Source organism: Aythya ferina (assembly GCF_964211825.1).
Source record: "Aythya ferina genome assembly, chromosome: Z".
NCBI lineage: Eukaryota > Metazoa > Chordata > Aves > Anseriformes > Anatidae > Aythya > Aythya ferina.
In genome coordinates, this window is record NC_140299.1 from 22,569,579 (window position 1) to 22,857,936 (window position 288,358).

At 37.6% G+C, this 288,358-nt stretch overlaps 7 protein-coding genes and 2 long non-coding RNA genes across 19 annotated transcripts in view; 5 read left to right on the plus strand and 4 right to left on the minus strand.

The window, feature by feature from the left end:
- Positions 1-357: 357 nt before the first annotated feature.
- Positions 358-24,278, minus strand: CENPK (centromere protein K; the record flags this gene model as incomplete). Its single annotated transcript, XM_084503082.1, has 9 exons — positions 358-516; positions 8,249-8,384; positions 8,606-8,704; positions 8,823-8,905; positions 10,783-10,823; positions 15,594-15,666; positions 18,472-18,528; positions 21,250-21,336; positions 24,090-24,278. 9 exons carry the CDS (start codon positions 24,276-24,278, stop codon positions 358-360), a joined length of 924 nt encoding a protein of 307 aa, XP_084359208.1.
- PPWD1 (peptidylprolyl isomerase domain and WD repeat containing 1) lies at positions 24,261-37,292 on the plus strand. Its single transcript, XM_084504389.1, has 11 exons — positions 24,261-24,433; positions 25,204-25,306; positions 25,981-26,081; positions 27,146-27,266; positions 29,938-30,385; positions 30,957-31,147; positions 31,614-31,803; positions 33,212-33,393; positions 35,818-35,899; positions 36,326-36,508; positions 36,925-37,292. Exons 1-11 carry the CDS (start codon positions 24,277-24,279, stop codon positions 37,066-37,068), a joined length of 1,902 nt encoding a protein of 633 aa, XP_084360515.1. The 5' UTR covers positions 24,261-24,276; the 3' UTR covers positions 37,069-37,292.
- Positions 37,293-42,959: 5,667 nt separating this feature from the next.
- Positions 42,960-60,098, minus strand: TRIM23 (tripartite motif containing 23). The gene is made up of 11 exons (XM_084505256.1): positions 59,940-60,098; positions 59,037-59,199; positions 51,008-51,129; positions 49,917-50,195; positions 49,113-49,295; positions 48,217-48,432; positions 47,022-47,156; positions 45,796-45,925; positions 45,573-45,683; positions 43,990-44,114; positions 42,960-43,655 (listed from the first exon to the last, which is right to left on the minus strand). The coding sequence occupies exons 1-11, from the start codon at positions 60,042-60,044 to the stop codon at positions 43,476-43,478; spliced, it is 1,749 nt and encodes a 582-aa protein (XP_084361382.1). The 5' UTR covers positions 60,045-60,098; the 3' UTR covers positions 42,960-43,475.
- A 109-nt stretch (positions 60,099-60,207) lies between these two features.
- On the plus strand, positions 60,208-84,973 carry TRAPPC13 (trafficking protein particle complex subunit 13). Of its 4 annotated transcripts, none has more exons than XM_084503411.1 (13): positions 60,208-60,360; positions 67,153-67,221; positions 68,148-68,247; positions 69,052-69,136; positions 70,083-70,210; positions 70,379-70,451; positions 73,068-73,112; positions 76,197-76,214; positions 78,411-78,544; positions 81,028-81,226; positions 83,123-83,223; positions 84,394-84,544; positions 84,635-84,973. In XM_084503411.1, the coding sequence occupies exons 1-13, from the start codon at positions 60,315-60,317 to the stop codon at positions 84,740-84,742; spliced, it is 1,257 nt and encodes a 418-aa protein (XP_084359537.1). In that variant the 5' UTR covers positions 60,208-60,314; the 3' UTR covers positions 84,743-84,973. The 4 variants fall into 4 exon arrangements, with proteins under 4 accessions (XP_084359537.1, XP_084359538.1, XP_084359539.1 ...); XM_084503412.1 differs by having other exon boundaries at positions 60,209-60,360; positions 84,397-84,544; XM_084503413.1 differs by lacking the exon at positions 76,197-76,214 and having other exon boundaries at positions 60,209-60,360.
- A 388-nt stretch (positions 84,974-85,361) lies between these two features.
- SGTB (small glutamine rich tetratricopeptide repeat co-chaperone beta) lies at positions 85,362-108,857 on the minus strand. The gene is made up of 12 exons (XM_084504828.1): positions 108,730-108,857; positions 107,543-107,695; positions 101,970-102,073; positions 101,212-101,281; positions 97,878-97,977; positions 95,368-95,472; positions 92,369-92,507; positions 92,219-92,281; positions 90,189-90,226; positions 89,870-89,953; positions 88,766-88,904; positions 85,362-87,489 (listed from the first exon to the last, which is right to left on the minus strand). The coding sequence occupies exons 2-11, from the start codon at positions 107,640-107,642 to the stop codon at positions 88,793-88,795; spliced, it is 915 nt and encodes a 304-aa protein (XP_084360954.1). The 5' UTR covers positions 107,643-107,695; positions 108,730-108,857; the 3' UTR covers positions 85,362-87,489; positions 88,766-88,792.
- A 39-nt stretch (positions 108,858-108,896) lies between these two features.
- Positions 108,897-147,098, plus strand: NLN (neurolysin; the record flags this gene model as incomplete). Of its 2 annotated transcripts, XM_084504826.1 has the most annotated exons (14): positions 108,897-108,995; positions 109,033-109,118; positions 120,415-120,671; positions 122,888-123,036; positions 127,571-127,678; positions 129,123-129,225; positions 130,151-130,311; positions 131,794-131,929; positions 134,225-134,591; positions 135,923-136,124; positions 139,120-139,306; positions 140,648-140,776; positions 141,305-141,441; positions 144,289-147,098. In XM_084504826.1, the coding sequence occupies 14 exons, from the start codon at positions 108,897-108,899 to the stop codon at positions 144,421-144,423; spliced, it is 2,256 nt and encodes a 751-aa protein (XP_084360952.1). In that variant the 3' UTR covers positions 144,424-147,098. The 2 variants fall into 2 exon arrangements, with proteins under 2 accessions (XP_084360952.1, XP_084360953.1); XM_084504827.1 differs by lacking the exons at positions 108,897-108,995; positions 109,033-109,118 and adding an exon at positions 112,293-112,392.
- A 17,318-nt stretch (positions 147,099-164,416) lies between these two features.
- Positions 164,417-176,119, plus strand: LOC311426840. Its single transcript, XR_014687077.1, has 3 exons — positions 164,417-164,531; positions 172,515-172,763; positions 174,559-176,119. It is a non-coding gene; the product is annotated as an uncharacterized lncRNA (long non-coding RNA).
- A 5,578-nt stretch (positions 176,120-181,697) lies between these two features.
- Positions 181,698-288,358, plus strand: part of ERBIN (erbb2 interacting protein) — a 121,770-nt gene continuing 15,109 nt past the window's right edge. For 2 of the 7 annotated variants that reach the window (XM_084503551.1, XM_084503556.1), the window contains exons 1-22: positions 181,746-181,835; positions 182,198-182,290; positions 224,167-224,223; positions 234,383-234,580; positions 237,838-237,955; positions 251,288-251,366; positions 252,139-252,228; positions 260,950-261,006; positions 267,910-267,973; positions 269,843-269,917; positions 271,224-271,368; positions 271,795-271,867; positions 272,832-272,961; positions 273,344-273,459; positions 274,635-274,704; positions 275,187-275,286; positions 277,358-277,479; positions 278,455-278,625; positions 279,380-279,562; positions 283,128-283,242; positions 284,975-285,158; positions 285,983-287,507. In XM_084503551.1, coding sequence (XP_084359677.1) covers positions 234,392-234,580; positions 237,838-237,955; positions 251,288-251,366; positions 252,139-252,228; positions 260,950-261,006; positions 267,910-267,973; positions 269,843-269,917; positions 271,224-271,368; positions 271,795-271,867; positions 272,832-272,961; positions 273,344-273,459; positions 274,635-274,704; positions 275,187-275,286; positions 277,358-277,479; positions 278,455-278,625; positions 279,380-279,562; positions 283,128-283,242; positions 284,975-285,158; positions 285,983-287,507 — 3,606 coding nt within the window. In that variant the 5' untranslated portion in view covers positions 181,746-181,835; positions 182,198-182,290; positions 224,167-224,223; positions 234,383-234,391. Of the gene's footprint in view, positions 181,836-182,197; positions 182,291-203,946; positions 204,064-219,951; positions 220,229-224,166; positions 224,224-234,382; positions 234,581-237,837; positions 237,956-251,287; positions 251,367-252,138; positions 252,229-260,949; positions 261,007-267,909; positions 267,974-269,842; positions 269,918-271,223; positions 271,369-271,794; positions 271,868-272,831; positions 272,962-273,343; positions 273,460-274,634; positions 274,705-275,186; positions 275,287-277,357; positions 277,480-278,454; positions 278,626-279,379; positions 279,563-283,127; positions 283,243-284,974; positions 285,159-285,982; positions 287,508-288,358 lie in introns of those variants that run through there. The other 5 variants (XM_084503553.1, XM_084503552.1, XM_084503555.1 and 2 more) reach the window with 5 other exon arrangements.
- On the minus strand, positions 205,564-208,203 carry LOC311426841. Its single transcript, XR_014687078.1, has 2 exons — positions 207,355-208,203; positions 205,564-206,795 (listed from the first exon to the last, which is right to left on the minus strand). It is a non-coding gene; the product is annotated as an uncharacterized lncRNA (long non-coding RNA).

Here is a 288,358-nt window from a genome sequence, read left to right on the forward strand (position 1 = left end):
CTCAACATCATCAGCCCTTTGCACAGAAAGATGTGTCAGCTTTCCATAGTGTATATCTTAAAAGCAATATATTTATTTGCAAAGCCTCTAGGAAACAACATGTTGTTCACAAAGAAGTCAAGTTACTTCAGACCTTGACTCAACAGAGTGCAAAGAAATACTAAATGAAATTGAGAAGAGTTAAAAAGCACAGAATAGTCACATAGAAGATATGACTTTTAAGGTAAACAGATTACTAAGCCCCTTTACTGATCAAGTTGCTGATATAAACACATACGTTAATCATAAAACATAAGTATGTCTTCCTGAGAAGAGGGCTGGTGCTTTGCTTTGTTTTAAAGAAAATAAATCTTCACACTATTGGTGAAAGGCTTCTAGGCGTATCCTGTTTGGATCTTCTGGATGTCTCAGGGCAACTCCACATCGCAGAAGCAGCTCAACATAAGGTGGCCACAATGAGTCGTCGACTGTTATATAGGGTTCATGTGGTGTGGCAAATAATGTGTTTATAAGGTTCTGGAAGACCAAAAGTACAAGATTTAGAACATGATGTAAAAACTAGAATTGGAATTCTTTTATTCAGACTAAGTTTTTCACCATCTATCTAAAATTTTTATTGGATTTTAAATGGTGTAATTGTAAATGTCTAAAAAACATGAACATTAAGACAGTAGAACCTTAGATAATTAATCTTTAGCCAGTATCTGTTAATACGAGGTTAAAAGCATCAAGTAAGAGAGAAAGCCAGTTGTTTGGAAATAACGTATATCAAAACCCTAACTGACTACCAACAAATAATCTTTCTCCACCAATTTTTCAGACTCTAGAAGAAAAGAATGTCCATCTTACAATTTTCCTAAATGTCTTTATTGAAATAAAAATTCTGAAGCTTAATGATAAATGAGATTACAGCTTGCTGGGGTGTCTTATGCTACTTTAATGAAGCAGGTATTAATGTATCTAAATAATTTATGTGTATGTACCTAGCCTTTATTAAAAAATGTACACTTATTATTCAAAAAGCATATATAGGGATTAAGGAGACATGGGCAGGAACACATGCATTGGTTGTAATTCTGGGAATCTATTACATCTGCACAACAGCAAATCCTAAGTCTGTAATTACAATACAAATACGACTTTTAATTTGTCTCTTCAAGAAACTACTATCTATATCTAAGCAAACAGTTTTGAAATTTAACAGGCACTTGAAACTAGCACCAAATTGCTCAAGAGAAAAAAAAAAAAAAAAAAAAAAAAGGAAAGATAAGGGACATTCACAGTTTGGGCCAAAACAGTTAAAATTAAGAATAAGTCTGAACTGCTGGAACTATTATGTTCTTCCAAATGGAAATCTGATATTACTTGGATGAGTTCATATTTTAAAGAGATTAATATTATCAGAAAAATAAGGACAATTTTAAAGCATTAAAAGAGCTTTAAAATTTGATTTCTGTAAGGAACGTGCCTATTTCAAATTCTGATTTGTTTTCAAAGTCTGCCTAATTTGGCATTAATAGGCACACTGAGATACTTGAGGCATGTAAAATGATTTTGATGATGTAAGTACCAATTCACTGTCTGGGCTTTAAAGTACAGCAATGTCATAGTGACCAGATCATATCATCTTAACACCAGGGTGTTGTTATTCATCAAGTTTTCCCTCAAAAAATCAAAACAAAACAAACAAAAAAAGAAAACACCCTTCCAAAATTGTTTTATTTTCTTATTCTAGGGAAGGGTGGATGCTTACAAGCATTTGCAGAGTAAGGATGGAGGAGGACTAGGAAATTACATTTAAGACAAGAAGGAATAATGCTAGTGAAAAGGTATTTAATGCTCCTTTAGAATTATGCTTTGCAATTCAAGATCGTAAGTTACATCAAAATGAAAAATACACACTAATCAGTGTTAGCATACTTAATCTACTAGATTATACATGAATAATATATATACATCAATACATGAATCACTCACCAATTTCCTCATATGAAATCCTATAGCCCAGTTAATACAAGAGACTATATATATTCCTTAGTTCTCTAACTGTTACTGTACTACATTTCAGAAATACTTGTATTAACATAGTATAAAACAGAGCATGAAATGGAACTATTTGATTTTTTTTTCTTAACCAAGGTATTTGGTTCCCTCACATGAGCCACTAAGGCTCATAAAAGTTCTTTAAGATAAACACTATAAAATAAAGAAGTAAGGGATAATCAATCATTCTCCAGATCAAACAGAAAATACTACTGCCAAGATTTTGGTAAAAATTTGAGGGTTTAATTTTACAGGAATTAAAATAGAAACGTAACATTCTTAAACATTCTACTTTTTAAATATCCTAATTGTATGTCGTATGCTGTTATCTTATTAATATATTGTGATCAGATCTGAGTAGTAGAAAATCCAGTGAATCTCAATATAACAAAACCATCTCACCTCTAAAATTTCATGCAGTGTTATCAGTTGTGTAGCTGGCTCTTCAGAATTTTTCTGCAAAGATAACCACACCAGCCAAATTAACAAAGCCCCCAAACTAAATATTCAGGAAATATCATAACTGAAAGATTTAATTAATTTAAATTAATTTAAGACAAATTAATAATACAACTGTCTTATTGCATAGAACAGAACACTTGAAGATATGTACTTCTTTGTTTAGTTATAATACAAATACAAGGTAGGATTTAAACCAATAATCTATCAGTGTAATATCACAAACTTTAATATTGTTAATCATAGCATCATTGAATCACAGATTCACTGTTGGAAGGAACCCACAAGGATCATCAAGTCCAACTCCTGGCTCCACACAAGACCACCCAAAAACCAAACCAGATGTCTGAGAGTGTTCTTTGAGCTCCATCAGGCTCGGTGCTGTGCCCACTGCCCTGCGGAGCCTGTCCCAGTGCCCGACCACCCTCTGGGTGCAGAACCTTTCCCTAACCCCCAGCCTGACCCTCCCCTGTCCCAGCTCCATGCCGTTCCCTCGGGTCCTGTCGCTGTCCCCAGAGAGCAGAGCTCAGCGCCTGCCCCTCCGCTCCCCTCGTGAGGGAGCTGCAGGCCGCCATGAGGCCTCCCCTCAGCCTGCTCTGCTCGGGGCTGAGCAAACCAAGGGGCCTCAGTCACTCATACATCTTGCCCTCTAGACCCTTCACATCTTTGTAGCCCTCCTTTCGACACTCCTTTAGACATTCACAAACAGTTTTATGTCTTTCTTATATACCCAAAACTGCACACAGTACTCAAGGTGAGGCCACACCAGCACAGAGCAGAGCAGGACAATCCTTTCCCCTGCCCCGACCAGCTAGCAGTGCTGTGCCTGGTGCACCCCAGGGTACAGAGTTGATCCTTTTGCTGCCAGGGCACACTGCTGGATCATGTTCAACTTGCCATCAACCAGGACTCCCAGATCCCATGGGACTGCTCTCCAGCTTCTTGTCCCACAACCTGTACATACAGCCAGGGTAGCCCCATCCCAGGTGCAGAATCTGGCACTTACTCTTGTTAAACTTCATATGGTTGGGGATTGCCCAGCCCCCCTAGTGTGTCAAGCTCTCTCTGTAAGGACATTCTACCCTCAGCAGAGTCAACAGCTCCTCCCAATTTAGTCCCTGCAATGGTGAACAGCAGCCCTGTAGTCCTCCCGTGTCACCTGGCCTTGCTTCCTGTGGCCACACACTTTCTTTTTCTGCCTCATCTCTAGAAGATCCCTGCTCAGCCAACCTGGCCTTCTGCCCCACCTGACTGACTTCTATCATTTTGGAACTTTCTAAATATACAGAACATTGCTTTTACATACACCTACACATATGTGCAGTCAGAAAAGGTAACAAACAATACTTTGAGTCTATTACTATTAATGTCCATGACTGGAGGAGCATAGTTGGAGTCGGTAATCCTGGTTGAAGTGCTCCCATATCTTCCATGACTTCATTAATTTCTCTCAGATCATGTAACAGTCTCCATTTTCCATTCCTTTTCATGATTACAAACACCAGAGAATCCCAGGGCTAGTCATGGGATCAATATGTCCCACTTTAAGTTGTCAAGCAACTCAGCCTTCGGGCCTTATGTATCCCGTTCTTCCCGGATCGAAGGGAAACATATCCATCTCCTTTTCAAGGCCAACAGGGCCTGGGTCAAAAGGCACGTCCAGGTCACCAGGGGGAGTAACAGCAAAAGCCTTCGATGGCAGTAGCAGCAGAGGGGCCCATGGCGTAGCAGTTGGAAACAAGCCCGCAGCTCCTTCACTATCTGGCAAACCACACGTTTCTGACTGTGGTCCCACAAGGCTCTTCAAGGCCTCAGAGACTGCTCGCCAGGTGCCGAGCAATCCCACTGCAACCTTGCCGTTTTTAGTTGCAGAGTCCCACACCTTAACATCAATTTGTTGCCACATTTCAGGATCATAAACCATCTGATTGTTAATAAGGAGAATAAGCTGTAAGGTTACCAGGACAGTCTTTGTTCCTAAGGACGTATGATTCCCCATAATGCGCAGCTGCTTACCAGCAAGGGGCAGTTGTGTGCGCGGCTGCGCTTCTCTCAGCTTGAGCTTCTTCCCAGCTCCGGTGCGCCCATTTCCAGTGACTTTCTGTACGAGCTTCTCTGAGCGGTTTGCTGAGTTTGGCCGAACCTATCTTCATGAGGCGATCAATGTGCCTGTTCCTGTCCTGGTCTCCATTCTGCTAGCCTGCTCCTTTTCATTCCTTTTTTCTACTTCTTTATTGATGACATAACTTCATTATATCGCGTTGCCTTTTCATCTCGAGGACAGGCTCCCCTCTTATACCCTTCTCCCCTCAGCAGTCCTTTTCCAACAACTTTTCGTTGGTCAAACAACTTCGCCCACTAACAGCAAACCCCCAGCAACTTCCATGCCTTAACGGCTGGAGAACAAGCAACCAGAGATGGCAAGGGGTCTCCTGAATCACCCTTCTTTATTCCCTCTAAACTCTTTTACATTTCTGATGGCTTCATTGTTAAGAGCCTGATGTTATCACCAACCACGGGGCTTGTTGAACCCCATGGCCACACTCCCACATCTCCCCCTTCTTTATTAATATCAACCATCTTCTTGATACGAATTATTACTCCATATATCACAGTACTTAAAAATTTACTAGCAGTGATGGATCCCCATTGTCTTCAAAGGCAGTCTCCTGTTGGACATTACTAATTCCCTGAGCAGCCTGAAGTCTGCTCTTCCCACATCCAGAGTTAAAGGTTTGGTGGCAGTTTTCCCTTGATCACCAAAGATTTTAAACTTGACTACTCCATGATCACTATGTCCAAGACAGCCACCAATTGCCACTTCATCCATGAGACCCTCTCTGTTTAGAAGCAACAAATTTAGAGGGCACATTTCCTAGTCCACTTCCTTAGTACCTGTACCAAGAAGTTATCATCAAGGTGTTTTAATTAATGAATACTTTAATAAATTATTAAAGTAATTAAGAATTGCTTTCTAATTGTTACATTTAATCTTAAATAATTTAGTATACCTCCCTATGTCTAAGATTTAAAATGCAAGATAATTCTTACTTCAATCCGTATCTATACCAAAGGTGTCAGCCTGTGGCAACAAAAGCTAACTGATTCCGTCTTCCTGCCTGCTCCCAGTCCCAGGTGCTGATGTCTGGTAAAAGGAGGGTGGAACCAGAAGAGGTTCACAGCAGCTCACGTTGCTGTCTGCCCCATAAGCACGTTCAGTCACAGAGAACTACTGAGAGCACAGGAAGCATCCGTGATGCGAAAGAAAACCACTGATACGCAGAGTTGAGAGTTAGGTGCTTCAAGAGCGCTGCACCAAGCTGGTGAGAGATGCTATCAGTGAGTTCTTCTGAACCCACGTAGCACCACTCTATTGCTAATGCAGACAATTTGTATTTCTGACACATTCAGGCAAATAACACAGGGGAAAATGGCTCTCTCCAGCCTTCACAGTTAATCACTTAGATGCAGATCAGGGGGGACCAGCAGCTGAGCCAGGGAGATCCAACTGAGTTTAAAGATAAAGCAGCTATGAATTCACAAGGACCAGAAATAAAATAAATAAATAAATAAATCAAAGGATGGATCAGAAAATAAACTGTATTTATGAACTCAACAAATGTATAAATAAAATTAAGCCAAGATAAGACTTATTATATTTTATATATCAACATAAATTTTTACTTCAAAGTAAAATCATAAAAGGTAGAAGGTGAGCTTCTGTGAGGCGGGAAAGGGCAGATTAATCCCAAAGACCTTGGGTGATCCTTTTTACTTTACATTTTAATAAGGAAAATTGCATGGAAAAGAGACAAAGGTGGTATAACTAATAAGTTCTGACAATCTGTATAACAAAGGCTGAGAAAATTCAAGGAGTTGAGTTTTGAGAAATTATAAAATAAAATCTTCCTCACAATTTTGAAACACACACACAAATTCACTGTTTCACATATTTAAAAATTCACTGGATATAACTATGAGCAACTTAATCCAACCTTGAAACTGGCCATAGCTTGATGATGGGGTTGGATTGAAAGAAATCCAGGTCACTTCCAGCCTGAATTTTTCTCTGACATCACATATATGGTAGCAAAGGAACTAATGTATCTCATACAAAATATATTTAAAAATAAATTATAATGACATCCATGTGAAGAAAAAAAAAAGGACAACTGTTTAAAATGCATCTGGGAAAGTCATTGGCACTTGAAGAAATGTCCTGGAAAAACTATAATAAGAACCAGCAAACAGGGAGATGACGGATCAGGCTGAAATGAGGAGATAACTGATTCAAAGAGGACTGTTAATTAAGTCCCTGAAATTCATTTTCTTAATGGTTTCACAAAATGCAGGCATGATCAATATTTAGTTATAGCAGGATACTGGAAGGCACTGAGGAACTGAAATATACTACTGGAACATGTGTATGACTTCAAAGACAATCATTGTGCCTCAAAGGGTGGATTTGGTATTTCTATGTGCTAAGTATGTAGTTCAGAGTGAAACCAATACTTTTTAATAGAAGCTTAGGGCTCATCAGTTAGAAATAACAGCAAGAAAAAAGACAAGGGTTTAATTTGTTGTTTTTGTGGTGATTATGAGCTAGTAATATTTTGTTTATAATACTGGTTTCTACCAGATTCCAACAAAAGATGAATCCTAGAGGAAGCAAATATAGAAAATGGGTATTAGGATAAGCCAAGGAAATGAAAAACTTAGAAGAGAACAGGAAAGCTATGTTAGTTCTATTTGCAAAGCAAAGAAAGAGAGGGGATAAGATTGCCGTCTATAAATACATCAGGAGGAGTAAACACAAAAAAGAAAAAGAACAATTCTAAGGACAATACTGGCATAAGAATACATGGATCTGTGTTAGACATGAATAAATTTAGACTGTAAATTAGGAGACAGTTTCTAACCAGAGTACTGAGGCACTAGACCAAACTCCAATAGGAACAGGATTAACAACAACAACAAAATTTTAAATTAAGCTCAATCATAATCTAGAAATTGTATTATGTGGTTGTCTGCAATAACATGGAACTAGATTCAGAAATCTATTTCTGTGTTCTGAAGTGTGTCTGAAATGCAATTCAACCCCCACCTTTTCTGTAGCATTTTGTAACTAGTCTTTCAAATAGTAGTGGTCAAAGGTTTATTTTTACTGCAGACTTTGAATTTGTTATGCAAAATACTCCCTGACTGCCTATTTTCCCTAAAGTTTAAGATAATTTTTGGCCAAGTTTGTCTGAACAGAAAGTGATGGTTAACATTCTAAACTATGCTGTAATTATAAACACTTGTCCTTATTATTGTTCCAAAAACATTGTTAGGCAATTAAAATTTGCTTTGCCAAGGAAAATATGAATCCACTTGCCTAGTCCAGTAAGAAAAGAAAAAAAAAAAAAAGTAAAGATTTGGAGTGAACCCCTTACCATTTCCAAATCTGGCACAGACTGCAGTCCGGCAAGAAACACAATACATCACTATGAATCTTATTGGGTAAAGGCTATATGCATTAAAAAAGAAAATATCCAGCTGGGAACAGCCTTAGATAATATAAACCAAGCTGAAAAATGTTGATTAAACATAAAGGATCAGCCGTAAGAGTATAATTATTTACTTTTTAAAATATAGCAGAAGACTCTCTGCCAGTAACTTTAAAAAGATCTAATTAAATAAAAATTGAACGTTACAAATTCAGTACTTAAGAAAACAAAACAAAAATACACTCAAAAATACTCACCATTTTTTTCTTTTTAGCTTTTACATCTTTCTCCGGAAGGGGAAAGTGTTCTTCTAGGAACGCACCCAAAGCATTCAAGAGTTCTTCCTTATATGCCTTTACTTTGAAGAATTCATCTTTCAGTTTATGGAATGCTCTAGTATCCAATATAATAATAAAAACATACCAATAGAACGTCAAATTCAACAGACTAATTAAAATTTTTCTCAATTAAAAATTGCTTATTTTCTATTGTTACAAAATCATAATCCTATTATTTGATCTATTTTACAAAACAAGTAGTACTTTCTGTTTGCTCACTTGCTTCTCTTGAAATTTAAGTTCTTCAAGACAAAAAACTCAATATTATAGCAATACCTTCGTTGGCAATGTGATTCAATATCCTCTTCCATCTTTTTTTCAGTTTCTTTAAGAGCATTTAGTATCTTCTTCTGTTCGTCATGCCACTGCTCCTCTCTTTGAAACATGAAAAATAGGAAGTGGCACAACTGATACATACAGTTTTCCTTAAACAATCAGAAGAATAATTTGTGATTTAAAAAAAGGCATTCTTAAGTCCAAACTACTGTATTACCTGCGAAAATCTTCTTTCGAGTTTTTATTCCTTAACTGAACTGTTAACAGCACCTTTTCAAGATCTTCCTTTACTTTCCACAACTGTAAAAAAGTAAAAATAAACCTACAGTTTGCAGGCAGTCACGTCCCTAGTATTTGTTCTATGTAAGGTTATATCTGTAAAACTGGTTTCATATATTAGGTGAAGAGGGCATATTATCTGTAATTTCTTAAGAAATCGGACTATAGAGCAATATATTATTTTTAAATCTGTTGAGAGCCATTTAAAATGTCTCCATTCGAGATGTTCATTGATGTCTTTTTGAAGCTCTGTAAAACAACAGAGTTCTTCACAGAACTCATGAAGCAGATTATGAAGCATACACATGAACTGCCTACCTGAAGAAACACTGAAGAGAAAACACCTACAGCAGCAGGGCTGCATTTTTTAACTCACTGAAGCTGTTTGCAAGAATGAATCCATGTTAAATGCACTAATATAAAATGTATAGCATTGAAAAATGAAGATGCTGCAAGAAAGACTAAGTGCATACATGAATTACATGGTCCTCAATGATAAGGACCTATATGGGAGAGGAAAGAGGAAGAAACAAAGACACTGCAGCCAGAAGCTATATGTGCTCCCAATTACAGGGAACACGCATCTCGGAAGACTGGGTCTTTCAATAATGCATTATGTTCTAAAATGCAATATTTCTAACAGTTTATGCCTTTTAATAAAAACCTATCATTTGGGTGTATCTTGCCTCCTCTTTCACAGTCAGTGAAAACTATTTTATAAACTGCTCAAACAAAAATTCTTCTACAGACGCAAGTGTGCCCTATGTATGCGATACCTGAAAAATGACTGCAGCCCTCAACAAAACAAGCCACAAAACAGACCATCAGATCAAACGTGCTAGAGCAATACAGTCAAATCAGTTTGTAACCAAACAACACATTAACTCTGTCTCTTAACAGCAGTTGGGTTTTCTGTTGTCAGTGATTCCAGAGGGAAGAAAGCTGCTAGGAGGAAGGAAACCAAAAGGTACTTTGAAAAAAACAAACACCAACAACATAGTAACATGCAGATTATCAGCTACTGTTGCATTCCAGTGTCCAACTAACACAGTGTAATGCTACCACTAACATATTCCTGATTTGCCCTTTCTTTCAAGTTTGGTAGAACTCAAAGACATATTTGCACTGAATGCCAGATCTAAGAATACCAACAATTGTTTGTAACATATAATGTTACGCTAGTTTATACCAAGTATGAAATGCAATAGATTGAAAACTTTGGCTTAAAAAAGTCATTCACTGCAACTAGGAAATTTTAGTAATTATAATTCAGAAGAAGACAAACATCAGAACAACCACAACGCCTAAAAAACCACACACAATAGCTCATCAATAGACCACCACGGGAACAATTGTAGTTTTTAATTTTTTTCAACAAAATGATATCAATTAACAAACAGACTTACCTCTTCTTTTCCTAATGTTAGCAGTACCTCTGGATTAGTTGAAATTACTGAAAAATAAAATGAATTGAGTTTTATGCACTGTGTGATATAGGTTTGTTTTTACTGAAAAGCAGTCTGTCTAGAGAGAAACTACTGTAGCCTTTAAAATGCTGGGCTAATATTCTGTCACTTTGGAAGGAAAAAAAAAGTGCCATGTTAACACTTTTGCATTACTTTTTTATACATGAATGAGCACAGGTACAAAACAGTGAGATGTGAAGTACGTACTTCAAGATAAACAAGCCTAATTTTTCGATGGAAAAGATTCCATCAACATTATCAATCTGTGGAATCAAATTCCTTCTTTCTTCAAATTCATTGTAATACATGTTCATCAAATAATTAAGGAACTGTGAGAATGATCAGTATTATCTTTATTTTACTTTGAGAGCTGACATACACTAGTTTTTACATTGCATACCCAACTCATTTTATGACATTATAAAAACTTACTTCATCTGAACGTTTGGCCACATTTTCTGCAGTCTGTATCCCTACAATTTGCAAATATCAAATCTAAGTTATGCAGAGAACGACAGTTTCACAGGGTCACAGACTAGCTAAAGTTGGAAGGGACCTCCGGCGATTTTGTAGCCCAACCCTGTAACTCAAAGCAGTGTCAGCTGCAGCAGGATGTCCAACTGTGTTTTCTTAGGATCACTAAGTGAACTGGATTCACTGTATTGTAATGAAAAACTAAAATGTTTTTTACCTCGTTTCTCTATCTAGCTAAAAGGGGTCAAGGAATTCAGGTATTTTAAAACTGCTCTCATGAGACACACCTGCAGTCCTGCATTCAGCTCTGAGGCCCCCAGCACAAGAAGGCCATGGACATATTCAAACAAGTCCTGAGGGGGGTCCCAAAGGATGAACAAGGGGCTGGGGCACCTCTCCTATGAAAACAGGTTGAGGGAGTTGGGGTTGTTGAGCCTGGAAAAGAGAAGGTTCTGGCAAGGCCTTTCAGTTTCAATGGGGCCCACTGGAAAGCTGGTACTGGACTCTGCCAAGGAGAGGAGTGACAGGACAAGGGGTAATGGCTTTAAACTAAGAGAGGGTAGGTTTAAATTAGATGTAAGGAATAAGCTCTTCACTCAGAGGGTGGTGAGGCACTGGCACAGGTTGCCCAGAGAAGCTGTGGACGTCCCATCCCTTGAAGGGTTCAAAGCCAGGTTGGATGGGGCTTTGGGCAGCCTGGGCTGGTGGGAGGTGTCCCTGCCCATGGCAGGGGGTTGGAACTGGGTGGTTCTTAAGGGTCCTTCTAATCCAAGTCATTCTATGATTCTACTTCAATAAAAAAATTATCCTGTAACAAAAATGAAAAAGATTTAACCTCTCATAAAAGCATTTTTCCTAAATACAATACAGTGGATTCCATTAATTTCTAAAAGTACGTTTTTGATAATTTTATAGTAGTTTTACATTCTCCACAAATTTTGAGAATCCTTGTATTAGTAATCTTAAGCAGCATTTGTTCAGTGATGAAAAAGAAATCATCCAAACCAGTGAGCTCAAAATACAGACAAATTACATCTCAGAATAAAATTTTTCCTTTGAAAATTATTGTCTCTAAATCTCAAAATATGAGTATAGCACTCCCATATTGAGCTCATGTTTAAGAACTGTAGGAGGCAGTCATCTGTGCTGTTTATTAGACCAATATTTTTTTTAATGACATGAATATCCTATGTGCAGATGGTAACATTCCATGTTGAGTTATACCCACATTAGAGTTCCTTTCATTGTCGTATTTGAAGAAACCTATTCAACACTTCCCCTTCACCCCCCTGTATAGTGAGCATGTATTTGCCAATACTGTGCCCAAAGAAATGTAAAATTGCCAAGTTATAACCTCTGAAAATAAGGCTTAAATTGAAATACTGTGACAGGCCCTCATTTACAAGAAATAAGCTAACCATTACCGAAAAAAAATCCAAAGTAACAAGTCAGCCTGACATTCATGCCACATCAGCAATTAGCAATTTCTGTTACTCCTATTTAGATTAATTCAGTGTTTTCAATCAAGTAATTCCTCCTTCAAAACAAACAATAGCTATGTCATGGTGTCGGCTGGGATAGAGTTAATTTTCTCTGTAGCACCTCATATAATGCTATGTTTTGGATTTGTCCTGAAAAGTGCTGATAACACACTGATGTTTTCTGTTGCTGCAGAGCCATGCTTGCACAAAGCCCAGGACGTTTCAGCTCCTCATGCTGCCCTGCCAGCGAGGAGGTTGGGGGTGCCCCAAGAGCTGGGAGGGGACATAGCCAGGACAGCTGGCCCAGGATGGCCAAAGAGATGCTCTACATCACACAACATGCTCCAGAATAAAAACTGGGAAAAAGAAAGAAGGAGGGATGCTCAGAATAATGGAGTTTGTCTTCCCAAGAAACCTTTGTCTAATGAGCCCTACTTCTCTTGAAGTGACTGAACACCTGCCTGCTGATAGGCAGTAGTGAATGAATTCCCTGTTCTGCTTTGCTTCTGCATAAGGCTTTTGCTTTACCTAGCATGCCATCTGTCTCAACCCATGAGTTCCCACACTTTTACCTTTCTAGTTCTCTCTCCTATCCCACCCAGGGACGTGAGCAAGCAGATGTGTGGTGCTGAGCTGCCTGTAGTAGATAAATCAGAACAAGGTAGAAAGAAGCCATGAAGAACATGAAAAATTTAAGCACAGTAGACCCTCCATTTTCATACACCCACTGTAACCCTATTTAAATTCTTAGCAGCAGCTTCTTTTTTCCTCCTCTTAAAAAAGTAGCCAAAAAGGCGAAGCTTGGTCTGCAGAATGATATTATTTGTACTATAATATGCATAGATAATCTCTCCAGTATAAAACTAAGATTTCTAATAATAAATCTTATCACCTGGGAACAAGTATGAATGGTTGAGTGAAGCAACTCAGCCAGCCAATAAAAACAGGTCAAGCCCCAAGAATATTTTTAAACAAATAGCCTGAAGCTTAAAATAATTGCATGTTTTAGTAAAGAAACCTAACATCTCCAGGTATTTTATCCAGATAAAAATGAAAGTGTTTTCAGTTCATTTCCTTTCAGCCAGCAGCTTATTCATGAACAGCAGCCAAGAACCAGTATTTCCTAAATTTATTCAATGTCATACTTTTGGTCTACATACCTCTACTCTAAGAAACATTTGAGGCTGACTACTCTTACAGGCTTGCAAAGCACATGAACTATAAATTTATTCCAACAGAAAAACAGCATCTATTTATAAGAAAAGAAAACCATTTGTATTTTTTCTAGCTCCTATTACTTGTTCATATGCTATGCAGCAGTTACCTGAACTTTGAAAAGAAGCTAGAGAAGTGACTTTAATGTTCACCTAGAAACACATTCCAGTGTGACCAGAGTATTGAAAATCACCATTTGCTGTCTACATTGTGTTTCCAAAACGCTAGGAATGTTAGGAAGACCAAGACTCGTCTGGCATTTTAATATTCAAAAGAGTTGAGCCAACGTATGCATTTAAAGTTAAATGAACAAGTGTTACTATGCTGAAAGGAGCTAACAGGTCCTTGACATGTGGACGCTAACAAATACTAGTGATAGTGCAGTGTAAACTGTCTTATGAGTCTCTAAATGGGACATCTGAAAGAGCAGATTACTTCAATCAGTTAGATACTGAATGGTTACTTTCACAGTCTCTGGTCACATCAGCCTTAAAACAGAGCCGAGTCACTTAGCACTGATGCTTACATACAGAAGGCATTTGGAAGAACTGAGAAATCTGTTTGTTCTGACAGATATGCTGAACAACTGTGAGACCTACCACTTGTCTCAGTGGTTTGTGCTTCTTAGGATCACTAAGTCAGCTTGATTCCTGTGTTGTAGCAATAAATTAAAAGGGTTTCTACTTCTTTATCTAGCTTGGATCTAAAGGGGTCAGGTATAAATACCTGAAAATACATTTCAGGTATTTTAAAACAGAGTAGTGTGTTTACCATTAGAAGTTCACTTCAAGGTTTCAGCTAGTAAATTATAATAAAGCACACTTCTGTACAAAATTAATTGAAAAAACAAAACAAAACAAAAAAACAAGGAAGTACAGATAAAAATATGTCTGGATAAATTACAGTTAGGTATTTAGCCACACTTGCAAAGATTAAAAATATACCAGCCTCTTTTATGACAGCAAGAAGACAGAACTAGTCATTTACTAAAGTAGTTCTGTCCTAAAAAGGAAGTACAGATTAAAGAAATGAGGGAGAAATATGAAAGGTGACAGGTGTCATCTACCTGAACTTGTGCAAAGCATTTGACACTGCCCTGGACAATATCCTTGCCTCTAAATTGGAGAGAGATGAGTTAGATTGTATGACCACTCTGTGGGTAAGGAATTTGCTTGGTGGTCACATTCAAAGAGTTGCAGTCAATGGCTCAATGTCCAGGTGTAGACCCGTGATGAGTAGAGTCCCTCAGGACTCTCCCCAAGGGGGGGGGAATGAGCATTATTAAGGGGCTGGAGCACCTCTCCATGAAAACAGGCTGAGGGAGTTGGGCTTGTTCAGACTGGAGGAGAAAAGCCTTGGGGGAGACCTTATAGCAACCTTCCAGTACCTAAAGGGGGCCTACAGGAAGGCAGAAGAGGGACTCTTTGTCAGGGAATGTAGTGACAGGACAAGGGGGAATGGCTTTAAAAGAAAACAGATTTCAATTAGATACATGGAAGAAGTTCTTTACTCAGAGGGTGGTGAGGCACTGGCACAGGTTGCCCAGAGAAGCTGTGGATGTGCCATCTCTGGAAGGCCAGGTTTCACAGGGTTTTGGGCAACCTGGCCTGGAGGGAGGTGTCCCTGCAGGGTGTTGGAACTTGGTGATTCCTCCCAACCCAAACCATGATTGGTTTCTGTGAAACAATCACAGAAAGAAAAAAAAAAAAACAAAGGATGACAGGATAATGAACTTTTGTGATCTGGTGCAAGACATTTTAGGAAATATGCTAACAATTATTTCCCATTTAACCGACAGTGGCAGGAACTATGCATTCTTGTCCAGAATCATAAGTTGCAGTAGACCTTGCTTTGAGAGGAACCAAAACGATAAAACAATATGGCATAATAATATACATTAAACATACATGCTATGGTGGGAAATGTTGTATTTTAACTAGTTTAGCATGGTAATACAACAAGACATACATGACTTAAAATACAATGAGAAAAACATACATGGCCTAAGATGCTTAGATAAAAGACCTTGCAAAAGTTAATGTGAGTCAGCCTTACATGTAAGCAGTTACTTACATTCAGGACTTCTTATTTGCCATTGACTAAACTCCACTGTTAAAGCTTTCATTCGCATCGTTAACAAGGAAATCTGTATAACAAGAAATTAAGGATCTCTTTAAGTGTGTTGAATTGTTCCAGAGTAAAATAAGATAGACTGGGATAAAAATTAATTTATTAGGTTTATACAGAAAAAAAAAAAAACACACACAACAAAAGAGCACCTATTGGAATATACCATTTATACCTTCAAGAGGATTAAAAAAGCCAGTTCCAGTGATCAAGAAATGTTTTCATTCTTATTTTAAAAGATGGAAATCAGAAGTACCCTGAATTGGTATTTTTCCCCTTAACTTTCTCTTTGATATCTGACAGTTACCACGACTGAAGATGAGCCACTGGAAGCCACAGTATTTCACACCCTCATTACATCTTAGATGCATGGTTGATACACATGTAAGGTTAAGTAGACTGACACTGATAGGTGTGATGACTAAATAAAAGAATGTCTTAAAACAAAACAAAACAAAACAAACAAACAAAAAAAAAAAACACAGACAAACAGTAGTCAAATACATCTCCTATCAAAACTCCATTTGCGGACTCAAGAAAAAATGTTTTGGACTACTGCTCTAGCTCACTGTAACCATTGAAAATATAGCAGCAATAAGACTACACATTGGTTCAAGGAAGTTTTTGAAAAACAAAACAACCACAAAAAATAAACAGCCACAGATTCCGTAAAAAATGTACTTAGTTTAAATTAAATGCATTTAGTTTACTATGCTTTAGAGAAAGAATATATGTGTTACTATTCCATTTCCTGAAGTTGGGGACTGCACCTATTATTTTTCTTCAAATACACCTATATGTAATATGTGTTATCATATGTATGTATCATACAATGTCTGATAGGAAATTAACCTTTCATTGAAATGCAACAAGTAGTTGAGCATTCAATGCATTCAGTAAAAGGCACTGCAGGTTGCATTTAGCTTTTTCTTGACCGAAGGAGAAAAAAAAAGTGCTAAGAATCATCAGGCAAGATCTCATAATAAATATATCAAGAATCAAGAACGTAAGTGTTGCTTTTCACTACTCAAAATAACTTTGAAAATAACTTTGAGAAGTACATCTTTAAAAGACAACCTTTTAAAATATTAGGAAGAATGGGGAAAAGCAAAACAACAACAACAAAAAAACAAACCTCAAACTGAAAGAAATAAACTACCATACAGATGTTTTTTATTTTGTACATCAGGTGGTGTCAATCCCTTTTGTAATTCTGGAGCACAACTCTTGACAACATCATCACTCTGCTCTTTCATCTTTTAAACTTCATAAAAAGGATGTACAAAGTGTTCTGGTTGCTCCAGTAACTGGACATCAGATATACAAATAACTTAACACTACCTTTCAGCAGCTGTAAATCAAGCACTCTTCAACAGACAAAGAGATAAAGCCAGTATTCATATCAGGTGCCTCTCTCACATGCTATGTACATGTATATTCCCAGCAAAATACACTGCTCAGTAAGGAAACCATGACATTGTAGAATAGACTCATCCTCAAGCTTATAGAATAAAACCACATGGAGTACATTGCAAGATTATGATCTTGAGGTGATTAAGAAGTGAACATCAGTGACAAGGTCAAGAGCAAGAAAAAACCCACAGCTTCTTTGCCAGCCGCAATGAAAATAGAAGTGCCTATATTAGGGATTTAATAAGATCATAACAAAATTGCTGACAGAGGGTCCAACATAACCTTTTCCTCTCCTCCCCATTTTCTGTCATGAAGTACAATACATCCTAGCAACTCCATTTAATCATTGTCTTACTATAAGGGTTTTTAAGAAAAGCACATCTTCAAAGTTTGAGTATTAATTACAAGGCTTTTACAAGGCACAATTACAAGTATACAAGGTGCACTACAGTAAAGCTGGAAAGAAGCATAACTCTGTGCCTACATCCAATGAAAATTATACAAGAATTATTTCTGCTGTTAGGATTTTATCTAGTCCTGTAAGAAGAAAGATTGTATTGTATGGATGTAAATATTCATCTTTACTTATTATTTATGCTGATTAAATAACAGTTTAGAACAGTTTATTAGTAGCAAGAGATATACATTAGTAATTCAATATCTAAATGTGTTCTACAAATACATCTCTGAAAAAAATAACCCGTTTCTGTTAATCATTCAAATATATTGAATGAACTATCTGAATATACTTACCAAAGTCCTGTAAGATAAAGATTTATAAAATGTATTATATAAATATTTCACTCACCATCTAGTATATTTCCAAATTTAGGGTCCACAAAAAAATTCCATTTTAAAAGTTTGTATTAAGAATTTACAAGCAACTAAACAGTGAGCCAACACTGCCTTTTTCCATGTTCCTCAAAATTTCAGGATATAGGAGCTCATGTTCATGCACTCAACATCACTCTAATAATTTCTAATTCAAGCATATCAGTTTTCTAATGATATCCACAAAGTTTCCAAAAACAAATTTCCAGAGTAAAACTAAAGAGATATAGTTTTAAAAATACATGTACAATGATTTGCTCCTTATGTTAGTCATACATCAGGTTGTACATACAGGACTGCTTGTAACCTTTTTGCTATACATAAATACAACTTTTCAGCGTTGGCTGGACACTAGAATCATAGAATCATAGAATATCCTGAGTTGGAAGGGACCCTTAAGGATCATCAAGTCCAACACTAATGTACTTCAAAATAAAGTCTCAAAGTTAAAAAGAGTAAAGCTGCCAACTTCAGGGCATAAGTGAAGATAATTTCATTTCCTTCATTTTCTTTTTGGAAGCACACCATTTCATTGGAGAAAAAACAAATATTTTGTGAAGAATAAAAAAAAAAGTCTTACTTCGGCATCTGATTCTGTCAGTGGTTCTGCTCTTTTAAGTGTTATCTTGCTCTGACACTGGGTAAAAAACAAACAAAAGACAGAAAATGTTTACTCACTCATGCCTTTCGCAGCAAAGAAATAAGATGTTTAGAAATTCCAACAAAAACTGTTTACTATAAGAAAAAAAGCTTTTACTTGGCTCTTACCACATCCCTTAGAATTTGACCCAGAACAGCAAATATTTTGAAACCATACTGCAGTAGAAAAGTAGAACTTGAATTGAAAAGTAGAAAACCATCAGCTAACAATAAGAGGATGTATGATTTCAGGAAAATGGCAAGTTAAAAGCGAAAAGTTGGCATGGAGAAAGATACTGAACAGATAGAGAGCATGAGAAACTGGGAAAAAATGATAGTCACGGACAAGGCTGGATTGGGAATTAGCACAAGTGCTACTATTCTAGCTTTCCAAATAGAGATATCACATTATAATACCCATTTGTTTCAACTCATTTAGTACGGCAATATACTGTACACTTTAGGTGTTCTTGTTTGTTTGTTTGTTTTGTTTTTGTTTCTTTTTGGAGTGCAGTGTATCAGCTCACATTGACTGCAGTGGGATGTATACCAAGACTGAAGTTCCGGTCACCACAGCTATCCAAGGCTATAGCATAAGTCACCTGCTAAATAAACTCTTTCTTGTTTTGTAACTGTCAGCAATTCATTCTGCTCCAGGACAGCGCAGGATGCACTCTACTAAGCAGAATTACTAAGTGGTTCTTTGAAATCTGTGTGAAGTGCACAGTCCAATTGCTTCTTAAATTCAGACAGGCTTGGCGCAGTGACTACGTCCCTGGGGACCCTGTTCCAGCGTGCAACCACCCTCTTGGTGAAGAACCTCTTCCTGATGACCAGCCTGAACCTCCCCTGCCTCAGCTTAACACCATTCCCATGGGTCCTATCACTGGTGATTACAGAGAATAGGTCACCTGCCCCTCGTGAGGAAGTTGTAGACCACGATGAGGTCCCCCCTCAGCCTCCTCTTCTCCAGACTGAACAGTCCTACATCCAAATCACTTATAAAGACATTGAAGAGGACTGGCCCTAAAATGGAGCCTTGAGGGACCCCACTAGTGACCATCTGCCAGCCAGATGCAGCCCCATTAACCACAACCCTTTGAGCCCTGCCTGTCAGCCAATTGCTCACCCATCGTGTGATGTTTTTGTTAAGCTGTATGCTGGACACTTTGTCCAGTAGGGTCCTATGGGAAACTGTGTCAAAAGCCTTGCTGAAGTCCAAAAAGATCACATCAGCTGGTTTCCCTTGGTCAGCTAGATGGGTGATCTTATCATAAAAGGAAATCAAATTTGTTAGGTGGGACCTACCCCTCATGAACCTATGTTGCCTGGGACCAATGACTGCATTGTCCCCCAGGTGCGCCTCAATAACTTCAAGAATCAACTTCTCCATAATTTTACCAGGCACTGGCATGAGACTGACAGGCCTGTAATTGCTAGGGTCTTCTTTCTTACCCTTCTTGAAAATTGGGACATTTGCCAGCTTCTAGTCTACTGGGACCTCTCCAGATTCCCAAGATCATTGAAAAATAATTGAGAGAGGTCCCGCGATGATGTCAGCCAGCTCTTTAAGCACCTTGGGTGCTTAACACTTCCATCCAACACATGCAACATCCCTTGCATATAACACACATTATCAAATGAAATTAAAAATAAACATTTCGTTTTCTCCTCTAATTTGAAACTCTCAAAGAAAGTTCACAACCTCTGAAACGGTACCAAGCAAAACTTCTGTTGATAACTTACGACAATATTTCAGAAACCATCCTAGTACAGGATTCCCTGCCACTTGTTCAGTATTAACATATGCATTGTTCTAAATTCTTAATAACATGAAAAATGTTAGGTTTATACATAGAAGCAAATAAAATCACATTATCCTTTTAAAATCTAATTCTGTGCAATTTATGCATCATGGTTTGTATGTACTTAGTTATACTTTAAGATGAGAAGTATTCTTACATCAGTTTCTGATACTTTAATGCCTTGGAATTATAACGTAAAAACACAAGCAAATAAGTGGTACATAAAAACTATCTAAAACTCAAATGAAGCAATTAAGACACTCAAAATATAACTTTGAACATGAGTTTTCAGTAAACTCAGCAGAATCTTATAGAACACATAACGTTTGCTCACAACTGTTACAAGTTTATCTTTGCTGGGATTGGCCTAAGTAAAAAAAAATGCAAATAAAAACAACTTGCTTTAAAGTGGTATCATTAGCATATTGGATTGTCTGTCAAGAGAGATAAATTTTATGATTAAGGATGTAACCGTCAGTTTGCATGAGTGTATGCTAATGGAAGCCTCATGCAAGGTGGGAGTCAGTTACGGTTCACAAGTACTGAGGGTCTTAAACGAAAGACACATTGGGAGGAGAAAGAGGCTCAGAAGTGTCTCAGTGTAACGATACTACCAGAATAGAACTATTTTTTCTGTTTTCCCTAGTTTTAATACGTACTCCCATTCTATTAAGTATTTAACTCCCGCTAAACATTTAACTAAATCAGCACACTGTAAACAAATATTGACACCACAAAGCAGTCTTCGTTCCTGCCAGCACATCTACCTTTGGCCTTTTTGAAGGTCTTCTTCCTTTTGTTGTTGTTGTTTCTTTGGAAGGGGTGCAGTAAGCATACAATGAAGGAAGAGGAAATAACAAAAATGCTCAGTACAGTTAACAACAAATATGATCCAATATTCATGATTTACATACCTCTTCCATCTGACTCCAGATACTCTCACATTCATTCAAGAGTTCCTCCCTGGCATCTACAGCACTTGATGCAGTTGATTCTTCAGTCTATTAACAAGCAAATCTAGTGGTTACTATGCAGATCAACAATCGTTATTAACACATGACTGAATCATACCTATGTTAGGTCAAACACGAACCAGAGCAATCCCTTTGAGTACAGAAGTTTTTAGTTAACTCCCCAGTATTTCTAGACAGGACCTAATCATTTAGTAACATCAATTAGCTTTAATATTGCAGCAAAGTTTTGAAATAGTACACTAAAAACATTTTAATTGAATCACAAAGACCTGAATTTTGAAAACTGCTTTGGATCACCTGCATGTTCTTGCTCTTTTTGTTTTTCCTGACAACTTAAATAAAGATACAATGGGAGAATAAGTGCGTATCTTCAAAGCCATAATTTTCTTCATACGTCCACAAAGCTCTTAAGGATAGTTACTTCTGCTCTGTCTTACAGTAAGTGTCCTAATCCATTTCTCCTTAGGACACTTTTCAGATGTTAAACAAAAAGATTTGGAATTCAAGTGTCCTGGGGGTTGCTAGAAAAAAACAAACAACAAAAGAACCTGAAAGATATGCAGGCAACTAAATAAAGAGAGCATGGATGGCCAGCAGACAAGCATCAAGGGTTAAGTTATAAAGTTTGAGAGATGGTTGGGTTAAGTAGAAACACATACATATTTAAAAATGTGATCCCAATTAAGTCTAGAGAGAGAGACATTAAGTGACAATAGCAAGTAAGAGAAAAAAACAGAAAGGCCAAATTGGCACTCAAAGGGATTTTTTTTTAAGAGGCAGGACATTTTTAAAAGTATTTAAGTGGATCACTAAGGCCACCAAATAGGTAAAGATTAAAAAGAAGCATTAATAAACACACAAAGAAGAAATAAGTGTCTCCATCATCTTAATGATGCAAAAATTCAACCTTTTGTTCTTCTTCAGAATAAAAGTGAGGGATCACAGAAAAATATGCTGAAAAAAATAATTTTGAAAGAGTGAAATACTCAAATAGCATTTCCAAAGTTCAAGAATGCCATAGCAGAGTGAATAAGAAAAAAATTAAATAATCATAATCTCTCCCTGAACACTGACAGTATTCTACAGAACTGAAAAGTAGCAATACCTCTACTAAGCCTTCCTGGCAAATTTGTTGCATCAATAATTAAAAACAGAACACTAAGAAATCTGGATCACTGTGATCTGATAAGGTCTAACGAGTACAGTTGTTGCAAAGGAAAATCATTATCTTCTTAACAGTCTTGGAATGTCTCCATAACATGAAAGAGAACTAGCTCACATAATTTATTAAGACTTCTGAAATGCCTCCAGCAAAGTCCCCCCACAGAAAGCTAATAAAGAAGTTAAGCAGTCTTGAGATGCGACTTTTTTTTTTCTCTTAGACCAGAAATTGGCAAGGAGACAAACAGAAATAAAGCTTTAATAGATCTTATTTACGGCAAAAAGCCAAAGCAGCAGAGATGAGAGGGCTTGAAGTTGAAGAAAAACAAAACAAACAAAAAATAACCTTGGGAAACTTTAAAGGGTGTTGACGTTTCCTCCCCCAAAAGTCCGATCCCCATTTCACCCTGGACCTCTACTCAGTAATACAATTCATCAATGTGAAAATATGATATGAAATAACTATCTCTACATACGTAGCAAAAAAAGTTTAAATGATTACAAAGATTTTAACATTGTTGACCTTCAAAACTTTCCCACCTGCTTTTACAGTTACAAAATGTGTATGTTTTGAGGAGATACTATAGGTCTCTCTCTGTACCAGCAACTAAATTCATCTGTGGTCCTTAATACCCTGCTATTAATTTTAACTCTAAATTACATTCATCAGAGTGTCATTCTTTTTTGCATACATCTTTCCTTGTATCATCCAGTTTCCCCTTTTTCTGTATGGTAAGATAAGGTTTCTGTTTGTACTTCATACCTCAGAAATGGGGGGTTCTCCTGCTGTTTCATCAGCTGTGCTGTGTCTTTGCATCGTTATTCCTGCCATGTTATATTCTTTCTTGTTATTCAAGCATTGGCATGTTGTTATTCCTTCTTGCCTCGTATGCAGGCAACACACAACTAGGTAAAACAGGCAGTACACAACTAGGTAAACTTTTTTTTTTTTTTTTTTTTAACTTGGTAAATACACCAATTTCTTCCTTAAAGATTTAAGACCTTCTTAACAAATGTTTAGTTGGTGAAGGAAAATAAACAATTTTTAATTATTTAACATTTTTTTTATTTTATTAAATATAAATCTCCCCTCTCTCCCCCCCCCTCAAAGGGAAAAATGCTTTTACTTCAAGATTTCACAATTTCTGCTATTGTCTTTCACATACAGGTAAGGAATATGAACACAAAAAAGATGCAAATGACACATTTAATTTGTCACGACCCATAAAGACCACACAGCTAAGGAGATCTCCGTTGAAGGCAAGTGAGTTATAGAAATCACAGACTGGTTTGTGTTGGAAGGGACCTCAAAGATCTCCCAGCTCCAACCCCCTGCCATGGGCAGGGACACCTCCCACCAGACCAGGTTGCCCAAAGCCCCATCCAGCCTGGCCTTGAGCACCTCCAGGGATGGGGCACCCACAGCTTCTCCGTGCAGCCTGTGTCTGCGCCTCCCCACCCCCTGAGGGAAGAGCTTCCAACTTCCTCCTTACCCCCAATCCAAACCGCCCCCCTGCGCCATAACCACCCCCCCCCCTCCAACCCTAACGCAACGAACCCCACCGAGAAGCCTCTACCTTTCCTGTGAGCCCCATTTAGGCTCTGGAAGCCCCCCTCACCCCCACGGCCGAGGGGCGAAGCCCCCCTTCTTCTACCCCCACCCCCCGGCCACTACCATGGCGCCGCGGCTCCCTCCGCTGCCCCGGCCCGGCTCCCGCCTGTGCCCGCGCTCGGCGCTGATTGGGCGGGAGCTGAGGGGAAGGGAGGTGGCCGGGCGGGCGGCGCGGGGCGGTGACGCAGCCCGGCATGGCGGCCGCCGAGACGGAGCGCAAGAGGAAGCCCAGCGAGGCGGCGGCGGAGGGCGGGGAGCAGGAGCAGGAGGAAGAGGAGGAGGGGGAGGAAGATGGGGAGCGCTGGGTCGGGCCGCTGCCGGGGGAGGCGGCGCAGGCGAAGAAGAGGAGAGGTGACGGGCAGCTGCAGGGATGGGGCTGGGAGGAGGGTGTGGGGAGCTGGGGTCGGCCTCTGCTCGCAGGTGGCCAGCGGTGGGAGCAGAGGGAATGGCAGGGGAGGTTCAGGGTGGAAATGAGGAGACATTTCTGCTCAGAAAGAGCAGCCAGGCACTGGGACGGGTTGCCCAGGGAGGTTGTGGAGTCACCGTCCCTTGGGGTGCGCAAGGAGAGGTTGGATGTAGTGCTTGGGGACAAGTCACTGAGTGCCTCATCCTTCTCCGTGTCCCAGCTAAACAGGTCTCCCACTGCCTTCATGAGGGCCCACATGTTCGCTAGCCTTCCATTTATCACTGATGTACTTACAGAACCCTGCTTGTAGGACAAGGCCATTGTCCTTTTGGGAAAAAAAAAAATGAGCTGTGGTTGATCTTCTGTGTCCTGGCAGGCCTTTAAAAATTGTGTTGAAATTCTTTCTACGTATTCAGAAAGCCACGGTAACTGGCTTTAAGGTAACCTTAAAGGTGCTCCCCTTTAAAGTAACCTTAAAGGGGAGCACCTGTAAAGGTAAAAGAAGGCTTTGAGTGGCTTTAATCCATCAAGAATTCTGAGCACAAAGCCAGAGTAGAAATCCCTTTTATGTTTGCACAAAGTCCTAATGTTCTCTTTATTAAAATTGGGAGTGAGAGGTATTCAAAGGTAATGATGGTGAACAGAAGCTTAATGAAAGTTTTTCATAAAAACATTCATAAAATACACTTCCTGATTTTCCTTTTATTTTGTTTAGTCCTTGAATTTGAACATGTCTATCTTGAAAATCTACCATGTGCTTCGATGTATGAACGCAGTTACATGCACAGAGATGTCATTACACATGTGGCATGTACCAAGTAAGTCTGTGGTGGTGTTTTTTTTCCCATTATATGTTGTCATCAGAGATACGTTCTTGTATATACTAAGAAGTTTTCAATGCAGAAATTTAATAAAGGAAAGTTATGTGCAGATGTGGCATTTCTAGTTTTTTTGAAAACTGAGTATAAAGGAGAGGACTTATAAGCAAGATAAAAATTGTTTAAATAGATGAAAAAGGGTTCTTAAAATCTGTATTGCAAAGGGCAGTATATACAATAGTAGGAAATACTGAATGCATCTGAAATATGATTCAGCAGAATTGCTTGGGTTGAGATCGTTTTCTTGTGTATCTATTTACAAATATGTGTATATATATGTGTTTTTTTTTTTAATAATAGCAAATAGTATCTGCTGTAAAACCAGACCTAAATGAGAAGTAAAACTTACATAGTAAAAAATGATAGTATTACATATTTCTTAAATTCAGGCTGTTGACCTTTCATAGATGAATGTAGAGCACATTAAAATAATTATTTCTCTTTCAGGATTGATAGTACCCGTTCAGACAGAGTGTTACATTGATTTGTTTGAAGTTCATTTTCTGTACTACCTTACTTCTAGTGTCATAATGCAAATTATTGTCCAAAAGTGGAGTGAAGTATGTGTATTTCTCTAATTCTGTATTTCTGCTTTTCTTCTTTTGTAATTGTAGGACAGATTTTATCATAACAGCCAGTCATGATGGACATGTAAAATTCTGGAAAAAAATAGAAGAAGGGATTGAGTTTGTTAAACACTTCCGTAGCCATTTAGGTAAGAATTTGCTTTTTTGTTTATAGAACTCACCCCTGCTGCCCAAGTTTGAGGAGGAAGTGTAAACAAAAAGGAGAGGGGTTCTGGGACCCGTTTACTGCAGTCAGGGATTAAATGATATCTACGTCTTGTCCTTCATTCCCCTGTCCTGTACATTCAGCCCCCAAACTGCAGGATGAATAGGGTGTGAATAAAACAGGTGAGATGACTCCTGCAGAGATCTCCTACATCCTTTGCAATGCCTTGTGCTCTGCCTGTAGGCAGAATGTCTAGGACAGAGAGAAAGTGTCTATTTAAAAAAGACAAGCAGGGTGCATAAAATCCAGAGATGTTTAAAAAAATGTTACTTTAAGCTGTGGTACCTTCATTATCTGCCATCTGTACTATGCTAAGCATTAAGGTACTCATTGCTATTACAAATGATAATCTGCCTGATGGAAAAAACAGTCTGATATACAGACTGTCACAATAAGAAAAATAATAGGAAATAGTAAAAGTACTGTTTCTGTTTAGAATTTAAAAAAATGTTACGGTAAGTTCTTGATCTTAGCTATTAGCTTCTCATTATGTACAGAAACAAAACACGAGAATGAAGCCTACCAAGTGTAAATAAGTACTGTGAAAAACTTGTTGAAGTCTCAATTGCAGAGTAATTTTGATTATTATGCATGTTAATAGCAGGACTGTAAGAGTTAGCATTCTGCTGCTTTTTGTGTCTTGAGAGCTGCAAGTCTAAGAGCTCATTTTTTGTCGTGTAATAATCTTCTTTTTTTAAAAAAAGAAGATTTTATATTAAAATAATTGTAATCATAATCTTCTGCTTAGGTAGATGGTAACTAGTTTGTCATCACTTACCTGACTGCAAACAGTGATAGGACACAAAACATGTGGTAGTAAAGAAAAAGAAAAACAAAAACCCTTAACACAACTTTTTAGTTCAAAAAAGATGGAGAAACAGCTGAAACAGTTTTAGATGTCTGTATGGTTTTTGTTTTTCTGTGGAGAACTGAAACGAAGAATGTCCCTTTCCTGTGTCTTAAGAGTATGTTACCTTGTTTTAACAGGTGTTATTGAGAGTATTGCTGTTAGTTCAGAGGGGGCGTTATTTTGTTCAGTTGGAGATGACAAAGCCATGAAGGTGTTCGATGTAGTCAACTTTGATATGATCAACATGCTGAAACTTGGGTAAGTTGCTTGGTTCTTGAAAATGTGTAGCATTACAAATGGGAGTCATTTTACATAAGAGCTAAGTAAATAATTCATTCTACCTGATTTTTTTTTTTGCCAGTCAAATGAATTTGAAGAAGTTGAGTTATCCAAAATGATGTATCCAGTGGAGACTGCTTGCCTGAGTGTAGAAAAATGTATGACTATATGTACCCTTCAGATGAGTGAAGTAGGGCTGCACCTGTCCTCAGCATCTAATGTTAAGCAGAAGGACGTGGTGTCTTCTGAAGTGTTTAGCTAGACATCTTTATTTTCTTCCTGTTGTTTGGCACTGAATTTAAAAATGACAGCTAACTAACAGTTCATGTAGAGAAGAAATTGGGCCTGTGTTATTTGTCATCACTTGCTGTCTTAGGGTTAGCAATTTCTTCTTCTGTTAAAAAGAATAGTTTTCCTTAGTCTTGCTATTGTAGAATTGCTGTAGTTACATAGTATGTAGATAAAGAATTTGGGGGTATGTTATTGGAATTATCAGTAGCAGAGGAAAGCGAGGCACACAGCATTGCAGGAATGCATTTGGAAGGTGGGAGGATCAGTGGATGCTATAATAAGAATGGTAGAAATACTGATGTTTCCAAAAGTCTCTTGAATTTTGAAAACATCTATTTCATGAAGTCTATTGTTTGCTGGTTAATTGTGACATTGAGTCAAGGTATAAACTCAAAAATATTTGGTATTGACATAGTTCTTTTAATTGAAATAAGTGCTAAGATTTCCATTGCTTTGAAGGTTATTATAACTACACGATATTTTGGTATTTTTCAGAATGCCCATGTAAATGCTTACGTTAGTACTTTTCTGGTTATGTTATGAATAACATTGTCCGAATAACCTATGTAGCGTATCGGAATTGATTCAGTCTTGTCTGTCTGCTGTGGAAAAATTCAAGTTAGCTGTAGTCATTTGTTTCTACTGGTGTTTTGTACTTAGCAGCCCTGTATGTCACTAAAAAACTGGTAAAACTATACCATGAAATAAAATTAATTTCATATTAAAAATACTTTTATATTTGTTATGATAGTGGCTTTTTTCTTGTTGCTTGAGAATTCAAGGAAATTAAGGTAGATTTTAAACCTATTTTGTATCAAGGATATCCTGATTTATACTTCAAATGTTTTTCTATAGTATATCTCTGACATATCTCTAATAGTTTTTCCTCAGCAGCAGTAATCAAACTCCCCCTGCCTGTATATCTTTTCAGAAATAATTGGGTTTGACCTGAAGTGAACTTTTTAATGAAGAAAAGTATACAACTGTAATACAAGCGTTACTGAGAATAGCTTTTTAGATTTAAGATTCATTGTTTTATCTCCTGCATTAATGCTTATTGAGCATCTGGTTTCTGTTTACCTAAATGAAAATTTTTTAGTGGCTGTTTGCTCAGTCTTACAGTGGTTAATGTAGAATTCATAAATGCTGTGTGGTCTTTTCACCTTGTATTATCTTGTGCTGTCTGCTCTGATAGATACATGCCAGTATGTTTCACAGTTGATTAGCTTTGTCTGAAATTCTTGAGATCCTTTCAGATTTAACTAATCTGTACGGTGTAGCTGTCTGCAGATTCCCATGCTTTATGCTTCCGTAAATGATCTGGAGAAAAACAGGTATTTCTGCAGGAAGCGTGTATAACATTGCACAGAACAATGAGACATTGTATTTATTACCCCCCACCACTGCTTTTTTTTCCCCAATTGTATCCTTCACAGTGAAAATCCAAATTATAAAGTGTCTGTTCTTCATCACGCCTTCAATATCTGTTAGTCTGATAGGATTCTAAATAAGAGTTTCCTGTGGAGACTGTATCATAGAATCATAGAATATCCTGAGTTGGAAGGGACCCATAAGGATCAAGTCCAACTCCTTGTTTTGATGTCAGAGGAGATGTCAGTATCATTCCTTCGTTGCCTGTCATTAGTTCTAGAGTTACAGTTCTTGGAATCTTTGCTTACAGACATTAAAAAAATATATATATGTTTTTATAATGAAACGAAAAACCCTTAGATTATTGGTTTATTGACCATATCTCTGGTTTCTTTTATTTCTAGATTACATTCGTTAGTAGCCAGTGTGTTTCTTCTTAAACATATTCAGAACAGCTACTGAATATACCGTGATTATCTTAATTTTGTTTACATCTGGATAATTAAATTACATTTTTTTTTCAGTTATACTTTTCAGTAGGTATATGGCACAGGTGCAGTTGTCTTCATTTGCACTGAAGCATTAATCACTTAGAGCTGGGAGAGAAATACTAGACTCATAGAAACTGAGTAGCAATCTTCAATACTACTCTGCTATTTATTTGGATTTCTATCCTTTTTCTTCTTTTATACCCACCTACCCAACCTGTGCTGGTTTCTGTCACAGCCTCTTTATGAAACAATATGGAAGCAACAGAAATGGGCTGAACCATCCACTGATTCATGTTGCTTGGGAAAGCTTGGTGATAACACTGCTAGATTTTAGCAAGATAGATATTAGCAAGATGAGTAAATAAAGCTCAAAACTTGCTCCAGGTATTTGATTTCAAATTTATAGCTTATCTTGATTCTTACATGAGTAAAACCATCCGTTCTTATTTCTTTTTTGTTGTTGTTGTTTTTTGTTTTCCTTCCATTCTTTGTTGCAGCTACTCCCCTGGCCAATGTGAATGGGTATATTGCCCTGGAGATGCCATATCTTCTGTTGCAACATCTGAGAAGAGCACAGGAAAAATATTCATATATGATGGACGAGGAAATAACCAGCCACTTCATGTTTTTGATAAACTCCATACATCCTCTCTTACTCAGATACGGTTGAACCCTGTCTTCAAAGTAGTAGTGTCTGCTGACAAATCTGGAATGATTGAGTACTGGACTGGTACTCCTCATGAATACAAATTTCCCAAGAATGTGAACTGGGAGTACAAAACAGATACTGATCTATATGAATTTGCTAAATGCAAGGCATACCCATCCAGTATAAGTTTTTCACCTGATGGCAAGAAAATGGCCACTCTTGGGTCTGACAGAAAAGTTAGAATTTTCCGATTTTTGACGGGGAAGCTCATGAGAGTCTTTGATGAATCTCTGAGTGTGAGTTGGATCTTGCTTCTCTTCTTTGAGACTTTTTCTCTGTTTGACTTCACTAATCGGCACTTTTACCTACATTATCACCTGCTTTTAAAGCTGAACTCCGTTGTTACGTTTTTCTTGCAGAAATGGTTTTCCCTGTTCTCTTCCTTGCCTCTTTCATTGCTTTGCCCTGAAATTAATTCTCACTGATTTATGTTAGCTATCGAGTGATACTGAGCTGTTAATTTTCATTTATGTTTTCATACTGCTAGATTTCCTTTTATTAGAAAGTAATTAGAAATAGTAATTAGTAATTACCATTTCAAGTAATAATTGTAATAATGAAACGAATTTATAGTCTTTCCAAAGCTCTGCTAGACAGCTACATACTTCTTCTTCTTTGCTTGAGCCTAATACAACAGCATGGCTATAAGGTCGTTAAAATAGTATTATTTGTTTTTATTTTAACTCTTCGAGTAGTTTGAGCTGTTAAGTCTTGCTTGGATTCTGTACTTTCTATGCATGTGAATTAGTGTTGAACTAGGTCAGAATTTTGAAGTGTATTAATGTGATTATTATTTTTTTTCTTTAGATGTTTACTGAACTTCAGCAGATGAGGCAGCAACTACCAGACATGGAGTTTGGCCGACGCATGGCAGTTGAGCGTGAGCTGGAGAAAGTGGATGCAGTAAGATTAATTAATATAATATTTGATGAAACTGGACACTTCGTTCTCTATGGAACAATGTTGGGCATTAAGGTCATAAATGTGGAGACTAACAGGTAAGTTTCAGTGGAGATAGATAAGTTTATTTCAGAGTCCATACTTAGTCGCTTATATTTAAAACTCGATGTAACTGGATGTTACTAAGGTTTTTGTTGTTTTTTGAGAACTTTAATTTAGACTGTTGCTTAAAAGTATTCCCATGGTTATTACTGGGTCATTTCAGTTCAAAGCTTAGTAAAATGAGAAAATATGGCAAGCATATTCATATTAAAGTTGAGAGATCTGTGGCTGACTGGATATAGCAAAGTAAATGTGGATCATGCAGTTTGTTTTTTTATGGGGTAGGGAGTCTGACTAGAAAATTACGTAGCAAGTTTGAGTAGAGAAGCATTATAATTACAATTAGTAAAAGATTGTTTCGAGGGGCTTTTGGTTGCTTTACATTTGTTGCAGTCAGAAAAGAGATACTGTCTGACTGTGAACAGCTAACAGTTGTTACACTTTCTTCTTCTTGTACTTCAGGTGTATTCGTATCTTGGGAAAACAAGAGAACATCAGGGTGATGCAACTAGCTTTGTTCCAAGGAGTAGCAAAGAAACATCGTGCTGCAATCACTATAGAGATGAAGGCATCTGAAAATCCTGTTCTGCAGAATATCCAGGCAGATCCAACAGTAATCTGCACAGCATTTAAGAAAAACAGGTTTTACATGGTGTGTGTGGTGTTTATTTAAGTAACTGTATTCTTCTATTGATGTTTTCTCTATATTATTTTTTAATTTTCTATGTGTGCATTTCCCATGCTGGTTGTCTTTAATACTTGCAAACACAACTTTTCTAGAGGTGTCCTTTTAAAATTGCAAGTACATTCTAGAATTTTTAGTTTAAGCTAGCTAAAAATTGTCTAAAAATAGCTTTGTAGCCTCTAATTTTGTTTTCACTATTGCTCAAGTAGTTAAAGAAACTTGGATCCTTTTATCTGTCTCAGTTACAGTTCTCTGAGAAGGGGTGCAGACTTATGGTCTAGTTTAAGAAACTTACACAAGAACATTTATAAAAAACTAATGAGGCATTATAGTGATAAAGGAACAATGATTAGCTAGGTATAAATTATTTAACAAAAATTATTAAATTCTGAGTAGTGTCAGGACTCAGTAGCACTTAGTCCTTTACGGGTAAGTAAAAAAGATTAAGAATTTAGATTTTAGTTCAGATGCAATGAAAAAGTCAAGCAGATCTGGAGTAAGTATATAGTACTTGGTCCGGGATGTGATCAGAGCAAAGGTTAGAGGTCAGCTCTGTTAGAGGTCCCTGTCTGTTGTTAGTTGTGCTTGAATTTGACCGTGTTTTCAGTTGGAGTAAAATAGAATATTTTCTAAACCTTTGTGTGGTTAGTATAAAGTATATGATGGAATATACTACTCTAAACAGTTTAACAAGAAAGGAAAAATACTTATAATCCATATGGAAACATCACTCTTTCTACAGAAAGCATGAGTGCATGGCAAGTGAATGCATGCAGAAAATTATTGATTGTCATCTGATACATAATTATACATAGTTCTGTGGATACTTGTGTATTCTGATATTTATTTTAAGTCTTGCTTCTTTAAGAAGTGCTATAAAATTTTCAGTTCTGAGGTTTCTCCTATTTTAAGTTGAATTTGCGGTTTTTCTTATAGCGTTGCATTAACGTTGCATTGGGATATAACGTTGCATTGGGATAAGAGAATTTAGTTTGACTTTGTAATGAAACCAGCAATTTTATGATGAAACAACAAGTTTTGTCTGAATATAGCAGAACACACCAATTCTCCATTCCTTTCTAAAGAAATGGTGCTGAACTACTACTGTGAGCTTTCTTTGGGAGAGGGCAAGTTTAGAAGATAAATTATAAAATGTTATTTGGTCTTACATGTATCTGTACTGGAATTTGTGACTGGAAATGCTGATAATGAACAACGGCGAAATGCAGTCTCTAAATTCTGAAATGAAAACATTTCAAATCTAGTTGGCTGTCTAGAAAGTTAAATCTTCACATTGATGTCTCGGGTGCAGGGTAAGATAAGGAAAAACAAAAGAGAAATGCAAACTCTAACCTTCAGTTCTTTTGTTTTTCAGTTTACTAAACGTGAACCAGAAGATACAAAGAGCGCAGATTCGGACAGAGATGTCTTTAATGAGAAACCTTCTAAAGAAGAGGTCATGGCTGCTACCCAAGCAGAAGGTCCCAAAAGAGTTTCTGATAGTGCCATTATCCACACAAGCATGGGAGATATTCATATCAAGCTTTTTCCTGTTGAGTATGTATTTGGCAGTTTTTCTGTTACTGTATTTTGCCTTCCTTCTGTGTTTTTTTGGTGGCAGTACCCAAGACTTAACTTCCAAGCTAGGAATGGTTCTTTTCCTCCTCATTTTTTATTTTTCTCATTTCCTGACAGTTTTGTAATACCTCAAGCTACCACAGTGTGGCTCTTGACAAACACTAACCGGGTATGGCAAAAGTAGATCAAAGCATCAATGGGATTTTTTTTTTTCTTTTTTATTTATTGGTTACGGAGCTCTATTCCTAAACTTTTGTTTGTTCTCTAGACCTCAGATGTGGCTAGATCATGATGGTTTGATGTGGCTATGCAAGCTACGTATTTTTTTAAGGCACTGCTGTTTGATTTCTGGTAACAACAGGCAGGGAGAAGGCTGAGGGTACCAGTTCTTTGCCTCAGCCTTCACTATTCAGGCTTCCCACATCTCATTTCCCTGGCCCTCAGGGCAGGGGCTGGGGTAGCAAAATGCCTCCCACTGTAAGCAAAGAGCAGGTTCAAGACCACATGGTGAAACTGAATGGGTACAAGTCTATAGGGCCCGATGCCATGCATGCCAGGGTCCTGAGGGAACTGGCTGGTGGAGTTGCCATGCCTCTGTCCAGCATATTTGAAAAGTCCTGGCAGTCAGGTGAAGTCCCCAGTGACTGGAAAAGGGGAAACATCACTCCAGTTTTTAAAAAGGATAAATAGTACTGTTTGCAACTTCCAAATGTGGCAATTGTATTACATTTTACAGTGTTGCAGATCCTTCAAGAGCAACTTAAAATTCATACTAGCATATAACATTAGTGCAGTGTATATCCCAAACCAGGCATATCATTTATTAAGTGTTTTGTGCATGATTATTGAAGGTCTTGTGTCAGCATTACTCTGTGATATTAGTACATGCAAAGATTTTGTTATGGAACAGTAGATTTATATATGATGCCAAGTTTGCTATAAATTGAAACATAGACTATCTAGGTGTAGTCCATGTTTCTCCAGAAACAGCTTCATGTTTTGTCATGAAGTCAGTTAAGGCAACACAACCTTAATTCTACCCTGTAGGGCTGTTAGTCTTCCATTGCTGTATTAACCGATTTCTCTTTCCATCAAGACTTAGTTCCTGTAATTCTTATTTGTAGCATATATGTTGCAGTAATGGTACAGCATATACTAGTGAGTGACAGGCCAAGCTACGTTACTTATGACTTTTTTCTAATTCTTATGACAGTATCTCAGTGTATTCGCATGCACAATATTGTTAAATTCATTGCAATGTTTTGTAGACATTATTTTTTTAGATTGAACACAAGAGTATTATCAGTCTTGGTTATGGTTATGTTTGTCCTTTTCTAGTATTTCCTTCTGTCTGAGCTTTGAAATGAAAATCTCTTTAAGATAAAAGTGATTCAAAAATTAAAGTACAGAACTGAGGATGTGGCTTTGTACGCCCTTTAAATCTCTGACCATGTGCTTGTAGACTAATATGAATGGCTACTTTTGTACTGCTTAGCAGGAGCTGGGAAAGTACCCTGTCTGTTCCATTAGTTATGTTATTGGTGCTGTTTAACAAGATGCTTTAGAGTATGACTTAAGCCCAACTGATGTTTCTTGTCACAGCTAAAGTAACTCTGCAGCCATGGACTTAACCTGGCTGTTGTCTGGTTTACTGGGAAGATGTGTGTTACTGTAAATCTGCATATGCAGATCTACTGTGGCTACTAGTCCATTTCCTAAAACCAGTGGAAGAACTAGCAAAAAGAACTGCAGCTCTGGTAGCATCTACTCTTGGGGAGATGAGGGGAACACACAACAACAAAAAAATCACAAGGTGAAAGGCTTTGTTTTGGTTTTATTACATCAATATTGAATACCTTTTCACCCTAGTTTGGAACAATGTTTGTCAGTAGTTCCAAAGGAGGAAAACTGGCTTGGTGTTGACTGCAAAGTTGCTCTGTAATACTAAAACAGTGTGGTTTCAGATCTCACTTTTTGTACACAGCACTGGACACCTTACATACATAGCTTAAGAGAATTATAGGGATAACAGTAGTAACACCTTTCTGCTTACGGAGCTTATATTCCTTAATTGGTTTTATGTATTGAGAATATGTAAACAAAAAGCTGGAGAAGGAACATTTGGTCAGTAGTGTCTTGACCTAGGCTTTGAGAAATATTTGGATCCTGACCATGCTGCTGACTTCTTGTGTAATCATGCAACCCTATACTCCTCTCAAGTTTTGTTTCCATCTCTGGGTTTGAGAAAGTGGAAGGCTGGTTCATCCTTATTTGATCACTTTCTAGTATGCTGAAACAGTGCTCAGCACAACAGCATCTCAGTCTCACCTGAAATCTTTATGGCCTTGCCACAATACGGTTAAATATGTATTGTAGCCTGTATTTTCTGTTACCTGATTTTAGGTGCCCTAAAACCGTGGAAAACTTCTGTGTGCACAGCAGAAATGGCTATTACAATGGACACATATTTCACCGTATTATCAAGGTAACTTGTAAAAGTTTTTTTGTTTTTTGTTGTAGGTTTACAGAATGTAACTTTGTGGTCAGCCCTCTCTGTTAAGATTTTTATTTACCTTTTGCACAAGGCTTTCTGGAATGGTTTCGTAGTTTTCTGAAAGGTGTCAACAACACTTGAGGTTCTGACGACCTTTATCACTGCATGAAGCTTTTCAGTAGGTGTCCTGTAACTGACAGGATGGAAGAAATCTCAAAATTGAAAGATTCAGCAAATTGAAAGTTCAGCAATTGTGTTTGAATTGTGATTTAGTTTCATCCCAGAGTGGCATATCTTGTAAAGTGTCTTACTTCTATTGCACTAGAATTAATGAAGCCTAAGTTATTGCAGTTAGCATAAGCCATTTTTGCTTTTTTGTTCTATGGGACGATGTAGTAACATTTAACTTCTGTGCAGGGTTTCATGATTCAGACTGGTGACCCAACAGGTACAGGCATGGGAGGTGAAAGTATTTGGGGAGGAGAATTTGAAGATGAATTTCATTCAACTTTACGACATGACAGACCATACACACTCAGCATGGCTAATGCAGGACCAAATACTAATGGATCCCAGTTTTTCATTACAGTAGTGCCAACTGTAAGTAATATTAAAAGTTTGCCTGGTATAACTGCATAGTAAAAACACAGTAACTTCTCTGGTAGAAAAAGGAACACAATAAGCTTTGCTGAAATAACTTTTTCTTGTTATTTTGCAAGTGAATGCTACACACAAAGATGTACAATGTGTAGGCTTCACTGAAACAATTATCTAAAAATAAGAAGGTGCTGTGATCACATGACCTTTTGACTTGGGGAGTAAGGGCCTTACCCAATTCTTAGTAAAAGACTTTTTTGCAATTGTTTATTACTAGAATATTTTAGATTAATGTATGTGTTCAGTTTAATAGTCTTAAGATATAAAGTATATCCATGTTCACTTATTCTAGGTCACTTTCTTCTTTGATTGGTACCTAACCTACATGTACGTCTTTTCTTTCTCCTCCTGTACCTCAGCCTTGGCTTGACAACAAGCACAGCGTGTTTGGACGGGTGACTAAAGGAATGGAAGTTGTTCAAAGAATCTCAAATGTAAAAGTCAATCCCAAAACCGACAAACCCTATGAGGATATCAGCATCATTAATATCACAGTGAAGTAAGCTAAGACTTGAGGGTTCCAACTTGAAAAGGAAAACCTCAGCACTGTGGGACACAGAAAGGACCTAGAATGAATAAAAACCTTTTTGATAATTCCTGGATGTAAGAAGTGGCAGGACAAAGCAAACACCAGTTCTACCATTTTTCATGTACCTGAAGTGCCCAAAGCGTGTATTTCTGGTAACTCTGTCTTTTAAAGTAAAAACATTTGCTTGTTTCTTACAAAGTCTCCTGTTTTTCTTGTCTCTTCTATGCAAGATTGAAGATGCAAGTCTTTACCATGGCTTATGATAGTGTTTTTAGAATATAATCAAGGTATAGTTTGTACCTTTCTGGTATTTATTTGCATCTTCCATGTCTAAACCTTTTTACGCTAGTGCCATCTTTGACAGAGGAAGAGGTCAGAACCCTTAGGCTATGTATGTATTGCCAGCACTTGTCCTTGTGGGGGACTTCAACTTCCTGGACATATGCTGGAAATACAATACAGCTCTGAGGAAGCAGTCTAGAAGGTTCCTAGAGTGCGTGGAAGACAGCTTCCTGAAGCAGCTGGTGGGTGAGCCTACCAGAGGGGGTGCCTCACTCTGTTTGCTGTTCACAAACAGAGAAGGACTGGTGGCAGATGTGGTGGCTGGGAGCTGTTTTGGGTGGAGTGACTATGAAATGGTGGAGTTCTTGGTGAAGTCAGGAGGGGGGTCGGTGTAACTGCTGTCTTGGACTTCCAGAGGGCTGACTGTGAGCTGTTCAGGGCATTGGTAGGGAGGGTCCCTTGGCAGTCAGTCCTGAAGAGCAGAGGGGTCCAGAAAGGCAGTCTTAAGGCACAGAACAGGCTGTCCTTGTGTGCTGTAAGGTGGGCTGGTGGGGAAGAAGACCCCATGTGTCTGAATGGAGAACTTCTGCTGAGTATCTGGGAGAAAAAGAGTTCATATCCGGTGGAAGAAGAGACAGGCAACTAGGGGAGAGTACAAGGAAGGTGCCCGCATATGCAGAGAGAAAGTCAGAAGGCTAAAGCCCAGCATGAGCTCAACCTGGCCACTATGGTTGAGGACAACAAAAAATGTTTTTATAAATATATTAACGACAAGAGGAGGGCCAAGGGGAATTTTCATCCTTTATTGGACACAGGCGGGAACACAACTACTGAGGTAAGGAAAAGGCTGAGGTTCTTCAATACCTTCTTTACATCTGCCTGTACTAGCCAGACCACTTATCCTCAGGGTACTCAGCCTCCCAAACTGGAAGTCTGGGATGAAGAGCAGAAGAAACCACCCACAGTTCAGGTGGAAACAGTTACAGACCTGCTGCTCCATCTGGACTGTCACAAGTCCATGGGGCCAGATGAGATCCACCCAAGGGTGCTGAGGGAGTTGAGGTGATTGCTGAACTGCTTTCCATCATCTATCAGTGGTCATGGTCATCTGGAGAGGTCCTGGATGACTGGAGACTTGCTAATGTGGCGCCCATCTACAAGAATGGTCATAAGGAGGGCCTGGGGAGCTACAGGCCTGTCGGCCTGGCCTCGGTGCCAGGGAAGGTGATGGAACAGGTCGTCTTGCATGCAATCACACAGCATCTGGAGGACCACTGGGGGGATCAGGTCCAGGCATCATGGGTTCATGAAAGACAAGTCCTGCCCAGCCAACCTCATCTCCTTCTATGACCAGGTGACCTGACTGGTGGATGAGGGAAAGGCTGTTATGGAGTCTGCCTAGACTTCAGCAAGGCCTTCGACACGTCTCCCACGGTCTTCTCCTGGAGAAGCTGGCAGCCCATGGCTTGGACAGGTACACTCTGCTGGGTTAAAAGCTGGCTGGATGGCCCAGAGAGTGGTGGTGAATAGCGTTAAATCCCACTGGTGACCAGTCACCAGTGGCGTTCCCCAGCGGTTGGTGTTGCAGCCCATCCTCTTTAATAACTTTACTGATTATTTGGATGAGCGAATTGAGTGCACACTCACTAAGTCTGCAGACAACACCAAGCTGGGGGGAAGTGTCAATCTGTAGGAGAGTAGGAAGGCCCTGCAGAAGCACCTGAACAGGATGGGTCAATGGGCAGAGGCTGTGGGATGAGGTTCAACATGGCTCAGGGCCGGGTCCTGCCCTTTGGCCACAACAACCTCATGCAGCGCTACCGGGCTGGGGGCAGAGTGACTGGAAAGCTGTGCAGAGGAAAAGGACCTGGGGGTGCTGGTCGATGCTCACCTGAACACAAGCCAGCAGTGTGCTCAGGTGGCCAAGAAGGCCAGCGGCATCCTGGCTTGTGCCAGGAATAGTGCAGCCAGCAGGAGCAGGGAGGTGATCGTCCCCCTGTACTCTGCTCAGGTGAGGCCGCACCTCCAGTGCTGTGTTCAGCTTTGGGCCCCTCACTACAAGAAGGACATCGAGGCCCTGGAGTGTGTCCAGAGCAGGGCTACGGAGCTGGTGAAGGGCCTGGAACACAAGTCCTAGGGCACTGGGGGTGTTCAGCCTGGAGAAGAGGCAGCTCAGGGGGGACCTTATTGCTCTCTGCAGCTCCCTGAGAGGAAGGTGTGGGGAGCTGGGGGTGGTCTCTTCTCACAGATAACTAGTGATAGGAGCAGAGGGAATGGCCTCAATGGTGCCAGGGGAGGTTCAGGTTGGAAATTTGGAGACATTTCTGCTCAGAAAGAGCAGTCAGGCACTGGGACGGGTTGCCCAGGGAGGTGGTGGAGTCACTGTCCCTTGGGGTGCTCAAGGAGAGGTTGGACGTGGTGCTTGGGCACACGGTTTAGTGGGTGACATTGGTGGTAGGGGGCTGGTTGGACCAGATGATCCTGGAGGGTTTTTCCAACCTTAACAATTCTATTATCAACAATTAGATTGTTGTGTATGTTTTATTATGACAATATATAATCTTCAGAGATAGTCCACATTTATTTGGACTGAATGAGCAAGTAATCAATTTATGCAACGGCAGCTTATAAAGTGCTGTGCAAAATGTGCCTTTTTTTTTTTCTTTGAATGCTTCCTTTCTCATTGTTTTAGCCTTGTGAATCTCTTTTTGGCCTGATTTTTACTTAAAAGCCTACAACCACCACCAGTTCTGCTGAAAAACTCATTTGAGATAATTGCTATGATTTTTTTCAAACTAAGCTCATGTCCAGTGTTTTGATGTAGTCCTTAGATACCTTTTAAAACTGTTGTGAACCTGTGGCTAAATGGGACCCTATATTATAGTGGATAGTTAAGTCTACTGTAAATAATGTAGTGTTAACTTTGAGTGTTTATGTTCACTTAACACCATAGCACCCCGGAGTTTCGAACTGTGGTAAGTTCATGAAAACAGATAAGTGATAAGCAAATTCAGTCCCTTGAAAGCTGTTACCCCGAGGAGGCTTACTTTATTGAGATAAAAGGCTATCTTCAGGCATCAAACAAGAACATTATAGTATGTTAGATGTAGCACACCTCTGGTCTTAGATAACTATCAAAAAGGGGCAAGTTTATTAAAAGAAAGCTAGATCTCCAAAAGTTTTAGATAATTTTATTGAAAAAAAAACAAACTCATTTTTCTGGACAACTCTACAGCTCATGAATTGTTTCCATTAAAAGAGCCCTTTCTTTCCAAAAATCATTAGGTAACATCCATCAGTTCAGAAATTGGAACCATCTCAGAAGAAAGCCCTCAAGTACCACCCCTTCCACAATGAATTTGAAGGTAACATACAGAAAGACCACATCGTGTGATAAAACATGATTTTTGCAGTTAGCCTAGACACACTATTTTTGAGCCAAGATTGTTTAAAGAATGCCACAACACTGTCACTAGATGTTGCATTTACTCAATTTCACAATTAAGTCAAAATCTCATGAAAAGTTAATCAGCCTTTTCAAATAATCCTCATAGTTAGTAACACTTGAATAAGTTCTAGTTGAGGAACTACTTCTTTGCATAAGTCAGTACACTAAAACTGAAGTTCAACAGAACTGGTGAAACAAGCTTAAATTTATAACTGAAGCAGTTTATATATAGTATTAACTTATAATACAAATAAACCTCTCAGTGTACCTGTTTACACTGAAGAGTTCACAGACAAACGCAATACCTTCACAGTTACTTTAAGTCATCTTAAATAAATTCCACTAAAAACACTGTATGGTAGTATTCCACATGTCACAAGCAAGCAATCCTTTGTACTCAGAAATATGCATGAGTATTTTTCCTCTGCCCTCAAATACTGCCACAAAAAAAAAAAAAAAAAAATCCAACAACTCACAAACTGGTCACCTCGAACATTTTTTAGTAGTAATTAGAAATGTAATTACAGAGTATGAGGGCACTGTATAACTGACACAGAAACCAGCTATAATAAAGTTACAGGTTCAGGTTTTTCTTGAGAACAGATGTCTTCCTGGAAAAAGTATCTACCACACCAGCAGACCTTATTAATGTTTTTAAAAGAGCGCTATGAACAGACAGTCAGCACTAACTATATCTGGAACTGCTCTGCAGTACAGGCTGAGCAGATGCTCAAGTCAAGAGCAGCCAACTGTGTATTGTGCAAGAAGTTGCAGGCTGGGGAGGATGATTTTTTTTTGTTAGTTCGGTGGTGCAGAAAAAATGCCCTTCAGCCCAATGTAAACTATTTCTAGATTAATCAGGTAATCTGCAGAAAGAGTAACTACCCCTTCTCAGTACCTATGTAGGCACTGAAGCCTGTTTCACAAACATTACTATTTTAAAGCTTAGTGTTCTTTCAGCTACTATTCAAGTAATGAGACCTGCTTAATCTGAAGCTGCATTTAACATCATTTACATGAAACACAAGTAACAAGAGAAAACTATGAACAAGTGTCATTATGAGGAAGTAGTTCTTTAACTGCTTCCTCTTGAAGAAAAGTGCAAATGTACTAAGTTACTGGTTTATACATTCTTGGCCTTACCTAAAGTATGTAGTGGGAAAGCATCATAAAGCTGACAATACAAAAAAGCCACAGCCACAGACCATGAGACAAATTTCCCTCACTGGGTGAGATTCACAGCCTTCACTGGTTAATATGTTTTTCAGTGTGTCAAAAAGATCTACCTACTTATCTGTGCAACAATGCTGCTTGGTTCCACTGCGTGGTTCTTCCTGTTTACCTCTACTGCAGTAAGACAAGATGGTCTGCATTGGCTATGCTCTTCCTTGCTCTTTTACTGATGTGAAGAGGGTCATGGCATGGCTTCTTCAATTGGCAGTGGCTGTGCACTTAGGAGAAGACCAGAAGTTTCTTGTATGCATACCAGTCAGATAAAACTTAACAAAACTGTGTGTGCAGCAGAAAAGGAGATATCAGTAAGTGACCACAACCTTTTCTAAATTTAGACACTGCTACACACATATTACATGGGTTTGTGAATGAGTGACCTTTGAAAACAGAGGCACCGGTGACAGTTGCATGTAGAAGATGAAGTAAGAATTAAGAATCTTAATACAGAAGGTTTACATCACATTTTGCCATCAGCTTTTGTAAGTAAGAGTTATAATTAGTGAACACTGTTTTTACATCATTTTATTTTAAGGCCACTACCTTAATCTGAAAGCTTGATTTCTACATACAAGTACATAGGTGGATTGATATTACACCACACTGCTTCTTTAAGGTGGTCTTTTTTTTTTTTAAGCTTCATTTGACTTCTTGAGGAGCAAACTTAATCTGCCTTTAGAGATTATGTCCTCAAGAATTCACAAAACATTTTCACCTTAATGTCACTATAGTCTGTCCATAAATAATTTAGCATATGTAGACTTAGGAAAAAAAATAAAAAATAGAAAACACCCAGCTAAACAATGCCACAGCCAGTTAGCACTACATTGTTCCCCATTCTCAGTTTTCTTTGCTATTATGCTCCCATCCAGTAACAGAGAAGTTAATAAATAACAGGGGAAGCATTTTCCTTTTGCAGTGTATTTGCATGTAATTTCCAACGCCAGCTTTAGCTGAATGCATTTAAGATATTAAAAAGTAGCATAATTTATTTCTGACTAATGACCAGAGCTGGCTATTCTAACAACATAGGATGGATTTTGGAATAATTTCTTGGGAAAGCATTTCTAAACCACTCAAAGTTTTCCTGACATTAACTTCTGCAACCTTATTAGGATTATTAGATGAACTCTCATGCGTATTTTATCAGAAAAGAACTTTAAGCATTAACAACTTTATTTCAACAAAAAGAATTTTCAAGGCCCCTTTGTAACTAGCCTATTTCATCACTTGTACATGTATCAGATGTCAAAAACATTAACTGCACGAGTTTACTGAACCAATTATCCAATCTTGAATAAAGGCTTGTACTTTTCTGTAACCATCAACTTTAAATAAATTCCCCTCTTCAGAGGGCAGAACTGGTTACAACATCCTAAGTCATGCAAACACAACAGTGAACAAACATGACTCTTCTGAAATTAAGCCACATCCAGGACACCAGCAGCCACTAACTGCCTTGAAAGCCAGTCTAATCCTTCAAAAAGTCCTGTACCACTTCGGGCATCACACCCCTGGATATACCAGCTACGGCCACAGCAGAGCTTATGGAGACTCAGCAGTTCTGTAATTTCTTCTACTGAAAGGGCGCCTGCTACATCCTGCAACAGAATCAGATACACAGACTCAGTTATTCTGTACTCAAACATTTTTAACTGACAGCTTAGATTAAGGCTATGGATTACATAAAAGCTTTCCAAACCTCAAAATCAAATAAAACAGTGACAAGTTCACTACTTGCTATCACAAAAATAAAAACAGACTGCTAAATGTACTAGGCACTTTAGGAATATAAGGAAATACACGGAAAACATCTACATTTTATCCTTTCCGTATTACCATTCCCATTCCTGTAAGGGAGGATTGAGGAAGTTTGAATTTGATACACAAACTGAGGTAAAGGGTAGTAGAAAGAAAAAAAAAAATCACAAGTACCTGTTTATTAGCAAAGATCAAGAGCAAGGCATCCCGCAACTCCTTTTCTGTTAATAATTTTGCAAGTTCACTGTGTGCTTCACTGACTCTGTCTCTGTGACTGCTATCAATAACAAACACAACCGCTATGAAAGAAAAAAAGAAACATTTTACACACATTCAAATACAAACTGTCAAGTTAGCTTTCAGCTAACATTTTTTTTTCCTAGCAGTCTTTTACATAAAGTTTCTCAGCAGCACGTAACTCCAGTTTCAGGAAGACTTTGAAATGCTTTACATACCTCTATACTTTTGACAAAAATCTAGAATTCACCTTGAAACAAGGAAGAAGTCTGCAGTTTTAGGCCTAGTTTTTCTTTTTTTTTTTTTTTTTTTTTTAAAAAAAAAAGAGGCTGTGCAAGTTTTAACTGCTTTGGTCTAAAACCAGATTTACCTTGTGTGGACTGAGTATCCTCGTTCAAATCATTTTTGATCCATTTATGTTCAACAGACTCACACACAATGGTTTCAATTTCCTTTAGCTGGCTGCAAAATGTACAGTTACACCAAATCAGCACAGCTGTCCTGAGCTATGGACTAGATATTGCAAAGACTATGATGGACTCGACACAGAGACAGTAAGTTTTACTATGCACCACAGAAAGTAACCAAGGTGTCAGAAAGACCAGAGAGTTAGGTGGACAGAATTCAAACTCACTGTGTTTTAAATACACAGAGATAAATAAATAATACTACCAAAACCAAACAAAACTTACTGCAAGGATGCACCAGGTTAAATGATTAGATTTTGGTCTCCAGCTTACAATTCTTAAAGGCTGACATAACTCTATGCTACTGGTATTTATTGTGTAAGATTTAATACATCAACAAAAACCCAAGACCAAATTTTAAAAGTTTGTGAAGATGAGGGTGATTGAAAATGTTAAAGTTTGCAACGAAGGCTAAACAATGCACAAAACAGAGGATGTAAAACTAGTGTTTTCTCATTCCTAAGTATTTCAGGCAATTCGCAGTGAATTCATGAAGAGAAGCCCCTTTATAAGTTGGAAAACACTACAAAGCACTTATAGAAGGACAGCGTTAATTTGAAATCAGCATCATTTATAACAAATTTTTTTTTTTTTTTTAGTAAAGTGCTTGATTCTGAAATCTAGTCCACAAGTAGGATCTCAGACTGCAATGCAAAGAAGTTGCAGAACTTTGTAGAATTTAGAGGCTCCTAAGACTGAGTATTTTAATTTCAAGTGCTGTTTAAACTTTGTACCTGACAAGTACTACTTTTCACTACACAAACTTTGGAACCCTGCACCTTGACTGTTGTCAGAGAAAACCAGATTAACAGAAACTCTAATTTTGTTTGGCTTCATGAATTGTCTGATGGATTTGTGGAGAAGACACCCTTATCATACAGCAGACACAATGAACAACTAGATTAAAATATTATAACTCATGAATCTAGCAGCTGAAATTTGTATTAGATGAAAAATATTCTACGATTATAAATTATTTCTATTAATTGCTTTTTTGGCTCTGAAATACAAGTCAGAAGACAAAATATGGTTTAAAAGTTGCATTAGTCTCACCTTGTGTATTGAGATAATAATGCTTCCACAAGGGCCTCAACTTGTGCTTCCCTCCTACATCCCAAATAGTAAACTTCAGATTCTTGTATTCTACTGTTTCAACATTAAAACCTAAATAAAAACATTTGAATTTTATAATCTTGTCTATGAACATAGGCTAGTCAAATTCTACAGGTAAGTCAAACATTCAGAAAATCCTTACATTTAAGTTGTTGCGACTAACCTATTGTTGGAATTGGCTGCATGAATTCATCTTGCTTTAACTTAAACAAAATAGTTGTTTTGCCAGCTCCATCTAATCCTAGAGTAACAACCCGAATTTCCATTTTTGGTCCAATATGTACCCTGTTGTCCTGGAAGAAACAGCATACACAAACAAGTTTTGGAGATTAATGTTATAAGACCTGTATTTGTAAGATACTTATGTTCTCACTATTTGTGAAGCCATTAAATGGATGGACCGTAAAAGTGCAAGGCACTTCTGTCAATAATATGGATCACCACTACAGAAGTTACTGGATGTTAACTTGTAACTTCTACCTGTGTTATCATATCTCCTAAAAAGCCATCCACAGACATCTTACGCTTGTGTATCTGTACTTAACATTTCAGATTCTTTTATCATTTGTGGCTCAAACACCACAACAAGTTGCTTATAGCAATTAAAATTATCTGACCAGCAAACTGTTGGTTTTGTAGCTTTTCCACTATGTTTTGTCACATTATCAATGCTCCCAGCTACAGTCATTTCATTTGCTGAAGGCTCCACTGCTATACTTCTTCACCTCAATCCATTTCCAGACCTTTTCAACTTGAAAACAGCAACATTAATTGCTTTAAGCAGTAATCCGAAATGGCGATTTTAAAAACCAGACATATCACAAAATAAGTCTTGGTTGCAGGCAAGGAAAAGAATCCCTATTTGTAGTTCAGACAAAGCTACCATAAAAACTGAATGAACTGAAGCTTGTGTTATGAACTGAAATATATAGTAGATTTTTTTGGTTTTTAAATAAAGGTTTGCAATATTCAGGAAGCATAAGCATTGTGCAGGAGTTATGCTGCTGTTGTGAAAAAGCCAAAAGACATAAGGTGTAATTTCATAGTCTGAACTAAATATACAGCAAATCAGGGACATTTCCAAAGAAAGGTGCTTCTAGAATTCACAAATACTAACTGAATATTTAAAGGAAAGCAGCTGATGTTCAAAGAAAGCTACTGATGTAGCCAGTCATTAAACGTTAAATTATTATTTCTCACACTAATTATAGCACAGTGGTTTTGTTGCTCAAATACCAGACAGTACTCATCATCTGAAAAGATACTATGGCTTGATGCTGAACTGCCTGAATTTGCTGCAACAAATGCAGTATCATAGTGAAGATATGTTATTCCTGCTTTCTTTAAAATATAATTTGGCCTTCATAAAGTGAATGGGATTAAATATACCTTTGTAAAAGTGACAGGAATGCTAGCATCCAGCTGTACATGATCTGCAAGTTCTGTAAATTGCTGCTGCTGTTTCTGTAATGTCTCGAGCAATCTTGTAATTTCCTGTTTAGCCAATACTACTCTACAGTCATCCTAAACAGAAAAAGAAAAAAACACAGAAAATGCATTTCTTTCAGTAACATGCTTAGTACAAACAAATCAAGACATAAGTAAATATGACAGTTGGAGATGAAGTATTTTAAATAGAAATACTCCAGTTAAAGAAATACCTACAAAAAACATTTAAAATTATGATACAAATATGTAGGCCGTGTCATTCTTGCTTAATACTAGGAGACACTAAATGGTTCTGTGGCTGTAAAAAAAAATAAAGTCTTTAAGCCCTCTTAGTCCTCTTAAGAATAAAGATTAGAAAAAAGAATAATATAATACATAAAAAATATTTATATCATTCCAGCAGCTGTAATACAGCTGCTGCTTTGCAGCCAACGTACTTAACAAGATCAAAATCCACAGTTAATAAGAAAATTTGCATAGTTAGAACATACATTTCACTAAACAACCAGACACTAGTTCTAAACAAATTTTAAGTCTGCATAAATATCACATTAATGAAGTTACTTCTCACACTCAGTTTACTATTCACTACATATGCAATTTATTTTGTTATCATTAAATAAAGAGAATAAAACACCAACCAGATATCCGTATGTTGCCACTTTCTTCACACATTAGTGTGATATTGAATTGCCCACACTGCAAATGCTAGAGAAAGTTATTTAGTCCAAACACAGTTTTTCCTACCAGCCTTGCATGACAACTATCTTCAAACACTCATATTAGTAATTACAACTGTAAAATCCTTCCCATATATATATTTTTTTTACGTTTTCTTATTTCACTTTTCTCTCACCTCCTTCCCACAAACCTCAAAAACATATTACTCTAGACTAAAGAGTCATGTTACAAAATTTATAGCAACTGGACAATTTGATGCTGTTGTACTGACTATCCTTGTTTAACACCCCCTTATAAAGAACATTGGCAATCTCTTGTTATATAATTATTGTCTAAAGACAAACATTCTAAAGGAAAATAAACGCAGAGTACCACACAAACTTTGTTTGTAGCCTAAACTTAAACCATGGTGCTAGTTCTGTTACAGGATGTTACGGCTCACTTGCCAACTCACCTGTTGTAAAGTCTTTTCACAATGAAGGCAAGCTGTTGAAACCTGTGACAATAGGATGGTCATGTCTTCTTGCTGTTGCCTAAGCCAAATCAACTTCTCTCTTACATGAGCATCAACAACACTAAGAGCCATTTCCTCCTGACGACAAAGGGTTTCATGAAGATCAGAAAAATAGGCTCGGACACATGAGCGAGCGTTCTCTGCAGTCCCTGGCACCTACAGTGTTACAAAAGAACAAGACCAATAAAGACACCAGTTGATTGCAGAAGCATATTTTTTTTGTTTCATTCTGATTTCTAAATTATTTTCAGATCTGGTGAGCTACATCAAAGTTCAATACGCAGTTATACAGTCTGATCAGCAGTAAGACCAAGATCCTTCAAGAACTCACTCCTATAATTGAGCAGCTTATTATATATATATATGTATATATATAAACATATATATACACACACACCCTACCAGAAAGTTCCTACTGACCAACCAGGTCTAAAAACCCCAGTAATATTGTAACACCTGAGGACAGACATGCAATCTGTCACTATACTTCAATACTATACTTGCAATTATACAGCTTTTCCTGCTGCTTCTCTATTTTCGTGCAAATTAAAAGCTACTGTGATGGACTACAACTTCCCTGCTGTCTCAATAGTGACAGAGAACTTGGTAGAGACAGTAGTCTCATCTCTTGGTAGAGAGAACTTAAGGTCTTGTCTTACTAAGCCTATGTATAATTTTCAGAGCAATTCCTTGAAATGAAAGCATTGTAATAAGTTATAATTCACTGCTCTGAAAAAAAAAATTCTTCATTTGTTAGAAGCTTAAGAACAACCTTATAAACCATATCTGAGTTATTATAAACAGTAAAAATGAAAAAAACAAACAACATAGCATACATGTTCTGTATGGGCCATTCCAACTCCATCTTCAACTATTTGTTCTCCTCCTTCTATATGCTGAACTATTCCAACTAATTTTCTTGAATAATCTGAGATTTCTTCTGTGAAAGTTCGTATGCAGTGGGCCATGTCTAAAATGGATGCACGAATCTGGTTTGCTTCTGGTTCCAAGACAGAATGCTATTAATTAAAAAGCAATGTATCAAAGATCAAGCATAAATATCTTTCTTATTCATCTTCTATATCTTGCTAAATATTAAAATCTACATGTATTATATGAATTCAATAAATTAGATAAACGCATTCATCAGGAGTTACAGATCATGCTGACACTAAGATACATATCTAGCAATTACACATGTACACATATAAATTTGCCTGTTTACAGTAACTACTTCAAAAAAACAAACAAAAAAACACACACACAAAAAAAAAACAACAAAAAACAAAAAACTGTGCTTGGACCACACCAGGTTGGGTGAACCTAGTTTTTACACGAGGAATAACAACTTTTGAGACAGCTGATTCAATACCATAACAAGCTCAGAAAAGCATCAAATAAAGGGACAGTCAACCGTAACATTTAAATAACTTAAAGTCATAAAAATGTTTTTTTCCTTGTCATTTTTACTATGGAAGTTATCTGAAATGAAGGAAAAGGGAAAGAACAGTATGGTGTTATTTCTATAAAGACATATCAAGAATCTATCCTTCTCTACTGATGATCTTGCATACTGTAATTGGATAAAAAATTATGCAAGCCATCCCATGGCATGACTTGAAACAAATTCTTAGTAGTACCTTATGACCTTGATGTTTCCCGTATTCTTTGCAGACACAACACATAAGAGGACTGGCCTGACAGCCCTCTTCCAAACAGACAAACTCAATAGCATGCACTTGGTGTTGGGAGCACATGGTCTTCTCATGAGGCTTATCAGCAAGAGGTACACGCTTGTGTTTCGCTAGTGTCTTTGTAGAATGAGTAAGCTGGGAACAGTCTGCACACAGGTGAGTGGCACAAACAGTGCAATAAACAGATGCAACATGGGCTTCATCTTCATCACAACGAATGATACTCTTAAAAAAAGAAAAGAAAAGAAAAGTTGTTAATATTTCATGCCAATTACTGGGAAAAAAAAAACAACAAACAACCGAATGGAAGACGTGTTATCAATATGCACTGCTTTGAAAACTTGATTTTAAGTTCCTAATAGATCTTTACAAAATAAAAATAGTTTTCTTTCCCATAAACTCCAATATACTATTCTAGGAGTGTTCAGTGATTCTATAATCCAAGCTTCAGTAGAAGTTATAAAAATTTGTAGGCTAAAATAAATCAGGCTCCAGACATTTCCTTCAACAGAGAGAAATTTACAGAGACAAAACACCAACAGAAAATTACGTACTTAGAACAATCACCTACTCCTAGAACACTAGCTGCATACCAGTTGTTAATAAGATGCTAAATCAGTCAATTTTGAAAATGAAATGCTATCACATGATGTAGTCACATCAAATGACTGTAGAAGGCAACTATTTGGAACAAGGAGTTGCTGTGAAGTCCTTAGGAAGAGTTTCTAGTAAGTTCTAGAAAACTCTTCTAAAATTATTGTTAATAAAATATCTGAGTAACCTTTTTAAAAAAGGATAGAAGTCTAAAAAAGGGAGAAATACACATGCTTCATGTAACTACTACTTCTTTGATTTAGTCAGTGCATATTAGAATTTAATTTTGAAGCAATTATTTAAAACCTCAATACTAGATACTAAAAGAAAACAACTTTAATAGTGAAATTACATTTGCCAATGAAGTTACTTATTTTTTTCCCCCATCTAAAGACTATTTTAAGCAAACATAACAGTTTTTTGCTTTTTTTCAAACTCAGTACCTCTCCAGAGAGACCAATAGCTTCTTCTGCTGTCCCACACTGCCCAGCAGATCCATTCTGCAAACGTTCCAAGAGTTCCAACAGAGCAAAATTCTTTTTCAAGCCCCAGACACCAGAATCTCCTATTTTTGAGGAAGACGGAGGCAGAATAGAAGCATTAGAATCTCCACAAACCACAGGCAAGATTCTGACAAATACTAGGACATATAATTATGGTGAGATACCACTATCACACTTTCTATCTAAGCTCACACTACCTTTCTATCCTCTTCTTTCCTTCCATCATTGAACTATTTATTGTTTATGCAGATTTTCCCAACTTAAGAAATGCCAAGATTATTAAATGCTTATAAAAACTCAGTAAGAACACTTGTAAAATAATCTGTGAAAGCTAACAACTAAGGACTATAAGGAACACAAACTATAATGCATATTAAAAAATTTAATACATTTTGCATAATTGTGTACCATTAACATTTCTGCTGTACTAACAGAAGCTATGAAGAACTCACACCGACCGACCTCATATTCCCTGAATCACAAGATGCAACACCTACTGCAGATATCATCCCAGTAAAAAGAAAAAAAAAAAAAGTAAGAATTAAAACAATGTTCAGAACTATTTGATAGAGAAAAAGATCTACTTTCCTGCAGGGAGTATGAGAGAAAGAAGTCTATGTCTACTGCTGCATCACTCTTATTTTGTAGAGGTTAATAGGAAGCAACACAAAGAACATCAAAAACATAATAGCATCCTGGAGACTGCTGCTAAATGCTACCTCAGTAGGCTACGTAGCATATGAACACCTTAGTGATTACTTCTCCAAGAAAGTATAACCCACTGACTTTTTTCAGCAACAGCATCATAAAGGTATTTTCTCTGTTGAAGCATCACCTGCGAGCACTACTAGATGTTTACTTTTTAGTCCTTACAAAATCACTGAATGGTTAAGGTTAGAAGGGTCCTCTGGAAGTTACCAAGCAAGGCTACCTACAGCAGGTTGCCCAGGACCACGTCTTTTGAGGATCTCAGAGGAAGGAGACTCCACAACCACTCTGGGTAGTCTGTTCCCTTGTTCCATCACCTGCACCATTACAAAACACTTCCTGACGTTCAGTGGGAACCTCCTGTGTTCCATTTTGAGCCCACTGCCTCTTGTCTTGATGTTGGGCACCACTGGTTGGTCCATTCTCTTCTGTCATTCTCGAACTGAGAGAGACAGAATTACCTTCTTAGGTGGAAAGCCTTCAGCACCTTCCCCAGAGCAGAGAGGTTATATATAATGGACACGTAATAGCACACATTCTAGTAGGATGCTATCAGGTATTTCTCAAACAGGATACATGCTATTTTCAAGGACTGAGTTGTCATTGATTAAGCTGCGATAGAGTTAATTTTCTTCCTAGTGCTGTGTTTTGGATTTAGGATGAGAATCATATTGGTAACACACCGACACTTCAATACAAGCACTGCTCAGTCATGACTAAGTCGAGGACTTTTCAGCTTCTCACACAGCGCTGCCAATGAGGAGCCTGGGGGTGCAAGAGCTGCAAGGGGACAGAACCGGGACAGCTGGGCCAGACACAGCACCGCTTGGGCATCAGTCAGCAACCAAGTGCATCATGTATCACCTATTTTGTATATTCCTTTACCATTAGTATTCCTCCACCTTTCTTTTCTGTTCTATTAAACTGTCTTTATTTCAATCCACATGTTTTTGCCCCCTTTACCCCTCTGTTTCTCCCCCCCAACACAGTGGGGAGGTGGAGTGAACAGATGGCTGCATGGTACATAGGTGCCTGCTGGGTCAAACCACAGCACAAGTATACAGAACCCCACGTTTTTGTGGTTACACAACATCTAGAGAGTTATATTTGATTAGCTGCAGTAGGCTGACTACCACAGCTGAATCACAACTATGTACTTCCACAAACCTGGATAATGTGAGAAGAGTTATTTTTAAAGAAGCTGTGTTGAACTCACTCAGGCTCTCCTCACAGAAGAGATAGTGTACCATTCCTGTATTCCCCTGTTTCTGGAGTACCAGAATTGGAGAACCATTTCTGTATTCTTGTTGTTTTTACTTTCAGGGGCAGATCAGTTTCTGAGGATATCTACAGCCTGAACTGTGCATTATTACTGCGGAGTTTGGGATCAGTTTAAGTCCTAATTAACACTAACAAGGCTGTTCATATATAGCCACTTATAGTCAATCCAGGTACAGGTTGTAATTATTTGTTAATGGTTCCTAATTTGGAAGGGACAAATCAAGAAGCCTGTGTTCTTCCCCCAGCCTCAACACTACAGTAATACTCAAAGAAGATGTCGCTTGCTGTTGGTATATGGACTTTATTATGATCTGTTCATAATAAAATTGGTAGAACATACATAAATATTGGCCTACAATTACCTTAAAGGAGGGTATAGTGAGGTGGGGATCAGTCTCCTCCCCCAAGCACCAACTGATATGACGAGAGGAAAAGACCTCAAGTTGTGCCAAGGGAGGTTTAGGTTGGATATTGAGAAAAACTACTTCACTGAAAGGGTTGGGCAGCATTGGAACAGGCTGCCCAGGGAAGTGGTTGAGGCACCATCCCTGGAGGTCTTTGACAAATGTGTAGGTCGAGAGCTCAGGGACATGGTTTAATGGTGGACTTGGCAGTGCTAGGTTAAAGGCTGGATTAGATGATCCCAGAGGTCTTTTCCAGATGAAATGATTCTGTGATTCTCAAGCTAATAAGGGAAAACAAATCCCCATTAAGCCTCCAAACATCCTGTTTTCCTAACAGGAATCACAGAATCCATGAATGCTTATGATTTCATAATAAGTTATTTTACTCAGCACTTGAAACCACCTATTTATGATTAAAGACAAGCTTAAAAAGTTACTGAATTATATCCAACATGACTGCTGAATACAAAGAGCACTTCTTTGGGCACTGAAAGAAAGGCAGTTTTCTCACATAACACTGATGTTATTCAGATGTTTACTGAAGAACACACAGACTGTTTACTGTAGGAAAAGAAATATGGGGATTTTGCTACCTTGGAGTACAATGATACAAAGTACAACACTTGCAATGTTACAGGCAGAGCATGGGTACTGATATGCATCCTTTTATATAACTAAGGAAACATCCAGAAGTGCCTTGTTGTATTTGCAAATAACCTGTACCAGCTTGATATTGACTTATCTATTTTATTATCTTTTGAACTGTGTTCAAAAGAAAAGATAGAAATACTTGTGACTGCTTTATTTAACTTAAATTTTGCTTCAAGTGTGATCTGGAAAATACAATTTTAGAAAGCAATGCCAAATCAAGGAAGCTGGGCTGCCTCTCATAATTCAGATGCAAAGATTAGCAGAACAGCAACTGTAACCAGGGGTTGGTTCAGAGATCAGATGATCTCTAAAAGCTCTTGACATTTTCAGTCCACATATTTGGTGTCTGACAGGAGTCTGCCTCTGACACGAACTCACAGAAATTATATCCCAAGTGTCTACTCAAAGAGAAAGTCCAGGCCAGTTGAACTGTCTGGTTCTCCTGAGTCTTTCATCTCTTCCGAATTATGCTGCCCTGTGGTGGCCTGGTAGCTGTACACCCTCTGCATCCTTCAGGAATTCAGATGTTGTCTCAGCAATCCTATACAGGCATTCAGCCTTTCTTGCTCAGCACTGAGATCTGGCAAACACTCCATAAATTCTAGTGTATAGTACTAGTGAGAGTTCTGTTCCAAACAGACATGGATTACCATGAGCTGCATGCAGTTATAGTAACCAGAAGAACAGCCTACCCATCCCAAACACTCCTGTTTCACTGCTCCTCAGCTTGGTACCCACAGATGGACAGTAACCAGTATTTTCATCATTGGGATCTCCAGCTCCCAAGCAGTTTGGATTTGCAGCACACAGAAATACAAGCCAAAAAGGACCTTCGTAGCATTACACACACACTTCAAATATATTCATTACATAAAGGGCAATGCTTTTAAGGGTCAGATGTGTCACAATATTGCTTGCAAGAAAGGGTTTCGCAAAGGCAACAACAGATCTGCAAGTTCTGTTCAAACCCAAACAGCTACATGATTCTGCGATCAGCAAAAGGACATACATTTTAGCAAATATTCTGTTTCTGGAAAAGGGACTATAAAAATCCTGCATATTCAGCTTACATTTTCAACACAGTTGATCAATATTTATTTTATATTAAAAAACAATGCTAAAACATGAGTTGTGTAAATACATCTGCTTAGTCTCTTAGACTTTAGCTCAAATTCTGCTTTGGTAGCAAGTGTAAAAGAGTCTAGTGATCTCATCCTCATGCCTACAAGGGATGTTTGTGCCCATTACAAAGCCATCTCACAATCTGACTGTCTCTTTTCTAAGGAAGAAGAAGACATGAATAGCAGGAAGTTTGTCAGCCTGGAACGAGATAGTGACAGAGCGGCATGGAGACACTACGATGGAGTCCAGCCAACAACACAAATGCCATTTTCAAATGCATGAAGCTTGTCTGGGGAAGGATTATAAATAATCCAAGTAATAAAAGAGTGACTTATGTCTAAATACCTGAACAAAGAAGAGAGAATGTTATATTATAGCCACAGTTTCTTGCACAATGTTTTGAAATTTTATCCTAGCACTCGAACACTAGCGAAAGAATATATAAACGTAAACAACACCAGTGGGCATTCCCTGGAGTATGCCAAAGTCTGCACACATCAGCTGAACAATTTTTAATGAGAGAAAGTAGTTCAGGTTCTGTAGCATGATGATCACAAGAGTTCACCTGAGCCACACTACTAAAGGTCTCCTCAGCAGAGCTGCTTGGCTATAATGAAAAGCCAGTCTCTGACATAAGCACACCCTTCCCAATAGTTCCCTGGTCTACATACTTTGCAAAACAAACAAACTGAAGAACCTTCCCCCCACACCCCAAAAAAAAAAAAAAAAGCACAAAATCCCTCCAATCCCACATAGGATAGGGAAGAGAAAAAGCAGGTTGCTAGAAATGAATCACCTCTTCTCCTACCTAAGAATATTTTGAGGGAAAGAAACTTTCTAAGAGGAGTCTTCTTCTAAAGAGACTGTTACATAGATTATACTGTGTAAATAAAGAATCTCCAGGATATATGGCTTCAGAAGTCTGAAAATTGAAAAATATTTCCTATTATATCTTTTTTCTGTTAAAGAATGTTAATTCAGCTGGCAGCTTGCACACCTTCAACAAGTATACGCTCATTTAACATTGTCCATTGGAAGATCGGTCACATTAAAAAAGTCTCAAGCAACAAATAAATCTATTTAGACTACTCTGCAAGTAACATGGTTTAGACAGGCTTCAGAATTACCAGTTCTTTACTAGGCATTTACCAGGCATTTTCTGTGATGGCAAGATTTTTTAAGAATTATCAGAATATTTTGCTAAACAAGTAAGCACATTGACAGTTCTTACTTGTGGACTATCTATCCTGACAAAATACTTCTCATCCTGCCTTCTCAAATGGTAACGTACTCATAGAAGAAAGAGGCCAGCAAATTTAAACCAAGCATCCACTTCAGAAGGAAGGGAAAACAAACACGAAAAGACAGCCTTCATATAGCTCCCTGCGTACTTCTTAAAGAGATCTTAAGAATCCTTCTGAAAAGCTAGACAAATGTAGAATTAAATGATTTAGTAATAAAATTTAATACTAGTAAGAGCAAGGGAAAACAAGCAATTCTATCTGCTTAATTATAGGTTAATTATAGCACAGGTTAAATGACTATAGGTTAAAAGCATCCATAAAATCCATAGCTACTAAGGACTTTTGTTCAATGCACGTAGCCTTATGCCTCGATTACAAGCTTTTCTTTTGACAGAACTTCTTCTTGACAGCAGTACTATAAAGTAGGTTTAGATACTACATGCCTGCCTGAGGCTAATTCACTAAAGGGTAGAACATTTAATTGCAGAAATGTGCAAAAACAGAGCTTGTTCTCTCACCAGCCATCATATGGACAGGAAGAAAGAACGAGAAGTTGCTTTTATCATGTACAGGTTTGACGTACCTCCCTCCGACCTCCACTCCTGAGCTCTCTATTGGAAAAAGAACCACTACCTCTGCAGGTGTAAGTAACAGCAGCAACTATGAGGTGATTAGGACAAGATAAACGCACAGACTCCTCAAGAAGGGATCACAACAAGATGCCCTCTGGAAAGCACACTTTTACATGCTGTAAACAATATTTCTTGAGACAATTCTCACAGACCTGGTGAGCTGCAATGTGGATAACCCAGTTCTGCCCCAGATCATCAAGCAGAACATGTTTATTCACAGAAGTATTTTTACTCTCAAGCTGTTTTGCTAAAGTTTTTCTGAGCAACTGCTGGTCATAGCATGTCATTTGTCTTTTCAGAACTAGCCATTTCTTCCCTCTTCCTCTGTACAGAAAGATTACTAAACTTCTAAGGTTTCCATTTCATCAGAAGCCTCTAATTATTATATAAGACAAAGTTTTTATAAAAAAACAGTTGATGTTTTTTTTCCAACTGTGTTAAACCTAAAACTCAAAAAAAATACTACAGGATGCTTTCAGTTGTCTGATAAAAATCAGAGTAAAAATTACTCCGTGACAAGTTCCCTATTACAGTAAAAAAAGTGTCTGCTTTTAGTTTACAAGATACAAGTAGAGGTCCTAAACAGAAGTTTCACAAAAGCAAGTTTGATTCCTGTGCACTAATTTATTCCTCATAAAAGCACACTTTCAGCTGTACAGTCATAGATAAGATATAAAGTAAGTTTAACTCTTTTAACCACATACCTTCCAGCTGTCTTCCCTCACAGTCCAAACTCCCCTTTCATATGATATATGACCCTGATAATTCTTTTCCTGACTTCTGTTTCCATGAAAGTATCCCAGAATGTGCCTTAATATTTTGTCTCACTCTAGCAAGTTCTCTCACTTCCAAGTAAATTCTTATTCAAGCTAATTTGATAATTATACATTCCTTTCATGGACTACTGTTCTAGAGATCCCCCACTCTGAGGATTCTCCTCCATCCAACACTTCTTTTCCACTGTGGTATTCAGAGCTACTGTAGCCAGTTCTATTAACATGTTCATCTTGGTACAAATTCTTATGATAACTTGTTTTCTTTGTAACCCTATGCTCACTAAGCAATTCCTATTCTAAAGGAATTACAAACATGTGTCATTGCCTAAAATAAACTCCCACTGTGGGATAAAAGCTGTTTCTTATGCTTTCAAATACTCTCTGCATACGCTTCTGCAATAATGAAATTCCTGTTTAAACTATGAGTTACTTCGAACTTGACAACTCCAGTATGAGTTACTTCACATTTAGAACTACTCTATATTTTAAGAAGAGGTTTGTTATTGCTGGTACTTTCCCGTATATCACTTCATCATGAATCTAGACAAAACTGCTTGTCAGAGAAAAATCTATTTAATTGCATAGCTTATTTAGTATTTATGATAACGGGAAACTAACGCCCACACAGGAACCTGAAAACGCTAGCTTAAAATAGACTGGCCACTTTGTAAATAGAAGTTCACAAAAATGCTTTAAGGTATGAAGCTTGCAAGCCCATGTTCAAGAAGAAGATAATGTTAAAAGCTTAGGACTTCATTTTTCTGAGATACCTATCTAATCTAATGCTTAACAGTGCTACAAGCTTCTCTGAAGCAAAAAGAACATACCACGTTTATTAATTGGAAATATTAAAGTACATTAAAGGTCCTCCACTGAAAAAAAAAAAAAAAAAAAAAGAAGTCAACACATTTAGCTCACCCATATTATTGGGTCCTACGTACTATCTACATATGTCATCCAGCTATTCACGTACATCATCAATTTTCAGCAGAATCAAAGCAAGAGATTGTAGATTTTGACCAAGTATACTACTGTCTGCAGGCAGGCCTGTAACAGAAATTATTTTTTGTTCTGCTTTTGGTAGAACCTCACAGCACTCTAAATATCCTGGTCTGAATATTTTTAAGAACTTTAGACTTAGATTTCCTTACCCAATTCAGTAACTTGTCGATCAAAAGGACAACGAACCGCTCTGCCGTGAAGGGGAAGCCGGGTGAGGCAGTCATGGCAGACGGTATGGCCACACAGAAGCAGCCGGGGGACCTTGTCACCTTGCAGAGAAAACACATCTTCGCAGACTCCACACTCCAGAACCTACAATTTAAGAAGAGGCCACATTTGTTTGCGAGCTTGTAAGGAGGGGAAGACTCCACGTGATAAACCATTTGACATGTTTTGTAACAGTTTCTGCAATCGCAGCAGAAAGGTTGATTCATCAATTTTGACACAGAAAGGATGATTATATGAGTAACAAAAGAAGAAAAGAGACCAAACAGGATATTTTAATTCTCCAGCATCCTTCCAGAGCACCCCTAGTTCACTTCATTTAATGCACCGCCACAAGAAAAGCCCACTTGTCAATCAGCACACCTAAGAAAGTGGATGCTTCCTTGCAGAGAAAATAAATAAATAAGTAAAAGGACACGAGGGGCAAGACCCTGCCAAAGCAGATGAAGTTTGTGTTGAGAGCCGATCCGTGTGAGGAGGTCTCAGTCATACCAAACCAGCCGCTTATGAAGCTACAAACGCAGCATTGAGGAAGCAGGAACAAGCAGCAGGGAGGGGGGGGCAGAACACCTCAAACGGCTAACAAAAAGAGCAAAATCGATCACAGTGTGGAAAAAAAGATAAAAATAAAATAAATAAAAGACACCTCGTGAGAGAACAGCGCCAGCTAACCCCCCCCCCCCGCCGGGCTGCCCTCCCCAGGGATGCCAGACGCGACGCCCGCTCGCTCCGGGACAGCTCCCCGCTTATGGGGCCGCCTCCCCCGGCCTCGCAGCCCCCCTCACGGCGCCCCCCGGCCGGCCGCAGGAGGGCACAGCCCGCCTCACCTTCACGGCGGCGCCCGCCGAGCCCCGGCTGCCGCTGCCGGCGGTGCTGGAGGCGCGGCCGCCATCCTGCGCGGCCCCGGCCCTGTTTACAGCCAGCGCCGCCATCTTGTGGGGGCGGGCAGCGCGAAGGGGCCGGCCACCGCCCTCAGGGCGCGGCCCCGCTGTGCGCACGCGCATCTCCCCCCACTGACTCTCACCAGACAACTACACCTCCCGTCATGCCCCGCGGGGCGAGACCCCTCCCCAGCCCCCCTCCGTGAGCGGCAATGCCTTCTGGGAGTTGTAGTACCTCCCCTCCCCTGCCGTGCCGGTGACGGGCGTTTCCGGTTGGAGCGGCGGAGGAGCAGGCGCTGCCCGCGGGGGGACGGCGGCGCCATGGACGTGGCGCAGCCCAAGCAGGAGCACCTGCTGGCCCTGAAAGGTACCGGGGAGCGGGCACCGACACGGGCCCTCGGGGGCCGCCCTCCGCCGCAGGGCCTGGCTCCGAGGGGCGGGAGGGAGGGTTTCAGACGGTGTTTTTCTTTCTTTGTGTGCTTTAAATGTCTCCTTTCCCTGGGTTAGTTATATATATATATATATATATATATATAAAAAAATATTTTTTTTTCCTTAAAATTTGAGGAGTTTGGCCTCGACGAGGGGATGCGGGGTTTGTGTCCTTGGTTCCAGACTCGTTAGGAAGGGAAATGGAGAAGTGGGTGGGCCCCCTTGTGCCTGGCAGAGTTATTAGCGATAAAAATGTCAAAATAACGCTGTAAAAAGGATCAGCAGGGAACCTGGGCATGCCAGCTGGCAGGAGGGTGCAGTACGTTACTAACTCAGATGCCAAAAAGCCTGAGTCTCATTGCCCCTTCTTTCAGTAAAACCTGCCGCCTATCTCTTGGACAATGCTTGGCTTGGAAATAAATGTTCCTCGTTGGGTAGTAGCAATCAATAGCCTAAATCTCCATTCCGTGCGTGTCCTACACGAGTGGGGCTGCATAACGCAGCGCTGGTGCAAAGCGCCTGTCAGCGTCCATTTTCTGCCCCAGCACCAGCTTCCAGCACTCCTGGGGACAGATCTTACAGTGTCGGCGTCTCACGGTGACATCTGTGAACTAACCATCATCTGGCGATCAACAGCCGCTTTCGCACGTGTACATGCACGCAAAAAGATCAACAGCAAACCCCCTAGAACGTGAGACAATGTCAGGTGCCACTGCAAGTGCGTTTCGGTAGTGACTAATCCAAAGGAACATGTTCTGTGGTGTCTTTGTGAGGTGTCAGTTCAATACTTGGCTTTGTATTGAATGTGGTACAGTGCCCAGGACATAGGTTTTGCAAATAGAAGGGAGAAAGGTATCTGAATTTCTTTGCATTTTGCCTGTTTATATATAGAGACAGTGCAATGACTAAGCAATCCTAGATTTTATTGATTTGATGTTAGTGTGTGTTGCTGATGTTTGATAGGGAACCTTAAATGATTGCAAAATCATTTTGCAATGGGGGAGAGGGAGAAGCTGGAGAGAAAGAGAAGGCATGTTTTAGTGCATACTATATCATGTTTCATAGTAGTGTGTGTGTTTTTTTTTTTTCTTTTTTTTTTTTTTCCTGTTTTTAATATAGTCATTGTATGAAAGAAAGAAATTACAGACACTTTCAGAGTATAAAGTCTTCAGGAACTTACTGTATCTGTAAGTTATTCCAGAAGACTAGCTGAATGTATCGCTTGGAAGCTTTGAGATCAGAATCGAACGTGCAGTTTTGATATGAGCTGGAAGAAGAGCAGACCACTTTAGTGTGTCCACAACACTTTCCTGTTAGTCTGAGACTTCAAAAACTGTTGCATCTGTCTGTGCTGTTTGAAGAAGGGTTTTTGTAATGCATAGTAAATTTGCTAGTTCATCTATATGCCCTGATTTAGCATGTTGAAATTTTTGAAGGAAAATACTTGATTAAATAAATAATAGTTTTGATTGGTGAGTTTGGTAAAATAGGTAGTGGTGTATCTTGTTAAAGATGACAAGCTTTTAAATACGTTTTTGGTTATTTTTTTTTTGGTTATTTTACTTCATACCTTGATATATGCTTGTTAGTATGTGGTATGCTTGTTAGTAAGTGGTAGTAACTGGTTAGTAGTGGTGGTTAGTATCAGAGAATAGAATCTCTGGGACAAGAGAATTATTGCTTTAATATGTAAAAGTGGACATCTGAGAGAACTTCTGAGGTATCCTCAACAAGGGAGAGCCTCTTTTTGATGAATATTAAAAGATGTAGCAAGAATAGTTACATGTGGATGACAAGTATGAGAAGGTAACAGTAAAAGGATTTCTCTTGTGAGGGATGCTGTTGAGTAAGCTGTGCTCATACGGGTAATTTTCAGTGTAATGAAGTTATGCTGGCAGTAATGAAATACAGTTGCTGTGAAATACAGTTGCTATAGACAGCCTGGGTAAAGTAGAAACATTCTGATATATATGTCTGTATCTGGATATCTAGATCTATCTTTTTTTTTTTTTTTTTTTTAACAAAATATCCTAGCACTGTTGTTTGTCATATGGTAGTATCTTATTTTTTTTTTTTTATAATACTTCTGCTTTAGGTCCTGTTTTCCACTGATCTTTGCAGCACGGGGGAAGGAAATTCTTATAAATAAGATGTTTCAGTCTAGATTTATGAATCCTAATCAAGAGACTTTTCCTTTTATTAAGAGTAAGTGGTACAAGCATGGAAGTGGTCTTGCATTATCGACCACATCAGAAAGATCTAATAGAACTGCAGAAAATTGCACAAGCGGCAGTGAAGGACTTTCCTATTCGTCAGTTACCAAGATTTACACCCTGGTTTCCAAGTGATTTGTGCAGACTTCCCCTCAAACCAAAAAAGCAACCACCTGTTATTTCTTCTGAGGAAGCAGAAGAATTAAAACAACTTTCTTCACCTTCAGAATACATTGTAGGATCTCCTAGTTATGACTGCACAAAAAATCTTCCTGAGTTTCAGTCTAACACGAATCATGGGCAGACTTTAGTCCAAACACAAAATGTTCACAGACCAGTTAACTTGGAAAATCAAGGAGAACCACCATCTAACGGAGAACAAAAATTGAAAAGGTCTTGGAGTGTCTCTGTCCATAGCCCTAAGCTTAAAGAAAAGATTCTTCCTTTATCTCGAGAACTGCAGAACAGTTTGGAAAGACTAAAACTGCATGCATTCTATAGAGCAAAGTGGACAATCGGACAGTCTACTTGTAGTAATCAGAACTTGGAGGACGTCTGGATAAAATTGAACAGACTCATCAAACATAATGAATTGCCGTCTTGCAATGCTACTATCCAAAGATCTGTGGGAGAGATATGGATTTTCTGTGATATATTATACTGTGAATATGTAAGAAATATTCTTAGGGAGAAGCTGAGTCTTACTAATAAAATGAATTTATTTGTACATAAATTTGGAATTATATTTAGTTTATAAATGTACAATAGTTTCATAATAATATTGCTGTGTGAAGCACTAGAGTTTTTAAGCTTATAATATATAAACTTTAAAACAACTGATGAATTAACAAGCTATTATTAACTATTAAATATTTAATATTAATTTGCTACAATTTTTAAGCTGTAATAATATATTTGTTTTGCCAGGAAACTTATGAAAGGTTCTAATAAGATTAGTACATTTATTTGGTTTAGTACTCTGTTTTGTAGCTTTTGTCTACTTCAGTTGTCTAAAGGAAAAAATTAAGTTTCCACACTTAATTTTTCCAGAAAAGTAAATAATTCCCTTGGAATGTTACTTGTGCTTTTCTTGGCATGACAATCATATGTTAGAATAATAATTTATTGTAGGCATTTTTGTATTTTAAATCTAAGGATATCTCTCAGTTTGGGTCATTGACGTGTATTATTAAACTTTGACTGAATGCTAAACATCCTGTATTGACATTTGGTGTGTTTGTGTGAGATTTAATGTTATTGCTTAGCAAAACTGATACAAAGTTATGGCTGGAGTAACTAATGGTCATTATTAGATTTAAAGTTTATATAGCCAAGTTATTTCACTGAAATTATTTTTCTGATCTTAAAGACAGTACTGATGAAGTTACTTTGTGCTGTCAGAATTTTAAAAAATATAGTGGAGTAGAATGCGGAGTAATTAGGAATTTATTTCATGTTATATTTGTATCTAGGATGTGAGAAGAAAAGCAAGAGATGATAGGTAGTCCTCCAAGGGTAAAATACTTTTTAATAGTTTCCAGTATTGTTTTAGTAGTGCCATTAAATACAAGAATGTACATATCCTCATTTATGTGTTTTGACTTCATTCGTTGCTGATCTGTTTTTCCCTGCTGGCCAAGTACAGGACCCGAGGGAACGGCATGGAGCTGGGACAGGGGAGGGTCAGGCTGGGGTTTAGGGAAAGGGTCTGCACCCAGAGGTGGTTGGGCGCTGGGACAGGCTGCCCCTGGCAGTGGGCATGTCTTGTGGTTTAACCTGGCTGGCAGCTAAACACCACACAGCCATTTGCTCACCTTCCCCCTCCCTCTCTGGGATGGGGGAGAGGAATGGGAAAGTGAAGCCTGTGAGTTGAGATAAAGACAGTTTAAGACAGAAAAGTAATAATAACAATGGTAATAATAACAATAATGATGATAATAGTACTACTACTAATAATGTGTACAAAGCAAGTGATGCACAATGCAATTGCTCACCACCCACTGACCTATGCCCAGCCTAACCCCGAGCAGCTGGCCCTCCCACCCCTATCTATTGCTCAGCATGACCCCATACGGTACGGAATACCCCTTTGGGCAGTTGGGGTCAGCTGTCCTGGGTCTGTCCCCTCCTACCTCCTGCTGCACCCCCAGCCTGCCCGCTGGCAGGACAGAGTGAGAAGCTTGGTGTAAACAGCGCTCTGCAACAATTAAAACATCAGCATGTTATCAGCACTCTTCTCATCCTAAGCCAAGACGTAGCACCCTACCAGCTACTAGGAAGAAAATGAACGCTGCCCTAACTGAAACCAGGACATCGTGGCACCAAGCCTGACAGAGTTCAAGGAGTGTTTGGACAATGCTCTCAGACATCTGGTCTGGTTTTTGGGTGGTCCTGTGTGGAGCCAGGAGTTGGACTCCATGATTCTTGTGGGTCCCTTCCAACTCAGGATATTCTGTAATTCTGTGATCTTTCTAAACTGGAGCAGAGATCAGTGTCACTGTTCAGTAGTAGCTGTCAGCTTTCTGCTGCTTTGGCTTGGCTGGTGTAAACTAATGATAATGCTAATGATACGCACAGTGCTTGCTGGGCACACCTCAGCTGGAAACTGGTGTACTAAGAGTTGAGTGCCACATTTAGTTTCTCTATAGAATTACTGGTTTTGGGGTAGCGCCAATGTACAAGCAGTTGTACAATATAAAACTTTTTTTTTTTTTTAACTACTCTAGAAATGCTTAGTTAATATGCACATATAATTCAGTATCTCCGTCATTGTCACTGTTGACAGAGGTTCTCCATTTGCTTGTTTTGTGGGTTTTTATTTACCTCATGGCCTTCAGACTTCACACTTTTCAACTTTTCACCATATCAATGAGAATGTATTATCGTTATTATTGTTATTTTTTATGTGAAAACTGAGATTTCTTCACGTCAATACTAACTTGCGTAGGTTTGCTGGGTGATAGTATAGTTACTGTGAGCCGATACAACCCACTACACCCTAACGTATATCAGAACAATAGAGTATTTCACACAGTTGCAAGTAACAAAAGCTGACTGGACATATAAGACCCATTTAAGGTGTATGATAAAGGTAAAAGCACAGTCCATATTTTGGTGCAAGGTTGTTGATTAACTTTTTGCATTCATGAGAAATCCCTTTTTTTTTGTTTTACTTTACAGAAAATAATGTGGTTTTATGTTTCAGTAGCTTAGAAGAAAAATGAATTAGTGCTTTTTTCATATTCATATCACATGCAACATCTCAGGTTGCAAATGCAAATAAGTTTCATATGAATGCTTTCATGTGAAGCAATATGCAAGTTTGGGAGCATTGATTTATATGAATAGGGAGGAATTATTTTAAGAATTCTTTAAGAATACGTAATGGAAATGTAAATCATGCAACTTTAAGTGTTATGAGTTAAAATAGAACCACAGAATGGTTTGTGTTGGAAGGAACCCTAAAGCCCACTAATTCCATGGACAGGGACACCTCCCACCAGACCAGGCTGCCCAAAGCCCCATCCAGCCTGGCCTTGAGCACCTCCAGGGATGGGGGACCCACAGCTTCTCTGGGCAGCCTGTGCCAGGGCCTCACCAACCTCACAGTAAAGAATTTCTTCCTTATATCCAATCTAAATCTCCCCTGTTTTAGTTTAAAGTTATTTGCCCTTGCCCTATCACTCCACTCCCTGACAAAGAGTCCCTACCCAGCTTTCCTGTAGGCCACCTTTAGGAACTGGAAGGCTGCTCTAAGGTCTGCCCAGAGCCTTCTCTTCTCCAGGCTGAACAGCCCCAGCTCCCTTAGCCCATCTTCATAGGAGAAATAGCCTTTGAAAATACCACTTTCTGGAAGTAGAGGGTTGTTTTTTGTTGTTGTTGTTGTTGTTTGTTTGTTTTGTTTTTTGTTTTTTTAATAGCAGGGAGTTAGAGACTTTTTAATAGCAAGATCTCAGTGATTTGATTTTGTCAGTATTGATAAAAAGTGTTTTGTAAGCAGGTTCCTCTTAAAGTTTGTCACCACAAGAAAAAAAAAAAAAAACAGTTGTGTAAATAATTGTGGGTCTTGGACTTGTGTATCTTGTGGAGATTAGTATGTAAATGCTATTCTTTATGTCCTGGAGCATATGGCTGAAAGGGTCCAGATCAGTCATTTTGTGCAGTTATATAGCAACCAGGATAATAGGACAGACTTTTAGCCTACATAGTTCTGTAAACTTATGGACTGCTTCTGAAGTCCACAAAGCACTTTAACAGATAAGACCTTAAGCACATCAGATTGCCAAGGGAATAAGGCAGGCAGGTGTAATATCACCAATGCTCTTGGATCTCAGGGTACAAGGGAATTTGTTGTATTAAAAATAACCAGATGATCTTAAAAGGTCTTACCATCATTTAAGCTGAGGCTTTTTTTGTTTTGTTTTGTTTATGTGGGAGGAAAGCAAGACAAAATTATACTTCAAACAAACAGACAAACGTTTTATTGACCTATGGTTTATTTTCTGATTTTGCAGTGATGAGGCTAACCAAACCTACCTTATTCACTAATATTCCGGTGACCTGTGAAGAGAGAGATTTGCCAGGTATGTCTTCTGTATTGACATAGTATTGTGTACACATTGCCAGGTTTAACCCCTGTAAGTGTCTGAGACTTAGATATCAAAGGAGTCTTATGATATCCCGGAGAAAGTAGCCTGAAACAGCAATATATTTTGTTTGGTGTTAGCTACAGGAAAATGCCCAGGTGCACTGTACAACACTTGACCTAGAGCTTTGGAAATTTGGTAATTTCATTGCACGTGTGAACTCAAAGTCTGAGATATTAAGATTCCCCTATAGATGCTATTGTGACTTAGGGAGCATGCTGTTATTTTAAAATGGAAAACAGCTATAACAGAAAAGTGTAATTGTAGAAAACATAAGTTTGGTGTTAGTATCTGCTTCATCTGGAGAAAGAAAATGCCCTGCTAATTGTAACCAGTGCATTAACGTTTTATGGCAAATGATTTTGCAAGAATCACAGCTTTCGAATGGCAAAATGCTTGGGGTATAGTCATGAATTAGAAGTTCCTGGGTTGTTCCTCAGCAGTAGTTGCAAGAAGTAGCTGGAAGCCACGTGTAAGAAAGAAGAAAAAGAAAGATCCAGGAAGAGAGGGCTGTGTGGAAATGCAAAGCAAACGGGAAAAAAAGTAAGCGGGACTGATTATTTCTGTCTTGTAATGTGCTCTGTTCAGGCAGAATTTCCCTTAAAGTTTAATTGTAACTTGAGAATGCCTTTGGGATTAGACCTTTCTGCATATGTACAGAATGATTTATTGGACACAAATGCCAGGAAGTAGGTTATAATTTATAAGCAGGTCATGCAGATTTTACCCCTAAATAAGTTGCTTGTAGAGTAAGTATGCCAAATACAAGGTACATCTAAATAAGTGTTTGTGTCATATCTTAAATGTAAGCAAAGCTTTAGACTTGGCAGATATTTGATACTAGTAACTTGATATTTCTACAGGTAATCTATTTAACCAGCTCATGAAAGATGATCCTTCTACTGTAAAAGGAGCAGAAGCTTTGATGCTAGGAGAAATGCTGACTTTGCCTCAAAATTTTGGGTAAGAATGAATGTGTTGTACTATTTAACACGCAAGTTGTAGCAATGTCTTATTAATTGTCTTTCTTTTTTTGAATATCATTGTTATGCAATAAAATGTTCAGTCATTTTAAAAATAGAAACTTGATTTATAACAGGACATAACATATAAATGTATATTGCCTAATGTTTGTTATCTGTAGCCTGACTGAATATAACAAGTATGTAAATTTGAAAGAAATTTACAGCTCTGGATGAATTTCTGACATAAAACACTACTATAAACAACAGCTTATACTGACGGATATTTGGGTGTGCTGATATGTTTGTTTTCTTTTGAAATTTTCTCTCAGAAGGATGACATTTCAAAGAATGGGAGTGAAATTGCCAACATACTTAAAGGATTTGATCTGACAGCCTCCTAAGTTCTTATGTTTGAATTTTAGAAAGAGTTCTCTTGCCTGCTGGATACTGGAAATATATAAAAGAAAATAGAATGTTTTTAATTACTATGTCTGATGCAGCTTTGTAACTACAGGAAATAGGATTCCCATAATAGAGCTTGTTGCAATATAGTTTAAGCACAGCATTTGACTAGGAGTTCTCTAAGCAGGATTTACTGCAACTTCTATGTAAGTCTCTTCTAGGACTTTCACAGACTACCTCTTTGTAGCATTTTAAGAATCGGGTCTAGTAATTGGCATTGGCAAGGTTACTGAACAGCTTAGAATAGACAAATAAAAAAGAATTTAAAGGGGCTTTAGTGAAATATTATTTTGCTGTTGTTGTTGTTGCTAAACATATTCTTTTTTTTTTTTTATCACAGAAATATATTTCTGGGAGAAACATTTTCCAGTTACATTAGTGTACATAATGACAGTAACCAAGTTGTCAAGGACATACTGGTGAAGGTATGTAAAGATAAATCTATATACTAGGTTTATTGAAAAAAATACACAAAAGTTAAACAAATTTCCTGATGATACCTGATGCATTTAACATGTTTTATATACAGACTTTAAGAAATATCTGTCCATTTTTTTCTGACCCAGAAAATATCCCTGGAAACAAAAATTCATAAAAATAGAAGTGATGTAGAAATCTCTAAAGATTAAAATAAAAAGATAGGATTGTTTCAAAAAATGGAGAAGTTGTAAAGCTTCTCTGGAGAATTAGTGTAGCAAAACTTCTGCAGCCAAAACAAACTGAGTTTGTATTTTTACTTGCACTTTCAATAAGGTCATCCAATCCTTGTCATAAAGTCTCTTTAAGGCATGTATTGACTTGAATTTTGTTTATATTTCAAATGATTTCTTTCCTACTGCATCATTTTTTTGCATTTGCTGCTGAACAAATAATCTGTTGAGAGCAGAAATTCTAGAATTTGTGGAACTCAAAAGTAAAGGGAAATTGATTGTATAAGCTGCGTTTTAAAGGAGATGGTTTTAAACTAAAAGAGGGTAGGTTTAGATTAGATATTAGGAATAAGTTGTTCACTCAGAGGGTGGTGAGGTGCTGGAACACATTGCCCAGGGAAGCTGTGGATGCCCCATCCACAAGGCCAGGCTGGATGGCCTTTGGGCAACCTGGTCTGGTGGGAGGTGTCCCTGTCCATGGCAGGGGGGTTGGAACTGGGTGATATTTATGGTTCCTTCCAATCCAAACCATTCTGTAATTCTATGATATGTTTTAGAAATTGTCTTTTACTTTGACAAGTAACGTGGCTTTGTTGTATTTTGTGTATAAAAGCATACAAAACCCTAAGTGAAACCTAATACTTCTCAGCATATGCTGTTTCTTCTTAGATTGCCCATAGCAGCTGTAGTTCTAACCAGTGCTTCGTTTTTCTATTCCTAGGCTGATCTTCAGACAAGTTCTCAGCGTCTGAACCTTTCAGCTTCTAGTGCTGCAGTGGCAGAACTTAAACCTGACTGTTGTATTGATGATGTGATTCATCATGAAGTAAAGGAAATAGGAACACACATGTAAGGTTTTAAATCTTCTGATTTGCATTTTTATCTGATTATTTGTTTATAGCACTACAGAGTTTTATAAAGTTTAAAATAAACTGCAGAAAATGCATGATATTTTATTTCTGCTTTGATATAGTTCAAAATTTAAAGTAACTCAATTTATTTTTAAAAATGTTTCAGCTTAGTTTGTGCAGTAAGTTACACTACGCAGACAGGGGAGAAGATGTACTTCAGAAAGTTCTTCAAATTTCAGGTATTGTACAAAGTATTCTAGTCTACTTGTAATAAATGGGTAGATATGGAAAATAATTTTAAAATATTTGATCCTTTAAAACAGTTACATACTAATATTTGACATTTGAACTAAAACTGGTGGAACTTTGCATGAATTGAGGATTTCTAATTACCATGCAGATAAACATTTCAGAAAGAATTTAAAAAGATGTTTTCATAGCAGCCAGCTTTATGGTTACTTTTAAACAAAACAAGTCAGTCTGACTTTTAATACATCTAACCTTTGAATTTAGATTATAAAATTTAGATTTTTCTTTTAGTGTATGTAACCTTTTAAAAATTGAATGTAATGGTTTGTTTTTCAAAGGAAACTAAGAGAAGAATTCTAATATATTGTATCTTATGCATATATATATATCAGTAGAAGTAATTGATGGAGTTGAAACCCTTTGTTCCACCACTAAGGTTTCAAGACTTGATTATAATAACTGATGAAAGCAGGAAAGTACTATCATCTGTGGACTGGTTCTGGCAGGAAAGTGTATTTTAGCTGTATATGTAATGGATGTTTATTTTTAGAGAACTATACTGGGACTTGGATAACTGTAGGATAATAACAGAGGACTAAGTGATGTGCTTTACTGAATACATTTTTGGATTCTCTCATAGAGGTCTCCTCTTCCCTACTTAAACTTCCTGGTAGAACCTAGTTCAATTTTAATTCAAAATCCTTTACACTCAATACAGATGCTTATTTGGAAACATTTTTAGGGGTCTACATGCATGTTTTTTAATTTCTATATAATTTATAACTTAATCAAACACAGTGAACTTTAATCTCAGAGTAGCTCAAGCAAGTTATCTGTCAAATTTGAAACTCTTCCTTTAAAGAAAGCAGTATAAGAGATTATCAGAAAGTGTGTGTGTGTATATATGTACATACGTATAAGTGTGTGATATGTATAAATATCACTATATATATCACTTTATCACTGCTCTATAAATACTCTCAGATTCATTATAAGAAAAATACGTAATACTTTGGTTGTTGTTTTTGCATTTGGCATGGCGATGCTAGCTACAAAATGTGAGAAGAAACAAACAAAAATATTAAAGGCAACTGAATAGTGACATTACAATGGCAAGTGATGGCTCCTTGGTAAGAGAGGTGCCACCAGCTACTTTATAACATAAAAAAAATGTTTACTGTTTGACAGATACTAACTTTTTTCCATTATATTTTCTAGGCTCTTTTAGGTTGAACCAGTGTTACAGTTTGTTTTCAAACAGCTTCTTTTTTACCAATTATGGGCTTTAATATTGATGAATAGCGCCTATTTTTTTCTAGAGCTATCACCGATTAATTAAGACCATTATGTTCCTGTGCATTCCTATGATTCTGTCTAGAGTTTTGTTGTTGTTGGGTTTTGTTTTGTTTTTATTGGGAACAGTAAAATAATTAGTTGATTTTTACTAAAATGCCACTTGAAATTTACTGGAATGAACAGAAGGACTTTGTCAGAAAGAGGTAGAAAACATCAAAATTTAGAGAAATTAATAATAAGAAGAATACTTAAAACAAACAAAAAACAACCTCCAAACTTGACAAACATATAAATTAAAATTGTATTTTTTTTTTCCTGGCTACAGAGAGAGGTGGTAATTGTTACTGGAAAGATTTGAACATTTTACCTTTTATGCAAAACTCTCTGTGAGGACTCTTTTTAACCTTGAATTCTTCAGGGCTAAAAACTTAGAAACTTTGTTCAGAACTTGGAACTTTAGGCATCTCTCGGGATATAGTACACTCACATGTAAATAAAATAAATTTTTCCATATGTGAAGCAGAATAAATGTCTTCAGCAAGATAATATAAACTTGTTTACTTTCAAGTATAATAGTTTATTTCTTTGAGTTCTATCAACGTATATCCATTTCATATATTAACTATTTTGAGTTAAGTGTAGTGGCTTTATGCACAAAGTCCAAGCACTTAAAACATGCATTTAATTATCCCTTTTGGTAGTCTTTTTTTTTTTTCCTGTAGACCCAATTTTACGTGATTAAAAAGTGTGTTTGTTTTTTTTTTCACTTCTTCATAATTTTAGCTATTGTACTTTCAAGAAGGAAGTCAAGGCTAGTAATGGTTCATTGCTTAAACTAATCATATGAATAGTTCTCTTTCATTTATTTTTTGAGAAGTCCTCAGCAACATTTGTTTGCTGCGAAATGGTGTGAAGGAGTTGTAAATATTACACTGCTCTTTTTCCCACTTGAAAGCAAGCAGAGAGCACTTCAGGATATGAGGTGGATGTAATGTTATTCTAAAGACATATTCTGCTCGCTGCATTGTATTTGTCTCATTTCTTAAGAGGACAGTGGAGCACTATTTTTTATCAATAGGAGAATGCTACTCAAAGTTACAAAGCAGCCAAGTATGTTAATAAGAAGCAGAATATAGTTAATTGTGAGATTTTACCAGAGGTGATTCTGTTGTGTCTTCCTTTATCCGTCTGTTCTGCTTAAGATCAAAGTAACAGAATCAACACACCAGAGATTCTGACACTTACAAAAAGTTTATGCTGGAGTTGTCTGAGAAACCAGCTGTTGATCTGTCCTTTTTCATTTCATTCAGGTTCTCAAACCACTAGATGTCAAAACCAAATTCTACAATGCGGAGGTAAGTGTGAGCTATTTGCATTTGGGTTTGGGTTTGGTATGCTTGTTTTTTTATTACTTCATGTTAGGTGGTTAGGTGAAATTCAAATAACTTCTTAGGTACCAGATTCCTTAGCAAGATGATCTGTTCTGAAGTGAAACTTTACGTGGTGGGTTTATGTCATTAGTTTAAAAACAGATATATTTATGATGAAGGGAGAATGAGATGGTATCTAGGCCAGGACCTTAATGCAATTGACTGATTTCTTTTTCATATTTTCTGCTTTCCCATAATCTTAAATACTTCCATTTAAGTCTTGTATTTTTAGGTTGATAGACTACCTACTGTAGGGGATATTAATTGTTTGCAAAACAATCAATAGTTTACCAGACTGGGGAAATTTAAATTTATTTTTCTCCAATGTAAATATGAGTTCTCTGTAACGTAAATTATTTTTTTAGGTTTGTGACAGTACTGCAAAACTAAATGACAGTAAATATTTATTTGGACATACTTAGGTATAGCTGTCTTCAGCTATTTCCGGGAAGAATTTTAAATGAAAGTAATGCTGATAGTGGAAACTCTTACAAATTACATACATTGTTACTTTCAATTTTAGACATTCCCTGCATATATATGTATTGAATTGCCCAGGGAGGTGGTGGAGTCACCATCCCTGGGGATGCTTAAAGAAAGGTTGGACATGGTTGGACGTGGTTTAGTGGGTGATATTGGTGGTAGGAGGATGTTTGGACCAGATGGTTTTGGAGGTTTTTTCCAACCTTAATGATTCTATGATTCTGTAAATAGTTTTGTTGTAGAGTGTACAAAAGATATATTTCTTTCCCTTCCTAACAATATCAACAGAGAAAATGGAAGGGAGAAATAGCAGACAATTTCTGATCTACAAATGAGGATTCCATGTGCAAAGTTCTGTCATGTTCAGTGTCGCATAGGAAATTCCCAACCAAGATTTTCTCTGTTGAGAATGAATAGCACGTAGATCATGAGCCATTTAATATAGAGAGTTTTATTTAAAGGGAGGTGTAGATCATAAATAATTTAAATATTGAAGTACAGAGGAAAAGGAAGGAAATGTTTTCCTAAAAATACCTGGCTACATTAGGCTACAGTCTTCGGTTCTTAGGTTTACTAAGAGTGAGGTACCTGAGTAGAGTTAGAATATACAATGTACCACTAGTTGAGTGCTTCATAGATCTGGTGTTATCCATAAATGCGAATATCTGGAAACATCTATATAAAACCAAGTGATATAAAACCAAGGTAATTCCTTTGGGAACGAGATAAAACTCCATTTCCTCCATGGATTTTATTGCAGATGGAAAACAGATGGTGGGTGAAAGAGGGACAGGCATCTTAAAGTAAATGTTGCTGTCTCTGCGCACTTCACATGTAAATTTTGTTCTGTGCTGGAACACTTCCTAAAAAATAGAAATAAAAGCCACTTAAAGTAAATTTTGGGCAGACTTGATGTAACTCAAAATTATTTTATTGAAAAGATGCTTTACTGTCTGGCCTTGATAAGGGACTGAATAAAGTATCTTCTTTCTTCAATTAGCAACCAATTTCTCACGATACAGATTCATGAGAAGCTGTGGTATTTGAGCTGGTGGTGGTGTGTTTTTTTCATTTGTTTTTTTAATTCATAAAGGTTTAAAAAGGCCAGGATTTTGCCTTTTGTTTTTTTTTTTTTTCTGTCTGGTTGTTTATGTTACTGCCATTACCATAGTATTCACGTGATTGATTAAAACTTTTTTTTTTTTTTTTAAAGAAAAACAAAAACACACAAACACAACATTGTGGGTGATATTGAGAGATTTTCATTTGCCTAACAAGCTGATTGTGATTTCACATCTGAAAGTATATAAAGTGCTGCTGTGTGTTGTGATGGCAGAAGGTGAATAAAATAATAATAATAATAATGAGGTAATTGTGTAAGTGTTGTATGTGCTATTACACTGCTGTCAGAAGCACCAACACCATCATCCTGAATTTTAAGAATTTAAGAATTTCCTTCCTACTTGGGAAATGGGAAGGGAAGCAATTGTACCTGTCAGTTACTGATTTACTAAAGGTCTTTAAAGGTTTTAAGCTATTACTATTAACGTTACAAATGTGATGCTATCAATTCATAAAATTTGTCACAAAAATTATGGATCGCAATTTCTAGTAATTTTTTTCATCTTCCTAAGACAAAATATAACACTGAACTTTAATCTTCTTGCTTGTTGCTCATGTTGCAGTAACATCCAAATCATGGTGGTCACTGAAATCCGTGTATAGAATGCATGCCCTGTCACCCTAGCTTGCAGCAATCCTGTGATTGAATTACCTGCCACAGTCTGTAGAAGGTGCTTCACTGACTGGTGTGCCTTCGAAAAGGCTCTATAAAAGGTTCTGTTCCTGCAAACATGACAAGGGAGACAAACGCACAGCCACTTAAGAAAATAAATTTTGCAATTAATGTTGGTTTCTTTTTGAATGATGGCTATTCCCCCCAAAAAAAGTTGTTGTTGTTGTTTTTTTTTCCCAATTAAATTACCCCAAACCCAAATCTTGTTTTAATCTGTAGTATTGTGGCTTTGTTAGAACCCATTATCACTCGATTTTTATTTTTGAGACCTTAAAAATACAAATACTTAACATTATCTGTAAAATGACAAGGACTGTTTTTCCATTTCATATACAACCGATTGCATGGATTTAAACTGAGGACAAACTTTAAACTTGCTCCAAAACTAACTGCTTTTTTTTTTTTTTTTTTTTTTTTTATCCATCAGTATATTCTACCATGCCTTATGTGTGATTTATGTGCCCTAGGCTCTATTTTGGATTGGTTTTACATTTAGTAAAATCTGAAGCAAAGCTAGTAAACCATGTAACAATACTAGCTACGACTTTTTAGAAATGTAGTTGTCATCTTTGTTTGCATCCATTTTAATTTACATTTCTGTCTTACTAATGCTCTCTTGTTTAGATGGTGCAAAAAAATGCAGAAATGCATTTTGTTTGAAAGTTAGCCTCCTTTTTCTTTAACATTTAACCCTAATTTCTCTAATGTGTTCTTTTTTATTTTCCCATTAGAGTGACCTCAGTTCTGTGGTAATTTTTATTTATTTTTTTATAAATATATATGCTTTTTTAATTGTCTCTCTGTCTCTGTGCTTGTTGTTGACATTATTTTAAAAAACATAATGGAAAAGCAATGTTTGTTCTGCATATCACGAACTGATGTTTTGTCATCTGTCCTGCATATGTGCAGCTAATCATTTAAATGGTTAGCTCTTTCTTTAATACCCATTGTTGAAACTAAAAGTTGATTACTTTAAACACTTGTTTGTGTGGGCCATTCTATACAACATCTCACCAAAATTTGATGGCATAGAAGTTTCCTTTTTAACTGGACAAGGGGATCGATTCATTATGTGAAAGTGGGAGTTAATCCCTTTTAAAACCTGATTGGTACTGAACCCTGGAAGTGTAGGTTTAACTACAGCACTGCTTGTGTGAGCTGTGAGAGAACTTTTCCCGTCCAGTTGGTGGAGACAGTGGGTTTGAGGAGAGAGCAGCAGCTGGATGTTCTTCCTTTCCCAGGCTGGAGCTGTGCTTTCCGACTTTTAACTGCATGTAACAGCTGATGAGTTAGTATGGTACTTCAGCAGTCTGATCTCACTTTAAGGTGTACGTTGTGTTAAAGCAAGCTGCATTCTTGTGAAGTACTTAAGTGCTTTTTTTTGTTTTATTTAAAAAAAAAACATGATATTTAAACAAGTTAGGAGTAACATGAAGCTAACTTGCTTTTTCATTATGCTGCTTGTTTTTTCTTTTCCCTTTCAAACTAGCTTTTTCTAAAACTTTGCCTATGGTTGCTGCATTAAAACAACTAAAACTTGGGTTAATGGAGATTTTGAGCAATGGATTTATGGGATATAAACAATGCCAATTTAAGTGACAGCTAGGTGGTGTTAGTAGTAATGACTGCTAGGAGCCATGTTTCAGTTGGGGGTTGTTCCAACTCCTTCTGCAAGTGTGAGGTCTGTCCATAACCTGTTAGGCTTGCACAATTTTCATTCCTTTATGTATATACACATGATTTGTGCATAACATGTTAGTAAAGCACAATGTATAGTTCCAGTACCATTCTGTATTTCTCCTTGTGATACAGTGCCTTTTGAGAGTAATAAAATTCGGACTTCTATTTTGTAATTTACAAGCAGGAATTTATTAGTACAATGAGGTCACTTTTTTACAATGATTAAAAAGAAACTATAAGCTTCCTTCCACCTTCTTCATAAAATACATCTTTTGAAATTATCATAATAAAACACCTTAACTGGTTCTAATTGTATTTATCAATAGCTTTTTTGGAAATACAGATTTGGTATTTCCACAAACTTTTTTTTTTTTTTTTTCTTTTTCTTTTTTAATTTTAAATAATTGGCACTTCTCCAGGGGCTTATATTTCTAGTAGACTGAGCCTTCAATAATTATTCTATCCTGAGGTTTTAAAGCTTCAAAGTGACTTTAATGGTCTGCAATTCCACAGAAGCAATGAAGGCAAAAACACCTCAAGTTTCATGATTTTTCAGTTTATTGAGTTAAAAAGTCCGTACCTCTCATTCCTGTGCTAGAATTGGTACTTGTATACCATCTTCAGGCACTGGTTTCATTTGCACAGATGTGTCCTATAGGGCATTCTGAAGGTAGAGCACCAATTAAACTGATGGATGCGTATAATGCTGGTGACCATAGGCATGACAAAGCTGATGAGAGAGGAGGCTGTTTTGCTTTTTAGCTGGTACATTAATGTTTTAAAATAATGAGAAAATCTCAGAGCATGTACCTGAACTATTATACTTCAGTTCAAGCAAAACACACATACTTTACATTTTTTTTACACAGCTTGAGGCACTAGTAATCTGGCATGGCATGGCATTAATGTGCACTGCGATTCCTTTTTTTTTCTTTTTTTTTCTTTTAATATTTTGTATTAGAACTTGAGTTTTTATTGAGTTGATGAAAGTTTTGGGAAGTGGCAATCTGAGCATTACAAATAAGCAATAGCTAGAACATAGAAAAATTATCCCACATCCATTGTTTGGCAAGATATCTGTTGACTAACACTTTTGCTCCTATTAATTGTAACTGGGATTAAGGTTTTTCTTGCATTAATTACTTTAATTTGATTTGCAGGCATGAACTAAACACACATGACTTATTTTTTTTAACAATAGGACTGTCTTCTCTTTTTAATAACATCAATCACATTTTCATGATTTTGCTGTTCTGTTTTTTCAGACAGATGAAGTGTTTCTGGAAGCTCAGATACAGAATATCACTACCTCTCCAATGTTTATGGAGAAGGTTTCTTTAGAGCCATCCATTATGTACAATGTTGCGGAACTGAACACAGTTGAAACAGCAGGGGAAAGGTATGTTGAGATTCAGAAATTAGTTGGTATTTGGCTTTGAAACTTCACATTATGGTTTCATGAGTTATAAGCATTACAATTAGTGAGTTGTCTGTAACTGTAGGATTGTACTTCTTTGCCTGATTTAAAAGGTCAAATTTCTGTTAGGAATTCAGCTGTAAAAGTTTTAATTTTTTTTAGAAACTATTCTTTAAACTTTGTAATTCTACCTAGTATCTACCTAGTATGTTTTTCAGTATCGCCTTTATAAAATTCAGCCCCTGTGTGGTTCTGACTTGATCTGTTTATGTATATGTTTAGCAGTGAAACTGTTGAGGATGCAAAAGCCTGTAATGTCTGGGTGGAGGTCAACTTTGGCTGTTTGTGCTTTGCAGTTGCTTGTTTTTGTTTTTGTTTTGAGGAGGTGTAGTGTGGGTGCTTTGTAGTGGGGGCTGAAGTGAAAATTCTGTCTTCTCCCTGACTGTCAAAGCACTCAGCTGCAGCATAGTGGAGTGCTGTTCATATGAAGTGTTCGTGTCCACTGTAGTGTTTCTTGCCCTGAATTCGAATCGTCAGCTTGTGAGACTGCGAGAGTCTGAGATTCACTGGAAAAGGAACCAAATAGCAGTTTATGTAGCAGAAGTGTTTAGAAAGACATAGAATTAATTGATTTTTTCATACTGAGTTGCAATGAATGTGGTGAATGAGGTACACTTCTGCATTTGTGGATCGAATTTCACATGGTGGTCACTGCCATTTGTTATCTAAGCAGCTAAGAAAACCTTATCAAGGCTGGCAGGAGTAGTAAAGAGATTAAAGAATGCTTAATCTTAATGTTTAGCCAGGGAGGCCAAACAAAATACTTGTGTAAGATACTGAGGGGACTGTGGGTCTTGATGGAAAAAACTTAAAGGTCTGTGCTTAAAAATGGAAGAGTCTATAGCAATTACATAAAATTGTAGTGTGTCAAGTTCTTGTCACAAGTAGTTTCAGATGAATTGAAATTCAACGCCAAAATAAGTTCTGTACTTCCTGGCAGTCATAATTATCTATTTCTTTAAAGATTTAATGCTGAGAACACTGAAATATGAATAAGCTGCTTTTGGGATCTGTGGAAGGGATTGTTGTTCTTAAGAATATCATATTTACATGCCAGCTTTCCGCATGCTCTGAAGCTAAACACTGTGGTTCTCAGCATCTGGAGTACCTTCCTCCCTTTTCCTAATGTTTGAGAAGATGGTTAAACTGCTGTTTGGGCATGCCGTTGAAAGAACTCTGGAAAAAATGGGAAGCTGAAATGGAATTTAATTAATCTTTGCAGTTGCCCTTGCCTTCAGGTTATATGATACTATCCTAATCTGTTCATTAAGTAACATTTCAGCACGTTTCAAGCAGTAAACTTAGTTTTTTGTAAGTAGCTCCATTATACTACTGGCCTTTTTATGCAGATTTTTCAGCATCTTAATAGCACTCAATGAATGTATTCAGCTTTATAAAGCAGACTATATGACCCTTTGCTATAAAATCCATTCTGCAAGGAATATACAGTCCTCGGTATATACCTCTTAAGTGCTTATTTTCTGCATTATTTCAATCCATGAGTAAGTTCTAAATTCCTTGTCATTGTTAAAATGAAGAACTGTTTACTTCAAAATGCTAACATGCACAGGGAGCCTGAACTACAGCAACTGCTTTTTCTACTCTCATCTGTCTGGGTAAGCTCCAAATTAATGTGAAAATCAGAGTAGGCATCCAGATTCTTTTTTTGTCTCTGTACTAGTGCTTGCCCCTCCCTAGGTCAGATACTCAGTTTCTGTATAACTGTTTTTGATTTTTTTGTTATTTTCTTGATCTGGTTAATGAGGGTTAAAAAATACATGAAATAATGAAGCTGTTTTTGCACTTTGTTTTACCTGTGTGTCTCAATCTGTCAGTATCTCAGGCAGAAGCTGTTTTTGCACTTTGTTTTACCTGTGTGTCTCAATCTGTCAGTATCTCAGGCAGAAATAGAAGTTTAGCTTAGTGTATGTGTTTGAGGTAGATGAAGCATTGCTACGGTTGATTATTTGACATAATTAAATCAATATTCTAACATACTATTCTAAATTACAATTACTGTGGTTTACATTTTTTTTCAGAGATGTATACTAGCCTTGACTAATGAGATTAAATTACTTTTTAAAAATTGCCAGCACTGTTGTTCAAATGCTAAGATGCCAGATGATAATAAACTATCATTTAACAAAGTGAATTTGCACCTCAGTTTCCTCTGGCTCAGCTGAGTTGACTTTCCTCTCATCTACAAATGGTCCTTTCAATGTACATAGATTGTAGAATTGTTTTCTGTTGTGAAGATACATAAAATAGAATGTAGACTAGAATGATGTAGAATAAAATGCCACACACACAGTAAAACTGGGGAGAATGGAGAAGAAACGTAGGGTTCTTTTTAAGTCCTCTTAAAAATAAGTGTTTAAATTATGGCATGTTGTTTTTTGTTTTAGTGAGTCCACTTTTGGCTCAAGGACTTATTTACAACCTATGGATACACGTCAATACTTATACTGCCTAAAACCAAAGCAGGAATTTGCAGAGAAAGCTGGAGTAATAAAAGGTGTAACAGTGATTGGAAAACTAGACATCGTATGGAAAACGAATCTAGGTGAACGAGGAAGGCTGCAAACAAGCCAACTCCAAAGAATGGTAAGTCTTTAACTTAAGCATTGGTTTAATTTAGCATCCATTTTTAAGGCAACCTGTTGAACAGTTCAATAATGTCTCAAAGGAAAAGTTCAAGCTGCTTACTTTGTGGACCTCATTCTGAATTCATGTCTGTGTACATTTGGGAAAGTTATTTGATATAAATACTGAGCACACATTTAATCTATGAAGTGTGGAAGAAGTACTACTTGGAGGAACTGTAGCTGAAGAAAAGTATTCCTTTTGTTCTTATGAATGGCAACTTTTTGTTGTTCTTAAGGATTTATTCTGTGATACATAACATGTCTTTTCCTTTTCTTCACAGCACTGAACAACGTAACTTAGTGTCTTGTAAACTTGAAGTGCCAGAATCAATAACAAGTGTAGTAAAATATTTCCATTAGAATAAAAATAACTTCTTGGATGCCATTCAGCAGCAAACTGAAAAGCAGTGATAAAAGAACTCCTTTATGTATGCCAACATTTGACGTAGAAGTCTGCTCCCTAATTCATTCAGACATCTGAGCTTCTTTGAGTAGTAATTTTTTACATATAGCATATATAATATATTCAACTTTCATATCTATAGTTTTGATTCGGTCTATTATATCTGGTTGATTTATAAAAAGTTTATGAATTCGAGGTTGCAATTCCTCCCTCATGTTGTTTTATCTTCTGAGTGCTATCAGATTATTTCATGTCTAGATTCCACAGCCTTATGACCACTATTTCCTTCACAGGCATGGAATTTTACTGTACTGTTACTTTCTTTCATTACTTTCATTACTTCTTTCATTACCTGGTCAGGAATGTACTTTTGAAACAAGTATCTTGAATCTTCTACTTAATGTAATTTGATTGGTTTTGTGGAGTGCTCTTGGAATTCACAAACTACATTTCTTTTTTTCAAGTTGCCAAACTTACATTGCTTTACTGATAGGAAATTCTTTGTCAGTTTTGATATCCCTCTGCTGTCTCTAATGTCTAATTTAATATGCTTTTTAAAATGCCATCTGTCTTTAGCATGTAAGGAGCCAAATATAACTGAAAACTGTTCACAAGCTGTCAAATCACTGTTTTTTGGGGCCTCTTTGGCCTTTTAATCAAGTTGTAAATGTAACTTTTACCACAGCATTATTTATCGCTGAATTTGAGCATGCGTCACAACTACAGCTTGTCAGGCAGGACAAAATTTTCCCTTGTTTTTGCCTTAGGATTTTTTTTTGCCTGTGGAGATTGTCAACTATCAAATTTTGTCAAGAGCCAAATACATTTCCTGTTATTTACTAACAAACCCTAGCTACTCTGAACTTGGGCTGATTCAAGTCAGTAACTTAATTTAGATTTTCGAAGTGTAATATCATGCACCATTCTTACTGGTAGCAGCTGATTATTTTGGCAGAGGCTTGGGGGACTGAAATGGCAAGGAGAATGAACAAGCTAATTTCTTAGGGACGATGCTTTTTCTAAAGGTCAAGAACAGTGAAAGACAAATGCAGGGAAACTATACTAATGTTGTCCATCGTTTCTTTGTTATCCATCTAATAGAAAGGTCTTAAAATGAACACTGATGTTTTCAGAAGCAGTATATGGACACGGAGGATGTGAATTATATGATAAACTTAATACTTAAGTGTGTATCATTCCCTATAAATAATGCCATCATTCTTGATATGCAGATCATGGTTGTCGAATGAATTGTTAAATCTCTCAAGCTGATGGTCAGTAGTGGGTGGAGCACTGCTGTGATATGGCTATAAGTCAAAAGCATGAAGAGTTATCTCCTGTCTTCACATTCCTGCTATTCTAAGCCTGTTGCAGTAAATGAAAACTTGAGTAGTAACAACTCCAGCTTTGCTAGCCAGAATTTAAGAAATTTGCATTCTTGTACCTCCCCAGGCACCTGGTTATGGTGATGTAAGGCTTTCTCTGGAGACAATACCAGACACCGTAAATTTGGAAGAACCTTTTGATATTACATGTAAAATAACAAATTGCAGGTAATGATGTCACGTGATGCTTATGCTTTTTTCCTGAGTGGGTAAGTTGTAGCCATTACATTTTTGTTGTGGTTTAACCCGGCTGGCAGCTAAGCACCACACAGCTGGTCACTCACCCTCCCCGCTCCCTCTCTGGGATGAGGGAGAGGAACGGGAAAATGAAGCCTGTGGGTTGAGATAGAGAGTTTATTAAGACAGGAAAATAATAATATAACAAGAGTACTACTGTGCACAAAGCAGGTGATGCACAATGCAATTGCTCACCACCAGCTGACCGATGCCCAGCGTATCCCTGAGCAGCTGTCCCCCCCACGCCGGCTAGCCACCCCTATATATTGTTTAGCATGACCCCATACAGTATGGAATACCCCTTTGGGCAGTTGGGGTCAGCTGTCCTGGGTCTGTCCTCTCCCAGCTCCTGCTGCACCCCCAGCCTGCCCACTGGCAGGACAGAGCATTAACAAATTATATGTTAATACCGTTTGAATTTGGAGACTGTCAAAAATCAGTAGCAGAATTCCGTGGAATTGGCTGCAATATCATGCAAGATTTCACAATTAAATTGCATACTTAAATCAAAAGTCCTCTTAGTTCTTAAGTAGTTGTTGGGGCTTTTTGTTTGTTTTTAAACAGTTTTTTTTTTTTTTTAGAATAAATGCCATTTGTATCCAGCCTGATTTTACTGCTAGTTCTGTACCACTCCTATGTCTGCTGAACATAGTCAAAGTAGTCTTTTGTGTGTCTATCCATGTTTTGACTTTCTTTGTATTTACACTATGATCTACAGTAGGCTGTTATAAAAGCGTTGCAAGAGTGATATTTAAGTAAAGTAATTCTAAATAAAATTAGAAGCCAGGGACTAAAGCAGACACCTGGTCTGCAGTTATTTCTCATGGTAAATCTTGAAGGACATCCAAAATGTGACTAGTATTACGGCCTCCGGTATAACTGAATCCATGACAGAAAACTCGTATATCAGTCAAAGCTATATGCAAATAAATCAGTGCACATCACAGTATACCCTACTTGCCTTCTTATAATTACATAAATTATTAAGTCCTTGATTAACAACAACCTGAATAATAAAGTAGTCTAGCTGTTACATGGCTGCAGTTCTTGAATGCTTAAAAATAGCCCACGGATTTATTCTTCTTTTTCCTTTTCCTCTAGCAGTGAAAGGACTATGGATCTGGTTTTAGAAATGTGCAATACGAATTCCATCCACTGGTGTGGAGTTTCAGGAAGACAACTTGGAAAGCTGCACCCAAGTTCATCGCTCCATCTTGCACTTACGTTATTGTCTTCAGTGCAGGGATTACAAGTAAGTCTTTACGGCATGACTTTATTATTAAATAGCTGTCTTATAAGCCTAGTCATTCTAATAACTCTTATAAATCTTTTCCCTTTCTAGAGTGTTTCTGGCTTGAGACTTACAGACACATTTTTGAAGAGAACATATGAGTATGATGATATTGCTCAAGTCTGTGTGGTTTCTTCAAAAGTCAAACAAGAAAGCTGAAGAAAAATCTTATTCCAGCTGGTTTGTTTTTTTTTTTTTTTGGACCAACTTCTGATGTTTTTGCAGATGAATCATATTAAAAGGTGTAAAGACAAACAAACTCCCTATATATTCATCATCATAAGTATGCTTATATAACTTCTCTGAGCATTTTTTGAAATCATTTTAACAGATGCGTATTCATTTTATTTACTGAAAATAAAACCTTTTAAAAAAAGTGTGTCTGTAGCAATTTATTTTGCATTAACATCATGTTGGGTGAGGGGAAAGATTCAGGGGCAGTTTCTTTCAAATAGCCATACTCCACTGTTGTTATTTTAAAAATATGTGAAGTTATTAAATTGTGGTTCTGACAAAACTATTTCAGGCTGAAAGAACTATCGTTTTATGGATAAGTAAATTATTTTAGACTTGTCTATATCCAAAATCTTTCAATTTTAAGATATTAGATAAATTTAAGACCAGCTAACTAAATTGAGGAGATGAGCTCATACAAAAAAAATTGAAACCATACCTTACACATTTAATAAAATGCATACCAAACAGCATAAAAGGTATTAAAAAAACAAACACAGTATAATCTGTTATTCTAGTTCTACCAAAAAACTAAAACATTAAAGCCACAACTATCAACGCAAAAAATGTAAATAACTTTATTTATAATCTGTTTTCAAGTTAAGTTGACACAAACTGAAGGAGATGTGACCATGTGGTAGTAAGAGGTAGGAGAGATACAGAAATGGTAGCCAAGTTGCATTTTGCCAGTATGACTATCTGTAGCCTCAAATGATGTTATGATGATTTCTTCAGAAGTTGCAGATTTAATTCTGTCTCAGGACAAATGAGTCTACTTTATACTCGTTACAAAACCAAAACTGCAACTGAAACAATTTCTACGCTGAGTATTACATTAGATGTTTCTCTGATCAGACATACTTAGAATATATTTCCATGCAAGCAGGTTACAGGAGTTTACAATTTGAATGCAAAACACTTTCTTTTCTAACCATTATCACACCTAAATGTTGATGGAACGGTAATGATACAAAACCAGTTAGGTGATAAATACATATTTGTTCAGTTAAATGATGAACTGTAACTGACCTTAAATTAAAGTAGTATTTACTGGGATTGGGGTTTACCACTTGATCAAGCAGAATGAAAAATTTTAGTGCAAAACAAAAGTGCAGTTATCACACAGGAAAAGATTCCTTCCTCACCCTGTGATTGAGTTGTATTGCATGACTTTGTGAAACAATTTAACCTATTAAAGGCAAAATAGATTTTAGCATAAATGATCCCCTCTGTTCCTGGCTTCAATAGAAAAGTACGCCATGACAGCTCCTGTTATTGGTTACGCTGTCTTTCTTTTTACCGGGGCTACAAAGCCCTTTTTGTTAATATACAAGAAACAAAGAATGTTTACAAGTTAAGTATTATGCTAATTGCAGCACATTCCAAAAGGGTCAGCTAATGCCATCATTGCAATGAATGTTCTGGTTACATATGATCTGTACTGACATAACACCTAAACATGGCAATATTTTAGTATGCAAAATTACATCGAAATCATCTTTAAGAGAAAATTTCAAACAACTAACCAATGCTTCAATTCCATTTTACCTTGGGGATTGTTACCCCATAAATACAGTAATCTACAGGGCTGCACATGTGAACAACGACAAAGAAAAATGTATGTTTATGGAAGAGAATACAAGCTCTACAGCAGATTTTGTGTATCATCATACAATTATCATTGTAGTTCTTATGGAGTTCTCAAGAGGTTCTTGACACTCGTGCTGTTTTGAATTAGAAAGAAAACTGACTACATGAAGCTTGCTGTCAAAGCAAGCATAAACTGAGTATGAGATACCTTGATGTGCTGTCCAGTCCATTCTGAATTTACTAGTTACCCCTCATCAAAGCTAGTAGGGCCCACTTTGGTTGAGAGTATTAAAGAAAAATAAGAGGAACGATGAAGATTTATGCAAAGAGATAGGGTGCTAGGAGCAACGCTTCTCTCTTCATACAACACACTACTTCAAGCAATATCTGTAGAGTAGCTTTAACCTACTTTGCACCTCCACTGACCCTTCTTGTAAATGGGAACCTGGCCTCTTAACTGTGACTGAATTGAAGTCACAAGTTAGATTCCAAATCTGAACTACCTCTGATAAAAGATCACGTTAAGAATAAATTTCTTTGTCATCAGATAAGTTTTTATTTGGAAGTGTATTTAATGTGAAGCTTAAAGATCTCTACAGCCTCAAAAAAGCAGCTACAGCAACACATACAGAAATTAAAAAAAGAAAGCATCTCAATGCTATATGTAGGCAAGCCCTGCTGAAACTATGAATGTCTTGAAGTTGCTGTTTTAAGCTTTACATCTTTATTCAAAAGATGATACGAGTTTCCTGGGTTTTGTGTGTTCACCAGTTCTGTTCATGTTTCCTTAGACTCAGCTGCATTTTTTCCTCACTTCATAGCTGAAGGCTCATACAATAGATGCACAACTAGCATTTGAAGTCCTAGACTTAGTCCCAATCTTTTATTTGCCTCTACCTGAGGTGTTTTTTTTTATTATTATTTTTATTTTTAACCACAACAATGAATCAGATATAATGTATAAAGTCTAGGAGTTCCTGTGTATTTCTCCCTTTGGGAATCTCTGTTTTACTCATCCACATGCTGTCTCCAATGTGACTGGCCAGCAGAGGTCACTTTGTCTTAGGAATCAAAGCAGGCTCCTCAAATCAATTTTGATATGCAAAAAAATAAATAATTGTGAGTATTGAGAACTTCCCTGGACACAAAACAAACATACCTTGTAGCAGAAAGGAATGTGAACACCAGGCAGAATTAAAAAGAAAAGGTAATATAACAAATATACAGAAAAACAGTGGTCTCTTTCAGAATAAGATGTGCTAAGCAAAAAAAAAAAAAAAAAAAAAAAAAAAAAAAAAGATGAGATAGAAATATCAAAGATGGGAAAAATCTTTAGCTTGACTGCACACCCATTGCTTAAAGGAGATGCATACAATGAAACTGAAAAAAGTCCTTAATTGTTCAGGCCAGTGATTTATCATACACGAACAAAAAGAGAATCCTGCTAAGGCAGCTATTTTGGGATAAGTTTTCAGTACTAGTTATTTATACAGTCATTGAATCAGTGTTAGCTTATTATAGTTATGACTGTTAAGCTTATATTAAATCCTGCATACATACAGAATGTAATGCAGTTTGACATCCCCATGAAAATAGTGCCACACTGCTGACCTCCAGGGCGACCACGATGATTTGAGAATATACATGGCAGTAGAGGTGCCTGAACCTTCTTAACGCGATTTCCTTTCCCTAGCCAAGTAGCATTTTGGTATTTGTGGTATCTACTCAGGATTTCCATCCTTTCCTGCCACAGTTTGTGGTACTCCTTCATTCGCAATCATTTCCCTCCCTTCTGCCAAGCGGAGTTGAAGAGTATTACATGGTACCAACGATGGCCCCTCCACAGATACAAGCAGTCTTCAGACATGAGATTTAAGTACACTATATATTCCAACACTGATTTATGCTCATTATAGAAGGGCACATCAGATGTACATCAGAAGGGCTGATGCATCTATTTTTTCAATAGCATATTTGACAGGGAGTTACAGCTGTAACAATTTTCACCAGAGTAACATGCCTTTTGCACTAGGATTTTAGAATTAAGTTGTTACACAAAGTCAGCCCACTCCAAAACTCCTAGACACTCAACACCTCTGGAGATCAATCTAATGCACATACTGAAAATGACTTGTACATAGGGATTTTAACAGACCACTGAATGTATTTAGTGTATTAATTTTCAGAGGATTAAGTATACATAAATGATATGTTCCAAGTTATGTGCAATAGATCTGTTTAACAGATTTATTATTGTTTGCAAACACACACGAAGAATTTTCTGTCTTCTATTCAAGCAGAAGAGTTAACAATGGTGCTTTTGCCACTAACTATGGTATGCATTTTGAGGTTATATACCATTCCAATTCACATGCCTTCTTTAAGTCAGGAATGCTCCTCAGTACTGCCACTGAAGGATCGGCTCCGGACGTGATTTCTCAGTTGCTCTATAAGCTCTGGATTCTGCTGCTGTATCTGCTGTGCAAACTGCTGCCCCCTGTGTTGAACAATTGTAAATAAAATCACCAAGTGAAAAAAGACGAGCAGCTTTTGTAACAAACCAAGACACCCAAACGTAACTGAAAGCTTCACTATATGAAAGTTGAGACTAAAGACACCTTGATTAAGCCTACCCACCAAGTTAGTTGTAGTATTATGACTATCTACTTAAAGTCTCTCCAAACAGAATCTTAATTCTTTCAGACTACTGCATCTACTTGGTAATATGGAAAATATTACTCGCTAAACTAAAATTTGGCAACAAATCTATTCCAGTGATTTACTCCCTTCTCTTTGAGAGGATGCACTCCAGTAGTTAAAGGTAACTACTCTTCTAGTTGAAGTGCAAATTTATGCTAGTTTTTCTAGAAACATGGGATGTGGCTAGCAACTTGTATTTATGAGCCATAGGTCATTAATAGAAAGCATGCATACAGTTACACTGAAGTACACCTGAAGTGTGCTGATTCTTCCAGATGCATCATTGTTATCTTATTATACAAGATCTGGGTCCTGGCTCTTGTAAAACACATTCCTATTATATTCACCTCCCTGAAGCCCTGTTAGTCTAAATGGAGGAATGCCAGAGCACTGTCAGTCAAGAGAAAACTTTAGAACTTGTTGCAACCTGCACTGAGTAGACTCATAGAATACAATTTGAAACCATGTGTATAAGCAACTAAAGGTTTCAAGTAGAACTTTTACTACTTGGCATTTGAAAAATGCACAGTGCATGAGAGCTAAAAAGTGAAACCGAGCACATGGTCACTCCAATTGATGGAAATGTATAATGCAAACAAACAAGATGGAAAGTAAGCCTTTAAGATCTGTTTTAATAATAATCAGGCATACAATGAGTAAAGGCCACAGTTTAACTGGTCTGACGCTATCCCTCTTAAATAGATCATGTGCAATAATGTTTCCACAAATGTAACAGTAAACTGAGTGATTGGTAGTACTTACGCATGGATCAGGCTGGACAAATCCGACAGGCCACCAACACCTGCGGCAGGGCCACCGATGGCATTTGACATCATCCCCGACATCCTGGAACAGTTAGCACAGTGTTGGCATTGGGGTATGCAGGAACCTTTACAGTAAGCAATAAACTGTAGTTCTTTGTTGAATTGCTGGGAGAAACTAAGCTGTAAGAAGAAGAAACTGCAGTAGTTCTATTTACAGTAAGCAAAAATTTTCAGGAATTCAGTACCATCTACCTTTTCTCTTTTAATTCAAAGCCCTGAAGACATTTGTTTTAATGGTACTTCATTTTAATACTTACAGTTGTTGAACTTGGGGATTCTGCATTAAGCTTGCTGCCTAGAATAGATAATATATAGCTGAAATTATAACATTAACTTCTTAGGTATCAGTGAAGGAATTCTACAATTTATTACAAAATCAAGCTAAGTTTATGTCTACAGAGATGAATGGTCCCAAGCAAAAATAATCATTGCAGGGAAAAGTGTTTGGTTTTTTTTTTTTAATATGTTAAACAACAAATTTTCATTGGACATGCAAAATATGACAACAAGACAAATATAAAACCCTGTACTCTAAAGCTAAAAAAGATTAACATAAGATTTCTAGGTACGAAGGTTTTCAGTAGGGCTTTTTAGACAATGGTCTGAGTTTTGTTGATTCCCAACTGGATAAATCAGTTTTCCAACTATTATTACTAGAGACAATAAGCTGTTGAGACTACAGAGACTAACCAGATTGTGGACTTACTTTGTACTATGGTTTTGCCATAACATGTATCTTCTTTGATAACTTGCCTATCTTCTTATTTCATAGTAAGCATAAGGTCATTCATATCTCTGATTCATAAGGTACCTCAAAAATTCTGTTGTGTTTACTGTAGTGTAAGAGTGTATAGGGACAGGCACTACAGAATAAGCCAGGTGATGGTTTAAAGTCAGTAGTGTAATTCCTACAGAAGTCAGTGGCTGTAAAAAACAACAGTTGTATCTGCTCATTCACTATCTTATTAAATGTAGTACAAAAACCAGACATGCATAATATCAGTTGGCTAATAAATCTCCATGCAGCTTCTCGAAAGTCATCTGTTTTCTCTAGTCTACATTTGGATAAAAAAATGCCAACTAAAGATCAACTCTGAGGGAAGTACAGGATTTTTTCTCTCTCCCACCAGTAACAGCTTTGATGTGGCTCAAAAAGAGGCCAGAAATGGCTTTCTCAAGGTCAATAACTTTTTTTTCCTTAAAAGAACAACAAAACAACAACCACCACCAGCAAAAAAACACCCCCACCTCCCATCACAACCACCACAGGAAAAGTTTGTTAATTAATTCCTGTCTGGATGCCCTGTGTTCTATTCACTTAATCTGGCATCTTCTGGAAATGATACAAACAATCATTTCATCATAGTTAGCTCCACATTAAAGAGTACATCTTCGACTCTAAACAGATGCAGACTGTCTGAGTAAGTCATGTGGCCAGCGAAGCTGTACAGAGTCCCAGTGTTATTTCATCACTAATGCCATTGGAGAGTTCACCTCTTCCTTTGCTTACCATCTCCATACCACAGTATCAGCTGCATTGATCTGTTTTCCATGTGGGAGCACTGGTTGAAATGTCCTACCCTAGAGAAGCTACCAGAAGGGTAGTAAAGTTTTAACTGGAATCCCAAAAGAAATAAATATGTTTTGCATTTTTTCCCTTCAAGTTGTGTTCTTTGAAGTTAATTCATACAAATTGGCCCGGACTACCACGCATGGAGAAAACTATTGAGGGACAAAATCACAATTTGCCAGCACACTAGAAGTAAATGAAAGCATTATGTGTTAATTACATTCACTATTTTTGCATTTCTTGAAGTATTAAACACTTAACAATGACAGGGAGAATTTGAAAAGGTAAGAACAAAAATGTGTTCTGGATAGTTCTCTCCAGGAAGTTAGTTAAGCATTTGGTAGACTGCATCTGAAACAACAGCTATTCATTTAAGAAGTGATTTCTATGTATTCACTGTTAATTATTATGTGGTGAATAGAAAAGATATTTCCACCATACTGTTGACAAGTGTTTTGCTGTTCATTCCATCTGTAAAAACAGCATAGCTATCTACACATATCATTGTTCGTAAGTAGGACAGAATCAGTTGGAAATGAGACAGGCATCAGAGGAGATTCATCCTCCACTTCTCGGTTTGACTGTAAAATCCCTTTGAAAATAAATTCAGTATAGCACAACTATTGCCCATTATAATAAACATTAAAATCCCTTGTGTTTAGAGTTGTTCTTAAGGATTCAGTCTTAAAAGCAACATAAAGCTTGAAATATACTCACCATACTAATGAAGGCAGGATTATTTATCAAGCTTGCCATGTCAAAACTCAGTCCAGTTCCAGTCTAAAAACAAGTAAAAATTGAAAGTAAGTTTACCTCCAAAGTCCCAGTTAAAACAATTGTTAATAAATAGATGCAGAGCTAACTTACAGGACTGGACATGTCTCTTAGTTTCTGTTCTGCTATTTTCAAATTTGACTTGTAAGAATCATTTTCTGGATCAAGATCCAGTGCTTTTTGGTAACTGGTAATTGCTTCTTCAAACTTATTCACTGAGGTCAGAGCCAACCTAATGTGAAATAAAGAAATCCTGGGTAGAACATACATGACTATCAAAAGATAATGATAGATTTTTCTGCTCCAAGTAAAACAGCATCTCACAACTAACTCTTCTCTTAAGCACTAAGTTAAAAGAAGTTTTGCTGTAGTGCCGCTACTGCTTAGAGTAAGCCTTTATTGTAGTAGAACAGATGATCCCTCAGAAACTCATTCTGCATCTATATGCATGCAAGTTTCATTAAAGAACTCTTTGGCATTATCAAGTGATTTAGTCTCTGTTTTAGAGCACAAGTTAGATCCAACATGAGCTCAGAAATTCCTTTAAATGTTTCTTCCATTTCTTTTGATCCAATAGATTATTCAGAAGGTAAGTAGGATGGAGATACTCTTAACGTAAATTGTGCAGTTTCAAGAAACCAAACAGTAGAACCACAAGTTTCAGTCTAACAGCTTTTTGCACTGGATTAGTTGCAAGGTTCTCTTGGATCTTCTGCTTCACCGCTTGACAAATGGGTTACACAGGATAGTAGCAATATCTTTAAGAAACCCACGTGTCAGAGTAGCCTACTTAATCTTTTGAAAAAGATTCAGGAGAGCACAGCATGGATTATCTACTATTTCTGAAACAATGTTTGTTTTCAAATTTGATTAGTTCCTACATTTAAAGCATTATCTTACTTTGAGCTATGCCAGAAGTCCATCTGGTTGCAGTTTCAGTTCTGCCTTCTGCTATATATTCAATTTATTCTGATCTCAAAGCTAACCCATTTTTTTCTACATTTCGTGAAAGATCTGTGTAACCTACATTCAACTTCTATTTAGTACTCCAGTTTCCCTTTAGTATGTGCTGAGATAGATACACAGACTGTGTTGATAATAAGCCTGTGCTAAAACCCACTAACAGAACTTAGTCCTTTATGTCAGACAAGAGAGCTCAGTGTTAGGACACATTGGTCACAGTCATTACTCTCAGTGATAACGAACTCAGTAGCAGTACAAAAATCCAGGGTTTTCCAATAAAACTTCTGGAGGAACCCATGCAATATTAATGTCTTCTCCCTTAGCACAGTTGCAATGCAGCATTCTCCCTTTTGGCCCATTAATTTGTCGAAATAGTTTCTGACCAGAGGAGAAATGCAATCAGGTATTTCTGTGACGCAACTGTGTTTATTTATGGGGAAAGTATGCTAAATTCCGCTTCCTGGAACACACAACTCAGAAGAGCAGGCAAGTTTATCTGCTCGCAATTTCAGATCCACCTCCTACCCAGAAGAGTGCTCTCTCAGTCATGCTGGAAGCACATCTTTAACTGTCTACACTGCTCCCATCTCTGCATATTTCTGTGGCACTTCTGTTCCTTTCTGCAACATGTACAGAGCTTCCATCAAATCCTCAGAAAAGCTGATGTATGTGCCTTTCTAATGCAGTCAGAAATCCTAGCTTTCTCATAAGGAATTCTTTTTGAGATGGTTTCTGCACTTTTTTCCCAGTTATTACTAAACAAGCACTGTTTTCTGACTCAGCCTGTGACAAATACATTATTCTTTCAAGCTGCTGAGTTAAGCAACAACCGGTAGGTAAGAATATATTCTCTATTTAAGCAGTCAGACAAAAAAGGAGAAGCTTGGGAATGCCTGAGAATGATCCCACTTACACTGTTTATCAAAGGGTACACTGCTCTTACATACAAAATTCTAAAATAACCTCCCATTTCCAATTAAATCAACCTGTGGTTTCCCTCTACCTCACTGAAATCTGGGGATTTGGGGTTCTGCTATATACAGAAACAATATAAAGACAGTTATATAGGACAAAAATTCAAAAGTCCTTAAAATTTCAAAGTGAATTAGCTATGCACTAGATGATCTTAAAGGCTACATTTGTAGTATTAAAATAAACTCTGTCTGGGAAGGTTTTCAAATGACAGAATTCCATCATTTTTGATCTTAAATAAATGGCCCCTGGCACAGTCTTTTCCCAGGCCAGTTAGCCCAAACAATTTTAGGGCATGGTTCAGAAGTTAACACCGGCCAAGGCAATTTAGCAATAGACAGTTTGGATGTGGTCACTCCATACTGCAAACAAGATTTTAATAATATAGACACAGGCTATTTTGTACCAGCTGACCCCAAAGAACAATCCCAAGCATTTTTTTTTGATTTACTAGTATAGATAAAACCACAAAAGCCAAAAGCATGCATTCAGCCTACACCTTCATAATACGCTTGATTATTGACTATGCAAAGCTACACATCTCAGAAGAGTGTCCCTTGACTAAAGCAGGCATCTCATTTGGGAGAACATTTTTGACATTTTTAGATATAGCACTTCATCAGACCCTCTGCCTAAAGGGACAATCTTCCTAACCACTCAGACAGGACTGAGAAAAAATGCTAACAGGACAGAGCTTAGTCTTGCCCAAATATCCGCCTCTTCACAGTCACTGTACAGAAAAATCAAACCTCAACTGCTAGCACTGAAGGCCCGGTACCTTTAAGGATGCTGTTTTCTAAAAGCATCATTAGCAGATTCTCTTTTCTAACAGCATAATTTTTATAACTCATAATTAGGTAGGAGATTAAAAAGAAAAACACATCATGACTTCCTAAACTAAATTTACAAAGTTGATAAACTGAAATTAAAAAAAAAAAAGAAAATCTAACTGACATAGTCTGATATGACAATGTTGAGATCAATCACAGATACAAAACTTAAAGCCGACAGCATGATAGGGTCATCTTTAGAAAATTGCTACACTTTCAGGACAAGAATGTCAGTTAAGCAAAACAACATGGCTCCACTTATTTCAGAAAATGTATGGTGATTTACATGTGGGCCTTCAGCATTTACTCAGATTTCTATTGGCTTACCCCATTCTCCCATATGCTTTGCTGTACTTCGGGTCTATTGCTATGGCTCTCTCACAGTCCTTTATTGCTTCACTGTATTTGTTGAGTTTACTTTGAGCAGCAGCCCTAGGAGGAAACGTAGAGGGGAAAAGAGGGAGTTTAGTCAAAAAACAGTAAGAGCAAGAACAAAAAAGCTTAGGTATCTGCATGTCAGTTACTGACTTTAGACATGTTTTGTCTTACTGACATTCACTAGTTAGGCAATGCCTCAAGTTTCCTTAATCAAGCAGGTCAAGCAAATGTTCTGAATTAGGTCCATGCATAGGTGCATTGCTAGACTGGGCTTTGGAGAGCAAAGACTCACCTTTCAGGACACAAAGGAGATATTATTCTAAAACTATTTTATATCTGGTATATGACTATGCACAGAACACATCACAAAATCTATTGCATGAAGTAAAACTCTGAATTAGTAGTTGACATTAAATCATTATTTAAACAGAAATACTCTATACAATTGCACTTTTCCCATAAGGACTACACTTTTTTTGCATTTTGAAGGAATACTGTGATTTTTCTCTGCTCTTTTTTTTTTTTTTCTCCCCTTAAAGCAGTTAAGTCTCTGCTTCAGAAAGCACAGAATTGCCTTTCAGTATGACCCATCCCATTTGCTCTCTGAATCTGACTTCAGGATAATGATCATAAGGAAAATAACAGCTTCACACTAATTTTGAACTGAAGTGATATTTCTTTTATGTACGTAACTGTATCTCAGCAAAACTCATGCTTGCAAATAAATTGGGATGACACTTCTTAATCTCTGAATTACTAAATTAAAATTGTATCTCCACACCAGAGAAATACTGAATGCTGTGGTTATTTATACAATAAGGTTAAAGACTTGTCCCAAACTAAAAAGGCAATTGTAATAACTAATATTCAAAATTTTCCCAGTTTGAAAAGTCTCAAAATACTCTAATTAGTTCTTCTTTGACTAAAAAGCTATAGAAGAAATAATAATATTTCCATTGCATGAAGCGCTATTTTTTTTGTAATAGGAATGCTAGATGCTACAACCATCACTGTATTCAATCCCTTCTCCTGTGATAACCTCAGATTGGATGTTTTATCTGACTTTGATTAAAATCTTTTCTGAATGAACTACTTATAGCTTTTAAATATTTAGGCTATGTAACAGTGGTCTAGCTCCTGTAGATGCCAGTAAGGTTTGTAGGTAAGAATTGGGGACAATGCTTAGTTTCTCATGTGTTTGAACAGAAAGTGTTCTTTCCATGTTTAAAAAAATTGTGCGGTCAGTTACAACTTCAATGGCACCTAACCTCCCTCTTTATCTCCCTGCTGTGAGTAAAAAGCAATGCTGATAAAGGTGGTAATTCTTCATGGATTCCAAGCTAGCTCAAATAAGATAAGGCCTATCTTTATTCAGACACTGCATCCCTCTGGAAACTCCAAAGAACTGCCTGTCTTCTTTTAAGTAACTTTATACAGTACTGGGCTCATTGACGTCAAGATTCATTTTGGTGCTCACAAACGTAGTCTGTGATGATGTATAGCACAGAAAACAGTGAAGTATTTTCACTCTTTTGACAATTATAGATTTGGTGCCAAAGCTCATTCTACTGAGAAATCTTTCAGTTATTTGGGAGGCTTTTGAATCAGGTTTTATATTTGATACCTAAAATCACTTACGCAATCATTCTTAAAGATGTAAAACAATATTACTATGCTGTGCATTCCCTTTCTCTTTATGTCTGCCATGAAACACTGAGTCATATACTTGCATTTATCACAAACTAAACTCTGGAGTAATGGAAGCACAGCCCCCAAAAAGGAAAAATCTATAGAGTACACTGCCACAAGGCCAGGTTGACTGCACTCAAGTTAATAAGTCCTTCTGGACAGATGCACTGAAGAGTGAAGAGCAAAGGAGCTCTAGAGGCATGGCAGCTTCAGCAGGGCTTGTAGATTACACTGCTTTTGTTCTTATGTTGATCCTCAGGGCAGTATACTGAAAGTGCATGCTGCTGCTAGGATAACATGCCCTTCCAAAATTCATCTGGTCCAATGTCAATGCTACACTGAAGAAATAATTATAGAATGAAACTACGACAACACAGTCTTGTTATTTTTCCAACAGGTTGTGCATAAAAATGCTGAGTACTTATACAATCTTTCAAATCTCCTAAATGCTGTAACACATTAACACTATTTTTTCCAAGGGAAGGCAATACTATTGGAGACAGAGATAGCAGCTGAATCACTAGACCATTGAAATAAAAAAAAAAAAAAAAAAAAAAAAAAAAAAAGACTCCTACTACTCTCAATGGACTGAGAACCACAGCCTACATAGTGATTTAATATATTAATATGTTAATTTAATATGTTAACCTCTGCCTCACATGTAATTCACATTAAATAGCCCCACGCTATTTTGATCTACTTCATATTTTATCTTTAAAATAATGTTTATTAAGTTTGAGAATAAAAAGTGTGTATTATTCTGCTTTTACCTGTTGCAGTAATAGACTGCATTGTTTGGATCCAGTTCTATAGCCCTAGTGTAACAATCCACTGCTGCAACAAAGTTTTCTTCTTTCATATGATTGTTACCTGAAATAAATTATTAGAAGCTCATAAGCAGTTAAAAGATACATCATTATGTATGAAAAAAAGTAGAGAAACTACATTATTCTAAATAAGGCAGTTCTGATGGCACTTTGGCACTTTTGCGAGACACATTCTTTTAAGTACAACTGGCGTGGAATAAAGCAAATAGAAATATCTACTATGTCTGTAAAATTCATTATGCACATGGTAGTCCACCACATATGCCTTCCTCTTCTCTTTTTTTCCTATTTTTTTTCCTATTTTTTTTTTCCTATTCAACACTTTCCAGATAGTTTCTGCTGTTAAGTAAAGATCCCTTTGTTGAGAAGTATAACTGTAATTGCAGTTCTATTCTAATACAAATTCATCAGTTTTAACTAACTTTCCAAGCCTCATAGTCCAATAGGCAGTATGTTAATTCCCTTCTGGTCTCACATCTACCAAAAACCTCCCTATAACTACTCACTTAATATGGGAGATAAAAGCAAAATCCAAGCACACAGACCCCACTTGTGTGATGTTGTCACATAGTTCAAAAGATAATGAAAAGCATATATAGCACAGGCAATCCAAAGTGAATCAGAAGTGAAATTTCTTACCATCAAAGCTCTGATCTTCTATGCAATAATAAAGTTTCATATCTGATATTTTTAAGTCTACTACAGTGAAAAGGCAGAATAAAGTAACTTCTCTACACAAAGAAAATGTTGGAGTTAAGTTCTTTAAAAACTACAGATACCTTCCATATTTCTTCTACCCTGAGACAAGGCATTCCTGGTGGTTTCTTACTTTGTTTCTCTACTTCTTTGTTACTATAAAAAGTCCTAGTTCAGAGTGCCTGAGGCTAAGGTTGTTCCAGGTGCCACTGCTATAGATTCTTGGCTTGCTAGATCCTGCAGAACCTGTCTAGGTTTCTCAGCAACATCAAGAAGTTGTCAGGAAACAACAGACTTTCACTGATTTCATTGTATTTTGGTATAATATTTAAACCTTCTCCGAGACTAAGCAAGAGAAGGGGCAGGTCAACAGGTTACTACAGCTGTAACTTTCTACAGTTATAACTGCACAGGCAAATGCTAGAATGTTTCAGTCAGAAAGAAAGAAAGATTGTGGAGCAAGCAGTTTTAGGTGACAATAGTAACTGAAAACAATTACACTTGCATTTATTTGTGACTACAAAACAATTAATAAACAAAATCAGATATATGTAACCAAGTATCATCAGTATATTACAAAATCACCTATTTTAACAGTGATACAGTAGACTATAATTACAGTCAGCAATCACTGCCAGTGAGAAGGCAAACTCAAACTGTAATTTCATGTATAGAATCACAGAATTTCTAGGTTGTAAGAGACCTCAAGATCATCGAGTCCAACCTCTGACCTAACACTAACAGTCCCCACTAAACCATATCCCTAAGCTCTACATCTAAACGTCTTTTAAAGACCTCCAGGGATGGTGACTCAACCACTTCCCTAGGCAGCCCATTCCAATAATGCCTAACAACCCTCTCAGTAAAGAAGTTCTTCATAATACACAATCTAAACTCCCCTGGCGCAACTTAAGCCCATTCCCCCTCGTCCTGTCACCAGGCACGTGGGAGAACAGGCCAACCCCCACCTCGCTACAGCCTCCATTAAGGTACCTGTAGAGAGAGATAAGGTCGCCCCTGAGCCTCCTTTTCTCCAGGCTGAACAAGCCCAGCTCCCTCAGCCGTTCCTCGTATACTTCCAAAATACACACGGATTATAACTGCATCTGCCTCATTTTTACAGGCCCACCATCTATGCATCTTTCCTTTAATTTAGAGATCTACACACGAAATCCTACTGGCAGTTGAGACTCACAAGGTAGCTGCACTCCACAAGATTGTAGCAGTTAATGTTTCCCTAAAACAAAACTGCTATTGATGATCATCAAAGCTGGAATTTCTGATACTGCTCTGAAACAAAAGTGACTCGAGATACAGGGCTATGTTGGAGCTCGTTTCAATGGGTACCAATATTGCTCTCTCTGCAGCTCAAAATTGGCTAAAGGAAAACAGAAGAACAGATAGACCTGTTTCTGCTCAGATTAAGCAATTCCATACAAAAGAAAACGCAACAGTATTAACTTATTTTAATGCTGGCCAAAAAAAAAAAAGGTTATACTTTTGAGTGCATATCCTTTTATAATGGAAGTACTACCATTATAATTTATTTACCAAGCAGCTCTGTTTAGGATTAAGCCACAAACCTGCATATAATCTGTACTCTCCATTGCTTACATTAAGCAAAATATCAAGTGGTATACAAGGGCAGAGAAGTAAATTCAAGTATTTGCTAGTCTGGAGGGTATATCACTCAGGTTTCATAATGACCAAGAAAGAAAATTAAGCGATCTGATTTCATTTCATCCTTCATTAGTCAATTTCTAGAGGGCAAGTTTGAGGGTGGAGGAGGTACAGGCTGGTGGCTGAAAAGGTGTGTAAAGTTATTCCATAAGTAAGGACATACAGACAGAAACCACAAAATGATAGAATTACAATATTGTAGAAGATAAGGCTCAAATGGATTTCAACAAATTGATGTAATTTATTTCACTAAGCTCAGACAGACAAGTACTCAAAACTGACAAACCTGATACCAGTGATAGATAAACTTGTGTGAAAATGAAAAGGACTAATATGAGAGAGCAACATTTAAAAATAGGATATGATGTTTTAAATTTATTATGGGAGTTAACCAAAAGCACTATGAGCAGTCCCAAATTGCTTATTAGTTCTTCTGACTGCCAACACTTTCAAGTGCCCTTTATCAAAGTTTAGACCCCTTCATTTTTTTCAGTAGAAATATGAATTGCTTTAGTATCACTACACTAAGACTAACACACAGGACACATTCATTTTGTTTTCTTAGTCCATTTCACAAAGCCCTGAGGACTAACAGATTAGAAGATGGAAGACATTAATTTAGAGCATGAATTGCTGTAATATCCACTCCTAGAAAGGACTGGATATCGCTAAAGTCCTATAACCACAGCAAGCCCTGCAGGTATTTTCTTAGACTCTGAATGGCCCAAATTACTTACAAAATAACAGTCCCCTTACAAAATAACAATCACCAGTGGAAAAAGTGTGAAGTTTTTCTATAAGTTGTGTTGCCCAGTCCAGCTGCTTTACTATCACTATCCATTATAACCAAAAAAATCTTATTCAGAGCACACGATGCTTATTTCTATGTTAATTTACAAACCTTCATCCTTCAGTTGGTCTGCCTTTTCAATATCCTCTGGTAAAGAATCTGAGAGAGGCAGCATGTCGTTCTGTATGTAAACAAAACAATACTTTTTCATTAAAATACAAGCCGTAATTATAGGCTGGACAACATTCCATCAACAAGCAACAAGATCTCCTATTTTGCAGAGTACAAAACCTAAAACATCACTAAAACTCTTAGAAGAGAAAGATAGCTTGCTTTCTACTACCAAAGAAACCTCATGGCTCATAACACATTTTAAGGAAGCCAAGAAGAAGATAGTTGATAAGTCTCTACAATCCCTGGTGGTTTCTGTGCCTCCTGTACTAGAAACTCAGAGATAGCACATATTACTAGCATGGATTTTAAAAAACTTAGCATTTTAAGGTTAGCACTTAGGGATATGTTTTTAAAACTGAACAACTAAATTATTTCCAGAAGGGAATGAGAAGCATCATAGAACAGTTGATGAGCTCAATCGATTAACTGAGGGATAATAACCTTTAAGTGAGAACTATACAATCCACTGTTCAGTAACATCCTACATTGAATTGTCCTTGTCTACTTCAAATTAATTCCTCCCACTGCCCCTAAAGATTCTTGTTCTGCCTGCTTTTATGGAAATTTCACTCTTTTCCCGTTTTCCTTAAGTTTTCACATTTTTTGACCTACATAGTACTGCAAGGTTGTGTATACAATACGAAGTTTTATCACATAATGGCAGAGTAAGTCTAGAATTTAAATTAAATTCTTACCTTGTGGAAAGAATTTCTGAACATCTCTATCAAATGCTGTGGAGGGGCAAGATGAGTATCTTCTGGGTTAATCTTAAACACAGTCTCCAGACACTGAATTGCAACTTACAAGAGGAAAAAAAAAATCAGGTCACCAGTTTCTCAAAAGAAGTTTAATTTCTTTAATTTATTTATAAAGCTGTGATTCACTTCTTTATTCAGCTAGTAAGAGCAGCAATTTGAAAGACATTGTAAAATAAAGAGGCTACCCGATCTGCAGAGAACTGGCTATAAGCCATACAAAATCTTACGTAGTTCTAACGTTATTCTTAAAACAATTTATAATTTTAATTTCAATTCTCTCAATCATTTGATATATTTTTAAACGTACAAATATTTAACAAAAGCATAACTCAAAACATGTGTCACATGACCCATGCCAAAACACAGCCAAACTGCCTAAAGTTTGTGTGACACAACAGAAGAAAATGGCTTATCCTTAATTACAGAATAAATGTGGGATACTTGTTAGTTTTATCTTTTCTGAAGTAAAATATATTCATTTGAAGACATTGTCTATTAATAAAATGCTTCATTAATCACTACTCTTCATCCTGTAAGAAAATCTCTCTACATCATCCTTTCACACATTCTGTTGTGTAAGGATTAAATGGCTCTCCCAGTCCTGCAATAATCTACATATGCTCACATGAAGCAATTCTGAAAAAGAAGTAACCAAGTGCCAGAATGAAGTTTCAAATGTCGTCACGTTTCCAGACAAAAGAAGATGAATGGCAATTAGTAATATATAGCTTTGTCTATACATTATTCTATCTCAAATTGTATTGATACTTTCCCTATCATCTTGAGAATGCAGTAGAACGCTTCCATTAAGGTATACATGTATCATCTAGATGTTTTAGACTGAAAACTGAGGAGGAGCAAAGAATCCTCATAAAGTGTAGCTTTTAGCAGAAAAAAGTATTTTTTATGTCTTATTTTATAGATATCACATTTTTAACCTGAACTAGAGATAACTGAGGACAGCTGAATTCAAACTAAGTATCAGTAAAAACTGAATCTTAGAATCTATAATTAATTTCACTCCTATGTTAATGTAATAAATGTAATGCCAATAAGAATTCAAATTATAAGGGACCCCAACACTGATCTCCAATTAAAATTAAAATCACTGAAAGCTAACAACAGTAAGGCCAGTTTGAGGAGCCTGTTTTCTACACCATAGCTGGGCAAAACAGAAAAAAGTAAACTTGTAAAACGAGTAGTTAAACTTTGAACAAATATTTTTTTAAAACTCTCATAACATACAATAGAAATCATTCAGAAAAAAATTTAGTACCACAAAATTAAAGTTCATAATATGTAACAGTAATTGAATACATAGTGAAATACACATACAACTTGCTCCTGTAACCTATAAATGTTAAAAATACATCAGTTTGCCCCATTCTAAATTCCTCAATAGAAGTGGTGAAGGATTTGGGTTAAACTCCTTTACCTCCTGCTATGTAGAAAAACTTATAGTAAAGTGAGCGCTGATCATGCCAAATTCTGGATGATATATTAGCAGTACTCCTTGTTGGGTCTATCATAAAATCAGTGGAACTGCATGTCTAGTTTTTTGTTATATGACCTAATAGGAAGCTAATGCCCAAAATATACCTACCCTTTTTCCCTCAAACTTATTCTGAAGACATTCCCTTTCCTGAATCCTTCACCTGATTTGTAGTTTTATGTCAATTTGAAGTACAATCTTTACCTTTCTAAGGCATTGTCTATAACAGTAACTCTTTATCTGACATGAGATTTTTTGCAAAGTGCAGTAGTACAGATCATGCTTAAACAAAAGAATCCAGAATATATTTTCATTATCAGGAAGTATTTCCATTAAATAAATAACCAGTTTTACAGTGAAGTCTTTAGTTCTCTTTTAACTGAAAAATGGAAGTATAATCCTTATATCTCAAAAGTACAATTAAAATAAGAGGTCTTATGGGATGAATCCATAGGTTAGAATGACAAACACATCTTAACACGTAAGACAACAATAGAAACCTGTGTAAAAATACATTGCCAAAGCTGAAACTTTTCCAAATCAGACGATATATTAAGTTGTGAAAAGATCAATAACTACCCTGTTTTAAGATACTATGGTAAAAACCTGGCCCAGTAAAGTCAAAGGGGTGAAGATATGTTTTTGTCAGAAATGTATCTCACTTAAGTGAGGCACTGTTAGCTGCCACAGGCTCAAAGTCATCAGAAAGTTGTGACTTACAGCACCATGTGAGCTATTCACCGATGAGGCCAAAGTTATCTGTTCTCCCTGTTACCTCCACCATCACATACACTTCCAGAGACGTAGGCAGTTGCTGCAGCTCATACAGATCACCTTGCAAACCAGTGCAGATCCCTACCTCCCCAATGAACAGCTCAAAGAACATCTGGGGCTCACAAAAAAAACCTACTATGTTACAACAGGAGCATGTGGACTGTGCTGGAGCCCAGCTCAGCATCCCCAGTGCCACACAGCTCCAGGATCTTTTGCTGTCCATGCTCAAGCTGCAAACAACATTGAGGCGTCACAGCAGACTTGCAAGCTGTTGATCACTGAATAATGAATATTAACTGGGCTGCTGAGGTATCCTGGTTTTGGCTGGAACTGAGTTAATTTTTTTCAGAGAAGCTCACACCTGCTGTGTTTTGGATTTTTGATGAAAATCAGTGTGTTAACACCGTTACGTTTTAGCTGTTGCAGAGCAGTGCTTGCACAGAGCCCAGGACGTTTCAGCTCCTCGTGTTGCCCTGCCAGTGAGGAGTTGGGAGGGGACACAGCCAGGACAGCTGGCCTTATGGGGCCAGAGGGATGTCTCATAACATATGGGGTCATGCTCAGCGATAACAGCTGGAATAAAGAAGGAGGAAGGGGAGAACATTTGGAGTGATGCTGTTTGTCTTCCCAATAAATCATTATGCATGACAAGCCCTGCTTTCCTGGACGTGGCTTAACACCTGCCTGCTGATGGGAAGTACTGAATGGATTTCATGTTTTGCTTTACTCATGTGTGTAGCTTTTGCTTTACCTAGTAAGCTGTCTGCATCTCAACCCCTGAGTTCTCACACTTTACCTTTCTGATTCTCTTCCCCATCCCACCTGGGGAGAGTGAGCTATGTGGTGCTCAGCTGCCTGCCAGGGCTAAGTCATGACATGAGGCCCCTTTAGTGCTCAGTGTCAGCTTGCTTCATCTTACACATACCTGTCCCCCAACTCTAGTGTTACATGCATACCTCAACTTAAGGGGTACATGCCAGTTTCGAGAACTCTGCCTTTGAGGACTCACTGCAGTACAATCATCTCCAAATTCAGGAGAAAAAAAAAAACAGCCTTGTGCACTTCGTAGAGAGTTTCTGCTTTAGTCCCACAGAAACAGGTGCTACAGACAGGAAAAACTTGTAGATACTGCAAGGAAAGGGAAGAAACTGCTATTTAAATACACTGTCTCAGGTATAACTTGGAGGAAGTCAAGTTGCCAGTTCATACAATAGGGTTGAGTGTTAGAACAGAGACCTGTATCACTTCTCTGGATCCTGGATTGCAAAAGAGTGTATTTCTCCAGTCTATCTTACAATTACTCTGATTTCTCAAATTAAGTCATTTTTATTCATTATGTAAGCATAAAATTCCTAGAGGAAAATTACCGTATCATTGACATCATTTTGTAATATAAACATGCAGAATGCAAGAGTTTGAATACATGCTAGACTTATATTTTGATAAGGTCTCAATTTTATTTGTAATGTTTTATCTTTTTGTTGTTTTGCGGGGAATGGGAACTACTTAAATTACTTCTTGGCATAGATACTTATACTGTGTTTTATCTTTTCACTAAGATACATAAGGTATCAATGAAAAACATTAGTCACATTCTTTCATCCCTTATGTCTTCACCTGGCATTAACCAATTCAATGCGTAAGACTCAGAGTACTGCTATTCCACAAGCAATAAAGATATTTTCCTCAACTAAAGTGACTCATTTATTCAGTATGCCTGCCCCGATCCTCTAACACATAGCATATGGTATCAAACTTCTGGCAGGGTACAGCTCTAAAATTAGGATTTCATATCTGTATTAAAATGGTAAGTTTCATATCAGCATTTAAGCACAAGTGAGGTTTTATAATATTTTTGTTCAGAAAACAGAATCTGAAAATTGTTGATTCCTTCAAATAAACATTGGCTAAGGCTGCTCTACAACAGGTAATCAGGTAAACCTTCACAGGCATAACCCAACGTTTATCAGCATTATTATAAAAATGAAAGGAAAATTTGTTGTCTCCCATCATATGAAATACTTTCATGAAATACTTTCATCATTGCTTTCTTTCACCAGCTGAACAGAAGTTTATTACCAGAGTACCATCATAACCTGATACTGGTTAAATTCATAGATGACTATCATTTTTCAAATGTGCAGACCCTATCTGTGGAATATCCTTTGAATAGCATGCTACAAATGTCCATTTCTTGTTTCCATTGGTAAATAATTAACTACACTGTAAAAGCAATAGGCAGAGGAAGGAAGAACATTCCAGGTTTCCCTTTTAAAGCTTATGCCTCTTAGACTCAACTCCGTAAATTTCAGGAAACTCAATGATTGACTCCCTGGATGTTGTTTATTGCCCTGGTAGTTCTAGCCTTCCTCTTTATACCTCCAGTTCATCCTCCCATTGAGTCACACAGCCAAAGACTACTTAGAGCAATGCACAGGTCTTTTAAATAGATGCTATGAAAAGCTTATTGCAGAATTAAGAATCTTTTTGTTCTTCTCTTGCTTAATTCCACATTGTGATAAGGCCTCCCAGGAATTAGAGAAAAGAAATGAGAACAACGTGAAGGAGGAAAACACATCAAACATTAGTGAACGTCTCAAACACACAAATGTCCATCTTCCCGTGGCCATGTCTTCTGTTACAAGAAGTTATATACTAAACTGAAAATATATACTACTGTGTGCTCTTTGGAATTACTGTTTATGTAGAAAAGCAATGCAAAGCATTTATTTTATTTTCCCCATTCTTAGGATCTTTTAGATTTCCCTCATAAACTACCCAGAATTCTTCTACGTATAAAACAGGAGTTCTTCCCCATATGCCAAAACCAATATATGGTTATTTACATCACACACACAAAATGCAGGAGGAAAATAAACATAAAAGTAAAGTGAAAATGAATCAGTTGGCAAAAAGTTGCAGGATACATATATAAATCATTCCCATGTCTTGCATTATGGCTTTGTCTAACTTGACGTGGTTCAAAGTATTAAATAACTGTCACTTAAAATTCCTGTAATTTCACAACTTTAGAGCACTTTTAAAATGAGAAATGTTTTAAAATTAGTTATCTTAGAAATACTAAGATCATCGTTTATTCTCATATAATATGTTGTGGCACTTTCAGTGAAGTCACCTCAGTTACTTTCTATACACAATAGAAATACATTTGGCAATATACACCAAATAATGTAACATAAGCATGCATAGTACCTACCCACGTATTACTATCTTCATCACTTACCTTCCAGGCTTTCTTGTTCATCGGGAGTGAAAGTATCTATCTGACTCTGCTCTCTCAAGAAATGGATGACAGCATAAACCAAGCGCTTCACTGATGACATTTTGAAATTGTTGAATTTCTCCTGTGTCTTAAGAAGATTAGGATCTCCTATTTCTGGAAATAAAATATATTAAAAAAAAAAAAAAAAAAAAAGGAAGAAAAGCTTTATAATATGGCAGGACGTATGCTTTGGGCCCAGTCGTTAATTCCTGGAGCATTCCAGCCTCAGTCAGAAACGCACCCAAAACATGAAAAATCATCCTTCACGAGACAGCTGAATAAAGCAGTGCCTTGAGACGAGCCATTGAATTGTAAGCGTTATAGGGAATCCTACAATCCTCTAGTCTACGAGCAAAAGAGGACAGATTTCCTTGGGCTCCTTCCTGCCGGAGAGGTCACCGAGGATAAACCCAGCAACTTATTTTCCCGAAGGATGCAGTTTGGGTTTTATTCCCAAGACACACACACCTGGAAGCGGGGTCACACGCCTAACTCGTATAATCCCTTAACCCTCCACGCCGACAGGGAGATGCAGTGACGTAAAGGTGCAGCGCACGCTTCCACACGCGCCCTTCTGTTTCCCGACCTCGCTGCACGCTCGGTGGTCCCTGACACGGGTGGCTCCGTCCCACTGTCGGAGTTATGTAACTTGGGGGAGAACCTCGTCTCCTCCAACTTTCCCGGTTATTATTTTTCCACAAACCCCTCCGGGGCCAGGCGGGCACCACCTCCCCCCTTCATCTGCTGGGGGGGGGGGGGGGGGGGGGGGGGGGGAAGGAGGCTACGGGGGGGGGGCTCAAACGCAGGCTGGGCACAACAGGGCCGAGACCACGGGGGCTCACCCCACACCTCCCCACTCACACTCAGCCTCACGCTCAGGTTCACACTCACGCCCCTTCCCTGCCACGGCAGGGCCGGCTGCAGGCGGCTCCCACCGAGGAAATACCGACCCAACACCAGCCCCCCCGGGTCCCCCGGCTCTCCCCGCATCCCCCCGGACCCTTCGGGACCCCTCGGGACCCCCCGGACCGAGCCCCCGCCGCCGCCCCCCGCACCCCTCGGTCCCTCCGGGCGCCGCCTCGGAGAGGGGCTCGGGGGGGAGGCGCGGCGCGGCTGCACGGCGGGGGTGGGGGGGGCATGGCGCTTACCGAGCCGGGCTGGGCAGAGCTGTGCCGAACCGAGCCGGGCAGGGCAGAGCCGAGCCGGGCAGAGCCGAACCGAGCCGGGCAGAGCTGAACCGGGCTGAGCCGAGCCGGGCTGTGCCGCTGTCAGCGCCGCCGCTGGGCGGGGAGGAGAAAGGCGGCGGCGGAAGCGGATGCTCGGGGCGGCCGTGGCGGTGCCCGCGGCCGGCGGTGACAGCGGTGACAGCGGGAGCGCAGCCGGCCCTTCCTCCTCCTCCTCCTCCTCCTTCTCTCTCCTCCTCCTCCTCCTCCTCCTTCTCTCTCCTCCTCCTCCTCCTCCTCCTCCTTCTTCCTCCTCCTCCTCCTCCTCCTCCTGCGGCCCCGCCCCCCATGCTGGCCCTGTGCGCGGCTCGCAGGTAGGCGCCCAGGGGCTGGGGGGGAGGCTTGTGGGGCACCGCCTCAAAATGGGGGGCGCCCAGCCCTGCCCTGTCCCCTCGGGGCAGGGATCTGGGGAGCAGCATGAGGCTCATCGGAGGCTGCGGGGGACGAGGGGCGAGGGGCGAGGGGGCTGCGGCAGGGGGGAGCCCCCCGGGCTGCGCTGCCTTTGTTCGGGGGGAGCCGGGGCGGGCAGGAGCCGCAGCCCCCCCCTCCCGGATCGCCCCTCTGCTGCCAGGTTCAGTGCACAAAGACTTTATTTCCCCAACGCACATTTGCATCTTTATATATATACATGTATATATATGTATATATGTATATATATTTGTTACAGGCGTTTTCGCTGTTCTCCATGTTTTGCGCTGGCTGCCCATATATCTCCTGCAGGTCTTTCAGACAAAAAGAAAGACGTGGAGTGCTTGAAGCACTGAAGTTATTCCTTTAGGGGAAGAATTAAAAGATCAATCTTTCCAATTTGCATGTGGAAACTAAAGACCCCTCCCTCCTAAATGCCAAGAAAGCGTTGGGTATTGATTTAGGCATTGATTTTGCTGCTTTTTTTTTTTTTCACCACGTGTTGCAAGCACATCAGGGAACGATCACTGCAATTTGTTAATTGCATTATTTTTGTCAGTCATCATTTGAGTGTGACCAAGTCATTGTCCCCCTCCAATCCCCCAAAAATAAGAATGATCCTGGATGCCAAACAGAGACCTCTGACTTCCCAAAGCTAAGCAAATGGCTGCAGAAATGTTGAATAGCAAACACACTCACAATGTTAATGTGAGATATCTCACATTAATATATGTGAAATGTCAGTTTTTAGGAAGTTTCAAACGTATCTTAAGTTGAATAAAATGATTAAACATTTGACGCATGGATTAGTTAAGTTAGGGTGATAGCCTATTTGCTCTTTGAGGATATTAGCAGTAATGGAAGAAAAAATGAAGAGGGAAGTGTGACTTAAATAATTTCATTGTCCTAAAATAATTCTCCAGGAATCAAGAATTCTGAAGACTTTCTTTCAAAATCTTCAAAATAATATTTTGAGTAGCAAAATAGATGTATGTGGGCTCTGGGAGAATGAGAATTTCTATTTAAGACCTAATTTTAGATTTTTGTCTGTGGAAAGAGAATCTGAACACGTTTTTTTTTCTCTTGACAGGGAAGTGAACTGGCAAGAAACAGGGTTGGTGGGAAGAGGCAGGAGGAGGAGCAGGGAATGGGGATGGAGATCATAAAACTGGGAAGACCTTTTGTAGGGGCTTTTCTATAGCATTTTCCTATAGCATACTTATTGCCTTAGTGTGTGTGTGCTTTCCTTAAACTGTCAGGTCCAACTCCAGCAATGGCAAGGACCAGGCAGGAAGCACAGGACGTCTTTCACTTTCCCTGTGCTCCCCAGACTGCACAACCTCATCTGTGTACCCCAGCAGCACTGATCTCCTGTGGACAAAAGCGACAGCCACCACCTTTGTAACCACAGCAGGCTCTAGAGAAACAATTTGGCTGCTCAGCAGAGTTTGCAGAGCAAAATGTTCCCTGGACCTACTGAGTCAAAGATGTCAGCCTCATAAGCATTTTGTGGTCTGAATTTGTCCTGTAGGGCACTGGTTGGAACAGACTAAAAAAAGCAATGAAATCAACATCTTTTGAGGAAATAACCGTTCTGACATTCTCTCTACGAAGAGAGAAGGACCTGAGGGAACGGCATGGGGTAGGGACAGGGGAAGGTCAGGGTGGGTGTGAGGAAAACGTTCTTCACCCAGAGGGTGGTTGGGCACCTCTCCTGAGGGCAGTGGTCACAGCACTGAGCCTGACAGAGTTCCAGAAGCATTTGGACAATGCTCTCAGACATCTGGACTGATATTTGGGTGGTCCTGTGTGGTGCCGGGAGTTGGACTCAATGATCCTTGTGGGTCCTTTCCAATTTGGGTTATTGTATGATTCTGTGAAATGCCTGGCTTGGAAAAATTTATTTTCAGTGGTTTGGATTGACAGATCAAAAATCTGTCCTCTTTCCTACAGAAGTCAGGATCAGGATGCCTAGGAAAGCACAAAAGGCAAGGCAAACATGCAGCAGTAACTTTTCAGAACAGTCCTGTGCCTTGTTGTAGTCTAGGTTCTGGGGACTTCCCTACACAAAAAGCATTTGCCTTAGGATTTTGTACAAAAATTAGTCTACTAGTGTGTTTTTACATTGAACAAGCTTCCTAAGACTGATCTTTTTCTGAGTCGTGTCAGAAGTAATAGGGGGAAAATTAATCCCAGTTCATTCTCTCCATGCTTTTCATGATTGGATAAATTTCTTAAATACTTCCTCTGTTTGTTTTTGTCCAGGCTGAAGAATCCCCATCTAGTTAGTTTTTCTTTGGATGGAATTAATTTCTCACTGCAGCTGATCAGTATTGACTCATCATGACTTGGTAGAAGAGGAAAAGGTTTGGGGCAGGTGGGAGAACCGAAGATGAGAAAGTTTATAACTGTTGGGATGAGCAGAACTGCACATAGTGTCTTTGTGCTTCACATGTTACAGAGTGGTATAGTAAATCTTTGTGTTCTGTTCTCTCTTCCTCTTCTGGTCACTCCTGACATTTCATGTGTATTGTCATGAGTAAATGTTGTAACTTCGCTAATCTCTTCATTAGTCTTTGAAAGCCAAACAGACTACACTAGCTGTGTAGACTGATCTCTGTCTATTTTGAGTCTTTTAAAGAATTCCAATAGATTGAGTCATGGGTTCCTTCTGTAGAAAAGGATACATTTTAAATGTATTTAGCTTTTATGTTTACAAACCCTCCTTAATACTTTTTTTCTGTCTTGCAGTACCACTTGTTTTTCAGTTGAAATCAACAGACTGTTTTAAATGCTTTGTATGATTTTGTTCAAGTACTGAACTGTCCTTGTAACAGTGTGTGGTGTTTGCACTAAATAGCATGCGTTTGCTGTTTACATAGCAGGTATGACAGGCCTTTGTGAGATGCTTATGGCAGTACCAGAGAGAGCTGGAAATACTTTTTTCCATTGTGTTTTGTATGGTTCACTTGGTGGTAGAACCAAGCAAGAAGATAACCCAGATCACAGAATCATGACTCATATCCTGAGTTGGAAGGAACCCACAAGGATCATCAAATTAACTCTTGATGAGTGCTTCCTGCATCACATTCAGTGTAATTTAAGCAGTTCACTTGCAGTCTGCATGTACCTGTTGAAAAGTCTCTCAACTCCTTTCTAAGATTCTCCAGCCGGAGTGTGGTATGTTGGAAGTTTGCAGTGACACCATATGGGTTCAGTTCACAGATTGGATTTGTAACCCAGTTTAGCAGTCCTAGTAAGACTTTAATGAATGCTGCAACTGGGGAGAGACAAGATGAGGCAGTCTGCAGAAACCCTGACCTTCTGCATGGTCAGCTTGGGACTACTACATAGAAATCACCTCTTATAAAAGTTAGTCAGAGCAGTTTCCAAATTGCTTTTATTTAAAGACTGTTGAGGGGACAGGGATAGAGGATGCAAGTACAGTAAGACTGCCTAGGGATTTGCGGCACACGTAACATGTTATGCACCTGTATTAATTCCTGCTTATGGTCTGCATTTTTTATTAGCCAAGAGTTCATTTATCAAGTACTTTACTGTTGTTAATTCTACCAGAGAAACCAGTAAACGTTTGTTGCCAGATGATAAGATTATAAGAGTAGAACTGAGATAAATGTATTTATTGATAAATGTTTTAAAATGATCATGTAACTTACAGCTTTTTTAACTTACATTGATCTTAAGAGCTAAAAGTGTATCTACTATAGAAATGTAATCAACACAGAGTTTACAGGGATCTGAGATGCAAAGAATCTTTTCTTTTCTGAAAGATTTAGTGACAAATTAAGTATTTAATGTTAAAAAGTTCCAGATCTTCTTCTATTCCATCATACATAGCTTAAGAAAAAAAAAAAGTTTGTTGTAACAGTTATGGAACTCAAAATTCAGCAATACTAAGCAAACTGTCCTCTTGCCATACTGAGTTCTGTCTGTGCCAAACTCCGTTGTGACACAAAGCCAAGCACTTTTCTAAGGAAAGGGGCCCAAGAATTCAAGGCATGTATTCACTGCTCCAGACACTTGTAATAATGATTTCAAATGTATTTGTCCAGCAGGAAAAAGTGCTGACTTAAATTTTGGGGTTGTGGTCTCATTCTTTTGCCAACTTGAAATAATGTGCCCCCATCATCTTCCCCTCCAATTAGCTCCATCAGCTTTAAGTTGATATAACTCCTGTTCTGTCTTGGACTTTTTTTCTTCCTTTCCTGTTTTCTTCCTTTCCTGTTTTCTGCCATGGTTTACTCAGTGCTCTGCTGACTTTCCTTGATTTTTGTCCTTTCTTTACTCTGAAGTAAAAAAAAAATATCTTATTGTCTGAAGCGATGAGTCAAAACTGAAACAGTGTGGATATGTATTTAGAATTCAAGCAAGAATTTAGGCTAAATAGTACAACTCTATAAAATTTCTGTGTTAAAATCCATGCAGAGAACAGAGGCAAAGTACCATCCTCTACTATATTAGCTGTTGCTGAATACTGACTGTAGTTTGTTTCTGAAGTGTTCTTTTTTAATTATATAGGTCTTCACTTAAAGGAAATTGGAAAGCCTTATGTTCCACTGAGTAAGAGACTTAGCTGTTGTAATGGTTTACTTAAACCATGACTGTCTGTTACTGTTTATATATGTTTGGTAACACTCTCAGGGAAATGCCAGCATATGGCATATTATTCAAGTATTAAATAATTGCTCCTGCGGCAATCTGACAGTTTTTGTATTGCCTTGGAACTTTTTTTTTTTTCTAATTTAAACATGACCACTAGGTGGGGATAAAACACCGAGTGAAGCCCTGAGAGTGCTGGTTGCTCTTTCTTGGTGAACACGGTCTTCACATCCACAATGTTGTCTTCCAGCACGCGGTGCTGGTTCTCTTGCAGCCTGTAAGATAAGGAAGAGTTTGACTAAGATCTGCTATTTCAAAAGAAAAAACGGTCCTGTTGCTGTTCTCATTTCTAAATTAAGAGCTTTTACAAAAGCTTGATACAGTAAATTACTAAGTGAAAAATAAGTTAATTTATTGTGATTACCAAATCTTCTCTTATTTGTATCCTTGAAAGTACCCCCCCAAAGCATACATAAGGTGCAACAAGAAAAACATATTTGTATTTGTTTTCCCTTAGAATATTCAAAAACTAGAATATGACATTTTATTTAGTGGTTTTGTGTGTAAGAAACCTTCACATTTTGATAATTTTATGAAGATGAGAACCATCTTTTCTACTTATGGAAGTGCACAGAAAGAGTAATATTCCATTTTGTTTCAAGTTGATATGTACAAACCTTTAGGAGTATCTTTCAGTGCTAAATCATCTTAATGCCTGTCTTTTTTCTTTTTCTTTTTCTTTATTACTTAAAAAAAATAAATTAATCTGTCTTGATTTTCCCTTTATCCCTGAAACTGTTACACTAGACCTTCACCAGCAGAGGACATTGTTTTCCATTCTACACAAAGCTGATATACTCTAATATTTACATGGCTATATGGAACTGTTAGATCTACAAGCATGTACAATAAACCTGTCTGTACACATGTTTCCCAGAAATGCATTTTAAAATATATTTTATTAGTTTGTAAGATCTCATTCATCATTGTAACTAGTAGTGTTTAGGTAAAGATTGATTTGAAAACTATAATTTAAGAGTCTTGGATAGAATCATAGCTATCCGTACTTAGTCAGAGATAAATGAGACAGAAGACTTAAATCTTGAGTATATTTTAAAGTGATCATCAGTAGGAGAAGCACCTTGTGAACAAGGTTGCAGATTTTTGTATTTTCTAAAGCTGATGCTAACATTTGCTGGTTCTGCTTCACAGACTGTGGCTTTTTATTTTGTTTTAATAGTGCTTTATTACAAAGGGTAGTTCGGCATGCTCCAGACATGGAAAATTGTTTTTAAACAAAAACAGTCTGACATAAATGTTTATTATGTTTAAAGTATTTACTGTACAAGTTTAAAATCAACCAATAAGTTTAGCTGCTTTGATTGTCTTTGCAGCAGTTACATTGGCCACTATATTACTGTAATAGAGTACTACAATACAGTAATAGAGTAACACAATACTCTAATGCAATAGGGTATTTATATTATAAAGGTCCTCCTCCTTGGTAAAATCAAATCATAGTTATATTTTCCAGAGGCAGCGAGTAATCAAATTGTAGATTTGTTGGCAAAATAAATACCTGGCATTCTAGCAAAAATAGCAATGATTGTGGTCTGTAACTTAGGAGCTCTGTTTTCGTTTTTAAAATCCCATTTTAGAAGTCACTACTAAGCATCATCTACAAATAATAACTACTAAGTTATTATTCAACTTGTACAGCTTTTGGTAGAAATTGTCATTAATAACAGCAATCATCTCAAGACCTCAAGACTAAACCCATACATTTCACACGTATCCTCTAGCAGTAGTGCGGGCTTAAGTGGCTGTTGGCACTCCTTTGATCCTTAAGCCAGCACAATTGAAGTCACACATCAAATATGTGATGGAAGTGATGAGCTGAAACCCCCCACCCAATTAAATTTTTTGGTCCATTTGTGGAGGACACCAAGCTGTGTGGTGTGATGGACATGCTGGAGGGAAGGGATGCCATCCAGAGGGACCTGTGCAGGCCTGAGAGGTGGGCCTGTGCAAACCTCATGAGGTTTAACAGGGCCAAGTGCACCTCAGTCAGGGTAATCGTGGACATCAGTACTGGCTGGGCAATGAGGGATTAGAGGGCAGCCCTGTGGAGAGGGACCTGAGAATACTGGTAGCTGAGAAGCTTGACAGGAGCTGGCAGTGCGTGCTTGCAGCACACAAAGGCAGCCGTCTCAGGCTGCACCAAAAGCAGCTTGGCCAGCAGGGCAAGAGAGGTGATTCTTCCCCTCTGCTCTGCTCCTGTGAGAACCCACCTGGAGCCCTGAGTTCAGCTCTGGGCCCCCAAATGTGAGAAGGACATGGAGCTGTTGGAGTGGGTCTAGAGGAGGGCCTCAAAAATGATCAAGAGGCCGGAGCACCTTTCCTACAAGGACAGGCTGAGGGAGTTGGGGTTGTTGAGCTTGGAGAAGAGAAAGTTCTGGGGATGCCTTACAGCGGCCTTCCAGTGCCTGAAGGGGACCTACAGGAAAGCTGGAGAGAGAAAAAGAGGGTAGATTTAGATTGGGTGTTAGGAATAAGCTCTTGGCTCAGAAGGTGGTGAGGCCCTGGCACAGGCTGCCCAGAGAAGCTGTGGATGCCCCATCACTAGAGGTGCTCAAGGCCAGGCTGGATGGGGCAACCTGGTCTGGTGGGAGGTGTCCCTGCCCACAGCAGGGGGTTAGAACTGGGTGATCTTTAAGGTCTCTTCCAATCCAAACCATTCTGTGATTAATTCTTCACCTGTTTGGTACCATGATTCTGTGATGATCCTACCAGTAGTTACTCTGCCATCAGAGATGCAGGGGTGCACAAAGGCAGAAATGAGCAGCAGGGGGAGGAATAGGAGGAAAGGGGAATGTCTTAAGCCCACCCTGCTGCTGAACACAGACCTTATCCCTAACCCAGGGATGTCAACAGTCCTACACAGCACTGCAGAACATTGAGTATAATGACTTAAACAGTTTGAACTGGCCACTACAGACTCCAGCAATGCTTTACCCAGAATACACATAACCTTATTTATGGACCTACATTTGTTTATTCTTCTGTCTAATTTAAACTGAATCGTTTTCTGATTGCTCAGTCCAAGGAATGGCTGGCTCCTCTGTAATGTTGCTGCCATTAACAGAAACACAAGCCTTCTATATAATAATTGCAGCATGTTGGTTCATTTACTTTTTGAAAAAATGCTCTTTGCTATTGCATCTGGTGCCTACCATAATTAATATCATTTATTCAATTTATTTTCCAAGCTATATCTGGGAAGTTAAAATTTTCCTCAGTGGTACAATTTACAGTAATATTTTCTCTCTAATAATATGACAAATATAGTTGCAAAGCATTTTTAAACATTCATTATTTTAGCTATCCTATCATTTCTTGTTTCTTTTTATAGTCTATTTAATTGTTAATTTTGCATCTGACATTTCTTGGCTTTTTTCGTGAACAAATATAAAACAAGTTATCACTTTTATTACATATATGAAGTTTACTATATATTTGAATTGGTTTACAATTTTATGTAGATCAAAGAATATGAAACACCAGTCCACTGAAAGACATAGCAAGGCTGAGTTTTCACCTCTGTGTATACTTTAGTTGCATGTTATTTTTCATTAATCTCATGGGAGTCTGATCAACTAGTAGGAAGGTAACAGCAGGTGTTCTTATATTTTATTTGAAGTTTCATGTTATGGTTGCATATTCTGATTGTTTTTACTTGAAATGTTATATTACCGTTTTTGAAAGCCTCCATTCACTTGGTCAATGGAAAGACTTCCAGGTTCTTCTGAGTTTGTTCTGGTTTTGTTAATCCATATGAATGACTGCTTCATTGTATCAGCAGGAGGAGACAAGGTGTCAGCATTGCAAAACAAGGCTGGTTTTGTTCCATGATTAGCTGTCTCTAACAGATACAGTCAATCACTTGATGGCTTTCATGGCTATTGTTTATGAAGCTATCAATTTTTTGTGTGTATTCCTTAATGCAGCTAGCCAATATACTGAGAAAATCAGGTGGTCTGATCTTTTTGGTGCTTAAAAGGAGCACTCTGCAGCAGTTAGGGACCCTCTATTAATTAAATTTGTCCAACTTTATTAATTATACTTTTTTTGACAGCTGAAGTTAATGTAATCTGTTGTTGCTGTGATTATTTTCATGATTGTTTATGATAATATGTTGTTGGTCAGTGGCAGAGCTGCATTTTCATGTCTGTGTGAAGGTAATGAATTATAGAAAGCTGTAAGTTCTCTTTAAAGAATATCTGCACTTTAGCTTTGTTGTTTTGGAGTTATTGTTTTCCTTTGATTCTGTTCCACTTCTAGTTTGACCTTAATTTGGCACATTTCATATTCTTTCTGATATTTTATGGAGGGGGGGAGGGAGTTAGCATTGAAACTACTTTTGTGGATATTCATGATGCCTTCAGCACCCATGAGGTTGTGCCAGAGCTGCACTAGTGATGTGTGAAAGACTAGACATAGCATAGTCCAGTGGGAAGTGGACTTAATTAAGTACTATTCTTTAACAGATTTGTAGATTCAGGATAAAATTCAGTATTTTGGGGGAATGGGAGAGACTATTGCATTCTGAGAATGCTATTACATGCCCTTTTGCTTTCACAAAAGCAGTTTGATCTATCAGAAGCTTCTAAATGAGATTCCAAGTTGTAGTAGTCTGGTGGTGTAGCTGGTAATTCAGTCATGTCACATCTGAATTCATATTGGAGAGAGAAAGCAGAGATGGAAGGAATATTCTTTACCCAGGCTTCATTTTCAGAGTTAAATTGTCAATATGCTGGACACTGATATTTCTGTACGCTGGTAGAAGTGAAAAGTAAGTATCTTGTCTACATTGGTATGGGAGGATTTGAAGAAACTGTAGTAACAAGGGAAATAAATCTCAACATAAGGATAAGAATGTTGTCTTTCATTTACGTCTTGTATAAAAATAATTTTGGCTAGGCTATATCTAGAAAATTCCTGTTAAAGACCAACAAGACTTTTAATAAAAAGTCTTGCCTTCAAATACAAGCTCTGTGTGCAGCTCCTCTCTGATTGTTAGCACTTCACTCTTTTGCTTTGTTTTTCCTTCAGGCTAAAATTGCCTGTCCTTTTATGTATGCTCCCTGTATAGTATGCCAAAACCTATCTGAGCACTTATGCACATACCAGACTGGTTTTGCAATAAAATGAGTTCATGCACAATGACTGGTGTTAACAGGAAAAGGTATTTCATATAAAACAGTGTAAAATAAGCATCCCTTTTAGTAGCAAGCTCTCTCTGTGTGTTCTTATATTTCTTTAGTTATGGTTGAAAATCATTGTCATTATTACTTTATATAATGTGAATGAAACGCAGAGGCAGATAGTCTCTGCCTGCTAGAGCTGACCTGAGGAGCTCAAAGGTCTAGAATCTCCTTGTTGCTTTTCTGAAGGTGTAGGTTTATCCTCATATAATACGAAACACCACAGCACTTTACTCCTTGAATGCAAGTTTTTAATTACTGTCAAGTTATAATATCTCTCGGCAAATAATTCATACATAACTGGGATATTACTGTGTTCTAAAGATTAATATGTTGTTGACCATGGGTTTTTGTTAGCCCAACTTCAGTCAGCTGCCTGACTAAATATCTCCTTCATACAACAAAGCTGAGTGTTGCTTTTTTGGGCCAGGGAGGTGGGAGTGTGGAAGCCAGTATTTCAAAGTCAGTATCTTCTTAATTTTGATTTGGATTCATTGCTCCAAGGTACATCTTTTTAGTATTGTCACAAAAATTAGAAAAAAAAAAAAAAAAAAGGCAGCCAGTAATTGCACTGCACAGTTATGATGAGTTATGTATGTGATTTTTTTTTTTTTCTGCTAGCTAAAGTTGAAATATACTTGATTTATATTTTCAGCTCAATAGTATGTAAATTCTTGCATTAAAGTGGAGCTATCTATATAAAATCCATGACAATTAAGAGAATAAGTTTTCAACAGAGGAGCAACTAGAAGTTTCCCTCCCATGGTTGATTGTGGGGCAGACATCCAATATAAATATAAAATTGTTTGTTAAGTGAACACATGACTTTTTTTTTTATCTAGTTGTATACATATTTGCAGCACTTGGTGTTCATAATCTACAAATCATTGTGTGGGTTTTATTCCGAATTTCAAAAATGCAAATACTGATTATAGAGTTTCAGTAACTGAAATTCTGTTTTTCATTGAAGATTGAGTCGTAACTGAACTTGTCTATTTTACATTTCTAAATTTTTATTATTTCTATACCAAAATTTTTATCTCTGTCTACAAACATATTAGATGGCACTTGTTCATCCTCTAGATGAATTAAGGTAGAAGACAAACCTTTGATTTATCTAAAATTAAACTTAAATGGTAAGGGTGACAGCTGTATATGGTCCCACTGGCAAGAAATACATGGCTCTAAAAAGGACTTTGTTCTTGCTTGAATGAAAACATTCTGTGATTATTAAAGGTCAACTGCTTTTCTGATGTTTACTATAAACTACATCTTCAACTAGAGTTTTCCTATGTAAAGATCTTTTTTCTCATTTCAGGTCCATTGGGCCACGGCTTGTGTTGAGAATGACATTAGGAGCAGAAATCACTAGCCAGCTCAAGGCTTCTTCATACATCGCATCAGGCCGAAACCTTTTGAGATGGGACCTCTCACCAGAGCAAATTAGATCAAGAACTGAAGAACTAATCAGGAAGACAAAGCATGTATATGACAGCGTTGGGATGCTTGATATTGAGGAAGTAACACATGAAAATACTGTACGGGCCTTGGCAGATATAGAAGTAGAATATGCAGGTTAGTGCATACTTTCTGCAATTCTCTCCGTAGCGCGTTCCATCTGCACATGAAGAAACTATGAGGAAAGATAGTTCTGGCTTACAATTCAGATCTCTGCTGTCTTTGTGGAGAATGTGTAGAAGTCTCATCTTTTACGGGTCCTCCGGTCATAGTAATTTTTCAGGATCTCTCAACAATGTGTAACATGATCAGCTGTGAAGTTTAGCTACTTTAATCTAGAGACAAAAATAAGGATTAGAAAAACTATGTTGCTGACCTTTTTGAGGAGTCCAGAGAACTGCAGTGGTCATCTGTTTTATTTTTTGCATGTTAAGCTCTGCACAGTTGTATTTTATTTTCATACTGAGTACAACCACTAGGGGACAGCGTGCAATAGTTTAGAGTACAGTGTCCATGGGATAAGTATTACATTGAAGCTTGATAAGCAGTGCCTTTCTCAAAGGCTGTATAATCTGACTGAAAAAAGCAATTCAAATGGAGCCATGGGAAGATTGATACAGTCTTGGTGGAGAAAAGGTGATGGATCATGTGGTGGCTGCATGACACCCCCAAAGTAGTCTGTATAATAAAATGTCAGGTTCTCTTAAATCCTCTCAAAAAGTCTTCTGCAGCAACAGAACTGCTGAAAACAGGCACCCTGGCTTGGATCCTAGTCTTCACTTAGCAAAAAAGAGCAGTTTGCAGCACAAACGATTGCACTGTAATATTGGTCTGTGTCTTTCACATCATTTAGAATTACTGTTTGGGCGTATCAAGTTCATTGACTGAAATCAGTGCTGGCAGAAAGACTGAGTTATCTTTATGCAAACAGCTTCCTGTCAGATTCAGTTTTAATTGTACCAATGTACTTGGTACAATTATTGTATGCCTTTTCACCACATTATAAATTTCTATGCTTCAAATTAAATTAGAAGGCAGATCTGTTCGATTCAGAAAACAGTGGCCTTTAGCCTCTTAAGTATAGCCATTGAGACTTGCATCTTCCAAAAAGTACTTTTTTTTTCTACACGCCATTGCAGAAGTGGGTCATATCTAACTTGTAGTGCCAATTGTTGAAGATGTATGCAAAATTACCAGGACTTACTTGTGAAATAGCCCATGGCATATGACAAGGATATATTACCACAGCAAGGATTCCATTAGGAACCTGGATTTTTAAGTCCTGTGTATCCCTCTCACAGGTGCATGAAAAACAGTCTTACTCCAGTAACTGAAACTCATGATCTGAAGAAGCACATATGACAGCAGGCCTTAGATTTTACTTGGAAGCTGCTAAAACTCAGTTCATCATTTTGAACCACCTTGGCAGAAGGACAGGAGGGGGAAAAAGAGTTTCCAGTGGTTAATAAGAAGAGCCATATGCCCATGCTTGCATTCCAAAGGTTTCTAAAGAGCTGAGAATATCTCAGGGCTTCATAAACAACTTCAGAGTAAATAAAATTAAAAAGCTTTACAGCAAATTGTCCTAGAATATTGTTACTCTAAAGCACGTTTTTTTCAAGGGGGTGGGGAATAATTAGTTTTTAATTAAATTAATTCAGCTAGTCATAACAATTTATTTTTGTTTAGTGCTTCTATTCATTCCAAAGATGCAATATTTGTTTAATAAGTAAGGTTTTACTTAATCTCAGAAAAATATTCTATACAATGTTGTATTAGCTTATGATCTCTAGAAGTTCAGAATACGTAACATCTCATGTGGTTATCAGATTTTGTTCTTAAACATGTATAAGAATTGGGGATTTACACTATTCTCTCATACCAATGTAAAAATAACTTCAGGACACATGGGCATGTTTGGAAGAATCAGAGTACTTCACGTTAAATACTAACATGGAAGCATTTGTGCCAGCTATGAAACAATGTCAATCTTCACTTACAAATGGTACCTCTTCCAAAAATTAAGTATCATATTAGTATACCCTTTAATGGACTTTGTAGAAGTATGAAGGTAAGATAATTAGGCTTTGGTAATAGATGGTTTCTGTCAGATGTTTATTTGCCATAAAGGTACGCAGTTCTGTCCCTTCATCCATTCATTTTTACGTTATTTGTAATCACTTTATTTGGTTCAAGCCTGATCTGATTGTCAAGTTGCTTGGGGTACTTTTTTTTGGGTGTAACTTCTATAAATATTGTAAGAGAGTGGAAGTTCTCTATCTGTGATGTTCCTAGCCTTCTGTGTAAGTGTTCATTGCCTTTTATTTAAACAGTGGAACGGAGCATGTTGGATTTTCCCCAGCATGTTTCACCAGACAAAGAGGTACGCTTAGCAAGTACAGAAGCTGACAAAAAACTTTCCAATTTCGATGTGGAGATGAGCATGAGAGAAGACGTATTTCAGAAGATCGTTTATTTGCAGGTAAATCACAGTGATGTCTGCATAACTTGTAGAAATGTAGATAAAATAGATGAAAAACTATTTATCTAAAATAGTTGAAAACCTATTATATAAAGTGAAAAACATTTATCTTAAAAAGTTAATATGCACAATGCTTTTGAAGGTCCTCATCGCTCTCTTTGTTTCAACTGATCCCATACCATAAAAACTTGAGTCAACTTAGTGCTCTCACTCTTTGCCTCTCATCTTTAGGTGTGTGTTGCATTCTTTCTCCATCGCAGAAGTTTTGATTTGTCTAAACTTCCAATGAACTGGTTCAGGATGCCAAACCCACAGAAGGAAACTCATCAAGAAAAATAAAAGGAACTATTTTCTGTTGGCTAATCCCCATCTGCTGGTTTGCCCAAAACATCACCCAGTAGGGAGGAAGAGGCTATATAGCAATGTATTTAGATTAATTTATACTGCTTTTGAATTTGTATCCAAAACTATGCTGTTATTGAGAATTTTAAAATTGAGTTATAAGTTAGAAAAGTTATTGAGAACATGTAACAGGGAGTGACCTCTGAGGTTATCTCTTTTGATCTGCTAATTATTGGCTATCCCACAGTAGCTTCCTCCTTATATGTTGCTTAAACCTCAAAGTAAAACTAAGTCAAAAGATACTGTTGAACTAGTTTCTATCCCTTTGAGTTTCTGTTGTTTCCCTTCTAACTGATCATCTCCATGTATGTTGTATTCTTCATTTGTACTGTTTATTATGTAGTATGGGGCTCCAAGGTATTACTTGCATCACGAAAAGCTAAGCTTAGCTTAGTAATACCGTGGAGCTCTATTTCTTGGAGTCATTGTTTGTGCTTTTTGCAGTGTAGACCATGAACAAAAATAATATTAGCAACACCTTATTAAAGTGCCTTTCAGTAGCATAGTTGTCTTTTGCTGTGTTTTCTAGGCATATTTTCAAGTGTTTTCCTCTGAGTGTTATTTAAGTGTATATGTAGGTATTTCATAGCCCCATTTTGAAGATCTTCTGATACCTGTTGACGGATAGTGCCTTAAGTTAAGACTTGGGGTCCCTACCCCCAATCAGTTGCTATTAATTACATAGATTGACATGTATGTATTATTTTTTGTGATTTTCTCACCCCACCCCCCCCAGTATAAGACACATGGATACATTTAGGGATAATACCCATGTATCCATCTAATTTAAATTTACAGGTATTTCTGACAGTAGCTACTGAAAATGATTGCTATTATTAACCAGCATTAGTTTCTATTAATCTTTTTTATCTTTTTCATTTGATGCTTTCCTTCTTCGTTTTCCTTTGCAGCAATATTTTACTTTTATAACAGTTACAATTATCACTTAAATCTCCAGTTAATGTTTTTGAGATTTTACTTGGTTTAACTGCAGCATGTGAGCATGTTTAGTGTTCAATTAATGTTCTAGAAATGCGATCTGCACTAAGATAAGGCCATATATCAACTTCATAACAACTGTAAAAGTAGTAACGTTTTTGTTGTAGAACAGATGTGAAATTACCAGCAGTGCTGGACTGACCAACTCTTACCATTTCCAAATAGCAATACAAAGTTCTTGTTAGTTTTTGCTAACTTTCTAACACCCTCTCTCTCCTGTTAGAAACTCTTCATTGAAAAGTCAGGTTCCTGGAGAGGAGAAAAAAGGGACTTCAACAAATAGAAATGTTTTGCTGAAATCGTGTTATCATTTTAAAGAAGCCAGTAAAAACGTTTTGGCTAAATCAGGCATTTCATCACCTCAGTAAGGATATAATAGTTCTGAATTGAATAGTTCTGAATTCTTTGTGTGAATTCAGTTTCATGATCAGAGGATCATGGAACAGGGGGTCCAGGTTAAAATGCAGTGAGGAGGATGAGGTCCCTCAGATTCCCATGTTATTTATATTACAGTCAATCCACTAACAGGTGACTAAATATGCCAAATCATAGTGATATCCTTATTTTTTTTGTTCCCTTCAACAAGGATCAAACTTTCATAAGTTCTTTTTTCAATCTTTATAATTCATCCTAAGTTCCACTTTATGTAAATAGTGTTGGTGGTGGAAGATGTGTGAGGTTTTTGTGTTTAACTTAAAAAAAAAAAAAAAAAAAAAAAAAAAAGTGAAAATAATCTAACCTTTTTCTATTCCCCACAAGTAAGGGGAAAGATTTCTGCAAAATTTCTGCAATTTATGTTGTCAGGTATACCCTTTAGAAAACTAATTTTGGCATCCAAAACCTGGAATAAAGGTGAATTTGGTAGCGAAACTATCCTTTTAAATTTTCTTACTCCTAACATCTGCACATGTTGGCTAGCAGAGGCATGCTTAAGAATGTTGCCAATCTTCTCCACCCACACACCCTCAGGAAAAAGGCTGATGTAAACAGCTGCTGCAATTTTTGTTCACAATATTCTAAGTTGGTTCTGCTTCTTATTCTGCCTGAAAATTTCTTCGTAGAATAGGGTAGCATGCTTGTTCAAAACAAATACGAGATGGCGTATAACATCACTAGTGATGGCCATTTTAATACTCCTTGAAAACTCCAAAATTTCATGTGTAGCATATTCAAAATTAGCAGAAAAATAGCAAAATTAGAGGTTGTCCATCAAAGAAACATTGGACTTGGAGAGCATCCTGACCATACAGAAGTTCAGAGATGTCTGCAGAGGACACTTGGTTCTTTGGTGCTTGTGAGGGCTTATAGACCTGACAGGTCTTCCTGAATATGAACTATTCTTGGCTTAATCATGTCTGTGTTGGAAATAAACTTCACAAAGGCTATCATTAAAATATTTACGACTGGTGTCTTGTAAAGTGTATGGGAGAGAGAGATGTAGTCGCCAAGAGGAGGATGAAGAACACTGATTTAGTTTTGACTTCCTTTTCCCCAACATAATGTATTTCTCTTTCGTAGCTTTAAAAGGAGCCAGTGTTCACTGTCTGTTACGCCCTAAAATTAGTATTTGTGAATTCTTTCTTCCTGCCTTAAAACTCTGTTGGATTTCAGACCAGGAGATTTTCAGTGGTGTGGCAGTTCCATTTTTCACATATTTCTGATATTGAGGCTGAGAAATCCCTCACAAGGCCTGGATAACTCAGTGAAACTTCTCACAATCCTCTGTCTTTAATCATTACTATAATAAAAGGAGTGTCTTTTACGGAGATTAGACTGCTCCATTTTTTTTTCCTTATCTATTTAATTTCTGAGTCTTCAGCATGGTTAGCACAATATAAATGTTAATGTAGTGAACAGTATCTGCATTTTTCACTACTACCATGGTGATATCTTGTTTTCTCTGTCACACTAGTCTTTGCTAAAAACAAAACAAAACAACAAATACCTGGAATTATGGGTTTTCTATTAGAAAAACAATATATGAAAATTCTAATTATTACAAATATAAAATATTTTTCTGCTCAGTATCACAGCATTAATACTTCTAGATGTAGTGGGTTTCTCTCTCTTATTTTTTCTTGTAAAGTAAGAGAGGTAATTTGCAGATCATTAGTTGACACTTGCACACAGTTGTGTAACTCTTTCATAAAATTTGCATGTTTCAACGTCCTTACTTTTCAGAGATGGTAGTCGAGAATTAATTGTAGGTAGGTAAGCTGACAAGAGGGTTGTTAAGACAAGTCAGAACTAATTCCAACATCTTCCTAGTTTAAAGATGATCTTAAATAGAATATGTTTTTTTTTTTAACAAGTAATATAAATTATACCTTGTTAAAATGTTCATTTTTAGATGGTGGAAGATAACATTATAATGTAAAATAAAATAATACAGTGAAATCACAATTTGCGACAAAAATCACAATTTTCTGATTACGTAGTTATTTCTTTGTCAGCTTCCAGGAAGACCCTCACATTATTGGTTCATGTTCTGTTACAAGTGGGATGTTGTCTCTTTGCTTGCTTTGCTTCTTGTTGGTTGATTTAGAAAATGGTCATTCGAGAATCTTTATAATGGTATAACCTGACATATAGCTACTGTGTTATTTGTTGCCACCAATTGCTTTGTTCAGAAAGAGGAAGATCCAAAAGCTTGAATTCTGTGCTATTTGATAACCTTCAGTGAGCCCTAAATACATTGAATCTTTTGATTTTTTTTAAATCCCTCCAAGTCTTAAAGTTCAATATTACCATAAGGCACCGATTTCTTCTATTTAATGATATGTAAGAAAGCTACTTGTGCAAAAGAGTTTTAGTGCAGGGCACTAATAACTAAAAGGGCTTGCTATTACGACAGCATCTAAATTTGCTACTTTGGTAAAGTGTACAGAGAACACGCCTCTGGTTCTTGCTTCTGACTGAGATATTTAATAAAAGAAAATTGTTTTAAAACCTTTCTACGTCAATGTGAGAATACTGTAGGGAAACTTTTTGGAAAATCCTTTACACAAAAAAATCTAGGATGTTGTATTGTTTCTGTGGTGGTGTTCTAGAGAACTCTTTTTAGACCCTTCTAATGCTTAATATGTTTCTTTCACTGTGTTGTAAATTAAATTATCCTATATTGTCATTTCAGCAAACCTGTGATCTTGAAAATGTAAAGCCTGAAACAAAACGGTATCTAGAAAAATCGGTTCAAGTGGGAAAAAGAAATGGACTCCATCTTCCTAAAGAAGTGCAGAATGTAAATATAGTTCTTAGTTTGTAAAGTAACTGGGACAAATTGTTGAAGGGGTAAAATTATGATTTTTATCTATGTGCTAAGCATATATTTGAACTTTGTGTCGTTGGACCTGCATAATAACCACTCTAATCTTAACTGTTCTTAGTTCCATATCCATCCTTTAAACTTCCATCATTTTAAGTTTTCAAAATTAGTTTGTTAGACTCTGACTGTACTCAGTAGATAGAAGTTGAATGCATCACCACTTTTAAGCTTTTTTTTTTTTTTTTTTTTTTTACTCCAGATGTCTGTCTGGAAGAGAAGATGCAGCTATTTTAATTTCAAATATCAACCATTGGTGTAAAATGAGTCCAAGAGTTTTGCATTTTGACTAAAAAAATTGAGGTAAATTAGAGGGAACACTAAAAATCTTGACCCCATTAAGGGAGGATTTACGCAAGCATATAAAAGCACTTGTCACTTCTGAAAATGATGGAGTAAAATTGTCAGTGTATGTGATGCTGATGTAATTTTCTTTAAATTCCAACCTGATTGTATGTAACAATCTAGATTTGTGACTCTTGAATAGACTTCCCTCTTTATTGAAAATAATCGTTATTAATTCACATTTTACAGTTAGTGGGATTATTATTTTGTGTATATTTGCATTACTTCAATGGCAACCAATACCTCTGAAGGTATTTTTAAATACCTTACAAGGAGACAGTAGTTGAGCTACATTTAAGTAAAATCTTGACTAATAATACCAAATTTTTTTTTGTTTTGTGTTCTTGATGCTGTTAATTACTATGTTCGTGTGAAGTTACCTGTAAGGGGTAGAGTCATGCTGTAAAATATATTAAAAAATGGTTCAGGTAGGTCAATATCAGCATTTAAAAAAAGGATTTGGAATGCTTTGTCATATCTGTATTCCATTCAAATAAGTGCTTTTCAACAAGTTACATCCATTTTTAGTACTTTGATTCTCAGTGATTTTAGAGGTTTTCTTTACACTTAAAATTTCAAATTAAATAAAATAATTGAATGTTAGCATGTTCTGTTCAATGAACTTGTTTACAGGCTCAGTCCTCTCAGAGTTGAAAAGAAATCTGAGAGGTTGTTAGAGCAATAGACCCAATCTAGGATTCATTGGCAACAGGATTGCTCAGGACCAAAAAAAAGGTAAAACTGAGCCTGAGGGAGAGTGAACTATGATACTACCTGCAGTGTATTGGCCAATGCTAGTACTCACTGTAGACTAGTAGAGCAATCTAGAAGAAAAAAAAAAAAAGAGAGAGAGAGAAAATCTAGAAGATTTTCTAGTTATCTAAACTAGTTTTCTACTAGTCTACAGTAATCTACAATATCTTTCTAGATAACTAGAAAAATTAAACTGTGCTCAAATGGAGGGTGGTAGTTGTCAATTGATTTTTTTTCCACTAAGTTTAGTTTATACCCAATACAGGAAATAAAGACAATGAAGAAAAAATTGAGCGAGCTGTGTATAGACTTTAACAAGAACCTGAATGAGGAAAACACATACCTTGTATTTTCTAAGGAAGAACTTGGTGAGTACCATGCATGTTCCTTCCACCTCTTCAGCCTTCCAGTTTTACTTGAGTAATTTTTTTTATTATTTTTTTTTTGGCCCACTGAATGATCAAATGAAATTCTGGTTGTGTTCCAGTCTTTTCTGTTTCTTTCTTAATTCTTCCCCAAAGTAAGCTTAAAATTACTCTTTGCAAATGTTTAAAATTTCTTCATAGACTTATGCTTTCTGAAGTGTTTTGCCTTGCATAAAGTTAGCATATCGGCCTTACTGTTTTTTCTATAACATTACTCATCACTGCTTCTTTTCTCAGTTCTCCACAATCAGGAAATCCACTGGGTATAATGTTCATTAAAATTATTTGAAAAAGTTTTCTGTCATGCAAGAAATTAAGCCACTTAAATGATTTAAACTGATCTAGAGGTCATAGAATCACAGAATGGTTTGTGTTGAAAGGGGCCTTTGAGATAACCCAGTCCCATCCTCCTGCCATGGGGCAGGGACACCTCCCACCAGCCCAGGTTGCCCAAAGCCCCATCCAGCCTGGCCTTGAGCACCTCCCTGTGCCAGGGCCTCATCACACTCTGGGTGAAGAAATATCTAATATTCAGTCACATTTTTCATGTGACAGAGGATTTAGGGATTCAGTTTCTGGAGGGCATAGCATAAGATGTGTTTTAATAACACCATTTTTTTTATTTTTACATTTTAATCTATTTTTGTCTGGTAGCCTTACATTTATTTCTCTTTTCTTCACCAATAAAGTGTTTCAAAATGTATTTTGCTCAGCTTAGCAATCATTAGCAAATAATATTATTTGAAAATCGTTAGCAAAAAGAAGTGTTGTATTTCTGATGCAGGCAGAACAAATACAATAATATAACAGAAAAGGGAGTGGTCTAGTTAATTCTAGTAAACATTGTTTATTAAATTGTATTCTATAGAAGGCCTTCCTGATGACTTTATTAACAGTTTAGAGAAGACTGAGGAAGACAAATATAAAGTTACTTTAAAGTATCCCCACTATTTTCCTGTTATGAAGAAGTGCTGTATTTCAGAAACCAGGAGAAAAATGGAATCTGCCTTTAACACAAGATGCAAAGAGGTACGTCATAGGGACTTTTCTGCAGGGTAATGACAGAGTTGAAAAATGGAGCTGGACATTCAGATGTTAGATTTGAGCTCTGCATTTTGTCTAGTGCTATGAAATGAAAACTTACCAGTATGATCTCTAATATTTCCTTGCTCCAGTGTATTCTGATGTCTAAAGAGGAAGTTGTGTGCCTATGGATGTATCTCAAAATGTCAGTGGTGCTGTTAATAGAAGTAGGATTTTGGCAACCTGCCAAATTTCCCTACAGTGTTCTGTAACTACTTGCTGGCAGTTTCTTCCCAGAGAAGGCTGTCTGAGTGTTGCTTCTGTACTACAAACTATTCTTCAGAATAACTGTGTTTATTTGGGCACGTGTTTTAATTATGAAAAGCAAGTGATTAAATATAAAATTAATGCACAGCATCTAGAGAACATCTTTAACTAGATGTTAAAAATCCCTAATTTTTATAAAAGATACATTTAGTTATCTGAAAAATAGCTGCAAATGTACCTTATAGAAAAAAGAAATAATTTCACAAATAATTCATTTGATACTGATGATACCTGCTCGGCACCTAGATAGGTACAAAAATAATGAAAAGGCTAGAAAGGATAGAAGAAGTGTCATTTAGCAGGCAATTGTACCAACCATTAGAGAATAAAGACAGATTTGTGCTTTTGTACTTGAAATGCTGGGAAATGTGAAGAGCGCAAGATAAGATAAAATGGCACCAAGAACTGAACGCTGTAAGTCAGCACAATTAAAGTGATATGCTGTTATAACTGTGGGACAATCTTCAAACCTAGTCAATTATACGTACCCTGAAAAAGGTGTTTTTTTTTTCTTTTTTTTTCTTTTTTTTTTTTTTCCTTTTTTTTTTTTTTTTTCTGAGAAATCTCACTTTTCTAGAAATGGGAATTAACACAATTACGTTTTAAGCCTCTCAGAGATCCTCCACCTTATCTAGGTCAGTGCCTGAGGCTTTTGTGTTTCAGATCCTTTTCTCTGACTGCTATTGTCAGAATGGCAGAAGAGGGAAATTTGCAAACAAGGTTTGAAGATAGCACAATGGCTTTGCAGTCTGTCTTAACCACTAACAAGCAATTAAGCATTTTGTCAGAGGTGTCCCTGTTATCTTTTACATTTAAATGGTCGATAAAGAAAATAAACTCTTTGCAACAGTCAAAGATTTGTTACTCTCAGAAGAAATGGTATCTTGTTTGATTAATTGAAACAGATTAATTATAGTAGGGAATGTAATGACTCAGATTGACTAGAAACTAGACATCTGACTGCTTGCAATTAAGTGCTGTGACTAAAAAAAAATTACAAAGATCTAGCTAAATTTATGATGTTCTAGATTTATGTCTCAAAGTGTCTCATTGTAAATGTGTACTGTTCCTTATGGTTACAAATATTTACAAATATACGGTCATTCAATAATATAGTTTTATTGGTTTCACTTCATAAACTTGCCTCCTTTCTTTTTTTAGGAGAACACAAAAATTCTTCAGCAATTGCTTCCACTAAGGGCAAAAGTAGCAGAACTGCTTGGTTATAATACACATGCCAACTTTGTCCTGGAGGTAAACACTGCAAAGAGCACAGATAACGTAACAACCTTCTTAGGTTTGTTATTATTTATAAACAATACTCTTATATTTAGAGTCGCAACATGGCTCCTCAGCCAAGATAATTTAAATACATAATTCGTCATAGTGTCTGTCATGTTTAGGTGGAAAAGGAACTGTCTGTTGCCTCTGTTCTGGCCATAGCTGTACAAATAGAATTGCCCCAAGACAGGGAAGCATAAAATAAAAATCTGAAAACATCTGCTTTATGACAGCCAGTATAGGCAAACTACTAGTGTCTTTCCCTGCCCCCAAAAGCAGTTACTCTATTTTGGAACCAGAATAACATGTGCAGCCTAAGCATATTCTCTCAATTCAAGAGGCTGCATAACATTTGCAGCTTTTCATTACCTTAGGTTAGCTACGTTTTTTTTGTAGGCTTAGTGTCTCTTTCTGTCGACTGATACAACTGCATTAAGTATAATAAAAGAATCAAGTATATGATGATACAGCTGTATAAAAATATATATATATATATCTGCAATGTCTTGATTTCTTTGAAGACAAAAGCCCTTTACTGGAATTCTATTTGAAAACTGAGATATTTTGAAAATGTTAATGGCACAGATATGTATAGTTATCCTGTTGACTTCAGTGGGCCCATTTTGTGCACAAAGTTAACCTCTACACTCCAGAATTATACAGTTTCACAGAACTATGTGTTCCTTTGTTAATGTGTCTTAATACCAGTTAGTCCTTTTAGCGAAGAGGATTGTATTTATATACATATATTGTATAAATCAGCAGCCCCAAAATAATTTAGTACAGCAATAAAATATTTGGTGGTTTTGTTTTGTTTTGTTTTGTTTGTTCGTTTTGTTTTGTTTTGTTTTTTTCCTGTGTTTATGCAGCAATAAAAAGGTTTAAATGAACCTCTTCCTTCACCTGTAATTCTGTCACATTTCTCACGTTATTGTGTGAGTTCAGCTCCATATTTATCACTACCAATTAACTGAATATTTGTCAATGAACCTGTGCTTAGTTTTGATTTATAATTGGTAAGATCACTTCTTTTTTTAAGTGCAGTGAAAATATTTTGAACTCTTGCTGATACGTTTTTGTAATTCTAAATTGACATATGTAGTGTTTTTTTTAAATTTGTTTTGAATCTGACACACTTCAAAATTTAGTAGTTATTGATGTAACTTTAACTTGTCACAAGATCATGTATATTTCTATTCAAAAATATTGTGTTTCCTGGTAATTCTGATAGAGGTAGAATGTCCATCAAATTAATTGTCATCTTTAATTTAGTTCTTTTGATATATCTTCAGATGCAAGCATAACAGTATAATTTGCTATGCTTTGTTCATATATATTCATGTTTTCAACCAATGTCCATTTTATGGCTAGGAAGAAAAACATTCTGTCTTATGATGCATTCTAAATTTAGCAAAATTTGATCTGCAAACTGTTAGCATTTATCAGTCATGTAAATGCATTTAGAGCTTTAGAGCTTTTCTAGAAATAGGAGAGGCAATACCTAAATTTTACTCTCTATTTACCAATTGTGACCATTAACCTGAATTCTTAAGGAAAAGTGTCCAGTAGTCCAGTAATGCTAAGAATAACATAAATATAGCATGTACTATATGAGAGCTTCAATAAGCTTAATTATTTTATATTAAATATAAAGGGTCATTTATATTAAATATAAGGGGTCATAGTGCTATGACCCCTTCTTGTCCAAGAGAAACTATGTTGGATAAAACTGATATTTGGTAGAAGAGTAGCTAGCTATCAGTTAGGATACTAATGATCATGATAGCAGCTAGCTATCATTTAGGCAAGAACTCTTTGGTCTCTTGTTCTTTAATAGGACTTTAGCTAGAATTAGGTCAGAATCCTTTTTGAAAAGTCCTTGAAAAAACAGTGTTTGAATTTTGTTTTACGCTTCAGTAACTAATAGTATTTGTAGTCTTTAGCTGCTTCTGCGGAAACACATCAAGAGAACTGAGATTACATGAGGTAAAATACAAGGTTTCTGGCAAATATGTCAAGTGTTTCTTTCTATTTCTGGTGTCTTTGAATAAGTCTAAAATTTCCCCAAACCCTTCACAGTACTGCTAGGCCTATGCAGATTTGTGTATTATTTATAGCATGCCTGCATTAAAACTCATTAAGACAAGAAAGTAGCTTGCTTGCTGTTTGTTAATCAACAAATAGAAAACTCTATCATGACCTTTTAGGGAATGTGCTTAAAGTTATACTGTATAAACCTGAGTGTGTTTTGCAGGAATATACATGATGGTAAGGAATGCACAAGTTGATTCAAAGGCAATCTTTTTTTCAGATGATTTGAGTAAAAAGCTAAAGCCATTGGTTGAGAAGGAAAGAGAATTCATTCTAGATTTGAAGAAAAAGGAGTGTAAAGAAAGACATTTTGATTATGATGGAAGAATCAATGCATGGGATCTTCATTATTATATGAACAAAACAGAAGAGCTGAAGTACTCTATAGATCAAGAGAAGCTGAAAGAATATTTCCCAGTTGAGGCTGTTACAGAAGGCTTACTGAATATTTACCAGAATCTGCTTGGACTTGTATTTGAGCGAGTAGAAAGTGCACATGTTTGGCACGACAGTGTTACTCTTTATACAGTAAAGGACAACTCAACAGGAGAAATGTTAGGGCAGTTCTATTTGGACCTCTACCCCAGGTAATTATCACCTAGTGTTTAATGTATGTGCTTAAAATGGAATTCAACTTAGTGGGTTGCTGATGTAGGTGAAATTAAATGCATTTGGAAGTAAATATTTGTCCCACTGGTAAGGCTATTACTGTGTTCATTAAGTTGTCCTCTGTACTGTTCTGGACTGTTTTCAGATTGTTTACTTTTTTTTTATTTATTTATTTTTATTTTTATTACAACTTTGTTCATCTTCTGTAGTATTACTGACTAGTCAGTTGTTCATCATTTTTCCTTCATGGACTTTTCTCCTTCCCAACTGTAATATCATGTTTGATCTTTCATTTATGCTGAACTATTACTTCACTGTGTTCAGATCAGTTATACTCCTATCTGCCAAGCATTTAAGTTTTTCCCAGCTTCTCTTTAAACTTTATATGCATATTTTGTAGCCAGTTCTGCCTTCATACTGCTAAAGAAAGTGTCAAATAGCTCAGGACCAAGAAGGTGTTGAGCACACCTTGAAATGTACTTCCAGCCTGATCACTGTAGCTCTTCTTTAGCTGTTCACAGCATCATTTCTGTTCATCAGAAATTAGGAAACTAGTATAATTGTACAAGATTTATTCTTAGGTATTATTTTTTGACTATCTCTGTTTTTTAATTATTTTTCAGCAATTTATAAATGTCATTTTTTAATATAAGTTGATTTAAGACTTCTCTGGGTAAAGGTTAGGTGAGTGAATACAGTAGTAAAAAATTAAAAAATAAAATTAAAAATTTATTTTTAAAAATAGGCATGTCTGAAGACATTTGTTAATAAGACTTTTCTGCCCCCATTAACCACTTGGGTTTATGGCAGAAGTTTCAATATCAGTCTTATTTAAACTTGGATCACACTGAAGATGCAGTAAACTATTCTTTTGTCTTCAGTAATGAAAGAGAAATTATTGCTTCGGAGTATGGAACATAGTCCTCTCCGTTAAAGTGTTTTGTGAGTAGTTTAAAATAGAAGTGGTGTCTAAAGTGTGTATTCTTCCAGCATTTGAGTAAAAATCAGATTCTTGTAAGTGCTGCTGGGAATCTTAAGCTAGTGTGATTTAAATACTTATTTTATTTCATTATTTATTATTTAAATAATTATTTTTTCCCCCTCATGTTCTTAACAGGATCTTAAGCTTAGTTACTCTTTGAAGTCATAAGACAACTTTTATATGATCATCCCAATGAAAAGATTCAATTTTTTCACGTAAAGCTTTAAAGAGACACCAGCTCATTGTCATTGTTCCTGAATAGGCCTTTCCGTTCTGGTGAGCAGACTTGTGATTTCCAGATATTTTCTGATATATTTTCTTGTACAGAGAAGGAAAGTATGGACACGCAGCATGCTTTGGTCTGCAACCTGGCTGTCTTCTCTCTGATGGAAGCAGAATGATGTCAGTAGCTGCTCTGGTAACCAACTTCACAAAACCAGCATCAGATCGCCCATCACTGCTGCGACATGATGAAGTAAAGACTTACTTCCATGAATTTGGTCATGTAATGCATCAGATATGCGCACAGGTCAGTGGTGTTTGTTCCAGTATAAGCCTTCCTTCTTTCTGCACTATTTCTAAGCAAGGTAAAAGTTTATTTTGGTGTTTTCTATTTTAGTAAACTATATATGCATATTTTGTTATTTTTTGAAAGTGACTTTTTTAATTTCCATTTAAAACTACAGCAGTGAATATACCTTTTGAAAAACATTTTTAGAAGAATGTGTACTTTTGCATATGCAACATGAGGGTACCAGTGACAAGTAAATAGTAAATGCAAAAAGTAAAGCGAGTACTTGATGGTGACTTCTGTTATTACAGCTGTCAGATGAATTTTTGTTACTTCTACTAGCATGCTAGATATTAGAAAGAAACAAACAAACAAAAAGCTTGCTGTTCCCAAGAGTGTAAATGATTTGTGAATCCATGTAGTTATGCCCTTAACTCCAGCACTTTTGCATTTAGTGCTCTTGAAAGCTATCATTCTTCCTTTCAAAAGCATAAGCAAGTCTTGCCTGAGCTATTATATTTTCTGCTCCCCCATGTGACAGTCAGCATTCTCACTGTGACCAGAATTAAGTGAAGCTAGTCTGCAGATTCTGCATCCAGATGCAAATAAAGTTGTAAAATACCTGATTTCATTTTCACTTGCATCTGCCAGATTCAATTTTAAATGTTGAATTTTTCGTAGGCCTAATGAAAATGTTATGTTTCAGAGAGAGAGGCAAGTCTCTTGTGTTCATTCACCAATTCACGTCATTACCCACAAAATCCAAAATTTGTGTAGTGTTGCAGTAGTCTTCTTTATAAAGTAGTACCAAATCAAAAAATCAGAGAACACAGTACACATTAAATTTTAAATTTTGGCTTCAATTCCAGAGCCTAGGACTGTAAAATAAAGAAACATATATATAAAAATTGCTATATTAAATCTAGAATTAAACAAATGGTGCTCAAGCAAACTGAGGAACAAGAAGCTATACATATTTTTGCATCATATTGAAAGCAGGAATTTGAAGAAAACATGATCATCCTCACTCAAAGGCAGTTGTTTCCCAGCCCAGAAATTGAGAAATTAAACTGATTCTTTCTTTTTGACTACCCGGACGATGTTTATAAATGAGACATGTTCAGCACTAGTGCAAGGTTTTGGTAACTAACAAGGAGGTGCCTGGGTGTTGCAGAGCCCCTTCTTGGCAACCCATCTAACAACACAAATACATATGTATTACTCCACTTGCTATGGAATTCCACATAACCCAGGGAGGCTTTTTTTTTTGTGTGTGTCTGTTACTGCTGTGCTGCCTTCTGTGTGCGCAGCTACTGTACTTGCTTCTGTTGTATTTTATGTAAATCATTTAATGGACTAGTATAAGCACCTGCAGATGTCTTCTCAGTCCCACATATCAACATCCTGTCCTCTGGGATTTGCATGTACAAAGCAGTATCTTGTTTCATATGGTTGCTTGTTTAAGCATGTTAAAACTTGACTTTTAAAGGGTAAAGGGGGATTTGTCTGAGTGGGAATCTGTGAGTGTCTCGTAAAGGTCAGCTTTTGGAGGACATTACCCTTTCTGATGTGTTGGGGTCCACTGGAAAGTGAGATATCAGGAGTCTTTTTATGGTATTAGGGAAAGAACTAATCAAGAACCCGAGTCAAATGTCTTCATATATTTGTTATTACCATGGTACAGTTACATATGGGTAAATGAGGGTATCTGGTGTCAAACAAACTCTTGCACTCCTGCTTTTAATCCATCCACTTCTATCACCATTTGTTTCTGATGGTTTCTAGCTTTTTTTCATAGCTGCTATTCAGCAGATATAGGAAGAAGGGCCATCCTGTTACAACAATGGATTTGAGTAACCAAGAAGTTTAAATGAAGGCAAATGGTTTTCTTCTTTTTTCCTGTTCTTCTGAAGACATGAGATGATACACATGTGACATAGCCATCAGTTCAATGTATGCCCTACATTATACACGCCTTTTTTTGGTAGCCCTGCAAGAAAATAAGTTCTAAAGCCACTCCTCTTGTGGGCATCTATTCCCCAGTACACCCCTTGAGAGTGTGGTTGGGAAACTGAGAGTTCCTTCTTTCTTTTAGCACTTGGAGTGTTTTATTAGAATGTTGCTGAAAAGGAGAAATTGGGCTGGCAAGAGGAGATAGTTATTACAAGTCAAATTGAGAGTGACACAAAGTAACTTCTGTTGGTATTTGAATATCTGTCTTTCAAAAGTGACCATCTTTTTTTTAGGAATATTTTGAGTTTAGAACATATTTTTATGAAGATGTTTAACTGCATAAAACCGTTCTTCAAAATTAATATCTGGTGTGTGCTTTCAACTTGAAATGATTGACAACAGTAAAGTGAAATAAAGTAAATTAAAAAGTTCTAATGTGCTTGGCTTTCAGAGTGAAGATTCTTCTCTCAGTAACTGAGTGCCAGATTTGGAGACCTTTCATGACTAAAGATGCTAGGGTTTATTTATTTCTTGCCATGAATTACTGACTCAAAAACTGTGCAATAAGTCAACTATATGCCTTATGAATGAAAACAGTTTTCAGAAAAAAGCTTAAAAGGAAAAGTTGGTCAAGTAAAATCTTTGAATGAGTATGTTAGACTATAATACAACAAAAAATTTTACAAGGGTATAATTGGAGTTTATTTTTTACTCTGAAGTAATATAACACAGTTCTATAACAATTTACAAATTATGTCATTGTCATAATACAGCATGAAAACATTTGTACTTCTGTCAAAACCTAAGCAGTGAAATGACTAATACTAAGAAAATTGAAGTACAGAATCTGTAACAGAATGCAGTAAATACTGAATAATCTGTTTTGTTACTCTTTAGTAGTCTTGGATATGAATTTATGCCCTCTTTTCTTTAAATATCTTTTTTAATTATATTATTCCTTTTCCTGTGATTAACACTTCAAGTTCAGTCTCTGAAAGTTTATATTATTCTAGAAACTCTGGTTTCTAATTTTGTTTAATACAATGGCTTTTCCTTTCAGACTGATTTTGCAAGGTTTAGTGGAACTAATGTGGAAACAGACTTTGTAGAAGTACCTTCACAAATGTTTGAGAACTGGGTGTGGGAAAAGGAACCACTACAACAAATGTCAAGACATTATAAAGATGAGAGCCATGTTGCAGATGCTCTCCTTGAGAAACTTGCTGCCTCTAGACTGGCTAATACAGGTATCTGTCTCCTCTCTTTCACTCAGTGTATGTATAAAAATATATAATTAAAGAAAAAAAAACAACTGGTGGGAAATTTAAGACAACACCCTCTGTAAAACATAACAAACCACTTACTTTTTTTCTGTGTGTATGCTATCACTGTCAGTGCCAATAAGAATTAAGTGAGCACTTCAAAATGTTCATTGGATTAATAATTTCTGGTTTTATTTGCTTGGGTACAACCATTAATAAAAGCTATGATGACACTGTATGCAGGAACAGCAGCAGCTCTGGTTTTCCAGGCTATCCAAAGGACTAAAATACCTGTATGTTTTTGTCCATGTAACTTTTTCTTACCCAGCAAATTCTCTTATTCAATATTGAGTTTCCATTGTTTTTCCATTTTTTATTTTCTCAGGGTAGTCACTGTGCATTAGTACAGAAGTATAAGATTTTCTGCATGTATATTTTACATTTCACTTGCACATGATACTTGACTGACATGAAAGTTGCTTGCAAGTATATTCAACGTGTGTAACATATCCCATACAAAAGCGCTGTAGCCTTTCATTACTCAAATAGCTTCTGAACTTCTGAATCCAGAACACGTCATTCAGAATCCATCCAGTCCACGGTCCCCACACTCCCAGTAGGCACGTTGCCTTCCCAAAACAAGGTTCTAATTCTCTTCTCTTTCTAAATCTCATACCACCTTACCTCTATCTCCAAATCAAGACCATAATCCAATGTCATTGCCATCATCTCATTGTCATTTTTACCACTCTGTCCCTGTAATCAGGGCTCCCCTGAAATCACAGCCATTTATGGTACAATATATGTCATCAAGGCACACTTCCCTATCCTGAACAGGAAGTGCCCATCTTTGTACAGGCACTGTAGCTGCATGAGACTTTTGTCTGGGAAGAGGTTCATATCTCGTAGCTTCTTCAAAATAGCAGAGCCTAAAGCAGCAGCAGTAGTTCTTGCTACTCTTTGAGGTGTCTTAGTTAATGTCATTAGATATACTTACCATCATCTGTGCAAGCCCTGAATGAAATGGTATACTGAAATTGAAGACAGCTGAGAACACAATTTTAAATACTGAAATTTGCTTTTAAAGTACCTGCTTGAAATAGTTCTTGATCTGTAAGAAAAGTAACACTTGAAATATGGAGCTTATAATGTCAATTCCTTTACTAAAAATATCGATATTTTTTTTAACTGAAGCATTCAGATGGAAGTGTTTTATAGTTAAAATTCTAGTAATTTTGAATGTATGTTGAGATCTTTGAATGAAAGGTGCTAAATGGACTCCCAGCTACTTTGACTTTAGATAATCGAATATTCTTATTCAATTAGGTCTTTTAACCCTCCGTCAAATTGTTTTGAGCAAGGTCGACCAGGCACTCCACACAAAACCATCTCTTGACCCAGCAGATGAATATGCCAAATACTGTATGGAGATTCTGGGAATTCCTGCAACTCCAGGTATATCAGTATGAAACTTTCGTACAGCATGTCCTAATGCTTTATTTAAACATGCTTTCCTTTTTCCCAATAATGCTTGGCATACAAAACAAAACGAACAAACAAACAAAAACCACCAAACCACCAAGTTGTTGTTTGTAAAAGAAGTTGTTTGTTGATTGTACTTTATGAAGCTGAAATAATTACTTTGAAACTTGGTCTGATCTTAACGATCTCTTCTGAAAGAAGATGAAGGTAAATATAAAGCTATACTTTCTCAGGATATTTTTTAGAGTGGCATGATGTGAATATCATATTAGATATTCTGATACATTTGTGTTGGGTGTGCAACTAGATTAAAATAAAATTTACTTTTTAATCACCAGAATATGGCAGTATTCTGAGGTGTACTCAGACCCCCTATGTTAGAAGTTTCAAATTAGTTGATAAAAATTCCTTATTAATTTCTTCTTAAAGTTGATGCACTTTGTACATCAAAAAAGTGACTGCATTTGATTTAAATTAATTAATGTGAATCTACTTTTCCAGGCACAAACATGCCAGCTACTTTTGGACATCTGGCTGGTGGTTATGATGGCCAGTACTATGGATATCTGTGGAGTGAAGTGTTTTCCATGGACATCTTTTACAGCTGCTTTAAGCAAGAAGGCATAATGAATCCAAAGGTACGTGGTAAATACTTTCTACTAAAAGACTCTTGTTTACTGAAGAGTCTTGTTCTTGTCTAAAGCTACAATTTATTACAATTATGATCCATTGGGATAATGTCTCAAGTACTTCTACTGCACCCGTCAAGTTCAGATCAACAGAAAAAAGTGTTACATAAATAATTGCTTTTGAACATCATTGAAATTTCAGAGACAACTTGTATTTTAATACAGTTATTATACAGGGTCATATTTTTTTGTGACTTTTAAGACATTGCATTGCATTGATTGACACATACTTTTTTGATGTCAAAAAGAAAAAACATACTTGTTCATTGTAAGTACTGATGCATATTCTGCTATGAAAGCTGTATGATAATAGTGCTCTATTTCCATGAATGGTGCCTCAAGTGTGTGGTATTTTTATACAGCTATTATTTAGAAAATTGAAGTTATGTCACTCTTTCACAGCACAGCATAACTCACAGGTTTTTTCCATCTTAGTTTTTCTCCCAAGTGACTTTGGAATCATTGACGGGTTTTAGATTTACTGGGCTTTTTTTTACTGTTGTGTAATTCTTCAGCCTTTTCTGCCTCTGGCATGAAGGAAGGACAGCTAATAATGTGGTTAGTTGTCCTGCCAATTCTGGCAATCTTTTTTATTTTTCAGGCATAGTATTAGACTTGTGACTGAAGATGCTGCGTCTCTGTTATGGCAAAGACCTTCTGGTTTTCCTGCCTCCCTTACCTGTCTTCTGGATTCAGCAGCCAGCTCTAGTTCTTCCCTTCAGTAAATGTATATAAAATGAGAAGTGAAGGAGAGAGTAGAAAGTGCTCATCTTCCCTATTCCTCTCTGGAATTTGCTTCGATTCCTTCCTTTCCTAATCACAGCAACCAGAATTTCTAGAAATGTCTCTCCCTCTAGAGGGTGGAGAAAGAAAATAGAATTAGACTGTGAGCTGGACAAAGAGAGAGATCCCAAGAGGAGAGATGGGGTAGAGGCCAGAAAACTCTGGCAGTGATTAGGGGAGTAAGGACTGTGGAAAGAGAGGTTTTATGAAGACAGGAAGTAAACTGAAGAGTTTGGGAGGAGAGATGACTAAAGGTGGTCAAGGTTGATTTTGAAGTGCTACGGATTTATAATGTGCATGTGAGAATAAGCACTCCTGCTTATTTGATTGTAAGGGTCTCATTCATTTAAAAAAAAAAAAAAAAAAAAAAAAAGCATGGCCACACATGTGTCTTGCTCCCTCTCTTACATGTGTGCACACATTTTGCTTGAGTGTTCACATAACTTCTAGAAGGATCTGTGGAGATTTCCCCTCCCTCTTCAGAACAATACTATCTTCTCAAATTGGTTCTTTTTTAACTTGTTATTTATACTTTCATTCCATGTAAGTGTAATACAGTTCCACAGGATGGGACAGACAATCTTTTATAAACAAATGCTAGACACCAGTAAGATTTCTGTAGTTATATTTCATTTTATCTAGATTTAGATTAGCTTTTAGAAAGGCAGGAAAGGAAACCAGTTACGGTATTATGACTTGCACTCACTCTTAGAAATTTGGCTTACCTCTTCCTGTTAGAATAAACCTCTCTTCCTGTTTTGAGCAACAGTTATAGAAACTAGTTTAAGTGACTTTATCAATAACAATTCTTCAACAAACTCTTAACTTTAGCATAGTTAATTGTCACACTCCTCAGTTCTTGCACGTTATCTGAAATTACCTCTGGTCTCTCTAGAATTGAGAAATCTGCTTACAGGAGACACAACAGCAAAGAATCATGTTTACTCAAATAACACTTTTACACTAAAAGGAACAATATATTCTATTCCGCTCATGTCCAGGAAACAAACACAAATACCAAAATATTAGCAATGTTCAGTGACGTATTATCTTTTTACTTTTTTCCATGTGTATTCTCAGGCAATGCGATTAGTAGTGTAGTTAAGTTATGGAGGTCTGTCAGTTAAAAAGAGCTATGCTTTTTACTGTTTTTACAGTAGCAATCAGGAAGCAGTGTAGTCCTGTAATCTCATAGCTTTGACGTGTGGGGGAAGTATATCTGTGTGTATACAGTGACTGAAAGGAAGATTATTTTCTTCAATATTAAGAGTATCTAGGACTTTTACATGAAAAAAATATTGCTTTCTCATTGATTCTTATGTCTGAGGCCCAAAATGCTCCAGATGCTTTCTTCAAAAGATGACTTCTTGTTAAGAATGTCTTAATTTACTGCTTTCTCAGAAGCTTTTAGATCATTCCTTTTAAAGGAATCTTTTCCTTCTGAAGTAATAATGTTTCTTACTGAAAATGTAAACAGAGTTAAGTTCCCATTACTTTAATGTATTTCGATAGGGAAATTCTATGTGCTTATATATATACATATATATATAGATATGTATTATATTGATGTGCACATAAAATGTTAATATATGCCATGTTATTCCTCAGTGTTATACTTATTTGTCTCTGAAGTATCATCTCTGTTCTTGAAACAGAGATTAAAGAAAGAGAAATCATCAGTTAAGAGAGAATGAATGTTAGTTTCTCTTTGCTTGCCTGTCAGTCATGTTATGCCCTTGAAGAATGTCTTCCAGAACTTGGGCAAGTTGTGTCATTTTAACTTCCAGAACAGTGTAAAATCACAAGAAATTGGATTTCTTAGGGTACAGGTTAAATATCTCCTGTCTTGAGTTCTTCCAGCAGATCTAAGTTATATTTGTGGTATATTCTCTTTTGGTATTAAGAAAAACTGGAAAGAGAAGACATGTTGAGACTTTTACATACACAACACATACAGAAAAATGGCAGTTTACAAGATAAGAAATACTAACATTCTGCTTTACCTTTTATCAGGCTGGAATGAAATACAGAAACCTTATTTTGAAACCTGGCGGATCTTTGGATGGGATGGATATGCTTCAGAATTTCTTGGATCGTAAACCAAGCCAGAGAGCTTTCCTGTTGAGTAAGGGACTATGTGTTCAGTAAAATTATGGGGACTATGTGTTCAGTAAAATCATGGTTTCTTTGTAATGGCATATACGTATGGAATGAGCTGGAAATGTCAGTGTGTTTCACATCTTAACTATGTACCACTTTAGGCAAATCAGGTTGCTTTTTCATGATTTTTTAAAATGTATAAATAAAAATGTGATTTTTAAATTGCACAGGACTACAAAATTCAACACAATAGGGAAAAAATAATTCTGAGATGTGCTGAAGCTGAGAAATTTGGATGGTAATTTTTTTTCTGGAATTAATGTGAGATAATGCTAATCAGCATGGGGATTTGATGCCTTGTTTCTCTTTTAATAGATGCACTTAAACTGTCATGTGAATGAATTTCAAAACTGGGGATAAAAAGAACACTACCAGCAATAAAAAAAAAAAAGGAAGAAAAAAAAAAAGAAAAAAACATTTTCTATTCTGTATTATTCTCTTGTATTTATGGCTCACAAATGTTTTTGATGGAGTGGAACTGTGTTTGATTTCATCATGATTTGGGTTCAGTCTAGCTTTCTGACAAAATTCAAGACTGAGAACCTGTGCCAGACAGCTTTACAGCAGACATACTTGTGTAATACTTCTACATTTCATTCTGGTGCATGCTAAATTCTTGTATTATTTATAAATTTATACAGTATAACTTAAAAAAAAAAAAAAAGCCAACTATCATCTGAGCTACATAGAGGATAACCACTCAGAATATGACCTTGTCAGTTCTCCCACTGCTTTTCATTTTTTGTTGATGATCACAAATCAGATCTTTGTTAGGTCGTTGTTTTCCCACCTATATCATCACAGGCACTAAAAAGTTATATACTATAGCAATTATAATGGTTTTGGTTGGTTTGTGAAAATTTTCGAGATATGTATAAAGAAAGTTGTGTCCCCAGTGGAAATGGTAAAAGTCAACACCAGATTTTCTTATTGGGCCTTTCCAGTCTGGCATGCAGAAGTGCAACAGAACAACTTCACAGATTTGATGGTTTCAGCTATGGGAGTAGGACAGTAATCGAGGAATTATTTTTGAAGTTTTTCTGTGAGATCATGCCAATTCTTACACCACTAAAACAAAGCTGATAGTTCAACTGCACTTTTCTTGTCTTTAGATATAATACCTTACTTTGGTTTTGGTATTGCAACATTTTTTGTGATCAAACTTTAACATTGGTTACTAGCTAATAGATTTTAGACATTTGATTCATAGCTGTGAACATGGCTAATATTTTATTTATTTGTTCAAACACAAAGTAAGAAAATATGCCTGGTAAACTCAAAAGATTCCTTCCTCTTTTTTTTTTTTTTTTTTTTTTTTTAGCAAAAGAAAACTGAAAGCATTCACTTTAGGTCAAATCTATGTGTTTGAGAAAAACAACAGTTGTTAATGTTCACTTGAAACTTTTTTGTGTTTTTCTTTTGAAGCATTTAAGCTGAGAAAAGCAGAAGATCTTCATTGGTTTCTACTTAATTTTTGTTCCAAGATGGAATATTTGACAGGACTTACTTCTGAGCCACAGTAGTTATGGATGTGAGGAAACACAGAAGTTTTTAGCCAAAACATACTTATTTTGTAGTTTCAACAAAGCACATAATGAAGTCAGTTCTAACTCTCATAATCAGTTGCAGTTCTAGACTCCAGTTCTGCAGTGTCAAGGAAAAGTAATACATGAAAATCACATATATGAGAACCTTTTGAACAGTGTTCAGAACAGCCATAAAAGAAAGCTAAAGAAACTAGTGGGTGCAAGATCATAAAACCTGTAAATTTAGCCTATCTGAATTTTCTCTACAGTCTGAACACATTTGGAAGTATTTTACTTCATTTTTAAACAAGTGTTTAAAATTATTGCAAATCCTATCATTTTTTTTTCCATTCACCATTTAATGATTGTTCCAATGAATTAAATGTAAAAAGTTGTTTAGAGATACTATCCAAACATGGTCTGCAAATCTAAGCAACAGAATTTTTATTAAGATGTAAGACACGGTATTTCTTTTGGAGCTGCCAAACTGACTTCCACATGAGGGAGACCTTTCTCTGCATAAACCAGCAGTCTCATTTCAAGGTAGATAATTGCAAATGCAGTAATTATAAGCAAAAATATGTGGTGATGACATTTAAAAGTTAAATACAGAACAGTACTGATGCTGATTTTGGTAATTTGTCTTGTTTATTTTTCCGTTCTTTAGTGTGTGTGTTTAACAAAGTAGATAGAAACTATGAAGAAAATATCTGCTCTTACATGTATGTGGAAAAACGTACATGATTGTACAGATACACAGTAGTGTCAGCCAGATATCTGTGTATGGAAAAGAAAAACTAAAATTACATTGTGCCCCACAAATATGTGTGCTATGATCTGTACCTGTCCCAAAGAATATGATTTTCTGTAATTTGGTGTTGTAGAAGCCATCTCCAAAGCCCTGCATCAGGTGGTAGTTAAGGTAGATTATCTTATGGCTAAAACTGCACTCAGGAAAGCAAACACGTAATGTTCTGAAATGTTTCTGGAACATCTTAATGGGGTAATGTATCAAGCTGGTCTGCTAATTTTTATATTGCCTTTTGAGAGCCTTGTAAGTCAAATTCAAGTTCACATTGTAAAGACTTGATCTTGGAATGGAAGAAATAACCTGGATAAAGACCTCTTTTCTAGTTATGCATCTCTCCATTGTACTCATGATTTTTTTTCTGTATATGAAACAGCATATTCTGACACTATTCCCAGCGTGTGACTTAAAATCCCCAAAGAAAACAGAAAATATGATCTCAATCTTCTGTTTTAGAAACATGAGTTAATCGCTTCAACACTGCACAGAAACAATTACGTATCTTCAAGCACACAAGGATATAGGTATCTGGAAAACAAAAACCAACCAACCAACCAAAAAAAAACAACACCAGCTTGTGTCAGAATTATTAGTCTCATGCTTCCATTGAATTCAGTTTCAAAATTTGAAAAGTCTTTGTTAATTCCAACCCAACTTGAAGTGTTCATTGTAATAACAGAAGTAACTTGAAATGTTAGTCTAAAAAGCAGCTGCATTTTCAAGTTAGTAATGTATCTTTTAGAATTTCATTGTATTTATAATTGTTTCCCTTTATCATCAGTTCAAATTGACTTGGCAACAGAAGCTTCAAATGAAAGTGAAAGGGTCAAAGGGGAGACACAGGAGAGAGTTATGTCAAGCACTAAAGAGGCAATTAACAGGTAATTGCTTTCCCATGTTGCTTCCTCACTGCAAAAGATAGAGCAGGCTGGCCATGCAACTGGGTTACAAGGTGGTAGGTGGTGGCCTCACCTGCTGCTGGTCATCTGATATAAATGCAGCATGAAGCCTGGTTTAGGATTGATTGCAAACCAAGTTGTAAAAAGAATCTGGAGAAAAAGTTTAAATTCTGCTCTCTGACCTACAGCGGCTGTTGGTTATTATGCTGACTTAATAAATACATGGAGGGAGTCTTTGTAGATATGGAGTATTGACTCTATCACTTGAGCCACTACAATTGGTTTTCATATCTGGAGAGCTCTGTGTTGCATGCTATTAATATAACAACATACTCATTTTAATCAGTAATTGAGGTCAGTCAACTGCGGATCTTGCTTGACAAACAATTTTGTTAATAATCAGGCAGTGACTATTTCTGATGGCTGTAGACATTTGGTATGGGAGAAGTAAAATTACTGCAACAAGAAATGAATCACAAAGTCAAGATCTTTGCTTTCACTCTGAAAAATGAAATAATTTCCCAATACCTTTAGAAGTGAGGGAAGGCAGGGGTGGTACGTGGGTTGTGTGGAGACTTCTGGAGGAATTTTCTAGAAGTGTAGACCTGGTTGCATAAGGAGCAGAAAGCAGCTGATAATGTGTTGAGTGGGAGTTAAATGTGTTGGGGTGTTGAGGATTAAATCAATTACTGGGTGGGTTTAGTTAGCACTGGGCAGAGGTGCTATGCTGCACCTCATTCCCACCAACAAGGATGGGCTAATGGGGAATGAAAAACTCAAGGGCAACCGTGGCTGCAGTGACCATGCAGTTTGGGATCCAGAGGGCAGAGAGGAGGGAGGCAGTATTGGGACCAGTGCTGTTTAACATCTTTGTTGGTGATATGGACAGTGAGATTAAGTGCACCCTGAGTGAGTTTGCTGATGACACCAAGCTGTGTGGTAGAATCAACACGCAGGAGGGCAGGGATGCCATCCAGAGAGACATGGACAGGCCAGAGAGGTGGGCCTGTGTGAACCTCGTGAGGTTCAACAACGCCAAGTGCAAGGTCCTGGCCCTAAGTACAGATACAGGCTGGGCAGAGAATGGAACTGGGTGGTTTTTAAGGTCCCTTCCAAACCAAACGGTTCTGTGATGTGATTCCGCATGTTGAAGGAAAAGGAAGGAGTGCAGTAGGTTGAAGGATGAAGTTGGAGTAGGGTATTCTGACAATAGCTGTGAAGGGGTTGGGGTGACTGTTGGAAGATTTTATGAAAAGGGCATATAGCTTAATGTACACCGATTTATAAAAGGTTACCAATTGCTTTTTTTTTTTTTTTGCTTTAGAAACAAGACATGCTCATATTTGTCTCTGAATTTATGTCTTACATTTTTATTTGCATGCCAAAGAACATGAAATTACGCATCATCTTGTTGCTTGAGTGCTTGTGCTTCTTCCTGACATCTGGAGATGATTTTTTCTTTCACCGGTGTTTTCTTCATGAATATACTTTAAATAACAGTTTCCCATGGAGGAAGGAAGAACTGTGATATTATTGGAAGAGTTCAGGTTGCAGGGCCTGTGTTTGAAGTCTTGTATAGCTAATCATTATGAGCCATTGTAAATAGTACAGATGATATACAAAACCTGGTACCAAACAGCAGTCAATCTGTTTGAGCATAACTAGCATAGATAATGATAAATAAATAAATTAAATTTAATGAATTGGAAGTTAGTGGTTGCCTAGAAACCAATAATCATGACGTAATTTTATTCAGTATTGATTAACAGAGGATAGATTCAGCCAATACTTGCTTGCACTATACTCCTAATGGATTAAAAAGGCTGAATATATCACTGCTAAGCAGGCTAGTGAGTAAAATTATTTGGAAGAAAAATTGTGAATGAGAAGTGGTATGTCTTTAAAATGTAATTAGCCAAAATATTTCACAACTTAGTCAGAACTGTTCTCTTTTTAAGAACCAATCTGTTCACCAGCAAAAACAGCAATTAAAAATAAACAAAACAGAAGTGGGGTCAGGAGTAGGAAACAGCTATAAAATGAGGAATTGTAAAGTGTTAAAAATGTTAAAGAAAACTAAGACCATCAAGAAAAATAAGTGTAACGGATTATAGTTAATAAGATGTAGAATATATTATTTCTAATAAATCCCATTTGTGTGTCTGACCTTTAATAGATGGAGATGCTGATACTGCTAATGACCAAATAAAGACAAAAGACTTTTTTTTTTTTTATTTATTGTTTCTCTTCTGCATTTACAAAGAAGCAACATGTTGTAATCATATCATATGAGAACAATGGGGTACTTTCCAGTCCATTATTAAGAGAGAAGGATATTAAGCAACACCTACTCAGAATAAACATCTTCAGATTAGTAGGCTTGAGTAACTTGCACTCTACAACCTATGAGAATTGATGGGGGCAGATTTTTTCCCAGGGCTGTTAATCTTGGGATACCAGGCATATGGCATTGTTCTAGAACAGCACTGATGATTTCCAGTGTTCAAAAAAAAAGCAAATGGGTGACTATTGGCCACACACCCTGAAATCTGTTTTCAGCAAAACAGTTGGAGAGAATTAATATAATTCTGTTGCTGAGGAATTAAACCACAAGTGTCATTAACAAAGTGCAAGTGATGTTACAAAAAACAAGTTGTTCTCACTACAAGCCTGATGAAGGAGACTGTAGGGAGATTTAGGTACGGGGTATTTGACTTAGTGCTATATATTTTTGTCTGGAATAACACGATACAGTATCAGTATGTCAAATGGATTAAGAAGTGTCTAACTGTTCTCAGGGAGTAATTCTTGATCAGATTGATTGGGAAGTCCCTGCAAAGCACAGATGAAAATCAGAAAAATATAGAGGGAAATAGCATATACAGCAGCCCTATTCGTACTCTTCTATGGCATCTGCTTTTAGCTACTGCTAGAGATGAGATACTGTATGAGATCAACCTGCTGTTTGGTCCAGAGTGGAAACTGAAGAAAGAGCAGAAAAGAACCACAAAACTTACCTGACAGACTGAGAAAACTTTTTTAAAGGGAAACTTTTAAAAGCTTTATATTTTCAGCTTAGGGAAGAAAAAAAAAAAAAAGGCAAAAGATTCTGTGAAGACTTAATTATAGTCTGTAGGTATCGTCATTATATGTTAAAAGGTTCTTTAGTCTAGTCGAAGAATGTCAGATGGAAGCTGAGGCCAGTCATTTGAAAGAGAAAATAACAGCATTTTTAACAATGAAGGGGACTAACAGAACAAACTGTTCAGAAAATTGGTGGAGTTATCAGCTTTTGATGTCTTCACATCTAGACAAATAAAAGCTGTTCTAGGAGATACGCTTTCAGCAAACACAATGTATTAGACTTCATTTAGAGTAACTGGGAGAAATGGAATGGCTGGTGAAATAAAAATCAGATTGATCTCCTGGGCCTTTTTCTTAAAACTCCAAGATTCCATAAATCTTATCCTACTCAAAAAAAGTTTGTTGGATGGATGTTTTCATAGGGCAGAGTTGTAAAAATATGCAATGTAATTCACTGCTGAGGAGTTCTAGCCTTCTAAGCCATTTACAGAAAGCAAAGGCAAATGGACAATGCACTTTTAAATTGAGGGAAAAAGTTTCCTTTAAATAAGTAAATGTGAGACTTCACAGCTTTTGTAAGAAAACTGAGTGGATAAGTCATTTTCAACATGACAAAGGATAAAACTATACTAAAATTTCTTCTTGAATACAAGGTTTCACCATCCCAGGAGGTATTCAAAAGATGTGTAGATGTGGTGCTTAGACGTGATTTAGTGGTAAACTTGGCAGTGCTAGGTTAATGGTTGGATTTGATGATGTTAAAGGTATTTTCCAACCTGAATGAAAACGATTCTATGATTCTAAAAAGGCAGTATTTTTCTCTTTAGAAAGTTGAAAAGTTATTTTTACAAATAGTATTTTTAACTGGGCAAGGTGTCTTAAAAGTTTCCTTGACTGTTTCTTATGGAACTTAGTGAGCATAGAAAGGATTTATCAAGTGTGAATCTGCATATAAACAACAGCCATACACGAAGTTCTCTTGATTCAGTGGTGAATCATCATCTGCTTTAGAATCACAGAATCATTTAGGTTGGGAAAGACCATTAGGTTCATCAATTCCAACCATCACCTAGCACTACCAATTCCACCACTAAACCACGCCTCTCAGTGCCAGTCCACACATCTCTTACATACCAGTAGGGGTGGTGACTCCACTGCTTCTTAAAGGTATTTTCCAACGTAAGTGAAAATGAGGGTAGCCTGTTGCAATACCACGCTTTCCATGAAGAAATTCTTCCTGATATCCAATCTAAGCCTCCCCTGCCACAAGAGCCATTTCTTTGTGTCCTGTCTTTTGACACCTGAGAAAAGAACCTGATGCCCAGCTCCCCACAACTTTCTTTCAGGTAACTGTAGAAAGCAGTGAGGTCTTCCCTCAGCCTCCTTTACTCCAGACTAAACAAGCCCAGTTCCCTCAGTCATTCCTCATAAGTCTTATTTTCTGGGCCCTTCACCAGTTTTGTTGCTCTTCTCTGAACATGACAGCAACTCAGTCTCCTTCCTGTAGTGAGGGGCCCAAAATTAACACAGTATTTGAGGTGTGATCTCACCAGGGCTGAGTACTGAGGGACAAATCATTTCCCTAGCCCTGCTGACCACACTGTTTCTGATGCAGGCCAGGACGATATTGGCCTTCTTGGCCAGCTGGGCACACTGATGTCTCACGTGTTCGTGTTTTCCTTCAGGTTGCTTTCTATGTGCATGTTTACTTTACTGAAGGAATCAGACAGTCCTTAACGTGAAGGAGGAACTTCTGGTCTAGGATGGCTCTCAAGAACCAAACCACATTTTTCTTTTTCAGTAACAGAGTACTCGGTAAAGCATGGATGAAGTCTAAAGTGGCCGGTTTTCATCTCTCACATTCTCTAAGGGTTGACACTGAGTTTGCAAGTTCTGATAGAAATTCGTTTTGTTCAATACTTATAATTACACTTGGTTATTGTATGTAGTTTTATCAGTAATGTGTTTCTTTCTGTGTTTGAAAACTTTCTGTGATCTCTTGCAAACTGATACCTCAGTGTAAGCAACAGCACACCTTTGAATAATATATGATTCTTTTGATATGTCTTTAATACATGTAAAACAGCCTTCAGAATAGAGAGTAGTTTAAAGTAACACTTCTGTATTCACTTTCAATCCTATTGTCATTAGAGAACCTGAAACGTCTTGAATTGCAAGTCCAGGTTGAGCACAGAGGTTACAAGTTTCCCTGATGCCTTTTCATTAGTTCTGGTTGTCCCTTGTAGTTTAACAGTTGTGCCTCTGTGAAGCTTTTTCACCTGCGTTGGAGCTGTTTCTACCTTGAAATGTATTTTTTTGGTTTTAAGTACTTTGTCCATTCCGTGGACAGAAAAGGAGGGAATAAATCTAAATAACCTTGTGACTTTCTAACCTTGAGCATGAAGTATAATTCCTGTATGTGTAAGCTGTATTTATTAGCAGCATTTTATGTCTACGTTGTCACATGTTAAAATACAAAGCCCAAGGTTAGTTATTTAAGTAAAGTTGATTTTCGGAGAAAGAGGAACTATTGAGCTCAACAAGAGAAGTTGTTTAGAAAGCTGAAAAATCAAGCTGTGGTAATTTGCCTGAGATTTTTTTTTCCTCCTCTTATTGAACTTTTTTTTCTTTTTTTTTTTTTACATCTTAAAGCATTTTCTAGAATGAAGAAGAATATTCTTTTTTATATGTAAGTAATGAGAGCTAGAGAAGGTAAGTATTGCGGTGGGCATCAAACAACAAGTCTGTCAGATTTGAAAAGGTAAAGAAGGATGCCTACCTCCTTATGCCATACTTACTGGGGATAGTGACATTTCCATTTTCTATAGTGAAACCCTATTCAAATGCTGCAAATAGCTTAATTTGGAAAAACAGAGGAATAATGTTCAGCCAGAAAAAGTGGAAGATGTTTTGTATGGGTGCAGGAGATATGAAGGAAAGGGAGAAATCCTTAACATGGTGATAAAATGTCTTTTCATTGAAAGAACTGTAAAGCTATAACTTTGGCACAAGTCACTAATATAAATGCATCGGATATTGAATATGCAAAATTATGAAATTGAGTATTTAGTATCTATTAAACATACAGGCATATAAAATACTAGAGTAGTTCTCATACGGGGGAAGCAGCAATATTTGTGAGTTCTTTGATGTTGACTAATAGAGTTTTGGTGACCAAAGAGGCCCAAAATGAGTTACTGTGAAGAGAATTATTTTTGCATACTCTCTGCCTGATTGAACACAACACCCAACATTTTCAAGTCCACCTTTACTTTGAGAGAGCTTGTGCATATGCTTTGCTGATTAAAAAGCCTTGATTTGTAAGCCTTGTAATTCATTGCTTTTGGCACTGAATTTTCTTATAACAAAGAGACTGATGAGCTTAGGTTATAAAAGTTGGGGCACTTTATGCTGAGCAATACAGAAGCTAATGCTATTACCTTCACAGATCTTTGGTGCTGGTGCTGTTGCAGTTGCCTGTGAAAGAATAGAACATCAGTTTTGGAGAAAAAAAAAAAAAATTGTTCCTCGCATGGAAGGAAATAATATCTGGTTCAAATACATTTCACAAGGACATGATGATTAAGTTACACTAGGAAACACAGGGCACAAAGTACATTTTGTTTTTAATTATACATGCACAGTCCATTGAGAACATAAAGGAAATAACAAGATACTATCTGGATTATTTTTTTTCTACAACACTGATTTATGTGCAACAATTTACTGTAGCTTACAATCTACAGTTTGTGTCTTAGATTTAAGGTTTAGAAAAATTGCTCAGGCAGTCCCCACACAGTCTGTTCCCCCCGTGCTACAGTCGGGGAGCCCCCTCCCTCCCACTGCCTTATCTCTTGCCAGGAAGTGGGTTGCTGAGGGCAGACAAGAGACAAGCTGCAGTTCTACAGTCCTCTGGTTTATCTTGCTGTAGCCTGAGCTGGTTACCAGCTGTTATTATAGTCTGCCCAACTTCAGCTCTGTGGTTGAGGCCCGGAGTCACCCTTTCTTGGGACAAAATGGCTTTATTTGTAGTCGAAACTACTGTAGCAGCCGTGGGCGATTCAAGCCTTTCAAGGGATTTCAGAGATTTTAAGCTAGATACCTGCAGCAAGTTTTACTGACCTGCATGTTCCTATAGGTGTATAGTCCAGATGAATGTAAGTGTATTTTCATAAGAATAACAAAAAGGACATTTGAAAACAAAAGTATCTGCCAAATTTCAAATTTTTGCATGGGTGCCAAATGTTTTTAATTATTGACATACAAAATCAAGGATAAAGTATTATATATTTTAAACCCACAAAATTATTCAGCTGAAGTTTTCCTCAGCAAAGCAGACCGAGGAGTAGATTCAGCATGGAAACTTTCAGCTCTAACAGTTAGAGTTTGACAAATTTAAAAGCAATTGAAAGCAGGCTATTATAATAGGAAGTGCTGGGCAACCTAAATTGCAGGCAGGTCTACAAGCCCAACCTATAATTTACCGCATGTAGAGAGTAACTTTTAAGGGTAAGATTATAATTTATAAAAGTAGGTAGAAAATGAGTTTCTTGGTATGGTTTGTCGGTTAGAGTTGGTACTGATTAAAATATTTAAATATTTTTAATGTCAAAGCTCTGGATTTAAACAGAATTATTATTATTTTTTTTACAACATCTGTTTCATTGGATAGTTTTGTATCATTTAGATTTTGGTCAGTGATAAGACCTGTTGAAAAATTCCCTCAGACATCTAACTGAAATCTTAGTGGAGAAAATTATTACTTTTTAATAAATTATATTATTGAAATGCTTACAGAAATAGCCCATTCCATAAAAAGTGGAGGTTTAATAGAACATTCAAATTTAGAGATTAATTTTGCTGTGATATGCATAAGATGTGTTTTCAGATGGCTATTGTACGGAATTAATCATCAGCTGAGATTCACTGACATAGCTCTGCTAGAAGTCAGTGGAGCTATGTTACGTGAGCTGTCTAGTCAGCTTGTGTTAGCAGAATAAATGAACTGTGAGGAGCATCAAATATTTAAATGTCTTCTAAGGTAACTCAGTGGTTAACTTTGAAAAGAGGAAATACAGTGTTTTTCTATAATGGCCATTTACTTGTCCATTTACTTTGTCCATCACATTATGTAATTGATACATAGTAGGACTACCTCTGGTTTCTCAATTACACCTGAAATCTCACACTGTGTAAAGTGCTGTAAAACATAAACCTGAAAGATGTACAGATACCCTTTCTCCATTAGGGAAGCTGCCAAGGCAATTATTTTGAACAATTGTGTGCTTACAGATTGATTGAGGTAACAACTGTCTCCCAGAAGCAAACCTACAACATAACATGACAAAGGCAGAGCTGGCAACTGTTGGTGAGAACAACTATTGACAGGGCTGCTGCTGCTGCAAGAAAAATGTGCTAGATATCCTTGTGGCTTCTCCTCTACACGTAACACTTGCAGACCTGGGTAGAAGGATGTCAGGCTGACAGATGCAGGTACAGATGTGTCTGACTAAGAAAGGAGCATTGTATTTAATGCCATGGGCAGGAAAGCAGCTTACCAAATGACAACGGTGTGTACTTCATTGCAAGATGTGTTGAAACTAAAAGTAGAATGACACTTGACTGTATAGTAATTATAGGAGTAAACAGGAAGGTGACTGTAATCTTTAACTTCAGAGTTAATCCTTCATTGATAATGAAATCTGATATCACGATGTTTAACTTTTGAAAGTGGAAACATAAAATGATATCAGCAGGACTATGAACTAGAGTAAATCAGATATTAGTGTGAAAAGTTAAGTTTGTGTGTGTGTATAAGCATGACATATAAAGAGGATGAGGTTAAACATGTTTATTGCTGTGGGAGGGTGAAGGTAGGGGCAACTTTATTGGAAGGCTTGTTTTGTTTCCAGATATATAAGATTTTAATTTTATTCATCCTGGTGTAATGTGATACATCAGATAACCTTCTCCAGTTGTTCCAGGGACACTGAGTCATAACAGACCTGGGTTGTCCAGTGTGATTCAAGGAAGGCAAAAGTAGTTCCATTCCTGCTGCCAAAAGTCTTGCTAGGATTTTATTGGTGGAGCTCGTGGCACTGAACAAGAACGCCAAGTGGCATGCTGCAGGGAGGCAAGCACCCTCACTGAGGTATTGGATGGAATGGTCACAGGCTGCTCACAGCAAGTTATAAATAAATGAATCCTGAAACCTGTAGTCTCTTATTCTTTGGACTCCCTCAGTAAGTCTGTACCACTTTTGCGCACAGTGCATTTGTCTATTAGACATTCGTATTTTGAATTTATTTTTCATTTCTTATGACTGCAGAAGCGAGAAAGTTGTACTGCTAAGTAAACCAAAAAAAGGTCCTCATGTGCTTCACTCAGATATCAAAACTTGAATTTTCAAGTACACTTGAATTATAGACCAAACTTCATGCTTTAGTCATCTGCTTTTACATGATAAAGAGATATGTACTTTAATGGTATCTTTTTTTAAATCGTACTTAGGTTAGCTTGTCATTTGGGACTGCATTTTAGTACCACCAGTGTAATTATCATATAGATTATTTACGCTCATTTCAGACAGCCTATGATTATTAATAGCTAAATTTGCTATTGCATTAGTTATTTCAGAAGTATCACTGAAACTATGATTTTACAATGGTTCAAAAGTATGGAGATGTTAATAAGCAACAATTAGTAAGGGTTGCTGTTTGCTGCTTACAATGTAAATATTTCTTCACGGTGCTGACATGTGAGTGTAAAAGATGAGTGTTTTGTTCAGCTCTTCAGTATCCACATGAAGCTTTACCAGGAAGGTCTGAAAAAAACAGCTCTCTTCTTTAGCGTAAGCAACAGCCTTTTATTCTGTCATGCTTTATGCATGTATTTGTGATATGAATTGAGAAACAACCCTTGAAGAGCATTTCTTGTAGGCTTGGCTGAACTGAACATTGCTTTGTTGCGGCTGGGGTGGGTGGAAGGTGGAGGAGGAGGGCACAGAAAGGGGTACCACAGGCATGGTCCTGCTCCCATGTTAGTCAATGAGAATTTTGCTACAGGAATCGAAGCTGGGTAAGGCCTTTTGTGTGAAAAGGTTCGTTCCTGGTAAGTCACTTCTTATCATATAGTTAAGAAAGCAGCTCATAAAGATGCTGCATATCAGCAGAGATTTATAAATACAGGCTTTAATACACAAGCCAGACATGCAAATCTATAATTTTTTGCAAATCTGCATGAGAATAGTTTGAGTTGGGGAACTCTGACTTCTCATGCCTCAGACACCTCTGTCTCAAGTCTAACTTCACAGAGAGGCTTATTGTCCTGGACAGAGTACAATGCAAATGCTACTGCATTTTCCAGTGTCCTCAGCAGGATGTTTCATGGCCACTTGGGCAATGCTGCAGCACTGTGCCAGGGGGACAGTCCTGACACAGGCAAAGATCCCATAGGGAAAAGAAGAAAGGAGGTGGTCATGTAATTGAAGAGTATATCGTCAAGGACATACACCAGTGGGTGTAATTATGGTTTAACGTAATTATGCACCTCCTAACCTTATGTACCTTAATTATAGCACCTCCTAGCTCTTTGAGTGCTTGCCTTGGAACTCAGTCTGGTGCAGCTCTGCTGGCCTACAAAACACACAACAGCTGTATCAGCTCTGACCCTCTTATGCTTAAGACAGTTACATGGTTAATGCAAACATCAGTGCCTTTTTTTTTTCTTTCTGTTGTTTTGTTTGTTTATTTTTTGTATGTGTTTAACTTTTTAAAACCAGCTAGTGAAGAAATTTGGCAGACAGCTTAGAAGAAAGTAAAGCTGTTGCTGGGAGCTTTGGCCATCTTGTTTTCCTGGGGAATGAGAACTATTCAGAAGGGCCCTGGGTAGCAGCTACAGAGCCCAGGAATCTTGGAAGCTTCTCAGCACATTTGGAGCAGATAGCATCATTTTGGAAATTATCCAAACCAAGTGCAAGAGAAAAGCACTGTCCCCAGCTACATTACCTACTGCTGAAATCAGGTGGTATGACCATTCCCTTCAGCACCCTGCTTGGATGGTCTCCACCACACATGCCCTTACCTACCTTTATGGGAAAAAAACCTTGGCCTTCTGTGAAATGAGCTAGGAAAAAATGTGTGTCTCAAACATGCATGTGTCTCAAGGGCTCTCTACTGGAATGAAGCTGCCCAGCCAGTTACGTCTATGTCATCGTTGTGAAAGCAGGGAAGTATTCCACCCACTGCAATGTTTTGCTTTTAATGGGAGAACTTAGCCTAACCCTCACGTTCATTTGAAAGCACTTAAGAGCAGTAGACAGGGAGACAGACTATGACAAATGCATCTGGATGATATAATCTTCCAACAGTGTTTCTACAAAGAATAACAAAAACTATGAGTAAAATGAACCCTTTGGATTCCAGCATCTCTAAGAGAAATTCCTGCACTGAACAAGCAAGAGAAGCAACTTTCTACCTCTCCTAGAACATTACTTGTCATCTTAAAGGGTCCTGAAAATGCAAAAAACATGAGAAACAGCTGTGCAACAACACACAGCTTAAAGTGAAAAACAACATTTAGGTAACAGAGTGAGAGAGCACCGAGTGCTGTTGAATCTTGCTGCCTTTTGTTGGGTGGTGGGAGGCACAAAGGAGCCTCATTTGCTCTGCTGTGCAGTGGTCAGGCTGTGTGAGAGCACTGAAGGAAGGAGAGGATCCAGAGGGGGACCGATTTTCTGGTGCATAGGACCTTTCCCTTACACAGCAGTGCTTTGTATGGGACTGCCCGCAGATCAGCTCTGTGGCCCAGCCCTGCCAGTTTGTAGCTCACAGTCTCACAAGGCCCTGAAAGAATGGTAAGAGATGAACAGAAGAAAATAATATCGTTTTTATTATGTTTTCATATTTGTTTATACTGTTAAAGTCCACTAGTAAACCAAGAACTCTGTTACAAAATTATGGACATTATCTTCCCCCAGATTTCTTCAGAAAGTTTATCAGTTTCTTCCAAAAGTGCATCTTCGTTCTGCTAACCAACCGTAGCAAAAACCTGTCAGGCTGTATCCAGCCAAATGTTAATGCTGTTGGAAGCAGGGATAATTATGCAAACAATCACTTCACTGGCCACCGAAGGTGAGTTTTGCATCCTACCTGAAGACACACAGGCTATTGTGTTTCTAGCAAAGTGTGAAATTATGTATCAGAAATTAAAATTCCCTTCTAACTTCTCTGTCAGTAAAGGAGATGTTGCTGGGAAACGTGAGAGACCTTTGTTGGCTGTTGAAAAGCTGTAGAAGTTGGTGCAGATCACAGCACGCAAGTGGGTGCACTTCCTGCTCGGGTGAGAGGTTCCTGGTGAGCGTGATGGCCGGGCAGCGCTGCTCGGGCGAGCAGCTCATTGTCTGATGCATTTCGTTGAGACAATCACAGATCAAAAGGAAAACGCTGGCACTTAAGACATAAGAGCGTGGCGGCTGTGCAGCGTGTCATTTCAGGTTTCTTCCTCTTGAATATCCTGAGACTTGTTGCCATAATGACTCCTTGCCCTTCCCCCTCTTCAGTTCCTTCTGCAAACTTTATTGAGCCATCACTGGGAGCTTCTCTTCACGTTAGTGCCCTTTCTTTCGACTCTGAATTAATTAAGGGTGAAACTGGAACAGTGACTCACAGCAAAAGAGAAGAGTTTCTTATTAGTAATAAGCAAAGAAGGCCACAAGAATCCGCTGTGCCACAGCTCCAACAATGCTCCCCTTTCTTGTGTCATTCCAACATTGATCATCTCCGCTGACTTCTCTCCAGACACTAATCGCTACACTGATGAGTCTGAATTGGACAGCTTCACTAGTTGGGGGGGACTTGGGAAGAGCTAATCTCCTAAGAGGTGAAAATGCTAATTATATTGGTAATTACTTTAAAGCTCTTATCCCACTTTTGCCAATGTCCATTTCCATGGTAACAGGAGCAGGTACAGCAGCATTCAGCAGCTCAGAGCTCTTGGCTACGCCAGCGGTGGCTGAGGTTGGGAAGACGTTATACAAACTGCATTTATGGGTTTTACAAGACTCAAGATATTTCTCTGCCACAGAAGAGATGTGGCAACTAACTTTATATATATAAAAAAAAAGAAATCTAGAAAAAAATAATGAGATTATCTCTTTGTGAGCTGTACAGGCTTTTCTAAAGCTTTGATTTTACCCTTAGGTGAGCTGGCAGGTCTTCTAAAGGCTGGGCTCCAGCCAGAGTCCTCAGGGAAAATTCTGTCTGACTCAGCAACTATTTTTTTTTTTCTGCAGCCTCTCGGGCTGAGAACAACAGCTCTGCCACTTCCTGACTCTTGGGTCTTGTCTGCTAGGCAAATTTCAGAAAAGAAATTCCCACTAGGGCTTCAAGCGTGTCTGAAATTGTAAACAGACTGTATCTGGACTCTTCTGTCATTGACCTGCTGTCAGTGTTAAAATTACTTCAGCAACCATCAGCTGCAGCAAATTCCTAGGTATTTAAGCTTTTAGTATGCAAATGTGTTTTTTTTAATTTATTTTTTTTTCTCCCACACATTGTAAATACAAATTGTTTATATATTCTTTATGAAACTGACATGATTTCAGATTGTGTAGACTTGTTATTCATGTGCCAGGCAGCACCAGTGCTCTCCCTGGCATTTCTGTGCACTGCAGTGGAACTTCTGATCTGATTTTAGTCGAGTCATGAGCAAGAGAAAATCGTAAGGTATTCTACTTTCTGCCTGGGTGAGCTTCAGAGCTCAAAACAAGCTCCAACAAGAGCACACCAACAGTATGAGCAAAAAGTTTTGGCTTCGCAGACAAGTACCTTTATAGGGTGTGTTAAAAATATGATATCATAATGAAATAAGGATCACAAGGATTCTGTAATATTGATTCCTTTTCAATTTTTCTAGAAATTAACATCCAGAAATATTTTTTTTTCCTGTGATTAGCACTGGGCTACTTGTAAAAGAAAGTTATTTGGTACTTAATACATTTCTTTTTGTTTGATCTGAATTAAGTTTACTCAGTTGTGCAATTGATATTAAATTTCACTTTTAAGCAAGTCTGCTATGCACAGTAAGATTATATCTATCCTGTTTATTCAAAAAAAGTAAATAAGAACAATAGATTAATCCCAGATTAAAAAAAAAGAAAAAAAAAAGAAAAAAAAAAAAGGAAAAAGAAAAAGAAAAAAAGAGAAAAAGGGTGTATGATAATTTAAGGAGGAACTGGATGGTCATCAGCTTTGAAAATCTGACTTATGTCAGAATGTAGGACCTTAAATATTTGCATTCATTATATTTATTTCCTTTTAGTCTTGGCTTTACTTTAATGACACAGTATCAGTTTTGTAACTCTACATATTTAAAATTAATGATAGTTAATGTATGGGTGTGTTTTATCTTCCCTAATTTCAGGAAAAAAAAAAAAAAAAAAAGAAAAAAAAGAAAAGAAAAAAAAAGATTGATTTAAATTCAGAGGACTTTTCCATACTAAGAGGTATCTCAAAACTGTGAGTTATGATGTCCTCTGCCCAGCAAAACCCTTAGCATACTAGCAAGGATTAAAGCTCAAGTGATGGATCACAAGAAAAAAAGGAGCCTTGGGCTGGCTAGCAAATGTGGGGACAGGAGAAGGAGTCAGAATTGTGGATAAAAGCTTTCATGCAGCCCTCTTCCTATTTTACTGACAAGTTACACGGTTACTAATCGCAGCTAGTCCCTGTATGGGAAAGGGAAAGACACTCTTGTTTGCAGGATGTTTATGCTATAGAGCCAGCCTGCTTTCCTTGGCTCCTTCCTCTTAGTGAAACAAACCATGTTATTGAGTATCAAAGTTTGATGGCCTGTGTACATGGAGACAACAGTATTAGGCTAAAACATCTTGTGCCATCCTCTTGTCCTCGTTTGGCTTCTTGTTATTTTGCTAATGCCCTTACACATGGAGTTAAAGGCTACTCCTGTGCTTTCTGTGTGGTTGCACATTAGCTGCAGACTGCTTTGTCGGGCAGGGCATGTCCGTCTGACAAGTGCTCCAGCTCTGTAGGAGTTCAGCTACAGCAGAGGAGGTTTCTCCATTGGTTGTCTTGGTCATAACTTCTTTAAAGAGCTTTTTTTTTTTTTTTTTTTTTTTTTTTTCCCCGGGAAACAAAACATGGGAAAACTGTTTCTTTATAAATCTCCACAAGTGCAAAGACAACAAGTCTACCCTGCATCTGAGCAGACCAGCTGCAGATCCTGATGCTCCATCTCCCAAAAACTCAGAAAACTCTCTGCAGTTGGAAAACAAGCAGGGTAAATGAGAGCGCATGATGTTATTTTACGTCCTCACAGAGAGATGGCTGTCATCCAATTTTCCCTCACAGAGAAATTTAGCAGAGCTTTCGGACCCAGTGTCTCGGGTAAACCAGGGATAGCATACTTAAAAATATCTACATAAAGAAATAGCAGAGTTAAGGATGTTTACCTTAATTGGGTTATACAGAAAACAGAAATGATCTGAAAATGAAATCTGAAAGAAAAGCATTTCTGACTATATAATAATATATAAATACAAGTATAATATATAAGGCTATATAATAAATATAAATAACATATTCTGCTATTCTTCAGTCATCTTCTATGGAGAAGGAAAACAATTACTGTCTGGAGACACAGCGTCTAACAAAACAAGCTTGCATACAGTTGGGTTGGAGGAATGGATGGCTGGTCTGGTTTGACTGACACTTGAAACTTTTGCGCAGAGTATCTGATAATTTGACAAACTTGACTCTGAGTCTCTGTGTTCAAAAGCAGAACTCTTACTTAGAAGTAGAGGAGGCTGATGGAAAGTGGTGGCAATGCAGGACTAAGTGGAGAGAGGAGAGTGTGAAAAGCAAAGATGTGCTTTAGTGAGGTGAAAAAGCTTATGGGCCAGGGGGATGGGAGAAGATAGGACCTCTTCTTAGCATGTGACGCTGAGTTCAGCACTTCGGAGAACAATTTCCTTACACTGGCACTCAGGTGTAAGTTCCCTTCATGGAAACAAACCAATAAATGCTATCTAGACCGATCACAAATGAGTGAGATCTTGCTCTGCCCACACTACAGCTAGTACCCCAGTGAAACGTGATTCCCCTGTTTGTATTTGCATTCATTTGTAGCTCCAGTAATGAGGCCCTGGAGCTGCTGTGTGCTGTTGACAAAACCTGAGCTGCTTCTGTCCTTGAGTTCATTCTCACAGAATCCTTTTTCTTCCTTTCTTGCCTCCTTGGATGCATGGCATTTTGTACCTTTTAGAGGAAGCTGTGCAACCACCTGTTCTTATTGGCAGGCTGAACTGGCAAAATAATTCTTTCTCATAGGCCTGTAGCTGCTTTACAGGGAAGAAAACAGCAAAACATAGTCATGGTGTGCCCTTACCTACCCCTGAGCAATGAACTGCATCATTAAAGGCTTTTGGAAGGCAGGTGGCATGCCAAAGTCCATGCAAGGGCTGTGCCAGGCTGAATAGTTTTGAATGGCCAAAGAAAGAGTGTGTGATCCTATTTTTGCAGTTCTGCCAGTAAGCTATTACCATAATGTTTAGATGTCACGAGCCTGTGAGTGTGGAAACATATCCGGTTTATCAAGCCGAACCGCCTTTTTGTTTGATTTATCTCTTCTCGTTTCCCTGCTAGGTGTATGCAGTTTGTGGTTTGCCCGTGGCCTTCGGAAGGGAGGAGGGGAGCAGCACAGCAGCGTTGCTGTCAGCCAGCAGCTCTGGAGGACTCATTCATCACGTTCCTCGGACCAAAGGTACTGCTATTTCTGTCCCCTGAGGCCCGCCATGCTCTGCTGGTCACACCGCAGAGGCCACCAGGCAGCACCACCGGCAGAAGCGATGCTTGGACTGTGCTTGCTGCTGCAGCCTGACGCTGCGCTGGGCCAACAAGCGGCTTCTGTCAGCCACGTTTCCTGCAGGGTTTCGTCAGGAGTTGGCACAAGACCAAGGAGAGTTCAGCGACTTTGACAGGTTCCTCTTACACTACAGTATCTATTATTTGTATTACAATGGCGTAGGGAGTGCTGCTGCACCACAAATGCCGAATAAGGGAGGTTCCCTGCCCCAGATGAGGTAGGACCAAAAGCTGGAGGGACTTAGTCTGTGGCAGACAGGGATGCAGATTTCAGAGCTGCTGAACCCTAGGTCAGTGAATTAACAAGATTATCCTTTCACTCTGAGAACAAGATTGAGAGAGATTTTGGTAACATCAGCCTCCAACTAAAGGCTCTCCAACTAAATTACACTGAATTGCCTGGAACTGTAAAAGATTCAGATTTCATACTGCACATACATTTATTTTAAACAACAACAACAAAACACCTCTGATGGCAAAATGTAAAAACACCTCTGGAAATGCCACCTTGTTTGTACAGATACAGCCATGTGTCAATTGTGAGGCTGAAAGTCACACTACTGACTCGTCTTTTATTTTTAATAGCTTCCGTGACATTATGAATACTTTCGTAATTAGAATAACTTGTTCCGTGAAGGAGCAGGTGTCCTGGTACTTAAACACACACTCCTGCCCTAGTGAATTCTCCTGCTTAATGGCATCAGCAACAGCAGTGTGTCCTGATCAACAGCTCTGTTTTTGTCCTAGATGCCACTGAAAGCCAGAACAGGTGGATCTTCTGTAAGCAAGGGTTCTACCCAGATGGGTTTCTTACAAAGGGCTGGGTGCACACAGTGCTGCAGAGCAGTTGCTGGCATTGGGCACTGATGCTAGTCTCAGGATTTCTATTATAAACTTCCCTGACGTTTACGACCTGTCTGTGTGAAGGATTGCTTTACACACAAGCAGTACTTGATGAAGGCGAGCCAAAATAATGAATTGTCTTGGGGAAAGAAAAGGTCACAGACAAGCGCTATGCTTAAAATATATCTTTGGCAAAGAAGTCCAGAAGCCAACACAGCCTTTAGCTGATCTCCCACATAAATAAATAAATAAATAAATAAATAAATAATATATATATATATATATTCCACAAACCACAGGCTTTCACTAGATTCTCTTACAGTAGAGGTGGTCCCCCCTACTCCTCCCTGTCACCACCTTTCCCAAGAGACCCATTTCTTTCTTCTGTACAATATTCCCACATACACCTGCATCCTCTATATTTTTTTGGGTCTGCTAAGGATGGAGCAACAGAGTGGCCCCTCAAAGGCCAGGTTCTTGCTGGTGTAGTGGCAAGTCACAGTGCATGTTTGTCTTTGAGTGAGTGGCTCCTTCCTTCCCATACACTGAGGCAGCACCTCAGTGCAGTGACAGAGCTGCCAGGGCTAACAAATCCCCACCTTGTTCCCCTTGCGGCCCCAGAACATGGTCTGTGGGTACCTGTAACTTCGTATGGCAGCGTGCTTTCCTGGTCGCCTGGCCTGCAGGTGGGGACACATCCTGCCATGGCTACTTCCATACCCTTGGTGGGACCAAAAGTAATCGTCTATTGGTATGTCTGGATGTGTGCTCAGCATGAGGTGGGGACTTTGATTTGGGGTTTGGTCGTGTCAGATTTGAATCCAGTACGTGCCATGGCAGAAGCTTTGTCCTTGTGTCCCTCCAGTGTCTCCTTAAAAGGCCCTGTTGGCCTGATGTGGTCTCAGAGTGCCTTGTCTCAGCTCTAGGCACCAATTTTTGAGTACATCGGAGGCTGCATCCAGAAGCTGCCAGGACTGCATAGCACAGCCCTGAGGAGAGAGGGGAGAAAAAAATGACCTAATCGCAATGGGTTTGCTTGAAACACGTGTGTTAAGAATATGAGCTGTGGAAAAAATGTCTTCAACATGTTTGTTGGACTGGATCTGCACTCTCATCAGTATTTGTCACACTGAAGAAGAACATCCATGCTATCCAGTAAAATTAAGTAGTGAGAATAATCTGTCCTACCTCAGCTCTGTAGTACTGCATTGCTGGATCATTTAGCTTATTAGCATGACTTGCATTTAAAGCAAAACTCAGGCAGACAATGACGATGAGGGAACGCAGAGCTGTACTGATGATTAGTGGCCATCTCCCAGTGTTACTGTCTTTCCAGTGCAAGAAACTTCCACTTTCCCTTGGATTTCAAAATTCATTTTTAGTTGCTTGATCTTACACTTATAGTGTATTATTCTGTTAATTTTTCCCTGAAGTTTATAATTTGCCTATATGAAATTCTCTATGCGTCAAAATCAGGAATATACAACATCTAGACAGCCTTAGAAATGTACTTTCTCCCAGAAAAGATTTGACAGATTTGCAGATCGTCCTACCTCAGCACATGCCTCTGTACCTCACAGGACTGGGCTCTGTTGGAGGGGCTGTCAAGCACCAGCACCGCCCTTGGGCTACTTCATGCCAGTCCCTGCCTGCTGGCTAAGGACTGGGGCAGGTGTCCCTGGTCTGCTGTGCTGCTCCCAAGCCTTGGTTAGGGTTGGGGTGAAACCTCGTGGCCTGTGCTGGGAGCAGGCAGAAGATGGGCCTGGTGGTCCTGGCCCTTTGATGGTGAAGGCCTTGGGCGCTGCAACGCCCCAGCAACATGGACTTCTGCCCCTAGATCCAGGACCGAGGGGCTGTCCTGGCTGTTGCAACACCTTTTGTATAAACCCTGCCTGTGCTGGGGGTTGGAAAGCTTCCCCTTCTTTTTACAGGGAGTTTTAGCTTTGAAAAGTGTGAGTCGGCAGAGAATAAAGTATGCAGATCCTGCTACTGTAGCCAAGATTTCTGATGCCAGCTTTTCTGATAAAGCATATATACCTTTAAAGTCTTGCCTCATTATGCTCGTTACAGAACTATTTGCATGGGGAGACTTTGATTCTGCATGACTGGATAAACTGTTGGCACAAAATTTCTTTTCTTCTTTTCCAAGCCATTGTTATAAATGGTATTAGCACTGAATCTTAAATTACCCTGCATATTTGTCTGACAATTCTGTATTGTGTTCTGGTCTAAACATGCCTTACTGCTGGACTTCTTTGTTTGTTTGTTTTCAGTCCACTTGTTAAATTCTCTCTGCAAAATTACACATGAAAAAATGGGGAGAAGAGCCTTAGTTATTTTACTTACATAAGTTATTTAAAAATGGAAGATTTTTAGAACACATGTGCCAGAACCAAAGTTCAGTGGGAATGCTGTTATTCATATCTATTGGATTAAAAGAAGTTAAAATATATTTCTGAAATTCTCTAGAACATGAATATGTGGAAAAGGATTATTTCAATAAATTCCCACAATGAGAATGCTTCATAGCTGAAATTAACAAGCAACAAGTAGGAGGCAGAGCACTAAAAATATGTATTTACCTGTTTGATTATGGAAAACTCACATACTCCTGAGTATTTTAGGAAAACAAAACATCAAAGTGCTCAGGAGTTTCATTAGCTACTTCAGTTCAGCCCATTTTACTCATACGCAGACTGTTCTCCTTATATGATTGGTTGTTTGCTTATTTAATGCTCACTTCCAGCACACACTTTCCATAAGGTCTTTTTCTCCTCAAAACCAACAAAATACACCAGTGGCATTAATAATGTTCCAAAGATCAAAGAATACCCAAGACTGGCATGAAGGGGAACTTTAACCATACTAAAAATTAATCTGAGGTTTTGATTGATTTACAGTATGACTAGTTACACAAAGCTGTATCCTTGTCTGACATGGATAGAACATGGTCAGTGTTTATCCCTGTCTTTTGCTTAGCTTCTAAGACCTGTACAAAATACTGCTGTTTGTTCCTGGACGCCAAGTGTAGCATTATTGATGTAGGTAATGGTGGAAACTATACAGTAATACTCACCAGTTAATAAAGCAGAAAAACAGACTAGGAAAAAAAAAAAATTCTCACTGCACAAAGACAAAGGAGCAATAAAACGTAATGGTGACCTATCTACCTTAGTGCTCCAATCCCTCCTGAACTGAAGTCTAAATGAAGTAGTAAAGTATTAATAGATTATTTTTTTCAAGCCAGTAAATGTTAAAATGTATTTGCAAGTGAACTTTTAGTATTTGAGTGGAGCTGGATGATTGAGAAAAATATTCTAGTGTCTCAATTAAATCTGCAGTAATGCCACAGCATAACAATGATATTCCTTACAGCATTTGTCACAGGTGATACATGGAATGACTGTTGTGTATACTTAAGGTTTGGAATGGGACTGTGCCTGTTTATTGTAATGTTAAACCTGCCTTCCTGTGTCCTAAACACTTTTTTATGAATAACCTGTGAAATCAGATTTCTTGCAATTACACATGAATTTAACTGTATGTTCTGCTTTCTTTCTTCTGATGATCAGAAGAGGAATTCCTGTTCTTACCATGTTACCTAAGCTGCATTAATATACATGCCACAAGCCTGTATTTTAGCCACCGTGAAAGACTTATCGATGATTATTGGTGATAAAATGTGGTTCAAATGCTATATGCATCTAGAAAAAATATTTTACTGGAGAAAATAGTGCTGGGGCTTGGTAACAAGACAAACAAATAGGATGGAATTAATGAGTTGCTTCTGCCTCTTTTCAACATATCATTTAGCACTCTAACTTCTGACTGACTACCCAGCATTTCACAGTCAAAATGCACCACACAAAAGAACTCTAAGCAAATGCAATTATACTTGCACTGCATTATCCCTAGCGTCATTGCACTAGAAAAGCACATCCCTTCTCCATCCTAGCCTACAGAAAATCAGCTTGTTACAATCTAAATATCCGTTTTCAGTAACAGACCTAAATGAGTCTACATTTTGCCAACTAGTAATAGGGTTTAGAGATTCATATTATTTATTGCATACATGCTTATTACTATAATTTTTTAATTTAATTTGAGATCTATGTCAGCAGGAAATTCCCAGCACTAATGGGAGCTCTCAAAATCTCAGGAGCATGGTTTAAATGAGAAAATCCAGCATACCTTTTTTGAAACAAAATCTTAAATGCTAGGAAACATAAGATAAAATTTTTTACATTTCATATTTGTTATGAAAATTTAAGCTAACAATAGTAAAGTAATAATGGTTTTGGGTTTTCTGGATGAACAGTAATGTAACTGATAACATTTTAAACTGGAATTTTGGAAATAAGAGAATCTTCAGATGATTTTACATTGTTCAGAGAGTAGGCTAGTCTATCACCTTTTCCATATGAAGTTATCTGAGTTGGAGGGATGGTTGTTTTTAACAAGATCTGGCTGCCATTTTTAGAACTTCTTTTGAGAACATTTTTTTTTTTTTTAGAGAGAAAGAAACTTGAACATACGATAAAAGTTCATCTTTGACCTTTGTTCTAGTATATTCACCAGATCTGTCAGCTTTTGAACTTCTGCATTTGCTCCTCTTTCCCTACACCATCAAGCTGCTGCAAGGCAGTAACTGTTTTCTATAAGCACATGACACATGCAAAACTTTCTCTTTCTTTTTCTATAAAATAATAATATATGCTGGAAATAAACAGCAGATTGAATTCACACAGCCACAGAGCCTTAGAAACTCAACGTTTTCACTCAAGACAGTTTTCTGTATTGTATAAAATACACAGATACAATGATCTGGTGTTTTTTTGCCATGGGATGTCCCATGTGAGAAATAATGGTGGTATGTTATAGGAAGATTGAAGGGGACAGACAGGCTAAACTTGTGTGATTAAATCAAGATCATTTTTTTCACTGCTGTGTTTACTTTGTGCTTTTGTAACTGAAGTCTGACATCTATGCAAAAATGCCAGAGTGTCGGGGAGGGAAACAGGAAAGGATTTCTGTGTATTATTCCCCCCAAAGCACTAGGAACTCATTTTCATTTAGGTTTGTATGATGTAAACTTCTATCAATGGAAATGGAAATTTATATAAAACAAATATGGACTGTTTCAGGTTGTATAATAACTGCACTGTGACTTGTCAACTTTTAATATTTTGATCAGCAAAGTTCAGCAAGCAGTAGTAGTATAGCACAGACTGAGCATACACAATGGATTTTACAATGGTACGTAGCATTAGCGGCCTCCTTCAGAAAGATTCTTCTCTTTAAAAAAGGTCACTGTCAGCTTCAATATTTATGAAAATGTTCCATAAAAAACAAACCAGGTTTGCCAAAATTTCAGACAGAAAGGAATATTTCCACTCTTTTTATCGACTTCTTTAAACACAACCAATTAATTAAAAACAAACAAACAAACAACAACAACAAAAAACACAGCAAAGCTCACATGAACTGAGTCATTTTTAAATTATTCAGTAGTCAAGTAATGCCAAATGCAAAAAGTGTGCAAAACATAAAAAAATACACGTATCTCTATATGTTTACAGTTTACTACTTCAGTCCCTTACAAGGCTGCAAGTTACATACAGAAATAAGATTACGTGCCAAATGATTCATCTGATTGGCTCAGCTCTACACTTTCAGCAAACAGAAATTATACTTAACACCTGGCTAATTAATTTCAAGCATGAGAGAACAACTGAAATATATTCCAGTTTAATTCTTTAAACTGGGCACTTGATTATGAAAGCAATAGTATATGAGTCTATCTTGCTTACCTTCAAGTAAAGTATCATTAACTTAGGTAGGTTGCATTTGCTGCACTATGGCACGGGACCATTGGATCTCCCTCCAGCTGTGATGAGAATTATTAAGTGGGATAAATTAGCAGACTTCTAGGACTTTAATTGTGACTGTCCCTTCTATGAATAAGAAATCCAGCCCACATCAGAAGAAGTATTTAGGAATTTTACTTCCCCTAGAACAAATGGAATAAAACACCAGAATACTTTTATTGGACTTAGGTTCCAGCCTTTTATTCAGAAGTCTCTAATACATTTTCAGCCTTTAATCCTCAAGTGGCTGTAAACAACCTCAAGGCTCTGACAGAGCAATGTCAGGCCAAAAATGGGAAAGTACTGAAATCTCATTTCAATCTTCTGCCAAAAGTCCAAAGACTTGATTTTATGTATGCATTTATTTCATTAAGTGGAGTAGGATATTTGCATAGGTCTGGGGTTTTCTTTTTGGAGTGTTGTGCTAGTTATTACCTCTCCATCTCCTCTGTTCTCTCCTTACTTTTCCCTTCTCTCTGTCCCTTCATTTTGTAAACACCTTCTTCTTTGTGGTCTTCATCATACACAGACTTAATGACTTTTCCCTTCTCCCTCTCCTTTATTTATCTTTACCTCCTTTTCCAACAGACCAGCGCTTCTGCTCTTCAATAACGTCATAAGAGGAAAGCATTAATCTACCTTGAAAAGGGAGCCAAACTGGTTGATTAAGGGGTTGCATGACTGCTGCCATTACAGCCAGAAAGTGGACATGGCAGCTTTCTGCCTAGCGTGGCATTCACCTTAATTGCATTTCCTGACTTATGCTGCTGAATGGTTTTGCAGAGTGCCTGTACATTCACAGTCCCTGTGCTATGATATTAGTTCACCTCCTTTCATTTCCTTTTTCAACTGCTCCTTTGTTCTCCCAAGACTTTGAGAAGACCGCTGGATATCCTTTTGCTCCATTTGATATTTATTTTCACTTATCTCCTTCATCTCTTCCCAGCCATACATCAAACATACTAACTGTTCACATCCATTTCCTCTGCAGCTACTAACAGGTTTTGCTTCCTAAGCATTACTTCTCAATGTCAGCAGCTCCTCCCTACCTTGTAGTCTTCTTAACAGACTTTTTACTCGCATTTCTTTCCTAAGGAATCACTCCCACAATGTTCAGAGTGCTGATCCCTCCTTTACAAGAGAACTAACATCTGCTTTTTCTTTCCTTCCAGAAGCCTGCATATACAGACAGCATGACTGGAATTCCTTTTATCTACGTCATACATAAGAAAGTAAAACAACTGCTGGGGCATCTGCATGATATTTGGATGTGGTAGAACTGGCCTTTTATCCCACTCATTCCACCACGGCCCGCCTGGACTTACTTTCCTTTTCCCAAGGCAGCACCCTTCACCTGAGATCAATAAGCCTCTGTTTATCACTCTATTCTTCATCTTTCAAAGGCTGGTCCTTCTCTGAAGGTCAGTAGCTAAACTACTTCATTCAGCTCCAAGAGGAGAGGAAGGTCTTCAGTATTCAGTAGTGGTTAAACACTCCTCTTTTAATTGCAGTCCCATAAATAGGAGACAATGCACCACTGCACTCCAGATGATTTCCTTCTTTATGCAAACATTATGGGACAACAGAATTCACGGGAAAATAATGGTTTGCATATTTGTTGGGGGGGGGAGGTATTGTGACACAAAGGGTGGTAAGAAGCCTCAGAGGATCGTTTGCCTTCTGAAACTAATATACCCAACAGTCTTCCATCTTTAAAACACCCCATCTGTCCTTACCAATTTTTGTAGCATCATGCTGATGACTGTAATCCATCAAATGGAAATGCTTTCAATATTGAATAGTGAGTGACAGTGAGGGTGTTTCTTGTACATGATAGAGCAGAAGCAGACTAACCTCTGGAAGTGTGGTTACATATAGCTGGGAAGGCACAGCTTTCCATGTTGGGCACCAGAGAGATGAAAAACAGTAGTTCTGGCATTTTAAATTCCATTTTTATTCCCTAAAGAAAAGCTTCAAGCTTCCAGTGAAGCTTGGCTATTCAAAATCTCAGTAGCTAACAGTGGCTTGTGCCACTTATTTATGCATTACTAAATTCCCATAATTTCCCTGTGTTTCCTAAACAATTTACATGCTGCTGAAGTGCTGTTGGCTTCACAGGAAAAACACCTAATACCACCTCAGAAAGTTAACAGAAAAGCTGCTTTTAATTACAACTTACCTTCCTGACTCTGATGAGGTATTCACAGCTTGGGAAGGGTGGGAAGGCACCATGTGAAGGTTAGCAAAACATTACGTGTCCCATTTCATGAGCTTCAAATAAGTATACAGGCTTTATGTTATTTCAACAGCTTGTGTGTGCAGGAGCTGGATCACATGAAATGAAGTTGTTTCAATGTATGTAGATTTAATGTACTTTTCTGACTCAGTGTAAACAAGCCCTTAGGTCACAGATCTAGAGTGTGGTATACACCTCTGTTTCAGTTAACCATCACACTGAAGACAACAAGCTTATTCATGTGAAAAATAATGTTCCTGTATTTGAAAAAGTAGATCCTTATATTTTAAATCTCCCTGGAAGCATCATGCCTGTTAAATTACCTAACTTTCTGGGATATCATTCAAGTTCTGCAAAGTTACGTGTGACTAAAAGAGGGTAGGTTTAGGTTAGATATAAGGAAGAAATTCTCCGCTCAGAGGGTGGTGAGGCCCTGGCACAGGCTGCCCAGAGAAGCTGTGGATGCCCCATCCCTGGAGGTCCTCAAGGCCAGTCTGGATGGGGCTTGAAGCAACCTGGTCTGGTGGGAGGTGTCCCTGCCCATGGCAGGGGACTGGAGATGGGTGGTCTTTAAGGTCCCTTCCAACCTAAACCATTCTGTGATTCTATGGTTTATATACCTTTCATGCCCATATGTTTTTATTGACAATTATTTGCCTTGAAACTAAAGAATAATTAACCTTTTACTACAGGGGTTTTACATTAAAAGGAAAAATGCTTATCATTTAAATATTTGTGCATATATATGCTATATTGGCATACATGATTTATATATACACATATCTCATCTAGCATTTTTCAGATTTAGGCTATAGCACATTGATGATACATATATATATGTAGAAATCTACTTGTTAATAATTGTATTGAAACATAAATACACAGACAAACTGCAGGCAAATTAGCTATATGGTAAATATAGATGTGTCATGGAAAAGAACACAACCATATCCTGGAAATTTCCTTTTATTTTTTTTCAGCGTTAGCAGAAGAAAATGTCTCTGCAGGCCTAAAATGCTGAACAGCCTGACAAGAACACTGTAATTCAACATGTGAATACCTCAAAAAGTAGTTTATGAATATCCATATCTCAGAGGAATCCCCCCCAAAGGTCTCTCGGTTTTACAGTGGACTAATTCAAGATGGTTTCTGCTAGAAGTAAAGAAAGAACTGAAAAAGCACACAATAATTTCTTTCCTTTAACAGAATGCTGATACACCTAAATCAGTGATGGATGTGGTTGCTACTCAAAAATAATTGTGCAAATCATTAGGGTGGGGCAACCAAATGTTGAAAATATTTTAAAATGTCTCCCTCATACCAATATGCCATTTTGTTCATGAACTACTAATGGGAGGGTGTTTGAGACAGCTGTGCCACCAAACTTTCTCTGTATCTAAAATACACACATCTTTATCACCTGACTTTCTCCACAGATTTCTGCTGCAAATTCAATATTTACTACTCTTCCTGTGCTAGCATATGAACGTCATCTTTCTAGATAACATGGCTGACAAAAAAATGACAGTACAAATTACCCTGTATAGGAAACCACAAATCAACACACTCTTCACAAAATCAGCCACCATGCAAAACACAGTAGAAAAAAGTCTTTAAAAAATGCTCTGTGAGGCACAGGCTATGCTTTTGAATTAGACAACAGAATACCATCTATGAACATAACAATGCAGAAAGGAAAACCTAACTGACAGCATGTTCCTGACTATTACATATGTTTTGATGCTGGTATGTGTATAGAAAATTGTTAAATAATTACAGCACCTACTAACATACATCCTTGAAGAATTCTTCCTGGAGCCCTTTTCCACCTCCCTTTTCAAACAATGCTTCCAGTGTTAAACTCCTAATCCAAAGCAAATTTCCCCTCTACTAACAAGCACCCATCAGAACCAAATCTCGCCAGCACAGCAAATGCAAAACTCATGAATACCAACATATTTAACATAATTGATGCCAGTGCCCCGAAGAATTTCCACCAGTCTTGTTTATCCACTTTTTAAAACATGCTATATTACATCAAGCACATCAAATACCCTTATGAGAATTATGTGTATGAAAGTAATCAACCATTATTTGTTACAATGAACTCACAGAGATAACTGATTAAGGACAAAACACAGCAAATGATAGGAAAATATTTTTTAAATAAAAGAAAAAAATTCCATTCCTTGCACAGTCCAATCCTCAAAGGGGACCTGCAAATCATTTTCAAAAAGTGATCCTGGGAACTAAATTCTTAACAATGGATAAACAAATTGTGGACTCAGTAGTGACATTGTCTCTAAAGCTTACCGTTTTCTTGCTGATTCATCCCTGTACATTCATGTTAGCAACTGTTCTCTCTCCCATGGTTTAATTGATTAAAATGTTTTATTATACTATGAACAATCACATCTAACTTGTATTTTGTTTGGATTTTGCTACTTGTCAGATCTGATTAATGGATGTCAGTCAAGTTCACAAGCTTGTTTGTTTTCTCCAGTTCTATCAGTTCTTCTAATTAAAGATTATTACCTCGTCTACGAAATTTGCCTCACTTGTACCACAGCAAAACAGCAACAGCATCACAACTGCCCTCTCAAAATGTACAAGTTAGACAAACTTTTAATTGAAACACTTTTTCTCTCACTTTTGCAGAACATGGAATGGGTTTAGGATCAAGAGGGAAATACAATAAAGTTTAATTTCAGGTAAAGACAAACAGCTATAAAAAGGTTGGAAAGTAGTGCCCTAAGGGCTTAATTGCAACAGCTATAGTTTACACTGAGTGTTTTTCCATGAATCAAGAGGTTTCTGTGCTACCTGCATAAGGATTTAAATGGATTTGTCTCACCAATGATAACATATAAGTCTATTTTTTTCTCCTCATTTAATTTTTTTCTGTGCAAATTCAAGGGGGTATCTTCTCATGAAAGCTGTGTGTTTAATCTCAATGCACACTGTCTAATTACAACATGACGAAAAATATTCATGAAAATATGTTGAGTTGCTGCTGTCACGATGCTCAAATGTAATCTCTACTATTTTGTTAATAGCGTGGTTAATCAATCTATGCACCTTCCCAACCTTAGTTCAACAAAGCACAATACTTTAAAGATATTATTTATAGAGATCATATTAAAGAGTAATTACAGCTCTAGGCTAAAGTGCTCTTCTCAAAGCACTTGGTAAAGCCGCTTTCTCTGTTGAGAGCTTTTGCTTGTTTGCAGGCATGGAAATGAGTTAATACACAACTTCTTCACCTTTGTGGCCCGGAAAGTCATAGCATATTAGACTTGTATTAACATTTATTTCTGATGGAGGAAACTAGGAGATGAAACCTCTGAATTAAAACACTTAAAACATTGCTTTAGTTTTATTATTTGCAAATATCATGCCTGAGAACTTAGGACTGATATAACTGGAAAAAAAAAAAAAAAAAGAAAAAAAAAAGTAAAAAAAAAGTTTATTTTAGATTCAGAAAAACTGCTCTAAAACCATTCTTCCCATACAAAAAAGGAAAAGTCTGTAGTTGTTTTCAGTTATGCTAGTCAAACAAAGACAATGTTTTATATTTTGTTTGCTCGAAGGAGAAGGAATAAAATACTGAAAAGAGAACATTTCTTATCACTTACAACTATGCCATTTGCATTTTTCAGGTGGAGGGTAGAAAGGGAAAGAATAACTGAAGAAAGTGATTTGAAGAGTTTGTAAGGCAGTAAGGTGAGGAAAACAAACTGACTCTTGATTGCAGTTAAAAATATCTTACATGATGAAAAAAAAATCCACAACAGTTTTAACATATTCTGAAAAAGTCATTATTTTTCCCCCAAATAAAATTTTTACTTATTGTGCACAAATGCTAAAAACTAAGAGATTTGGATTGTCAATGTTAGCCACACATAAGAGCAACTAAAGGTTAGAATAGGGATAAGGAAGCCACGGAATGTAAAATAAATGCCATTCACCCTATGGTTACAGAAACCTGGAGTTATTAATTGCTTAGCATGATAGGTATCATTATCATAAATGTGCCAATATAGAATAATTCTGTAGTGATATCTGTGATAAATTTACAACGTCTTGTTACACATGACCTATTCACCAACTCGTTACTCTAGAATTCATTCTCATGGGTGTTCATTAGCTTAAAAACACCAAGTTAAATTTTAAAGGAACTTGCCACAGAAATTCTTCTTTCCTACAGATGGAGAGAGGAATGCTTGTTTTCCTGCAGGACGCAGAGCAGTATTAACTGTCATAGAACTGTCATATGGAGCTACTACAGAGCTAGCATAGTTGATTTCCTATAGAAAAGCTATTTCAGGTATAATTAGAATCAGGATTTCTTCTCAGACACAAATTATCCTCAGCAGCATTAATTGTTACCCTTTTTTGATCCATGAACCTTACCAAGGGCAGTTGGCAAGGATGCAAAGGTAAAACACTGAGCAAATTGCTCATTTTAAGCAAATTCATAAGTTGCTCTTTTTGACAACTTCATATTTAACTCTTTGTCATTAGCGTGTCCAGAAACAGCTCTGCAGGAGCTTGTGAGCCAGGGATTGATGGCTACGATCCACCAAAGTCCATGTCCTCACATGGCATGGTCGCAGCTTTCATTCCTTTCCATTTGTTTTGACCAGCGCAAGATTTATGTGAAGGCATCAGCTGTCAAAACAGGCTTTAGGCTAGGACTGCAGCATAGCTTAAAGTCACTGTTAAGGAGACTGTCCAGGAGCAAAGCAGTCCAAATCAAGGAAGAGTAAAGGTGTCTTAACATCACCTTTTTGTCTTTTCTCCTCCTCGCGAAACACAGTGCCAAGTGTTCGTAAGCCACAATTCAGGAGCTCACCCATGGTAACCAAGGAAGAGAAATACAAACAAAAAGTCACAATAAAATGTTTAAAAATAACTCTAAAACATTCCTAACCATTTCTGGAACACAGTATATACAAAATAGGTTGTGGTGTTAAAAAGGTTTTCTATCGCTACTTGCATAGTACTCCAAATCTTAGTCACACAATACACTTGATTTTACTATTTGAAAACTCTTGGAAACGAATATAGAGAAAGCCTCTTTCTATGGCATAATGCAGTATTTAATTAATGTAAATTTTATATTGTTTCAATGTTAAACTGAGCAGAGATCATTCACTTAGCTTTTCTTCAAATATATGAGATAGGTATTACACATTTAGAGAGTTGTAACGATATGCTTCTGGGCCTTAACTGCCTCTGAATTGAACCATTTTTGTTGACTTCACCAGCATAAATGTGGTACAAGCCAGTTGTGAACCAGATCGATCAGAATCTGTTACACTAAGGCACTCTGAATAGATCTCGGGCAAATTTAAATTATGGGGTGTCCAAAATAAATGACAAAACTTCAATACACACTTTTTATAGACATGATTACTTAATCTCTCTTATGTCTTTCAGGCAATTATCACTTCCAGTAATTATTATTTAGTTATTTAATATTTCAATAATGTCCAGAAGCCACAATTCAAATCAAGCTAAAATCCACTGTTCAAGTTGGCACCCAAGCATTTATTGAGGAGAAATACTTAGCTTGGAGGCCTTTCAGTCTAACTCAGAAAAGCTGAAAGGCATGAATGTAACAAGTGTTAGTAAGAATAGTGAAAAACAGCAACAAAACAGTTACTCTGAACCACTACGTGTGTTGTTTAGACCATTTGAACTCCCAAAAGAGACAAATTTAGATGGGGCTGTTTCTGTAATTGTTCTTTCAGTTTAGCTTTATATCTGCTCATGTTGCTGTTCAAATATAAAAGAGGAGTTTGAATGAGAGAAGTTTGGGCTTGGTGTCTAATGTGAAATTGTGTGTAAAGAATTTGTTTAAACTATCACTGGGATCACTTGCATAGTCTCACTTGAAAGACTCATTAAGTAACTCTATATTTTGTACTTTGTGCACTTAATCTGTAATTATATGGTAACTGGGATAACAACTCTGGGAATTAATGTTGCTGGGGACTCTGCTGAAGCTGTAATCTAAATACTGTCTTGATATTTATAGCACTTTTAAATCCCTGGGATAACTCGTGGTATCCTCCGAATTTGCACAGTTAGTTGTATCTTGTCCATGTAATATGTCTTCAGGAGCAGTGGCCTTGCTATCTATAGTTTCAGTAGTCTCTGGCTAGGCTTTTATTTTTGATGGCTAAAACTGTAAGTGAAATGGCGTCTTACATTGAAACTAACGTTACAATTACGGTAGGTCCATCATGGGAACAATAGTTGCTATAAATTTCCCACACCCATCTGTTACCCAGCTGCATTAATAGATGTATTAGGCAATTTGCAGTAAACTTTGCCAAAGAGCAATTTCACACCAAAAACAGCCACAATAATCTCATGTGTAACACAGGTGCCTCGTAGAGTTCGTGATGGAGGGAATCTGTGGCAGAATGGCACTTGTATTAATCACGATAAGGATTATTGGTCGTTAGGTAGGAATGATCATGAGGTTGCGAGACAAAATATTAGCAACTTTGTTAAGAGCACCGGTGTAGCGCCATACAGTGAGAAACTCTGAATTTGTTGTCGGTGCTTTGAACTTTGGGGGCGGAAGCTCTCACGCTTGGCCTGAGTCCAGAGCCGAGTTATTTGAAGAGAACAGCTTATCCGAGCGACGGAAACAAATAAATAAAAGGAAGTTTGGGAAATATGTATTTATTGGAATACATATACGTGTGTGTGTGTTTTTACCAGCTCCGATGGCTATGTTTGATCCAGTTTAATTACTTAGACCGCAGCACAGGGGCAGTCCCCGAGGAGGGCTGTATGTGGAGATGGAGGAGAGGCGGTGAGTGCCGCTGCCCTCACGGAGAGGCACGCCTCTGGCTGCTTCGGGGTGCCCCCAGATACAAAGCAGTAACTCTGACGGAGGTTACAGCCGCGTTAAACGCCCTGGGTACCCGCGGACCCGCCCAGCCCCGCGTCGCTGCTCGGGGCTGAGGCGTTTTCGCCCAAAGCGCCCCGTCAGGAGCCGAGGGAGGCAGCCGCAGACCCCCATACGCTGGATTTGGGGGCTTAGGGGGCTTTTCACTTCAGGCTGGCCCCGAGCTGACACTCTGCTCCCCGCTGCTGGCCAGAGGTTCGCGTAAACGCCGCTCCCCAGCCTCCTGCCCCCTTTCTCAGCGCGCAGCCCCCGCCTCAGCCCCCCGCCGGCCGCCCAGCGGGCAGCCAGGCGAGCGGCCCCCACCCTGCCCCCCCACCTCGCCCCATTCCTCCACAGCGCGCACCCGCCCCCCGCGGGCCGCCATTGGCTGCGGGCCCCGTCCCTCACAACCTTTCTGCCCGGCGATTGGCCGAGCCGCCGCCTCCCGCGCTCGGCCCCGCACCGGCTAGGGGCCCGGCGGCGGCAGCGGCGGCAGTGGCGGCGGCGGGAGGGGAGCGGGGGGGAGGGGATGCGCAGCGCTGCGCCGCCGCCGCCAGTGGGGGCGCTCCCGCCGCTCCCGGCCTGGGCCTGGGAGGCGGCGGCGGCGGCCTCCCGCCCTCGTACGCCCCGCTGCCGTTGTCCGTGTCCCCATCCCTCCATCCGTCCGTCCATCCATCCATCCATCCATCCATCCATCCTGCCCCGGGGCACCGTCGCCGGGGCGAGCGGGCGGGGGGGAAGGCGGAGAGCAAGGGGGGGGGAAGTGTGCGAGAGGAGGCGGGGAGAGGGCGGCGGCGGCGGCGGCGGCGGGCGGGCAGGTGAGGAGGGGACGGCGGCAGGCAGCGGGAGGGCGGCCCGCGCCCCTCGTGCCCTTGGCGGCGGGGTGAGGGGCGCCGGGGAGCTGACAGGCGGCGGGACGGGGGCCGGGGGGCGCCCTCCGCGCGGGGCGGGGACCGCGGGGCACGGCCCGGGGCTGCCGCCGGGAGGAGCCCGGCTCGGCTGGGCTCGGCTGAGATCGGCACAGATCGGAAGAGATCGGCTGAGATCGGCTGGTCTCGGCTCTGCCTGCTCGGCTCTGCCCGGCTGGGCTCGGCTCGGCTCGGCTTGGCTCGGCTCGGCCCGGCCGTCCCCCCCCGCGCCCCCATCCTCGCCGAAAGCTGTTGCATCTTTTTTTTTTTTTTTTTTCTTCCCCCTCCACCCCTTTTTTTTTTTTTTTTCATCTCTCTCCTCCCTCCTCTCCTCCCCCTTCTCCCCCCCCTCCCCGAAGGCGCAGGGCAGTCGGTGGTGGGATTTAAGACGTTTCCCCGGGGCGCCGGGGGACAGCGCTGCCCGCTGGAGCCGGCCGAGGAGGTGAGTGGGGGGGGGGGGGGAGGAGGGGAGGAGGGGGTTTGGGGGGGGCCAGCGGCACGGTCCTGCCCCCGCCGCCACCGGAGGGGGTGGGGAGCAAGGAAGGAGTTCACGCTTCGTTTTTATATCCTGTTTTTTTTTTTTGTTTTTGTTTTTTTTTTTGCCTTTTATTTTTTTATTTTATTTTTTTTTTCCGCCCCGCGCAGCCCCTTTGTGCCCCCGTCCGTCGCGGCGCGGGGGGCTCGGGGCGGGGGTCCGGGGGTGGGGTGTGTGTGTGTGTGTGTGTGTGTGTGTGTAGGGGGGGGACACGGAAAGTTTCCAGGCTCTCCTCGGGCACAGAAGTTTCTTTGTTCGGCCGGAGGAAGGCACTGAGCGGCTGCTGCTCCCAGACCTGCCCTGCGAAGCCGAGCCCTGCCAGCGCAGTGAAGTTCTGGGGCAACGAGGCGGTCCCGCAGGAGGTAATCGCGGCTTATTGCCCCCCTGCGCCTGCCTCTCACCTTGTTTTATTTTATTTTATTTTATTATTATTATTTTTTTTCCTGGGGCTAGCCTCCGGCCCGTCCTCCTGAAAATCCTAAATTGCTTCTCTACGACGTGCCCTGGGTAAAGCCTGCCTCGGCTTTCCTCCTCCCCCCCCCGACGGCCGCCGCCACCTCTCCTCCCCTCCGCCCCGTCCCTGTCCCCGTCCCCGTCCCCGCGGTGACGGGTTTGGCCGCATATTTTCCGGCTCGTGTAGGGAAGGTCTGTGCCGCTCTGTCTTGATCTTTGCCCCGGTTTTATCTTGAGGAGACCCCCCCCCCACACACACACACTATTTAAAAGAAGAAAAGCTTGCTAGCGATCTGACTTCTTAAAAACTACGTGCCATTGAACTTGCAGGCTAACGAAGCCGCGTTTGTTTTCTGCTGACCGCTTTCCCCTTTATCGTGTTTTTTTTTTTTTTTTTTTTTTTTTTCTTTTTTTTTTTTTTTTTTGCCAAAGTCCCATGCGAAGCTGCGGGAGGGGAAGCTGATCGGAAAGTTTTGGTGTAAGGTTTTTGTGCTGCCGGGGCTGGGCTCTGTTACACCGGCCGACTCGGCGCGTTTAGCGAAAGCAGTGCTGCTCACCACAAGCTCATTTCGCATGCCTCAAAGAGGCAATTATTGGTTAGTTCCTTCGTGATTGTGAACGCTTAAAATGAGCTAGAAGCCATGGCTCTCTGCTTGCTTATTTAAATTTTTGTTCCTGTTTGACGAACTCAAAACCAGCGTATTTGTCAGGTAGGATGTTCGTGGTTCAGACTCTGAAGTCTCTGAGATGCGTTGGTGTTTGTAAGAATTGGACAAAGTCAGTTCTTTGGAAGATTTTTAAAGCTGCGATATGTGTAGTTCTTTAAATATAACTACAGCACCAAGTGTGTGAGGGAAAAAAAAGTTATCAATCCAACTCTGTTTGATACGGTGTGAGGAAAAATATTACCGTGTAGCTGACCTAAAGTGGCTTCTGTGGCTGATAACAAGTAAATGATTTGGCTTGCAATTTCTGGACGTACCTTTCCAGGCAGTAGAAAGGTTATTCTTAGGCATCTGAAAGGCCTGAGCAAAATAGATGGCAGTGAACTTCAGCTTCCTTATATGGCTGATGCTTGGCAGAAAAGCAATGAAGCCTAAATAGAGTAATCCTTTTACAAAGAACGGTCACTTTCCAAAGCAGTGTTTCAGTCCCAATAATGACTTGAGATTCCATGGGGGGGAGGGAGAAATTGTAGCAATGCATGACAAATTTAGTTGTAAACCACTATGTTCTAATGGATGCAATTTTGTTTCTTTTCAGACCTTTTGTGTTTCTCATGATGCACTTGATATTTTTCAATGCCATGTAGAAGAATAGATCCTTGTAGTGGAGCCACAACTTTTTACACTAGTGTTTTGTCACCATGGTAGCTATGGATAAGGCCCTTTTTAATGATGAAAGTGTAATTCAGTGCTGCATACAGCTAATGGTTATATCATAGAATGCCATTCATGTCATTAACATAGTTTAGAAGTTATGAAGGAGTGTATTCTTTCTTGAGATCAACCATCTCAACTAAATCGGGCTGACATTGGTATTCGTATTGTGAATAAAATGATGCAAGCACACACGTGGTAGCTGAGGTTGTTTGGAACAAAGCTTTCATAGGTATGTGACGATGGCTTGGGGAAATGTTCTTTCTACCTGGCTGTTCCGTGCTTGTGAATTACATTAAGCTCATGTAGACACCGATAGTTTTAAGTAGGTATGCTTACCATGACAGAGGTAGAAGTTACAGCAAAAGGCGTGCTATGGAATGTGACTGCCGTGAGGACCACTTGTATCTCGTTTCTGCAGTCTTGTCAATAGATTAGTCACTAACAAGCTGCGCGGTATGTGATGTGTGATATAGATGTGGTGTTCCATAGGATATCCATTTGCACATCACGCTGATGTGAATTGATGAGGGGACTCCACAGAGAAAGTACTATTGAACGAAAGTTGCCTGGGGTATTAAGCTGGTGGTGCTGTAGCATCAGTGTTACAGTTTGTCCTCAGTGAAGTTTGTTCAGTCTGCGGCCCTACGTGTGCAGAGCCACGCTTGGAGGATCTGAACTAAGGGAAGGCGTGCACGTATGTAACACGCATTAAACTTCCCATGTTAGCAGCGTGTTCTAGAAATAGAAGGGGATGGGAGCAGGATTCTTCAACTCATTTTTCCTGTAGGGGTGTAATGAATCATTGCCTATCTGCTCTGTTTTTTTTTTTTTTTTTTTCTCAGTTGTTGTTCTGTTTTTGTTCTTCCTGCTTCCAAACAAAAAGGAAAATCTTCTAGGGAGAATGTTACGTAAAGATCAAATGTTTGATATGTTGTCTTTTCAGTAGGTTCTCCCTGTGGGATAACGTGATCTGCTAAAGGAGGGTCTGACGTTACTCTATGTAGAGGAATTACAGATCTGACCTCTTCCGAATGAGTAACCAGTCAGGTTGACAGGAAAGTTACTCTTAGCAGATACGAAAATTGCATCCTTTCGTGCGCACAGAAGTGATGATGATGACAGTCAATATAGGTAGTTAAACGTGAATTATTTGGAACGTGGAGATTCAGAGACATCACTATTTTACCTTTGTCAGCTTTTGAGTAATTGAAACAGTATGTCAGGCAACACTCTTCACATTGGAGTGAAAACACTGAACTAATGTGTTCATCACATTCAGTAAATAGTTCATAAATAACTTAATTATTTATTTTTCAAGTCTACAAAGTACAATATTAGTGAATTGCTATACTATTGAACTGCCAGTGTCTTTAGAACATCTTTGAAGTCCATGCACACTTTTGAGGTAACGGCTGCTTTTCTACAACTTTTAGAAGTTTAACTGATTTGGGGACTCTTGCCTCGTATTTTGAATGCATGGGGAATATCTTTTTACTGGTTTTGGGGGTAACATGTGAACAGATCAGTGGATACTCACGTGGCAGACTCTGGTCCAGTTTTGTACACAAAATATTTTTTTGGTGGGGTAGAAGGCGGGGGCTTGTCCAGGCCTCAGACATGGGTTTCCCCATCTTTACTGTTTCTCTTCTCTTGGGGAGCAGCTGCAGCGTGCTACTGCAGTGTCCAGCTGCGGAGGTGGCACATGGAGCTCACTGCACCAGCACAGCTGGCACGCTGTCTCCTCCTGGTAAATATCAGTAAAAATTAATGCCTAGTGGACATCAGTAAGAATTAATTGTTGAGCAGCTCTATTGAGTCTAAGAGGGCAGTCATACACAAAGTAACTTGACTGTGTTTTTTTTTTTTTTTTTTTTTTTTTGTGGAAATTTTGGTTGTGAAAATTAGACTTTATTGAAATACAACCTTCATTTCTGATTAAAAATTCACTGTTCACATGTAGTGAGTAAAACCTGTTAAATACTGAATTTTGAGAGTGAGAATGCTGAGTTGAGGAGACAGATTTGGGTGTGTTGGTTGATGAAAAACTCAGTGTGAGCCGGCCTTGTGCATTTACAGCCCAGAAAGCTAGCTGTACCCTGGGCTACATCAAAAGCAGCGTGGCCAGCAGGGTGAGAGAGGTGATTCTGCCCCTCTGCTCTGCTCTTGTGAGACACTACTTGGAGAGCTGTGTTCAGCTCTGGGGCCCTCAGCACAAGAAGAACACAGACAAGTCCAGAGGAGGACCACAAAGATGATCAGAGTGCTGGAACAGCTCTCCTATGAAGACAGGCTGAGAGAGCTGGGGTTGTTCAGCCTGGAGAAGAGGAGGCTCCGGGGAGACCTTAGAGCAGCCTTCCAGTGCCTAAAGGGGACCTACAGGAGAGCTGGGGAGGGACTCTTGGTCAGGGAGTGGAGTGGTAGGACAAGGGGGAATGGCTTTAATCTAAAGAAGGACATAAGGAAGAAATTCTTCACTCAGGGTGGTGAGGCCCTGGCACAGGCTGCCCAGAGAAGCTGTGGATGCTCCATCCTTCTAAGTGTTCAAGGCCAGGCTGGATGGGGCTTTGGGCAACCTGGTCTAGTGGGAGGTGTCCCTGCACATGGCAGGGGGGTGGAATTAGATGATCTTCAAGGTTCCTTCCAAATCAAACCATTCTGTGATCTTCTGCCTCTATAAGGAAAAATGGGAGCAGTGAATATTGCTATGATTGTTAGTATTTTTTAGTATCTAGTGATCTTGGGATAATTCTGCTTTTTCTGCCATTCTTCCTCATCAGTTAGCTGCTCTTTTTAAGTTTCTTTTTTTTTTTTTTTTTTCCTTGTAGCTTAAATTTCAATATGGATACTTGGTTTATTACTCTTTTAGTTTCATGTGTACTTTCCTTAAAGTTGATACTGAAGCATGGTGTTTCAACACTAAATCACACCTTCTACCTTCATCATGATTTGCATAATTGAGAAATAAAGCTAAACAAACCCCTTTGTTTGGTTTCATTCAGGCTGAAATGGAGGCGTGTTTATGTTGGAAAACATCACCACTGTGACTAGTTTCCCTAGGGTAGTTTACGTTGAAAAGTAGATTAGTTCTTTCTGTATCTGCAACTAATTTGTAGATACCTGATACTAAGCAATCATTATGGATAGGAGCAACAAGTGATGATTAAGCAGAGTCTGAGGACAATATGAACCATCTCTGCTGCTGGCTGTCCTGGAAGTTGTAATACTGCAGAAGGTACCGATGTCTCTAGATCTGCTTGCATTTGAAAGCTGTTAGATTAGGATAGTACACCATCTCCTCCCCTCTTTATCCACTTCTTCAGGTAATTAATCGGATGATCTTACTCTTCTATCCTATTAGACACTATTAGGTCACCGTTCCTGTACATTAGGGCCAAGAAAATGTCAGGTATCTATTTCTGTACAAACTTTGTTGATGAATGAAGGGGGAAGAACACTTTTTCTTCCCCAGTTCTTTATCGATCCAATGATCAGGACCTTAAGGATTGCTGAAGGTAGTAAATACAACTTCCGTTCTTGTAAGAGCAAAGCTACATGAAAAATGGTAAATGATTCAAAAAGTACAACTTTTGCATGGTTTCTCAATTTTCAGATATTTGATACTATTAATCCTTGCTTTTTTTGTTAATAAAACTTTTCTCAAACTTTTGTTAAACGCTTTTGTGTAAGTGAATTGTGCAAGCATAAAGCTATATTATGTATTAAGGGAAACAACTACTACAGACAAACTTACTCTTTCTGATTCTTCTACTTAAACCATGAGAATAGTAACTGGAAGAAGTTGTAGATCACTGTCCTCAGAGTGATCCATCCAGTATTCACTAGGTGCATTGACTCACCTTTCAAACAAACAAAAATTCTACAATGCTGAGTTCTCCAAGTTGGTGTAGCTCAGTATGTGTGGTGCTGTGCTTCTTGTCTTGTAGCCCTGTCATGAAGCTTGCTGGGATGGAATAGACAGAGATTCACGACTTGCGCCGTGCCTGTTTGACTGTTGTGGGTTAGGCTGTTAGGGATTGTCACATGCTTCCAGTGGGGAGATTGCAGCTGTGTGAGTAGAATTTCCTTTCTGGGAACAAGTAGGAAAGGAATACTTGTTTCAGATGTTGAGCATTATGTTCTCCTGAAGTTAAAATTCTACCTCTGAAGCACAAGCTTGGGGTATAGTTGTCTTCCTGTGAGCTGGTAGTGCTCAGAGACTACATCTTGCTCCAGCTTTCTGGGGCTAGCTTTAGGAGTAGAAGAAGCTCTGAAGGGGTTTGTAGGCTTTCTAAAATTTACAAATACTTGAATGAAAAATTTCTTTTACAATTCAGTTTGGAATCTCCCTTGGAAATGGCTGATGACTTGTTTTCCTTGGTGGGATAAGTTCAGCCATTGACACTGAATTCAAAATATCTAAATTTCTGTTAGTTTGTTAAAGGTGTGGTTAGAAGGCTGGTTGAAAAAATGGTGCCTGTCTTGGCATCTGAGGTACTGTGCTGTGAGTTGCAGCCTTTGGAGCTTTCTCATCATATTATTTTTATCTAGTTGGCATGGGAAGTTTCTGTAGTGGCTATAGGGGGGCACTTGGTCATCCCAGACACTTCTGAAAGAAAGCTTTCATGTTCTTCCATAGTCCTCTGTCCCGTAAGTTTGGGGTCTGAGTTTACTACAGTTACAGAACATGTTTCTTCAGCTTTCCTTGCTCTCCTTGTCCTTGGAGCTTTTCAGTACATACATGTATCTTTCAAAACTTCAAAAGCTGCCTAAGAAGGAAGGGTGCATCAGTACCTCTGAGCAATGTCTGAAATACAGTGCCAGAAGCCTGTGAACGTCTGTTGCAGGTTTGGCAAAAATTTAAGTGTTTGGATGGTAGAAAGTGTTTCCAGGTTCATCGGCAAGGATTCTGGTAGGCTGCTAGGAAACCTTATGAGAGCTACTGCTTTTTCTGTGCATCTGTAGTGATCTTGGAATTAATCTGCTTGAGGGAAGAGGTGATAGTATAGAAGATGAAGCCAATTGTCAGTAATTTGGTCAAATTACTGCAGGTCTTCTGTCTTCGCTTACAGATAGCCCTGAAGATATGATGGAGGATGATATTTGACATGGGGGTATCAGAGAACTCTTAAGTAACAATATTAATGTAAATCATACTTTCTTTCCTCTGTGGAAATGTTATGCTTAATAATCTGTGTGCTTGTGGATAAAGCAAACAAAAACCTTGGCTACATAAGTATTTATAAGATCGGGGCCTGTATTTTGAGTAAAAGTAAACTAAAAGTATGTCAGCAAAGAAATCTGAAGTCCTTTCTGACTTAAATGCTGTGTAACTACTGGTTTTCCATGCACATACAGAGTATAACATGCAGGTATTGAATTGACTTAGATCCCACTTGGCCTAATGCATGGTGCACCTGAGGGAGGCAGTGGACGTGCAGACTGCTGTTAATATACACCCACAGCCTGCTGCTGGTACATTTGTTTGTAGAGGCAAATTATTCTGTGGTCATCTGAATGTCAACTTGGTAGTGAGTTCTTTTTAGGAGAACATACTCATTTTGGGCTTCTTCTGGTCACATAATCATATGTGATGTTAACCCTGGAGCTGCAGGTCATTTAAATTCTGAGGTACTCTCTCTTTTTTTTTGGTCTGACTTGGCAATGCATTTAATCAGCGAGGGAGAAAATTCAAAAGTTCATATCTCTGATTCATAGCTATCTAGACTTCATACCATTTATTTCAGGAGTGCTTTACTAAACTTACATAGGATGATTTATCCTAAGTAACGGAGAATATTCATGAACTCTTTAGGAGATCTTCTGGGGAAGAACTGCAAGCAAAGGGAATTGTATGAAGAACACTAATTGATATTTGGAACAAACAAAAGATTTTACTTTAGGGTCACTTTTGTTGGTTCACATGTAGATATTAGAGAACTATGAAAAACTAGGTTAAAAATAGTTTCAGGGCTCAACTGTAAGTCAGAAGAAAAGAAAAATATGGTTAAACCTGTGGGTTCCCGTCCTGTCTGGGGATGTGTCAGGTAGGGGGGAATCAATCAAGCTTCTGAATTTGGCAAGCCATCTGTCTCTAAATCTGGGAGATAAGATCAGAAGTACTGGTACCAGAGGGAGAAACTATTGGAGCTTTGCATTTCTACTATACTATTGTTTAACTATAGTGTGTCTTGTTAGCATCTTTTTTTTTTTTTTTTTTTTTAGGTGTCTTTTTTTCCCCTGAACAATGTTTTGTGTGGGAGGGACTTTTCTGTGCCTATTAGAAAATCCTGTTTTTCCAGTGTGTTAATCTTACTGCCGTGCTTCAGATCTCTTACCAGAAGTCTCATTAAAAAAAAAAAAAAAAAAAAGGTAAACAATACAAATAACAGAAAAGTAAAGTAGACATAAAATAGCATTTAGCAGACTTAAATGAGAGAGAAAAAAATACTTTTCCATTTGTATTTATTTGGGTGATTTCTTTGTCTTTTCAACGAGCACATATGTTGTCTTGTTTTACTGAAGCAAAGCAGAGGTGCCAAGGATCATGACACTGTTGCGTGTTTTTTTTGCAGTTCTGCTGTTATTAGAGAAAGGCGGTAGAGCAGGCAAACGTTTTCATGGGCTTTTCCTGTTCAGTGCTGGTAAAAAGGAAGGAGAGGTATTGTCAGGATTTCCAATGTCCTGTAGCCTTTCACGACATTAATGTTACCGAATTGGTTCTGCAGTAGCAGGCTGTGACCGACCCCCCCGCCCCGGGAAAGACCACGGCCCTGTCAATGGAACAAGTTAAAGGAAAGTGTTATGGGGTGGAAGAGAAATACAACTATAATCACTACTTTCTTCCAGATATCATTTTTACTTCTTTCTTAACTCTGCATGAAGGGGGAAAAAAAAAAGCTGGTCAAGAATAAATAGATTGCTACTTAGACTTCTGAAAACAGTGCACTCTTCTGTCTCACCAGGTGGAGAGAGTCCTTGCCTATTTCTGTTGAATTCTATTATACATTTGCTCATTTTAGGTTCATAGATCACCAGTTATTCCTTTTGTGTTAAACATTGATAAGTGTTAAATTTCAGCTTGTGAATTTGAAATCTCTACTGAGGAATAACCTTAAAATCGGAATGCTGTTAATTTTCCCCAGACTTGTATTCGCTTGGTTTTAATCTGGGGAAGTACCTGTTGGACAATTCAAACTGTTTGAAATTGCAGTTAGGAAATTTCTTGAAATACCTGCATTGTACTATTCTGTTTTCCTGGTCTGAGGAGAAGTAGCTGACATATTAATAGCAAATCTAGTGCTGCAACTTTTTTTTTCCTCCTGCTAAAAAGCACAGGATTTCAGGAGGTTAAGTAATGCTTTAAGCGGAGTTATTATTAAATCCATTCTGAATTCAGTTTTTAAGCTATAATTTGCACTGTGATGGGAAGGAAGAATCTTAATTCTACTTAAACCTCCTGTCAGGTGAGAAACTTTCTTGACTTTAGCAAATTATTATCTATGTTGATAATAGAGCTTTTAGAGAACTTGTCCTTCAAAATAATTGTCTAAATTCCCAGTAATTCTTTTATTTTTTTTTTTGGTTATAAGCTTTAATCTATCATTTTTTTTCCTCTATCTGAAGAGGCAAACATACTTTTAAGTATTAAGAAGAAAGCATTTAAGAATATTCTTCCATTAATTTTGTTGTAACAATTGCTTATCTGATCTCCAGAATGCCTGATGCATTAAAATAAAACTAACGTAACGGTTGTGCTTTTTTTTCCCTTTAATCATAGTCTGTTGGCATAGAGGAACACAACACTATGTGAAAAGAAAAAAAAGTTAATGCCTTTTGCACTATTACTGTGTTAGGACTGGAAGAAGGCTATAAATTGGCAAAAATCAAATGCATATTGTGAGATTAAAGCTGAATAAATACGGGTCAAAATATCGATGCTTAGCTGCATGAGAGATGTGAAGTCCTGTAGTTAGAAAACCAAGGTTGAGGCAAAGAGGAACAATTCTTGTGTATTACAATTATGAAAAACTAATTGGAATGGAACAACTAATTGGGATATGAATCAATGTAAAAGAAAAACATAGAATCATCAACGGTCTCTTCCAACCAGAGCCATTAAAGATTGTTTAACTCCAACCCCCCTGCCATAGGCAGGGATGCCACCCACCAGACCAGGCTGCCCAAAGCCCCATCCAGCCTGGCCTTGAGCACCTCCAGGGATGGGGCATCCACAGCTTCTCTGGGCAGCCTGTGCCAGGGCCTCACCACCCTCTGAATGAAGAATTTCCTCCTAACATCTAATCCAAATCTCCCCTCTTTTAGTTTACAGAATCACAGATAGGTTGAGGTTCGAAGGGACCTCTGAAGATCTTCTGGTCCAACCCCCCTGCCAAGCAGGATCACACAAAGCACATTGCACAGGATTGCATCCAGGCGGGTTTTGAATATCTCCGGAAAAGGAGACTCCACAACCTCTCTGGGCAACCTCTTCCTTTGCTCTATTCCCCCTTGTCCTGTCATTATCTGATTGAGCAAAAAGTTGCTCTCTATCTTTTACATAAGTCCCCGTAAGACATTCCTTTATTTGTTTCAGACAATGACTTCTAAAACTGCTGAGAGTGATGTTGAGCTCCTACATGTCATAATCATTGTGTAAATCAGAGGGAAAAGGTGCTCGGAATCTGGAAAATATATACATATATATATATATATATATATATATATATATATATTTGAGACTTTTACTCATTTCAGAAATAGGTAGTGGCTGCTTCTTACTGTAACAGCGAAAAAGATGTGTTTAAGGGAAGTTATTTTTAAAAAGCTTCACTGTAAACGGAAGCTTGCTGTTGTTAGTACTGCATTTCATACTAAACAGATGCAAAAGCAAAAAAACAGATACTTGTCAAGGTGGGTAGCAAAACAAAGACAAATATTCTTTAAGGGGGAAGAATTCTAAAGCAAAATGGAAGTCCAGTTGTATATTCTGTTCCTTTAAGCAGTAACTTCCATTAGGGTACTACATAGTATTCTGTGTGTCAGGATGCACCTATACCTGTACTTTTGGTAGGATTTATTTTTTTGAAGTAGAGCAGTCTGCAATGGGAGCATCCACATGCACTCCTGTCTTTCCAGCTCTGCTCTGCAAGTGTGATTCCACTTGTGTTACTCTCACCACAGACCGAGTTGTGTGACTTGTCTGGATTTGGTGCAGCAGTTTTTCTGGTCAGCTTATCGATTTTGTTGCTAGCTCCAAGGTGCCGAGTGTGGTGGTTCCTCCTCCAATGTTCCCAACCTTTGATTTCTTTTTTTTTTTTTTTTTAAAGTTGCATGTTGTTCTGAGCCCACTATGTTCTGACCTTTGTTGTTTGATCATCCTAATTTTAGCTAGGAATTCTGGCAGTTACTTTGGTGGGGCGGGGGGGGGAGATTGTGCGTGTAAAGCAGGACATCAGTTTTTGGATCGTTTTAATATATAGATGACACAGTCTAATAGACAGATGAGAGATAAAACTATATATATAGTTTTAATATACAGTCAACGCAGAAAGAAATTCTTGCTAGGAATCTTCTGGTAAGAGTTTCTCTCCATGTCTGTCTTGCTCTCTCTCCTTCTCTTCTTTAGTTTGTGCTGAACTGTTATGCATTACCTGAATTTATCTGCAGGCAATTAGATGGAAAGTCTAGTTCACAGATGAGAACTTTTCTTGTGTATTGAAGTACTGCATATTTACAACAGTGCAGCTTGCTTGTTTAAAAACCGTTGCTATCTGCTGCAGATGGCTGCATAGTCTAAGGAGTGGTTTCCTGGTTACATTGTACATGAAGTGCCAAACACCATGAGAGCAGTTTTGTTCTGGAATGCCAAAATATATTAAATCCATTCAGGAAGCAACATATGTCAAATGAATAAAAATACCACGCTCGTGTGAAGCAGAATGTGGCAGCTATGTTTTTCAAATCTGTTCCCCTAGCCCTCAAATCAAGGGGTTAAAAGGACTTTGTGTTTTAAGTATTGAAGATAGTATTCAATATTAATTGCTTTCATAGGCTTTTGGCGTTTTCACCACTGTTTGTTTCCCTATAGCTTGTTTTTTATTTTGATGAGCATATGTCATATACTGAAATTGAAATAGGCTATCAAAAGGGGTGCTGTATATGGAAAAACAGTATTGTATTTCCCTCCTTGGATATCTAGTAGTGTGCAAGCATGCAGGACCTTTTTTTTATTTTAAAAAAAAATATATATTTATTTATTTAGGCTGGTAACTTAAGTTTTTCTTTATTTACCTCCCTAAGAGAGTTGTATGTATTTGCTTGATATTGCAGGTAGAAAGATGGGTCATTAACATCCTTCACAGTTCATTTTCATTTTTGTTTCTGCCCCAACTGCAATTCCAGCAAGTTCTCAGGGCAGAATTGGAAACATTTTCAACGACTATCTCCAAATATTGGAAGATTTTATTACAATAGAGGAACAATTGTCGGGTGGAGAGTGTTTTGTTGCATATTACTTCCGTGTTTGCAAAGAAGGTGGTAGTCACTTTGATGCAGTTTCTAACTGTAGTTTTATGCATAGATTTTTTTTTCTAATCTAAAGTAATTTGAAAACCTTCATTTTTATAGCTCTCTTAAACCAACTTGGAGGAACTAAATTAATATCTTGAAAGCAAATTTGTTTGTCCTTTCTGAATGTTTGTCTTTTTTTTTTTTTTCCTCTTCTATCATTATGATTAGACATACAGTTAAAAATTAACCTCAGTGAATTATCTTGCATAATGGTCTCAGTGTTTTTCTGTCTTGTGTAAGAAGTGGTTAACACCCTGAAAGAAGAGAGAATGAGGGCAGGTATTTTCTTTTCCTAGCTGTGGAAGGCATGATTTTTTTAAAAAATCGAACGTGTAATAATGAGGTAGCTTCGTCTGAACACTGGCTGTAGCAGAGGCCATAATTACAACCATTTCTGTGTTCTTTTTTGTTTGTGTGGGGGATTAATAGCTGAGACTTGAGATGGAGTGCAAGGTTGGTAATCCTGTTTCCTGCGTTGAAAGAGGAAATGCTGGTGGTTCTTTATACGGTTTAAATTCTTCTTTCCTGCTGCCTGCAGTCTTTAGCTGTTCTACGATAATGATGTCACCAAGGAAGTGTTAATGCGCTGAGATGAGATGAAGTGTACAGTCCAAAAGAACTTGTTCAGTTGCGTGTTTGCGTCTTGATCCACCTCACCTGAGCCAAAGGAAAGCCCGAGCTGCTCGAGCAAGATGCATTCCATTGTCTGCTCTTCTCCCACTTAACAGTGGCAACAGCTCTGTCCTGTAGCTATTAAATCACAGAAAGTACCAGAAAAAGTGGCATGAAGAAGTCTCCCATCAGGTCCATGTTTTGCTTCTGCCCTTTTGTGTTTTAAAAACTTGAGTTCTCATCAAAGCCCTTATCATTTTTGGTTGTAATAGGTAAATAAGGCTATGGAACCCACTGACTTTTTTTTTCCTTTGGAGTTCATCCCAGATTTTCTACTAGCATTTTTGTGCTATTAATAGCATTGTAGAAACAACTTTTTAAAATATACCCAGTCTCTCTTTCTTTGCCCATTGAACAGTTGTCTTAATACATATTTTATTCTTTGAAAGGCACTTCACAAATTAAATCTGCTCTATGTGATTTAATTAACCATGACATATTGATGTGACTTTTAAAAGCATCTTGGTTGTTACACTTTGTTTCATCCTTTCTTGTGGTTTCTTTCAGAAAGTGTCCCTTCTGCTTAGGCTCTCCAACACACTGATAAGGTTGACTTATACCATTTTGAATTTAAGATTTAAGAGTTGTTTGCTTTTTTTTTTTTAATTTCATTTTTTTTTTTTTAGTTGAATGAACTTAAATGTGAAAACAATCTAAAAAATAATTTACTGTGTTGGGGATGATGGTGTAGTTCCCCGTGGTGTAGTTCCATTCACTCAAGCCTCTAATAAATGTAAAGTATTGCTTTGTAGGTTAAAAAAATGACTTTTTGTTGCAAAAGCATGTGCAGCACTTGCAAGGTTGTCTTTCAGTTAAGACCACATCCTGTAGACAATTCTTTCGGTTCTGAACTTCAAATGTAGAACAATAACTGCTGACATATCGTTATCCAGACCATAACTATTTGCTGACCTTAGTGAATGTCTTAACTTCTGCTGGTAGCTTAGAGTATCTGCAGGACTGAGATTTGGCATGGTTAACTCTTCCCCTTTTCTGCAAACCTCCTCAAATAGACTTTGCACCACTAACCAGTACCCTCTGGGTCTGGCCACTGAGCCAGTTTTTGATCCACCTCGCAGTCTGCTCACCCAATCCGTAATTAAGCATCTTCTCTGTGAGGATCTTATGGGGTAGAGCATCAAAGGCCTTCCTGAAGTTCAGGAAGACAATATCCAGTGTTCCCTCTTCATCCATCAGGCTGGTGATTTCATTATAGAAGCTTATCAGGTTGGTCAGGCCTGGCTTCCCCTTGGTGAAACCCTGCTGACTACTCATAATGATTTTCTTCTTCATGTGACTAGAAACAATTTCCAAGATTAGCTGCTCCATCACCTTCCCAGGGATCGAGGTAAGGTTGGCTGGCCTATAGTTTCCTGGGTCCTCCTTCTTGTGCTGGTTGTGCAAACCCTGGGTTTAACAGAAGGCAGATGTGAGTAAGAAAAATAAGGCTTGGTCTTCCTTTATCAGTCTGTAGCTTGGATTAAGCTCAGTGTGACTTGACTTGCTTTTTGAGTTCTGGTTGCTGGTTTAGAATATTCTTTTACTCAATCACAGAAAAGTAAAAATTTTGCTTTTTTCCTCTCTGAGTTTGTCTGATTTGTTCCTCAGTAATCCTCCTGTATAAGTCTGAATCCTGTTAAAAATTGTGATACTTAACATCTAAGCTTTTTTGGAGCAGATTTAAAATATACCACCTCCTATCTTTCCTGCTTTTTTGGCACATGAAGGTTGACTTTCTAGGCTTTGGTAGTAGACTTGGAATTTGATGTTTATCTTTCACAGAGCTGAAGATACTTTAACTTCTAAGAATAGGCCTGAAAATATATAGCTTTTAGTTAATTTCCAGAATTATTATCCAGAAAGTTATGGGACAGATGATCTCTGTGAAGTAGGTTGTGATTGCTGTGGTGTTAGGGAAATAACTAACTGTGGTAAGAAGTGGAATTTGAAAAACACAAAGGAAGACTGGAGACCTGTTCAGTTCCTCATTGCTGAGGTCCTCAAAGCTACCTTCCTGACTACTTGTTCTCAAGACACACTTAAGCTAGTTTCTTTACTTTCTAGGGATTTCTGGTGGCTTTATTTTTTTTTTATTATTTTTTTTAATCAGCTGGAGGAAGCTCTTGATTGAAATCCATAGCTGAACAGTGTTTGAACATGGCATGCTCTGCTTTCAAGTTAGACCCAGTTGTCAGTGTGAATGGGGAACTGACAGGTATGTCAGTATGATAATTAAACAGGTTGAAACACTGGGTATTATCACTGGTGGAATGATTCTATTAGAAGTATTTGTCAATGATAATTATTTTACTTTTTCATCTCAGATTACTAGAGTATATTCATCTTCATTCATGGAGGGATTAAAGGGGCAGCATAATTGTAGCTTCATTCTAAAATCTTTGGGGAAATTTGCTGTCCTGGTGTGAAGGTGCTTGGTGACTGTGGCATGGGGCATGTATGCTATAGCAGTCTCACTTGGCTGTCCTGCAGTCATGAAGTGTAGGTATCAAAACTTGGGATCTTTCATCTCTCTGTGAAGGGCCAAGCACATACAGTTGAGAGGAGGTAGCATTGATGCATGCAAGGTAGACAAAAAGATTTTTCTTGCTTTGGTAACAGCTTATTAAGACTCTAATACTGTCCTTCTCTCTGTTTCTGTAGGGAGATTAGAGTGGGAGTGATGTGGAAAAGCACTAGTGATTTTGTGTTCTTTTCTAATGGAAAAGTATCCCTTCTCATACAGTCTCAAGTAAAATTCTTTCTTTGAGATCTGAGTTTATATCTCTTCCTTACAGGGCATTTTTTTTGAGATGAATGGGAAACATTTCAGTTGAGTTTTGTATAGTTTTCCATTCTGATCTGTACTAGTATTAGCAACAATTACTTTTGAATTAGAGGCTTTGTTGTATGGTGCTTACTTGAATAGTAATGGGTCAAATGGATAGTTTTGAAAACATCCATAAGCAGCTAAGAAGCTGTTTCTCATGCTGGTAGTCGTCTGTACCTTCTGCTCTTCAATCTGCAAAATTGCCCAACCAGAGGAGATGTGCTGCTGGACATGTTGCTCACCAGTGCTGAAGAACTTACTGGAGAGAGGTCAGGACTTGGAGGTAGCTTGCAATGCAGTCAGTGATCATGCCCTGGTAGAATTCCCAGTTTTGAGGGATGTAGGACAGGCAAAGAGTAGAATCAAGACCCTAAACCTCAGAAAGGCAAACTTTCAGTTGTTTAGGGCATTGGTGCGTAGGATTCCTTGGGAAACTGCCCTCAGAGATAAAGAATGAATGAGAGGTGGGAGATATTTAAAGATATTTTTTTTAGGGCCCAAGAGCAGGGAACACAGGAGTCAAGTTTAGCTAAGTCAAGACCACTTTGCCAAACTAAAGCACAAAACCTAAATGTATAGGCAGTGGAGGCAAGCATATACCTCCTGGGAAGATTATGGGAATGTAGGAGAGCAGGTACAGAACTGGGAAAGCCGAGGTACAGCTGGAGCTGAACTTGGCTGGAGATGTAAAAAATAAGAGTTTTTTCAAGTACACAGGACAATGAAGGAAGAAGAAAGAACCTGTATACATGCCCACCTCCCTCAGTGAGTGAAACAGGAGACCTAGTTACCTGGAACTTGAGGAAGACTGAGGTACTCAATAACTCTTTTGCTTCTGTCTTCACTGGGAAACGTGCTAGCCATGCTGCCAAAGTCACAGAATCCAAAGGCAGGGACCAGGAGAATGAAGAACTGACAACTGTAGGAGAAGATGAGCTTTGAGACCATCTAAGGGACCTGAAGGTGCACAAGTCCATGGACCTAGTAAGGTGCATCCGAGGGGACTGGCAGATTCCTGGCTAAGCTACTGTCTGTCATATTTGGGAAGTCATGGTAGTCTCGTGAAGTTACAGTGACTAAAAAGGGGACACACAACTCCCATTTTTAAGAAGGGAAAAGAGGAAGACTCGGGGAGTCAGGCCGGTCAGTCTTACCTCTGTGCTCCTCAGCACAGGAGCTTGAAATGAAGCTCCTCTGAATGTATGAAGTTCCAGGCTATTTGGAATGTTATATTTGAGTAGGTGTTTTTTTTTTTTTTTTTTTTTTTTTCCAAATTATGCAGTACAAGAATTAACTGAAGCACAATCTGGAGTAAGTGAATTTTTCCCTTATGGTATAATGGTTTCCTAATGGTGATATTTTGCATACTTAAGAGGAACTGTTGTGATGACACTAAGTTCTCTGGGACTGAAACTTCATCTTGTGAAGTAAAGATCAATAAAGGTGTGGTCTTCCATCCCCCCCCCCCCCCCCAAGTCAAAACTTACTGCAATTCAATTTAAAAAAATGCAATCACTGTCTAGTTAGGAATTAAAAATATGAAGCATCTGTTGACCTTGCAAATAAGCATGAAACAATTGTGCTGTTTCCAATACTTTTGTCATGTGTATACTTCATTTGTGATAGTCTATCTGTGGTAAGAATCTAGAGCATGGTAAATTGGAAATGACTGTCAACCTGAGGGCATGTATATGTCATATTGGCATAACTTCACGTTCATATTCTTCACACACGTCCTCTGAGTGAATATTTGGTGCAAATGTTATGAAGTGTGTTCATTTTTTCTGCTTTTAAAGTTACGTCTTTGCTTTTTTTCCCCACTTCAAAACATGAAGTAGTAATTCTTTCTGTCACTCTCACTCCCTAGAGATTGTTGTGTGTCTTTTGGGAAGATTTAGAATAGCATGACTCCATTTTTGAAAGACCAGACTCTAGTTTCAGTGTATCTTTCTTGTCTTAATGCTGGGCAGAAAAGGTTTCTAAGAGATGATCACATTTGTATTTTTACATTTGTTCTGCTGTATGGCTAGAGTGCAAGTTGGACATTGCTTTTTGTTATATGTATGCCTTTATTGTACATACATACATATATATATGTATTTATATATCCTTATCTATCTAAAAATAAGGGGAAAAAAGGGATACTTTAAGATCCCTTACTTTAATATCCAAAATGGAAATGACTCTGTTAAAATCATTAATTTTCTGGTATCAGTCTTGATACATGGATAGGAATTGAGTCGTGTGCTGAAATTATAGCCGGTGGTGAAGCTGAGCTGAGTGTGATAACGTGCACTGTTGAGCACGTTTCCTTCCTCTCGCTGTCTTCGTCCAGAGAAGAAACTAGGATCCAATGTCAAATTTCTCTTGTTCAGGCTGTGTGAAAAACAGCTCGTTCAGCTATTCAATAGCAAGTACGTATGCTCACACAGAACCTTTGATGTCTTTTCCTGTCACTTGCTTACCTTCCAGCAAAGTGGATTTCTGTATAACCAAATTATCTATTAACATTTTGAAGGGTAGTAGTCAAAGATGTTTTAACTCTTCTTAGTGATTTTTTGATTGAACGTGGAATGAATATGTCAAAACAAATCCTTGTGATACAGAGTAACTAATTTGGGTGTTGTGTGTTATCTGTAATTATATGCATCCTCCATTATCCCCATTTGACAAAAAGAATCTGATACAGAAAGTATTTAGTTGCTTTCAGAAAGCACTTGTAGAGAAGATTTATTTTGTTTATTCTGTTCATATCCAATTGCATTAGTGTAGCTGCTAAATTATTGATTTTGTACATGCACTTCTAGTAATTATATTAACACATTAATTCATAAATTCGTATTTTTCTTTTATTTTTCCCTTATTTTGAACTATGGGTTCAACTGAAGTATGCTTAAAATAATCTAAATATGTTTTTTCCTTTGTTATGGTAGATGAAGTAAATAGAATGGGGAAAGTCATTTAATAGAAATTGTTTTTTTTTCTGTTCCTGGTGAAAGCAAAATGCTACTTTGTATACATAGATCTACCGATGCAGTAGAACTGACTATCAAATATTTTTGAGTCTTTCTGAGCCTATTAAAACTTGATTAATGGAGTATTTCTAAGGAATTTTGCTACTTTAAGTGATCATTCTGATTGCTTCCTGCTCTCAGTAATTGTGCCTGTATTGCTTTGAGTGGTGTGCTGATGCTTCTTGGCTTTGTGTAACGAAGTAAGTAGTGTCTACTATGAAGTTGGATCTGTCGTCTTTCTCCAGTAAGTTTATTCCAAGTGGTAGAAGGACTTGGTTTATGAACTTCCATTACTACTGATTTAAGCCTGGGCTCCAGGATATATTCGTCCAAAGTCTTAAGTGCCTGGTAACAGTACTGACCCCACCTTCTTTTTGGAAATACCTGTACAGAACTTCATATAGCTAGTCAGACCCTCATCCTTGATGTCATAGCGCTGTTGAGAAAAGCAACAACGGTAGCAGAGGACCAGAAGCGAAGTACAACACAAACATTTTCTTTTTAATTCACAACTTTTTTTGAAATGCAACGTAATTTTCACATGTGGTGGTAGAGGAAAATCCAAGTCGACTGTTCTCATACTTTGGCTTTGCACCTACAAAAATACTCATTCTTTCTCAGATGTTGTTTGCAAGGGATGGTTTTGTGCACTCAACAGAGCAAATTTGTCAAGTTTTGAAGAGCTCTGGTTGCTCATAACTCTTCTGAAATGAGTAGCTCAAATGTAAAATGGGCACTTTTTCATAAAGTGACCTGCCCATCAGGGCTTTGAGTTGGAATCAGTTCTTGGTGTTAATTGGGCAGCATGTGCTTTAATTAAAGAGAGAAGTATGTGATAATGAAAAAGCTAGGATTAGCTGTAGATATTTAATTTCCAAGTTTACATAGTGGGGAAAAAACTTACATTAGGGGAAGTGCCTGAGCAAGATATTTCTTGTAAAGTTTGGTAAAACTTATTTTCCCCTAACTTTTGGGGACTAGCTCAGCACTGATCATTTGTAGCATGTGTGCCAGACTACTCAATTTTTTTTTTTTTTGGGGGGGGGGGGAGAAATACTAAGTCTTAATCTCAGTAGCAGGAAGGTGGTTAAAGGTCACAGGGAATACATTGTTATTGACAGTGGGGTTAAACTGATGTCTTTCTTATGGACTTGTGTTACAGTGTCTTATTTGTTAGCTGGGGGGAGAGAAGGGTGGATGGAAGGAGTGTTTCAGTCCTTCTATTCAGCCCTTAGATAATGCTTAGATAATAATCTTTCATGTATTGATCTGTGCAATTGGTCATAGTTTACGTGGCCCTACGGTTACTGTGTGCTTGCTACTTGGGGTATAGCGAAAGAGCTGGTGACTGAAGCACTGATGGGATTAGCACAGAATTCAAGACTTGACAGAGGCACTCACAAACTTGGGCACGTAGTGGAGTCTGTGTGTTCAGCAGTCTGCTGTCCCATCTTGAAGGATGCTACTTAAATCTCCAGTTGAACTGAAATTTTAACCTTCTGTGGAAGACAGCAAGACAAGGGAGAGGACGTTACTCTGGTCTTTTTAGTTAAGAGCCAAGAAAGCTGTTTCCATCTTTATAGATCCAGATATTGTTTAGATATGAACTTGAGTTTTGATACAATACTCATGTTAGTATTTTTAGTCATACAAAAATCCTGGCTGTAGGTAGAAAGTAGGAAAAAACAAGAAGGAAAGTTCCAGACCCACCATAATACATGTACACATGCTCACACGCTATATATATTATTTTTTTTCCAACCAAGCCAGCGAATTAACAATATGGTTATGGAACTGGAACCCCTGGATGCTCCAGGGCTTCTAGCTGTGCTGGCTGTAAGATCGTGGGCAACTGATAACATCAGTGTCTTGGAGAAGGTGGCTGAAACACCAATCATCTATTAAAACCTCTGTACTGATGTAACTATTTAGAGTTTGCTAAATCACCTTAAGTGTTCTGAAAGTGGCAGAAGCAGTTATTTTAATAATGGCTTGTCTTAAAATTTTAGGAATCATGAAATTCAGTTTTGTGTCTGTATATTGAATGCTTTATGAAAATAATATGTTAGTAAGGATCTGGCCTCCTGAAAAATCTGTTTCTTTTGAGAAAGACTCCACTAACCAACCTACCTAAATGTGTTCGATGTTTTTTTTGGTGTGGGATGTGTTTGCTGTTTTGAAAGCAGGTGACAAAATCATCATCCTATAATGTGTCGTCCTTCTGTGTTTTGTCACCTTATTTGAACTGGCCCCAACAAATGTCATCAAGATGAGGCAATGGGTGTGTTCCATATACATCTTGGACTTAGTACATTATTCCATGTTACTGGCCAGGACCACATAATAAAACTTTGTGTCCTCAACATATAGAGTATATGGCAATACGCCACAAAAGCTCTCCAGGCAGGATAAGCTTTTCAGAAATAGGTCCAACTACTTGTAAGCAACTACCTTGCCAATAGCTGTGGCTGCAGACTTTGAATAAAATCTCATGTTAAGCTAAATGAAAGGCAGCTGGCAGGTCCAATTAAAATAATTGCAGCTTTTTTAAAGCCTCATCTGTTGCTAGGAGTTGTACTTCCCCATGAGGGCTGTGGGAGTATTTGTGACAGTGTGGGTGGTATAGATTCTCTCTGAGTGTGCTTCAGCTTTGCCAGAACGCTAGCATTTTAAGAGAAGTCATCTAGTTTAGGTTCTGCATGTAACTTACTGGTTTTGGTTGCATTTTGTTAATCTGATAATTGCATTAAAAATCCATCTCTACAAATAACAAAGGAAGTTGTTTTGAACTGAAGCTTGCTAGCAATGCATATCTTTTGGTTTTGGCCGGTATGAAAGGAGGAAATGATAATCAGTTCTACCTTTTTTGTGTTTTGGCACACTGCTTTATCTGTTTGTCCTCTGCCAAATCTCAAAGTAATACAAAAATAAATAATTGTAGAATGGTTCTTGTGGTAGATTACGTATTAGCACTTCGGTGTCTTTGCTTTAATGTCAGAATTAAACACAAAGTTAATGTGTGGATTTGAAGCTGCTGTATTTTTTGTATAAAATCATTTATACCTGTCATCTTGAAAACGTTTCTTAATTGTTTTTCACAGTTTCATGAATTGGATGGTTTAGAAAACTCCGTGCTGCATCCTGGTGATTCTGTGGTCCAAGTTCAGAAACTGATTCAGACTCCTATGGTGTGAATTGGCAGTGGTGGACTGATTCGGGTAGGTGACTGTCCAGATATCTTGAAGGAGATAAAGGGAAGGACATGCTTTGACTGCACTTACTGTTCTAGCTACTCTATGATGTACTTTGTTTTAGTGGCTGAATTTGTACAGTAGCTTGTAGGGATGATGCGTGAGAACTGACAACTGTGGTTGCTTTCTGGCAAGAAGCACAAGGGATATTTTCTGCAGTGTAATGGCTCTGTCGGATCACAGAACGTGTTTTACGTATCTGAGTTTAACATGTTCCTGTTGGCTCTGTGTGTAGGCAATCTGGCTTCCATTGCTTCTCCTTTAATTTTCTGCATTACTTGTTTATTTAAAATGTTGCCTAAACTGTGTCTTAACTACAAAGTAGTTACACATCTTATGGTGGTGTATTCAGATGGCTCAGGAAAAAAAAACCACCACCACCACCACCAAAAAACACTTCTGCCCTGTAATGGCATCTTAGCCATAGAAAGATTAATATCACAGAATCACAGAATTTCTAGGTTGGAAGAGACCTCAAGATCATCGAGTCCAACCTCTGACCTAACGCTAGCAGTCCCCACTAAACCATATCCCTAAGCTCTACATCTAAACGTCTTTTGAAGACTTCCAGGGATGGTGACTCCACCACTTCCCTGGGCAGCCTGTTCCAATGCCTCACAACCCTTTCAGTAAAGAAGTTCTTCCTAACATCTAACCTAAAACTCCCCTGGCGCAACTTAAGCCCATTCCCCCTCGTCCTGTCACCAGGCACGTGGGAGAACAGACCAACCCCCACCTCGCTACAGCCTCCCTTGAGGTACCCATAGAGAGCAATAAGGTCGCCCCTGAACCTCCTCTTCTCCAGGCTGAACAAGCCCAGCTCCCTCAGCTGCTCCTCGTAGGACTTGTTCTCCAGGCCCCTCATCAGCTTCGTCGCCCTTCTCTGCACCCGCTCAAGCACCTTGATGTCCTTCTTGTAGCAAGGGGCCCAAAACTGAACACAGTACTCGAGGTGCGGCCTCACCAGAGCCAAGTACAGGGGGACGATCACCTCCCTAGCCCTGCTGGCCACACTGTTTCTGATACAAGCCAGGATGCTGTTGGCCTTCTTGGCCACCTGAGCACACTGCTGGCTCATATTCAGCCGACTATCCACCAATACTCCCAGGTCCTTCTCTGCCTGGCAGCTCTCCAACCACTCATCTCCCAGCCTGTAGCTCTGCTTGGGGTTATTGCGCCCCAGGTGCAGGACCCGGCACTTGGCCTTGTTGAACTTCATGCAGTTAAATATGATTTTTTTTTTTCCTTTGCAGTTACAGGCATGTACATTTTTAGTTTTGTAGGCTTGTTTACGTAAAGTTGCTAGTGACATGTATTTTGGGGGCTGAAACTGAAGTATTTTTTTGTTTGTTTAGAATTCTTTCTAATCACATAATTCAAAAACAGATGTAATTAGCTACTCATAAAGAATTGAAGAGACAACATAAATAAAATGATGAGGAGATTTTTCGTAAATGTATGTCTGGCTGAAGTGTTGCAGAAATCTTTAATAGATCACAGTCTATTTTGATCTTAGTATATCGTAGTAGGAATCGTTTTAACCATAATCAAGGCCATTGAGCAAAACACACTTTTCACTGTGTTCTCTCAGTCTTTTGCTCTGACTCAAGTATGTAGGAAGAATACACTCAAATATTTGCAACTATCTACAGAAAATGCTTGGCTTAGTGGAGAGGAAATATTTTTATAGCAAAAATACTGCTTTAAGTACTGGTAGTATTGCAAAAATGATGTGCTTGGGTGTTCAGGTCCCATGTGAGATTTAAATTAGGAACTGTCATGGGAAAAAAAGTATGGTTGTTGGAACTTCATTTTGGAAAATGGTTTGTGGGGAAAGAGTGCTTTTTTAATAAAGGTTAGAAAAAGGAAAGAATTTTTATTTAGAGCAGATGTTATCTTTTGGGAAGCAAAAGCTTAAATACCTAAAATACCTGATATTTTATGTTAACACGTCAGGATTGTTGTTTCTCTGCATCTTTGGTTACAGATAATTGCAAGTGCCATATTTCTCAGTTATACTTCTGAGATTTCTTTTGCAGTTCTCTGGCTAGTGAGACTTCCATAAGCTATTATTACTCTCTTGTTTACTTCCAAGCTAGCATTAACAGAGTGGGAAGTTCAGGCAGTATTTCACAGCTTTGATTCAAATATGGTCCTTTCCTTCGTTATGCTATTCATTTTGTTCAATTACTTGTCCTAATATGCATAAAAGAACAGAGTGATACAGATGTTTTAGTGTTAAGAATATTTTTGTGTTGAATTAGGTTCTTTCTTCATAATTGTAGTTTCCATGCAGATCTGCTTGTTCTGGCATTGGAATGCTTAAATTTTAAGTAATTCAAATGCGATGGTTAATCTATAGTTTATTTTTTGTTGCTTTACTTTTGTTTGCTCTTATGTGTTGCCCTCTGTTTACTCTGAGCACTTGGTTCACTGGCACACTTGACTAGTGAGCCTTCATCGGGTGTAGGAAATCTGGGCTAGCTAAAAAGAGCAGGGCTGGGAGGCAAATACTGGCTTTACGATAGACTTGTGGCTGCAAGCAGATTTTAAATAGTTGATTTCTAAAACATATCATGATGAAGCATTTACTGAAGGTATCAGAAGAAACCTAGTAAGCCTCCCTGTTTCAGACAGAGGCTTTGTGCTTCCAGTTGAGCGTGTATTCTTCAGCTTCTTCTCAAAGTTTTGTAGTGTTTCTGGAAAAGATGCCATAATTTGCCATGCAGCTAAATCCGCAATTAGTACACTGTTAAATGCTTAGGTCTGTCATAAAGCTACCTTATTAGTATGTATTTACAGGTACTGAAATACATGGTGAGCGTAAATAAGGTCTTACTTGTGTATAGCTGAGACAGATTAAACAAAATTTAAGAACAAATATTAAATGCTAAAATTTGTCAGCTCTTTTTTCCTTTTTGCAATCTTACTCTACCTAATACAGAAATTTGACAAGTCACTGAAGTCTTTTCTTGTATAGAGTACTTCAACTTCAATTGCAGGGGAGTAATATTTCGTATTTGGTCCTTTGACTATAGTTAAGTATGTAGTTAAGTATAAGCTGTGTGCAATTAGTCACCTAAGGAAAATTGCATTTCATTGTCTTGACATCATTACTTCCATCAGAATAAAGCAAACAGCACTGGCTAAAGTGGAGCCACTGTATCCTATCCCTTCAGTATTCCTGTGGTTCCTGTATTTCAATCGTTTTTGGACATGTTCCAGACTTCTTATATAAGCTCTGGTTTGCGTACGTACTGTGAGCCCTCTTGACTTGCTGATTCACTTCTGCTTGTAGCAATAAGCACGGGCTGAAATCTTCTCCTTCTTGGTTCTACGGACAGGTTTTGTCTTGAAGTACCTCTTCAAACATATCTCAGGTAGTTCAGCTACGAAGGTTAATCCAGTCAGCCCAAGGCATGTTTTGTCTTGGCGAAGCGTGTTGGGAGCCCATCATTCTGTCAGCCTGCTGTTCCCTGTAGAGCAGAAGAGGTAGGGACGAACTGTCCTGATAGGTGACACGATTCTCTGGCTCGTGAGTGATCAGTACTAAAATGTTTCAGACTGTCTTGCCAAATGTTGAGGATTGATGAAGGACAGCAGTTAGTTTGTCTCCTAAAACGCAGGCGCTGCTAGCAGAGTCTGCCTAAAACAAGATTAGGTTATCAGAGGGTTGGTGTGTGTGATAAGCTTTCTGATGGCCATGTTGCCAGAAAAGGATATTCTAAGGGAACCATGTTCGTCCTGATTGTAGGTAAATGTTTGATTTTATGCAAATGCTAAGTATTAGGAAACACCCCCCTTGGATTACATAAAGAGTTGTAGGATCTATCTGTCAGTTTAGCAACTAGCAAATAAAAAAAAAACAACTAATTATATAGTGCCTTAACTACATATGATGGTTTCAGAGGAAAACTATATAGAGAATACTTCTAACTTATTTGAATAACGTCGCACGTTCTAGCTTTCTCTTCCTCTTTCCTTTCCTTTTCCAGCTTGTTTGGTGGAGATAGAGTTAAAGTGCTAACTAATTTATGCAAGCAAACTTCATTTTGACAGCTGTCCTTGAAGTTCTTGGACTACACAGTTTGCTGGTTGAGGAATGTCTCAGTGTGCATTTCTTCAGTTAAGATGCAGCTTCACTGTCACTCACAGGCTGTTTACTCTTTTTTTTTTTTTTTTCCCCCATGGATTTTTTTCTTAATGATGTAATTGTATCAGTTAGGAAATGAAAGTATATTTTCCTGCTAATGGGAAGAGATGATGGTGGAACAGAAACATCTAATAAAATGCTTTACTTCCATAAACAACTGTGTTGGGTTTTACTGGATGTGCTTTAGTTTTTCTGCCAAAATACTCTTCTATGTGAAGTATAAATTATAAAATTTCACAAATATATTCATACAAATTTATATGAAGTACAGATTTCTTCCAGTACCCTGATGTCTACAGGGTCATACAGCCATGGTGCACAGACAGATGTGTTTAAAAAAAACTCTATGTCAATATGAGAAATACTGGCTATCACTGAAGAGGAGTGGAAAATGAAGTTGGCTAGTTTGATAGCTAGTTTGTAACTAGTTCAGGCCAAAGAAGGTTTGTACAGAGCAAGGAGGAAGAAGGAATTGCCTTTGATTTCTAGAGGACTAGTAGTATAGGAAGAGTGCTATGTATTTAGGAATATCCAGTCACAACCAAGTTGTCAGCCTGCATATTTCAGTATCATTAAATGGACAATATCTTGAAGTCCAAACTGTCAGGCCAGTCCTGACTGGCTGCCTGCTTGTTGAATGTGTTCATAGACTTTCAGCTGTCCCAAGACAGGCTGAATGTCCTCTGGAGGATTTTACACCCGGACGATTGGAAAGCCGTGATGTATAAATAGACAAAAGGGAGGTGTCCCATGTTTCTGGAGGTGCAGGTGATCTTCATATATTTCTTCTAGTAGTGAGGCAATGAGGACAAAGGAGATGATAAAAGCGTGCTAAATGTCTTAGCTAAAAGTGATGGGTTTTCTTATTATGAAATATTAGCTTGGTTTTAGGCCAAAAAGAGATGATGTTTTTTTCTCAGAAGAGAGTAAATTTGAAATGAACATTCATTACAGAGAAAAGGCAAATAGAAGAGTTAGTAAAATGCATACAAAAAAAGCTTTAATACAAAAAAAAGATACTGAGAATACAGGTCATCAAGGACTGATGAGTCCTATTCTAAGGATCTTTATAGAAAAAAGGGCTTGACACTCAGTTCAAAAAAAAAAGGGGGGGGGGGAAGCTTATGCTCTTTTTAATATCTCTGGCCCTTGGTTTGGACAGTGATGCGTTAGATTGTGCTTATTAAATTATTGGCAGCTATTTGAATGAAGTGAGGGGAAAGGATAGACAGCGCTACTTTGATTTAAAATAACTCTATTTCGTACTTTTGAGAGGTGGAAAAAATCATACTTGTTAATCAGTATTCTCTTTGGTAAGCCAGAGGATAACTAGCTAGCTGCTGCTTGCCACAGGTCACCAAACTGCAGCTCTGTACAGGATGATGAACTCCGTAAGCAGAGGAAACTTGATTTTTATGTGCAGGTGGTTGCTAATAGTAAAATGTACATTTTAAAAGATGGTGGATGGAGTATTCTTGGAAGTCAGTGTAGAGAGATTCAGAGGAGCACCTGATACTGAAAGGAGCCAAGTAACCAGTTGTGTAATTTAAAACCTTTTTGTGCTTGATGAAGTATAAATGACTATGAATTGATTTTGATTGTATGTAATAAATGCGAAGTTTAATCAGCAGCATTTATTTGTTCCTTTTCAAAGAGACCACTTGGAAGCCATTCAGCCAAATCATCTGTATAGAAATTCCTTTTCTACTCCAGTTTTAAAGGGAAATCAGTTACGGATGTTTTAAATTTGTTGTTTTCTAAGTATGTAGTAAAACAGAGTAATGTAGTAGTGTAAAGTGTCCATCTGTTAATTAAATTAAGAAAAAAATACAGCAATGAGTTTTGGGTTAAAAGCTGAAGACTGCAGAAAGTGAAGGATGCAGGAAGTCTTGGATGCTTGTGTTAGGGCCACCAAGGTGCTTGAGAATGAGATAAGATACCAACCCTTTGTTTCTAATATCCTTAACAAATATGCTTGTTACTTGGCAAAACAGGAAACTGTTTCATAACTGAGAAAATCCAGAACGTGATGATCAAACTTAAATCTGACTACTTTGTAAGCTTGTTCAACAGACAGGTGGCTTACTTTTTAAATTTCTTAATCACTCAATACAATCCTATAATTAATTGTTTCAACCTATTTTTAGGCTGGAGGATTCATGATTTCCCTAGTGTGTCATGTAAAATAATACTTTCTTCTAGTGCTCCTTCCTCTCTCCCTTTGAACTATTTGCATATGTGAGAATGAGGCACTGTTCATCTTCTGTATGTCACTGTTGCCATTTGAGGACACGAAACTGCTTCATCTGACTCTCATCCATGGCTAGATGAAGAAGCCTCTGGCAGCTTTTTGCTATGGTCAGGCTATTTAGAACTCAGATTATTATTTCAAGTTGGATGCTTCCATGGCTGCTGGTTATCCTTCACTCATTCCCTACCTTTTGGGCTGAAATACAAGTTTCAAGTAAGAATTATTTCATTCTCATTTTATATCTCTGTTCCCAATTATAAATATGTTCACATTTATTCAAGAGATGAAATTCCTCCTCTCTAATCCAGAGAAAAAACTCTGAAAGTGTGGAGGTAACTTCTGCAGCTGTAATTTAGATAATCAGAGCATGAAGAAAAAAACTTTATTTCAGATGTCAGGGAAATTGCTGAACTACTGTTTTCCATCATTGTTCTCAACACATACCAAGGCAAAATTGTGGGGTCATTCCCATAGTTTGTTCATTGCCATGTTGCATAGGACAGCAGTCACGACATGGTGTATTTATTCTCTTGGATTTTATTCTTACCAAACTTTATTTCGCTTGCTACTTCTTGAGAGAGTATAGAAACAGATCCGGGAGAAGTCTCCATTTTATATTTTCTAGCTAGAAAGCTTTAAAGATTGTACCAGTCTAATTCTGCTGGTTTTATTATGCAAATGTTTTCACAAATGTAATGCATTTTAATATATTTCGGAGGGCTAAAATATTTTTTTTTTTTTCCAAACAGTGAGATTGCCCTTTGTGATGATGTAACCCAAAGGAGTTTCAGTAAACAAACTGGAATCACCTATCATGATTCAACATGAGTGTTGGGTGGAAAACAGGTTGTATGTCTTCCAGGACAGGTTAAGGTGACCTAGATGGTTAGAGGAGCACATGATGGGGTGGAGGGGAAGTATTAGTTAGCTTGATGAGCAATGATATTTGCACATCAGTAGCCCGGTGATTGTCAGAACTTTAAGTGTTTTTGTGATGGTGAGAGACAAGGAAGAAGAAGGAATTCACTGTATTGTAATTCATGTGAACGAATTTTATGGATATTCAGGAAAATTGATGGTGAGGGAAGCTAACTTCATTGACTGATCAGAAGTTTTTCTCCTGACTGTAAAAGAGATGGTAGTTTGGGGGGGGGGGGAAAGTGAAAGCAAGCTGCTTATCTCTCTATAAGTGATGAGGAAAATGAAAAGAGGGATATTTAGAACAGTAATACAGTCAGGGAATGCCCTAGAAATTATTTTTGTAGTTAAGTGGTACAAGTTCATGTATGGAAGGTTTTGTTTTGGATGTATGGGGTAGGCGAGAGTCACAGAATCATAGAATGACCTGGGTTGGAAGGGATCTTAAAGACCACCCAGTTCCAGCCCCCTGCCATGGGCAGGGACACCTCGCTCCAGATCAGGCTGCCCAAAGCCCCATCCAGCCTGGCCTTGAGCACCTCCAGGGATGGGGCATCCACAGCTTCTCTGGGCAACTTGTGCCAATGCCTCACCACCCTCTGAGTGATGAATTTCCTCCTTGCCTCTAATCCAAATCTTCCTCCTTTTAGTTTGTGTGACTTAAAGAGAAATGTGACTACAGGAACTGAAGGAGTTGTGGGTCAGAGTAGTGGGCTGAATAGTGCTTATTTCCACAAAAGTAATTGAAGGTTGTGATAAGAACAGTAGCTGGTGATGGTGGTTGAGATCAAGCCTTGGTTTATTCACGCTGAATTTAAGTAAGCAATCCCCAGAGGTACTCATCTGGAGTTTTCCTGTGAAATGGAAGAGCACTGGGGATACTGTCATATCCCCGGCATGGGATAGCAACTCAGAGTTCGAAAGGATGTACTGAAAAAGAGGAACAAGCAGAAGAGTGGAGGGAAATGGGTAAACCAACAGCGCATGAAATCACAGTGGGTTGGATGAGGAAGTGGGATGATGCTTTTGGGGCTCTCACTTATATTTAGAACTTTTTTTCATTGATAGGAACAATCATCTGCAGAGCACTACAAGATCTCTGAGAAACCTTGGACTGATAGGAGACGTATCAGCAAACCAACCTTTTTTTTTTTGTTTGTTTTCCCACTTTTATATCTTTCCTTATTTTCATTTTTATTCCAATACCTCTGAGAGTGAAGGTTCCTCTTAAATTGCACCATTTGAAGCATCTTAGCTGTAGCTTTCCTTAGATATATATTTCAAACAGTAACTGATCAAGTGGAGATAAAGATGTGGCTTATGTGGGCAGTTAGTACCCAGGCATTTTTAAATCTAGCAAAATAAAGATTCATTAGGCTTAGTTAGTGTTAGATAAATTAGTTAAGATTTGTCTTTGGGTTTGATATTTTTGTTTTAGACACTGGCCTGCCAGGTCTCATTGAAGCTGTTCAGATGTTTTCTTTGTATCTGGAGTGATAATAGCACCGCAGCTATCTAACTGCTAGCTAGTGCTTATTCTGGTCTCTGTTTTTACAGATCATGCTGTTAGCATTTATACTTGGCTCAATCTCTCATTGGTATAAGCACCACACTATTGCTAACTTCAAATGCATTATTTTCTATATCTGTATAGTTTGATGGGAAAACTGGACTATGCGTTTGGTCTTAGAGCATATGCATTATAAATGCATTGAATTTTTTTTTTCCATGACATTATCAGTCTGTCTCAGTTCTGATCCCTTAATGGCATTAAAATGAAAGCTGGTATCTAGAATGGAATTAGTCCATTAATCTCACTACTGAGCTTTAATACTGAGATTTTTCCCTGCTAGAAAGAAATGTAGTGCTTTTTCAGCTGCTAACTGATGACTGATATGTTAAAAATGAACCTGCTGGAACAGTTGAAGTTTAGATGCAGTGTCTTATTGCTAAATGGAATATTGCATAGTAATGCCATTTAATGCAGTTTAGTGAATGTCTGTGTTTCTCTTTAAAAAGTTAGAGTGCAGTAATCTGCAGTTAAACAAGTGATTTGTTTTATAGCCATCCAGACTTAATTTTTCTTTTTTGGCCAAAACTTATACTGTCTTGTTGGAGAAGATTGAAGAGAATTGCTATGAGATAGGTTAAACGAGTGTCAGGTTGTTTTTAGAACTCACATCCTGTTTCCTTCTTCACTTAGAAGTGAGAATTGAGCTGTGGGTATTTTAAAATAAAAATTAAAAAAATGTTTGGCTATCAGATCCAATACCTCATTTCGTATGTTACTGGGAGTCACTTTGAACAGAAATAGGCAACAGCAATAAAAAAAATGTTTGGGATTTCAGGGCTTGCTGGCTGGTACCACTTCTATCAACATGTGAAGACCACATTCCTCCAGACAGTATATTTCTCCAAGAAGACAATCTAAACAATGAGAAAGATTAAGATGGAGGTGAAACCTACTGGTGATTTTCAGCCTGTGTACAAGCAGCAGTTTCTGCATGTTACACTTACGCTGTGTTGGTTTAGATCAAGTTCAATAAAAAGCCATTAGGAACTGAGGCAAAACAACCCTCACTGTAACCTCATTATTAGAGAGAACACAGCAAACTCATATCCTGTTCTTTTCCAGACACTGTCATCTCCTACCTGGCTTTTAAATAACAATTATTCTTGCTTTTTCAGAATCAAAAGCTATCTCTTTATTGGCTACTTCAATTTCACTCTGGACAGTATTTTTTTAATACAGGAGGAAAAAAAAGCAAAAACAAAACAAAACACCAGAACACTAGGAGGATTTTGCAGTCACTTGAATTCAGCATATTCTTTTCCTTAAACTTTCTTGAGAGCTGGGGATTAATTACAGTAGCCACGTCATTTCAAATGATAGACATCTTTATTACCTTAATGAACTGTTTGTCTTTTAGTTCAGGTGGCTTGTGGTCCTGGTTTGTTTCTGTGTGTTAGGATAGGATTTTATGGTTCCATTCCATGCATAAAACCAATCTCTTCTAGAGTAGTTTTTACCCAACTGTGAATTGTAACCCTCTTTGTAATGAGGGTGCCTTCACATTATATGGTAAAAAGTGACAATCTGGGCTCTTCATCATTGATTCTCAGGCAGGTATTGAGGAGATCGGACAACAAGCCAAAGCTTAGCGTGTATAAATTGGCTCAAACCATGAGATTAAGCGGCAGCATTAGTCTCTTCAAGGGTAATGTGATAATGTCACAGAAAAACAGATCATACCTCAGTGGCAGATGGCACATGCCTGTGTGAAGTGTAAGAGAGTAAAAATACATTTTGGTATGATGTTGTGTATGGTTATTCATGATCAGAAGCTGTTGTGGTTAGTTATGAATTTAATGCCAGTTCAAACAGGAAACTTCAGCTTCCAGGAAGACACCTGTTCAATTGTTCACAACTTAAGAAGTCTTAATTCCCCACTTAAGTGCATTTTTTTAAAAATTAATCTTTCTGTGATTCTGCTTTGTTCCTGCTCTACTATCTAATTTCTGTTTTGAATACAGAAGTATTTTATTCTTCCTGTTTTTTTCCTTTGTTATTGTTTATGGATAACACATTCAATAGTGTATCTTCATAATGTGGGTATGGGATGAGTTGCTGATGCATTATTACATCAGTGAATTGATGTGCCCAGTAATTGATGGTTGAAGCTGTAGGGAGTATCTTGACAGTTCTTTTCTTTAACTCACCCAAACAAACAATAACAGCCTAATATTTTTGTATCATTTTGTGTATTTGAGGCACAGTTGAAGTTAATTTCCATCTTAGCATGCTAAGCAATTTTGCAAGCAATATTTTAGTTTGCTATTTGTATCTATAATCAAACCGGTCAATGATGTCTCCTAAATGAACTTTGCAAAATAGTGAGGAACAAAATAAATGTACAAGGAAGTAAAAGGTTCATAATAGCAATTGTTAATTGGAAAGTTATGCCTTTACGTGTGTGTGTGGTGGGGGGAAATGACATCTAAAAATAGATTTCAGTGTTACTCAGCTAGCACCACTCACCTCTGCCCTGGAAGGAAAGGGAACTCAGGAATTTACATACCCTAACAATGGCTTGGCTGGTAGAGTGAGAGCTATTATTAAGGATACAATTATAGCAACTGCTTGCTGATACTTTCTATTATTTAAAGAATTTTAATTTGAAATCTCTGTTATGCTATAAAATTGTGTTTCTGAAATAAGGGAAATGCTACATATAGGGGAGTAAATGATTCAAGTTCCTAATACCTATTTTCTAACCTCATTTCAGACAACTACTAGGTGACTTTTGCTTCTAACAATTTAGTCCAGTGTATTTTATGCACAATTTGATAAGTTTAAAAAGCCTTGGAGTGTTCAGGTAATAGTACCTCAAACTATTTAAATATAAAGCCCCGGAGTGTTCAGTTAACAGCAGCTCAAACTGTTGCACCATTTCCTGGCTGGCAGTAGCAATAAAAGGCCACAGGCACAAGACAAATCCATGTGTTTAATGTGTCACTATCATTCACAGTCTGTAAAATTTGCAGTCTGAATTCTGTGTCTGTTTCTGCTGCTGCTGCACCTGTCCACAGTCTTCTGTATTTTAATAAGCTGGAAGAGCTCTAGGATCCAATTTTCTGTCTAAGCTGTGGCATAAAAGGCAAGGTACCCACCTGATGCAGGAGGTACTCAAACAGATGCACTCCGGTTATAGGTCTAAAACGGAGGGATCTGCTCCACCTTTATAGCTCTGATTAATGGGATATAAGCAGGTTATTCATCTGGGGTGCTGGAAACTTGCACTTAAGAGCACTTCAATCTAGGTGATCCAACTTCTAGGGCAGTAGTGCTCACTCTGTGATAGTCTTTTGGTCATTCAGATGGGTGACTCATCCAAGGGCTTGTTCGATTGCTTCACTAGTTGCTGCTGGAAAGTTCAGTGTACAGTTAAATAAAGAGCACAAAGTCTTTTCCAAAGGTTCTAATTCCCCAGTTCTTCCTTCTTTCATGCTTGGTAGTCATATTTGCTTCTGTATCTAGATTACTTCCATCTTACTCATGCAAAGCAGCCAGCAGGTTATCGATATTAGTGAGTCAGCATCTGCTTGATGCAATACCCAGACGGTTACTCCTTGCTCACAGAGGCGTGGGTGTTGGGTGCCACCAGGACTTCACACACGCCCATGCTCCCTATAAAACACGGCGCCCTGTTTCTTAAGTACTGTGCAAATAAACTTAGATATGTCCCTCCCCAAAGTATTTCGGTATTTAATAATGCTGAATGTAAAAAATGTAAACAGTATGTGGGTGGTGGGAAGTAGAAGAGGGAAGAGGGGTTGTGTGATAAAGGGCAGTGGGTGAAAAAGAGCCAGGGTCACGGTAATAACGTCATACAAATTAGCAAATAAATGTAGATGAAATGGTTTAGAGTGCTACGTGTTCTTGTGGAGTTTACTGTGGCTTGGTGACTGCTTCGCATTTTTAATAACAAATCTTGCTAAAGATTTAATTAATATTTGTATTAATTAATATTTATAAAATAGGTACATTCCATCTCTTAAGTATTCCTATTCCCTTAGTCATTTGTTTCCTAATTTTTTTACTTCCTTCTTTCATCATCAATTTGACCATCTGTATCTGTCACTGTCTAGGCTGCGTTTGCAGATGGGAAACTTGAGAATGAGAGGGGGAGAAAGGTGAAAAGGATGGGGGTGACATAGGTGTGAAGGGTGAGGGCACAAGGTCTAAACAGTTTTCTCATGGATTTGTGACCCCTCTTGTTATCCAGAGTGCTCTTGCCCAATTTTGTGCTGCTAATTGGCCTCCTGATGTGAAGTAGGTACATCCAGTCCTCTGAAGTTGTTGGCATTTGTGTAGCTGCAGTGGAAATATTTGAAATGGTTGATGCTTGGGTTGGAGTAATAACTTACAGGGAATGTGTTTTTTTTGTGTGTGTGTGTGTGTATTTTTTTTTGTTTTGTTTTGTTTTGTTTTTTAGTACCTGGACTGAGTTGAGTTGGATTCTTTGTGTTATCATTAGCAGTATGAGTTCTCAAGGTTTAACTAGGCTAGCTGGTGTAGCATGCAGTTACGCACGTCCAGTCAGGGAGCTAGCTCAAAAGTCCCTTACAAAAGTGACTTGATAAAGAATTCTTACGGTGCATGGGATGCAACTGTAGCTATTCTGAGACCTGCTAGTTTGGTGGTCACTAGGCAGGGCCTGTGAGACCAAGGTCCCAAAAGCTTTGTCATCTTGATTGATGGCCTCCCATGGTTTTCTGTTGTGCTCGGTTTGTTTCTCGGTTTTCTTTTTATTTCTTTTTTTTTTTTTTTTTTTTTTAAAGTTCAGATACTACTATATTGTGTATTACAAAGACAAGTAATAAATTGATGTGAAAATAGATTGGTAAACCTGTTTATTTTGTGTAAAAAGGTCTATATTAAATTAATACAGAGTTAAAGGATGTTAGGCATATTAATATTCCAGATACTTTGTTTTAAAACCTTGCTAAAAATCATTAGTATGAAGTTCTGAATGTAAAATCACAGCCTTGTGTCTCTGTTTTCGAATTCTTAATTCCTGGCCTTGTCTCTGGTTATTTGAGCTAATGTGATAATATAACAGTAACAAAACGAGTAAACATCAGTAAAGCCTAAGCAGGATTGCTGACAGTGTATCGGAGTAATTTAATCCTCCTCAGATTTAGTGAAGAGCAACCTTGGTTTACAGAAAGTAATAATTCACAAGTCTGTGAATACTGTCTCTTTTGGTGAATGTATTTGTCTGTTCCAGTAAAGTAGTAATAATTTCCAATTAAGTAGTGATTTCTCTAATTTATTTTCTGTCCGGTGATATAAAACTTCCTGGTTCTGTGAAGGGATGTTCCTGATATCCTTTTCATTGAAGGAAAGGGTACTGGATTTGCAGAGAGATGAAGCACTGTATATCACGAATTCATAAATGATTGAATCAATCCATGATAATTCCGCTGCTTTCGTAAGACTTCAAAAATGGTATTTTGGATAGCAATAACATCAACTAGATAATTTTGCTAGAATGGAGGCAAGGCTGTTTACAAAAAGTACTGTATCTTAGCTTTCTCCACTGGAAATGATTTCAAATAAGCCAGCTGATCTTAATATTTACATATTGACATGGACCTTAACTCAAAGTCACTTTTGACTTTGATGTTGGCTCTAATGCTGAAATTAGCCCTGTTGTGATAGCATTAGTGGGTTGGACTGCATGACCTGGAAGTGGCCTGTCCAGCCTCATTATTCTGTAATTCTGAAAAATTGTGCTGTATCTTGCTTCTTTTGGGTTTTGGGAAATATTAGTTTAAACGTAGTGAAGTCACAATATGGCTACCTACCTGTAACAGCTAGGCCTTTTGTTGGTGTCACAGATGCAATTGTTTATATCGAATAGCAATGTTGTATGTCGTCCTTATTATAGAGGAATTTTTCAGAGCATACCCGTGAGACTTATGCTTTGAGAAACAGGCATCTTTGATGTAAGAAAGGTTCCTTGCAGTTGTAAGAACTGAAAAACTCTTCCCATCTCATACATGTGCATTATAGCAGTTCTTTGCTGCCGAGATTAAACCCAGCAATACTTGTTATTTCATCACTAATTGCACTATATAAAGGGGGACTTTGAACTCGTGGCAATTTTGGTATATTTTGTTGCAGAACCACACTGCATAGGTATATTTTGTTGCAGAACCACACTGTACACTTAAAATTTAGGAGGGGTTTTGCATCTATATCCACAGCGGTTTGAGAAGTAACTTGAAAATAGTGGGGTTGCTTGTTTGTTTCTTTCAGTTGAGGTCAAATTTTATTTTTATTTTTTTGGCTTTGGAATTCAGTTTGGAAACCCTTTGACTAGCTTCCTTAAGAGAAAGCAATCAACAACAAAATTTAGCAGATCTCATTTGTCCACATACTTGCGGGTATGCATGTATTTTCTTAACCATCTTTTCTAGAAGTGCTGTTATGGTACTGTAATGGACACATTTCTATTATGCTAGGTGCTAGGCATTTAATCCAGTTTTAAGATAATTAAAAATACCTCTTACAGAACTGTAGTTGCCCTGGCAGAACCAACTCTAATATTAAATTGTAAATCATAGCAATTCAGCCAGTCATGGACCTATAACAGTTCCTCTTCTATCCCATCGCTGCTGATGGGCATACCCCACATCCCTTGGCAGAACACTTCGCAAATATATGTCCTCTGCAGAACACCAGCAGTGTTGCCAAATGCAGGTTATTCTGGGGCACGCTGGAAGCAAATGCGAATCTTCATGTACCCACTGAGAACGTGCCATCAGCTGTCCTCTTTCCTGTGTTGAAGGATTCTGGCTGTCAACAGCAGTGACACCATTGGTACAAGGAGGTTACAATTCCTAAGCAGGTCAGTCTCTTGCCGCTTAAGGCAGAGTATCATAATTAACATCACAGACTCCGCCACCCAAGCCAGATAGCACAGCTCCTGCAGCTTTGTAGGTTTTTGTCATAGAGACAATCCGCTCCGTGAGGTTGCTTCTTTACTTCGCTCTGAATGCCTGGCTACGGTTCAGACGCCCAAGTAATGATAAACAGCGAGACAGAGTGACAACGTCTGCTTCCAGGAAAAACAAGATAGACTCTTCTTGAGAATGGTCTCTGAGACCTTTGTGTCTCCCTCATCCTCCCTTCCTCTCGCCCCTCCCTTTTCTTCAGTACAGCAGTCTGAGATCAACTAAAAAAGTGGCCTGCAGACCTTCCTGCTACAAGTGTGAAATGTCTGTCTGTTTGATGTCAAAAGGTATGCTGTGTAGAGATAAATATTTTGCCAGCTATGTTTATCTTATATTTTCTCAATCAAAGCATGTGTTACTCTTTTTTGAAATCTAACTCACTGTAAGGCACAGATTTCACACCAGTCTAGCAAGTTGTGACTGAGTAAGAATCTTGCCAGTAACCACTGGCAATAAAACTTGTTTATTATTGGTGTATATGAAATAGTTGTCTGCATTGCTACACACTCTCCTGATGTTTACTAAAAATATTCTGCTGGTTTTAATCTGACACAAGGCAGTCCATAATCATCAAAATTTACTATTCTCTGGCGTGATTTTGATCATAATGCAGTCAAGTTGTAGAAATGATCTAGATTTTTTTCTTTATTTCCGAGATTATTGTTACTGTTATAGGGTAATTTAGTGTGGTAGAGCATGGAAGTTACCAGTCATTTTTTTTTCTCTTGTTATTTGGTTATTGTTATCTTTATTTGGGCAAAACCTGCTTCACTGAGGACAGTGATACTAATTGCGCACAGAGTTGCGCTACCGTGGTCTCGTTTGGAACCCCTCATCTTCCTGGTATCTGTTCAAAGTTTCCCTTTTCAAAGTAAAACAGTGTAACTACTGTCATTGCCCTAAAAGCGTTCCTATTTTTAAAAGGTGGATTTTAGTGTCAGTGTGGATTTACCTGCTCAATTTATGTCTGTGCTGTGGATAATCTTGATAAATCTGAATTCTTTATAGCTGAACATACTGTCTTTGTCACTGAACATGAATGGATGTTTAAGGACAATATAGATAATTCTGCTTTTGTGACACTCTTCTGGTATTATTAAAAGAAATAATTCACCTTTTTTACTGTTTTGACTATTTTAAATGGAGGGTGATTGTCATGGGCTGAAAGGTTGCCTGAAATGTGTCTGAAGCAATCAATTAAGGTATTTCTTTTCAACCCTGCCTTAGATGAAAAGTGTAACATTGTGATTACCTCCCTCCTCCCCCTCTCTTCTTTCCTCCCAGCAAGTGGGAGAAAGTAAAAATTGCTTATGAGTTATTCATTGCCATTCAGCTGACTGTGAAGTATTACCCTATGTCCTGATCCGTTTTAAGTTTGCCCATGGTGTTCTGGGTACATCAATATCCATTCAAAGTCTTCCAATAAGCAATTGAAGCAATTCAAGGAATAGTGAGGATTTAAGGTGAAATGTGTTTATGTGAAAGTTGTAGTAAGAAAGAAACACGTAAACACAACTGCTGGGCTCACTTTACTAAAACCAGTGATGAGAGCAGCATGCAGGACACAGTGTGGTGGCAAGAAGAGCTGCACTGAAGCAGAACAGCAGTCCCATCTGGCAAGCATTTTCTAGTACTGGTTGAATTATTACACAAAAGGAAGGATAGAAAGAGGAAGAACATGATAGTTCTGCCAGTAAGTGTATTAAGCATAGTGTTAGCACTCTTTATGCAGTGACTTTGTTAAAGAAACCTGACGGATCAATCTGCTGTGGTTGGTAAAACATGCCAGAGGAGAGTTGAATAAAACTTCATAAGGTGTTTTTATGATAAGGCAATTTATCACTAGTCACATAAAGCCACTCTTACCATTATCTGCAAAATAAGTAGCAAAGTGACTAAGAAAGAGAACTGGTTGAGATCCTGGTGTGTGGTTACCCTGTGCTCCTCGGAATATCCATGTCTGTTTTCATTGGGAATTTATTGCACTTTTCTGTAAAATGGACCTGGACTGTAAAAGCCTAGAGAGTTCCTGCTTTTGGAGACTCAACAGCACTTACAGATGTAGTTACAGCACTCTCTTGGCCATTCTCTTCTGATTCAGGCACAAGTTTATCTGATTTAGTTTGATTCAAGTGACGTTAGGATAACATTGTTTGCAGTGAGTTCATTGTTCTCATCTGCATCTGTAACTGCTGTGTTGTTCACTATGTAGTTCCTTCATCTTTAAAGCAGAACGACTTGGTGTGTATTCCTCCTACCATGTGCATGCATCCCAGTTTCTGTAACATCTTCTTGGGACAGTTGGAATTGGATGAGTTCCTTGTGCTTGGTTTTGAAGTCCGCAAACATTTCATGATTTGGTAATGGCTCCCTACCACTGGAATTTATTCTCTTGGGCGTTTTGAGAGAGACAGCCTAACAGGTGTCAGGAAATGATGCAAGAGTAATCTCCCTTTGTTTATTGTTTTTGTGATGATTATGGAGCAAGTTATTTCTTTGATCATTTTTCTAGTCTGAATGCTCTGCCTGTGAAGTCTGGACATTTTGCCTTTTTCTTTTCAGAGACACAATCCCCTGATGGTCTTACTGTCAGATCCAGGCCTGCGCTGCAGTTTTCTCAGGATTAATTCTGTTTATTTTAGTAGAGCCACTGCAAACCTGCATTTCTTCCATTTGAGAGCTTTGTGTACAGTGCCTCTAAATAGATTTTGCAAAGATTAGTTTTTCAGTATGAGCAAAGCATTATGAAAAGGAGAGAAGCATGCAGTTGTGACCGTTTGACATAGGCTCTCCTCTAGGATGCCAGGTTTCACAATCTGTTTTGGTCCCCGCTGTCTTTCTTGATTTTTTTTAATTGTCTTGAGTGCAGCTATTACATATTTCTGATGCTGGCTAAAACGATAGACGCTTTTTGATCAGGAAACTCAGTAGACTTGAGGCTTAAATATTACTTTCACCTATATTGTTTTTTGTCCCTTGCTATTTACATATCCTGGTAATCCTTCTATTGAGAATAAATGAGAATAATTGAGAATAAGTATTGAGAATATTTATCCAGTATAGTGCATTGGAATCCATGTGGCACAAATGCACTAAATGGTACCAGCGACTGTTGAGTGAGGAACAGGACAAGTAACATGTGAAAGCTGGTTACAGCAAAATCTTGTTGTGTTGATCTTGTTTCCTCTGAGTTAATTGTTCTGTGATTGTGCTGCTGCTTGCTTCTTAATCTAGACAAAGTAGCTTTCATTTCTCCTGGAACAGTTTTGATTTTAAACCTGTTTTAGAGTTTTGTTTTTTTGGGGGACATATTTATGATGCTTTTTATAATGGTCTGATTCAGCTTGTTATTGGAAATAAGTAAGTTGTAGATCCATTTATGGGTGAATCCCTTAAATGAGGCTACTACCTGTGCTCCCCGCAATTTTATTTTACTTTTCCTAGGTTCTACAAATTTGACAGATTAAACTTTACCAGACTCAGCTCCTTAGCTATACATGACTACGTGTTCAGTTAGATGATCTGTTTGTCTATGCTGATATTTAATCCCTCTAAGAGATGTTCTACTTCCATCTGTATTTTTAGGCCAAGTTTACTCTTTGCAGAGGTCTACCCAGTAATTTTGAATATGATTAGTTGAATGTGCTGAATGTGTTTTTGTTTGTAATTGTTCTAATTCAGTGAAGATAGCATTAGTTATCTGCTGTGCCTTACTAAATGTGTTGCAACTTTCTGAAGAAATAATCTAAAATTAATGGTGTGGGACAAGTGTGGATTCCTCATGTTCCATTGATTTCTCATGTGTTTTGTTAACTTTCTTCAGAATTGTGCCTAAGAGATATCTGATGTAAGCAATTTAATAAATGCAGCAATTAAACATAGAGATGAAATAGAAGAACTTTGTAAGTAAAACACTATAAAGTAAAAATAGAAAAAACAGTGATATTCTCTATCTATTGCACAAAATAGTTTTTTCCCCAAGAAGTTTGTATTTTTACTGTTTTGAGATAGTATTTCAAGTTCTCTGAACTATTAGTAGCACTATAGTAGATTCTGAACAGCTGTAATAGTACTATAGTAGTCTCTGAACTACAATTCACAAACATTCAACTTAAAAAAAATAAATGTGAAAGCAAAATAAATACACAATACAACGAGATATCAGTTTGTGCTTATCTGGTATGGATAGGTGTGACTAAAATTTTTATCCCTTTGTTTTAAACAGAATGTTGGCTTTGAAAGCTCAGGGAAGAAGCAGCAGGGAGAAGAAAGTAACACAGTGGTAAGTACCATATTTTTCTTTCTTTTACACTACACAAAACATTAAAACATAGATCCTGTTTTTTATTCGTACAACATAATAATCACCTCCTAAGCACTTGCATTTTACTCTGCGTGAGCTCTTGTTCTGAATGAAATTTTTTGTTTGTTACAAGTATTGGTTTAAGAGCCAAGCGAATTATGCTTATTTACAAGGTATTGTGTGCTTATGCGTATGTATGTGTGTGTGAGTGTATATATAGAAAAGAGAATATAAAGGAAGCTAAGCTGCAGGAGAGTAATTCTGTTTTGAAGGTTAAAGTCCATTATTAAATGTTTTGGTTTGTGAAGGATTAGCATTTCATACTGCTTTTTAAAATAAATTTATTTAGTTCTTAGAAAAGATGAGCACATTTTCCAAAAAATTTTGGATAAACAATGCTTGAAAAAAAAATGCTTCATTTACTTGTTGGGACTCTTACCATCCATTTTTCTGGTTTGCATGGGAGAATATTGTATCATATAATTTCTCTCTTCTTCGTGTATTAACATTCTTTACATAGATATTATACTTGAGAGTATTAAAATTAAGTCAAATACAGTTCATTTTTTTTGTTCAAAGCTCTGGAAAGGAAGTGTGTTCAGGATCAGTTTCGTCTTTAAACGATGCCATGTGGATGGCACTAAGTTGATTTTTGCCTAATATTTTAAGGGTGGCTAGGTGCAGGTATTTCTCATGAATAAAAAGAATACCCAACAGAATATTTTGTCTTCAGAACTTCTGTATGAATGTCTACAGAGTGCTGCCCTTCCCCTCCCCCAAGCCAACCAAACAAAAAACAACCTTCCCCCTTCCCCCGCCCCCTTCCTTCACCAATGTATGACAGCAGCTTCCATCTGCTTTGATTTTATTAATAGTGCTGCTCGGATCGTGGAAATAGGAATAAATATTGACACTCCAGTGCCTGTAATTATGGAACTTACTACGAAACATCAATTTTAAACATACAAAATCTGAATTTTATCTGGCATTGCTACAGACAATGCATAACTTAAGGAGACTGTGCACATGCTTCTATCTCATTTTTTCCTGCTTTTTGTGTAGTCTACAGTGCTGTATGCTTCCTGTGCTTTGGCATTCTCTGCTGAGCTAAGAAATTGCTGTTGCTGTGCTGCCTCAGCTGTGCTTACTACTCCATAAGGATCGCTGCTTCCCATGGGCAAGTGACTTGCAGTGCCTTTTCCCTTTTCCTTCCCATATGCTGTTTCATCTCTTTCGACTGTTGTTATAAACGGAGGAATTAAGACAGCATCTCTTCCTCTTTGCTTGAATAGATGTTGACAGTATGTGATACACAGCATTTACTCATACAGTAGATCCAGACATAATCTCTCAAAGGACTAAACCAGAAGCATAAGCGGTTTAATATGGTTTTATACCTCTTCCAGCAGGCTTACAATCTCTTAGTCTGTTTGTTCTGTGTATTTAATTTTCATTGTTTTCTTTGTATAGAAAGTCAGGAATTTGTTCTGTTTGTTTCTGTGGATCTTCTCCACATCAATAATGAAAGAAAATTGAGTTATTTCATGTAGTAATTAGTGGATTTTGAAACCAAAGTGCTTCTGAGATATCTTGGTACAGCTAGCTCTACCAAGTATCTGTGATTACTAGCTCTACAGCACTGGAATAGCTGTACAGCAGCTGCATTTATTTGCATTGTGTGTTTAAACAAAATGGGAGAAAGTGGCAAATGGAGGATGGAGTTCTTTTTAATATACTAGTGGGATAAATTAATCTATTTCGTATTTCTACATATATATGTTCTAAATTCAAGAATATGCATTCAAAAACAAGAATATGCTTTCAAGAACCAAACATATCTGTTCCATGTTGTGAAGGAATTTGTTAGCCATTTGCAAACCTCAGTATTGAAATATTGATATCATGGCTTTAAAAAATCTTGGGTTTCTTGTGAAACACTGAATGCTTCACAAGCCTGTGAGGGGCTAAAGTTCTCTTCATTGTTCAGGTTACGACAGTAGATACCCTTGAATTTGTATAGCTTTTTTGATTTGAGGAGAAACGGATGAAACTCAAAGTGGTTTTTAAAATCAATTTATTCCTCTTAATGTTCTTAGTAACACTACAAATACCCAAAGAATACGCAATCAAGTCAAACGTCAGAAATGTAGCTTGGATCTATTGCTAATTTCAGCAACATTGTTAGTGGTATACAATTAGAGACCATTCTTCAGATGAACGACTCGCTTGGATAGTTTGACTGTTCAGATGGAAGTTAGTTTCTAGGGGTGGCATGGCAAAAACACAAAATGAAATATGTGAGAACTTAAAACTACCTGGGGTGTAGGATATAATACCTTTTCAGGTGACAGCAATTCGATGGCACAAGTGCAATAAACATTCTATGTACTTGTCTGCTTAATGAGTTAGTGTTAATACAAAAAGTTAAAATTACAATTGTTTGGGTATTTTTTTTATTTTTTTATTTTTTTTTCTCTAAGCTTAACCTATAATTTTCCTTGTTCTGTTTTTTAAGGTTGTTTCTGTAATGCATCTTGCCTTAAATTATAGGTCTGTATTCTTTTATACCTGTGCCTTACTGATACATTGGTTTAGGAATATAGCAGAGTACTGACTCAGTTAAAGGCTGTGTTTAAAGCAGAATATATTCTTATTATGGAAGTATGCAAGTATTTGTCAAGAGTTTTCTTGCTTCTTTTCTGTTTAAAAATAGTTAGGTTGTTTTATTTTTATGAAGTTGGATCTGTTTTTGTCATTGTTAGGCTTTTGACATAAAAAGGTCAAGTGCTGACTGCTTTGTTATATTAATACCTTTTTATTTTTTTTTTTTACATTTACATAATCCAGCACAAATAAATGTTCCAAACAAATAAAAACAGTGAATTGAAGTCTAGTTAGAATTTACTTCATAAAATAATAGAAATGGAAGATTTCAGCAAATGTCTGCAGAATTCACACTTGGCATTGGTTTCCTGGGAGTTACCTGAAATTCTTGCTGTGCTGCCCCTTGGAGTTGGGTGTATATTTTGTGTTATGCTGTGTGGTTTTTATTTATGTTGTTGGTTTGGTTATAGTAATTATAGTCGCTGAGAACTTTGAAAGTAGTTAACTCCAAGAGAAGCTTTGAGTTTTGTTACTAGTTTTTGTATTTCAGCAAATTAGGCACAGTATCACTGATTTTGTTTGTATCCTTGTAGCTGTTGAAACAGTAACCACAAAACTGACTTCTGCCCTCTCTGTTCCCTTATTTTCTTTAACAACAACAAAAAAGAAGTGATAAGCATCCCTCATTTTTATATTTAACAAGTGGTTGTTGTTATTACTGTATTTACTATCATGTTCCTCCTCCTGTTGTTACCATTCACCATTGTTGTTTCATGAGTAATGCCTTTTATTTCATTTGCTCTGAATGCTGTATGCAAGCAAGTACAATGTGTTTTTTGGTGTTCCCTGCCTTTGAGAGGACATGCAGCCGTGAATGCAGTTGAACATTGTATTCATATCAGGAGCAGGGAGACTCAGGCTATAGCTTCACATTAAAATGGTGAAATGGTTCCAAAAAACCTTTTCATAAATCTGTTAGCTATTGCTTGTTCTCTCCCCCTACTGCAGCACTTTGTTTCATTGGTTTGTCGTTTGTCTGAGTGTTTGCTGGTTTCGTTCAATGAAGCAAATGACAAAAACAGTCTGACTTTGAAAAAAAAAATCTCTACATTTTTTGTTTTGTTTTGTTTTTTCTAGAAGAGGTGGAAAGAAATAGCACGGATGGGAGGCAAGAGGAAGTGAAAATACCTTAACTTGGTGTTGTCACCAAATGAGGTTTTGAAACCACAACCAGAGCATGCCAGTTGCATTTAACAAGAGGCAGTCTCCTCACAGTACACCCTTTCTTTTGATGTTTCAGTTTCTTGTCAGAGTCCATCAGGCTCCAGAGCCATGCTTTCCTCTCACGAAGAGAGCAAGAAGGGTTGCTGTGGAGCAGGTGTGTGGGTCAGGGTTTGTGGGTTGCACAGGAATCTCGCTGTCCCCTCCCCGCTGTGAGAGGAGAGATGCTTTTGGGGGATGCCTGAGCCAAACCGTCCCCTCCCCAGACCCTGGCTCTTTGCTTTCCTGTAAGAGCTGAGGATGTTCCCAGTTCCTTACAGTATGAATATGTTTACTGTTTACCCGAATTCTTGAGGGCTAGAGCTCTTGTTGGCTGGAAGAGCTTGGTTTAAGTTGTGCTGGGAGTTGACACAATAGAGCCTCTTTTAACATCAAGCAAACGGCCTATATCTGGGCATGTGTTGTGGTGCGTGTTGCTGCCTTAGGAAGAGAAAAGCCTGTAACATTTCTAAAGACAAATCAATTCATGTTTTTCTTGCCAATGCCAGAAACTTCATTTTGTACCAATTTGCTAGTGTAGAAGTGATGTTTTTTTTGTTGTTTGTTTAGTGGAGTAAACAGGATTCATAAAAAACATACAAACAACAACATTATTTTCTTCATAATCCTGTTTCAGTAATAATTTGTTGGGGCATCTGTCAGTTGGCCAGATAAGCCATCCCGAGTCTATCAGGCTGCTGTGCGTGCCACTGCCTGCCCTCCCCTCCCCCAGTTTTTTCCTTTCCTGTGTTTACACATCCTCTGCTCCGTGATTCTGTGCTCATCTGTAGGTAATGGAGTGGGCTAGAAGGAGCCTGACCAGATATTTTTGTGCGGGGTTGTTCTTGCCTTTCCCTATAAACATCTGATGGCTGGTTTCATTTTCAGCTCTGCTGCTGATGTAACTGGTAAACACCCTTCAGAGAGGCTGGGGGGGGAGGCTCCTTTCACCAGCTTACAGCATGAGCGGTCACATCCTGTTAGCATCAGACAGGAAATTTCAGCAACTAATGGCACAATAAAACTATTGCTTTTAATGCCAATTAACAGGGATTAGGAACAAAATTACTGTGAATTTAGATTCTATTTGTAACCAGCACGAGTTCAGAATTCTCAAAGCAACATAAGTGTGTGTGTGTTTTAAAATGTTTATCAAAACACAGCCAGACGTGTTTAAACAAACTTGTCCTGTGGTGTGCTGGTGCTGTTGGGCTGCCGGGCACTCGGGTGACGGGAGTGTGTGGGGAATTGCTGAGGAGCTCCAGGAAAGCATGATGTTCCACTGGCTGACATGCTCCCCGAGTGTCTGAGTTATTAGTTTGTAGTGTGTATCCAAGCCTGCTGTTGGTCTTGTTTTCTTTCATTGATCATGGTCTTTCAAACCAATGTGTTGCTTTTCTGCTTCCAGTGGTTTTATTCTGTTCAATGAAGATGTCTCACCATTTATGCATTCAGCCCACTGCTGTTTCAGTGTAGATTTGCCAGAATTACAGCGTTTGCTTTGCCCTAGATTCTCCAGTAATCTTGTCTGGATGCTGTATTAATTACACAGTATTCTCCAGTTGTTCCTTCACTGTTTATTAGCAAGTGTCACTGCTGAAATTCAGTCTCTAGTTAACGAGGTTGATAAGACTTAAACTAATTCAAGCAGTCTTCGAAGTCTTAGATGTACTGCAAGTGTATAGAAGGTTTTAAGTGATGGATGCTATTAAGATGTGATTTGACTTTATTTTGATTGCTCTTATTTTTGCACCACAAAATTAAATGCTGTTTCGATAGCACCTCTTACAATTTTATTGATTCAAATACAGTGGGAAGGCAAAATAAGGAAAACAAACTTTTCTGAAAATGGCAAACCAGCTGAAACTAGTTACTGTCTTTGTTAGACTTTACTGCTTTGGTTCTGTTTTTGTGATGGCATGCTTTAAGGTGAGCTAATTTCTGGAAGTACATTACTGTGGGGGAGTTACAGCTTCGCTCTTTAAATTGGAAGTCTTGATACATTAGTTGTATTAATTTCATAGTATGGTAAACTACTAGAAAAGGAAAAACTTTCTTCCTTTTATTTTTTAATGCAATAAGTACATGCAAAAATAGTAGGAGCACAAATGAGTAAAATTCAATGGCAAATAAGATGAACAACAGCAACTTACAGTTTTATTTATGTAAATAAATTGAATTGTTCTTTGTATGCAGCATGGGCATGGCTTCAAAACTGAAAAGTGGCATTTTTTTATTTATTTTTTTTGCATTTTCAGGCAAAGCTTATTCAGATGTGGATATAAATACTGTCTTTCGGTTTTTGGTTATTTTAGTAGCCTCCTAAAAGGACCTATGTTGCAAACTTTGTTACACTTTTTTGGGGAAGAAGATTGCAAAACTGATCAAGTGTTGATTGTTTTATGTCTTTGTGGCTACCAAGCCATTCAGTTTATTTTTTTAAACTGAACTACAGTATATGATACTTCTTTTCTTCATACTGTTTGCTTGAGAAGCTGAGTTTTTTTCTAAAGAAATCCTGCACATCTTTTGAATTGCTGTTATTGGTAACCTATCCTACTGTTTTTTGTTTTTGTTTTTTTTTGTTTGTTTGTTTGTTTTTCCCAAATGTCATTGAACAACATACTGCAAATTTATAACTAATTTTTTCCTTCCTACATCTTTCCTTCCTTGGCTATCTTGCAAGTTTACTTGCATATCTAGAGTTTTTGTGATGATCCTGTAAGAATAAATACAGTATATATTGTATTTTGAAAACACATCTCTTTTGAAAGATATATCTCCAAGAATATACTGTTGTGGGAAATAAAAAAGGTCTCATCCTCCCCACCTCCCCCAACCCCCAGAGAAAGTACTGAGATGAAAACTTAGATGTAGTACTTAGATGAAAACTAGGAATTTACATATAGATTTAATAGGCAATCTACAAATTGCAGTGAAACAAAGAACTTCATTGTAAAATTTTGCAGAATGGTTCCTTGTACAGCAAGTTCTGTAGAAAAAGAGATGTTAGGCAATATAATCGTATATGTTAGGGTAATTGTTGGAAGTATGATTTTCTTTTCCTTTCCTTTTCCTCCTTGTAAAAGCTTTTATCTATGCAAAGCTTTTAAATATAGACTGTCTTTATATGTGTGCACAGACAGTATAGTTTCATGTGTTGTCTCTATGTTGTGTTTCATTTACATCAGTAAAATGTTAACTTTGTCTTCTAGTAGATTTTTGTTTGTTGCAATGGAGGGTTGATAGATGTAAATAAATCAGAGGCCAGTAATGGATGCTTCTTGTGTTGTTTGAGCAGTTGGGGGAGGGACAACATGTTTGTTTCTGAATGCAGAGAACCTTCAATTTTAAGGTTAGAGAGTTGATTTAAAAAAAAAATAAAAAAAAAAAGTATTTTTAAATGACACCAATCACCCTTTGATTTATCTGTTTAGCCTTGCTTCTTTCTCCTGCACCTTGAAAGTGGCCACAGTCTCAAACTGGATAGAGTATATGAACTGATATCTATCTAGATAAACAGATATAAAGTAGAAAAAATGAGATGAAGCTTTAGTATGGGTGATAGTAAATAAGTTGTGGCATTACACATCACAGCAAAACATCTTTGTTCTCTTACTCCCTCTGGTTCTGACCATACTGGTTAGGCACTCCCATTTCTTTTTCTCATGTATCATAAAATGCTTGATTTGTCTCACAAATTTGAGACTTGATGGAATAATTAGCCTTTGCCACCGCTGAAACCCTAGAGGAAAACCTGTCTGCACAGTAATCATTACCATCAGGATATAGGCGGGTAAACAGATAACATTTTTCTTTGTCCCGGTTTGTGTAGTTATTGTGGAACTTGTTTCCTATCTATTCTGATTATAGAGTGGTGTCTTTTTCCTCCTACTCCCTCACGAAGTAAAATAACTGTACCAAGACCCTAATTTTTCCCTCTGTTGGCTGCTAACATAGAAGTTTAATTGAAAAAAAAAAAAAGTATCTATGGATCTAAGTTTATTTAAGTATCTATGTTTATATGAACCGTGTAGTTAACTCTTGCTCTGTACACCAAATTTTCAGCAGTTGAAGTGACTGTATGAAGCAAAGTTACTGATGGCTCTAGCTAGTTTGATGTGGGTGTGCCTTTCCTTGCCAGACTTCTGGTAACCAGCTTGCTGGTACAGTCTCTGCTCCAGGTCTTGCTGTTTGCAAGGCACGTGCTCTTCTGTTGGTACTCCTCTTTGAAGAGGCTGCTTCTTGCTGAAATTTTTCCACAGCTCAGTGTATCTCTGAAATAATACAGACCAAAGTGAGATGGTGTTTCTTTTTCAGTTAAAGGCTTTTCTGTTTGTGAATGTTGGCGGTGGGTTTCCTCTCATGTCCACATTTGCAGCCTCAGAGCCCTGGAAAAGGAAGGCGCAGGGGTAGCTCTGTCCTGCTGAGCACATCCGCCCTGGCAGTGCCTTTGGCATGGGGCTGTGCCGTGCTGAAGCCCGTTCCTGTGGGAGAAGCAGGAGGAGGTTACGCTGTTCCCCTTGCTGACTCGCCTTCTGTGGGAATCCCCAGCAGTGAATCTGCAGCCTCTGAGCTATTTGCACTGGAACGCCGCTACATATTTCTATTTTTAAACCTTTTTCTTTAAACAGCAGGGATGGGGTTTTATGGGGTGTCAAGTCTTTCACTGCACGATCAACAGTGTAACACAATCCTAGCAACCTTGAAGTATTGTTAAAAAAGGGGAAGTCTTGACTTCCCACCATCTGATCAAGAGTTTTCTTCTATCCTTCTAATGGATGGTACCATCATCTGTCTGTATCCAGCCTGAGTGGTGAGCTGCACTTATATTTAGAGAAAATACCAAAATGCAGCAGCCCCCCCACTCTGTTGTCATATAAATTAAGCTGAAGTATTTGGCAAGCTGGCTGCTCATAGGAAAACCTAAATGCATTACCTTTTTCTTGTTTTAGCAAGACCAGGGGTTCTGTAGTCTCTGACTTCATCCTGCACAGTGGCCAGGATATTTTACTGTATTCCTGTATTACTGTTGGCTAACCAAACTGTCTGTACGTTAAAGTGCAGTCTGCTAGATGTGTCTGAAAGACTTTTTTTGCACTTGGAGAAGAAAGCTTTCTGTCACTAGCCTAGAACAAGAAAAGTAATTTCTGCAGTTCCAAAAAATGGAGCTTAAATGAAAAAAAAAAAAAAAAAAAGCCATATTTTAATTTGGGGTGTTGGCAATTTGAGAAAACAAGTTTTCATCTCTGTTTTGGAAAATTATATATTTTTAGACCAATTTCCTGAGGAAATGAAGCTTACACCATCATGTCTGTCAGTCTGTACATGTTGGTCCTTCCTGAAAAACCGAGTCTGTCATTTGATTTCAGCCAAACCTGAAAGTGAGGTGACATTTTGAAGATTTCTTCTGAATTTTGTGAAAATTGTTTGCTAATTAGAGGAAAGAAACCTAAACTTATGCTCCTGCTGAGGAGAAAAGAGGCAGAACTTGGCGAGTGTACACAGTCACTAATCAGCTAGCCAATTTGTACAATTTAGATTTGCCATCTCCTGCTGAGTAGGAATATGTAGAAGCCATGGAGAATAGAGAGACTGTTCTAGCAATGGGGTGAGTTAGAGGGAAAACGACAGGTTTCCATAGCAAAATGAGTTTTGTTAGTTCCAGCATGCACAGCAAGATGAGTTGAAGTTTTCCATACTGACTGAAATTGCAAAAAATTGAAGGAAGTGCTTTATCTGGGTACTTAGAAACCTTTTCTTTTAAATAAATAGGCAGAACATTTGGTGGAAACCATGCTGGCTACTTGAGTAAAATTCTGCCTTTAAATGAAGGATTTGAAATTAAGGTACACAAAAAAAAGTGTAGCTTTTCTATAGCTAAATTTTAATTCTCAATAAACGGTTGATTTAATTATATTAACCAAGGCTGTAAAAACATGATTGACATTTAAGAAGTGCTGCTTCAAAATTCTCTGCTTCTGTGTGATGTTGGGCTATGTTGGCAGTTGACAAGTTCCAGGCTAAATTTTGGCTTCATCCACTGGTGTCTGTAGGCGTTTCAACCATATTTAATGCCGTTGTGTTCTGTTCAGTTTAGAAGAAAACAGAGACGTTCTCCCTACCCTCCTGTACCTATAGGCACACGTACGTATACACTTCTACTTCTTTCTTGAACTATTTAGCAGCCAGGAGAAGTTTGAGAAGCTGTCCATTTAAGTTCCTGTAGTTGTCTGGTTGTTTTTCCTCAGTGTACCGATTTTCTGTCTTGCAGTGCCTGAAAATGACAACGAAGCGGAATCTGTTTGTGCGGCTGGTGCCATGCCGCTGCCTGCGTGGAGAGGAGGAAACAGTTACCACACTTGATTATTCTCACTGCAGCCTGGAACAGGTGCCTAAAGAGATTTTTACTTTTGAAAAGACCTTGGAAGAACTCTACTTAGACGCTAATCAGATTGAAGAGCTTCCAAAGGTAGGTTGCACAGTTTTCCTTTTTGTTACATCTATTAATTCTGTTGCTTCATAGTTGCTGGTAGTGTTTAGCTTCCCACTTCAGCTTGTAGGCTGCAGTTTGCCAAATGCTTTTAAACAAAGTTTGGTCCTGGAACAGGCAGTCTTGGTAGAAAGAATATTTATGTACTTCAGCTGGACCAGTTCCCTGTGCTGCCTTGGGGTGAAACTGCTTAAACAAGTGATCCAGCCCAAGAGGAGAAGCTAGCTGGTGCAAAGCAGAAGAGGCAGGCTAATTTATTTCTGTGGCGGTGTCTGTTTAAACTGACTGGCACTATTCAACAAATTGCTGCATTATTTTGAATCTCTGATAATACACGAAGATTAGAAGAAGCAAGATTAATGTTTTATTCAGATCTCTGTGCCCACAAAAGACAGCTACAGTCCGAAGTATTCACTTGAAGTCCTTGCTTTTTTCTTTCACTGGAGAAACTTTGTGAAGTATCTCAGATTACTTAAGCGCAAACACTGGAGAGCTGAAATGCCACTTTGATCACATCTTTTTTATAGAAATTAATATTCATTGCTAGTTCTGAAATCAGAAGACAAAATGTGTGCAGAATGAACAGAACACTAGAGGAAGGAGTGAGATTTAGTTCCAGTGAGACTTTCAATAAGTACAAAGTGGTCATTGCAACAGATTTATTTCCATTACTATATCCTATCTTGGTGAAGTCAGATTAAGTACTAAATATTTAAAATTGTTTTGTCCCAACTGTGTGTAAATCTTCACTGTCGCACAGGATGATTGTGGAATGCTCTGTTCATTTTTTTGAATGCTTGTCAGAACCACATGAGGCTTTGCTGATTTGGATCTTGTGGAAAATAGATGAAAATAATAAGGATATAAAGCAGTTTCAGGATAGTAAGTTTGCTGTTCATCAAAAGCCCTGGATTCCAGTGAAGCGAACTTAGTTTAGAGCTTCTACTGTTTTATTCCAATAAAAGTGTTCCTTTATTATAGACTTAGGCATGGTAGATTTTAAATTTGCTTTTGAGGGCCTTTTATCAGCCTTTAGACTCGTTCAATTGATTTTAGAACTTCCATCTCGTCTTTTAGTTTTCTATATTAAAAGAGTAAAATTAAATGCTTAAAAAATAGAATAAAATACCTTCCTTAATGGAAAAAAAAAGTCTTCTGAGATCTTTGTGCATTAAATTTCTGATTTATTTTCGAAATCTTAAGATTTCAATTAAGGAAACATCTTCCCAAATGGATAATTCTCTATAATAAATAAATATTCTTTTTGTAGTCTTAAAAGAAGAAGAGGGACTGTACTGTAGGGACAAAAGGAGTTCATGTTGGAGTTCTAGACCAGAAGAGTCGTAATTTTGGCTATTTTTGTGGTCTTAACTTTGATAAATTAAGCATTCTTTTCAGCTTTTATGTCATTCTGGTTGCTTTTTTTTTTTTTTTTTTTTGCTACCTTTCAAATTTTCAAAAGAAAATGCAAATTCAAATACTGTAAAAGAAACAAGCCAAGAGATGAGGGAGTAGTAAAGACATATTAAAATTTAATTTAATTATTTTATAGAGATTTTAATCTTAAAACTATCTGTAGAAGGTTGGTAAGGGAAGACCACTAAAATTTGAAATAATCCTAATAGATCTGGGGCCAGAGTTTCAAGCTTTGTATACCTTTTCCCTAACCTAAGTTTTAGTGTTTCAATTCTGAAACAGGCTTCTAATTAAGACATCCTCTCGGAAAAAGGGTGCAGTACATGTTAGGCTGTCTAGCTTTCTGAAGCCTGGTTAAGAAATTCCCACTCTTCCCTTTCCGTTTGTCCCTGGTGCTGTGTTTTTTTCCAGTTTTGCGGTTTGCTGCCCTTTGTATGTTATGGCAGAACTGTTTTTGGTCTCTGTTGTCAACCTGATACCCAAAGTGATCTGTCAATTGTTCTTGTTTTGTTGATTTTTTTTTTTTAAATCATCCTCAGTCCAGTGTACTTCAAGTACTTCCGGTGTACTTCAAAAACTGGTTCTTGCAGTGGGGCTTCTCAATTAAGTTGATCTAATTGAGCTGAGGGTACAGTATGAGCAAAGTACATTGAGAAAGGAGGAGAAAGGTGGTAGAGAAGGATTTTGCTTTACCTGAAATACTGGTATTTAGTATCAGTTCCAAAAGTAACTGGGTATTTGAAATGCTTTCGTCGTGTGTGGCCAAGTAATGTCTGAAAAGATGCACTGTCTATTCCAAGTTATACAGTGTGCATTTGAGATGAAAAGCTCAAACTGTAGCACCCACTTTGCTGGAAGAAGCTGGAGTTCTGTAGTAAAAGAGACTCTAATAATATGATTTCTGGTGCTTACTACCAGTAATGGTGATCTACTTAATTACTGAATCTGCAAACATTAAAATACAAAAACAGAAGGAACAGCTACAAAGTTATCCCGCAGAATTCTCCCACTCTTTTTATTTTCTTTCCTTAGGGATCTTGCAGTTCCTTTTCACCAGACTAATTAGGAAAATTTATGATTGCAGGAGTCCAGATTACTGTTTTTAGGGATGAGTTTTAAGGTTTTCTCTTCTGTGCCACTACTACTGTCATATTTTGTCAAATTGCAAAGCTTCTGGATAAGAATGTGAAGGTACCTTTCATATAGGAAGGGCTCTGACTCTGAGCTAATATTAGATGTTAATTATAATAACTAGATGCAGAAGTTATTACACAGATTTTCCTTAGATCAAACTTTCATTAGTTCTCATTGTTTTGTTAGCTTTTGGAGTACTTGAGCTAGAAATTATGGAAGGGAAATAAAACTTATTATAACGTAAAATGGATTAAAATGTGAAGTTATTTTAGAGAAGATTAATTCCTACACAAATGCTGTGTGTCAGACTTAAAAATGGATTTGTTCATTTTTTATTTGTTTTGAAGAAACTCTGGGGTACCACATGGCACGCTTATCATGGAAAACATTTTGCGAAGTTTTCAGGACTATGTATAAGGTCACAATTTGAGACACTGGAAGGAATTTGTAGGAAGTACTAAGCACAGCTATCAGCTTGCTGTGGCTGTTTGTACTTTTTCTGCTTTCCTAAGCATTGTAAACTTGGTCAAGTTTGGGGAAAAAATAGTTAAAGTGCCTGTAGTCAAGGACTCTGAATTGTCTGGCCTTCAAGCTGTGAGGTCAGAAGTTGAAAAGGATTAAAAACAAAAGCTATATAGAAGAAACTAAGAGAAAGTTGCTCTTCACTTTTTTCTTTGTTTCAATAGCAACTTTTTAACTGTCAGTCGCTGCACAAGTTGAGTTTGCCAGACAATGATCTAACCGCATTGCCAGCATCCATTGCAAATCTCATTAATCTCAGGGAACTGGATGTCAGCAAGAATGGTAAGTTACTTCACTTATTATATTGGGGTAGCTAAAAGGCAAATCACCACTGACTGTACAAAGATACCAATAAAAGTATAATTTTCAGAAGCTGTACATCAAATAAATATGACCTTAAATCACTGCTTAACATAAAAGATACTCTTTAACGGTCTGTGTTGTTTGTTTTTAATTATATCTGTCAAATAGATTGGTTTATAATTTTAAGATTCATTACTGAAAAATGATAGTGTAAAATGTTTCTGTATTCTCTCAAAAATGCCATTCTTCAAAGTTATGACTTTTAGTGGCTTTTCTCATTCTTCACTATACTGAAGAGAGGTAACAACTTTTAAAATTTTGCTGGATTCTTTTTTTTTTTTTTTTTGTAATTGCTTTTAGTTAACTTCAATGATCTGTCTGAAAATTGTAGTAAGACTCAGCTGCTTTTCTATTCTGATCTGGGGATGATAACCTCTGTTGCGTGGGGATAAAAAGTGAATACGGACAATGACTAGCTTATGTGACTGACTTTCATTCTGTGTGAGTCAGAGCCTTTTGTAAATTATGAAATGTCAGCCACGTATTGTATATATGGGTATATGGTTTGGGTTTTTGGTGGTGCTGCATTGGGAAGTTGGTAAATCTGTTCAAATGTGAGGAAGTTGAAATAATTTATATTGTGTTATCAGGCTTGTGTGGTTTATTTAATAAAAAAAAAAAAAGCTCAATCATGCTAATTAGTGAGAATGTGATGATCTTGACTTGGTAATTCAAACTGAAATTAGAAGACCTTTCTTGGCATCATATTTGAAAATAAGAATGACATAAATTTTACATAAATTACATAAGATTTTATCATAACAAATTCATTGTTTTATTTGGACAGCTAGCTAATTACAACTATAAAATTAAGTAAGTTCTGCTTTATTGTGAAAGTATTCGCATTGCTGAGGTGTTGGCATTCTCCTTTATTATCCATTGTAACCCAGTCTCTACTTAAACTGTTACTTCATTATTTTTGCATAATGAATGCAGCATTTAGTGTAATAAATTGACCTGATTGTTACTGCTCTGTTCCTGGTACAAGTGGATTAATAGCCTTGCTTAAAGAACACTGTCCTTAAACTTTCGTAATGACAAACAACTAAGAAAGAGTCATCCTTTTGTCCTTTTCTGGGTGTTAAAAGGATTAACTGTTTCCAATACAAGTTCTTGATAAATAAGATTTGAAAGCAGCAAAAGGGTTTTTGAGCTCTAGGGTTGGCAAATTCCTTAGTTTATGTACATAAATAGGCAGCTGGTCACTTACCATCTAGAGAGTTAGCCGTTCATCCAAAACGGTGTAACCTTTAGCTAAGCATTCAAAGAGCTGCTGAAAGAACACTAATTACTCTGAGGCATATAAAGAATTTAAAGAGGCAACGACTGAAAGATATGCCATCCCTATAAACTGTGAAGCTCTGTGTATTAGTTTTTTTTTGTTTGTTTGTTTTTTTGCTGTTGTTTTTAACACCTTTCAGAGAAACAATAGCACACTAATTTAAACAATAATCATGAGCCTGTTCTTAGTCTTATCAGTTCAGATAGCTTCTCTGCTCGGTGTTGCACATCAGAAATAGTCCTCAGGTCACATGCTTCTTCACTTGGGATGTGTCATCTAACACCATTCCTGAAAGCTCTTTAAAACTCCAAGAAAACAAATCAGGATCCCTGTTGGCTGAAGTACTAACAGGTTGTTTATTATTGTTTCTAATAAATATGGTATTATTTGATGTCTCAGTTTGTTGGCTTAAGTGCCTTTTTCTTCTCTTTCCTGGTTCACTGTTGCAAGCATTAAACATTTCTCTCAACAGCTGCAAACCTATTTTGTTTTATTTCATTTGGTAAGACTTTACGGTTCAATTTCCCACAGTCCATGATGGCTCTGATGTTCATCCACAGTAGAAGAAAAATATGTTTTGTTAGATTTCAGAATCCTCAAATGGTCAAAGTTGGAAAGGCCCTCTGGAGGCCCTCTGGTCCAACCCCTGCTCAGCAGGGGCACCCGGAGCAACACGGCCCAAGACTACATCCAGGTGGCTTTCGAAGACCTCCAAAATTGGAGGCTGCAAGGCCTCTCTGGGCAACCAGTGCCAGCGCTCCGTCACCTGCACAGCATGGAAGTGCTGCCTGGTGTTTGGTTGGGACCTCCTGTGTTCCAGCTGGTGCCTGGTGCAGTCTGTCCTGGCGCTGGGCACCACTGGAAAGAGCCTCAGTCCTCTTTGCACCCTCCCTTCTGGTGTTCACACGTGTTGACAAGATCCCCTTCAGCCTCCCCTGCCCCAGGCTGAACAGTCACTGCTCTCAGCCATTCCCCATAGGAGGGATGTTCCAGTCCCTTGGACAGTTTTGTAGCCCTCTGCTGGACTCTTTCCAGTACGTCCAGGTCTGTCTTGTACTGGGAGCCCAGAACCAGACACAGCGCTCCAGGTGCTGCGGTGTCACTGAGCAGTGGGGCAGGATCACCTCTCCTGACCCGCTGGTGATGCTTTGCCTAACGCAGCCCACGACGCTATGAACCTTCCTGCTGCATGGGCACCTTGCTGGCTCACGTTCAGCTTAGCACCCACCAGGACCCCCAGGTCCCTTCCTGCACAGCAGCTTCCCAGCTGGGTGGCCCCCAGCCTGCCCTGGTGCCTGGGGTTGTTCCTCTCTAGGTGCAGGACTCTGTACTTCTTGTTGATTTTCATGAGATTCTTGTCAGCCCACCTCTACAGTCTGTCAGAGTCCCTCTGGATGGCAGCTTGGCCCTCTGGTGAATCAGCTAGGACTTTCCCAGGACTTCTTTGTGAGATACTGAAAGAACACTGGAAATGGTGGGTTTTGTGGGAAACACAGGAGATAATTCTTTTGATAAATTGAGAAAAACTACTGGGAATGAATCACCAGTTTTTGTGAAGGATGGTGAGAAACACCAAGCTCTAGAATAATTTTTTTTTTCCTTTCTTGTGAGATTGCTGTGGTTGTGGCAAATAAAGGTGTTTTTAAAAGCTCCAATTTTGAAATGCAGTCAGGCTACTTCATAAATTGCAGTGTCTGGCTCTTCAGCCAGCTTATTTAGGGCAGAAGGAGGGCTGTAGCACAGGAGACTTACCCAGGTTTCTAAGCAGAACAACATACATACATATATATCTGTGTGAGTGTGTGTGCATATTTGTTTTGACATATAGATTAAAATAAAAATAGCAGAAATTTTTCAAGATAAATGCTATACAAAATAGTCTAAGAATGCAGTCTTGATGATGTTTTAATAGCTCATAAAAATGTCTTCCTAGCTTTCATATTTAAACGTCCAATTTATTGTATTCACTATATAAAACTATAAAACGGAAGCATGGCAGATGTGTAGATGAAGGTATTTAAACACGCCTACATTTAATCAGAACAAGGTTGACTTCATCTAGTGTCCTGTCTACCATGGTGGCCAAACATAGAAGCCTAGAGAAGGTTTAGTAAAGTGCAGAAAGCCAGGAGACATGCACATTTCCCCTGTATGTTCCCAGCATCCAGCACCTTTCGTTACTGAGCCAGACAGGGTGCAATTTTTATCCAGTAGTCTTCATTTAACTACTTCTCTGTCAATATATCTAGTCTTTGTGTGTTTTGAGGTGTATGCTCAGTTACAGAGAACAAGCTGGTAGCAGCTGTGTGTCCTTGAGCACACAAGTCTTTGTACAACTATTTAGTTTGCAATATGTTCATGGCTGCTGAAGAGTCCATGGTATAGATGTAATCTAAAGTATCAATCTGCTGCTATGTGTGCAGTAAGAGTTAATTTTTAACTCCGCCTTTAGAAAAAAAATAAGAGGCAATATTTTTTTTTTTTTATTATTTTTTAAGTAGTGAGGACTTCCGTTGTCTTTTTATGGCAATTTAATCTGATTCCCGAGGCTATTATAAGCCCTTAATATCGAAGAACCCATTACTTCTTTCCAGGTATACTTGAGCTTTTACATGGAAGCTTGATGGCCTCCTACTCATGGAGATAAAATGATACTTGAATAAATGGTATTTAAACAAACAAACTGTGTTCCTATATCAGAAAAGTTGCATCCTGGATTGGATAAAGCATGAAGAGATGTCTTTTACTCAATCCTAGCCGGTTACGTTGTAAAAAGAAATTGCAACACACAGAGTTTAAGGCAAAAGTAGAAAAGAGTGTTTTCTTTATGAAACTAAGGACAAACTCATTTTTTTAATCATCTGTGGCTGTTGTTCATGTATCAGCAGTTGTACAGGAAAATAAAAATAACCAGAACAAAACACAGTAAAAATTAAACTCTAAATCTGTCCCTTTCAGGGTTTTTTAACCTCTTGAATTTTATTTTTCTTTAAGAGAACAATCATTTTCTTGTGGCCCTGGAATGCAGACAAGTCCTCTTGGACAATATGAAGAATTCTTATGAAAACATTTCTCCCCTTTAAAGAAGGGGAAAGCATTCATATATAAATGTATGGAAGAGTTAAATATACAGGTTACTAGAAGCAAGTGATATGAAATTCTGAGGCATATGATGAGATGACTGCCAGGGAAATTAGTCTTCCCTGGAAACCTGAAAATGTGCTTTGAAACCATTTGTGCCTGTGGAGCTAGTTGAGTGGGAAGTCTTGAGACAGTCTGGTTTTTTCCTACGCACAGGTGGTGAGAGGAAAACATTGAATTTTTAGTTTGTATATTATTAGGCCCTTTAGAGGATTAAATAACAAGATCAAAAAAATACCTAATAAGGCCAAAAGTAACATGGTGGTTTGGAAATTCAGATCTCTTCAGTAGTCTCTTGTAGATTATGGAGTGGTTCTTTTTCACTGCAATGTTGAGGCAAATTTAAACATGTTACCATGTCAGTCTGTGTTGCAGGGGATTTTCATGGAAAAATACACAATCTGGAAAAAAACACAACACAAACCTAACTGCCAATAGTACTATTTTAAGTCATGTTAAAGGTTTTTGTTAACAGATGCAAATCTAGATCAAATATGTTTTCTTCAGTGTTTTAAAAAACATCTGCTGATTTGGCAAACTAGCTTTGGTATACTGTGTGCCAGAAGTCAGGAAGTTGGAAAACGAGTATTTAGGAGAATGTCTCGTTCTTATGTTGCCCATCTGTGGTGGATTTAGGGGGTATGGTTTGTCAATGAATTGAGAATTATTCGTAGTTAATGGGGAGACTGATCCAAGTTTCCCTTTCCACAAGGAGAAGTAAGAGGGGGAAGATCCTGAGTACAAAAATAATTTGCTATAAATTTGCTATTTTTCTCCATATATGAAGGAGGGGGATAAAAAGAGGACTTAGTTTTGTATCATCCATGGTAGTGAAATAAAAATATAATTGATCTGCTTCTGATTAACTGGGTCTGTAGCTTTATTATAATACATCATTATATATATTAAATTTATCCTAAATGTAGCTATTCTATCTAAAGTTCTTTAGACAAGTGTTTAGTGTTTCTTTCTCAAATATATTGTCTATCATATGGAAGATATTAAATAGTATCCATCTTTGCAGAATAAAGTTATCTCCGTGTATAGGAGAGGAAGTGAACAACATAGAATTTCAGTGCAGTTAAAGTGTAAGTAAGGTCCTGAATGAAAAACGAGCGTGTGTAGTTGAAATTCTGAAATGAGTTTTATACTAATTTCTTCCTGGTTCAAAGACATTTTCATAATGCAGAAAAAACAATGTATTAGTAATTTTTCCCCCCCTAAATGTGTATTGCATGTAAAGGCTTATTTTTGTGAAGTGATGCACTTTGGTAGTCATAGTATATCAACCAAAAGTGACTGGACAGACAGCATTAAGTTTGCAGCCCAGGGTGGTATGGGAAAAAGGGAAAAAGCAAAGCATATTTGTGTGCTACCTTTTTAGTTTCAGGATATTCTGGGGACTCCTGCTATGGAGATAGTTCAGAACCATGTGAGCTTTGGTAACCTTCCGAGACAGCATTATGAAAAAACCTGCTGTTTACAGCCTTTGTAGTATTCCACATCTGGCAATTTTACCCTGCCTTGGCACATGTAGGTTTATGGAAATTAGTGTCAGTCCTGTCTTCAGGAAGCAGCACTCTTGGTTTTCCCTCCCCCCTCCCCCCCCCCCCCCCCCCCAAGAAAAAACATTTAGCAATCTGTCTTACTCCTCAAACTCTTTTACACTGAGTAAGGGACATAGCAGACCTGGAGGTATTTTATCCTAAAAATTTAACCTCTTCACAATGATCGGAGGATGAGTGCTTAGAGGACTCCTGGTGACTTGGTTAACTTTCCTAGCTGTGCCAGCACATCTGTACAAGGAATTAAAAAACTAAAAATTAAACCACTGAGACTGTTACCTTGCATTCTCCGCTGTGCATCAGATTTAACTATTTATCAGGCAAGTTACTGTTGTTGAAGAAAGTGGGGAGACATCTTTCACTTAAAAGTATCAAGAGGCATAAAATAGCATTCATTCTTATCTGAACTTTTAAAAATTTGATTTTCAGCTTTCAGATAAAAATAAAATAAAATTTTTCAATTTTGAAAGTGCTTTCAAAAAATGAATTTTAGAAATGCTAAACCTGCCTTAACCTTCTAATTGGATCAAAGCAGCATGCAGATGAAATGGAAAGAGAGACAACTCTAAGTATAGCATGCACATAAGCACAGATGTTAGTTTATTTTTTATAATGTTAGTTTATTTTTTAAGATGGTAAATATTATAAAAAGTTTACATTTCAATGCTGCTGCTTTTTCCACATGTGGACACTTGCTCTGTAAAAGAACCGTTTATCTTAATAGTGAGTAAACGTATTTTATTGCTACAAAAATGTATGTAGTTAAGTACCCACTTCATTAAAAAAGAAGCACTGAATATATTGCTGATACTGTATTTTATTCTGAATCTAATTATGTTGTAAGCATTATCACAACTAGTTAGTACATTTTTCTTTAAAAATCATTAGAAAAGCTTTTAACTTCCTTCTGTCAGATTTTCAAATTTTTAGTTCGACCGACATTTTTGCACTAATCGTTACATGAACTGTACAAATATTTTGTTTCCCTTCCAAAAATCCTCCAAACAGCCCTCAACTGAAGATTCAGCTTCCGTTTTCCATTTTTAAATGTAAGAAAACAGACCAGTGCACTTGGAGCTTACAAACCTGCAAATGACCATAACTAAAGGAAACTTCAAAAATTTGAGAGTGTAGAATTGCAGGAAAGCACTTTGTAAAGTGAAGATGGAGATGTGAACCTGCCTGCTAAGTAGCAAGTAGATAAATTGTCTAGCAAGTTGCTTCAACCAAAAATAAAGAAATCCAGTGGAGAACATTTTCAGAATCTTGTAATAAATAAATAAATAAAATAATAATAAATAAAAAAATAAAAATAAATGTAAGATTTTTAGATAAGATATTTCCTTGATAAGAACAGATGTTTCTCTAGTAAGGGAGCTTTTCTATTTAAACAAAATGGAGAGAGTAAAGAAAGTCTATGCAAATGTATTAAAATATGAGTTTTATTAAATCTACAGAAACTCTAGTAATGATGTTACATTTTTGACAGTTTTATATTTTGAGTTGTACTTCTTGAGAAAGGTAGCTCTTCCATAGATCTCAAAGATTACATATTTTTGCCTTTAGCAAGAGGTAGGCAGAAAGCCATGAATTCTGTAATGCTTATGTATGAGGAGAAACACTTTGCAAGGAATTTTAGGAGGTTTTGTGCTACAGCAGTTGTCAAAGTCTTCCTTATGAGAGGGCAAGGAAAGCAACTGAAAATTAACATGTAGCAGGTTTCAGAAGCTTTGAGATGAAAACTAGATGAAAATATATTTGCAATAGTTGCTCCTTAGTCTTGAAATGATTGATTTAGGATAGGCTTCCACTAAATAAGCCGGAGGTTCCTAAGCTGCTTGGCAAATACTGTTGTACTGAGTACCACCTTCTGCACAGCGGCCAACAGTTGTGCAGAGTTGCGACTCCAGCTCTGAGCAGGAAGGTGTTTCAGCTGCTCGCTTGCCTGATCAGGCATCTCATGGAAACCCGAGCTCCTTGGGTGATCTGAAACCCGCTGGGTCAGGGTATTCTGTAAGAGTTTTGGAAAGATGAAAGCAACAATGGCTGAGTCAGCACTGTGCAGCAAATTGATTCGTCTTAAAGACTGCTTACATTGTGAATAATGAAAGATCTGTTTTCAATATCAAAGGCATGAAAAAATCCTGAATTTAGGCATATTTTATAAATATATGAATACAGCTTGTGACTGAAACTATTTTAAGTTTTCCATTTAAACTCAGCATTTACAAACATTTTTCTGTACTCTTTGGGGCAGTTGTGGCATGTATTCCTGAGCTCCGAAAATATTTTTGTTTCCATGTTCAGCTGGTAGGACAGCTGAAGCAGAGGACAGAGTGGAAGAGCAAACAAAAGTTGTTCTTTTTATGGTGGAGCTGCTTTCAGGCAGGTCCTAATTGCTGCTTTTCCAAAATTTGAGACCAGAATGAATAGATTATCTCAGGGAGCAATGTACATAGTTGAAGTTGCTTTCATATTCATGCAAACTCAGCCTGTATGTTTGCCTCTGTGCCCTCTATGCTTGTAAGGATGCAGAATGGGAAGGATGCACAGAGAGCTGTAGTTCCACTTGCTGTGCAGCAAAAGGTCCTTTTGGTGTGGTGCTCTCTGGAGATTAAAAAATAAAAATAAAAAAATCTCATGTTTCACACAAGCTGAGATACTCAGCTGTAAACTTCTTCCTTTGGGGGCATCACCTATATGGCTTGTACAGGTCTTATGTTTGTTAGTGATTTTCTTTTTCTGTGCTTTTAAGGAACTGAAACATTTTTTTATTTTTATTTTTTGCAAGTCTGTGCTTAAAATCCTCCTACATGAGAAGAGGCAGAACTTGATTTAGAGGCAGTGCCACTGCTGTCTCTAGCAGTAATAGTTTGAGTAGCAGAAGCTTGGGAATAGTGGTTTTAGTAGTTGCAAAGAAAAACATGACCACATGTCTAGAGTATGAACACCAGAGCAAACCCCCATCTGCAGCAGGGCTGAAACAGCAGCATGCTAGGATTTCAGCTCTGGACCCCATTGCAGTGAAGGCTTCTGCCAACAGTGGATGTGACTTGCAGTTTTCTGTAAAGCTAGAAATGCCAATATTTCTGAGTGAAATCTTTTCCAGTGGAGACAAAGGATGGTTCTAGTTTTCCCTCCTGCTCCATAACTGATGCTGGCCCTGGTGATAAGAAAGGATTGTGCTATGTTGGGGAGGAGATCAGTGTAACTCCAGGTGGTGAGCGAGACCCCAATTATACTTAGAATTGCCTTAATCCAGCCTAAACAAAGAGAGGGAGATTTGTGCACATTTGCTCTATTGAGCTGCGCCAAAATAATCATTGCTCTCTGGGGAGGTAGAGATCAGGCAAAATTCCTTATTTCAGCCGTGCTATGTGATCCAGAACTGAGGTTGATTACCTGCATACTTCTGCCTGTTGACCTGCAATCCCTGTGTGACCTTTCTGGTATGCCATTTGGGCATGTCCTCCAGCTGTTTTGGTGATCCTGATTAACCACCACTCTGTAGGTTTTGCTGGCTAGCTGGTGAATTTTTGCCACATAGAGTTCTGAATGATGAATACTTTCTTCTTTTGGCTCAGTCCAGACAATAATTTTAGATTCTCTTCCTTATTCAACTGCCAAATTTTCCTTGTCAATCTTCCAGGCCCCCACCTTCCTGCCCCTTTTTTAAAAAAAATAAAAAATGAAAAGTTATGTTTGTGGTAGAAATTGGCCAGTGAATTTAAAAATGCTTGAAATTTAGGAAAATGGGGTAGAAGAAACAGACAAATAAATACTGACTTCTATTACATAAATACTACTTCTGTGAGAAACTATGTTGCAAAAAGAACTTTGCTCTCAATTGAGTTTTTGGATCTAGTGGTTAGAATTAAAGATTACCAGCTAATTATCTTTTCTCTTGCTGTGCTCTGCAAATGTCAAAAGTCCACAAGTGTGATAGGTTTGTTTGTTTGTTTGTTTGTTTGTTTTGGTAAAACGGTATCCATGATCTGTAAGTCAACTATGGCACAAAAGTGGGATGGGGGTGATGGTTGTTATCACGTAAAATAGGAAATAGCAGGATAAAGAACCTAGCCACATGATGCTTCTGAAGGAAAGTGGGATAAGGCTGCAAGAGGCTAGATAACTCCCAAGTAATCTGTCTTATCTTCCTCTTCTGTAACCTTCAGAATCCATATGTAGAGGAAGCCATAGAAAAGCCCTAAAGGAAAGTGAGATTTAGAACAGAATGTGGATCTTAATTTGTCATGCTCATTGATCAGATCCTCACGGAGGGTGGGCGTCGCTAGCAAATTGATTATTATTAATCCAACAGTAAGTGCATGTTTTAAGTGTGCAGGAAGGATGTAGCTGAGGAAAAATGAGTGTCTGAAGCTCGTTGTATAGGCAGTTAATAAATGCTACTTTCTGTCACTTGACAGAGAAGAGCAGTGTCAGTTTTTTTCCTATCTTCTGTATTGGTACTGAAAACTTTATATATATTTTCATACTTTATATGTATTTCATACTGTGAATAATGGCTGCTGCCATTTATCCATACTGAAGTGCTGAGTGACTTTGGTAAAGACCATACCAATCCAGTCTCTAAAAAATAAGCAAAATTAAATTCGTGGGCTGGCTCATTGTTAGCTTTCTCTTATTGGTTTAGTTTTTGTTGTTACTTTGTTGTTAAAACTGCTATGGCCTCTTGCCTAAGGCATAGTCAATCAAGACTACTGTAGAGTCCTCTCATGTACAAAAGCATACTGATATGACATGTCTGTATTTGGATAGCTAATATTTTATTTGGCTGTTCTTTTGACAGTAAGTTTACAATGACTTTCTCCTCTCTAGAAGACGTGCTGTGTTTTGTTTCCTAGGCAGTTATCAGAGATCTGAGACTTCTGTGCTTCAGTAAGTTCTTGACATAGGCAGTGGAAACATCAATATTAAAAACGTGAATTTTAACTTGTTGGATGAGAGCGATCTTTCATCTAAGGAACAAGGCAAAGCCTTGTGTGCCCAACTTTCAGAATACCTGAATTTATAGAATCTCTGTGATTCAAACAAGAAAACTAATGGCATAGAGTGGTCTGAAATGCAGTGTTGATTACTGTAGACAGGATTCATTTTAAAAAGACAATGTTGTATCATTAGCAAACAAATGGTCTTCATGTGCCTTTTAGATGATGGAAGACCATTTTACATGTATATAAATAATCCTTAACTTTATCTAGACAGGCCTTTTGCTAGATTTTTGTGCATCTGCAATGGTTTAGGATTGTGTGTCAGGTTAGATGTTTGGTCAAAAAGGCTTCTTGATACAAATAGAATTAAGATCATAAGTACTTAAATTCCTTGAAAAAGTGTTTCTTATAATACAAAGATTATAGGACACCTATAGGTAAAATACATCTCTGGTCATTCCATGGTTCTTTTCTAATCTTTCTTTAAAACTACCTTTGGTCCTGAAAATATCATTGTGTTCCAGAAATGGAGCTTCATTACATTACAATTATTTAGTTTTGGTTTTTGAAGAGTGATAAGTGAATTCAGTCAGTAGCCACTGTCTTCTGTGTTGACCCCACTTTCAGCTACACCGAAATTCGCATAGCTAAAGCTATGTATTTGTTTTGCATAAAGCTATGTATTTTTTTGTTTTGTATTTGTAAGTGTACATGTATACGCATATATGCACACAGAGTAGTAAACCAGAAGTGTCAGAAATCTTGCTATATATTTCAGTTTATGGTTCAATTCCTCCTGGCCACCTCCAGAGGAAGGACTTTAAGAAGTTTTTAAGGTTTTAAAAGAACATTAAGAAGTTTTTTTATTAAAAAAACTTCTGTTTTTTAACATTGAGCTGAATAACCTATTTCTCAGAAGGGTCCATGATACTGAAATAAGTTTTTAAACACCTGCATTAAGTGTGTGGTTTCGCTTGCTTTTTCTTGCCTTCCCCCACTCAATATCAGAGTACAACACCTGGTATAAGTCAAAAGTAAATTTAAGCCACTGGTATGACAAACAGGTTCCTGTCAAGAAAGACCTAAAAATCTGCTTTGACAGCACTAGACTTTCTGCTTAAATTGAATTTATGGAAAAGGAGGCATAGTGGCATAGAGAGCAGCCACAGAGTACAGTTCCCTTTTAGTGGTCTCATTCTTCAGATTCACTGGCCTCTCCAGGCACATGATGAAGCATTTTAGAAGCACATACAATTACAAACATTTAAAGGACAAATAGCTAATATGTGTTACCTGAAATAGCAGGTTATCGATGCTAATTTTATTCTAGTAGCATATGGATTTTTCTTGAAAAAAATACTGTATTCTTAATCCAAGTTGGAAAATCGCAGTATTAATGTTTATTTTGCATATGAGTTTATTTAAAAATTTAATGTTTATTTAAAATTATTTATATTGAAAATTTTCAGCCAAACTTAAAATAGCAAAGTTTCTTTAAAATAAAAAGACCTGTACTTGTACAGCTCTTTTGTTAGGGAAACATTATGAAAGCAAATGCAGTTGTGATACAATAGTAGATTTTGTTTGTTTTTTATGGTATAGTGATGATAGAGGTGAAAGGCTTGGGTGGCAGAATCATTCAGTACTGATTTCTTACTGACATGGTGTATGCGTATTTTCTGTTTTCATGATCTGTTTTGTCAGCTTCTGACAAATAAAAATTTTGGCAGATATATTGATCACAATTTCATTCTCTGGCATATCTGGAGATAATCCTTATCTTAATTTTCATATAAATGTCTGCAGCATTTTTTTCCTTCTGTGCAAATAATTTGAAGCTATTCTGGGAGATCTGTTTTGAACCATGAATACTGTATTTTAATGTTTTAAGCCTTGCCACTTAAGCTATATGTACAAGCCATGCATTTAACCAGCAAATTCTGTTGGAAACTTTGTTCAACCATGTTTATGAATGCCTTAGTGACTGGGGGCCTGATCTCAGGTACATTACAAAGTATAATTTCTGTAATATTTGGTAATGATCAGTGAGAATTGTTAGTGGACTTTCTCTCATGTTGTTTCATGAACTGGCTGCTAAGTTGCTATATGAAATGCTCTAGGAATAGAACAGTAATGCGATTAATATTGCAGAAGTGTATTTCTTTTATAAAGACCTCATCTGAAACACCAGAGAATCAGTCCACTGGTTTCTAAATGGATTAAGTTTTTACATGTAGCAGTTTTATGTTCATCATTTTTATGTCTGTATTGGAGTCTAATAATTTCCCCTCCCTCTCGCTGTATTTTGCAGGCATACAGGAGTTTCCAGAAAATATAAAAAACTGCAAAGTCTTGACTGTTGTTGAAGCGAGTGTAAATCCAATTTCAAAGTAAGTTTGTAACTTTTATGATACTTAAGATTTTATGCAAACAGTGCTGACTCTCAAACATGCTCCATTCAAATTTTTGCTAACCAACCCTTGTAATTGGAGGCAAGGAACAGAGGGTACCTGAGGTATTTTCATTAGGCTCATTGTGTTGAGATAGAGTATTGCTGTGTTAGTCACGTATTTTGCCAAGTTAATGGGCTGTGTGAGGTATCCTGCATTATTTCATGTGGCTTTGTTAGCTTTTTTTTGGTCCATTACTTCTCTGTGAAGGTAGAGAAATGTGTTAAGAGTTTTGTTTCTTAATAACTAATTAATTTTACTCCAAATCCGCTACCATGGTTTTTCAAACAACCTGTGTGAATTGATTTACTTGTCACCTTCTATAGTAACAAAATTAACTTGACAAAGTAGCACTGCCACAGATAAAAACCTCATGTAAGGTAAGTCTGCTGCGGAGGAAAAAAGGCATTAAATGGGTTTTAATTTATCTTATCACCTCTAATGAATGCTTCTTCCACAGTAGCTGTCAGGAGTAGCTGTCAGGAGCTGTTTGTAGTTTTTACTGCCTATAGATATTGTCCTCAATACTTAAAAATAATTTTGAAACGAACCTTGTATTGAACAAGTATCTAGCGCAGTCCTGTAGAAATTCCTTTGCCACCTATTAATGCTGTTGGTATGTAGGATTTCAGTACTATACTGTTGTTTAAGAAAGGATAACTTAATGCCCTGAATATAATTGAAGGCACTGTGGTATTTTATTTCTTTGTAGGCTTCCAGATGGATTTTCCCAACTGTTAAACCTAACACAGCTGTACCTGAATGATGCTTTTCTTGAGTTTTTGCCAGCCAATTTTGGCAGGTGAGTTGAATTTGAAACTTAGTATCTACATTTAATTTTAAATTTATGCAGAGAAGTTTCTGCTTCTACTCAAAGTGTGAACTGGAGGAGAGGAGGAAGTGTACATTACCTATTCATTTATACCATTTTATTTAAAGAAAAAAATACCTTTATCACTGGTGCTTTATTTGGGGTTTAGGCAGGACAAATAATGCTTATGATAAGCAAAGAAACAAACATGTTTATGCAGTTGCTTCTTGTACAACGTAAATCCGATAATTACAGGTTAAGCAATTAATGGAATTTGTAATTCTACATGTCTGCTCTTGGTTGCACACATTTCTTCATGCATATAATTTTTGAGTGTCATCTTATCAATATTTATAGTTTATTCAGGTACACTGACTAAGCAAAACTGTTCCATATAATAGCTTAAATGTGAGACACATACCAAACCCCTATCACTTCAAAATGGAGTAAGTCTTGGGAACAGAAGTGAAAGGGTGATATTGCTAGAAGAAAGACTCCTAGATGAGAATTGTCTGTTCTGTCATCCTTACCATGCTGATCAGCAATTTCTGCTTTTTCTCTACTCTTCACTTTTTATGTTATCTTATGCTGTCTTTGTCACTCTGCTGCCCTATCTCACATCCAGCAAACCTCTCTTTCAGGAAATATGGCTATTAGTTAACAAGGCATATTGCTGTGTATTTGCCTTAGACTATGTAGTTCTAGTTCAGGTCAGCACAGGCTGCAAAAGATTACAAAAGCCTCCAAATAGAGTGCTGCAGAAGTTTGGCAGATCAGGAGATGTGCAGTGAAAGATGAGCACAGGTGCAGTCCTTTAATGACCATTAGTGTTTTAGTCATCTGTGACAAGTTAGTGGCCTATTCTTCTCTGTCCGGTTATATGTCATTGCCTGATGAATGATTAAAAGTACCAGATACATTACACTCTCTGCTAACAGAAAAGCTGTTTATGATGCAGGAAAATATTAATTATCATGCTAGTTTCTAGTAAACTAAGTGTACATTTCAAAAGTCTTCATTAAGGTTAAAGAAGGAATTTCTGGAAAATGCTTTGTCTTTTTGTTGGCATTTTAATGATTGCCTATACATTTTTCTTCTTTTTTAATTGTTTAACTAAATGCAAGGTTTTCTTAGTAAAAAACAAAACAAAAAACAGGCAGTACAGATAAAATTGAAGACTTCAGGTTGACATAGTTGTTTTTTGAAGCTAATCTTAAATATCTCTAAAAACTGCATTCACTATCATTTTACTTCATCACTGTCACTTCCTCTTCTGTAATGCTTAGTGTGCTGTAACTTGCTTAATTGTTAGGCAATTGGTGAAGTCATTCAAAATACTTTATATAAGTTTTCTTGCCTAGTACATTTATTCTGTATTGCACAGAATAAATATTATTCTATAGGAAAGTAAATTTTAGATTATATAAATTAGAAAATAATGAATCTGTTAAAATGTTAACTGTTGGATATTTGAAAAAAGAACTCTAGAACACATTAGAGATAAAATAAAACCCCAAGATTTCTTTCAAAAGAACTTTTCTGTTCTAACTGATTAATTATTTTGTAAAAGAGAGTTAAGGTTTTGCGGAAGAGAGGTTTTTGTTTTTAATTAAAGTTCTGTAAATTTAACAAAGCTTTTGCTGACAATCCCAACATTGTGACAAAATAAGTACGTATTAGATTTCTGCTCAGAACTATAAGAGCTTGAAGAAAGAGGATTGCTGTCTTGCTGACCTAGGACACAAATTTTCTTTCAGTTGGGGTGTTTCTTTTCCGTGTCCTGATGGCTTTTTTTTTTTGCTTTTAAAAGCTTTGTGATTTTTTGTCTTTTTTTTTTTTTCCGCCATCTACTTCTCCTTGAGGTAGTCTTCTTAATCTAAGCCATGTTCTATAGAACTTGGACTCAAACTTAGACAAGTCTTTCTGTTTCTTCCTCCACACTGTATTATGTAGATCATTTGTATGCAGAGGGATTTTCTCCCATTGTAGTGCTTCCTGCAGGAATAAATCTGTCTATCCAATAGAGCTCTTGATGTTTCTGTGAAGGTCAGGTGATCTTAAGAATTTCACAGTACTCTGTGATGTACTGCATCTCCTGAAAAATAGGAGATGATGGACTGAAACTGTGTGGCCCATACAATGAGAGTGTTTGTACCTTGTTATGTCTGAACTTATCAAAATAAAAAATTAGAGGGTGCTAAGTTTTAATAGCCCTATTTCTCTATGTAACGTCTATTTCTATATATTTTCAGCTCATTAAGCAGAAACTAATTTCATAGGCCTCTGTTTCTAACATCATCAGTGTTAAAGGCATGTGTTGTATAGTTGTGCAGCTGTACCACATACTATGTAAAATGTTTCTTCTCTCTGTAATAAAAGAACTGTAAACTTCATTGTTTCTGAAAAGTACAGTAAAATTAAAAAAAAATCTGAAAAAATTGTATAGTCTGAAAATGTAGAGTAAAAATAGCTAGATTTCAGATGTTTGTGAGTATGCAGTAACTGTTCATATTACTGTTTCTTGGTTGTTTTTTTTTTTTTTTTTTTTTCTGTGCATATGGAAGGGAAATACTGTTTTAATGCTTGCTGAGACAAACTAAATGCTATTTTAACACTTGCTGAGTGTTGTCAGTTATTTACATCCAGAACAAGCCTTCACCTTCTTCCAGTTCTGTGCCTCAATTGTTTTGTGTATGTTCTTAAAGCTTCTACTTCTAACTACATAAGAACACATGAAAGCATGAAGCATAGTAATTGAGTTTTGTTTCCTGCTCTTTCTGGTAACTACTGGCAATAATACCTTTTAAAAATAGTAACTCTAGATTTTTCTGTTCATGTGCCAGGGTCTCTGTTCCACCAGCTTAGTTTTAAAATGTGGTTTCCCATATCAGTTTCTCTCTGACTGCTCATACTCTTTTGTTCTACAGTTCAATTGCTATCAGCTCTCAGGAGTGTTTTTTCCCCCATTCTCTCACCTGCATTTTTTTGTGGTGTTCCCATATCCCTCTTTCAATCTGATAGACTAAACAAAATCCATTTTCTCTCTGGTGTGACAGGTTTTTCTTTGTGCCTTTATTAATAGATCTTGGAACTAGTTTCAGTTTGAATTTCTTTTTTTTTTTAATGGTGGAGGATGACAGCATCTGTAACTATATTTAGGATCCAAATTGAGTTCTCTTCATGGCTTATACAATGTCATGATTATCTTCTTGTTTCTCTTTGAAATGTCAGTGGTTACACTGTAGTGTTCCACTAGCCCTTTTTGCAGCTGCTGAGTGTTGCTTCCCACATGATCAACTGATGCATTGGACAGCTCAGTTAAAAATGACTGATGACTCGACAAGGAAATAATAAGTACATGATTTGCTACTGTGGCATTCTCTCCCCCTTCCATTCTTTCTGTCCTTAGCGTTATATACTGTTCTTTTCTCTTCAGTGTTTTATTACTATATTGTACCATGACTGTTTAGCCTAATCAAAATTTTCCTGTCTTTTTCTGTTAGAAAACATTGAACAGGATAGTCTCAAAATTGATCTTTGAATACCTCTCAGAAATCTTCAGCCTGATGGTTAGGAAAGAAAACTGTAATGCAAATTACTTCTGGTATATTCATGAATCTTTTATTGCATTTACCTCCATTTCATTCTCTGCTTCAAAGTCTGTGCTCAAACTTTGCATATTATTGAGGTCAAGGTTATCCAGTCTTTTTCTCCTCCTTTATGAGCACTAGATACTTGCTGTCCTTTGGTGATGTTGCAGTTGTCTAGCCTGTTAGGCTTATTAAAAATCACCAGACTTGTGATCAAGTGTGCTAGTTCCTCTGGAATTTTGAGGTAATAGTGTTTTTTCCTCCACTCCCAAATCGTAATTTGAATACATGAATATTGGCCTTGGTCCCAGAGTTAGCCTTTATACCAATGTGCAGAAGTCTGAAAACTGCTTATGTGTACTGAAGAAAACTATGCATGTTGTATCTAAATACACCATATATATTCACATCCAGATATACAAATATATAAGTAGAGTATTCTGAACTTTTGAAGCTCATTGGATGATAATGTTTGAACAGCTTTGAAAGAGAGACATTATTTATTGTTGGGTGTTTAAGATAAGCCATGTGGTGTATCTTCAGCATTGTTTTAAAAACACTGAGAATGTTGTCTGTGGTGGGGTGTTGCTTCCAGAGACTTTTTACTGTGATTTTGCTGTGAAATTACTTCTGCTCATGTTTCTAAAGAACCTGCAGCAGTAGATGCTTTGAGAAGTTAAGTTTCTACTGTAGGCTAGCGCTTTACATTAATGTACAATGATCAAACTGGGGACTTGATACAGTTACACCTAAGCAAGTTTGCAAACTTAAGTAAAATGCAACCCATTATGGGATGCAAATATATCAGTCCTCTTGTCTGTTATAGTTAAGATTCATAAAGAGTATTTCTGCATTAGTGAAACTGTGAAGGAGGTTAAAAATCAGGATCTTCTCTATGAAATGTACAAACATTATACTGTCTGTCCAAGGAATGACTGCTGTTGAACAGCAAATTACTAAGTGTATCTGTTGTATATTTATTTTACATTTTTACAGATTGTATAGTTAAATCAGATTTAGGAAGAATGTCTTACCATGGGCAGGGTATTCACATAGAAGTTTTCTCAAGATAAACTATTTTTGTAATGTAGCTGAAGTTGTTTGCATAGAAATATTGCAGCAATTATTTTGGTGAGACCATTACTCCAGGTATACTTGAATAATACTCCCCTATACCTTTGTGTTTAGGTGCTGTATAAGTATTTAATGTGTATGGGATTTTATAGTCAAGAGATGAAATATTTTCTTACAAGTACAACAAATCTTAGTGATAGAATGGCAGAGGAAATGTATATTCTGCCATTGTGACTTATTTTTCTTTTAATATGGGTGAACTAGTCTGTATTTCTTTTCCAAATTAAAGCTCCACTTTTTTCAATTCCATTGCTGGAATTCAAATGCTTAGCATGGGTGTGTACACCAGCAATTTAAAGAGCAGCTAGGCTAAGTATTTGATGTGTATGATTACATTAAACTTGAATTAACCCTCCCAATCATAATGGAAGAGATGGCAACTGCTTCAGGCCAATATTTCTCACTAATTACTGCAAGAAAATTACTAGTTTAGACACAGCCTGTATCTCCCAGCCAGGAGAGGCTGAAAATGTTTGTCCAGTAGCCCTTGCTCTACACGTAAGAAATAAGGTAATTTGGATCTTACGGTTAGCAGAAGAGAGAGTAGAACATGAAACAGGGTTACAAACCTGTGGACCTTTCTGTCACTGACGACAGTCTTTTAATTTCATAAATTGGCGTATGAAAACTAATACAGTGGGTTCTGGCTAAAGTCAACAAAATGTGGGTGTACATATATATATAGCTTAGCATATGAATGCTTCTACTGCTTTCAACTGAGAAATTTGACTGCATACATGTGTTCTGAAGAAAAGCTAAAACCTGACTAGCTGTTTCCCTGTCATCAAAGCAAAACACCAACTGGAGCCTAATGCAATGTTTGATTGTGGAAACCTTCCCAAAATAAAGTGTTTTGGAGTTGATTGTGCTTCTTTATTTTTAGTTCAGTGTTTAGAAACAGACTTGTTGCGAATCAGTAAGAATCTGAACACAGATACTTGAGTTGTGGGATGCATCAGAAAGGTGGTAGTGGGAAATGATTTCTTACTAGTGATTGAAGAATTGTTGTCTTATTGGGTGGATTGTCCTTGTTCTTCTGTATTCTTGAAGTGTTTGCCTTTTCAGGGGCTGGCCCTAATCAGTGCTGATAATGGGCATGATCTAATACCGAAGCAGGCCCAGAGCAACATTTGTGCTGTTGATGTGATAACTTTGTCCTTAGGACTATAAAGAGCAACACCTGCAGTCTCCAAAGAGAAAGGATTATTATTTCTCCTTTCTAAAGAAGATTGTTCATTCTCTTTGTCATACTTGGAGAATTATCAGTACTCAAGATATAATAGACCTCGTGCTGTTGCATCTGTCCAAGTCTGCAAAGATTTGTGGAAGGAGGAGTTTTACAGTGGGTAACAAACATTTAAAGCTTTGGGAAACAGAAGTTATAAGACAATGTGATTAAAATGCAGGGAATGAAAATCTGTAGAACTTGGTTTGAGCTTTGCAATGTTTTGCTATGAGGAAAGGCTCCCAGTTCCTGGGCATGTATTGACACAAAGGACAAGTGTGGTATCTTCTCAGTATGAAAAAAGAATTACCTTAATAATAAAATTGAGCAGCTGCTAGGTAAGACTCTTACCTGGTTGCACAAAAGGCAAGGAATTGAGAAAGCTGCAGCAGAATAAAATGGCAAATGATTATGGGAAAATGCTTCCTGTATGTCCAGTGTACCCTTGAGCAAAATTTAGGTGCTATGCAAGCCACAAGATGCCGCAGAAGTATCTTCTAGGGAAGGCTATTAATCGCTTGAAGTGTGTAACTTGCTGTTTTGTTCTTGGGTTCAGAAATCCAAACTCAAAATGACCATTGAAATATGAGGGTTTCACCAGTGATGAAGCTGGTGACAGGGCTAGAAAACAGGAGTTGAAAGGAACAACTTAGGCAACTGGAGTTGCATGCTCTGGAGAACAGAAAGGTGAGGGCAGACCTTATTATTGCTTTCCGCAACTACCTGGAAGGATGTTGCGGTGTCAGTCTTCAGGTCTCTTTTCCCAGGTGACAAGTGATAGGACTCAAGGAAATGGTCTCAAGTTGTGTCAGGGAGGTTTACGTTGGATATCAGGAAGAATTTCTTCATAGAATTGGTGGCCAGGCATTGGAAGGCATCACTGCCCAAGGAAGTGGTGGAGTCCCCATCCCCATCCCGGGAGCATTTATGCAGTCTGTCTCTAAGAGACATGGTGGGTCCAGCTGTTAGCTGCTCTTTGACGATCTTGAAAGTCTTTTCCAACCTAGATGATTCTTAGGTGAAGAAATCTTTTCCAATTATCTTCTAGATGGACAGCAGCAATGTTACTATGAACTGGATTTCAAGTCCTTCAGGTCAGGCAAAGCAAAGAGCTGAGTGGCTTCAAGAAATTTTTGAGCAAGTTTAAGAAACATCCTCTACTTGCTTTGTTTCTTTAGTAGTTTTGTTTTCACATTTTTTGTTTTACCTCATGTTAAGATGAAAGACAGCTCCTTCCAGAATACTCCTTTGAAAACAACCTATTTTGTTGTACTATTTTAGAATACGGAAAACACCTTTTTTTTTTTTTTTTTTTAAAGTAGTATGCCAAAATCATGTCTCCCATGCTTTATAAGTCTGAATGCCTGCACAGTTCCCCATAGACCTGTTTGAACTGGGTTTGAATGCCATTTTGGTATAGGTTTTGTTGTGCAGCCACAGTAGTATTAACACAGGTGGGGACAGCATTCAAAGTTAGCAGTGAATCTTGGGGGGAGGAGATTTATTTCTTTTGTGTGTGTTACCCACTGTAAGGTATCCTTTCAGCATCCTTACAAGGTTGTTGTTTCTCTGGGAAGCTGTGGGGGAGGAAGTTCCCCTCCAGCAGTAGCTAACAGCTGGCAGCTATTGCTTGTGATGCTGTGCTAGTAGGCTGAGCTGTGCTCTATTTCAAGGTGACTGTTATATTCTTAGATTATTCATAGGCATGGTAGATTGCTGCTTTCAGATGCATCCAAAAAAGAGAGACTGTTTTGAGGAAAAACAGATATTGTTTTCAGGCATTCTATTTTTACTTCATATATAGTTATCACTGCTTAATAAGAATTAAGGTTTTCATCTGTGTCCTTACAACGTACTCAGTTCAGCACAGCACCTTCAGGAAAGACTGGTCTGTCTGTTCACTGAGCTCCTTTTTCAGTCGTGGAGCTTACTGCCCTATTTTGTGTAGTATGAGGCCTGTTGATGGGTCACGTGTAGAATTCTTGTCTTTACAACCCTGTATATATTTAAACCAAATTCAATTTCTGCATTTCACTTAATAAAGAGTCTTGTCACTTCTGAACTAATGCAAAAAAAAAAATAAAAATCTGCTGGGGATGCTCCATTGCTTGAATGTCAAGACCGCTTTGAACTTAACCTGGGCCAAGCAGTTGAGTTTGGAATTTAGAGGTTATTTATCTTGCACTAAGGATTTACTCAGAGAAAGGTCAAAAAAAAAAAAAAAAAGTGCCCTCTAATAGAAATATCAAAATAGATTAAGAATTTGACTAAAAAGAGAATATGGAATGAAATCACGTATGAATGTAAAGGTTGTTTTTACCATGCAGAAAACCACAGGTATTCCACTAAAAAGTCCTTTCATATGAAATATTCTGATAAATTTCCTGTATTAGAAATTCATCGTCGTAACTTGTACAGACCTTTCTTATTTCATGGGTACCTCTGTGTGTGAGGATGGCAATGACTCCTAATGATTCCAATTAAATGCTTTAAAATCTGTAAGTTGAGGGAAAATGACTGTGTTCCAGCAGGTACAGGAAAGAAGGAAAGATCCCATTTCTTTGCTGCTTTTCAAAAACCAAACCTTAAGGAGTAAATTTGACAAGCAGATTTCTGCATGAAACATTTGCATTCTTACAAGAAAACATTTCAAACTTGTAGATCTCTTTTGAAATGTAAATTTTGCAATATAAATAAGTTCTGAGATTGCTTTTGTCATAAAATACAGTATATTGTGATAATTTGTTATGCTTTCTGTTACAGATTAACTAAACTACAGATATTGGAACTTAGAGAAAACCAGTTAAAAATATTGCCAAAGTAAGTATGTATGAATCTTATATAAAGTATTTTGGAGGTTTTTTTCTATAGTTATACTAATAGAGTAATGCATATTGAAAAGTAGATTGCAACTTATAATTTGTACCTAAGTAACCAAAGTAACTTCTCAAGAAAATTTCTCTTCATGCTGCCGAAATTAGATATCCTTGCAGAATGATTGGTTTTCCTATAGAGGTTTGCACGAATTTTTCTTGGTACCCCTTTCTGTACTTGAAGTTTTCTGTCCCTGTCCAGCTCTGTGGATTTCTGACCCCCCTCTGGATCTTTAAGTCAGGATGTGGGCAATTGAGGAAGATCGCTGTAAGGTGTCTGAAGGTTTTTTGCACACATCAATCTACCAGTGCACACATGCCTGACTGGGTAGATCTCAGATGGCTGAGCACCTGAAACTAGACATTGGTAGTTAATATCATTATCTCTAAATCAAGTGATGAGTTTGAGATGCTCATTCTGAATGACTGAGGAAGTGTAATTCACATGATGTGAACTTTTTTTTTTTTTTTTTTCATTTAAAGCAGTTCATTGCTGAAGAACATAACTTGTTACTTTATTGCACAGTCTGCTATTCAGGTTCTACAATGCATTTGGCTTGTTTAATGTAATGGAAGCATGTATCTCAGCCATATTTTCTTTAATTGTAAAATAGTTGTGGAAATCACTATGGCACTTGTTCTAACATTTACAAGAATTGTACCTGTCATTTAAAATCTAGCATCTTTCTCCTTGCAAACTCTCATTTTGTCAGACCCGCCCATGCTGGCAGTGTTGTAGTTCCTGTTGTTTCAGTTAGCAAATGCTCTGTCTTTTTTCTGACTTGGACCCAGCAGGTCTAAGTAGGTTAGTGGAAGTACAAAAGGTCAGTAAAGTGAGAAACAGATTCCAGAGATGGGCTTTGAAGAGCCAGTTGTGGAGTCCTGAGCAGGTTGAGGTATGCAATTAAAAGGTCCTCTGGCAGCAGAAACTGGTAAAGTGTACTTGTTTCAAATGGTACAATTGTTTCAGATGTTTTGGTTGAGAAGGTGCTAACAATTGAATACTCTCATTCTGTTCAGCTTATATGCTAGTAGAAATTTGCATGCTGTAGGCTGAAATGTGAATTGCCAACCCTTCAAGTACACAGCCAGTTGACAGCCTAGTGACTAAAGTATATGCTTAAGATGTGAGCAAGGGGTATGTTCTATTGGAATTCCCTTTTTGTCTGTCTAGATACCATACTGTGGTGTCTGCTGTATATAAATGCCAAAACTCAAATCTGGAATGAAATATATAGCATCAGAAAGTGTGAACATAATTTTAAAGTGTGAAGTGTTCTACTCATTCATGTGATATAAATGCTCTTTCCTTCTTTCTGATATCACTAATTTTCAGTAGAAAAAAAACAGGGATGTAATTTGGGATAGTAGCTATGTAAATTAAGTTACTCCCGACTGAGGAACAGTAGCTATAATTAAAAAACATAGCCAATACAGATTTTGTTTACAAAATTACTCTGACCTTAATTGCCATAATTAACACTAATAGCATGAATTACATGCAATGTTTTGAAAAGAGTCGTTTACAGAGGTGCTTTTTTGTTTTGTTTTGTTTTGTAGTGATAAGAGCCATTTATTTAAATGTTATAATGTATTTAGGCTAAATGCCACGTTTGCTGAAGCTGCTGGGAGCTTTTTGTTGACTTCAGTGGTTTTAGGGTTTCACCCTTGCTGGAAAACTGAACAGCAGCTGTCATGAGGATGTCCTATGCAGCACCTTCTTAATGATCTACAGTACCTGCTGAGCTGTCACCTTTATTATTCTCTTCTGGTACTCTTGTGGTTCAATTAAGGGAGATTAAAGCTTTGGAGACTGCTTTAATTTAAACACATAATTACTTATTTTGCTGTGGTGCGGAACTAGAAAAATATATTGTTTGTGTGATGTACACTGCAGAGAAAAAATTTATTGTGGTGCCCATAGTATGCAAGAGGTGAATCAGACTTTTCGGGTAGTACAACTGTGCAGCAGTTGACCTAACCAACAAATTCATCTGTGTCTTGGCTGAACTATTATGTCAGAACAGAAAGTGATATGAAATTACAACTTGCATAGTTTTCCAAACCTGAGTATGTGTTCTGAAAGGAACATACTTTAGAGCTTTAAACAGTGTGTACAATTCACTTTTTTTTTTTTTTTAAATAATAAGATGTAGCAGTCCATGCTAATATTTTTTTTATATAATTCAGTTTTTTTTCCTGATCCCTGTCACTCTCTCCTTTTTAATATTTTCATACTTCTGCATTTGTAATGGAAGATGTATTAGGATAAACTTCTACCAAATCAGTTAGCCCTCTTGCTGAATTAACATGCACATAATTTTTAACACTAAAGCATAAAGCACTCTAAAGAGTGTTAATCAAAATAGCTAACTAATGCCAACACACTAAATCAACCTTGCTTTGTGCCAAATGCATCATGTTGCTTGGAGCTTATCCACATCCAGAGACTGCAAAACTGGCAGTATTATAATGCAAACCAGCTTAATAAAAAATATTTCTGCTGAAAGGAAAGCAAAAATATATTGAGAATATTTTAGATGCATTTATCTGATAGGTAGCTGAAAGTTTTGAGAAAGTAACTTAATGCAAATACTAAAACATTAAATTGGAAAGTGTTATTTTTTCTTCTGGAAATTTTTAAGCTTCCGTCTGTTGTATAACTATGAATAAAAAGAGCAATTTTTCTAGAAGCACAGGTTTTGATAGGGTTAATAAGATGATTCAGGGCCCAACCTTGCTATCACTCCAACCTCTTGATTTGTATGGTACCTGAATATGTGGGTTTGTTAATCTTAGTGAAATTGACTATTCACAGCACTAGAATCTGAGGCATAATTCAGACTATCTGCTTCATTAGTGTTGAACTGATTTGACAGCAAACTCAGTAATATGAATTATGAATTAGATTTTTTAGTTTGTCATAGCAATATGCAATCCCATTCACAGAGGTAAAATTAAATGTAACTCAGTGATCTACTTTTTCATTTGCAATTCTGAATTCATCTTTTCCTTTAGAATTAAAATTTTCTGTTATTTTAACCTTCTCAGAGTATCAGAAGTTTTGCATGCATTTTGTTTCACAGTATAGTTACTCTGTGAACAATATAGAAAAGCAAATAGCTATTTTATGACAATATTTCCTTAAACTAGTGAAAGTGTTATAAACTAGGAAAGCAACAGGAAAAGGGAGGAAAATAATTGACACAGTGGTCTTGCAAACACGTTTGTATGTTTTAAATGAGCGGATATGTTTGCTAAATTAGAGATGTTTTGGGAAAAAAAAAGAATAGGAAAAAAAAAAAAACCCACAGAATCAATAAAGTTACTTTATTATACTGCCAATGCTATGTAAAATATTTGAGAGAGACTGTTCTGTTTCCAAATGGTAAGACTGGGACACTTGGTGGGGGATTTTTTTCTTAAACATAACAGTGAAGGTAAAGCATTATTGTGTAGAGGCTCTGAATCTGGTGATGTCAGGTGTGTAGACAGTTTGGCATCAAAGTCAAATGGTGTACAGCAGGAAGAAAAAAAAATCACACGCATCTTGGAGTTTATTAGTTTTGGATTTATTTTTTTTCTGTTTCTTTACCAAACCATTAAAAAGGAAAAGAGTTCATGTTTAACTCTTCTTAAATTGCAGGAAGATACCACAGCCAGCTTTGTTTAAATTCACTTAAACTAGATCAAATTCTTTTCCTTTTGTCAGTGCTGCCTGTATTTTCCCTTGTTTTTAATGTGGGCAGCTAAACTTCACCCCAACTGTTCTCTCACTCACCCTCCTCACAGAGGAGGAGAAAATACGATGGAAAAGGCTCACGGGTTGAGATAAGGACAGGGAGATCACTCAACAATTATTGTCACGGGAAGAACAGACTCAGTTTGGAAGATTAATGTAATTTATTGCCTGTTACTAAGAGACTAGAGCAGCAAGGACTAAAAGCAAATGAAAGACAACTTTCCCTCATCCACCCTCTTCCACCTTCTCCCCTAGAGCAGTGCAGGGGAACAGGGTCAGTCACTGACGCTTCATCTCCACCGCTCCTTCATGGTCCCTCTCTGCCCCTGCTCCACGTGGGGTCCTTCCCAAACTGAGCCTGCGAGGGCTGCAGCTCTTCAAGCACTGCTCCCACACGGGGTCCATCCATCCCCCAGGAGCAAACTGCTCCAGCACGGGTCCCCCACGGGTGGGGGCAGCTCCCCCCAGACCCCCTGCTCCTGCGTGGGCTCCTCTCCACGGGCTGCAGCTCCGGCCCGGGGCCTGCTCCTGCGGGGGCTCTCCATGGGCCGCAGCCTCCTCCAGGCCACATCCACCTGCTCCACCGGGGGCTCCTCCACCCATGGGGGGGCTGCAGCGTGGAGATCTGCTCCATGTGGGACCCATGGGCTGCAGGGGGACAGCCTGCTCCACCAGGGGCCTCTCCCTGCACAGCCCACAGGGGAACTGCTGCTGCCTGCCTGCAGCACCTCCTGCCCTCCTCCTGCACTCACCTGGGGGCTGCAGGGCTGCTGCTCACTCTTCTCTCTCTCCCAGCTGCTGTTCCCCAGAAGTTCTTTCTTTTCTTTTTTCTTTAATCTGCTCTCCCAGAGGCCCAACCAGTGTCGCTCTGTGGCTTGGCTCTGGCCAGCAGCAGGTCTCCTTTGAGCCAGCTGGAGCTGGTTTTGATTGGACATGGGGCAGCTGCTGGGCGCTGCTCACAGATGCCAGCCCTGCAGCAGGCCCACTACTGAAATCTTGACATATAAACCCAATACAGCTGAAAATTCAGTTGAAATAAAAATCAAGACAGTGTCTTAAAACTGTTGAAATGAATGGACTATAAAAATGTTTAAAAAAAATAAGCCATTTTCCAAATAATCTTTATTAAAACTGATGTGACAAATTCTATCCCACATGGCTATGATTTCATTTAATTTGCTTTTTGAGGCTGAAATTTAGGTTTTCAGTGAAATTTTGGACTGTTCTCACGAGTAGCCCACATAGTAGCGAGCAGCTTGAAAACAATGGGTACCTAAAAGCTTTGTAAACTGAATCCATCAGGAAAAGAAGAGTATGGTGATTACCATAAAGTTTTGAATCATGCAGAATCATCTGCTAGATGTGAGCCTTCATCAGTCCTTTAGGAAGACGTTGGGGTAAATTTGTTTGCAACCTGTGGTGCTAAAGTCAGTTCAGTCTCAAAGCTTTGAGAAATTCAGCTTACACAGTCTTTCAGATGGTCTTAGAAGACTTGTTACAATTTGGAAAATGAATTTTTGCAGCTGGTTTTCTGATAATCATCGTGTATACCAGCTTGGAGAAATGAGGAAGAATGTTTCTTAGGTTCTTCTGGAGGTAGCCTTTTCATTTATTTTTTTCTTTAGTTCATTGAGGAAGTGGTAGTGTGAGTTTAAGGCTGTCTCCTAAAGGATGAGTATGTGACTACTTGAGCAACGAAGTTAAAATGGCTGCTTCTTTCAACAAGTAAAGACATTTTCAATAGAATTTAGTTTTTGAAAGGTGTTCTCCGAACAACTGTAATACTTAATGTAAGATTCTTGTAGAACAACTGGAACTGAACATCTATGTAGAGTATCTTGTGCTCACCCAGAGTGTTCTTTGAATATTTTGGTGTTTAATACTTTAATATTCTGGTAATACAAAAAACCTTTCAATTTGGGCACTCTTATGTTTAACTTTTCCAGAATTTTATAGGAAGTACACATTTACATTTGAAGTTTTTATATGTGAATTGTCCCAGTGAAAGGTATTATCAAATAAATACAAAACATAACGTCATACGACAAACTCTCAGACCCTTTGAAAATGGTGTTAGGTAGTACTGCTGTTGACTAGAATTCTGATTGTGTAGGTCACCACATGCAGTGGCAGATGCTATCTGACTTGCAAACCACATAGCAGTGACTTGCTTGCTGGTGGTGCTCTAGTCTGTTGTTTGGGAACCCTCCTCAGACCTTTTTATAAGCTTGAAATAAAAATAATTGCCAGTAGATTGCACGTGTGGAAAATTTTAATTTCATGATAGTTGCTGAAATTTTCACACAGGAGTGTAGTGATCAATCTTATGCGTTAAAGAGGAATAGAAAAACAGCAACTCACTGTCTTGTAAGGAAATAATGTATGAATTAATTATTTGTACAGTAATTTTGAGCAGATATTCTCTGTGGAGTCTCTACAGTAAACATAAAGAGAAAATTTTGCCAAAACACAGCTTGAGAGAAGGTATCTTACCCAATGTCAGCCATTGATTTAGTCTTTGCTATAAGTTGGCTTTAAAAAGTGTATTGATGTGTCATGAAATCCAATTTTAATCTGAACCACTTTGGGACTAAAGGAATAACTGGGATTCCAGACCATACCATATTGAAGCAACTTTGTCAGCAGCCTGGAAGGGAGGAAGTGTTGGTTGTTACTATGATGCAACAGTCATCTTGTCTGTTTTTGTTAATCATTAGGAAGTGGTCTGTCTTTAGGAGGAAAACATGTTTTAGGAAGAAAACACATTGCGGTGATTATGACAGTAGGTGAAAAGCTGAGGCAGTTGAAGAGTGATTTCACTGAGTTGCTTTTTATCATTTAGACAACTCGACAACTCTAGTGGTCCTTAATTTTTGTAAACTTTTTTTGTGAACTAATTTACAGATAAATTGCTCTTTGTGTGACAGTCACAGTATGACCATTGATGTATGGCTAGTAACAGTATGAAAATTCAACTTTATTTAGATATCAGTCCAGTTACAGTTCACTAGTCAATACTAATTAAAATAATATATTAGTGTGAATACAGATAGGTTGGATATCATTATTTTCTTAAATCTAATTCTTATTAATCACCTTCCTCTGCAGAACCATGTCCAGACTGACTCAGCTGGAGAGACTGGATTTAGGAAGTAATGAATTCACAGAAGTGGTGAGTTTTACTTAGATAACAAAGCTTATGCCTTATACTACTTTATGGAGCTTGTGTTCAAAATTGTGCATTTTCTTCTGCTTATATATTCTTCCCTAGTATAGTGAGGTTAATGTGCCAGTTAAACTTTAATGGTAATATGTATATGAATTATAAACATAGTGATTTGGCTTATAGTAAATTCTAACTCTTATTGTTTAGCATGTATTTAATGTAGTAGTTTTGTGTAAGCTGTGTATGACTTGCTTTTATTAGTGAGCACAACCTATTTAGAAGCAAGGGAAATTACATTAATTCAGTTGTAAGTTCAAATATCATTCAAAAAAACAACGAAACACAACTGAAGTGTTCAGGTTTTTCCTTTGTTGTGCTCAGTGTGCTTCTTGTTCTTGATGTCACAGACATACATCTATTTAGAAGCACAGAATCACAGAACAGTTTGTCTTGGAAGGGAACTTAAAGATCACTCTCTTCCAACCCCCTGCCATAGGCAGGGACACCTCCCACCACACCAGGTTGCCCAAAGCCCCATCCAGCCTGGCCTTGAAGACTTCCAGGGATGGGGCATCCACAGCTTCTCCGTAAATCATTTAATAATTTAATAACCCTGTATCAAATAAACCTGTAAATCATTTAATGTCCATCTGCTTCTATGAGTACTTTCCTGTATAAGGGAATTGAAGTAGTTAGAAGTATAGTGGAACCTCCTGGCCTACCATATGATAAAGTGTGCTACCAGTAGATACTTCATGACCCACAGATCATGAAGGGCCAAACACTCACCTAACTGTGGTTTGTTAGATATAGAAGTGTATTTAAAGAAATGTTCATGCCATACGCTCATTACAATGTAGATACACCTGTGGGAGCCTTAAATTAACATGCTTGGGCCCATGTTATGCCATAAGAGCTGCGAAGTAAGTATAGGTTCTGAAACTACCTATTTGGATGTATTTTTGGCTGATCTCTTCATCTCTCCAAACCTTTTATCTTGAAAAGTCAACTACTGAGAACTTAACTTCATTAAAATCTATTTGTAAAATTACAAAAATGGTTAGAAGTTCTTTGGGAGGGGGGATGTGTCCAGATCTGTCTAAAATTTTGTCTTTGTTTATTAAAATAGAAAAAGTGTTTTCTCTTGGAAAATTAATTATTAGAGCCAGGACTGCAGGAATTTGTACGTCAGTATTATCTATTTACAACATAAAGAAATTAAGTTCTGTATTTAACCAAACTTGGTTGTAGTTGTTGTGGTATAGTAGCACGTTTTATGTTTCTTTCTCAGGAGGAAGTTTAAATGGTAAAAATCCATTCATCCTTGCTGCAAATGCTTTCCTAAAAAGTAGTCTTTTTGCAGATATAAGCTGTAATGAGACATAATATCTTGTGCTTCATTTTATGGAATTGTTTGCCTGTATTTTTCAGGTGCACCCTTTGTTTTCTACCAGAAAACTAAAATTTGTTTCCTAGTTTTCTCGATCAATATCTTGTCAACTTCATACTTTTTGAAAAAACAGCTTTTCTGAGTTGATGGAATTTAAGGTTTTTTAGACCTCTTCCAAGAGAAAGAACTATACACAAGATTTATCCATTGTGTGCTCCTGTTGAAAAATAATAGTTCCTGTAAAAATAATACTTACTGTAAAGATACAGTACTGTGATCAAGTTCTTACCACATTTTTTATATCTAGTATATATATACCTTTCAAAAAGTAATTTAATCTGTTTTTTTTTTTTTGATGACACGATGAAAGAAGTGGCAACTATAATAAGACATTACTTAAATTTGCCATATATGGATCACTGAAGTTATTTTTGAATTTCAATACTTTCTGTACGAAATTTTTAAAAATCTATTTCCCTTTTCAGCCTGAAGTACTTGAACAATTGAGCGGATTAAAGGAATTTTGGATGGATGGTAATAGACTAACACTTATTCCAGGGGTAAGTCCTTTACTGTATCAAATATTTAGTATTTTAATTTACAGTGGAATTTGCTTTGTCAGCTAGCGTATTAAACCTATTAAAGTTGATGTATAATTTTAATGTTACTCAAAAACAAAAATCTAAGTGCTGCTTAAGCATTTACTGGCCTACTTAGAAATTGTCACTGACCTTCAGAGTTGGGAGCAGAGCTTTCCTTTCATTGAAAGTTCTGTCACCTAAAAATAATGTTCCAAATAAAGAAAGGGGTAAAAATCCTAGATCAAATCCTGTATCAAATTCAGAGCTGCCCAGTCCTTCCAAAAAGGAATTACTTTGTGTTAGAGAGCAAGCAGGAGTATACAGGGTAAATGTCATGTGACTTCACTGGTAAAGGCAGTAAAACAAGCAATGGGTGTTGAAGACTTCATGCGGAGTGTACAATAGCAAATTCCTGAGAAAGCATTCTCCTGATTTCATGAAGGTTTCTGACATCTCTTGGAATTACATGGGGTCAAGGATGACCTATTATTACAGTACTTGTGAACCTGTGTTTATGTTCTAGTAAACTAGTATTTAAAATCTGGGAAGCACCTTGTGTGTTCTCAGAGTTAAAATCATTAGTGATCATCTGATGTGAGGCTGTCTTGCCTGATTAATAGTCTTCTGTACTCTTTCTTCACTTCAGCTAAGAGTTCCATGAGAAGAGTTGAGTGGATGTTAAAATTTTCTACTTTGTTATAAAGCTGTTTGGAAGCAATTGCTTCTCACGTTTGAAGATATTAAAGACTAGTGTGTATAAAGTGTTTATAAATCTTCAAGTTTATTCTTGGTTCATATGAAAATGTAATACATGCTATACTTTAACTTGTTTTCAGTACAGGTCAGTGGTTCACTCATGTTGTTTTTGAGGTTAAGTATAATGCAATTGAACACAAAATGCAAAAAAATAAGCATTAAAAGACTTTAGATGAGTCTGATTATGTCCTTACATTATATTGTGCACCTCTGTACTTCTGTTCTAAGGCTTCTATCACTTGGTCCATGGTAATTGATCAAACACTTGAATTTACAGCAGACTGACTTCAGAGAGGTCTTCAGAATAACTAGTGTCTGTGTCTCGAGCAACATGTTAACTATATGTGTCAGCACAAAATATTTCGTTATAAGGTTTGGGTATTCCACGTAAAGTTGTATTTCAGCATTGTAAATAAGTTTTCACTTTTTCCTGTGGCATTGTATTTCAGAGACAGTTTGTTGTCAAAAATACTGGCTTTTTTTGTTGTTGAACTTGCACTTCCTAGAATACATTTTCTTTTTCTTGTAGTTCATAGGCACTTTGAAACAACTGACCTACTTGGACGTTTCTAAAAACAACATTGAAGTGGTTGAAGAAGGTATTTCAGGTTGTGAAAGCCTACAAGACCTATTGTTATCCAGTAATTCGCTTCAGCAACTGCCAGAGTCTATTGGTTTGTATTTTCATTTAATTCAAGCTCTAAAAAGTTAGACACAGAACACTTGAAAATACACAAATGAACACAAATGGTGTTTTAGATCTAAATTGCAATTGATTTAAAGCTCCAGTTTGGATAAAGCTGAATAAAACATTCATATTTGTTCTGGAGCATTTTTAATTTTATACTGTAGTTTGTAAATGGATGAATAATTGTTGACTGTAACAGAGTTTTTTGTTTGTTTGTTTTTAAAAAAGATACTTATTTCCTCTGACTGCCTTGTGGTAAACTGATAAATGAGTTCCCACCTGCTCACATTTGGTAGGTGTGTAGCACTGTGGAAATGCCAGGGAATATAGATGATTTCCCTCTAATTAAAGATCAAAACTTGATTTAATAATCTCCAATGTGTTTTTGACTCAGTTATTCATTTTTCTACAGGTTCCTTGAAGAAGGTAACAACACTTAAAATTGATGAAAACCAGTTAATTTATTTGCCAGACTCCATAGGAGGGTATGTATTTCACTGGAATAAAACATTGCATTGCCTTTCTGCAAGTTTATCTGTAACAATGGTTTCTGTATTGAATATTTTTGCACTTCTCTAACTGATTTAATTTCTTCTGCATATTTATGTCTTAATAAAATTGATAGCAATTACTTCATATCTTTCTTCTGTTTTTCAGAGTGTGTGATCTTTACATTTTATTTGATATGAAGACCTATGTTGCTCACTCACTAATGTAGCCACCAGTCTATAAATGAAAAATTTAATGAGAAAGTAAATATATGTCACAAAGACATGCAGCTGCTGCAAAGTGTTTTTGGCAGTATCATAGCAGTGACAGTGTTAAGTATTGCAAGTCATTGAACCAGTATCAGAAAGCTTGTAAAAAGTTTATCTGACCGTGCGCAATCATATGCTTTGTATATTTTAGGGAGAGTTTTCACTTCTTAATCAGCAAGATTTTTTTTTTTTTTACCAAGTTGATATTCAGTAGTTTAATACTCAGAAATGATAGCAAAAATAATTGGTTTAGAATTAAGTGCCACACAGATGAGGGATATTTGTTCCAATTAATTTTCTCCTATTATGATTGATGTACATTATATTTTGTTGTCAGAATTCACAAAATACTTTTTCACTGCTAACATGTCATTTGTTCACTCTCTCCAACTGTAAATACTTGCATGCAGCAACTGCTTGGCTATGATCTGTCTCATTCTGAAAGTCTTCAGTACCTTGACCCCCCCCTGTTTTCACTGAAAGCTCTCTTCTGAGGACAATGTAAAGGAGATTAAGAAAAGATGATAATTTAGGCATTTAGTGAAGGACTTTCTTGGGTTTGAATTTCATTTGGGTGTCAGAGTTTCATTTTGAATTTCATTTGTAATTGTTATTGGTATTAATGTAATTTAAACTTAGTGCCCAACTAATGGTGAATTAACCTGTACAGCGGAGTAATATTTTTTTTCAGGTTAGTGTCAGTAGAAGAGCTGGACTGTAGTTTCAATGAGATTGAAACTTTGCCCTCATCTGTTGGGCAACTCTCTAACATAAGGACATTTGCTGCAGATCACAACTTCTTAACACAACTGCCACCAGAGGTATGTTTGTACTTACAAAACTGTAAACTGAAAAATTTTCATGGATATTGAACTGCCTTTTCTGTACAAATTTTATTTGGTTAGCAAGTTGAGAATTCTTGCCTAGGTTTTGTGTGTGTGTGTGTGTGTGTAAAGGAAGGCATATATGAATACACAAGTTTTCAAATAATGAAATTAAATCTGAAAAATTTTTGAAGCAAGAATTAGAATTCAGTTGCTATTGAACTAACAGGAATATATAAAATAATTATACTTCACAAGGAAAAATCGCTGCAGTCTAGTTGTTTTAAAATAATAACCCATATATTTAGAGCTGTGAAAGTGAATTCATTCTTTTTTTTTTTTTTTTGAATTCATTCTTTCTTTTTTTTTTTTTTTCCAGATAGGAAATTGGAAGTATGTAACAGTGTTGTTTCTGCATTCTAATAAGCTTGAATTTCTCCCTGAAGAGATGGGTGATATGCAGAAATTAAAGGTCATCAATCTGAGTGACAATAGGTTTGTGAACACACAATTTAAGTACAAGTAGTGTAAAGAGCCATAGCATTGCAAAAGTTTTATTGTAACTTGTGTCTATCCTCTAAATGTAAGTAGAGTTACTTTTGTGAATATATCATGTTCTTTTTCATTATATCTCACCCACAGTTTATAAGCTGACTGGAATGTATGTATTTTATTGTTGCTATGTTGTATTTTATTTATTATTGGTCCATTGTATGAAGATGTATTTCTTCGAATTAGGCACATTCCTGATGACTTAAGCATCTGCACTGACACACAGCTTTAGATACACCCATGGTTGTTAGCATGTATTTTTCTAGGGAATTAATTTGTTCTTTTCTTAACATTTCTATTTGATTCCTAGCTAAAAATTAATAGCTTCCTGAATTGCATATGAAGGACATAAAACAGTATCACAGTATATTGTAGAACACTTGAGTGTGCTGGACAGCGGGGAAGAAGGAGTTGTTGTATCATTAGAGCTGGTCATTAAAAACTGGCAAAACCCTTCTCATTGAGGAACTGCCAATTCACAGAAATTAAATATGTTGGGAGAGAGAAGTCTGAGCTCTCCCTCCTGTTATCCAGATACAGCTTCTCTGTACTCTACCCATAGCCTGATACCTCCATTAATGCCAGAGCTCTTGTTATTCAGGGCAGCCCCATTCACATACATTTTCTTTCTTAGGAAAAATAAAAAGCGTTATTTCAGGTGTGAATTTTTTCTTTCCATTTTCTTCTTACTTTCTTTTTATTTTTTATTTTTCTTAATTGGAGCACATTTGTACTGAAAATTGCTGAGAATCCAAATTAAAGTATAAAAATAAATAGTCCTGCTTTTAAGTCAGATAGTTGATTTACATGCCATGATAATGATTGTCTTAAAAATGGTATTCGTATCACTGAATTGAATTAAATTCGAATTAACTGTCTCACTTTTTAAGCAGCTTGCTAAACTGGTTAGAAGTTCACATACAAAAGAAGATTCTAGGTACAACTTCTAATCTAAATTAAGTGCTATTACCTTTCAACAGTGAATAGTTATTAATTTAACAATATCCGTAAATGTCTATTGTAAGCATTTTTTGCAGGCTAATGCAGCACTGTTTCTTAGCAGTCTTAATATTGATAAGTGTACTTACATCATAAACTTTTATTCTTCTAATTTGCAGACTGAAGAATTTGCCATTTACCTTCACAAAACTGCAACAGCTCACTGCTATGTGGCTATCAGATAATCAGGTGAATGTTTTGGGGAAAAATATATATAGAGAGATGATTACTTTTATTTTTAACGGAGTTGACAAGTACAGAGCAAACCATAATATAATGAGAAGTGATACTGTGTATCTGCATCAGTAATTCCTTGACTTTGTCTGTTCTCCGAAAATAAACAACATTGAGCCTACACTACTTCAGAGCTTTGCATAGTTCTGGCAAAGTTCTGAATTCTTAAGAAATCTAATGTAACACAATTTAGATTATTTTTTGTTGTTACTTTAGGCTTACAGGAACGGTAGTGCTTGATATATAGCTAGTACTTGAATATGTAGCATGTTGTTTCTTCCATAGATATACCATTGGGGAAACTTAATAAAATAAGTGATAAGTGATGTAATAGAAGGCAGAGCAGTTTTCAAAGTAATAAGATATATTACGTATATCATATTTACTTTTTACCTCTTTATATTGTCTTAATGGTTCCTGCTTTGATTGTTTCTTAGTCTAAACCGCTTATTCCACTTCAAAAAGAAGCTGACCCCGACACTCAGAAAACAGTTCTTACTAATTACATGTTCCCCCAGCAACCAAGGACTGAGGATGGTAAGAATTTCTGAAATACTGTCAGAATATTCCCTTTTTGAAAACAATCCAACTAACGTGATTTTCACTGAATAATACTTAGATCAAAGTTTTAAGTAAAATTCTAAGTGATGAAAAGTCTGATGAATGAGAAATGCAGTTTAAACACATGATCCACATATTAGTATATTCTAGGTGAAAATATGTTTCAGTCAGAAGTGTGCATGTGAGGAAGAGTGAGGTGAGGAATAGACTGGCAAGATTGTGTTCTGTGATGGATGCCACTTCCTAATGTGACATCCTTTTTCATTCGGGCAGAGTTTAATGGTTTGAGTTGAAATTCTCCTTGCCAGGTGTCTGCTTTAGACTGACTGGCAAAATGTCAGACTCTGTTACTGAATACATAATTCTGGAAAGTTTTATAGCATTCTGTAGCTTATTGTAAGTGTAAAAAAAAAAAAAAAAGGAAAAATGCTTTTTGCTTACATTTATTCAAACTCTTTTGTAAAAGGTTAGGCACAGAATATGAAGACCTTGCCAAAAAGTTCTTTCTGCACTCTTGTGAAATAGTTAGGAAAATGAGTAACATTCCATGAGTAACCCCACTGGGAGTTAGAGTGTAAAGTCTGTATGTTTCTCCACTTTCCTTCCCCCACAGGCAAAAGGAAAAAGCTTGTACCTCTTTCACAGAAGTCAGACTAGTTTTGAGATATATGAAGTATAGTATGCATGTACTTGGACTGGGTGGGTGGCTGGGTGTGGGTGTGTGTGTATGGGAGGGTTAATCAATGGGTATAATTGCAAAACTCTCAATTGGCAACATTTTATGTTCCATGGCACAAAAGTGTAGTACATTGAGAGGAGTAATCAAAAACATCTACAAAAACAGTAAATTATGCATCACTTTTAGTGTCCTCTAATGCAGATAATGAATCTGCAATCCCTGTGACAGAATGTGAGAGTTAAAAAATAAAATTAAAAAAAAAATAAAATCATTTGGAGGTTGTCAGTGAAGTTGAAGGTAGTTCCTGAAAGCATTATGTCTGTTTGAATTTTATTTTACCCAGGTGCTGGGTTTCTTTCTGTAGACAAAGAAAGGGACAATTGTTTGGCTTAGGTTGAATAAGTTCAATAGATATCCTTTTACAAATTTCAATTAAAATATAAATAAAATAGTTCTTTATAAAAATTCTTTTTTGGGTGTGTTAGGAATTGTTTCAGGCATAAAAAGTCTATAAGAATATTTACAGATACTTTAAAATAGAAAATGTATCCAATAAACACAGAGTAAAAAATAATTAAAATTATATATATATGTATTTGCTATTGTATAGATTTTTATATTATAAATGCCTATAATTAAGCTTTTTTCAATTTCAGGTATAGATATATCTGGAAACAGTTAATATGAACAATATTGGCATTTCTAGAGAAGTATATAGTTTAGCATATAGTGGTGTTAAGGCACAGAAGCATGCTAGAATAAGAGAGTGGGTAAACAAAAGTTTTTTGTTTTTTTTTTTTTTTCTCTTGTAAAATTAGGCAAGAAATACTCTGTAAAGCTCCTCATTTGTATACCTGAAGTTATATCTTGTGTTGAGTCTCAGAAGCTTTTTCTTTATTTCAGGATTGGTAATGAAAGTTCTTGTCAGAAAGTCACTTTTCTGTTTCCCTTATCATTAAGTGAAATCAGGTGAATTCTCTTAGATGAGCATAGTGAGACCGTATCACTGAAGTCAGTTTATATTAATCTAACTATCATTTCCTTTGTTTTGTAAAAATACATATTTTAATGTCTTATATAAGTATTTTGCAGAGTTATGCTGAAAATTTGCAATTGTGAGGGTTCAGGCTAGTGTATAGCTGCATCCATGAAGTGTTTAACCTTAGAGGTAGGGATTATTAACAAAATTACAGCCAAGTTCATAAAGCTGTGAGAGCTCAGTTAGTTTTCAGCTTATTAATCACCATCTTACCTTTTCCAGTATACATATAAAAATTTGCGAATGCTATACAAGAAAAAGAAGGAAAAATAGGATTTTTATTTTATATAATGTATCCTATTCTTATATAAGTCTTTTTTTTTATTCAGTTATGTTCATATCTGACAATGAAAGTTTCAATCCATCTTTGTGGGAGGAACAGAGGAAACAGCGTGCTCAGGTGGCATTTGAGTGTGATGAAGACAAAGATGAGAGAGAGGCACCACCTCGGGTTAGTATTAATTTTTTTTTTTAAACAGTTGATGCTTCCCTCCCTATCACTCCCATTCACACTCCCAGGTCCCATCCTTTTTCTTCACTGGGCTGTGGATTTAGGTCTTCTGAAGAAATCATAGAATCACAGAATGGCTCGGGTTGGAAGGGACTTTAATTCCAACCTACCTGCCATAGGCGGGGATGCCACCCACTAGATCCAATTGGTCAAGGCCCCATCCAGCATGACCTTGAACACCTCGAGGGATGGGGCATCCACAGCTTCTCTGGACAACCTGTGCCAGTGCCTCACTACCCTTATAGTGAAGAATTTTCTCCTAAAGTCTCCTATAAACCTATCCTCTTTTAGTTTAAGACTATACGCCCTTGTCCTATCATTATCTGCGCAAGTAAAGAGTCCTTCTTAATCCTTTTTATAAGACCCCTCTAAGTATGGAAAGGTCACAATGAGGTCTCCCTGGAGCCTTCTCTTCTGTGGGCTGAACAGCCCCAGCTCTCTCAGACTTTCTTAATAGGAGAGGTGCTCCAATGAAGGACTTCATTTATTAGTTTAAGAGTATCTAACTGGAAAAATTCTTTTCCCCCTCAGATCACTTAAAAAGGAGCACCAGGGAAAAAGTCTTAGCTGGTTTAGGGCATAATTAGGAGACTGCTGAACTGGTTCTGCTGTGGAGGAGGGATAGTAGGGAAAAATTAATAATCCTGATGTTCCTTTAAGTACTGTACATCTGTTATAGTTCTTCCTGCTTGCATTCAATGGACAAATTAAAAAAAAATAAAATAAAAAAGATTTGTAATCTTGCTAGGTTTTATAAAATTGTCTTAATCCAGGTAGACTCAAACAGCTAAATGGAGATCCTACATTTCTCTGCTGAAAGTTTTGTCCTAATTCATTGCCTGTTTGAAAGCTAATACTTTAATTATGGCATTTAATTAAATTTAGAACATTCCTGCTTTTTTTTTTGTTACACAGGAAGGCAATCTGAAGAGATACCCAACTCCATATCCTGACGAACTGAAGAATATGGTCAAAACTGTCCAGACAATTGTACATAGACTAAAGGATGAAGAGTCTACTGAAGATGTTGCCAAGGAATCAAAACGAGAAAGCCAAGCAGTTTCTGTAAAAGATGTGGGGGTAAAGGTTAGATAAAGCATTCTCTTTTGACTTCACTAGAACGTCCAAATATCTAGAGTATCATTGATTCCTTTTCATTCTTCTTCTCTGCATTAGTGCTTTAGCGTTAATTAAAGAACAGAATTTACCTTTTAATCATCTTAAGAAGTTTGTAATAAATGTGTGTTTTGTAGCAGTAATTTTCCTTTAAGAACAAGGAAGATGGCTTGATTCTCAGGAAATACAAAATACAGATGTGCTACCAAGCTGTTGAATCCAGTTTCTGGAGGATGGCATCTTTGTTGTTACCTGATTCTCCTTTATCTATGAAACTTCAAAAGGAAAATCGGGATTATCTCTAAAAATCTTACTGCTGGCCTTATGACTGAAGGTTTAATACAATAAGTTGGGAAGGCAGCAAGTTGGCACACAAGTGGCTAACAGGGTGATGTTGTGTGCAAAAGTGGTAGAACTGTTTGGCATCTGTTTGCTGCTGATTTGATATTGTACATATTCTTGGCCTTTTTTTGGTTTCTTTAACTGGAAGTATAATGGTATGAATTGACCCCAGCAGTGAGGGGAGTAAAAACAATCAGTGGAGCCTATAATTTAGTAATCTACAGAGATTTCTCTCTACCTTGTATATTTTGTACTTGATAATTTCAAAGGTCAGATTTTCCATTTTATAGTTTCCTAAAATATTCAATGCTAAGTCTTAATATCATGTGATACTGAAAAACCTTTCAGGATGTTTTTTCTACAAATGTTCTTAATCCTGTAGACTTCAGAAATTGTTCCAATAAAGAACAAAGCTGATGAGAGAAAGCAATATTCAGCCGGAAGCTCTGTGCAGAAGCCTACTGAACCAGAAGCTGAGCACTGCACTGTAAATTCACAGATGGCTGCACTTGTTAAAACCTTGCAGAGCACAAAAACAATTGTCAACCATGAGGACACGCTTGAGGTATGGCATTGTGATGAACATCGTAACAGTCAAAGAATTGTGCTGGTGTTGCATTGAACTAGCTACTATGAAAGACAAAAATTCATGTTGACAAAAGCAGAAAATTGCCATCCATAAGTGCTGTATGTACAAATGGGTTGGTAATGTAATATTGTTTTTACTTCACACTATATGAAGTACAAGTTGATATAGCTAGTAAAAAGTTCGTATTGAAAGATGTATGCATTTGAAGAAAAATAAAGCAAACTGGATTAAAACTGTAAGTATCAAGCTGTGGAAAGACCCAAATAGGATTTTTCCTTCTTTTTTTTTTACTTGACTTTCAGTACTTAAGTAAATAAGAGTAATTGTCACTGAAGTGCCAAAATGTCTTAGCAGTGTGAACAATCAAAAACTTATATATCCAAGTGACTACCTGTTCATTTCAAATACAAAGTGGAAGGTGTGTTTAAGAATATGTATTCATCTATATTTAGTAGTAAGCTGTCGTGAATGACTTGGTTTGTATTTACATCTTGTAAAGGTCAGACACTTTACCTTCTGAACTCTTTGTAGAGAAACAACCATCTATTTTTTTTTTTTTAATTTAGAATATGTTTCAGACATGATAAAATTTGGAACTTGCCAGTTAGTTGCCAGTCACAACCCATGAAACGCTTCTTTTCATAGTTTCACAAGCAGATTATTTTTGTCTGTGTTTTGCAAGCAGTGGAGCATGCATATATCATACATTGAAGAGGCTTTGTGACAAGCAGTTGTGCCTTTTGCTGTGTCTTTTCCCCCTTGACGTGTTTCTGCTGTTACCTGCTTTCTGAAAACATTGCATTTTATTTTTTATTTTAAAAACATAATTTCTGAAAATTGTATTAGTTGTCTAATGGTGGAAGCATGTCTTTGAATTGGCTGTGTGTCAGTTAAGGAAATGCAGTAGCAGTATGTAGTCAGGGATACTCAATTCTTAGTGCAAGGACAAACCTGCTAGTAGTTTTGTTACAGCTCAATCCAGATATCTAAACCTTACACGCATACAAGTTTTTCATTTCAACATTAATTTGCACTTGTTATATGTCACACCCAAAGCTGACGGGCAATGTGATGGAGGCAGTGATGAGTATGTCTGTTCTGATTGCAGAGGAGCAGATTTGAGTTTTATTTACTTACTTATTTAATGAAGGCTGTCACACTGTGATTGCTACTTCTCACTCAGGTTTATTCTCCTGTACTGCAGTCCAAAGAACTCACCAGGTTGTTGGTATCACGGGAGTAGTGGTACTCTAGAAGGTTCTACACACTAAATGTTCTGAAACTTTTAAGAAAAAATTAACATTAACAGACTTGTTTTGCAATCTGTGACATGGTGCGTGTGTCAATCTGCTTGAGGGTAGGAAAGCTCTGCAGGAGGATCTGGATAGGCTGCACCGATGGGCTGAGGTCAACTGCATGAAGTTCAACAAGGCCAAGTGCCGGGTCCTGCACCTGGGGCGCAATAACCCCAAGCAGAGCTACAGGCTGGGAGAGGAATGGTTGGAGAGCTGCCAGGCAGAGAAGGACCTGGGAGTGATGGTGGACAGTCGGCTGAATATGAGCCAGCAGTGTGCTCAGGTGGCCAAGAAGGCCAACGGCATCCTGGCTTGTATCAGGAACAGTGTGACCAGCAGGGCTAGGGAGGTGATCGTCCCCCTGTACTCAGCTCTGGTGAGGCCGCACCTCGAGTACTGTGTTCAGTTTTGGGCCCCTCGCTACAAGAAGGACATGGAGGTGCTTGAGCGGGTGCAGAGAAGGGCGACGAAGCTGGTGAGGGGCCTGGAGAACAAGTCCTACGAGGAGCGGCTGAGGGAGCTGGGCTTGTTCAGCCTGGAGAAGAGGAGGCTCAGGGGCGACCTTATCGCTCTTTTTAGGTACCTCAAGGGAGGCTGTAGCGAGGTGGGGGTTGGCTTGTTCTCCCACATGCCTGGTGACAGGACGAGGGGGAATGGGTTTAAGTTGAGCCAGGGGAATTTTAGGTTGGATGTTAGGAAGAACTTCTTCACTGAAAGGGTTGTGAGGCACTGGAACAGGCTGCCCAGGGAAGTGGTGGAGTCACCATCCCTGGAAGTCTTCAAAAGACGTTTAGATGTAGAGCTTAGGGATATGGTTTAGTGGAGGGCTGTTAGCGTTAGGTTGGAGGTTGGACTCGATGACCTTGAGGTCTCTTCCAACCTAGAAAATTCTGTGATTCTGTGATTCTATGTTTTGTAGCATTTGTAAGAGGAAGCATGCTTACTAGAGAGAAATGTTCACGTTAGGGAAGGCTTTTTTTCCCTTCAAAATATTTCTGAAAACCTGGCAGTAGGATACTGAATCTGTTGCCTGGCTCCTGTTGCAGGCAGCTGTGTTAGTTAATCTATTTCATATAGTGCACTGAACTCCATCTTATGGTTAGGAACTAGTGATTTCTAGCCTAAATCTATTCAGCGTCAATTGTTCTTGAAGTTAAATAACTTCTCTTCCATTTGTAATTCACACACAGTGTAAAAAAACAAACTACACTTCCTTTTCCCTCTCCTTCCCTAAATTAGTCTATGCAAACTAAAATCAATCTTTTCTCACAGCATAACTCTCTGTTCCTAAATCATGTAGTTTGAGCAGTTTTCTGCTGAACTGATACCCAGATCATCAGTCTGGGGCGTTTGCTGGTTCAGCGGTAACTTAAAGGCAGTCAACATTGTAGGCAGCTGGAAAAAGAGTAGAAGCAAACATTGATGTGTCTTATCAGGAGCGAACAGGTAAATTCTGTAGTACATTTAAGACCTCAGCTAGAGCAGCGTGTGCAGTTTTAAGTACTGAAATTCAATGAAGGTGTCAAGCAGTTACAGAGTCCAAAGAGAGCAATAAAAAGCATTAGTTACTGAAGATCTAGAGAATTTCTAAGGGAATTGGAAAGTATTGATGTCCTTTAGTCTAAAAAATGTGAAGTTCCTGGGGCAGGAAGCAAGGGAGTGGTTAGGCATTAGCAGTATTACAGCACCTTGAAAGCAGCTGCAGAGAGAAAAGGAATAATTTGTTACTATTTCCACCAGCAGTGGGGAACAAAAAAAAAAAAAAAAAAAAAAAGTTGTAACACAATAGCACAGATACTTCCTTATCTGTTGCTGGAAACTTAAAGTTTGTGTGTGCCACTTCATGGTAGTGTCTATTACCATGTCATGGAATGATGATATCATGACTCTTTCTTTTCTGACTTAAACTCAATCAGAGGTTCTTCCAGAGGGGGAAAAATGTTTCATCTGCTTGCTCTGAGCAGGGTCTTGCAACTGAAGTTACCTACTGGTTTGATTAGCATTTCCACAGAGTTCATCACTGACAAAGCAAGTCTGTATATACTGCTGAAAATTCAGTGGAAAAAAAGTTATTAAAATCAGTTGACATGCACTACAAAATGCACTAAACAGTTGCTATGTTATACCTATGTGATGTTGCTCATCTTCCTCTTTATTGTTCAGTGTGTGACAGTTTAGATAGCATTTACTTAACCTTTAACCTCTTATGTTAAATGCACAACATAAAGCTGTTTTTCCTTTAACAGGAGTCAGAAGAACTGTCCTCTGATGAAGAGATGAAAATGGCAGAAATGCGACCACCACTGATTGAAACCTCCATAAATCAACCAAAAGTGGTAGCTCTTAGCAACAGCAAAAAAGGTGAGATGCTCTAAAAAGCAAATAGTTCTCATAGTTCCTTGACTCAAAATTCCTAGTTTTTCTAGTTAAATTAGGAGAATTAATTTGTGTGTTAAAAGAAAGATGATCAATTCCCTGTTTAAGCAATGAAAACAGAAAAGAATTCTGTAGAATCTTATGCTTAGGTGTATAGTAGAGAAAGCTGTACTGACCTCTTGATTTTTTTTTTGTTGTTTGTTTGTTTGTTTTGTTTTGTCATCAGTTTAAAAGCAGAGGGAAAAAGGACTATTTTCTGGCTTGGGGGACTGTTAGCTTGAACACACTCTCAATCTGTTGAAAGAGGATTGCAGAAAATGGTATTTACCTCGGAAACATTCCATATTTCCTCCCTCTCTCAGGTTTTGTGAGCTTGTTTAAATTTCTCAAAGAAGTCGTGCACTCTTCCTAAGGTTTAAGAATAAACTTCTCTTGTGTCAACTCTTTCTCCACTCACTTTACTCTTTGATCTGGGGAGAGAGGAAATAAGAATAGTAATTGTTTTTGTTAGCTAAGTTTTATATTACTTCTCTGGAAGATAATTTCAGTCTGGATAACTGTTTTCTTGAGAGTAAGGAATGACCTAAGATCCAGAGAAAATGAAATTAAGTCAAAGAGCAGATTGTATTTTGCTTCATGTGATGTTCTAGACCAGGAAAAAAAGGCTCTTCTGGCTACTATATGTAAGAGGGAAAGATTTTGAGGATGAATGAAAAGAGCACTGAGGTAGCTGGAAGAGTCTTCTGAGGATTACCTCAGAAGAGGTGAAAAAAAAAAAAAGAGGAAAAAAAAATGTTTATCAGTGTTGTTGCTGGACTTCTATGCCTGGCTAAAGTTAGTAAGTCAAAAAATTTCTTATCTCTGAAACTAGAAATTAGATTCACAAAATTTATGCTTTTGGTTCCTGTAACTGTCTCATGAAGCAAAAATTTAAATGTATTGATTTGTGCACTTGTTTACTCATGTCAAAATCATGGCTGGCTTGAAGTCCTGCAGATCAATGATTTTTGTATGGATCTGGTGTGTAAGTTTGCATACATTATGCAAGAATAAGTGTGGAAAGGTATAAATAACTGATCACTCCTAGGTGATCTGTGAAGCATGGGAATGCATTGAGTTCCAATTGCTCAGAAGAATATTCTTCTTTCGTATGTTTTACATCCATAAAACTATATGCATTTCTAGTGATCCAGTTCTTTCCAGACTGTTTGTTGTAATAAATAGCTGTTTAACAATGATATAATGTTCAAAAACAAAAACTGCGTGCTTTCAAGGTTCTGCATGTCAAGCGGTGTACTTTGGTTTCATAGTGTCTAATAGGCTCACACAACTGAAAACTTTGGAGTCACTGCAAAAACAGAAACATCATTTGGTGGATAAGTTTCGGAAATTTTATGTAAGGTAACACTAGATTATGCCAAGGAAACTTGGAATAAAGCAACAATTTAAATTTCATTAACAGGTAAGGGCTATTTGCATTGAACCAAATACCTTGGAAAAATAGGAACTATTGCAAGCAGTCCTCTGTGAATTTGTTAAAAACAAAAAAAAACAAATAAACAACAAAAAACAAGTTTGTGAAGGTGATAGCTCATAGTTTAGTTTCCAGTAATGTGTCCCTAAGAAAAACATGATTTTTAAACACCTTAACATGAACACTCTCGCTATTAAACAATTGTATGTATCTATAACTGGCTTTTTGTTGTTGTTGTTTCAGATGATTCAAAAGATGCTGATTCCTTATCAGATGAAGCTACACATAATAGCAATCAAAATAACAGCAACTGTTCCTCTCCTTCTCGAATGTCAGATTCTGTTTCCTTAAATACCGATAGTAGCCAAGATATTTCTCTCTGCTCTCCAGACAAAGAAACACATGCTGCTGTTTTATCCAAGATCAGGTTTGTAGAATACTGTGTACAACTGAGCAAGCGTAATAGCAAAATGTTACTTAATCTTTCATATGCAATTTCCATTCCTTTAATTCATTAATCATTCATTAAATAATCTAAATTGTAATGTTTTAAAATAATGTTGACTAATGAAATGGTGCTTTAAAAAAAAAAACACACAAAACTTAGTACAAATTCAAAGACCAATTCTAGTATACAAGATGTGGTTTCATTTCTTCTTATAATAAGGTATAATAATTTCATTCTTAATTTGTGTTATCCCTGCAAATGGATATACTTACAGTATATCATTTTAAAAACTCTGGTTTTATTTTGTAATGTTGAAGATCCATGTGATTACTAACATAATTATTAAGTAGCTTTTAGAAAATTTTAATGAAAGGAGTTGAAACTTACTACTTTCTGTGGGTTTAATTAAAACGTGCCTTTAAAAAAGAAAGCGCTAATGAAAACAAGATTTCTGTCCAGAATTGTGATGGAACTTGGAAATATTTTTTTTTAATTAAATTATTTTCACTTCATACTTTTTGACATTTTAAGCTATCCATAATCATTCCTGTTCATTTTAAGTAACCATAACACGGTCATGTAATAGATGACAGAAAGCCAAGCTGCTGAAGTTAAGCCCTCTGTGTAATGTATTTTCATGATGGTAAGGTAGCAAATAATAAATTTGTTTGTATGTTGGTCTTTGTCCTCTATTGTGTACACAGCATGACTGTGGTGCACGTTATGATTAATTTTTCTAAAATTTCTTGAAGGAATATATTGGTCCTTCAGGTATTTCTTCTAAGAGCTGTCTTTTCTTACAGGCGAGAAGATGAAAATTTGAATAATCTTTTGCAAAATGGAGGTGAATTAAGCATTACAGTAGAAGAAAAAATAAATGTGCAAGAGAAGGTTACAAATCTGTCCGAATATGAACTAAGCCTTGAAGAAAGAATAGGCCTGATAGGAAAAAGTGTTGATCTAAGCACTCCTACAGAAGAGTCTCACAAGTTAGACCAAATAAACATGAATATCAATAAACTAGTTAGTGAAGAGGCAGTGCCAGTTCCTGTAGAAAGGTTAAAACCACAGGAAACAGCGCCAGTAAAGGGCTTTTTGAACAATATCGTAAGAGAAGAAGGTGAGCAGTTGGAAAATGGAAATAAATATCCTATAAATAAAGTAAATGGACATCCTGAGGAAGCAGTACAGTCTCCCAATAAAGAAGAACTAATGAGAAGCACTAGAGCTGATGGTGATTCTTCTGCTGAGTTGTCTATTTCACGGAGCACTGAAGACTTGTCACCACAGAGAAGTGGCCCTGTGATGAAGTCTCACAGCATCACCAGTATGGACCCTGGTGGTCTTAAAATCTATGATATTGTCAATGACAATGGATCTTCCCAGGCAAACTCAGTAGTAAAATCTGCATCTGGTAGTACAGATGGGAAAAACATAGTCCGAAGTAAATCTGCTACTCTTCTATATGATCAGCCTTTGCAAGTTTTTCCTGGGTCGTCATCATCATCTGATTTAGTATCTTCTACAAAAGCTGCATTCAAGTTTGACTCAAATCACAATCCTGAAGGTGCTAATGTAGTGAGAGGATCAGCGACAGGTGGTGCACAGATGTTTTGCGCTCCCCAGTATAATATTCAGTACAGCAGCAGTGCAACAGCAAAAGACACTTTGTGGTCCCAGAAACAAAACACCCAAGTCGAACAAAGCAGCTTACCTCCTTCACGTCTGCTGAGGTCTGACAGCACAGAAACCCCCAGCTATGTAAAGCATTCTGCCAATATGAATTTCTCTAATCATAACAACGTCCGAGCCAGTGCTGCATATAACACTCATCAACGGATGTCTGGGAGACATGTAGATATGTGGGCTGTTCCACCAAATGATAGACTGCTCCCTGGAGCAACCAGACACACTCTTCAAAGACAGAGTAGTGTTTCTTCCACAGCTTCTATAAATGTTGGTGATACTGGACCTTCAAGGCGGGCCCAGATTCCTGAAGGGGATTATTTAACATACAGAGATTTGCATTCAATGGGAAGAGCTCCACCAATAATGTCAGGGCAACAGAGACCTCTTTCTGCCAGGACATACAGCATTGATGGTCCAAATGTACCCCGACCACAGAGCGCTCGGCCATCAGTGAATGAAATACCAGAAAGAACTATGTCAGTTAGTGACTTTAATTACTCACGGACTAGCCCTTCAAAGAGATCAAATTCAAGGGTTAACTCGGAACACTCTTTATTAGACCCTACAGGAAAAAGTAAAGTCCCTCATGACTGGAGGGAACAGGTGCTGCGACATATTGAGGCTAAAAAGCTAGAAAAGGTAAAATAACTTTTTTTAAATTTTCTACCTTTCTGTCATCTGGGTATGGAATAAGTTAAACAATATGTTTTGAACTGCTTTTAATTGCCAGTGTAAATATACTTCTGTACTTCTACTAAAAAAGGATGTTTGTGTTGAATATCTGAGAAACAAATGGTAGTCCATAAATGAGCTTTCCCCTGAAGAAAGAAGTCCCTCTTGATTTTACATCATACTTGCCAGCTTAGTCCAGTTACTTTAGAATACATTAAATGTCCTCTTGACCATCTGAAGTACAAGGCCAGCTCTTTTAGGCCAGGTAATTTTTATTGCTGTTATTAGCATTATATTCATATTATATTAAAATATTCCCTTACCCTTCTTGATCTTTCTCTTCTGCCTTTACCCCCTATTTCTTCACTTCAAGAACAAGGAGAAGAAAATCAGTAAAATCTATTTAAAAGTACAGGCCTGCAGCTTCAGTTGCTGAGGAATTCAAAATCCGTAATTAACATACATTTGCCTCCAAGCCAGTTGTCTTTTGAAGTTGGATATTTGACAGATTGTTGAATGAATATTTATTGCTGTGAGATGAGAACACTTAAAAATCTTGTTCATTTCAGGAAATCACAGGAGGTTTTGATATAACTAGACATGATGAACAGGATTCTTCATGTACTTTAAATACTATCAAAAATTTGAGCTGATATGTAGAGCTAAACAATTACATATCTTCAAAGAATCTAGGTAGACACTGTAAGAGTGTATGCTGCTATGCTGTCCAGCTAAACCAACTATAAAATCACTAAACATTGGGCCAGATATCATTAGCCTGATCGTGTTTCCTTGGAGGGGAAGTGAGTAAAGCAGCC

Excerpts from the sequence above, each read along its gene's own strand:
- PPWD1 (XM_084504389.1), top strand. The coding sequence starts at position 24,277 with ATGGCGGCCGCCGAGACGGAGCGCAAGAGGAAGCCCAGCGAGGCGGCG. Across the intron at positions 33,394-35,817 it reads ATCAAGCTTTTTCCTGTTGA|GTGCCCTAAAACCGTGGAAA; the intron begins GTATGTATTTGG and ends ACCTGATTTTAG. Across the intron at positions 35,900-36,325 it reads TATTTCACCGTATTATCAAG|GGTTTCATGATTCAGACTGG; the intron begins GTAACTTGTAAA and ends ACTTCTGTGCAG.
- TRIM23 (XM_084505256.1), bottom strand. The coding sequence starts at position 60,044 with ATGGCGGCGCTGGCTGTAAACAGGGCCGGGGCCGCGCAGGATGGCGGC. Across the intron at positions 45,926-47,021 it reads TTCCTGTCACTTTTACAAAG|GACAACAGGGTACATATTGG; the intron begins GTATATTTAATC and ends TGTTTCTTCCAG. Across the intron at positions 44,115-45,572 it reads TTATTATCTCAATACACAAG|CGGTTGTGTTTGTTATTGAT; the intron begins GTGAGACTAATG and ends TTTCTTTCATAG.
- TRAPPC13 (XM_084503411.1), top strand. The coding sequence starts at position 60,315 with ATGGACGTGGCGCAGCCCAAGCAGGAGCACCTGCTGGCCCTGAAAG. Across the intron at positions 78,545-81,027 it reads GTTGAAACAGCAGGGGAAAG|TGAGTCCACTTTTGGCTCAA; the intron begins GTATGTTGAGAT and ends TTTTTGTTTTAG. Across the intron at positions 81,227-83,122 it reads CAAGCCAACTCCAAAGAATG|GCACCTGGTTATGGTGATGT; the intron begins GTAAGTCTTTAA and ends GTACCTCCCCAG.
- SGTB (XM_084504828.1), bottom strand. The coding sequence starts at position 107,642 with ATGTCATCAGTGAAGCGCTTGGTTTATGCTGTCATCCATTTCTTGAGA. Across the intron at positions 92,508-95,367 it reads AAAGCATATGGGAGAATGGG|GTTGGCTCTGACCTCAGTGA; the intron begins GTAAGCCAATAG and ends ATTTCACATTAG. Across the intron at positions 89,954-90,188 it reads AATCCCCAAGTTCAACAACT|GATGTCGGGGATGATGTCAA; the intron begins GTAAGTATTAAA and ends TAACTGTTCCAG.